The sequence below is a fragment of the Elephas maximus genome, chromosome 4 (assembly GCF_024166365.1).
Source record: "Elephas maximus indicus isolate mEleMax1 chromosome 4, mEleMax1 primary haplotype, whole genome shotgun sequence".
NCBI classification, from domain to species: Eukaryota; Metazoa; Chordata; class Mammalia; order Proboscidea; family Elephantidae; genus Elephas; species Elephas maximus.
Genome location: NC_064822.1, coordinates 96,873,554 through 97,111,703, shown reverse-complemented (window position 1 = coordinate 97,111,703; position 238,150 = coordinate 96,873,554). Strand labels below are relative to the sequence as shown.

Here is a 238,150-nt window from a genome sequence, read left to right as displayed (position 1 = left end):
AAGGCTGTTGCAGCATGTTGCTTAAAAAGAATGGACAACAAATTAGTAAATAGGTGAAACGTAATCTGGAGGAAATGCAGGGATAAGCTGAAGGCATTGTCCTCAGTAGTTTTCAAGTCACTCTCAGAAGGTGCCTTTACTTCCAGTAACAACTACCCTGGTCATCTCTTCATTTTTTAACATTAGGGTTGTATAGATCGCTAAAGGTGTAAGGAAGTGCAAAAGTGTTTATTCACAATGATAATATGAACCTTCAGGCTTTTAGTTCCTGGCTTGTAAGCAATAACAAGAAGACTTGACCTACAAAGGGAAAAGCAACTGCCAGTTCAAAGTATCTGGTTAGTCACTAAACTCAAATTTGGTCCCAAGATAAATACCACATGTTAGAACACTGCTTATAATCATTTGAAAAAAAAAAAAAAACACAACTGGGCCATCGAGTCGGAGCTTATAATCATTACATGGGTGAAAATGGTTGCATTTTCCTCAGTTCAGACCATATACAGCCTCCAAATCTGCCAGGCAGTGGAGAACATTCTGCTTAAGGCCCATGGAGGGAACCTAGCAAAATAATGTAACATTAGCTCCTTTCAGCTCTGACTTTAAAAAAAAGAGATTCATTAGTATATCGTTAGCTATTCCCTACATACTACTTTGTGGTTCCTGAGTGAAATAAAAAGCACCAGAAGTGAAAGGCATTATCACTTGCTGTCTAACCCTCCCTCATCTCACTCTAGGTAAGAATCATGGGCCTTAAAAGGGTGGTACAGTTGGAATGGGTACCTAAGACTGCTAGATCTCTGTATCTAGTGGCGCATGTCCCTGCCCAACTGGGTCCTTGGGTAACGGGATCCAGAGCTTTAAAACCATGCTGGAAGTATTGACTGGGGACATGTTTCAGGAATGCCCAGAGGACTTCAGAACAGGCTTTATTAACATCATGCAGGCATACTTTGGCTTCTTGTGCTGCTCTTTTCCAGTGGACACTTGATCATGGCTATAAAAGGAGAATCAACTGTTGACAGACCCACAGGTTTTTCAAAAGAAGCCAGGAGTCTGAACTTTTGTGAATTTTCTCACCTTTTAAATGCTAGCAACTAATTCAAACATTTCTGAAACACTTGGACAAAACAAGCCTGTCATCAACAAGTCTCCAATCCATGTGTTACAAATTCTGGGAATTCTGGGAAGCTGATTCTCCTATCCCTCAGAGCTGTCTTGTGGAGGCACAACTAATTTCTTTTTGTATATGTGACCTCTTACAGATGCACAAAGAAGAAAAAAATCCACTGAGCCTCGTTATCAATTCAATGCTATTAACACAATTCTGATAAAATCCTTTTTCATTAGTCAAATGAGAAAATCACTAATTGCCTCCTTAGATTCCCTAGCCATCCATTGGAACTATCTAAAACAGAAGGCATTCCTTCTGTACAGTCACATGGGTTTTCTGCAAACTCACAAACACATTAGGAAGGCTTCCAGGTAATCTGGGTCAAGGACAAATGAGCAGAAGCAACTGAGTTTGGCAGCCCTGATCTCACATTTTGCCAGGGTCACAGAATCAAAAATTTTACCAGGGAAATCAAGTTTAAGGGCAGCTTTCAAAATGGTTTGAGAAGGAAGTATGGAGAAAAAGTAAGACACTGGGAATAGATATACATGGTCACAAGATTAAAGCCAATTTATTCTCTTTGAACAGAACTAGCTACCTAATATTCCCATTTTAGAGATCAAGTTTAGCCTCTCTGCAAAAGAAATTTTACATCTTTACTGGTATACAAATATGCACGAGATGCTATTACGCCAGCCTCAGAAGTGACTAGCAACTCTCCACAATCATCTCATTTCAGATAATGTAAATAATGCCATTAAGAATATGAAACCAATTCTCTTAAATGATAATAATGGTTTTTGTGTTTTTGGATAACTAACCCAAGCAACTGACATTGGAAAAGACAATTACTAATCTAAAATCCACTACAAAGATCTTGCAGCGTAATACAAAGCACACTGGACTCCAGGACTCTGGAGATCTGGGTTAGGAGACCCACTTCTCATTAACTCAAGCAGGTTAAGTGCTCTGACCCAGTTTCCACTTGTGTAAAATGAGAGTGCTAGACCATCTCAAAGGTTTCCTCCCAGCTGCAGTATTCTGTGGAACCTGAACTGAGCTTATTAGGGTGGTCAACAGAAAAGTCTTCACACTCAGCATAAAATGTTGTTCCCCTTTCTCTTTCACTTACCAAGAAATTTGTCTGGCAAGGATGCCTGAAAGGATGATACCCAAGGGCCATGGCTGATGGGAGCCAGGAACTTTAAAGAGGGTCGGAGCTCTTTATGCTTGGGATTCTGAGTGGGCAAGAGGTTGAAACTAAGTAATGAAAAAGAAGTTGGAGGATAGTTGTTGTCGCCTCAGTGCAGATGCTTCATTGGCTTTATCTTCCTTAAGTACACAGTCTGGGGATTGCATAGAATATCTGGAAGGCAAGCTATTTTCCTCGTGTTATTTCTCCCCAGTTACCATGAGGCAAGTTTTTTTTTTTTTTTTACATCTCAGAGTGCTGCTACTGACAGCAATCTTAGTTTTGAATCTCTGAATATGTTGTAAGCAAAACTGAAAAGGTGTTAACTATGTTTAATTGATCTTGGTTCCTCAAACACGAGAGTGGAATTACCAGCTTCACTGCACTTAAATGGCTGTTCTCAAGCTCCACCATGGGACCCACCATTGGTCCGGGTGCAGCAGCCAAAGAGAGTCTGAGGCCAGGGCTGCACTGGGGCCGTGGGAGCCCCAGCCCTGCATTGCACTCCTTGGCCCCTAACAACCATCCCTTATGAATCTCCAAGATGTTTTCTAAAATAGCTCCAAGTCAGAAGTCCTAGGAACAAATATGGAAGTTACCACCAACTGAGGATAAAATGAAAAACAGGAAATATCTACTGAACTACCATTTGGATTCTCTCGAAAGTTTTTTTGTAAAGCCATTCACTTTACACATTAATTTACATTACACATAAACTGCACATACATTATACAACAATTGAAAACTAATGTGCCAAAGATCAAACAACAAGTGTGCGCTGGAGTCAGGACTTGAACCTTGCTCTGAATGACCACCAAACTTCTTTACTTCTTCTAAGAACACTGAGCTTAGAGTTGAAAGATTTGGGTAAAACCCAGGCTCTGCCACATACTAGCTATGTGACCATGGACAAGTAATAACTTCTCTGGCCCTTGACTGTAAAATGAGAATAAAATTCTTACTAGTTGAGGATTACATGTGAAAGTGTTTTGTGAACCAAAAAACACCAGAATGGTAGTTCTAACCTTATTTAGATGGTGAAATAATTGAAAGACATGTCGCTTCTTAAAATCCCGTATTTGGTATATTGAGACTGAAAAAAAAATATTCTAAAGGGTATTCAATATGGTATACTACATTCTACTACTCTAGAGAAGTAGCAGAATACAAAGTTTTAAAAAATTGGGAAAACATCTTAATACCTTATACCTTGTTAATGATAATGGCCTAGCGTCAGAACACCAGTGTGGGAGCAGAGCTCAAAAAACGTGCTATAGAATCAGATGGCTTCTACTGCCATCCAAATATATACAAGGCTTTAACAATATCTGTCATCAAGTGAATTTTAAATATGGCTTGAAACTCCGACTTAGTGGACTGGTAAAGCCTTTTGCACCATCAGTGCCCATTACCCCCAAAACTTGTATAACTGATTCAGCCTGCTGAGGGCCAATTTAAGTGAAACTAACGCTCAAATGCCATTTGTATTAGTTTGAGCAAAAGGTAAACTACTGCAACAAGAAACCAACCAACAATGCGGCTTAAGAAACAAAGACATTTATTCCTCTCTCACAGAACAGCTCAGTGCTCCATGTGGTCACTTAGGGATCCAGGTTCCTCCTCTCTTACGGCTCTGCTATCTCCCAGGACTTTGTTGTCTGCACAGTCAAGGCTGGGTTGCTACTACTCTTGGGAGGAGCTAGGAGAGAGCATGGAGGAGACACGTCCACTGTCCTAAGGGCCCTGGCAGGGAAGTGGCAGGTACTTACACTGATATTCCATAGGAGGGGACTTAGTCACTTGGTCACACCTAACTGCAGGGGGGGACACAGGAAATGTAGTCCTAGTTAGGCAGCCATGTGACTCAATTTCACCTCTATTACCACAGGAAAATGAGAGAATAGACTCTTCTAACTACCTTAGTTACTAGTTTTTTCTTTCTCTCAAGAGAACTGGCAAGATGATAAATGCACTGTGGATAACCCACAAACCTTGGTCTGGCAAGCTGAGTGTGCCCATTACTCACAGAAGCTCCAGGCCCTGGCCTGAGCAGTGTCACAGGTGTAAAGCCACCTGGGTGGCTGGCTGCCTGCAACATTGAATGCTGTCCACCATGAACACTTCAGAGATGACCAGGTCACCATCTCCAAAGTTGTAGCCAAAGAACTGTCAGAGCTTTCCTTGGGACTTAGGATCCCTTAAAGAAAACTCTAAAGTAAAGCTGAAATCAGCATTCATTTTGGCAGTGTAGCAGAGTCCTTCTTTAATGGGATCTGGTCTCATCTTCTTTCAAGAGGTTCTGGATCTGTGAACTGGCTCAGGGCTAGGAAGTAGCTGAGGGACCATGAGAAATCAACATTTTTAGCAAGAATAATAAATAGGTAATGTTTTTACACTGCATTCTTAAGAAAGAGTAAAACTTCAACCATTCAAAACCCTGCACATTCTGCTCTCAGCTACCTTTGCCCACCGTCACCTCCTATCATCTTCCCCCACTAGCTTCTGTCATGCTAGCCCGTACCCTTCCCTCCTCTGGACGTGCAATACTACCCTTCTCCGGCTGAACAAATCCTATTCCTCCAAGACTCAGGTCAAATGTCACTTCCCTTGTGAACCCATCTTAACAAATATGAGTACCTACAATATTGTAAACTGTGCTAGGAACTGGGGCCATAAAGACAACACATTCCTGCCCTCAAGGAGTTACTATTAAATTACAAAGGTGTAAAATTTTAATTCTACAATCCTCTGAAATTCACAATCACCCAAGTATTGAGCATCACTGTGTGTCAGGAAACCCTGGTGGCACAGTAGTTAAGTGCTACCACCACTAACCAAAAGGTGGTTCGAATAGTTCGAACCACCAACGCTCCCTGGAAACTCTGTGGGGCAATTCTACCCTGTCCTATAGGATTGCTGTGAGTTGGAATCGACTCAACAGCAACAGGTTTTTTGGTTTTGGTTACTATGTGTCAGGCACCATCTAATCTTGTTTAACTGCGTTCTCAGAGATCAAGACTCTGTAAGTCATCAGAGTTAAGTGTTCTCAATTCTCAATCTTCCTCCTGTCCTGCTGCAGAGTAGGTAAACTGAATAAAAAAAAATTAAGGAGTAATCTTAAAGAGTAATAAAGGCTACGTTTTAGCAAAACTTAAGCCTGTTGAGATAAGAGAAAACACAATCTAATTATTTAAATCTGGTTGTTTTATTTTGCACTTTTAAAATTCACAAAAAGCTTTACAATATCTGTTTTCCCCCTGTTGATCATCAAGGCATTATGTTAAGACAATGAAAATTTTATCACATCAATTGAGAATACTTTGAAAAAGAATGGATAATTTACAAACAAATTCCTTTTATCAAGAACATTTTGCAAAATGGTACACATCTGAACTTATCTATCCTAAAATCAGACTTTAAAAAGCTTTAAAAAAGAAACAAAACAGATTTAACACTGACGAGCCTACCAAAATAATGCTGATGGCAAGCTATAAACAGCTTTACTTTTTGAATATAGCTTCGGAGGAGGGGAAAAGAAGAAATTATCCGTTGACCCTACATTTAAATGCATCTGTTGTTAATAAAACTTCTCTAACGAATTTCAGCAAAGTGAACAACCCCTGTGACTCTATGGTAGTTTCTCAAGTTTTATTTTCAAACTTGTGACATCTTGTCTAAATGAACTGAATCCTGGAATTGGGCGGGGAGAGGGAAGGAGTTCAGTACTTTCTTAGTCTTTCCAAAGTTAACAAAATCACTGCTTGCATTAGGGAAGAATATCAGAGATATTTTATGCTTTATAAAAATTAGATAAATACAACATCTAAATGGCAAAAATAAAAATTCAAGCTGGTCTAATTTAGGAAACTTTAAAAAATAATTGTTACCCTCAGTTTTTAAATTTGTGGAATGGGATAATACATATTTTGAGGCATCCATTATAGGATGTGTTAAAATTACTTACAGTGCTATTCCTACTTTTAATATAATTTCTTTTTTCTACTCTGGGGTAGCTCTTTTAGATACTATCAATAAAAACAGAGGTCACTAAAAATAATGCCAGAATTCAAGCATGAAGAGAGTGGAAATGGAAAGAGAATGGGAGGGTAATGAAACTGGGTAGTAATAACAAACATGATTTTTAAGGTTTCCTCACTAACTAATGCCACAAAATGATATATTTTGGCTAAGTGCCACCGGGCTGCTGGAAGTGATCAGGAAATGAGCAGAATATCCTCATCTTCAGTTAGATTCTAACTAACCTGTGATTTGGACAGCTCACTCATGAAGTACTGTTTACACAGACTGCTGATCAACGGGTAAACTATGCTGGGTTTACTGCCTATTTTGTTTCTTTCAAGAACACTTTCAAAGGGCTAAGAACCTCTAAAACGGGCAGCAGAAAAAGGAACTCACTGGACTACAAACAGAGATTAACAAGTGAATAATCTGTAAATGGCTTAATCTTGGGTATAGATATTATCAATTATCTTATTTCTTAAGATGGAGAATATGGACCTATGGAAAAAATAAAACTCTACTCTCCCATATCCTCTAAATTTTTCTTTGTCAATTAGAAGTCTTTTGAGAAATCTAAAACTTTAAAATATCCCTCATCTTTCATTTCAAACTGCCCCTTTTCTGTTAGTCTTGAATATGATATTATGTAAGACTCACACATCAGTGAGAGTAGTCGAGATTATTTTAATAGAAGACACTGAGTAAATTTAGTTGGTTAAAAAAAAAAATTTTTTTTATCCCGAAGTGTCTTTTAGAGATTTAAGTGTCCTAATTTTATCACTGAATGGAAATTATTTTAAAAGCAAATATTCTCTAAAATGTCTTTAGTTTATTTGGACAATACATATTAACACATTAAAAGTTACAAAGGCTAAGATAAGTAAGCAACAAGTTAATAAAATCACAACTCAGAATTCTAACATTTTCACATGGTATTGTTCACTATGAAATCCAAAAAGACTACTGATGTTTAAGTGGAATGATCTCCAACTTGTAAACTACAGTCCTGTGACCAAACAAATGACCAAGTACTGTGGAAGACTACGGAACACGAGTAAGCACAGAAAGCTGTTCTCCAGGACTGCTTTTTCAAAGTTTGGAAAATTAATCGACACATCATTTTAGGAAAAAAAAAAAAAAAAAAAAAGAAGGGGGGGGAGTACAGATTAGGGGGGCTCTACATGTAGATAAAAAAAATCTAATTAAAATATCTTAAACTATTTTAGATGTTTTTTTGATATTGGAAATGTGGTCAACTATCATAAAGTATTTCTCTTCATTGCAAAAATTCCATATATTAAGGATTTACACAATCCGGGGGGTGGGGGGAAGGGGGTACCTAGAAACATTCTTTTGCCTGAGCAAGAAATCTTCTAAAAAGGCTCTCCAAAATCCTGCCTAGAGGTGTCATACTCTGCAATGAAATGCTTGAGTTCTTCAACGCACCGCTCACCTATTTCATGTAAATTCTGCCTCAAGGCAAACTGTATAGACTTTTCTAATGAAGGATCTTTTTCAATCAGCATTTTCACAACCATCCCGAATGTTTCACAGTCTTGTCGGTAAACCTAGAAATGTGAAATATATTCTGGTTAGCTAATAGTGAAAATAATTAGCCAAACACTTAGTTGACTCTGTTGTCTTATGGTACTGAAGTCTAAAAAGGAGATGCAGTAATACAGCTGAACCTCTCTTGTCCCTCAAAGGTCACTACTGCCAAAAAAAAAAAAAAAAGGCCATTTAAATCTATGTCTTTTGAGATTTGCTGACAACTTGAAATGAGGAGAAGAACATTCACATACCACATGACTGAATTTGGAAGGTTTGGCACTGCAACTGTATCAGTATCAGGCAATCTACTAAAAGGACATCAGACTTGAGCAAAGAACAAAGGCTTGGGAAGGCACAGCAATGGCTCTGTTCATTTATTTTTTTGGAAGAAAAATATTTCTAAGCCCCAAACTTCAGGTTCTCTGTTTGAATGTGAAGGTATTTGGGGAAAAAAAAGTTCCATGTTTATAAATATTTAACAAGAGTTAAAGCCACCAAAGGAGCCCTGATGGTGTAGTGGTTAAAGTGCTTGGCTACTAACTGAAAGGTTGGCAGTTCAAACCTGCCAGCTGCTCCGCAGGAGAAAGATGTGGCAGTCAGCTTCTGTAAAGATTACAGCCTTGGAAACCCTATGGGACAGTCCTACTTTGTCCTATAGAGTTGCTTTGATTGAAATCAACTCTATGGCAATGCATTTGGTCAAGGCAGGGTTAAGATCAAAACAACGTTTATATACACACATAAATACAAACACGCATATACATCTATACCCATATATATGTGTGTGTGTATATATGTATTTTTTAAACTTCAATATATATATTTAATTTGTATCAGTGGTAAACTGGTATCTCCTCTCCAAAAATTGCTAAGTGTCCGCCACACTAAATGTAATTCTCTTATAGTCCCAAATGTACTTAAGACTTTGATGCCTTTTTTCATACTGTTATTCATGGCTTTGAAGAAAAATTACAGTTAAGTCTCCATCCAAGTTAAAAGAAATACAATTTATCTGACTTAAAATATCTGTTAATTTTCATTTTTCTAATTTCATTAAAAAAATAACATTGTTTATTCTCTAAAAAATTATTTAGTTCATTTTGAAAAACTAGCATTTACAAGCTTTTGGAGAAACTGTTTGGCTTATGATAGTTTCTCAAATGCCTGCTGGTAGTTGTTGGGGTGGTTGTGGCTGTGTGTTTTTTTTTTTTTAATGTCTACAATATTTGTTTTTGATCTCTTAAAAATAATTATTTAAAAGGGCATTTATGCAAAGCCAATAGCCAACATCATCCTAAATGGAGAGAGTCTGACGAGGATACCCTTTATCACCACTCTTATTCAACACTGTGCTGGAGGTCCTAGCCAGAGCAATTAGGCTAGATAAAGAAATAAAGGGCATCCAGATTGGCAAGGAAGAAGTAAAAGTATCTCTATTTGGAGATGACCTGATCTTATACACAGAAAACCCTAAGGAATCCTCAAGAAAACTACTGAAACAGAAGAGTTGAGCAGAGTCTAAGAATACAAGATAAATACACAAAAGTCAGTTGGATTCCTCTACACCAACAAAAAAAACATTGAAGAGGAAATCACCAAATCAATACCATTTACAGTAGCTGCCAAGAAGATAAAATACTTAGGAATAAATCTTACTAGAGATGTAAAAGGCTTATACAAAGAAAACTACAAAACACTTCTGTAAGAAACCAAAAGAGACCCACATAAGGGGAAAAACATACCTTGCTCTCAGACAGGAAGACTTAACATTGTAAAATGTCTATTCTACCAAAAGCGATCTATACATTTAATGCAATTCCAGTCCAAGTTCCAAAGACACTTTTTAATCACACGGAGAAACAAATCACCAACTTCATATGGAAGGGAAAGGAGCCCCAGATAAGTAAAGCATTACTGAAAAAGAACAAAGTGGGAGGCCTCACTCTATCTCATTTTAGAAGCTATTATACTGCCACAGTAGTCAAAACAGCCTGGTACTGGTACAAAAACAGACACATAGACCAATGGAACAGAATTGAGAATTCGGACATAAATCCATCCACATATGAGCAGTTGATATTGACAAAGGCCCAAAGCAGCTAAACGGGGGAAAAGACAGTCTTTTAACAAATGGTGCTGGCATAAGTGGATATCCATTTGCAGAAAAAAAAAAAAAATGAAACCAGACACATACCTCACACCATGCATAAAAACAAACTCAAAATGGATCAAAGACCTAAATATAAAATCTAAAATGATAAAGATTATGGAAGAAAAAATACGGACAACGTTGGGAGCCCTAATACATGGCATAAACAGTATGCGAAACATTACTAACAATGCAGAAGAGAAACTAGATAACTGGGAGCTCCTAAAAATCAAACACCTATGCTCACCCAAAGACTTCACCAAAAGAGTAAAAAGATTACCTACAGACGGGGAAAAAGTTTTTAGCTGTGACATTTCTGATCAGCGCCTGATCTCTAAAATCTACATGATATGTAAAGACTCAACTACAAAAAGACAAATAACCAATTAAAAAAATGGGTACAAGATATGAATGGGCACTTCACTAAAGAAGACATTCAGGTAGCTAACAGATACAGGAGAAAATGCTCACGGTCATTAGCCATTAGAGAAATGCAAAGCAAAACTACAATGAGATTCCATCTCACTCCAACAAGGCTTGTGTTAATCCAAAAAACACAAAATAATAAATGTTGGAGAGGCTGTGGAGAGACTGGAACACATACACTGCTGGTGGGAATGTAAAATGGTACAACCACTTTGGAAATCGATTTGGCACTTCCTTAAAAAGCTAGAAATAGAACTACCATATGATCCAGCAATCCCACTCCTCAGAATATATCCTAGAGAAATAAGAGCCTTTACACGAACAGATATATGCACTCCCATGTTCACTGTAGCACTGTTTACAATAGCAAAAAGATGGAAGCAACCAAGGTGCCCATCAACAGAAGAATGGATAAATTATGGTATATTCACACGATGGAATACTACGCATCGATAAAGAACAGTGATGAATCTGTGAAACATTTCATAACATGGAGGAATCTGGAAGGCATTATGCTGAGTGAAATTAGTCAGTTGCGAAAGGACAAATATTGTATAAGATCACTATTATAAGAACTGGAGAGATTAAACAGAGAAGAACATATTCTTTGATGGTTACGAGAGGACGGAGGGAGGGAAGGAGGGAAGGAGAGGAGTATTCACTAATTCGATAGTAGATAAGAACTAGTTTAGGTGAAGGAAAAGACAGCACACAATACAGGAGAGGTCAGCACAACTGGACTAAACCAAAAGTAGTTTCCCAAAGAAACTGAATGCCAGTGTAGCAGGGGAGGAGGTTTGGGGACCATGGTCTCAGGGGACATCTAAGCCAATTAAAAAAATAATAAAATCTACTAAGAAAACATTCTGCATCCCACCTTGGAGAATGGCGTCTGGGGTCTTAAATGCTAGCAAGCGGCCATCTAAGATGCATCAATTGGTCTCAACCCACCTGGATCACAGAAGACTGAGGAACACCAAAGACACAAGGTAATTAGGAGCCCAAGAGACAGAAAGGGCCACATAAACCAGAAACTACAGCAGCCTAAGACCAGAAGAACTAGATGGTGCCCGGCTACAACCCGATGACTGCCTTGACAGGGAACACAACACAGAACTTCTGAGGGAGCAGGAGAGCAGTGAGATGCATACCCCAAATGCTCATAAAAAAAAACAAAAACAGACTTAATGGTCTGGCTGAGACTAGAAGGACTCCAGTGGTTATGGTCCCCAGACCTTGTGTTAGCCCAAGAGAGGAAGCATTCCCAAGGCCAATTCTTCAGACATGGATTGGACTGGACAATGGGATAGAAAACGATGCTGGTGAAGAATGAGCTTCTTGGATCAAGTAGACACATGAGATTATGTTAGCATCTCCCGTCTGGAGGGGAGATGAGAGGGCAGAGGGGGTCAGAAGCTGGCAGAACGGACAGGAAAAGAGAGAGTGGAGGGAAGGGGTGTGCTGTCTCATTAGGGGGAGGACAATTAGGAATATATAGCAAGGTGTATATAAATTTTTGTAAGAGAGACTGACTTGATTTGTAAACTTTCACTTAAAGCAGAATAAAAATTAAAAAAAAAATTATTTAAAGAAGAATATTAATTAATTTTGGCTTTTAGTCCTGGCTGGTAAATTATACTAAATTCTTTTCCTTGTTCTTCAAAACCACTGACATGCTTCCAAAGAAATTTAAAGGACAAGTATTTCCAATGACACAGAAATATATAAAACCCCTAGCTGCCTTCCCCATCTCAGCCCTAATACAGAGGCATGCACACACACATTTTCCTAAATAGTGATGAAATTTACTCATTATAGCCATAAAGTTTAATTCAGCAATTTAAACCCACCATTTATCCCAGTTTATCCTAAGGTTTACATGACACAAAACTGGTATTAACACTCCAGTGCAATACAGCACATGACTGGCCTAGCAAACACACAGTACCTAAGTCAAGCCAAAGCAGTCCCCATGGAGGAAAGTCAGAACCATGATGTTTCACAGTCTTACCCAACCCACCCAGTGCCATCGAGTCGATTCCGACTCATATTTCACAGTCTTAGTGGAGGTAAATTCCTTACCAAACCAGTCAGCCCACATAATAGCAGCTTTCTAACACCAACCACAGGCCTCAGCAAAGCACTTTGTGGGTGGCCTAAATTTTGTAGGCTTCGTTATAGCAGATGTACTAGATGAGGATAATGTTACACTGTGGATTAACCTACCAATTCTTTAATGTAAATCTGCTACTTTACCTAAATTGTAATTCTTTCTTTAGCATATTTAGAGAATATAAACATGCTATGGATTTGCATATCAAAAATAAAGCCATACTCAAATGCATTCATACATCTATTTAAACCATAAACAACTGTCACTCTGGAGACAAGATAATAAAAATACTTAAAGTTTGTGTTTTTTTTTAATTGTAAGTTCTTTTTGAATTATTCATTGAAATAGACACATTTTGCACATTAGTTAGCAAGAACAACCAGAACTGCAGGAAGCAACACAATCCTGTATTACAGAGTAAATTTTTAAAAAAGACTTCTTAAAATGCACTGCCTGGGCATTAAACAGGAAATAATTAATTTTATGTTAAAGGAAGAACCTCACCCTCCAACATTTTATAAATAAAATTCACAGCTGTCAGAAACCTATTTCCGAAATCTGTTCCACAGTAAACTCAATCCCAAAACAGGAAGGGTGTAGTTATCTGTAGCAGAGTTTGTTTGCTTACGGTCCCTAGCTGGAAATGCATTAATAATCTTCAGATTTGATCTCTACAGGCCACACAGGAAGGTTTTTTGTTGTTCTTTTTTTCCCCTGCTTGGACTTCATCAAAATGAGAAACAGGTTAAAGCATGGGTGGAGCTCACACAAACTGCCTAGAAACAGTTAAATTTACCAGCATAATGAAAACACTATTCAAATGGGGTTTCACATAGTCCTTAGAGTAATTTGTGTTAACAGTTAAATTCTCACGAAGTACTTCCAGGAATAAAGGAGTATGTTAAAGTAAGAAACTATCAAGGCTTTTTACTATTAATTATACTGTCAGGTAACTATAAAAATAGTATCTGGGTAAAAAATCCTCAACAGTAAGTTTATTCTATCTAAAATTACTTGTAATACCATAAAACACGTCTAAAATATATTTTACCCCTTATCTCTTTTCCCACAAAAAGAGAACCCCAAAATTAAGACAATATAAGTTGTTAAAAGAATTTTCATTTCAGACAAATCATGTTCAACATATGCATTACAATTCTGTAGGAGTAGTCTGATGGAATGATGGAGATATACAGCTATGCTATCTAATACAAGTGGCTACTTAAATTTAAACATATATGTATTTATCTTAATATTTTACCTATAATTTATATTAATATTAGGAGGTACCTGGTTAACTACAAGCCAGTCAAAAGAACAGACAGACGCACATGTGCACGTGGGCACACACATACAACCTTAAAGAGTTGAGGAATCAAATGAGAACATTATTGTCTCTATTATTGATGCCTCATCATTCCGTAAGGAGCCCTAGTGGCGTAAAAATTAAGCCCTTGGCTGCTAACTGAAAGATCAGCTGTTCAAACCTACAAGCCTCTCCTTAGGAGAAAAGACTTGGAGATCTACTCCCATAAAGATTACAGCATAGGAAACCCTACAGGACAGTTCTACTCTTTCCTATAGGGTCACTATTGAGTCGGAGTCTACTTGATGGCACAGAACATCATTTTCTTTATCTGAACTCATCTGGTTGAAATGCTACAAGTCCTGTTTCAGGAGGGCCATATCCTAGTAGGAGAGATGAACACAGGCAATTAAAACACTGCACACAGAAGACATTTAGATGCAGAAGGCAGAACAGAGAAGTGGTTCCAAGACCACACTTGCTGAGATCAAATCCTGACTCTACTACTATGGTAGACTGAATAATATCCCCCGAACCCCCAAGACGTTCACATTCTAAGTCCTAGAACTTATGTTACCTCACATGATAATAGGAATTTTACAGATGTGAATAAAATTAAGGGTTTTTATATGGGGAGATTATCCTGGATTATCCAGATGGCCCGATGTAATCATAAGAGTCCTTATAAAAGAGGAATGTAGGAGGGTCGGAAAAAGAGAGTTGTGATGATGGAAGCAGGGGCTGAATGGTATGCTTTGAAGATAGAGGAGGGGCCTTGAACCAAGGAATGTAGGTGAACTCAAGAAGCTGAAAAAGGCAAGGAAACAGATTTTCCCCTAGAGCCTCCAGAGAGAGTACAGCCAGTAAATGGGCCCAATAAAACCCATTTCATTCTTCTGACTTCTAGAATGGTAAGATAATAAATTTGTGTTGTTGTAAACCACTAAATCTGTGGTAGTTTGTTACAATAGCAATAGGAAAGGAATATAACTACTTACTAGTTTTGTGCTGGGGACAAATTACTAACCGAGATTTCAACACCATTCTATCAGTGATTGACAGATCCAGCAGCAGAAAATCAGTAAACATATAGTTGAACTGAACAGAATTATCAATCTAACTGGATCTAACTGACATTTATAGGATACTTTACCCAACAACAGAAGAATATACATTCTTCTCAAGCTTACATGGAACATATACCACCAAGAATGACTACACTCTGGGCCATAAAACACACCTTTACAAATTTAAAAAGAATAGAAATCATACGAAGTACACTCTTAGACCAGACCACAATGGGATTAAACTAGAAATCAATGACAGAAAGACAGCTGGAAAATCCCAAAATACTTGGAACAAAACTCATTAAAATAATAACATATTTCTAAATAACACACAGGTCAAAGAAGATCTCAAGAAAAAAATTTAAAATATCTTGAATTAAATAAAAATTAAAGAATAACTCATTAAAATTTGTGGGATACAGTGAAAGCAGTGCTTAGAAGAAGATATATAGCACTGAATGCATTTATTAGAAAAGAAAAAAGATATAAAATAACCTAAGCTTTTACTTTAGGAAGCTAGATAAAGAAAAGCAATTTCAGCCTAAAGCAAGCATTAAAAAAAAGAAAAAAATTAGAGCAGGTATCAATGAAACTGAACAGGAAAATAGAGAAATATCAATAACAGCAAGCTAGCTTTTTTAAAAGATCAGTAAAATTGATCAACCTCTAGCAAGCCTAACAAAGAAAAAAAAAGAAGAGACAAATTGTTCCTATCAGAAAAAGGGGCCATCACTACAAATCTCATAGACATCAAAAGGATAAAAAAGGACTCAATGTCCACAAATTTGGTAACTTAGATGAAATGGATCGATTCCTTGAAAGACACAAACTATTAAAACTCACACAAGGAGAAATAAGGAATCTGAATAGGTCTGTATCTGTTAAAAAACTGAATCGACAATTATCATATTTTTATGCAAATACAAGACGCCTTCGGCATTTGTTGGCCACGCCCCTCCACAACTTATTTTCACAGGCACCAGTATGTCATTTTTACATGTTGCTGTGAAGAAAAATCAGCATAGCCTGCTTGCAAGGAGGGCGCAGCCAGCAAACAAATGCAGAAGATGCAACTTATTTGAGAATAAATACAGTAATAACCTTTCAAACAGAAAGCACCAGATGAGGATGGTTTCACTAGTGAATTCTACCAAACATTTAAGAAAGAAACTATACCAGTTCTCTACGATGCCTTCCAGAAAATATTGAGTCTTTAGATCTACTTTGATTTCTTTTATTACCATTTTGTAGTTTTCTTCATATAGATCTTGTATATATTTTGTAGATTTACCCTAAGTATTTCTTAGGTATAAATTCTTCCCAACTTGATCTATTCAACACAATCCCAATCAAAATCCCACCAAGTCAGTTAATGGTTGACTGACAAACTGATTCTGAAGTTAATATCGAAAGTCAAAAGACTTAGAAGAGCCAACACAAATATTGAAAAAGAATAAAGTCAGAGGGCTGACAGTACCCAACCTCAGGACTTAAGGCAATTCAATAGAGAAAAGACAGTCTTTTCAACAAATGGTGCTGGAACACCTGGACATTCAGATACAAAAAAATGAACCTTGACATGTACTTTATAACTTTCACAAAAATTAACTCAAAATGGACTATGAACTTGAAAGTAAAATGCAAAACTATAAAACGTTTAGAAGATCACATATGAAAACATCTAAGTGACTTTGGTTTGGGGATGACTATTTAGATACAACACCAAAAAGCAAGACCCATGAAAGAAAAAAGTGACAGCTGGATCTCATTGGAACTAAAAACCGCTCTGTGAAAGGCACTGTTAAGAGAATGAACAGACAAACCAGACTAGGAGAAAAATATCTGCAAAACACATATCTGATAAAGGACTTATACCCAAAATATACAAAGAACTCTTAAAATTCAACAATAAGAAAACGATTAACCCAATTACAAAATGGACAAAAGATCTGAATAGACATCTCACCAAAGACATACAAACAGCAAAAAAGCATAAGAAAAAATGCTCCCCTACAACTGAACAAAGAGAACAACAAACGAAACCCTCAGGCACCAGGAGAAAACAAATCATAAAAATTAGTGCAGAACTAAATGAAATGGAAAACAGAAAAACAATTGAAAGAATTAATAAGACCAAAAGCTGGTTCTTCGAAAAAAATCAATAAAATTGATAAACGATTGGCCAAATTGACAAAAGAAAAACAGAAGAATAACCCGAATAAGAAATGAGTGATGTTACAACCGACACAACTGAAATTAAAAGAATCATATCAGATTACTATGAAAAATTGTACTTTAACAAATTTGAAAACCTAGAAGAAATGGATGAATTCCTAGAAACACACTACATACCTAAACTAACACAGAGGTATAACAACTAAAAAGACCCATAATAAAAGAAGAGATTGAAAAGGTAATCAACTCCCAACAAAAAAAGCCTGGCCCGATGGCTTCACAGCAAAGTTCTACCAAACTTTCAGAGAAGAGTTAACACCACTACTATTAAAGGTATTTCAAAGCAAAGAAAAGGATGGAATACTCCCTAACTCATTGTATGAAGCTAGCATATCCCTGATAGCAAAACCCGGTAAAGACACACAAAAAAAGAAAATTACAGACTTATATTGGGTTGGGATCCCTCATGAACTTAGATGAGAAAATCCTCAAAAAAATTCTAGCCAACAGAATTCAATAAATAACATATCAAAAAAATAATTCACCTTGACCAAATGGGATTCATATCAGGTGTGCAGGGATGGTTCAACATTAGAAAAACAATGTATTCTACCACATAAATAAAACAAAAGACAAGGATCACATGATTTTATCAATTCATGCAGAAAAGGCATTTGACAAAGTTCAATACCCATCCATGATAAAAACTCTCAACAAAATAGGAACAGAAGAAAAATCCTTCAACATAATAAAGGGCATTTATACAAAGCCAACAGTCAACATCCCTAAATGGAGAGAGCCTAAAAGCACTCCCCTTGAGATCAAGAACCAGACAAGGACACCATTTACGAAAACTCTTATTCAACATTGTGCTGGAGGTCCTAGCCAGAGCAATTAGGCTAGATAAAGAAATAAAGGGCATCCAGATTGGCAAGGAAGAGGTAAAAGTATCTCTATTTGGAGATGACATGATCTTATACAAAGAAAACCCTAAGGAATCCTCCAGAAAACTACTGAAACTAATAGAAGAGTTGAGCAGAGTATAAGAATACAAGATAAACATACAAAAGTCAGCTGGATTCCTCTACACCAACAAAAAGAACACTGAAGAGGGAATTACCAAATTGATACCATTTACAGTAGCTGCCAAGAAGATAAAATACTAGGAATAAATCTTACCAGAGATTTAAAAGGCTTATACAAAGAAAACTACAAAACACTTCTGTAAGAAACCAAAAGAGACCTACATAAGTGGAAAAACACACCTTGCTCATGGATAGGAGGACTTAACGTTATAAAAATGTCTATTCTACCAAAAGCAACCTATAATTTAATGCAATTCCAATCCAAATTCCAAAGACATTTTTTAATGAGATGGAGAAACAAATCACCAACTTCATATGGAAGGGAAAGAGGCCCCAGATAAGTAAAGCATTACTGGAAAAGAACAACGTGGGAGGCCTCACTCTACCTGATTTTAGAACCTACTATACCACCACAGTAGTCAAAACAGCCTGGTACTGGTACAACAGACACACAGACCACTGGAACAGAATTGAGAATTCAGACATAAATCCATCCACATATGAGCAGCTGATATTTGACAAAGGCCCCAAAGCAGTTAAATGAAGACAGCCTTTTTAACAAATGGTGCTGGCGTAACTGGATATCCATCTGCAAAAAATGAAACAAGACCTTTACCTCACACCATGCACAAAAGCAAACTCAAAATGGATCAAAGACCTAAATATAAAATCTAAAACAATAAAGATCATGGAAGAAAAAATAGGGACGTTAGGAGCCCTAATACATGGCATAAACAGTATATAAAACATTACTAACAATGTGGAAGAAAAAGTAGATAACTGGGAGCTCCTAAAAATCAAACACTATGCTCATCCAAAGACTTCACCAAAAGAGTAAAAAGACTACCTACAGACGGGGAAACAGTTTTTAGCTGTGACATTTCCGATCACCGCCTGATCTCTAAAATCTATATGATACTGCGAAAACTCAACTACAAAAAGACAAATAACCCAATTAAAAAATGGGCAAAAGATAGGAACAGACACTTCACTAAAGAAGACATTCAGGTAGCTAACAGATACATGAGAAAATGCTCACAATGATTAGCCATTAGAGAAATGCAAATCAAAACTACAATGAGATTCCATCTCACCCCAACAAGGCTTGCATTAATCCAAAAAATGCAAAATAATAAATGTTGGAGAGGTTGTGGAGAAACTGGAACACATACACTGCTGGTGGGAATGTAAAATGATACAACCACTTTGGAAATCCATTTGGCGCTTCCTTAAAAAGCTAGAAATAGAACTACCATACGATCCAGCAATCCTACTCCTTGGAATATATCCTAGAGAAATAAAGATCCTTTACATGAACAGATATATGCACTCCTATGTTCACTGCAGCACTGTTTACAATAGCAAAAAGATGGAAGCAACCAAGATGCCCATCAATGGATCAATGGATAAATAAATTATGGTATATTCACACAATGGAATACTATGCATCAATAAAGAACAGTGATGAATCTGCGAAACATTTCACAACATGGAGGAATCTGGAAGGCTTTACGCTGAGTGAAATTAGTCAGTTGGGAAAGGACAAATATTGTATAAGACCACTATTATAAGAACTGGAGAAACAGTTTAAACAGAGAAGAAAATATTCTTTGATGGTTACGAGAGGGGGCAGGAAGTAGACAGTAGAGAAGAACTACTTTAGGTGAAGGAAAAGACAGCACGCAACACAGGCAAGGTCAGCACAACTGGACTAAACCAAAAGCAAATAAGTTTCCCAAAGAAACTGAATGCTTTGAAGGCCAGTGTAGCAGGGGCAGAGGTTTGGGGACCATGGTTTCAGGGGACATCTAAGTCAATTGGCATAATAAAATCTATTAAGAAAACATTCTGCATCCCACTTTGGAGAGTGACGTCTGGGGTCTTAAACGCTAGCAAGCGGCCATCTAAGATGCATCAATTGGTCTCAACCCACCTGGATCAAAGGAGAATGAAGAACACCAAGGACACAAGGTAATTATGAGCCCAAGAGACAGAAAGGGCCATACAAACCAGAGACTACAGCAGCCTGAGAGCAGAAGAACTAAATGGTGCTCAGCTACAACCGATGACTACTCTGACGGGGAACACAACAGAGAACCCCTGAGGGAGCTGGAGAGCAGTGGGATGAAGACCCCAAATTCTTGTAAAAAGACCAGTCTTAACGGTCTTACTGACACTAGAAGGACCCTGGTGGTCATGGCCCCCAGACCTTCTGTTAGCCCAGGACAAAAACCATTCCCAAAGCCAACTCTTCAGTCAGGCATTGGACTGGACAATGGGATAGCGAGGAATGCTGGTGAGGAGCAAGCTTCTTGGATCAGGTGGACACTTGAGACTATGTTGGCATCTCCCCTCTGGAGGGGAGATGAGAGGGTAGAGGGGTTTAGAAGCTGGCGGAATGGACACAAATAGAGTGTGGAGGGAGGGTGCAAGCTGTGTCATTAGGGGTAGAGCAATTGGAAGTATGTGGCAAGGTGTATATAAGTTTTTGTGTGAGAGGCCGACCTGACTTGTAAACTTTCACTTAAAACACGATAAAAATTTAAAAAAAAAAGAAAAAAGCTCAATATCGTATGTTATTACAGAGTTGCTAATTAAAACAATGTGATACTACTACACACCTATTAGAATAGCTCAAATCCCAAACACTGAAAATGCCAAAAGCTACCAAGGATGTGGAGCAACAGCAACTCTCATTCATTGCTGGTAGGAATACAAAATAATATAGTCACTTTGAAAGACGTTTGGCAGTTTCTTACAAAGCTAATCAAAGGCTTACCATACGATCTAGCCTTTGCACTCCTAGGTATTTACCTAAAAAGTTGAAAACTTATGTCCACACAAAACCTGCATACGAATGCTCACAGCAGCTTTATCGCAGCTTTATTCATAATTGCCAAAAATTGGAAGCAAACAAGATGTCCTTCAATAGGTGAAGAAATAAACTGTGGTACACCCATACAACAGAATATTATTCAGTGATAAAAAGAAATGAGATACCAAGCCACCAAAAGACATGGGGGAACCTTAAATACATATTTCTAAGTGAAAAATGGCAATATGAAAAAGCAACACACTGTATGATTCCACTATATAACATTCTTGAAAAAACAAAACTACAGAGACCTTAAAAAAGATCAGTGATTGCCAAGGGTTCGGGGGAAGTAGGGGAGGGGTGAATAGGTGAAGCACAGACATTTTTAGCGTGATAAAACGATTCTGTATGATGCTGTAATGGTGGCTATATGACATTATGCATTTGTCACAACCCATAGAACCATAAAACACAAAATGTGAACCCTAATGTAAACTACGGACCTTGGTTAATGATAATATATCACTATCAATTCATTGGAAACCCCAGTGGCATAGTGGTTAAGAGCTATGGCTGCTAACCAAAAGGTTGGCAGTTCAAACCCACCAGGCGCTGCTTGGAAACCCTACGTGGCAGTCCTACCCTGTCCTATAGGGTCGCTATGAGCCGGAATCAACTCGATGGCAGCAGGTTTTTATTGTTCTTTTGTTTTTTAATCAGTTCATCAATTTTAACAAATGTACTACACTCATGCAAGATGGTAATAATAACGGGAAATAATACATGGGGGTGAGGAAGTATGTGGGAACTCTGTATTTTCTGTGCAATTTTTCTATAAACCTAAAACTGCTCTAAAGTCTATTAAAATTAAAAGAACAAAACGCGAACAAAAACAAAAAAAGAAACAAGTGCATAAACCAGCAAAAAAGGGGGAGAAAAGTTACCCTCTATGCCTTGGTTTCAGTACCTATACTTGACTGTACTGTTACAAGGATTAGATAATACAAGAAACTCAGAATGGCACCTGGTATATAAAGAAAAAAACCCAGTGCTGTCAGAAAGAGGAGAAACTAGAACAGCTGGATCGTTTGGATTTATCAGGGACAGAAAATAGTTAAGAATCAACGTTATGGGAGCCAACGAGGGTGACAGCAAATTTGATGTGTTAAAGGAAGATGAAATTCAAAGCAGTACAGATATAAAAAATGTGAAGAACTATGGGTGGAAGATTTTTAATTTTTACTTATTTTGGGGAGAGGGATTTACGAGTACAAGATAAGGTCAGTACTAAATAAGTAATGTGATGTACCCACAAGACACTCAGGACCAACCACCAAAAGAAAGATGAGTGTATGAGTTTGGACTTTAAGAGAAAGAAACAATAGGAAGAAAGAGAGAGAGATCTTATAATCCTTAGCACTGATGCCAGCTGACATCATAGAAGGTCCTTTAAGAAGGGGGTAAGTTCTTTCTAGCCCAAGTATCTGCCACAAAGTGGATACTCAACAAATGCTGAATGAATAGGTAAACTTGGCTCTGAGAGAATGTGAACTGTTAAGAGCAAAACAAGCCACTAGTGGACACTAAAAACACCAACATCAACCATAAGAAGAGACAATGGGAAAGACTGAGAACCAGGGGAGAGTAAAGGCACAGATAACAAAGAGACTGTAAAATAAAGAGATAATCAATCAAATGCCAGAGAAAGATCAAACAAGATGACAATCAAAACACGCTGACTAGGTCTGGAAATCAGGAGGTAACTGGCTAACTCCAAGAGCAGTTCAGTGGAATTGTGGAGATTTTAGAGCTGTGCTGTCCAATATAATAGCCAGTAGCCACATGTGGCTATTTAAATTCCAATTTTCATTAAATTAAAATTTCAGTTTCTCAGTCATACTACCCCTATTTCAAACGCTAGCGGCTACCATACTGAACAGTGCAGATACAAACATTTCCATCATCACAGAAAGTTTCGCTGAATAGTGTTATTATAGAGGATTAAGGAACAAAAAGAAGGTAAAGATGTAAAGTGTTGGCCCGATACATAATCAATTTTTGCAACTGTTTTATCATTAAAGTGGGAAATAAAACCTTACTACTTTCAAAGGAGCACTGTGAGATAAAGTTATTATGTGTAAAATGTTCTACACCCTTTGGATGAAAGGCATATAAAAACGTAAGTGAAAAAAAAAGAAACACCAAATGGGTCTTAATATACAAGGAAACATTCATAATGTCTAATGTGTTGATGAGGTCAGGAAAAAGTGACACCACATTGATGTTACATACTGGAGACAAATTTAAACCCTTTGAGTCTACAGCAATGCAGAAAGTGTCAAAACTCTTGTAATCTATGTTGCTGCTTGTGCTGTTATTAATAGAAAAAAAAAAATCTTTGAAACCTTCTCCTGAGTGCTGTAGCCCCATTGGTTCTTAAAAGTATAGCTCCTGAAAAGAACACCTTTTAGTTGCTAAGAAATACATTATGAACACATGGATTAGATCTCAACCACCTACATTCAATATGTGGGTAAAATTATTTTAACTACATAAAGAAGTAATGCCAAAAATAATGATAACGTGGGTAAACGTTTAAAAGCCTTAGCAATCAATGTCTGTCAAATTCTCATCCATAAATTCAGGTGAATTTGTAAATTTTCAGGATTCAAACAAAGGTTAATAGTTAAATATGATTTTTTAATTTTCACCCTTTATAGCTTATTAGTTCTTTGAATCATAAGCCAAACCTGTCGTTGTTGAGTCAATTCTGACTCATGACGACCCCATGCGTGTCAGCGCAGAACTGTGCTACACAGGGTTTTCAGTGGCTGATTTTCCAGAAGTAGATAGCCAGGTCTTTCTTCTGAGGTGACTCTGGGTGGACTAAAACCTCAAAGCTTTAGGTTTGTAGCCAATCATGTTAATCGTTTGTACTACCTAGAGACTCCTCTTTTAATCATAATGCACAAAATAGACAAAAAGTGTTAGATATTTAGTAGTCTACAGAATCTCTTACTGACGCTAAAACCAGATCCCAAAGAATTTAAATACAAGAGATAGACAAATCCAAAATTAACAGCGTGAAAAAATAAGATATGTAAAACACACCATTTATGTATGTTTTAAAAACGGTTAATTTAGTTTAGGGATGCACACGTCTATACCAGAAGTACACCAACATACACAGGAATGATTTCTCTGGGAAGGGAGGGAGTCAGAAGGGATCTAAGAGCGTCTGTATCTGCATCTGTAATATTTCTTTAAAAAAGGAGGGAAAAAAAAGTCCACAAATACTGAACTGTAGTTAATAACATGCATGCTGAAGTGTTGGGGGGAAGTGTACTGATATTTGCAACATACTTTGAAATGCATCAAAAAATAAGATAAATTAATTAGTAGGGGGATGGATACATATGTGACAAAGCAAATAAAATGTTAATTATAAAAGCTAGGTGGTGTGTATACGAGCATGCACTCTACAGCTCCTTCAACTTTTCTTTCTTTGAAAATTTTCTCAAAAAAAGGTTAGGAGAGATCTAAAGCAAAAGAAAGCACAGGAGTGAGTATATAGGTCTGATCATCTGAACTTACAAGTAAAAACGGGTCTGTTTTGCTTTGACCCTGGGTGATGGGTTTTGCATTTTCTCTATGTGTAACATGTATTAATGATCTGTAAATGCATGTAAGGTATGTAATGTAAATGCATCTGTAAATGTGAATGACGTAACTGTGACCTGCCAAGTAATTAGAACTAATATAGTAATAAACTCACAGTGATAAAGGCTCAGGACTCAGTCACTAATACTGCAAGCCCTGCTTACAGAGATTATATTTAGTAATAAGAGTAAAGCATTTAAAATAACCATAAAACAATGTAGAATACAGTAAGGATAATACAAAGTATTATAATAATTCCAAAGACAAGTTCACAGTGGGGGAAGCAATCAAAAGTACTGAGACAGTGTTGGCTATTTCAGGCAACTTATTTAAACATATTTAAACCCCAGTGGTCATGGTTCTGGAAACCCTGGTGGCACAGTGGATAAGTGCTATGGCTGCTAACCAAAGGGCCGGCAGTTTGAATCCGCCAGGCGCTCCTTGGAAACTCTATGAGGCAGTTCTACTCTGTCCTATAGGGTCGCTATGGGTCGGAATAGACTCGACGGCAGTGGGTTTGGGTTTTTTTTTTTCGTCATGGTTCTCAGACCTTCTGTTAGCCCAAGACAGGAACCATTCCCAAAGCCAATTCTTTAGACAGGGTTTAGACTGGACAATGGGATAGAAAATGATGCTGGTGAAGAATGAGCTTCTTGAAATCAAGTAGACACATGAGACTATGTTGGCATCTCCTGTCTGGAGGGAAGACAAGAGGGCAGAGGGGGTCAGAAGCTGGCTGAATGGACACGAAAAGAGAGAGTGGAGAGAAGGAGTGTGCTGTCTCATTGGGGGAGAACAATTAGGAGTACGTAGCAAGGTGTATACAAAGTTTTGTATGAGAGACTGACATGATTTGTAAACTTTCACTTAAAGCACAATAAAAAAAAGTATTTAAAGAATGAATCTTGTAATATAGAGCAGACTAGAATCAAAATGGAACTAGATATCAACAGGTAATGCAAAGACCAATTCTTGGATTTAAAATAACTTAGGGTATACTGTAAACAACTTTTTTCTTATTCATAGGCAATAAAACAAACACTGAAGACTGTTGATTAGAAGAAAGCCAATGGATTCATTACTCAATATCTCTTCCAAATCTGATTCAGTAGGATAGGAAAAGTAATTTTACATTCAATGTTAATTACTGGCTTGAAAAAATAACTTTTAAGACACAAAAAGCATAAAAAGGCTAAATCTAAAGAAAAACGTAGTAAACACAAATACATCATGAAATTCTAACTGCTCAGAAAATGAATTACAACAAATATTCTATAAAACCCAAAAAACCCACTGCCATCGAGTCGATTCCAACTCATAGTGACCCTATAAGACAGAGTAGAACTGCCTCATAGAGTTTCCAAGGAGCGCCTGGTGAATTTGAACTGCTAGACCTTTTGGTAAGCAGCCATAGCTCTTAACCACTACACCACCAGGCTTTCCCAAATATTCTATAAAATAACAAAATCTTCATGTCTGAGAACAATAAAAACTCTTTAATAAAGGCAGGGAGGGGAAGGCTTGGACATTTTGCTAAGTAATGTCTAGAACATTCATCACTGAAACATCACTGAGGTCAAAATGGCAATTCAGCTTCATAAAAGATATGTGTCATTTAGGATGTTTCCCTTGAATGAAAAGAGTCAGGTTGAAAAGGTAAAATTATTTGTATACACTGAACTGATCTTTACATATAACTATATCTTGAAAAAGGAATTATTATTTTTGAGTAAGAATTAAATGAAGCCAATTAGTATACAACTAAAAGGAAAACCTCGTATACAGTGAGTTAGCCACACAAAAAGTATTTCAATTAAAATTACTTCCAAATAAATCTTTCTAGAAATTCATAAAAAAAAAAAAAAAACCAGTGCCATCGAGTCGATTCCGACTCATAGTCATAGATGATTTTAAATTGCTCGAGATAGTCCAATCCTCAATGATTTAACATTATCAATCAGAAAAGTATTATCTCCTGACTGTATAAAAGGTCACATTTTAGATTTGACTAAGGTTAAAAGAAAGTAAGTAACTGGCGACAGACTATTCTCCCAATTGAAAAATCTTGTATTGGTTTAAGAAACCTAAGAAGAGCAACCTCCACGTAGTTAGTTACCCTCTGACTGGAGAAATTTGTTAGCAGGAGTGACTGGGCAGGAAGCAGCTCAGCAACTTCAAGATCCAGTCCCTCCTCTTCCTTCCCAGTTCATCTCTCACAAAAGAGGCTAGAGAGAATCTAAAATTAAGGTTGCTTTAATTTAGTGAAGAGACAGATGAATGACTCAGAACCCTCAAAGTATATAATAGTTACAGGGCCCAGTCAGTTGAGTTTTATGGGAAGGCTCACAACACAGGAAGAATTTAAATAAGGAAGAATCCTGGCTAAATATCTTTATGACTAGAAATGGCAAAAGGGTGGGTATTTTTTTTTTGTTATTCTTGTTTGTTTAAACAGCATTTAAAAATATATCAGTCCTTTATTGTTTTCCATCTAAAGTCAACTTAACATTTTCACATAGGCCTTTACATTACCTGAGTTTTATGGGAAGGCTCACAACACAGGAAGAATTTAAATAAGGAAGAATCCTGGCTAAATATCTTTATGACTGGAAATGGCAAAAGGGTGGGTATTTTTTTTTTGTTATTCTTGTTTGTTTAAACAGCATTTAAAAATATATCAGTCCTTTATTGTTTTCCATCTAAAGTCAACTTAACATTTTCACATAGGCCTTTACATTACCTTACCAAACCAAAACCAACCTGTTGCCATTGAGTCAATTCCGAGTAGAACTGCTCCATAGAGTTTCCAAGGAACCCCTGGTGGATTTGTACTGCCGCCCTTTTGGTTAGCAGATGTAGCTCTTAACTATTATGCCACCAGCGTTTCCTAGATTATCTTACGTACCAGGAATTACTATCCTCATTTTATAAAAACATTGAAGGAGATTAAAAGTAGTTTGTTTGTAAGAAATACAATTAACATTCACAGCCTGGGTTTCTAATTCCCTCCTTATCATACTGCTGCTATAGCCCAAGAGAATGATTTAAATTCAAAATAGAAACAAAGCTATGACAAACTAAACCCTTAAAAAAAAAAAAAAACCCTTAGTAAAGATAAATTAAGCTGCTTGGTTTTTAAATGTGGTGTAACGAAACTGCCTTGGAGGGACCTGGAAGGCAGGTCCTCTCATCACGATTCTTAATTATCATAATATGTAAGACATAATTTGTGTGTGTGTGTGTGTGTGTGTGTGTGCGCGCGCGCGCTTCACGTCTAATACTCTAAGTCATTCTCCTAGTGAAATCTGAAGACTGGGTTATTTTTTTCATTCAGCTTCAGGGATGCCACTAAGATAAACTTAAAATGAATAAATAGGTCAGGTCAGCCATCTTTCTTAACACTGAGACAAGCACTATTGTTCTGTAAGCTACATACACAGCACAAGGCAATGGTTGCTTGAAGAGCATTTTATGGTTGAAATTGGACTTTCTCAATGTACTGTGCAGGGGAGGCTAGCTCTCCCTTAGCATCTTTGGCCAGGTGATTCAGTAAACCAAGTATGTTCATTGTACCATCCCATTTCTTTCATCATTAAAATTCTATATTGTAAAGTTATTTTTAGGAGGAAATCATTTTCAGACTATGAAATTTCTCCACGTCTTAAATTGAAAGATTAAGTTATGGTTTCAGCAGTGTGGTTGTACTGTTTTCTGTGACACTAAATAGTTTAAACTGTTTTAAAAAGTACTATACTATGGTTTTAAAAAACCTTCACTTTTGTAAGCTACAACTATTTGTCTTTATTCATCTGAAACAAAAGAGAAAGAAGGAAACCCAAGAATCAGAGAAAGAACTGGACTACAGGACTAATGGTCTACATGAACCACTGCCTCCTCCATCTTGAGACCAGAAGAACTAGATGGTGTATGGCTACCACTACTGAACATTCTAATCAGGAACAAAAGAGATGAGTCCTGATAAAAAGAGAGGAAAATGTGGAACAGAATTCCAAATTCTTAATGAATCCAGAAGAGGACGTGGAACCAGGGATATCATTGCTGATGTCAGATGGATCCTGGCTGAAAACAGAGAATACCAGAAGGATGTTTACCTGTGTTTTATTGACTCTGCAAAAGCATTTGACTGTGTGGATCATAACAAATTATGGATAACATTGTGAAGAATGGGAATTCCAGAGCACTTAATTGTGCTCACAAGGAACCTTTACATAGATCAACTGGCAGTTGTTCGGACAGAATAAGGGGATACTGATTGGTTTAGAGACAGAGAAGGTGTGTGTCAGGTTGTATTCTTTCACCATACCTGTTCAATCTGTATGCTGGGCAAATAATCCAAGAAGCTGGACTATATGAAGAAGAACGGGGCATCAGGATTGGAGGAAGGCTCATTAACAACCTGTGTTATGCAGATGACACAACCTTGCTTGCTGAACGTGAAGAGGACTTGAAGCACTTACTAATGAAGATCATAAACCACAGCCTTCAGTATGGATTGCATCTCCACATAAAGAAACTGGACCAGTGAGCAACATGATGATAAAACAGAGAAAAGACTGAAGTTGTCAAGGATTTCATTTTACTTGGATCCACAATCAACAGCCATGGAAGCAACAGTCAAGAAATCAAGAGATGCACTGCATTGGGTAAATCTGCTCCAAAGGACCTCTTTAAAGTGTTGAAGAGCAAAGATGTCACCTTGAAGACTAAGGTGCACCTGACCCAAGCCATGGTATTTTCAACTGGATCATATGCATGTGAAAGCGGGATAGTGAATAAGAAGACCAAGGAAGAACTGACACCTTTAAACTGTGGTATTGGTAAAGAATATTGAATATACCATGGACTGCCAAAAGAACGAACAAATCTGTCTTGGAAGAAGTACAACCAGAATGCTCCTTAGAAGCAAGGATGACAAGACTGCATCTTACATACTTTGGACATGTTGAAGCAGGGATCAGTCCCTGGAAAAGGACATCACGCTTGGCAGAGTGCAGGGTCAGCAGAAAAGAGGAAGACCCTCAACGAGGTGGATTGACACAGTGGCTCCAACAATAAGCTCAAGCATAATGATTGTGAGGATGGCTCAGGACTGGGCAGTGTTTCGTTCTGTTGTGCATAGGGTTGCTATGAGTCAGAACCAACTCAACGGCACCCAACAGCACAACAACAACTGAGAATGGAGGAGTCCCAAGGACTATAACCCTGAGTTGCTCTGCAAACCTTTAATTGAAATTAACCTTGAAGTCATCTTTAAACTAAGTAATGGTTTAGCCCAAAGAGTAAAGGTTGTCACCCTTAAGTACTGTGTTTAAAAAAAAAAATTATCTATGTAAGTCTGAAGGGTCAACAGCTACTTTAAAGAACTGATGAGAAGGTTGGGGGACAGGAAGATTAAATAGAATGAACAACCAGAACAGAAATGAGAATGCTGACACAGTGTGGAGAATGTAACATATGTTGCTAATCATTATTATCTAGAAAAGGTGGATGGGAGTGGGTTTTGCTGGATATACATTCACAAAAAAAAGAAAAAAAATTTTTTTTTACTTTTATTATATCAAGGTATTGAAATTTTTAGCTCAGGATAAAAAATTCTTGTTAATGCAATAGTTTTGGGAGACTTTTGAAATGGACGCCATAGTCTTTTTTTTGGAGAAGGTGGTGGGAGTAGGGCTTGCTAAGAGGTCACTGAACCACAAGGTGCCAGTAAAGGGGTCAGTGATGGGACCCAATGGTGGTCAGGCTGACACACAGCTCCAGACTTCATGCTCAGCTGCCCCTTCTCTACCCTGCTCCCCAATGCAAGTATGCTCCTAACAGCTATCTTTGTATTATACACCAATTAAAAAATACATATTTATAGAAGATAGAATTTAGAGGATTTGGTAATGAAGATGAAGCTCAGGATTTACTAGCTTATGAACCTGGGTTTACTATGTCAACACTGCCAAGGAATAGATGAAAAGGGGATGGTACAAAGGTGGGGAGGGAGGCCTGAGAAGAAAGAAGAGAAATTAGGGAGGAAGAAAACCTGCCTGGTGGAATTCCAGTTTCAGGTTCTAAACTTGGTTTTGTTTCTGCCCTTAATTATCATGAGACACCCCGGTAAGTTTTCAATAATTTCCCTTTACTTGGTTAAGGTCGCTTGAGTGAGTTTTATAACTCGTCGCCTGAAGAAGCTTGCTTTCCCCAGATAGCCTGCTACATGTAGGTGTTACCTGGTCTTCCAGGCTGGGGTGGCAATACGGGGGCGGCACAAATCTGTGCAATTATACCTGCACCGTGGCATATTTGCCCTTCAGTAGTGCTTTAACACTGGCAGGAACACAAAGGTGATAGTATAAATCTATTTTCCAAACCTGAATGCAACTGCAAATCCATTAAAAGTGTTTGTCAAGGCTGTACCCAATATAGTTGCAGACAGACTATAATTTTCCATGATGAAAGCTAAACAATTACCAATACTTGGAGTTTCCATCAAAAGTATGGCTTTTGTTACTCCTACTAAAAAAAAAAAAAAAGGTAATGTATCTGCTTTCAGCTTATCACATGCAAATGTAGGAAACAGAGTATTATCAATCTACTTAATTAAACTTCTACCAGAGAAGGGCTTTTCAATTAGATAACATATAATAGCACTCTGAATACTTTCGAGATGTGTTTTTTTCCAGAAGAAATTATTCATAAGTAACACAAATAACACGGTTTCATTTTAAAAATAGGAACTGCAGTGTTGGATATATTAGAACTAGGTTAAAACTAATTAATATTTAAAATAATTCATTATTTTACTTTTATCTCAAAAGCATTGTGTGCAGTAGGAAAAAGTCCATAAATCCCTTCAAATGTGAATGGGAATAAACATTTTCAGAGTATCTGCTGATATATCTATTCTATAGTTTTAAATGGAAACCCTGGTGGCATGGTGGTTCAGTGCTACGACTGTTAACCAAAAGGTTGGCAGTTCAAGTCCACCAGGCACTCCTTGGAAACTCTATGGGGTAGTTCTACTCTGACCTATAGGGTCGCTTTGAGTCAGAATCGACTCGACGGCAATGGGTTATAGTTTTAATTAGTAAAATTTATAAAGTAATTGGTATATGGTTTAAAATTAATGTTGGTATGTCTACTTGGCATTACAAATGCAAAAACTACTGACTTCTAAAATGATACTGAAGTTCTTTCCAAGGATCACAAACATACTGATGATAATTTCGTGCACATAAATAAATGAACTCATGCTAGAATCATTATACTGTCATCAATACATCAACCAGTTAAATGGCAACTTCCATTTTATGCTCAAGGTAAACACCAGGTGTTCATCAGTAAGTATGGCGCTCTTAGCTTGAAGTAAATGAAGATGTAAGTCTGGTCCTCAAAAACCTTTGCAGGTAGAATTCAGCTACAGCCAAGGATTTGTGGTAGGAATCCAGTCACATGACACTTAGGTATTGTTTACAGGTAATTTTGGGTAAACAAGTTGTCACAGATTGAATTATGTCCCCCCAAAAATGTGTGTATCAACTTGGTTAGGCCATGATTCCCAGCATTGTATAGTTGTCCTCCATTTTGTGACTGTAATTTTACGTTGAGAGGATTAGGGTGGGATTGTAACACCACCCTCACTTCCCCAATCCAGTGCAAAGGGAGTTTCCCTGGGGTGTGGCCTGCACCACCCTTTATCTCTCAAAAGATAAAAGGGAAGCAAGCAGAGAGTTGAGGACCTCATACTACCAAGAAAGCAGCACCTTGAGCAGAGCACGTCCTTTGGACACGGGGTCCCTGCGCCTCAGAAGCTCTTCGACCAGAGGAAGATTTAGGACAAAGACCTTCCTACAGAACCAACAGAGAGAGAAAGCCTTCCCCTGGAGCCAACACCCTGAATTTGGACTTGTAACCTACTAGACTGTGAGAAAATAAACTTCTCTTTATTAAGCCCATCCACCTGTGGTATTTCTGTTAATGGCAGCACTAGATGACTGAGACACAAGTATTACTGAATACAACACAGTATTTCTATTTATTTGAAAATTATGAGGACCAAGAAGTAATGATAGTGCTGTAACTATGAAATCCTACTGGAATCCTGAAGGTCTAACATATCTTGCCATACTTATGTTCAACACACAGCATATTTATTAAATGGCTCTTTAAAAGTTGAACTATTAGTTTAAAATACTGCTAACTTTTCTTTGGTTGGTTAAAAAAAAAAAAAAAACTACAGCTGGAATGATTGGCATATTTTAGGTAAGAATAACATGGAAAACCAGAAATGAAATCTTTGTTTGGACTAGCAGCATTGAACAGTTGACTGATTCATATAAGTAAGGGTCAAAAGGCTGACCACTACAAGAGCCAAAAGAAACAGTACAGTGTCGTTTCCCCTTTAACCTTACTTCGTGCAAGATTACCATGTGCTCACATAGATACAAAAGAGTTAGAAATTTTTCATATAAACACATCCTGGAAAAACGTATTATGCCATTCCTCTTCTCATACATATTTTCAGTGTTCTATGACAAAAAAAAAAACATAAATTTCAAAATGTGGCTTCACTTTCTGAGAGTTCAATATGCTTCATGTTGTAATATTTAAATGTCAAGATATTAGTTTTTATGGTGAGGGTTTATTTCCTGAGCAAACATTAAATTATTTGTAAAAATTAACTGCTAGTTATTCTAATTTTGAAAAGGACTGTCTGTATGCTCTCAGAGGTACCATGATAATAGTGATGAAAATCTGACTCTGTTACATATCTCCTTATTTCTTCATTTCTCTCTCTCGAGTTAAAAATACTAGTGTGGACCTAACTAATACAGCCCTGTTACAATACAGTAGCCCTCTTTCCAGCTGGTTTCCTTCTAGCCTTTTAATTTTAAACTTTCCTACTCACAAGGGTCATCTTCCTAAATATGGGAAAACCTTTCTTAGACCACTGCTGCTGTGGCTTCTAAGAACTGATCCAATTAAGTTCTTCAATAAGATCTTAGCTACTAAAATTATCTCATTGTGCACCAAAATACCATCTCCTGTAATGTTTTTCCAGCTCAATTTTTTCAGGTCACTCTAATTATTTAAGAAATGTATTGCTTCTTTCAGTCTAAATAATAGTGGTCTTTTTAAAAATGTATTTTCTATATATATTTGTACATCCTATCTCCTCTGTTATATTTAGGGCACTTCCTTTGTAATTAACTCACATTAAGTACAAAGCGATGAACAAAATAGATCTTTATCTTATGGTTAATTTAGAAATCTAAAATAAAATATTCTGGCCTTAACTTGAACCTTGATTAGACAGTTTGACCATCCTATCCAATTGATCCCATATGCAAATTCGAGATCACAGGCGATCAGTACAACAAACAAACGTTCTGAAACCAAGTAGGAAAGAAAGTTTACATTATAAAGTCATTTCAAAACAGTGAAAAGCCTAAAACACAGTATTTTGAAATGTATTATAATTAAATGTAAGGTCCCAGCTCAGGGTTGTTTCAGACAGATAAGACTTCTTTGTATTTAGCATAACCTATTTTTATTCACATATGGGGAAACCCTGCTGGCATAGTGGTTAAGTGCTACTGGCTGCTGCAAACCAAAGGGTCGGCAGTTTGAATCTGCCAGGCGCTCCTTGGAAACTCTATGGGGCAGTTCTACTCTGTCCTATAGGGTTGCTATGAGTCATAATGGACTCGATGGCACTGGGTTTGGTTTTTATTCACATATGGAGCCCTGGTAGCACAGTGTTTAAGAGCTCGGCTGCTAACCAAAAGGTTAACAGTTCGGATCCACCAGTCGCTCCTTTGAAACCCTATGGAGCAGTTCTACTGGTTTTTGGCATATATACAAGGAGCCCTGGTGGCACAGTGGATAAGCACTTGGCTGCTAACCAAAAGGTTGGCGGTTTGAACACACTAACCGCTCCACAGGAAAAAGATGTGGCAGTCTGCTTTCATAAAGATGACAGCCTGGAAAATCCAAGGGGCAGTTCTACTCTGTCCAATGAGTTAGAATTGATACAATGCCAACGGGTTTTTGGTTTATTCATATACAGAAGATCCTTGGGTGAGGCAAATGGTTTGCACAGGACCACTAACTGAAAGTTGGTGGCTTGAACCCACCTGGCAGCAAAACAAGAGAAAGGCCTGACGATTTGCTTCCATAAAGATTACAGAGAAGAAAATCCTATGGGTAGTTCCACCGTGTAACTATGAGTTGCTATGAGTCGGAACCAACTCGACAGCAATGGGTTTGGTCTTCATATATACAATTCACACATAGAATCATGATAGAGTGCTTAACAATTTTTTTGGTAAAGGGTGTAAAACCAAAAAAAAAAAAAAAAAAAAACCCTGTTGCCAATAAGTCAATTCTGACTCACAGCGACCCTCAAGGACAGAGCAGAATTGCCCAATAAGGTTTCCAAAGAGCAGCTTGTGGATTCGAACCACCGACCTTTTGGTTAGCAGCCGAGCTCCTCAGTTCAATACACAGACCATATTTTGATTAACATACCCAATTCCTGTAGTGTGACTTAACAACATTCTACTATTATTTTGTGAGAATTAAATTCTCAAACCAGAGTCAAGATTTGGTGTAAAGTTTCTTTTCCCCCTATAATATAATCATATTGTAGAAAAAGAATAAAATTCTATTAGAAATATCCTGTTTAACAGTACATTCACAGTTTTTCCCACTGAAACTTTATACCCAAGGAGAAAGGAAGTTAAAAAAAAAAAAGACTATTATACAAAGAGATACGTTTTAAAACTTCTAAAAACACATTTATATTGTCTTTTGCAAAACACAAAACACCACAAAAAAAAAAAAAACTAGTCCAGAAATGGTACCATTCAGGATGACACTATTTAAGAAGTCGAAGGCTTGCATATTATTAAGATGAAGCAGTAATTAAAATGTACACATATTATATGTAAAACAAAAGGAAAAATTCCCAGTTCTGCCTCTGTCTCCATTGTGTAGGTGTGACAGGAAAGCTCTACAATTTTTCCTCCAGCACTGAATCATCTCCAGTGATTCAACCCAGTATTTATCCATCCCATATAGCTCAATTGTGTAGCAGCTGCATTCTGAATTCTATTTTTTTTTAATGGTACTTAAGTTATTTCAGTTTTACAGACAAAAGAAGCCATGTTAAATTGGAACAACCAAAATACAACTTTAAAAGTCAAATTTTGACTGTAATGTCCTATATTCTTATGGGGAAGGGGATCATTTTCTCACATACTGAACACACTCTGAACAATCCATATGGAAATCTGGGTAAACTATGTTTTCTTAGCCTTTGAGTCATCATATGCAGATATAATTACAGTAAAAGCTTCAAATTCAAATATTTTGCACAATAAGAACTGACTTGTTATGACCTTGGGAAATGAGCCATTCATATCCATAATATGCTACAAAGGAAAGTAGAAAATGTAAAAAATTGCTATGGGTATAATCCCTTATCATTTTCTTTCTACTTAAGCCAAATGTGATCCACAAGAGAGGTAATTTTTCAATCATGCTGAACATAAATGTAATAAAAAAAAAATTTTTCCCCATAGGCGCAATTACTATAAAAAGGTAGGCCCGTAAGCAAAATGTCCGGTTTTATTTTACCCTTTAAAATATCTATGAAAGAATTTAAAATATTAATGGGGGTGGGGGGGTGAAGAAAAAAGGCAGAGTGATGAAGATTATCAATTTTATAGTCATGGAGCCTCTAGGTTTGGGTTCCTGTATGACCCTAGGCACATTACATAATTCCCTAAGACTCAGTTTCCTTAGTTGTAATGTTAGGTGGGAAAATTGGCCTGAAGTATTTGATACTCAGAAATCATTCATTCAACAAGTAATTGAGGACCTATGTGCAGGCTCTTGTACAAATGGTGAACAAAACATACAGTCCTCATCTGCAGGAAGCTTTCTTCTTAGTGGGAATGATATATAATAAAATGTACAAAATGATAAAAACATATGTATAATTGTTTTCATTATAAGCTGAAAATGACTTGCCGGCATCCAACAACAACAAAACTGGAAAGTGTTTAAGGAATTAAGCAGGTTCAGTGATGGAAAAACTATGTAGATTATTCAGGTGGATAAGGAAAAGTTTCAGTTATAAACGAGGGTAACGATTACCCAGAGGTGTGAAGATGAGAAGCTAGCAAGAGAATTCCAGGCAGAAATAATGGCATCAACGAAGACCCTCGAGAGAGGAAGAAAAGCATGTCCTGTTCAAAGGAGGCTGGTATGACTGCAGCTCGGTGAACCATGAGGGTGATTTGAAAGAAATTTGGAGAGGGAGCTGCTGGTCTCTGTAGACACAGTGCAAGACTGTGGATTTTTACTCTAAATATAATGGGAAGCCACTGGAGGGTTTCAGGCAGGGAAACCATTATATTTAACAGGTTTACAAGTTAGGAAATAACCATAGCAACATTCCATTTGGCTAGAGAGATTGGGATTCAAAATATTCTGTAGCACTGCAACTCATCTTTGTTTTTAAAAACACTATTGTTTAATCCTTTTTCAGGTGGAAAATTCTAAAATATATTAGCCATTTCCTGCCTCAGTTAAAAAAAAAAAAAAGATGTTTTTTAACCAGGGTAGGTTTTTTTCTTTTTTCTCCCTTTTTGAATGCATCGTGATCAACAGCTGCTCTTACTTATGGATGTAAGTTTAATTTTTATCACTTGCCTCTATAATTTTAAACTGTACAATATGTAGCTGCTTAAGAACCTGGGCAAGAGAACTGGTAAAACTTTCTGGGATATAAATTATTGAATTCAAGATTAAAAGAACATAAGTCTGTGTCATAAAAATATTTTAATAAAATCTTCAAGATTTCATCAGTGAACATCTTATGATTATTTAGCAATATTCAAGCTGTCTTACTTGATCAACTACGAATCAACGATTTGGTTTGCCTTTTCTACTCTTACTCAGAGGATGGTGTGAAATGCTGGGAAAAGTCCAAAACTGTAGTTATTTGATCCAACGTTAACTTCTTAACCTCTTTTGTTAACCAATACACCATACCAATATATAAAAAATGGAGCAGTCTAAGCCCTTTCCCTGGTGGCACAATGGTGAAGCACTTGGCTGCTAACTGAAAGGTTGGTGGTTTGAACTCACCAGTGGCTCTGCAGGACAAAAGACCTGTCAATCTGCTCCTGTAAAGATTCACAGCCTAAGAAACCCTATGGGGCAGCTCTACTCTTGTCATAATGGGGTTGCTCTGAGTTGGAACTGATTCAACAGCACCCAACAACGCCACCCATTTACTCGAAATGCAGTCATAAGCTCTACTGCCTATCAACAGAATACAAACTCTTTTTTTTCCCCGACATTCACTCTCAACAATTTGGCTCCAATATACACTATCTTTTCTCTACTAACAAATTTCTGTAAAATACAGTTTATAATCACACCCTTTCTCACACTGTCATAGTTTCTTAATGACTGTTCTCTCCTTGAGTTCTATTAACTTTCAGTAACAAGTTCAATGGCCTTTTCTCAAAGCCTAGATCACTGTTGTTTACACCTTCATTTTGGCTTCTTTTACCTCATAGACTGTTCCTTTTTTTCTTTCTCCTCCCACTGCCTAAAGTAAAAATTCCCTAAGGATTGTGCTCAACATTCTCTTCTTCATGCTTCTGGGTTTCTTTTTTTTTTTAATCTTATATAACCTCTCTAAAAGGTTGACTGCATTCCTTGGGGAATCTAGTCATAACTTTCTGACAAGGTAACTGGAGCTGCTATAGCTACAGCTGCTAACCAAAGGGTCAGCAGTTTGAATCCACCAGGCACTCCTTGGAAACTCTACAGGCCATTCTACTCTGTCTTATAGGGTCACTATGAGTCAGAATTGGCTCAGCAGCAACAGGTTGGGTTTTTTTGGTATTCTATTAGCAGATTTTTGGCGCTTCAAATTTGGCTAGCACCTTGAATCAGCAGCACCAACCTACAGGAACCATTCCTTACTATAAACTTCCTTATTTCTTCTGTTAATGTTACATTCCCTATGTTCCCTATGTTAACCAACCTCAAAATCTGGTATAAACTGTAACTCAGCTTTCTTACCTGTCTCACACTCAGTCAGTTACAAAGTTCTATCAATTCTGATTTACAGTGTTTCTTACCTTTGCTTTCTCTTAGACCCTCATTTATTGCCCATAGTTATTAACCTCCTAACCAGTCTCTCACCCCATCCATAATCCTGCCTTCACCACTGAATTTATGTTTGCAAAGGATGACTCTAATCAGGTCTCTCTTTAGTTTAAAAACTGTCCTGACTTCCTTCCAAAGCCTTTCTGCCAAACCAAGACAAAGTTCCTGAGCCCATTATTCAAGACCACTTAAAATGCTTCTAACCTACCCCAGTAAATTTTTGTCAATATTGTGAAAGTAGATGCAATGCAATAAATGTTGTAGCCAGGGAGTGGGATGGGGGAACGAAAGGTGAGGATGGAAAGATAAAAAAAAATACATGTAAGATATGGTTTTACCCAGAGTAAACTACTTGTAATTGTTGAATAGTCCCTATAGTTACCCATTTTCCTACTTATGCTCATGTCATTCACCCCTGCCTCAAACCTACAAGCTACATTCTATATTTACATATGAGAATTCTACCCGAATTTTAAAGGTCTGATCAAATGTTATCTCCACAGTTAAGCCTTCTTTGGTTCTCCTAATTAAAACTGATTTTTTAAATCTCAGTTTTAAGGCAAACAAGTATAGTAGAAAGTAATAAATAAGGATTACTCAGTACTATTTCTAGTATAAACTTGCATAAGTCATTTAAACTTTTTAAAAATATAAAATAAAGATGGAGAAAACACTATATTTCCTGGAAATCCCATTTGCCTCAAAAAAAAAAAAAAACCTAAAAACACATTCTTTGAAAAGCACAGCAAGCTGTTAAAGTGAGTAAGGGAAATTCCCGGAAGCCATAAATTAAAAGGAAGCAAAAAACCATAGTGGTAAGCTAATAATGAAGTCATCATAATTGTCCCAAAGAGCCAGAAACTCAGAACCTAGTGAGGAATGGGAAACATGACCTAGGGTCCATGTAAGACAGAACTAGATCTTAGGCCTCTGCATAAAGCTATGATCCTTGTAAAAGGATAACTAAGAAAGAAAAACAACAAAAAACTTCCTTTTGGTAAAAGAAAATGACAGAGAAACTTCTCTGTCTTAGCCGGGGCTCTTGAGGTGAGGGGATGTGGTTTTCTCTGAGAATTCCTAAACACACGTCTACCTTCATGTGTATTTGAGGGTCTGAATATAAACCCACAAATCCAAAATACAAGAAGAAACATGCTACCATGAGCAAGAGTCAGCAGTAACAGCTGAATTAAGGCTTCAAGACTTCAGTTATTGAAATTTTCAGTTACAGAATATAAAATAGTTAAAGAAATGAAAACATGAGCAATAAACAGTCTACTTTATTCATTCAAAAAAACCCCAAAATACTCTAAGCAGGTATGCAAAAGAACCAAGCTGAACTTCTAGTAATGTAAAATGTAATAATTGAAATTAGGGACTCAATGGACAGGTTAAAAAGCAAATGATACACAACTGAAAAAGACAGACAGTCCTGAACAAAATACCCATAATTTAAGATAAGATATAAAATATGAAGAAAAAAAGTTAAATTGAAATTAAAGATTGAATAAAAAAAAAATCTACGTACAAAGGCGGAGCCAAGACGGCAGAATGGACAGACGCTTTCGTCAAGCCCTCTTTACAACAAAGACCCGAAAAAACAAGTGAAACAAGTATATTTGTGACAAGCTGGGAGCCCTGAGCATCAAAGGCAAGCTCAGACAATGAACTGAGGGGCAGGTGAAGGAAGAGGCCGTTCAGAAGTGAAGATGAGTTACCAGACCTGAATCGTGGGGAGCCCTCATGCACCATTCCCGGAGCTGCGGTGGCGACAGGCTGGTACTAGCATTCAGCCGCAGTTTCCTCAGGGAGAGAAGCAGCCAGCCACACAGCCCACTCACACCTCCAGAATCTGAGGAGAAGGGCGCTTTCGGCAAAAGCTAAGTTCTTGCGTATATTTTACCGCGCCCCCACCCCCACCCCCAAGCCAGCTTCAGCGGTTGAATCCCTAGGCCTGAGATAGACCCTGGTGAACACCTGGAGCCATCCTCCTGGCGTGGGGTAGGAAAAATATTCGCGACTTGGGGGGAAAAGATAATTTGCTAACTCCATTAACCAAGGGAGCTCAGGACAGAAGCGGCTCCTGTGCAGGCATAAACAGTCTGTGGACCTTGAGCACCTTCCCTTCTGCATGGACCTATGTGGGCCTATTTTGGGAGAATAGGCCCTTGTTGGCAAACTCCAACCATTTCAGCTGTGCGGTGGAGAGGTAGGTGTTTGACATTTGACATTACTTTGTCTATTAAACAAGGTCCTCACCTACCCACATCAGGGACCTAAGGACTGGCAGCTCCACTGGGGTCACCCAGCCACCGCGACAGGGTTGCAAAGATAACTGGCACCTCCCAGTCCTTACAACCAAAAACTTTGGGTGGCCATGGTCCCTCTGCAGAACCCACCCCACCAGCGTGCTCTAGGGAACAGAGACGCGTTTTCCTCAGAGACACTTATGGGTCAGTTCTCAGCCCTCTGCCTAGTTCAGAGCGTGACCCCCTACTGCAATCAGATACCGGTATATATGCCAATCACCCCTGCCCCTCTAAGACTGTAGGACAGAGCCTATACCACACACTTGATATCACCTACCTGAAAACCTGAGCTGAATTCATACAACAAAAGTGAACGGACTCCTAGACTGATATACGTGATAATACCTCTAGCCAGCTGGGGACAGGACACCAGAGTTCCAAAGGCAAAAACAATCAAGCTAGCTCACTCAAGCAACCCTTAGGGGTACACCAAAACAAAACAAAGCAAGCAGCTACAACACAGTAATCAAGCACAAACTAATACAATAACTTACAGATGGCTCAGAAACAAGAGTCAATATCAAGTCACATAAAGAAACAGACCAGGATCACCTCAACAGGTTCTCAAAACAAAGAATCCAGGGATCTTCTAGATGAAAGTGCGTTCCTGGAATTACCAGATGCAAAATACAAAAGATTAATATACAGAACCCTTGAAGACATCAGGAAGGAAATGAGGCAATACGCAGAACAAGCCAAGGAACACACAGATAAAGCAATTGAAGAAATTAGAAAGATTATTCAGGAACATAATGAAAAGTTTAAAAAGCTGGAAAAATCCAAAGACAGACAGCAATCAGAAATTCAGAAGATTAACAATAAAATTACAGAATTAGATAACTCAATAGAAAGTCAGAGGAGCAGAATTGAGCAAGTAGAAGTAAGAATTTCTGAACTCGAAGATAAATCACTTGGCACTAATATATTTGAAGAAAAATCAGATAAAAGAATTTAAAAAAATGAAGTAACCTCAAGAATCATGTGGGACTCTATCAAGAGAAATAACCTACAAGTGATTGGAGTACCAGAACAGGAAGGGATAACAGAAAATAGAGAGAAAATTGTTGAAGATTTGTTGGCAGAAAACATCCGCTACTGTGAAAGATGAGAAGATATCTATTCAAGATGCTCATCAAACTCCACATAAGGCAGATCTGAAAAGAAAGTCACCAAGACATGTTATAATCAAGCTTGCCAAAACCAAAGGTAAAGAGACAATTATAAGAGCAGCAAGGGATAAACGAAAAGTCACCTACAAAAGAGAGCCAATAAGAATATGCTCGGACTACTCAGCAGAAACCATGCAGGCAAGAAGGCAATGGGATGACATGTTTAAAAAACTGAAGGAAAAAAATTGCTTGCCAAGAATCATATATCCATCACAACTGTCTCTTAAATACGAAGGTGAAATTAAGACATTTCCAGATAAACACAAGTTGAGGGAATTCGTAAAAACCAAACCAAAACCACAAGAAATGCTAAAGGGAGTTCTTTGGTTAGAAAATCAATAATATCAGATATCAACCCAAGACTAGGACACTGGGCAGAGCAACCAGAAGTCAACCCAGACAGGGAAATGCAAAAAAAACAAAGCTATATTAAAAAAAAAAGCCCAAAACAGGGTAACGGCAATGTTATTTTATAAAAGAAGACAACATTAAAGTAATAAAGAGGGATTAAGAAATGTAATCATACACCTTCCATACGGAGAGGAAGATATGGCGATACAAAGAAATAAAAGTTAGTTTTAAATTTACAAAAATAAGGGTAATTAATAAGGTAACCACAAAGGAGACAAACTATCCTACTCATCAAAATAAAATACAAGGGAAAAATACAGACTCAGCAGAAACAAAATCAACAATAACAAATATGAGGAAAGGATAATATATAAAGAAAATCTACTCAGCACATAAAATCAAGTGGGAAAAAGAAACTCTCAACACCACACAAAAAGAGATATCAAAATGACAGCACTAAATTCATACCTATCCATAATTACCCTGAATGTAAATGGATTAAATGTACCAATAAAGAAACAGAGAGTGGCAGAATGGATTAAAAAACAAGACTCGTCTATATGCTGCCTACAAGAGACACACCTTAGACTTAGAGACACAAACTAAAACTCAAAGGATGGAAAAAAATATATCAAGCAAACAACAATAAAAAAAGAGCAGGAGTGGCAATATTAATTTCTGACGAAATAGACTTTAAAGTTAAATCCATCAGAAAGGATAAGGAAAGACTCTATATAATGATTAAAGGGACAATACACCAAGAAGATATAACCATATTTAGCGCTTCCTTAAAAAGCTAGAAATAGAACTACCACACGATCTAGCAATCCCACTCCTTGGAATATATCCTAGGGAAATAAGAGCCTTTACACAAACAGATATATGCACACCCATGTTCACTGCAGCACTGTGTACAATAGCAAAAAGATGGAAGCAACCAAGGTGCCCATCAGCGGATGAATGGATAAATAAATTATGGTATATTCACACAATGGAATACTACGCATCGATAAAGAACAGTGAGGAATCTGTGAAACATTTAATAACATGGAGGGACCTGGAAGGCATTATGCTGAGTGAAATTAGTTAGTTGCAAAAGGACAAATATTGTATAAGACCACTATTGTAAGAACTTGAGAAATAGTTTAAACTGAGAAGAAAACATTCTTTTGTGGTTATGGGGGGGGAGGGGCATTCACTAATTAGATAAGAACTACTTTAGGTGAAGGGAAAGACAGCACACAATACAGGGGAGGTCAGTACAACTGGACTAAACCAAAAGCAAAGAAGTTTCCTGAATAAACTGAATGCTTCGAAGGCCAGCATACCAGGGGTCTGGAGACCATGATTTCAGGGGACATCTAAGTCAACTGGCATGATAAAATCTATTAAGAAAACATTTTGCATCCCATTTTGAAGAGTGGCGTCTGGGGTCTTAAACGCTAGCAAGCAGCCATCTAAGATGCATCAATTGATCTCAACCCACCTGGAGCAAAGGAGAATGAAGAACTCCAAGGACACAAGGCGATTACGAGCCCAAGAGACAGAAAGGGCCACATGAACCAAAGACTACATCATCCTGAGGCCAGAAGAACTAGATGGCACCCGGCTACAACCGATGACTGCTCTGACAGGGAACACAACAGAGAACCCCTGAGGGAGCAGGAGAGCAGTGGGATGCAGACTCCAAATTCTCATAAAAAGACCAGACTTAATGGTCTGACTGAGACTAGAAGGACCCTGGTGGTCATGGCCCCCAGACTTTCTGCTGCCCCAGGACAGGAATCGTTCCAAAAGCCAACTCTTCAGACATGGATTGGACTGGACAATGGGTTGGAGAGGGATGCTGGTAAGGAGTGAGCTTCTTGGATCAGGTGGACACTTGAGACTATGTTGGCATCCCCTGCCTGGAGGGGAGATGAGATGGTGGAGGGGGTTAGAAGCTGGCAAAATGGACACGAAAAGAGAGAGTGGAGGGAGAGAGTGGGCTGTCTCATTAGGGGCAGAGTAATTGGGAATGTGTTGCAAGGTGTATATTGGTTTTTGTGTGAGAGACTGACTTGATTTGTAAACTGTCACTTAAAGCACAATAAAAATTATTTTTAAAAAAAGGCAAAGAGAAATTTACCTACAAATAGAGTACATTAAAATAGAATAAAGGTTACTCAATATTCAAAGATGCTACAGCTAAAAATTTTCCTAGCTCTAAAGAAAAAAAAATGTAAATTCTCAGGTACAGGAAGCATAGTCTCTTAAAGAAAATAAACTTAAAAAAAAATCCATATGTAGACACTTATTGTGAAAGTCACATCAAAGTAAATCAATTTTAAAATAAAACTTCACAAAGTAAATAGATTTTAAAATAAAAAAAATCTATCTGCCCCCTTCACAGGTTGTAGTAAAGATCTGATTAATAAAATTTGGCATCAATATTCTCATATATATTCTTAGACCTATGTACCAAATTTATGAGGAACCCTCTTGATCTCGTGGACTATGGAAACTACTGATGTCTATGTTTTTGCAACCAAAAGAATGCATATGGCTTTGCTTCTTCCTTTATTTCCTAATCATTCAAAGTGAAAGATTCTTGAAGGCTCACTCTAATATTCATTTCCAACTAAAACAGAAGAGCCAAACCACAAAGGACTGAGGGTGTTCAGAGTGCTCCTTCCAGTTCCATTCATTCAACTATTAAGCAAACATTTACTGTGAGCCTAATAAAGGCAAGGAACTCTGGATATAAAAATGATCCATTAGGTAATTTTCCTTTCAGCCTATTTAAAAAGTAAGCAGTATTGTAGTTGAGCATATGCTAGCTATGGAGAGCAGAAACAGATGTTACTAACTTTTGGCCATACAACTTTTAAGGGCAAACAACAGCTGGCTGTGCCAACTAATGAATTCAGTGAATAAAAATATTTTTAGTATAAATAAAATACAATGTATATATGCTACAATCTAACTTCCCTAAATGCTAACTTCCAATTAAAAAGTCAATTAACTTTTTTTTTTTTCTCTTTTGTCTTACATGGGACCCTGAGCTCTGTCACAATCAAAATAAAGAATGTACTGCATAAGCAAACACAGAATGGAAAAATATTTTTAGGTTAAAAAAAAAAATCCTCTACTTAGAAAATCCCATGCATTTCCTCAGACATGATTACAAAGGTTCCAAGAATTTTTATTAAAATAGTTTATTAATGAGTATATAAATAATTATTTAAGTATTGAATGAATAACAATGAGTATTATTCAAAATCTCTAGATTAAAAATCTTTGTTATTAAGACCTTGCTTGACCTATAACTTTTGGACTATAAAATTGGAAAAACACATGTTGTATAACAGTTGTTGAAGTAAAGACAAGAGGTTTAGAGGTTTTTCTCCTTAGTTTTCCTCAAACAGTGCCAATAAAGGATGCTAATAATAGGAAAAAATTTCAGGGCAGAACAATGCAAACCATAATTAGAAACCAATTCAGTATAAAGCTGTCAAAGCTCCGGGGCAAGGACTGTAATTGAGAATCCTCAAATGAAATAAGTGTGTATAATACATATGTGTGGGTATAAGCCAATGAAACGAAATAAATAACTTCAAAAACAGTTATATGGAAGATACAAATAAGCACCACAATTCAATACAGTCTATATATAGCAAATGATAACGGACTGGATATGTTTAGGAATACGTTCAGAAAAAAACTTGATGCAAAAAGAGTGGTTTACTGGTAGGGGAGTGTACTATCATATTCGCTGACATGAAATTAAAAAAAGCAAATTCTCTAACTTGAATTCACATACTACAAATGACTATTTCAAAGGTCCCCTGAAATAAAGTATTTCCTGATAACCTGACCGAATGGATAAAATAATATATAAAATGCAAAAGCACGATCTAAAACATAACATTGCTATTATATATTTTAAGGAGTTCCGGCAGCAAAATGGTTAATCACTCAGCTGCTAACTGAAAGGTCAGCGGTTGGAAACCATCAGTGGATCCACAAGAGAAAAGACCTGGCAATTCACTCCTGTAAAGATTTCAGCCTAAGAAACCCTATGGGGTAGTTCTACTCTGTCCTACAGCATTGCTATGAGTCGGATCGACTCGATAGCATACAACATTACATATTTTAAAGGGTATTTCCCAAGCAACTTAATCTGTAAAATAATATATGTACAAAAATCAAGTCCTACTAATCCCAGTATATCCATTACCATGATAAGTAAATGAAAAGGAGAATACAGCAAGATATTATCACCATCCTACACATTTCAGTTCTCCAATATCTACTTTGTCTTTTATCTTTCACTTCTGGTAAGAGAAAAATCACCAGATAAAGGAGGTGTAGTTTTTTTTTTTTCATTTTTGTTTTCAATGGTAAAGTTAATTGTAATTTTAATCCATTCACAGAGATTATAATTTAAAACATAAGAATTACCGAAGGTAAGTAGCATCTGGGACCTTTAAAGTCTGTGAGAGGGCATCCAGGATACTCCTCTGGTCTCACCCCTTCCAGAGCAAGAAATAGTGAAGAAAACTAAAGATACAAGGGAGAGATTAATCTAAAGAATTAATGGACCACACCTACCACGGCCTCCACCAGACTGAGTCCAGTACAACAAGATGGTACCCAGCTACCACCATTGACTGCTCTGACAGGGATCACAATAGTTATGGTCCCAGACAGAGGTGGAGAAAAATGTAAAACAAAATTCTAACTCAAAAAGAAAGACCAGGCTTGCTAGTCTGACAGAGGCTGGAGAAACCCTGAGAGTATGGCCCCCGGATACCCTTTCAGCTCAGTAATGACGTCACTCCTGAGGTTCATCCTTCAGCCAAAGATTGGACAGGGCCATAAAACAAAACGAGACTAAAGGGGCACACCAGCCCAGGGAAAGTTGGTAATAGGGAGCCCAAGGTTGAGAAGGGAGAGTATTGACATGTCATGGGCTTGTCAACCAATGTCATAAAACAATATGTGTAGTAACTGTTTAATGAGAAACTAGTTTGTTCTGTAAATCTTCATCTAAAGTACAATTTAATGAAAAAAAAAAAAAGAGTTACCAAAGGAACAGATCATTTTTCAGTATGAACTTTAAGTTACTTGGTCAGAGTTTAGGACTTATTTTTCTAAACTGGGGTCTCAGGCTAACCCACAAAAGAGTCCTATGCATACAAGACTTAAATACTGTTCATTTACCATGAAAAAGTGTACAAAATAAGAATAGCAGCCATTTTGATTACTGAAAACGTCCTAGGCAATATAAATATACATTCCCATTTAACTCTGACATTATGAAATAGGTAATATCATTCTCATTACAGCAGTGAGCAAAACAAAGTTCAGAAAAGTGACTTCCTCAAAAACACACAGCGGCTGAGCTGTGGCTTGAGTCAGATTTCCTAACCTCAAAGTTCCTACACTACTTATTTAATAATGCAGCAGCACTGTGGCAATTCTCCACAAACCCTCTGTTGTTTGTTGTTGAGCGCTGCTGAGTCGATTCCAACTTGCTGCAACCCCACGTGACAGAACAGGACTGCCTCACAGGGTTTTTGTGGCTGTAATCTTTATGGAAGCAGATCACCAGGTCTTTTTCCCACAGAGCTGGTGGGTGGGTTTGAACCACCAACCTTTCAGTTAGCAGCCATGCACTTAACTACTGCACCACCAGGGCTCATCACACAAATGCTCCACTGACTACATAAAATTCCACAGTGTGGATGCATCAAGGTCTATTTAGTTATTGTTCATTTCCTATAAAATCCAGGTTGTCTCTAAATTTTGGCTATTTTAAATAACGATGTGGTGATTATCTTTTTTATAAAAATCTTCCCTTTAAGATTAATTCCTTAAGTTTCTCAAGGACTATGAAAGCACTTAAGATTTTCTTCACATCTATTTCTAGAGATTACCAAGAGGCAAAAGGAAACTTTTGTGAGTGGTACAGTCATTACCTTGATTGTGCATCTTGTGGCAAAGGTTTCACAGGGGAATAGATACGTCAAAATGCAGCGAACCGTGTACCTCAAACCGTGTTACCACCAGTTGCTGTGGAGTCAACTCTGATTCAGGGCTTACAATGGCTCATTTTTCGGAATTAGATCACCAGGTTTTTCTTCTGAGGTGCCGCTGGGTAGACAAGAACTTCTAACCTTTCCGTTAGCAGCCAAGCACATTAATCTTTTGCACCAACCAGGAACTCTGTATATCAATTATACCTCTAAAAAGCTGTTTAAAAAATAACAAAAGAAGTCTTGACTACACTGAGGTAGCCGTAACAGAATATATACGTATGCATATATGTAGGTAAGCCCATCCTTCATCCATCCCAGCCCCAGCACTAGACAGATTAGTGAAGAAGACATCTTGGAAGTGAATGGTCCAGCCCTAGGTATTCAAATCACCCCAAGCCACTCGCATCATCTCAGCTGAACCCTAGACACTCAGCATGTTGGTTTGGATTCATAGCGACCCTATGTGCAAAAGAATGAAACACTCCCCGGTCCTGTGCCATCCTCACAATCGTTTTTATACTTGAGCCCATTGCTGTAGACACTGTGTCAGTCCATCCCGTTGAGGATCTTCCTCTTTTTCGATGACCCTTTACTTTACCATGATAACATGTCCAAAGTATATGAGACCACGTCTCACCATACTTGCTTCTAATAATGACTATTCTGGCTTTTTCCAAGACAGATTTGTTTGTTCTTCTGGAATATTTAATATTCTTCACCAACACCGTAATTCAAAGGCACCCATCCTCTGGTCTTCCTTATTCATTCTCCAGCTTTCACATGCATTATGAGGCAACTGAAAACACCATGGCTTGGGTCAGACACATCTTAGTCATTAAAGCAACATCTTTGCTTTAAAGAGGTCTTTTGCAGCAGATTTGCCCATGCAATACATCGTTTGGTTTTCTGACTGCTGCTTCTGTGAGCACTGACTGCATACCAATGTAAAAGGAAATCCTTCACACCTTCAATATTTTCTTGGTTTACCATGATGTTGCTCATTGGTCCAGTTGTGAGGATTTTTGTTTTATGTTGAGGTGTAGCCTATACTGAAGGCTGTAGTCTTTGATCCTCATCAATAAGTGTTTCAAGTCCTCTTCATTTTCAGCAAGTAAGGCTGTGTCATCTGCGTATTGCAGGTTGTTAACGAGCCTTCCGCCAATCTTGATGCTGTGTTCTTGTTCATATAGTCCAGCTTCTTGGATTATTTGCTTAGCATACAGACTGAATAAGTATGGTGAAAGAATTCAACCTTGACGCACACCTTTCTTGATTTTAAACTATGCAGTATTCCCTTGTTCTTTGCATAGTCCCTGATCTTCCCTTTGCAAATTTCTGGCCCACTGAACCTGTGAGCATAATAAAATGGCTATTGTTTTATGTCACCAAATTTTGGAATGGTCTGTTATGCAATAAAAGGTAGCTAAAATAAAGATGCATAAAATATTTTGGCTAAAAAAAATCAGGACAATTTATAAAACATTAATAAGTAAAGGGTCTCATACTTAAAAATTCAGAATCACGAGATCAGAGTCCAAAGTAACTTTAGAAGATACAATATCCAATTTCTCTTTCCACACAGGAATGTCTTCTCCAGTATCTCTAATGGATGGACTAAGAATCCAAAATAACACTCTGAATTTTGTATATCAAACACATACTGCACTTATATAAATTTAGGAAAAGTAGAAAACAGGATATCCAACCTGGTAATGGCTTTTTAGGTAATATATAGCAATACTCCACGGCCTAAGTTATCTAGTGTTGCTATAACAGAAATACCACAAGTGGATGGCTCTACCAAACAAAAATTTATTCTCTCACAGTCTAGGAGGCTAGAAGCCCAAATTCAGGGTGCCAGTTCCCAGGGAAGGCTTTCTTTCTCTGTTGGCTCTGGGGGGAAGGTCCTTGTCATCAATCTTCCCCTGGTCTAGGAGCTTCTCCGCACAGGGACCCTGGGTCCAAAGGACATACTCTGCTCCCAGCACTTCTTTCTTGGTAGCATGGGGACCCTCTCCTCTCTGCTCACTTTTCTCTTTTAAATCTCAAAGACATGGACTCAAGATACAATCTAATCCTGTAGACTACATCCTGTCTCATTAACATAACTACCTCTAATCCTGACTCATTAACATCATAGAGGTTATGATTTATAACACATTGGATAATCACATCAGATGAGAAAATGGTGAACGACCACATAATCCTGGGAATCATGGCCTAGCCAAGTTGACACACATTTTTCGGGGACACAATTTGATCCATAACACCCACTGAGAGCTAGAGAAGCTGGCCAAAATAACAAGGCACTGAAAAATTATGGAGCCAAAATATGCCATCAGGAATACCCAGAAGTGACCCTTGCACTTGGGGCTGCTCTTGCTTAACCCTGACACATAAGCCCCGTGTTTGGGGCCACTTTTGCCTTGTGGACATCTACGAAAGAGACTGAAAGTAGAGAAGCCAAATAGAGTCTCTCCAGCCTAGCAGAGCTAAGTGGACAAAACTTCCTCGGAGGACTGTCAAGGAAGGGCAGCTCTGGAAAACTCCCTACATCTTGGGTTGGGGTATCATGGACTGAAACCCATTTTCAATTAGTCTCAATCTCTAAGTATGATTAAAGACATTCTAGATTACTTGTGCCCCTAGTTGGCAGGAAGAAACAAATATAAATTCTTACTGGAGGAAAATATCACTCTAGACCTCAAAGCATTTTGACAATATTTGAAGGAATAATGCCTGAGAATAATCCAAAATTTACACATATTACCAAGCCAGATTCAACAAGACCTACAAATTCCAAGGAGGATATAAAACACACACACATGCATGCGTGCACACATACACACTTTCTCTCTCTTGGACATCAGAATAAACCTGTGAAAAAGATAAACAAAGAGGATAATCTTAAAAACAGCTGGCTGGGTGGGGGAGGGAGGGGCAGACTTATTTCCTTCAAGGAAAAACGGCAAAGGCTGACACCTGAATTCTTAACAGAAACAATGGAAGCCAGAAAACAAAGGAATGATATCTTCAAAGTACTGAAAGAATATAATTGCTAATCTAGAATTCTCTACCCAACAGAGATAAAATAAAAGCAAAATAACACATTTTCAGACAACAAAGATGGAAGGAAAGTAAATATTAAAGGGTGTTCTTCAAAAAGAAGAAAAATGATCCCTAATTCAAGTTCAGAAATGCAGGAAGCAATGAAGCACAAAAAGGGTCAATAATTAAGTAAATCTAAACAAATATTAACTATATAAAATACTACTACCATCTTGTCCAGTTTAAAATATATATGGAACTAAAACAAACAGTAACCTATTAGTCAAGAGGGGATTCAATGGAGTTAAAATGCTCTAAGGTCCCTGCATCAATCATGAACATGTAAAAGTACTAGTTTATATCAGACTTCAAAAAGTTCAGGATGCCTGGTATAAAAGACTACTACCAGGGTAATAGAAATGAATGTATAGCTATCAAGGTCTATAGAAATGAATGAATTTTAAAAGATGTCAAAGGTGGGGGGCAATCTACAGAACAGAAGAATAAACATAATGACATAAATATATCATTAACTACATTAAAGTTATATGGACTAAATGCTTCATATAAAAGACATTTTGTCCAAAGAATAGAAACATTTAAAAGAGATATATACAAATTCACAACCACATTGGAAAGTTTTAATACAACTCTTTCAGAAACAGCAAGTAAAGTTAGTAAGAATACGGAAGGTTTGAATTTGACCTAATCAATATGTAATGTTAATAAATAAAATTAATTAACAATAACGCACTAAAAAAAAAATACAGAATATACCTACTTTTCAAGTGCACAGAACACTGAGAAAAACTGACCATGCACTGGGCTACAAAGTAATTTTGAACAAATTTCAAAAAATTAAAATTCTTAAGAATATGTTCTGATTCTGGTGGTTCTGAGTTAGAAATTCAATAAAAACAAACTACAAAATCCCCATATGTTTGGAAAGTAAGAATTATTCTAAATAACTCTAAATGTGAAAAAATCTAAGGAAAATTAGAAAAATACTCTAAACTGAATGGCAATAGAAATTGCATATGTAAACTCAGAAGATATAGCTAAAGCTGTATTAAAGAGAAATTTATAGGTTAAAAGAAGAGCTGCTAATTAAGAAGTAACTAGGTCAAGAACTTAGGAAAAAACAGCAAATTAAACCCCAAAAAAGTAGAAAGAAAGAGAATAATAAAGGCAGAAATTAATGAAATATGAGAGGATCAATAAAACCAAAAATTGCTTCTTTGCAAAGTCTAATAAAACCGGTAACTTCAGTAAGACTGATCAAGGAGGATATGGCACCCAGCCACGAGATGACCCTTAATGGTCCCTGTTGTTGCTGTCCAGTGCTATCAAATCGATTTTCAACCCAGCCACACCATGTGACAGAGCAGAACTGCCCCATAGGGTTTTCTAGGCTGCCATCTTTTCAGATCAGGTCTTTCACCCACAAAGCCACCGTGTGGGTTCAAACTGCCAACCTTTCAGTTAGCAGCCAAGTGCTTAACAGTTGTGCCACCAAGGCTCCTCAATGATTCCCCACCTCCTGAAATACACAGCCTTGTGTAATCCCTCCTATTGAGTGTGAGCTGGATTTAGCAACTCACTTCTACTTAATAGAACAAGTCAGAAATGACAGTATGTGACTCAAAGGCTAAAAAAAAGGCAAGGAGGTGCCATTCTTTCTCTTGGCTCACTCATTCTTGGGAAGGCTGTATCATGAGCAGCCCTGTGGAGGTGGATTTTCCAGTCCCAGTCAAGTTTTTGAGACTACAATCTTGGCTATCTGCTTAACTGCAACCTCTTGAGAGACCCTGAGCCAGAATCCCAGCAGACTTTGCTTGTTTGTTGTACGTAAGAACTTGAGAAAATGAGTCTAAAATTTCTACAGAAATTCAAAGCTCCAAATATAGGCAACCTTGAAAAAAAACAAGGTAAGAGGATTTGCTGTACTGGATATCAAGGATTTACTATAAAGCTATAGTAAAGAAGATGGTGTAGTATTGTTGCAAGGATCAAAAGACCAATGGAACAGAATAGAGTCCAGAAACATATACATATATATGGACACCTACTACAATAAAAGAGGAGTCCTGGTGGTGCAGTGGTTAAAGCGCTCAGCTATTAACCAAAAGGTCGGCAATTCAAACCCACCAGCCACTTCACAGGAGAAAGATGTGGCAGTCAGGTTCCGTTAAGATTTACGGCCTTCACATGAACCAGACACTACATCATCCTGAGAGCAGAAGAACTAGACGGCGCCTGGCTACAACTAATGACTGCCCTGACAGGGAACACAACAGAGAACCCCTGACGGAGCAGGAGAGCAGTGGGATGCAGACTCCAAATTCTTGTAAAAAGAACAGACTTAATGGTCCGACCGAGACTAGAAGGACCCTGGTGGTCACGGCCCCCAGACCTTCTGTTGCCCCAGGACAGGAACCATTCCTGAAGCCAACTCTTCAGACATGGGTTGGACTGGACAATGGGTTGGAAAGGGAAGATGGTGAGGAGTAAGTTTCTTGGATCAGGTGGACACTTGAGACTATGTTGGCATCTCCTCCCTGGAGGGGAGATGAGAGGGTAGAGGGGGTTAGAATCTGGCGAAATGGACACAAAAAGAGAGAGTGGAGGAAGGGAGCGGGCCGTCTCATTAGGGGGAGAGTAATGCAGAGAACACAGCAAGGTGTATATAAGTTTTTATGTGAGAGGCTGACTTGATTTGCAAACTTTCGCTTAGAGCACAATAAAAAAAAAAAAAAAAGATTTACAGCCTTGGAAACCCTACAGGGCAGTTCTATGCTGACCTACAGGTTGCCATGAGTCCAAATCGACTCGAAGGCAGTAGGTTTGGTGGTTGGTTTTATGATGATGAAAGTGTCAAGGCCGAGCAGTGGGTAACAGGTCTTTCTAATAAATGGTTTGGAGTCCAATGGATATCCATATGGAAAAATAATAAACCTTGATCCCTGCTATAAGTTTGTGGTGTAACAATGTGTTTGTCTGCTAACCAAAAGGTTAGAGGTTGGAGTCTACCCAGTTGGCACCTCTGAAGAAAGAAAGGCTTAGCGAGCTACTTCTGAAATTTCAGCCATTGAAAACCCGGTGGAACACAATTCTACTCTGACACACAGGGGGTCGCCAAGACTCAGGATCAACTTGACAGCAAATTACGTGCTGCAGCATCGTATGATGTATGAAAAAAACCAGAAGGTCGTAAGTGCAGTTTGTCATAACTCAAATATACCATAAGTCAGGCACTACCTGTATATGACTACATCTCCTTATGATTTTAATTTACATTTCCCTGATAATGCTGGTATTGGGCATTTTTTATATGGTTAATGACATTTGGATATCCTATTTAAAGTACCTATTGAGATTCTTACCTATTTTCCTTTGCAGCTGTCTGTTTTTTTAAATTGGGGTTCTTTATATGTTCTAAGACAAACCCTTTATTGGTTATATGTGTTGCAGATATCTTTTCCCACTTTGTGTCTTGCTTTTTCATTTTCTTGATGTCTTTGGATGAATAAAAATTCTTAATTTTAATGTACAATTTTTTAAATCTTGTTTTTTATGATTACTTTTTTTTTCTCCTATTTAAGGTATCTTTCTTGTTTTGTCTTTCACATTTAGAGTTACAATTTATCTGTAAATGATTTTGTGTACTGTATATCAAATATACCAAGCAACTGCTATCAAGTTGACCTTGAGTCTTGGCGACCCCATGTGCATCAGAACTGTGTTTCATAGGGTTTCCAATGGCTGAAATTCCGAAGTAGCTCGCTAAGCCTTTCTTCAGAGGTGCCAACTGGGTAGACTCCAACCTCTAACCTTTTGGTTAGCAGCCAAACACACATTAATGTTACACCACCAAAGTATAGCAGGGATCAAGGTTTATTATTATTTTTTCCACAGGGATATCCATTGGACTCCAAACCATCATTCTCGTATGTTCATTTGCAGATGTTCAAAGATCATATGTATAAAAATACTGATAATAAAAGGCAATAATAATGAAATCTAAAAAAAAAAAAAAAAAAGGTATTCAATTTATGTCAGAGCTGACTTATGACAGAGTCATCAGAATGGAAACCCATCATAAGTAGGGGACTACCTGTATTAACAATACCAATGATTCTCATAAACATAATGCTAAATAAAAAAACCTAGATACAAAGTAATATGTACTGTATGGTTAAATTTGTATAAAGTTCAACAACAGGAATTAATTTAGAGGTAACCTTTGGGAAGAGGGAGGGGATTATGGCTGGGGAGGGATAGGAAGGGGCTCTAGGGGTGCTGGTAATATTCTATTTCTTGACCTGGATGGCAAAAAATTGAAGGCAAAGTGCTTGCCTTGTGAGAAATCATTCAAGTTAATAATTATGTTTAGAACACTCTTTCTGTATATGTGCTATATACATCATTAAAAGTTCTTCTTTAAAGAGAGTGCAATAATGAACAGCAGAGTTAGCATAGTTGAACTTCAGCTAACCAGAAAATTTAATTATACTGAACTGCTCATTTTTGCCCCACAAGGCCTGATAACAGAGGAATCAGAAATCTTAGGAGTTAGCTTTGAGGCAGACCAAAATTAAAAACAAACAAACAAATGTATGTCCTCTTGGCTAATTCAAGTAAACCAAAACCCAGGTGCCACATGGACTCCAATTTATGGAGTTTTCAATGACTGATTTTTCAGATCCCCTAGGCCTTTCTCTGGAGGCACCTCTGAGTAGACCTGAACTTCCAAACTTTTGGTTAAGAGCCAAGCACTTTAACCATTCACACCATCCACAGACTCCAATTCAAGTAAACCGGTATTCTAAACAAAAATGATATAAATTGCATTACTCAATATCCTGTGATGGTTTTCTTAAAAAAAGAAAAAAAAAAAAAGGCCGAGTAAAGAAAGAACAACATCAAAACAAACAACAACATAATTAGCTCCCAACAAACCAGACATAAAACAATCATCAACTTACTTCTAATTTTAATTTCAAGTTACATTCAGTAGAATCATAAGATTTTCTAAGCGCAACTTTTAAAATGTCTTCAAATTAACTGAGAACATCAATTACCTCACAGTGTATGAGACAGGTAAGACTGCACTCTCCTGGTATAATATCTGAATTAAATAATAGGTAAGAGAAGACAGGAAACCTTGGTGGCGTAGTGGTTAAGTGCTACGGCTGCTAACCAAAGGGTCAGTAGTATAAACTCGCCAGGCGCTCCTTGGAAACTCTATGGGGCAGTTCTACTCTGTCCTATAGGGTCGCTATGACTTGGAATTGACTCAACGGCACTGGGTTTTGGTTTTTTGGTTTAAGAGAAGACAGCTGATGTTACATGACGGATCACACATTAAAAATGAAGGATGACATATAAAAGAGAAAATATGAGAACAATTTAGGTTTTAGGAATGAGGAAGCAGAATAGGTAATTCTAAGGAAAAATAAATATTTTTATACTACTGCTCATGTTTAAAAAAAAAATAAGGAACATTGAAAGAAAAGAGCAAGCCAAATAGAAAATGTTTAGGCAAAATCAAAAAGCTCCCCAAAATAAAATATTTCATAACAAAATTATTTCTACAATTCATTTTAAATGAATTATGAAGGAAAAAAAAAAAGTAAAGGGAAGAGATATAAACAGTCTAAAACGTGACATTAGTGAGAAAAAAAACTTCAGAGCTAAGCCTGTATAGGAAATTTGCTATAAAATATTCCTAAGAAGTAATCTGGAAACCCTGGTGGTACAGTGGTTAAGAGCTACCAGGCGGTTCTTGGAAACCCTATGGGTCAGTCCTACTCTGTCCTATAGGGCCACTCTGAGTTGGAATCGACTCACAGCAACGAGTTTTTTTTTTTTTTAAAGAAGTAATCTGGAAGTTGTCAATACTCCAAAGCTGCAAAGAAAACAGGAAAAGTGTTATTTAACAGTTCCACAATCATCTGTAGGGTGATTTTCAATTTATGAAGGGCTTTCACTTAAAATAGCTTGTCAAGTCTGTGAGGAAAAGTGTTATTAATTCCATTTAACAAATGAGGAAAAGGTCTTAGAGAAGTTAAAACACAAAGTGGAAGCATCCAGCATTCACTATGCCATGCTATTTATAATGTCCTTTAATTTTTTTTTTTTTAATTGAAGTACTCAGAGACTATGTAAAATCGTTAACTCACAAAAGGAGAACTGAATAGCAAGGGATAACTACATACAGTTAGAGAAAATCCTGACAGTATCAGTAGACAGCGGATAAGGAGAGGTGAGAGGATGAAGCTCATGCTTGGACTCATGTCATGAGGAACATCTTTATTGGAACTGCTTTATAACTGGTGCTTGTCATTTAAGCGATGATATCCCCAAGGATAAGGCCTAATGTGACCTCGTCTCTTTTTGATTTTCATTCTACAGTGCTTTTAAGAAGTTCTGAGGTACTTGTAACAGTTTAAGTATTGTTCTTATAAGGCTTGGTATCTGTACTGTCTGTATATTTTACGTAAAAATATTTTCTTAATACAGTCATCAACCTTCACAGATACAGGTTTACATAATGTATGAAATAACTAACGAACCTTTAAAGGGTGAGATGCTTGGTTCTGACATTTCAAACATGATACAAATTACTTTATGAGACAGTGTTCAGAGGAATTCCCTTTAACACAAATACTTTCTGTAGAAAGAGCACAACTAGAATCTAATAAACTTTAACCTGCAAAAACTTTGAAATTTGGCCAAAATAAATTATTTATTTTCAGTTTGTTTCAGGAATAATCATTGTTTCTGAGGCGAATCTTATGTGAGTATATTTTACTAAATCTATATATGTAAAGTCTGAACAAGTGGCTGGTAATAATGGATTGCTGAATACAGTAGGGTAGACTTGATGTCTAGACAAGATAGTGGAGAGAGCTACTCCTTTAAGAACACTCGTTACTTGCTCTGATAAAAAGTAAAACAAAGAATGTTTCTATTATGTAAGGTTACCATGAAATGCTTAAATCACGCACATATAACAATAGATGTTTGTCACTACTCTGGAAACGATCTCATTCTAATCCACAATGTGCTAAAAGCCGATAGTTTCCTATGTCCCTCAATCTAGTTAACATTTTCAAGATTGTACATCTGATTAATCTTTATTTTTAGGCTCTTTACCTTAAAAGTAAAGCAAAAGTAACTTGTTATATATTGAGAAAGAAAAAGAGAGCACAAGCAAGAGCAAGTGAGGGTGCTGGGAATCTGTAGCCTATAGATAGATGGCAGCTGAAACTAGACACTGTAAGAAGAGAAAAAAGGTCACAGACAGAATGCTGATTAAACGTAACACATTTGCTGAAGAAAGCATTGTCTGCACAATTCACTAACTCAACAAACAGTAATTAATTACTGACTGGATGCATTAAAAAAAAAAAAAATCCACTGCCACCAGGTTGATTCCGACTCGTAACAACCCCACAGGGTTTCCACGGCTATAAATCTCTACTAACACAGACTGCCACATCTTTCTCCCGCAGAACCATGGTGATTTCGAACTGCCAACCTACTGGTTAGCAGTCAATCGCTCTAACCACTGTGCGACCAGGGCTCCTCAACTAAATGCACAGCAGTGGTATTATTTGAGGTCTTAAATGTATCATTGATTGTTTGAATGTAAGAATCCTGTGACCCATTAAGAAATAGAAAAAAAAAAATTAAAACACCTTAAAATTTTTTTTAGTTAAATCTGAATTAGCTACATATAACAGCATGTACAAAAGAATCGATACTTAGATATTAATTTTCTGTTTGGTTTAGATCAGGAAAGATCCTAAGATTATTCACTCCAACCTTTTTATTTTTAGGAAAAAGCAAAAAACATTAATGAGCAAAGTATATGGTCATAAAAAATGGTTAAAGTGTAAAATTCAAAATAAAATAAAAATTTTATTTTAAATAGATTGATCCAGACTTACAGTAAAAGCTTATTAACCTATAAGACTAATTAGGTAGGCAGCAAAAGGTGACTTCTGAAGGAACTTGGTTTTTCTTAGCTAATATTTGGGGTAATGAAAAGGGTTCCTAGGTGGCTAAGAAATAAAATGTCTTCTGTATAACAAGGCTGGCATAGCTACGACTATTAAAAAAAAAAAAAAAAAAAGTGCCTTTACTAAAAGGAAGAAAAAATATATTCTGTTTAAGTCTTTTGAAGTGAAAAGAAAGACAAGAAAAGAAAAGTAAACAATCCCCTCAGCAAAGTGTCTGAGTACCCTCTATTTCTATATGTGTTTTAGAACATCAGATTGGCACGCTCTCTGTATTTAAAATGATTCCCAGGTACACTTTAACTATACATTACCAGATAAAACGATCTCACCTAAAAAGTTGAGAATAAAACATTTGAATATATAATCAATCTGTTTTCAACAGAGACATTTACTGGTAGAAATATGAGCATTTGCACAAAACAGCATTATATTAGCACAGTATTCTGAAATAGACAAAAAGGCTTTAAAAATGAGTATACCTTCATGTTACCTGTTCCTTTTTTAGTTATTACCTCCCATGCCAAAAAGGAGAAAGGAGAGAGGGATGTCCCCCACCCCCGCCCTGGAAAATAACTTCCTGTGATTTGACGGTATCATGTATAATGCATTTTAGGAATATTTTAGGCACATTCCTGCACTTGTACTGATTTAGATTTTATTGTTATCTAACAATGACAATTTTTCAAGGTTGGAACAATTGGTACAAGCAAGAAATTAGATGCTCTGCAACTCATACACTCCAGCTGTTCTCCAATCTGTCTTGACATTAGAATTGTGAGAGGTGTTTTAGAGCATAAAGATTCAGAACTCATGGACTCAGGAATCTATCAACAGGTTCTCCAGTAGGCTCTGAGGCAGTTAAAAGTACAACCTACATAGCACTTCAGAGCACACAAACACAGGCATTTGATACCCAGAGAATTAAACCAGAATCCTCAAAAATTGTCCATTTTAAATGTTTTTAACATTTTGTTTACTAAAAACACATACACACACCTTTTTTTAAAATGTAAAGAAATCAGAGGATCTGTTTTAAAATATGGTTCACAAAAGAATGCAAATATCTATTAATGGCAGCTTGTTATATATACTGATATGGAATGTTTTGTAAGATATATTGAATAAGGTACATACTATGCCACCATTTGTATTTAAAGAAAAGTATGTAGATAAGATAAACCCGTGCTGTCAGGTCAATTTAACTGATAGGAACTCTGTAGGACAGAGCAGAACTGCCAAAGGGGTTTCCGAGGCTGTAAGCTTTATTGAGGCAGACTGCCATGTCTTTCTCCCATGGAGCAGCTGGTAGATTCAAGCTGCCAACCTTTCAGTTAGCAGCCGAGCACTTAACCACTGCACTACCAGGGCTCCTTATGTAGATAGATTTATTTCCACTCTTATCTGTACTCATCAGGATTAAATAATCCAGAAGTATGTGTGTGTGCATGTTATGTGTGTATACGTGTGTGCAATGTACACGGTATGCACGTATGTATGTATATACACACACATACATACTATCTATAAATTGTATGTATACATAAAGATATGTGTATCATATATATGTTTATACATACGTTAAGGAAAGAAATGGGGCAGCTGAGGGATATGGGTAAGAAGGACACCTGTTTTTCACTTCATAATCTCTTTTTCAGAAACCCTGGTGGCATAGTGGTTAAGAGCTATGGCTGCTAACCAAAAAGTTGGCAGTTTGAATCCACCAGGAGCTCCTTGGAAACTCTATGGGGCAGTTCTACTCTGTCCTATAGGGTCATTATGAGTTGGAATTGACTAGATGGCAAAGGGTTTGGTTTTCTTTTTTTTTGGTTTTTTAATCTCTTTTACCTTTTAAGTTTCATGCTTTGTGCATGTTACCACCGACACTGCAGCATTCGCTGGATGGGCTGGAGGATATTTAACATGAACTAAAACAGAACAAGCCTCTTAGATATGAACATAACTTTAGTTCCTAACTATGCCCTTATTACTGCAGTAAAACCAACTGTTCATACATGAAAAGACTTCTGTATATTTTTGATTTAACATGTTGATATGGAATATTAACCTCTTCTTCCTTCCTTTCTATTTACCTATCCCCTTAGCTCGATAAAATTAAGCTGTAAATTAGCCAGCTAATTTAAGATGTTGGCCTGTCGCTGACCATTAATTTTAGTCTTTGGCGAGGAACAAAACCATAGCTCAACCTAGATAAACCCTATGATGCATCAAGGAAGGCTTAAGTATATATATTACAGTTCTTAGTTTTGAAATGACCTATCAGATCAATTACAGGCTAGTTGTGATGACAGCCTACAAACCCCCGTTGCTATCAACTCGATTCTGACTCATGGTGACATTATACAACAGAATAGGACTGCCCCAAAGGGTTTCAAAGGAGCTGCCAGTGGATTTGAACTGCTTACCTTTTGATTAGCAGCTGAGCTCTTAACCACTATACCACCAAGGCACCAGATAGCCTAATTAATATTTATAATGTATATGATTTATTTATTTATGGATTTATGGCAGCTGCTCTCTATAATGTCCTTTTGCTTGCTCTTTTCACACAGAATTCTAAATACATTAACCAACTGATTCTGGTTAAGGTATTTATGAATGTTCACTTTAATTCATCCATCAAAAGCCAGACCCATAACCTGCCTAAGTTGTAACCTAATACCTACAAAGATTCTCCTGAGCATATCTCTTGATTCAGAGTTCAAATAATTCCTCAGGCTCTTATAAATTTAATGCAATTTAAGCTATCTCACAGGTATTATTTAACTACAAAGTTAATTAACTAGTGGCTAAAATCAAATTCCTGAAATCTAATCTAAGATCTGGGGTCAAATTGTGACATATTTCTCCAATCTTTTCAGCAAACACTAAAATCAGGCCAGAATTATCCTCACCTGATCCCTGTGCCTCTCTGTTCTGTCAACAATAACAATCATAATAATAGTTACCAACTATAAAAACCTTCCATGAGCATAGTTAAAATCTGATTATAGTTTAGAGAATGAGTACAGGGTTTCTTTTCTGTATGATGAAACTGTTCTATAATTGTGATGACAGTTGCACTAACCTGTGAATACATACTAACAAAAAGCAGTGAATTGTACCTTTTAAATGGGTGAATTGTAGGTATGTGTATTATATCTCAGTAAAGCTGTTATATTAAAAAAAAAAAGACAACTGGCTGCTAAAAGTAAAATAACAACTATGTATTAATAGGGTTAGTACGTAGAAGTAAAATATAAGACCAAAAAAAAACACAAATGAAGAGAAGGAAGGCAATAGGAACACTGTTGTAGATAAGGTTCTTACACTACACATGTATATTATTACTTAAAGGTAGACTGCGATAACTTAAAAATACATATTGTAATTTCTAGAGCAACATTTATAAAAGTAATACAAAGAGGTAACTCAAGAAGTCAGTACAAGGGCTAAAATGCAATAGTGAAGAAAATGGGTGGAAAAAAGCACTAAAAATAAGGCAGAAAGGAAGAGGGGGAAAAAAAGCATAAAACGAAAATGAGACAAACAGAACACAAATATTAGAATATACAACACAACTATCAAATTTGCGTTACCATATTTCTACTCAAATAGCAGGCAACTTCTGCATTTCTTTGCCAGCCACACCATTCCCATTCGAGGTATTTTCATAAACACACGATGCTAATTCTTTTTACAGTACCACGTGGAAGACAACTGGCATGGTGGGGCTTGTGAACGTGCCTCGCAGAGAAATGTGGTTGACAATCACATAAGGTGTGCATTATTTGCATAAAATACAGCAAATGAAAATAGATTAATCACTCTATTGAAAAAACATCAAACTGAATGTAAAATAAAGACCCAATATATGCTTTTTATAACAAGTACACTTTAAACATAAAGATATAAATAGATTCAAAGTAAATGGATGGAAAAGGTTATATAACGTAACCACTAAGCTTAAGAAAGCTAAGCTGGAATAGTTATATTAGTATCAAAGTAAACTTCAGAACAAGGATTATTGCCAGGAATAATGAACACTACATAATGATAAAAGGCTCACTTCACCAAGAGGACATATTTATGCAGAGCTTAACATAGTAACAGAGCTTCAAAATACATGAAGCAAGCGACCATCTAAGATACAACTATTGGTCCCTACCATCCGGAGCAAAAGATAAAGGAGGAAACCAGACTCAAAAGAAGAAACTAGTCTACAGGACTAATAGTCTACATGAACCACGGCCTCACTTACCTTGAGACCAGAAGAACCAGGTAGTGCCTGGCTACCACTACTTAAGGTTCCAACCAGGGATATAACAGTTGGTCCCAGATTGAATGAGAAAAAATGTATAACAAGGCTCAAATTCCTTAAAAAGGCCAGGCTTACTGGACTGGTAGAGACTAGAGAAATCCCTGAGACTATCATCTTGAGATACCCTTTAAACTCAGAACTCAAACCACTCCAAGAGGTCACCTATCACCCAAAAGACAGAGTGGCTCATAAAATAAACATCAGTACTGTGCTCCACTAAACAATCATCTAGATGGTCAACATTTACTGTAGACCCCATATGAGAAGGTAAAGGGGGACAGAGAAGCCAGATCAGTGGAAACAGAACAACAAGAATGGAATGAGAATGCTGACACACTGTGAAGAGTAATCAATGTCACTGAATAATATGTACAGAAATTGTTGAATGAGAACCGAATTTGCTATATAAATTTTCCCCAAATCACAATAAAATAAAAAATACATGGAGCAAAACCTAACAAAACTGAAAAGAGAAACATGAAAACACCAACTACATTTATGAGCTTTCAACATTATCCTCTCAGTAATCAGTAGAAAAAGTAGAAAGGAATCAATAATGATTTAAAAGAGTTAAACAACGCTGCCAGCCAACTTGACCTACCTGAAATTTATAGAACATGCCACCTAACAACCTCAGCATACGCTTTCTTTTCAAGGGCAAAAGCACCATTCACCCAAGATATGCTGGCCCATAAACAAATACTGATAAACATGAAAGAATTAAAATCCAACACACTATTTCTCTGATCAAATTACTGATCACAAGCAGTAAAAATAAGAGATATAACAACACCTCAAATCTAACAACACAACTCTGAATAACCCATCAGTCAAAGGAGAAATTACAAGTAAACTTAGAAAATATTTTGAGCTGAATGATAACAAGAACACAACTTTTACAATGTAGCAAAAGCAATACTTAGAAGGAAAATGTCTTAGTTTAAATTATTATATTTGTAAAGAAGAAAGGGTCAAGCTACCACCTTAAGAACCTAGGAGAAAAAGTAAAACAAAACTAAAGTAAGTTGAAGAAAGAAAATAATAAAGTTGGTTCTTTGCAAAGATTAAGAAAATGAACCCTTAACAAGACTGACTGAGAGAGAAAACAAACAAATCAACATCAGGAATGAGAACAGAGACATCACCATATCACACAGACATTAAAAGTATAACACTGGGTTATTATGAACAACTTTATGTGAAAAGACTCAGCAACTTTCTTGAAAAACCAAATATTAAAAAAAGAGAGAGAAAACCTGAATAGGCCAGGCCTCTATTAAAGATGTTGAAATAAGTAAAAACCTTCCCACAGAAGAAACTCCTGGCCCAGAGTGCCTCATCAGTGAATTTAAGTAAGAAATAATATAGATGCTACATAAACGTTTTCAAAAAATAGAGGATAACAACACATTCTAATAACTGTTTGACTTCCCTAGTCACATCAGATTACAATTCTTTTATTTTTCTTTTTTTAGTTTATCTACTCATGCTGTAATAACCTCAATATGCTTTACTGTCAGATTTTTCATTTGCTTGAACAATGGACAGATGAAAACAGAAGTCAAACTCATAGGTCATACTTGTAAGTCAAACATAAGAGGTTTTTATCAGTATTATACAAACTGGTTTCTTGCTACGGAATTTATGTGAATAGTGCTTAGCTAGGCTCTAAATCTCTCTGGTAACCCACTTTTTCAAGATCAAACAGATCAACTATAAATAATAAAAAGAGAAGTGGAAATTAATAAGCAACAACCCAAAATACTGCCTTCCCCGGTTTTTCAGTCAACTTCTACCAGTCATATACTTAAGAGCACCTCTCCCTTAAAGAACTGCAACTGAGGAAGAAAAGAGAAATAACTTATTAAACCACTCATTCATTCAACAAACATGTATCAAGCGCTTATTACAAAGTACTGGGCCTAGACACTGTCAGGTGGCCAGGTTAAGATGCAGTCCCTGACTTCAAGTGATTCAGGTCACTTCTAGGTTTATGACTCCATGTATCATCCAGTCCACAAATGATGTCTTGTGAGCCTCCTGCGTGACAGTCAAGTGCTCTAAGTGATGGAGATGCAGCACTGAAAAAAGTACTTGCTCTCATGGAGCTTGCATCATGGTTAGACAACAAAAACACTATGTTAAGTAGTCAAAATGGCTACAAAGAAAAGTAAGAGTGAAAAGACAGAAGGGCAGTTATTTTACACAAGGTCATGACATTTGGATTCACATTAAAGACACTCTAGTGAGCAAACACTTCATCAGGACCTTTGATGTACGCTCTTATTTAACTGCTATCTTGAAAGGCATCAACAGTCTCCACAACACTAAATTAAACAGGATTTTCTCAGTCTCCATTTTCCCTACATTCCTCTAAGCATCAGACACTGCTGACCATCTCCATTTTGAAACTCTACTGGCTTGCATGAGAAATTTTCCCTCCTGGTTCTTATTTTTTGCCATTGGTGTGGCATCAATATAAGCTGCACAATCACATATAGAATCTAAATTGAGATCTTCTCCTATCCAATCAGCAGAAATAGATCTTAACTGATGTGGAAACTGGACAGCACCTTGAGAAAAAGACTAAATTTTGTTCTTAATTTCCAACAGGTTTTAGAAGATCATGTAATAACATCAAAAACAACATCTACACAACATGTTATATTTTATAAAGTCCTTCCACATTTTACTTCATTTAATCCTCATAAAATCATAATATCCTATAAGGTAGGTAGTAGCTCCATATTAAAAACAAAATGCTACTTTAGTAGAATGACATTTTAAAAAATTAGATTTAAATAATTATCCATTATTTTTCTTTAATACTCTGTTTTGGAAAATGCTTAAAAATATAATAAAAATGATTTTTAAAAAAAATCTGTAATCCCAATATTCAAAACTAACGTTTGTTAACTCTTTGGTATACTTATTAAGTTTTGGTTTTTTTGTTTTTTTTTTTTAATTTTTTAAAATATTTTATTGTGTTTTTGGTGAAAATTTACACAACAAATTGGGTTCTCATTTAACAATTTCTACACAAATTGCTCAGTTGCATTGGTTACATTTTTCACAATGTGTCCACATTCTCATTATTTCCGCTCTGGTTGTTCCGCTTCCAGTAATCTAGTTTCCCTGCCCCATTACCTTCTCATCTTTGCGTTAGAGAATTTACTGACCATTATATTAAGTGTAATAGCTTTTCAACTGCTTCATACTAGCTAGGCAATCAGTATTCCCTAACAAAGAAACTTGCTTTTTATTATAAATAAATAAAGTAAATAAGTATATACAGGGATGAGGGACCACACTAATCAAAATAACTGTGAAATCTAACCAAATAATTTTTATAATTTTTAAACTGAAATTTCAGAGTCACAAGTGGAAAAAGACAAAATAAAACATTTACTCTATAAATATTAACTGTAATTACCATGTACCAAACAATATGAACAAAACATTATGTTCTTTAAGAAGCTGGATTCTCACCTGTTCAATCTCTTTGGTTTTTGATGCTATTGCTTTAGAGCGATTGGTTAGCTGACTGTCTTCAAATAATTCTACGCCATCTGTCGCATTTGACTCAGGTTCTTCTGGCTGGTCAATAAACAATGATGCTGTGGATTCCGCCTTTAAAAAGAACGAGAAATCTTTAATTGCTTTCTCAAAAGATATACAGAATTTCAGATGGCTGAATATAAGCACTAACCGGCACATTATATTCAGAGAAAGTACTCAGTTTAACATGTTTTAAGAAAACACTTTCAATTTCACTATGCATAATGAGCATATGTGAAGAGGATTAAAGAGGAAATGACGGCTACTTTTATTATTTTATGGAAGACAGAGCCTCAAGGCTTATTCCATTCCAAAAATACATTTCATACTATATTAAGATTCATCTGGATGATTTTGCTCCATGACTATTCCTAAGCAATTTAAGGAACACTGAGGGCAAAAAATCCAATTAAAAGTTAGAGGTATGTGTACACATAAATAAATATATATAAAAGAAGCATGGAAAAGGACTCTACTTTCAGAAGTAAGACACCTTGTTCCTATAGCCTTTGAATTTAGTAAAGTTGCTGAAAAGAAAGCAATCCTGCAAAATGATAATGATCACTTCTATTTTAAAGCAATAATTCATTAATGAATAAATGATCCCACAAAAAATCCACAGCTGATTACTGCACTTTCTGAAAACACTTTTGAAAAATTAAATGAATATGGAAAAACTATTTAACTACACTCACTGTTTATTAAAAAATTTATTGACGATACATCTATGGTCAACTGATTTTCAATAAAGGTGCCAAGTCCATTCAATTGGGAAAGAATAACTTCTTTAATAAATGAGGCTGTGACAACTAGACATCTACATGCAAAAAAAAAAAGGAAGTTGGACCCTTACCTCACACCATATAGGAAAATTAATGCAAATGGATCACGTATCTAAATATAAGGACTAACAAACCCATAAAATTTTTAAAAGAAAACATAGGAGTAATGCTTCGGGACCTAGTTTTTGACAATGGATTCTTAAATATGACACCAAAAGCACAAACAACAAAAGAAAAAACAGATAAAATGAACTTCATCAAAATTAAGAACCTTTGTACATCAGCGGACTTTTACCTTTGAAAGTTAAGTGAAGTAAAAAGTGAAGTGGTACAGCCACTGTTGAAAACAGCTTGACAGTTCTTCATAAATTTAAACACAGACTTATATGACTCCATAATTTCACTCCTAGGTATATACCCAAAACACTTGAAAGCAGAGACTCAGAACAGATTCTTGTACACCAGTCTTCACTGCAGGATTGTTTACAGTGGCCAAAAAGTAGAAAAAACTCAAATGCCCATCAACAGATGACGGGATAAACAAAACATAGTATATACATACAACAGAATAGTATTCATCCATAAAGGGAAATGATGTTCTGATACATGCTATGACATGGATGAACCTGGAAAACATTATGCTAAGTGAAATAAGTCAAACTCAAAAGGACAAATACTGTTATGACTCCATTTATATGACATATCTAGAACAGAATGCATGCATAGAGACAAAAGTTTTTAGTGGTTACCAAGGATGGACAGAGAGGAGAATAGGGTACTCACTCACTCCTCAAGAGGTACCTGGTTTCTGTTTGGGGTGATAAAAATTTTTTGAAAGTGGATAATAGTTACAGGTGCATAGCATAGTAAATGGCATTAATGTTACTGAACTGTATTCTTAAGACTGAAACAGCAAAATTATTGAGCAACAAATGTCAAGCACTGCTCTAGAAATGGTGGATGCCTCTATGAACAGAACAGCAAAAGTTCCTGTCTTTATGTAGCTTGTACCAAAAAACAACTTAGAAAAAGCAAACTGTAAAGTTTGCTCTCATTTATTGTACTGTCTGCATATTTTAGATGGGTGGCAGGTTAAGGGGCAGGAAAGAAGGAGCCTGTGCTTATTACAAGTTTATAAAAAACTCAGGATTTTTCACTGAAGTAGTGGCAAACAGCTGTAGAATTAGAGAAATCAGAGGATATATACTAATAAGTGATATCATCTTTTCCCCAGTAAAAGTGGAGTCTGTCTACTGCCCCAACTTCTTTGCAAGAGTAATCTGCCAGGATTTATCAAAATTTAGCACATGTCCCTTTCACCCAATAACATCACCTCCAGAACTTAATCTATGGATACTCACCACATTAGCAACAGATAATAAGATATGGTTGCCATTAATAGCAAATCATTGAAAACAACCTGGATATACATCATTACTGGACTGGCCAAATAAATTATGTACTATCTAGACCGTGGGATACTAAGAAATCATTACAAAGAACAAGGCCTATCTGTATGTGCTATTCTATTCTGACACACATGGGAGCGCCATGAGTTGGAAACAACTCGACACCAACTGGTTTTCACATGTACTGTATAAGGTACCTTACTTTTTCTCCTGGAAGGTCCTGAAGATCATTTCCTATCAATATACTGCCAGTTGTGTTAAAAAAGAAGGGGGGGTGGTGAGTATGAGTGTATATACACTTATGTATACATATGCAGATACTGTCTCTGGAAGGATACTATCTATAAAAAAAAAATTATAAAAGTGGTTATCTCAATAGGGATAATTGCGAGGTAAGGAATAGGATGAGAGAAAAATATTGGATATACTTTGGTGCCATTTGAATTTCTGACACGTTCAGGTACTATCTACTTTTTTAAAAACCTTTTTTATAAGCCTGTGTTGGGGGGCGGAGCCAAGATGGCGGACTAGGCAGACACTACCTCGGATCCCTCTTACAACAAAGACACGGAAAAACAAGTGAATCGATCACATACATAACAATCTACGAACCCTGAACAACAAACACAGATTTAGAGACGGAGAACGAACTAATACGGGGAAGCAGCGATTGTTTCCAGAGCCTGGAGCCAGCGTACCAGTCAGGTACAGCACAAGCACAGAGAGCTGCCCCACCCCCCTGAACTAACCCCGGGAGGGGGACCAGCCGGTTCCACGGGCGGCGTGGGACACAGCTGGTAGGAGAAGTCCCCGGGAGGCAGTGACTGGTCTTGGAGCAGAAAGAGCAGCGTCCGAGCCAGGGAACCGTCCCGCAGGGATTTGGACTGGACGCAGGTACGCCATAAACACGGACAGTTGCTCCACCCCCCTGAACTAACCCCGGGAAGGGGACCAGCCGGGTCGCGCGGGCGGCGTGGGACGCAGCCGGTAGGAGAAGTCCCCGGGAGGCAGCGACTGGTATTGGAGCGGGGAGAACAGCGTCCCAGCCGGGACACTTGGTCACGGCACAAGCACGGGGAGCTGCTCCACCCATCTGAACTAACCCCAGGAGGAGGGCCAACTGGTTCTCGGGGGCGGCACGGCCACGTGGCTGGAGGGACAAGAAGTCCCCGGGAGGCAGCGACTGATTTTGGAGTCGAGAGTGCACCGTCCCAGTAGGGGAGCCTTGACGCTGGGCGTGGGGCTGGAAGCGGAGGATCTGACCGTGACTCCAGCGGGCCAGACCCCCCAGGGGCAATCTCCACACAGCCAGCACACATAGGCGACGCGCCCCGCGGGAATCTCAGATATAATAGTCATTCCAAGCAAGACAAGCAACTCTGGCTATATTCTGAGGTGCTACTCCCCTATCTCTCTGTTCCCTCCCCCACCCTCCCCAGGCGGCTTCATTAACATCTGAATAGCCTGAGCCAGAGGGAGAACTCTGATAGGGATCTGACTGCAGTTTTTTTTTAGCGGATTTTCTGGAAAAACTAGTTTCCCAGTGATGGCTCAGAGACAACAATCCATATCAAACCACTTAAAGAAGCAGACCATGACAGCTTCTACAACCCCCCAAACAAAAGAATCAAAATCTTTCCCAAATGAAGATACAATCTTGGAATTATCAGATACAGAATATAAAAAACTAATTTACAGAATGCTTAATGATATCACAAATGAAATTAGGCTAACTGCAGAAAAAGCCAAGGAACACACTGATAAAACTGTTGAAGAACTCAAAAAGATTATTCAAGAACATACTGGAAAAATTAATAAGTTGCAAGAATCCATAGAGAGACAACATGTAGAAATCCAAAAGATTAACAATAAAATTACAGAATTAGACAACGCAATAGGAAGTCAGAGGAGCAGACTCGAACAATTAGAATGCAGACTGGGACATCTGGAGGACCAGGGAATCGACACCAACATAGCTGAAAAAAAATCAGATAAAAGAATTTAAAAAAATGAAGAAACCCTAAGAATTATGTGGGACTCTATCAAGAAGGATAACCTGCGGGTGATTGGAGTCCCAGAACAGGGAGGGGGGACAGAAAACACAGAGAAAATAGTTGAAGAACTCCTGACACAAAACTTCCCTGACATCATGAAAGACAAAAGGATATCTATCCAAGATGCTCATCTAACCCCATTTAAGATTGATCCAAAAAGAAAAACACCAAGACATATTATCATCAAACTTGCCAAAACCAAAGATAAACAGAAAATTTTAAAAGCAGCCAGGGAGAAAAGAAAGGTTTCCTTCAAGGGAGAATCAATAAGAATATGTTCTGACTACTCAGCAGAAACCATGCAGGCAAGAAGGGAATGGGACGACATATACAGAACACTGAAGGAGAAAAACTGCCAGCCAAGGATCATATATCCAGCAAAACTCTCTCTGAAATATGAAGGCGAAATTAAGATATTTACAGACAAACACAAGTTTAGAGAATTTGCAAAAACCAAACCAAAGCTACAAGAAATACTAAAGGATATTGTTTGGTCAGAGAACCAATAATATCAGATATCAGCACAACATAAGGTCACAAAACAGAACGTCCTGATATCAACTCAAATAGGGAAATCACAAAAACAAACAAATTAAGATTAATTAAAAAAAAAAATACACATAACAGGGAATCATGGAAGTCAACAGGTAAAAGATCACAATAATCAAAAAGAGGGACTAAATACAGGAGGCATTGAACTGCCAGATGGAGAGTGATACAAGGCGATATAGAACAATACAAGTTAGGTTTTTACTTAGAAAAATAGGGGTAAATAATAAGGTAACCACAAAAAGGTCTAACAACTCTATAACTCAAGATAAAAACCAAGAAAAACGTAACGACTCAACTAACATAAAGTCAAGCACTATGAAAATGAGGATCTCACAATTTACTAAGAAAAACGCCTCAGCACAAAAAAGTATGTGGAAAATGAAATTGTCAACAACACACATAAAAAGGCATCAAAATGACAGCACTAAAAACTTATTTATCTATAATTACCCTGAATGTAAATGGACTAAATGCACCAATAAAGAGACAGAGAGTCACAGACTGGATAAAGAAACACGATCCATCTATATGCTGCCTACAAGAGACACAAACAAACTAAAACTCAAAGGATGGAAAAAAGTATATCAAGCAAACAATAAGCAAAAAAGAAGAGGAGTAGCAATATTAATTTCTGACAAAATAGACTTTAGACTTAAATCCACCACAAAGGATAAAGAAGGACACTATATAATGATAAAAGGGACAATTGATCAGGAAGACATAACCATATAAGCCTGTGTTACAGATTTAAAAGGGTTTAAATTGAAAGCATAAGAATCATTTAAGAAATAAATTTCAGTATCAGGTTTTTAACACCAGGTCATTACATTCATATGATTATTTTGTAACCCTCACTTAGTAAGCTCCCAAATCACTTCTTTTTGCCCCGATACCAGGGAAGAAAATTCACGGTTGAAATTCACGGTTGAAAAGAAAAAGTAATGATACAAGGAATATAGGTGAAGCATGACTGTAGGACACGGGTACACAGTAATAAGGGCATAACTTTTCCTGACAGTAGACAGGAATTATTTTTGGATGGGTGCCAACAAAGTTAGACTATTTACACTACGTATAATTACACTAAAACCAAAAAACCAAACCCTCTGCCGTCGAGTCAATTCCGACTCACAGCAACCCCAAAGAGCAGAGTAGAACTGCCCCATAAGGTTTCCAAGGAGTGCCTGGGGGATTTGAACTGCCGATCTTTTGGTTAGCATCCATAGTTCTTAACCACTACGCCACCAGGGTTTCCATATTTATACTACCCGAGACCATCAACTACTAGACGTCATTTTAGTTAAGTCAGTGTAAAAAATTGAACTGTTGAAGTTTAAGATATACTCAAAATAGGAATTTCAGGCTTCATCATAATTCTAGGTCTATGCACAAAATGTAAATTGATGAGTATAGGAAACACATCAGAAGAAATCTGAGTTTCTGGAAAATGACAAGGAAAAAAAAAAAACTTAAACCAACAACATGTAAAGGCAATGAAAGAATTCATTAGTAATTAAATTCAGCTCAATTAATTGAATATTATCTAAGGTACTGGAGAGAAAACAAGGCAAGTTCTTGTCTATGTGTATATATATATATATATATATATCACACACACACAAGTAAAAAGTTAAAGACATTATATAAGATCATCAGTGATATACAAAGTGGCATAAATTTTTACAATAGGGAGGGGGGTAAAGTGAAACCAAGAAAGATTTTTAGTTTTATTATCTCAAACACTATTGATTCCACTGAATGAATATGCATTTGAAAGCAAGTCAGGGAAAATGGGCATTTTAGACTGTGGGAACAGAGGGATTTGAGGCACTGAAGCAAAAAAAGAAAGCTTATACATAGAAACAACATAATTTGCATTTCCCCATTCAAATGTAAGAAATTTTCTTCTATAGCAGGAAGTGACCTGTTCTACTGGGGCAATCTAATAGCCTTCAAATAATTTACTTTTCATTCTGATAACCAAAAGCAAAACTCTCATGGCCATTTGCTTAAAGACAGTAAATTACATCTATACAAAATCTGACTGCAAGCTCCTTGACTGCTAGGATAGTGCTTCTAGTGTGGTGTTTGACTATGTAGACGTTGAGCTAATATATAGTGAATTTAAATGAATTATGAGAAGCCATAGTGTTTTTTGCTGAAAATATGTCCCCTGGAGCACTAATCCTAAAACATATACTGTAAAAAAAATTTCATAGTCAAAAGTTTCGTAAATCATGCAAACTCTATTATTCATCTTCCTTTCACAGACTACTAACGAACATATTAAAATCTCTGGAAAGTGGTGAAATAGCAAAAGCTAACAGAATCTTTTTCTTTTTGTATACCATTAAGAAAAAACCCTGGTGACGCAGCTGTTACAGTCTGAACCCACCAGCCACTTCATAGGAGAAAGATGTGGCAGTCTGCTTTCGTAAAGATTATAGCTTTGGAAACTCTAGCGGGCAATTCTAATTCTCATAGGGTCGCTATGAGTCAGAATGGACTAGACAGCAACAGCGGTTTACAATGGGTATACCACTGAGACCTTTCAGAATTACTATTCCATCAAATACTGTGGGAAATGCTCCACTAGAACCCAAAAGATAAAAGTACAAACTGAAAAGAGCAATAAACCATGTGGTCTCTCAACCAAATCGTTTACAATTATACTGATGGTAGCAAGAGAAGATAAACTGGAAGCCCAAGTGTTCAACCTCTCTCTATTCATAAAATTAATCTACACAGTATTTCTGAAGTAAATGGACTAATACTTATATGACTAATATGAAATAAAATACTGCCACACGAGATTTAAGCGCACACACACAGGGATGAAGTGTACTAAACCAAACTCTTTTCTACCATCAAAGCCCTTTTTCCTTCCAACTTATTCTGTCAAAACTGATATAAATTTACATGAGCAAGGCCAAAATTCTATTTCCCAAAAAGCACAGAACACTGAAATGAGTTAAGTGTTTAACAACTGCCTGAGAACAAATGGTACCATCTGAGCAAAATGTTTTAAGGTATGATGAGACTTAAAAAAAAAAAAAAAAAGAGTATCATAAAAATTTCCAAACTCCATTATTTCTTGAATGAAAAAGTATCACGAATTTGAAAAACATTTTAAACAATGCTATGAAATTGATGCTGCTACTCAACATTAATGATGCATATCAAGTACCAAATATACTAAGGTAATCTCTCTTCTACCCTCACCACCTTTACTTTGGTCCAACAAAAGACTGTGTTTGACCTATGCCCCTACTTTTAAATTTTAGGATTATTTACCTTTCATTAATTCAAAATCTAGCAAATTCCAGGCAAATATTAGAGAAAAAACAAGGAGGTTAAAAAAGTCCTCTTAGACTCAATGTCACTGACTATTCAGAGTCAAGCCCCATTCAAGCAATGGAAGAATATGGAATATTTAAAATCTGAGAAAGGCCGATAGCAAGATGTTATAAAAAATTAAAAGCTATCAACAAAATGACAGGTGTGGGGGGGAAATTTATATACCTTAATAAAGCCTTGCTAATTAAAGATGAAATATTAAAGATAAAATTAAAATCAGTGTTTCGGAGATTTTTAGGTGCTTCAAGAAAAAGTGTCAGTTTTCCAAAATAACAACTTTGAAGCACAAATGTCTATTATTAATATAAAAGCCATTATTCTAAATTATTAATAACCAAAATGACCCTATTAAATACATCACTGTATTGGTCATGCTTTTAAATAGTGCTGGAAAAGTGCCAAAGAGGGACAGCTTGATTTTTTTGATGCATCTACTCAATAATATGCATAAATATCTATTACAATGGCTACAATAACAAGGAAACCTTGACCTATTCAAGAACAATTGATATCTAAATGACAGATCAGCATTTTGAAAAAGTAAGGCTGTATTTGCGTAAGCACTGAAAGGGTCTGTACTTTCTTTGAGCAGTCTTCATTATTATTTTGGAAAAAATCTTTTCATTATGTATAAAGTTGTAGGCAAGTACATAATTTTTACATAAAATCCATTTTTATATAGAATTTTTATATGGATCCCTTTCATCAAAGGACCTTCCATAAAAGTCATTTAAAAAATACCGAAAAGCCAGTAATTCTTCTTCAAATATAAATAATTTGTCATGGTGCACAGACTTTTACATTCTCTGCCTATGCAGCCAAAATAATTCATCTAGTATCAAACATGGCTTTGATTAAAAGCTCAATTTTCCCCATGAAACATCTGTCTTTCCCTATTAGAGATGTTATACGTTGTAGAGAATTTTTCAATTTATTTTCAAATATTTTATAAACAGTTCTCTATGAATTAGAAAATGCTTTTTTTTTTTGGTACTCAAGAGTCATCAAAGATCAAAGGTAGTCCAAACTATGCATTATTTCATTTCTTAGGAAATTTATGACATAAATTGTATGGAGTGTAACGTGCAATGTAAATATATACAGTCCAAGGTCCTATGTCTAATTAGATTTTTGTTCTTCATTCACTGGTTTATGACTAGTGGCTTAGCATGATTTCCTAAGACATTTTAAATAACAGCAAAACTCATTACAAAACATAAATAACGAATTTTCCTTACACTACATATTTATATTATCCTTACATTCCTAAACTACTGGAGACATTCAGACAGAATAAACCAAAACCCATTGTCCTCGAGTCGATTCCAACTCTTAGCAATCTATAGGACAGAGAATTGCCCCATAGGTTTTCCAAGGAATGGCTGGTGAATTCAAACTGCTGACCTTTTGGTTAGCAGTCAAGTTCTCAACCACTGCGCCACTAGGGCTCCCCCTCTGACACAATACAACTACTCAATTCAGAATCTTTCATATTTAGACTATTACTCTGTGTGGTAAATTTTAAAAATCCACGAGGATGGTCTCGGAGAACATCTAGCTCAATTGTCATCACATCGTTTATAAAGAAAACATTCTACATCCTACTTTGGTGAGTAGTATCTGGGGTCTTAAAAGGTTCAGAACAGCCATCTAAAATACTCTACTGGTCTCACCTCGTCTGGAACAAGGGAGAGTGAAGAAAACCAAAGACACACAGGAAAGATTAGTTCAAAGGACTAAGGGACCACAAGTACCACAGCCTTCACCAGACTGAGTCCAACACAACTAGATGGTGCCCAGCTACCATCACTGACTGCTCTGACACAGATCACAACAGAGGGTCCCAGTCAGAGCTAGAGAAAAATGTAGAACAAAATTCTAACTCACACACACACAAAAAAACTTATTGATCTGACAGAGACTGGACAAACCCCAAGTGTAAGGCCGCCAGACACCCTTTTAAATGAGTACTGAAGTCACTCTTGAGGCTCTTCCTTCAGCCAAAGATTAGACAGGCCCATAAATCAAACAATAATACACATAGCTTAACCATGCATACAAGACGAAATGGATACACCTGCCCAGGGGCAAGGACGAGAAGGTAGGAGGGGACAGGAAAGCTGGATGAATGGAAATGGGGAAACCAAGGGCAAGAAAGGAGAGTGTTGACATGTCACAGGGTTGGCAACCAATGTCACAAAACAATATGTGTATTAACTGCTTAGTGAGAAATTAGTTTGCTCCGTAAACCTTCATGTGAAGTACAATAAAAAAAAAAAAAATCCACGAGGATATTTCCCACAAATATTTTAAAGTACTAAAAGTACAAATATTGTCCCCCAAATAATTTAAAATCCAGACAAAACTTCCAGATATGAAACATAAAGGAGAAATTATACCTTACCTCATACTCAGAAATTTCAGGTAAGTTACCCTCATCTGCTTTCTCTAGTTTTTCAGCAGCCCACTTGTTTGCAGCCTCAGCAAGTTCTTTTTCAGTTAGTCTAGTGGGCTTGTCTAACACCTAATAAAATCAAAAGAACAGTTCTGTGACCATTCTCAAGGGCAATTAAACTTCAAATGCATCAAGAAGTATATATATATCCCACTAACATTTAAGATCACACAAGCCTTCAAATTTACATGGAGAACAGATATATTCTTTATTTGCTTTCAAAAATATTCAACACAGAATTCCTTTAAGTAGCAATTCCTTTGGATCATTTAGACTAGATGAGGTTAAAAAGGAAAAAAAAAAAAAAAAAGAAGAAACTGAGAATGCACACAAACACACAAATATATTCAAGAAAAGAATTTATATTCCACTTTCTGGGTATGTTTTGAAGAGAAAGTTATAGAACAAAAACAAAAGTTATTTCTAGCCAAGAAGGAAGCAAAAAACTTTCATGATTAAATCTATTTATCTGCCATTAAATCCTGGACACTTGAAAAACTACCATTTGAAACTAACTTCTAGCAGAAGGAAATAAACTCTGAAAAATTACTCCGACATAAGGGCTACAATAATGTTTAGCAGAAAAACTTCACCAAATCAGGAAATCTAGATTAATAAAGCCCCCCATGGCTACAGAGTAACCCAGGAAAAAGACACAGGGACCCTACTTTCCCAAAATGTAAAATGAGTATAGATCTAATATTCTGATTCCATATTAAGACAATGATCTAAGCAAAAAAAAAGAAAACTTTTACGTGAAACTGCCAGACAAAAATATATGAAATCCATTATGGTTTTTTCACACTCAATATATTTTCATGTGTAGCACAAAGTTCTATGTTGTAACTTACATTTAGATTACATCATATTTCAGGGGAAATGACTATTTTATATATGCAAATTAAAATTTTCCTAGTGATCTGAATGGGCAGTTATTATTTATCACCTGACAAGAAAAACATGCCAGTACTTCAGGTAGGAAAAGTACCCTTTTTATGGTAAGACAGAGTCAAAAGATCCAATAAATCTTTGCTATTAAAAACCCAGCATTCTAGAACCCTCAGACTTCTGGGAAAGCTCCAAAAATACACACTGTCACTAAGAAACCTTTCTCCTTTTCAGTCAAAGAAGCAACTTCCCCTTTAACATCCAGCAAAGACAGCCAAGTGATGTCTACTCTTGCAGAAAAGCCAGAAACAAACCAACAAACAAAAAAACCAGAAGAACAAAAAGAAGTGAGGAAAAAAATGTTTAACAGTAATGGCAAAGAGAAAAAGTGTGAGATCAATGAAGAGAACATTTAACTGCAAAAACCAATGGAAACAGCACACCTCAAATTTTTAACTTTTGAGGACTAGAGCATGGGTCATCTTTCAGTGTGTTTTGGGATGCTGGAAAGGTAAGAATGAGAATGATATGGTAGAAAAGTATCTATGTCCTTGAGAAAACTATTTAACTTCTTAGTCTTTATTTACTCTTCTGTGTAATGGAGATATGTATCTACTTATACCATCAGATTTCTGTATGACTTAGTAAGAGAAGAACATATCTAGAGCTTAGTAGTCATACAAGAAATGTTAGGTCTCCACCCATACCCACTTTCCAAAATAAAAACACAGTCCCATCAAATATGCTCCATCTGAATATTCATTCCCACCTGATTACGTTAAAGATGAACAAAAGCAGCAGTAGGCACTAATTTTAGCATAGCCTATGTAAAAAATTCTGTAAGAAAACTGCTCACTTTGGTAGCTACTTTTAAGTTGTGGTTACTTCAAATTCGACTTTCTAAATGAGGCGAATTATCCCCATTAGGTGTGACAATAAAGAATATAAGCATCTGTTCTAGACTGACCATCTCATTTACTTTCTAATTCCTCTTATAGTGATTTTAGAAGTACCACAAACCTTTGATGAGGCAACTGCTGAAGAACTTGAGGGGGACGTATCTCTTGAAGTTTTCAAAGGCTGGACAGGTCTCTCTTTACCTATATAAGAAAATATAAAGTGCAATTTTCTAGCTCATTTGTTTTCAAGTAGAGTGATTCTGTAACTGAGTTAATGAGGAGCTTATACACTTACTTTAGAACTGAGATATTCATTACATTATTAAATTATATCTGTTATTATCTAAAACTACTTCTTTCTCTCAAGTACTGGCACCATCCAAAACTGAAAATAACCCAGACCAAAAGGTATTATATGTGGCAGGCTATGCTATATCAATGCCAGTTAGCAAACATGAAGCCATTGAGAAGATCCCAGGAAAGACAAAACACACATTTTTTAAATTACGAATGCCTCCTCTTTCAAGCTCCTAAAAGCCGAATTTTAATAAGTACAATAAAAATTCAAGGGTAGTTATTATATAGATACCTCACCAAAGAGAACTAGCTAATAAGAAGTAGCTCCTTAAAAAAAAAAAAAAATTTTTTTATTTTATTTTAAGGAGAGAGGCATGTAGTAAATTTAGCAGGTACTCCTGAAATGTCTGGGCAGTTTAAAAAATAAGAACTAGAAAGTTATAATTCAAAGCACTAATCCAGTGCCTGGTACTAAATAAATAAATATTGGTTAAATGAATAAAAATAAATTTGTATAAGACAAAGTCACAGACCTTTATCTTTAGTCATTTCAGACACCTACACAGTTGTTATTATATGTACACCATGACTTACAAAAATATACTTAAACTAAAAAATACATTTAAACAATATTACTTAAGCTGGTTCAACAACCAAAAATGAGTTCAGTTAAAAACAATTTAAAAAATTAATAATAGTGAGCTGTTACTGATAGAAAAACATTTCATTAAATTGTCAATATGTGTCAAAGTACGGCTTAAATCCTCTATTCTCAATTGCTAAAGGAACTAAAAATTAACAATGGAGAAGAGGAGAAAGTGGCACCAAGAGTCACACAGAAGCCAGTCAAGACTGTACAGTGGGTTAAGGCCAGGAAAGCAGTCAAGAGCAAAAGCTGAGACAAAACGACCTTGAAACTTACACAAAGCCTTAGTGAGTCAAAAACTACCTTTAAGTGCTTCCTGCTACAGCCAAGATACTTGCAACTTAAGGGCTGGAGGCTCAAAGGGAACCGCCTAGGGCAGTGGTGAATAACATCTTTTTCTAATCTCCTGAAAATCCTGAAAGGCTTTCTATAGACCAATAGTTCTCATTTGGGGGCAATTTTGCAGCTTCTTCTCCTTTACCCACATCCCCCAGGACAACTGGGAATGTGTGAAAACATTTTTGATGGGCCACTGGCATATAATAAACAGAGGCCAATGCTAATAAACATCCTTTAATGCACAGGACAGCCCCTACAACAGAGAACTATCTAGCCTCAAATGTCAATAATGCTAAGGTTGAGTATCCCTGCTCTAGGCTAAGTATTCCAACTCTGAAGTTCCAACAGTATTAAAAAGACATAACTTTAGGATGTTTTAATTGCAGTCCATCAGAGACTTTTTTTTACACTAAGCAAGTTTGAAAGTTCTTGAAGACCTTAAAAATCAAAAGAAAAATTACAAGCCATAACTACATCCTCAAACAACTAAGAATGCGGTTTATTTCACTATTCCCTACTGTGTTAACAATGCACTTGGCAAATTCTACATCATATTATAACAATGTTATTCTATTCCACTAAACCAAAAGGCCTCAGAGAAACACGTATCATAGTTTACTCATTTCTAAACACTCAGGATCTACCTAACTCAAATCCTTGAAGACACAGCTCAAAAATTACATGAATAAATGAAAGTTATTTTTCCACCTTTAGGATGCAATGACCTCCCCATCCTATTCAGATAAGCAATCCCTTGAAGGAAGATGAGCACAGTATGCTACGCTAATTTAAGCACAAATGCTGGCTCAATTCTGCACATATCAGCTAGACACGTTAAAAAAAACTCACAAGCTGCTATTTATCTTTTACTTAGTGTTTCCTTTACAAATAAGACATCAGCACTGCAGATATGCCAAGTATGGTCCCCAAGTGTAGTCTTAGGACATTCTCTGATTTTAGCTGCTTAAGGGCTAATTTAAGGAGCCCCGGTGGCACAATGGTTAAAGCAATCAACTGCTTACCAAAAGGTCAGCAGTTCGAAACCATTAATGGCTTCATGAGAGCAAGATGTGGCAGTCTGCTTCCACAAAGACTGATAGCCTTGGAAATCCTACGGGGTTGCTATGAGTCAGAATCAACTCAACGGCAGTAGCTAAGGGCTACTTTAGGCAGATTCCAACCATTCTCAGTGTGCAGAAGCAAAGGAGCATTGAAGGGTGGGGCAGGAGGTTTATCATATATCCATATATATCCTTCACACGTTTGTTGCATGGGGGGCGGATAGGCAAGAAGCAAACGACAAAGAAAAAGGATGACACAGCAGAAAGAACACAAAAAAGGATAAATAGAAATCCCGATTCTACTGCTGTCAGGACCTATCTGCCTGGGGTCTGCCTACAGATCTCAACCTCTTGTGAGGTAGCTATTAATGACCTCAAATGATTAGCTCAATCAATAAGCCCAAACCTTCCCTCAAATACTACTACCTGGGTGAACTGCTGTTCAACTCCGGTTCCGACAGCCAACTGATGGAGCAGTTATATACTTTTCCCATTCCCATAATCTCTATTATCAGTCCAAGCCCCCCACGCTTTCACAATCCCAAATCAGAATCTAGCTCAAAACTCACCTCGTTCTGGTTTTCCTTCATTCTGCCGTTTGTAGGAGGCACCAGCACGCACGAACTCTAGGGAAAGGTGGGCAGGGAGGAGTTAAAACCAGCACCTCTGTGCCCAGGAGTAGGAGCGATGACAATAACAGGGACTTCTGAGCATTTGCTGGTGACCCTAAACTCTTTCCTACCCTGCCTTCAAGTCAGGCTGCCTGAGCAACCACCACTGAAGAGGAATAAATAACAGGAGAAAATCCCTGTTTAAGACCAGAAGCTAATTGGGTCCAACAGCAATGGAAGTATTAAGATGAGGCTAGCCAAGGACAGCATGGGCAGAAAGGAATGAGGAAAATACGGTAGTAAAATAAGACACCAAAAGTTGAAGACAGGGATCATATCATGTCTTAGTCATCTCTGTAAGCATCTAACCTAATCTCCATAAAGTCGACATTCAAAGAACTGGTAAAGGAGGACACAAAAACTCAGTAAGTGGAAGATGGATCACCATGAGAAATCAGAAAGAACACTGGGAAGGTTTTTCATGGTCTACCAGTTCCCTGGGCTTAAAATGGCTATCTGCAGGTAGTCTTCTTACTTGTTCTTAACAAGTAGCCTATTATTAAATCTTATATGTGGATTTTCTTTATCAACAAATCCATAGCTACTATCTTGGTTGAATCCCTAGTTATCCCATATTTAGAATCTTGCAAACATTTTGCTAGCTTCCTTACCTGCAAACTCTTAATGATGCAGATGGAATCAGCTTTCTAAACAGCCTAAATACACTAGTAGGGGCTCCCAGATATCTTTCCAGTAAGTTGCAAACTCCTTAACCCTTATTTCAAGTCTTTCTATTACAGATCCAAAATTGCCAATTTAACTTTTTTTCCTCCCAGAACATAACGCTTTTTCTAAATTGTCATAGCATTACCAGTACCTTACACAGAAAGATGTTTCAGGAAAGAACATGCAAATACTGCCATTCTACTTTTACAAGAATGCTCTTCAGGATGCAGTATTCTCTCATCGCTCACTGTTCTCTCTGGTCTCAAGAAAGTTTACATTACCCCTGGGCTGCTAATTTGCTTTCCTCCAAGGTACACTGTGAACACTATTATTGCTTCTTTCCTCTTTGGTGTGGCCAAATCCTTAGTTCACCAACAGCACCTGTTCAGAGCCTTATGACGGCATTTATTTCATGCACCACTAACTTTAGTCTTAGCTTTATTTTCCTAGTACATAAAAATTCATCAGCCATTTAGTTAATCCTGTTTCATTATTTTTCTAAGCTGCATCAAATCCTTTGTGTATCAGGTCAAGAGATAATAATAGTGATACTTACAGGGGTGAACTAGTGCCTGAGCCCAACTTGTATCAGGTAGTGAGAGCAAACTGAGTGCATCTCTCCCACTGTGACTCCCAAAGTGGAGTCACTGTCGGTAGCCTGAAACTGGCCATGGTGGGGGTATTTACTCCAGAAGTCATCAGCAGGAATTCATGATTGATAGAACAAACAAAAAAAGCAGCCAGGAAAAAATTATTGAAGTCATCATTAGAGATGATAAAGCTAGGGGCCATGTCTTGCAAACTAATGAATTCTCAATACAGTATCTGACATGATAGGAATAAAACAGATTGTTTGAATCAAAGTCCCAACAATAAATAAACAAACAAGCTTCACAGCACAGGTAGGACATTAATCTCTACCTTGACAGTTGAGGTTTTGAAAGAGAAATTAAGATATGAGCAAATGAAGAGCTGGCTACACAAATACTGAGAAAATGATATGGTTTTCTGGATCATGAAATTTAGGGTTCTTGGTTAGAAAGAACGTGATTTTCCAGAAAGCTACTATCTATTCAAGAAGGTATGAAACAGAAAATGGGGGGGGGGGGGGGAACATAATAAAAACTCTCCTGTGTTAAAGACACCAAAAAAAAAAAAAGACAGGAAACAAAACAGGTAGGGGGTAGAGAAACCTGTGCACCACCACAGCTCCCCCAAGATAATCATCTTTAGGGGGTCAGAGATACAGCAAGCTGAATTAAAGAACTACTGACTGAATCTCTGCAAGAGCAGTTCTGAACAGAACTCTCTCTTAAAACATCAGCTAAAACCACATGGGCTCTTTTTAAAATATAAATACAACGTTATGTCATCTGCACACATTATGAAATGTATGCTACTGACCAGACCATACTAGGTCCTAGAATAAGGATACGAATGGTATCACTCCACCTCCTATACATATGGTGGTTGTTGTTGGTTGCCGTCGAATCAATTCCAACTCACAGCAACACCATATGTGCAGAGTAGAACTGCTCCATAGGATTTTCAAGGCTGTAATCTTTCGGAAGCAGAAAGCCAGGTATGTCTTCTGAGGCGCCTCTGGGCAGGTTCGAACTGCCAACTTTTCAGCTAGTAGTTAAGCGTCTAACTGTTTGTACCACACAAGGACTCCTTACACATATGGAAACGTCCTTAATTGGTTAACATTTTAGAACCTCCACCATTCAGATACCAGAAAAGTTATAGCTGTACTCACGGGGTTCACTCAAGGAATAGCCAAAGCTCTCTTCTGAGTAAACAACGGCTCCTCAAACAAAAATGGATTATAGAATCTAATGCAACAGCACATTAATAGCCTGGATCAGTTAACTACCCTTCCATGAAAATACTGCGTTACACTTCAGAAACTTCACATGATACACCTCATCCCGATAATCCTTCTCCACTGGCCTCCTTCCACAAATTTCTACTCATCCTTCAGATATCACCTTAAATGTTTACTCTTCTGTAATTACTTGTTTGCCTCTCTCACTAGACCATAAACTCAGACGACAGGCTAGATTTGCCTTGCTTGACGAACCATTTATGTTCAATACATTTTTGTTGAATAAAAGCTTGTATGAGTACTGAACACAATTACGGTGATTTTCAAATCAAGAAATTCTACGATATTCAGCTGCTAAGAGAATGGTTTTATCTTCCATTCCCACTGCCTAATATATATGATTTGATGATAAAGCTTTATTATTCACATTCCAATTACCACTTTAAACATGCACCAGGAAGCCTTTTCTCTAAAGGCATAATTAAACCTCAAAACTTCTTTGGAACTTCAGCTATATTCCAAAAATCTATACAGACGTCTAAATTAATTCAGAGCTAACTGGTCTTAAGACATGTCTTTTCCTATGTTGGTGTTCTTCTCAGGTGCTGTCAAGTTGCTTCCAACTCATAGCGACCGTATGCACAAGAGAACGAAACACTACCCAGTCCTGTGCCATCCTTACAATCATTGTTAAGCTTGAGCTTATTGTTGCAGCCACTGTGTCAATCCACCCCATTGAGGGTCTTCCTCTTTTCCGCTGACCCTGTACTTTGCCAAGCATGATGTCCTTCTCCAGGGACTGATCCCTCCTGACAACATGTCTAAAGTATGTAAGACGCAGTCTCGTCATCCTTGCTTCTAAAGAGCATTTTGGTTGCACTTCCTCCAAGACAGATTTGTTCATTCTTTTGGCAGTCCATGGTATATTTAATATTCTTTGCCAACACCATAATTCAAAGGCATCAATTCTTCTTTGGTCTTCCTGTCCAGCTCTCACATGCATATGATGCGACTGAAAATACCACGGCTTGGGTCAGGCGCACCTTAGTTTTCAAGGGGACATCTTTGCTTTTCAACACTTTCAAGAGGTCTTTTGCAGCAGATTTACCCAATGTAATGCGTCTTTTGATTTCTTGACTGCTGCTTCCATGGCTGTTGATTGTGGACCCAAGTAAAATGAAATCCTTGACAACTTCAATCTTTTCTCTATCACGATGCTGCTTATTAGTCCAGCTATGAGGATTTTTGTTTTCTTTATGTTGAGATGCAATTCATACTGAAGGCTGTGGTCTATTGATCTTCATTAGTAAGTGCTTCAAGTCCTCTTCACTTTCAGCAAGCAAGGTTGTGTCCTCTGCATAACACAGGTTGTTAATGAGTCTTCCTCCAATCCTGATGCCCTGTTCTTCTTCATATAATCCAGCTTCTCGGATTATTTGCTCAGCATGCGGATGGAACAGGTATGGTGAAAGGATGCAACCCTGAGGCATACCTTTCCTGACTTGAAACCACTCAGCATCCCCTTGTTCTGTCCAAACAATTGCCTCTTCATCTATGTAAAGGTTTCGCATGAGCACAATTAAGTGTTCTGGAATTCCCATTCTTCATAATGTTATACATAATTTGTTATGATCCACACAGCTGAACGCCTTTGCATAGTCAATAAAACACAGGTAAACATCCTTCTGGTATTCTCTGCTTTCAGCCAGGATCCATCTGACATCAGCAATGATATCCCTGGTTCCACGTCCTCTTCTGAAACCAGCCTGAATTTCGGGCAGTTCCTTGTCAATATACTGCTGCAGCCGTTTTTTAATAACCTTCAGCAAAATTTTGCTTGCGTGTGATATTAATGATACTGTTCTATAAAATTTCCGCATTCAGTTGGATCACCTTTCTTGGGAATAGGCATAAATATGGATCTCTTCCCGTCAGTTGGCCAGGAAGCTGTCTTCCATATTTCTTGGCATACACAAGTGAGCACCTCCAGCGCTGCATCTGTTTGTTGAAACATCTCAATTGATATTCTGTCCATTTCTGGAGCCTTGTTTTTTGCCAATACGTTCAGAGCAGCTTGGACTTCTTCCTTCAGTACCATCAGTTCCTGATCATACACTATCTCCTGAAATGGTTGAACATCGACTAATTCTTTTTGGTATAATGACTTTGTGTATTCCTTCCATCTTCTTTTGATGCTTCCTGCGTCGTTTAATATTTTCCCCATAGAATCCTTCACTATCGCAACGCAACACTTGAATTTTTTCCTCAGTTCTTTCAGCTTGAGAAACACTGAGCATGTTCTTCCCTTTTGGTTTTCCATCTCCAGCTCTTTGCACATGTCATCATAATATTTTGTCTTCTTTAGCCACCCTTTGACATATTCTGTTCAGTTCTTTTACTTCATCATTTCTTCCTTTTGCTTTAGCTGCTCGAAGTTCAAGAGCAAGCTTCAGAGTCTCCTCTGACATCCATCTTGGTCTTTTCTTTCTTTCCTGTCTTTTCAACGACCTCTTGCTTTCTTCATGGATGATGTCTTTGATGTCATTCCACAACTCGTCTAGTCTTTGGTCACTAATGTTCAATGTGTCAAATCTATTCTTCAGACAGTCTCAAAATTCAGATGGGATATACTCAAGGTCATACTTTGGCTCTTGTGGACTTGCTCTGACTCTTCTTCAGTTTCAGCTTGAACTTGCATATGAGCAATTGATGGCCTGTTCCACAGTAGGCCCCTGGCCTTGTTCTGACTGATGATACTGAGTTTTTCCATTGTCTCTTGCCATAGATGTAGTCAATTTGATTTCTGTGTGTTCCATCTGGCAAGGTCCACGTGTATAGTCGCCGTTTATGTTGGTGAAAGAAGGTATTTGCAATGAAGAAGTCGTTGGTCTTGCAAAATTCTATCATTCGATCTCCGTCATTGTTTCTATTACTAAGGCCATGTTCTCCAACTACCGATTCTTCTTCGTTTCCAATTTCACATTCCATTCACCAGTAATTATCAATGCATCCTGACTGCATGTTCAATCAATTTCAGACTGCAGCAGCTGATAAAAATCTTCTATTTCTTCATCTTTGTCCTCAGTGGTTGGTGCATAAATTTGAATAACATTCATATTAACTGGTCTTCCTTGTAGCCATATGGATATTATCCTGTCACTGACAGCGTTGTACCTCCAGATAGATCTTTAAATGTTCGTTTTGACGGTGAATGCAATACCATTCCTCTTCAAGTTGTCATTTCCAGCATAGTAGACTACATGATTGTCCGATTCAAACTGGCCAATACCAGTCCATTTCAGCTCACTAATGCCTAGGATATCGATCTTTATGCGTTCCATTTCATTTTTTACGATTTCCAATTTTTCTAGGTTCATACTTTCTACATTCCAGTTTCCAATTATTAATGGATGTTTGCAGCTGTTTCTTCTCATTTTGAGTCGTGCCACGTCAGCAAATGAAGGTCCTGAAAACTTTACTCCATCCACATCATTAAGGCTGACTCTACTTTGAGGAGAGGCAGCTCTTCCCTAGTCGTCTTTTGAGTGCCTTTCAACCTGGGGGCTCATCTTCCGGCACTATATCAATGTTCCATTGCTATTCATAAGGTTTTCACTGGCTAATGCTTTTCAAGAGTAGACTGCTGGGTCCTTCTTTCTAGTCTGTCTTACTCTGGAAGCTCGGCTGAAACCTGTCCCCCGAGGTGACCCTACTGGTATCTGAATACCAGTGGCATAGCTTCCAGCAACACGAAAGCCCCCACAGTACGACAAACCGACAGACACTTGGTGGCTTACTATACTGAAGTTCAATACTCAACTCTATCTTTTAAATACATTCTTCTCAAAATAGTATTTTTAATTCTTAAATTTTTCATTATCTTAAAAGATGTGCTTTTGAAAATAATTAAGTGCTGATGAATAGTAGTCTTCCCTTAAAATCATTTCTATTCTTAACAGCTGCTGATATCAAAAAAATAAGGGGAGGCTGAGCCCAAAGTCAGAGCTGTAGAAAAGCAGAGACAGACCAGCAAAAAAACAATAAACTTGCAAATCTTCCATAGTACCAATATTTTAAAAATTCAGTCAAAAAGGCACACAACCTAATTAATATATGAACCTTACTGGTAAATTTGCCATTAATCCCTAGCAAATGCTTAAAATGAATTAAAAAAGAGAAGTTTATAAGTACTTAGACAGTCATCCCTGTGAGCCACAATGGATTTACAAAAACAAAGCAAGGCAATTTTTATATCACCCTTTTGATAGAGGAATGTTTTGTGACACGAGTTTCAAGAAAGCATCTGACAAAGTCTTAAATGAGATCCTCAGGTGGAAATGAAGACAAGATCATTGAATAACAGCAAACAATGCTGATAAATGGCTGAGGTCAACAGACAGAGGTCTCCAGAGGTTTCTCTACTTGACTTTATGCTAATCAATATAATTATTAATGATTACAAAAAAAGGCATACTTAAGCTGCAGATAAAACCAAGCTGTCTTTATCTGCTGCTAATATACAGGATCACTAAATGAAACTGTTAAGATACCTAACAGAACAGTAAGTCAAAGTTAATGAAACTCGGAATTCCTAGATTTAAAAAGAAAATGCATAAACTGCACACAAACTATTATACCTGAAACAAGTATGACTGCAGGGCATTTTGTACAATAGTTTTATATATACATGGCTCAGGTTTCATTTGCCTACAATCTCAGTAAGGGCCAGTAATGCAGTGTAGTTACCATAATAAAAGTTAACTTTTAGCATCACAACTTAAGAGGATCAGAAAGAAAATTAGGAAAGAAAAAGGTCTGGAAACCACGCCAAATAAAAGGAACAGCTGAAAGAACCAAATATATTTAAACCTGGAAAAGAATCATGAGGATTATGATGGCACTCTTCAAATACATAAAACGTTACAACATAAAAGGAAGAAATATCTTTTTTGCATAGCTCTAAGACAAATAACTAGTACCAAGTAGATGCTACAGGAAAAAGATTTTTAATTCTTTTGTAAAGAATGAGCTATAAAAGATGGAAGAACTAGACTGTGATACAGTAAATTTATCACGGGAACGGAAATACTTTAACAAAGAATAGGTATGGGTGGGAGACTAAAATTCAATGAAATCTGATGTCCTTTTCAATGCTATTAGCCTTGTTTTTAGTTGCCATCCAGGTGCTTCAGATGCAGGTTGTCCTAGTTAACTTTATTTCCTTCCCTTCTTTATTATGATAAATACTTTTCTAGTTAAAAATTGTGTTGTTACATATACCTTGAAGTTTATCTTTATCCCAGTTAACTCAACATCTTCTCCACATCTGTCCTTAACAAAAAGTAAATGACAAAAATATAAGATAGGAAACCAATGGGATTCATGGGGGTGGGGGAGTGGGAGAGAGACAAATATCAAGTATCTGAAAGAGGGGAAGGAAATGATGTTAACTAGGGCAACCTGCAAGGAGCCTTGGTGACACAACGATTAAGTAACAGAAAGGCTGCCAGTTCAGACCAACCCAGAGGTGCCTGGGAAGGTGGGCCTGGAGATCTACTTCCAAAAGGTCACACAGCCTTGAAAACCCTTTGGAGCAGTTCCACTCCGCACGCATGGGATCTCCACGAGTCAGAATTGACTCAAAAGCAACAACAACAATGCACAAAAAAACAAAACAAAAAAAACCCAAACCCATCGCCGTCAATACGATTCTGGCTCAAAGGGACCCTACAAGACAGAGCAGAACTGCCCCATAAGGTTTCCACAGAGTGGCTAGTGGATTCGAATTGCTGACCTTTTGGTAAGCAGCCATAGCTCTTAACCACTGTACCACCAGGGTTTAGCACAAAAAGGAATTAAATATTGTAGTCACAGCTATGAGGAGGTTGATACAACTACGATGTTACAACGAGAAAATTCATATAAGTGAAGCACTGGATGGAAAGAGCAGTGTGATTTAGAAGGATAATTACAAAGTTCCACAGTATTAACCCAAAAGGCTAAGTACGAGAAATTTAATTAAACACACGTGTGCACGTGTAAGTACAAAGTGGGAAATATCTAGTTGAAATGAAAAAAAAAAAAAAAAAAAACAGTAAAATCACTTTGTGGCTTTTACTTAAATATAAGAGATATATTAAAAGCACATAATAATTATGAAGAATTAGTCCTCAAACAGCATGGCCAAACCTATAGTGATCATTAAAATAAGTAAAGTAAATTTGAAAAGTATGAATAAAAAATTCAAAGTTAAAGAATTAGAAAAATGAGGGTATAAAGAATAAGGTTATTTACCTGCTATTTATGAAAACATTTGTCAAAAGTTTAATTTACATTAGAAAACCAAATTAGCACATCATTGCTAATTAACACAGCTTACGTAACTGATAATTGTAAATTCCTGTTCTCAGTTTTGGAACAAAAGCAATTTACCAGCAATATTGCGACAATTAGACTGAAAGTAAAAACTGATATTACAAACACATGAAATAACAGTTACTTTCTCCATTTGTTTAAAATGAGATTGCTCTATTAACTTTTTGCTAGATGATCTTATATAAATATTCTAAAAACAATCCATTCACATGACAGGAGTGTAGAAACTTATCTTCCTAGTTCAGCACAAGAAGTTAAGGACTCAACCAAAGAGAATTCTAAGAATTTTCCCAAGACAAGCTTTTTTTTGGTTAAAGAACGTCACTTTCAAAGCTAAATGACTAAAGAAAACAAACATGAAGGCATTAACAAAATCATATCTTCTGTTCCATTCAATTCACAGCATATTTCAGTCTCGCAACTCCCTTTGTTCGTCACTCCAGGTATGAAAGGTATTAGACCTCAAAGGACAGGAGAAGTATACAGGAGCATTTCATTATGGCTTTTCCATGTTTCCTCTCAAGATTTTAAAATTTTGGCCACTGACCATGAGGCAGAAAGCAGGTAAATTGGAGAGAAAGTGTATGTGTATATATATATATATTTTTTTTTTCTCCCCAGAAACTTGTTTTAGAGGGGAAAAAAAAAGAAAAAAGAAGGCTAATTCACCAATAACTACCAACTTAATAACTTCACTACAAGTTTGTCAAGTACGAATTTCAAGTTTCCATTTTACTCATTAAAAAAAAAAAGTCATTTCCAAAGATACTTTCTGCCTCTTAATCATTTTTAAATTTGGACTTAAGTCATGTTTTTAGTTGCTGTTGACTCTGGCTCATGGTGACCTTGTATATAAAAGATACACATCCAAAAACTACATTCTGAGAAGGTGTCTGGCTAATTTTAGATATTTATGTCTGTGTGTGTGAGTATGCATTAGAGTTTAAAGGTTGTTTACTTGTTTGAAGGTTTTCTGTTTTTCTTTTTTGGGGGGGGTGGGGAGGATTGGTGGGGGAGACAGTCAAGTAAAGTGAGGAAATACCTGTTAACACTGAGCTCCACAGTAAAACTTCCAGTTACCTAGAATTATTCAGGGCAAAATTTAAGCAATCAGGCATACGCAAGTGGCTCTGCTTTGTTTTAAACACTTCAAATGACATTCTTAACTCCTGCATGAATATTTGTACACATGTATCCAAAAATGTTTTCAGAGAAGCTTTGCCCTACCTAATAAGCAACTGATAAATGTTTGCTGAACAAAAGAATCCAGCAATAATCACAAGGGAAGACAATCTGATGACCTGTTGTGATTCTTCCACCTCTCTTCAACATGCAGGAGGTAAAGGCTGTTTAAAACTATAAATGTCTTATTATTTGAGAAGTGCAGTTAATGGGAAGGAGGTCAAAAAGGAAAGAAAAATAAATATCCTGGACTTTTCTGGCTTCTGTACTTTGATTCATAATTCCTTCTATCTAAAAGGCACTTTTCTAGTTATAAATATCTGAAATAAAGTCAAAATGGCACTTCCTCCACTTGTTCTTCCATCCCCAGAGTGAGATTTAATCCCTCTCATCTCGACATGTGCATGCCATGTTCATTCAGTTATGATGTATCAATTTTCAAACCAAAGTTATATATTTTACATATGTATATATTTCAATTTACATATTAATAACGTTTTATAAAACTTTCTAAATGGGATGGAGATCATATATACATATTTATATTAGTTCCTGAGTGACAGGGACATCTTTATATCTAATAAGTGCCTTGCACATAGAAGGCACCAAGAAATGTTTTCTGAATGAGCTCAACTGCAGACTAGAGAGTCTGGAATGATAATACAGCACTTTATCTGGAAAAGAGGTCATCCACTGATTTATGCCAACACATACTGAGCAACTCAGAATGATATGCTATTATTGCACAGAATGTCATGTATATTCAGGCAATCCAAAGTGTGGAAAAAAAAAAGTTGAAGTTGAAAAAAAATGAAACTACTGCCAGTTCGGCTCTAAATTCTACAAAGTTATACCTTACATTTAGGGGAGACTACTGATACTTACAATGAAAAATAGGCTGTAACAGATAAATACAGGTATCACCTACTGATAGAAAATTAAAGAAGTTTGACTGGCATGAACACGAACAGAAAATACTGGAGTGTATGACTGTCAGATGGATTAAAATGCAATTACAAAATTAGAGATGAAATACCACAAAGACTGAACTTACTTCAAATGGTCCAGAAAAAAAATAATGTGTGTGTACGGTGCTCATGATAACAGTCTTTCAATTTTTCCGTAAGTTAAAAAATTTTTTAAATAAAAAGTAACTTTAAAAAGTCTCACAGCAATCAAAAGCATCTGAGTTAGTACATTCTCATTAGAGGAGACTGAAAAAGTCTTAAAAATACATACTTCTATGTTGAGACTGATGGAAAGAGTATGTTTTGCTTCTTTCTGGAGAGTAGCTTCTACTGCTGACACTGGAGCCAGACCTGCTGTGTGGAGAGTCCTTTCGGCCTACAGGTGATTCTCTGAAATAAGGATTGTCCCTTTTATGAGGAGACCGGTCTCTCACGTAATGGGAAGAGTAGAAACTTTTTCTTCTAAAGCCATCTCTCACGTCCCTTTGAAGAAAAAATAAAATTAATTAATTATACCCTGTAACCTACATATAACGAGCCCTGGTTACGCCCTTGGCTGCTAACTGAAAGGATGGTAGTTTGAACCCACCAGAAGCTCCACAGGTGAAAAAACCTGGCCATCTGCTCCCAATAAAGTTACATCCTAGGAAAATCTACAGGCAGTTCTAGTTTGTCCTATAGGGTCACTATGAGTCGGAATCGACTGAACCACACATAACAACTTTCGAGTCGCTGGGTTGCACAAACTGTGAAGCACTCAACTACCAGCTGAAAGACTGGCAGTTCAAACCCACCCAGAGGCACGTTAGAAGAAAGGACTAGTGATCAGCTTTCAAAAGGTCACAGCCTTTAAAATCCTATAGAGCAGTTCTATCCTGACACACATGGGATCACCATGAGTCAGAGTTGACTCGACAGCAACTAACAACAGTAAAGCTTTATAAAGCAAAACCATCTTTAAAATGTCAAAGCAAACCAAAATTATTAAAAGAAATTTTCAGGACATGAGCTTCTATTAAAAGAATACTTTTAATTGAAGATGTAGCAAATGAGTACATACTAAAATTAAAGAACATTAAGTTCAGACAGAAGCATGCTAAGAGACAAACCAATGATCTAGATTTTCAAATGCTGGGCAAGTTATTTCAGCACGTTGATTGGCCGCCCCCACACATAAATATGTTGATGTCCTAAAGTTTATTTGAACAGTAACTGATTAGTACTCAAAATATTGCCCATACAGACACAATTAAGTTTCCCTGGGCAAAAGCAGGAAATAACTAAAGTTCATTTATGACAAATGAACTCTGATAGACCACTAATTTTGAAATAAAGCATTAAAGAAATTCTACCACATTCAATCAAGTTCACTAAAACTACAGGAGTCAAACTGAAATCATACTAGTTAGTCGGAGTGGCTATATACGTATTAAACCAATACATTTTAGAGCTGTATCAGATGCTGGGAGCCCAATGGTGCAACAAATGCACACAGGCCCTACCATCCTGGAACTCTCAGGCTGGTACAAGAGGCTGACCTCAAACAAATAAACATAAAACATGCATCAAGTATGAATGCAGGGAGATTAATTAAGAGCCTACTTAACCCAAGCAAGAGATAGTAGTGATTTAGATGGAATGGGGGTGAAGGGATCACAAACTTAACAAATACAAAAATGTGCATTTGAAGGTAGACTCAATGAGACTAACAAGTGTGAGAGACGGGTGTCAAGCTGATTCCCAGAATTCTGGCATAATGAGTTACTGAAATGAAAGACAGTAAATTTCAGAAGCATGGGTGGGGTAGAAGATCCAAATTATAGGCTGGAGCACGTTCCGTTTGAGATATTCACGTAACATCTAATTAAGAAGCTAGAGATACTGGTCTCGCTGTTCTGAAGCACAGAAGAAAATTTTTGGCTATAAATTTGTCTAAAAATAGACAATACTTAAAGCCATGGTTATGGATGAAAACAGAGGATACAAAGAGCAGAGGCCACAGAACCTAGAGCTAAAAATCTACAAAATTAAGAAATAGGCTGTTTAGTAAGAGACTGGTCAGAGAAGCACGATGAAAACGAGAGTAAATTACTACTAGAAAAGATAAAGAGTGCTCCAGATCAAATGAGCATTTACTGATAAACTGCTTAGGAGATGGAGAAAAGCAGGCCCACATTCAGAGAGAGGAAAGATTGCCTAAACTCTCCTAGAGGAAAAAGAAAGATAAAATGCTGAACTACAGTTTCCTAATCCTGTCACCAGATGGCAGTAAAATCACAGCACAGTTCAGAGCTATCAGAGTGGCCTGGGGTGGTTGGACATAGCTGGCAGGTACACACGTCAGATTTTAATAGCTCGGAGTAGAATATATGTCTCTCGTCCCCTTCACATCAACCCCTCCAACCACCCACCAATTTAAGCAAAAAAAATCCCAACAGTCATCATTTATCTAAAGTATCCTCTTTGACAATGTGGTAATATTAGCCAAGTTGTTTCTCCTATTAAGATGTATTGACAGCCCACTACATGAAAGGCACTTGACCTTGCTCTACGGAAGTTTAGTGTCTAATGTGGGTGGTGGAAGGAATAGTGCAAATGTTCAGGGAAACTTGTACTGTAATTGAGAAGGGAAATACTACTAGATAGAAAAATGATCTGGGTCTTTAAAGAAAGGTAAGATTTAGATCAGAACTGTGTCTAACAGAAATATAATTGAGCCATATATGCAGTAGCCATATTTAAAAAATAGAGAAATAGGTAAAATTAATTTTAATAATGTATTTTACTTATACTAATATATCCAAAATATTATCAACATGTAATCAATATTTTTTTTTAATTTCAGTGAGATATTTTACATTCTTTTTTTCTTCCTAAATCTTAACAATCCAAAGTATATTTTATACTTAACAGCATATCTCAATTTGAATTGACTATATTGCAAATGCTCAACACTGGACAGCACAGATATAGATGGTGGGAAAGGCATTCTGGTCTTTAAGAAAAAGCAGGAAGGGATTAAACAAGAACAGGAAGGGTCAGAAAAGTGAGAACTTAAAGCAATCATAAAGACTCTTGCAGAAACAAGATGTGTGTTATAAAGACTCTTGCAGAAACAAACTAGTGTGGCTAGAGCCAGGAGCCCTGGTTTCACAGTGGTTAAAGCGCTTGGCCGCTAACTGAAAGGTCAGTGGTTCGAACCCACCAACCGTTCTGCTGGAGAAAGGTGTGGCAGTCTGTTTTTATCACAATTTAAAGCCTTGGGAACCCTATGAGGCAGTTCTACTCTGTCCAGTTGCGTCACTATGAGTTGGAATCGACTCGACAGCAACGGGTTTTTTTTTTTTCTTTTCTTTTCTTTTCAGTTTTGGTGGCTAGAGCAGATAAAAAGGAAAAGGAAGAAGGGGATGAGATCAGAGACACAGGCAGTGGCTGTAGTTTGTCAACCCCTGATCTAAGCAATTATTTGGTTCCTGAACATCTTTAGGCATAATTTATTAGAGAATAAAAAAGTCATTTACAGGTTCATACTTCTTACAGAATTTTTTTTTTTTAATATGGGGGTTTTTATTTACCCTATCTCTTGCCAATATCTTAAGATTTTTGTTCTTTAGAAGTTTAGTTGTATTTTGGAAAGCAAAATTAACTGAATAATTGGTAGAAATGTGTTCTGACTGACTAACATCTCTCTTCTACCAGAGATTTGAATCTGCAATAAAAAAGCCTTTCTCAAAATACACTCCACAGAAAACAAAATATTAGCATTTTCCATCCAGCCACAAAACTCAAAAAGGAGTTTTGTGGTTAAATAACTTTGGGTAACACTGAGTTTAATAAAATTAAGCGCATTTGTTTACAGTGGGACTTCTTACAGCATTCCCCGCAGACAGTTACAGATCCGAGAATTAGCTAGATTCATCTACTTAGATGGCCTTTTGACCTCACACAACTTAACCTCTCTGGGCTTCATTTTCCTCACCCAGCCTGAACACAGCAACTTTGCATAAGTGGTAGCTACAATTATAGTTTTTATTTTTTTTTTACAATTATAGTTTTTATTTTAGTCTTTTTATCATTAGTTACCCCATTTTTAACTCACCCCAAACACATAAACCTTAAAAATTTAAAATATCTTACATAACTTTGAGACTATTTGGGGAGAAGAGCAATCAGCTCCCTTCTTATAAAATATTATGATAAATTCAGGTGGATTAAAAAGTTAAGCGGAAGGAAGGAACAGAGAAAAAGATCTAAAGAACTATATTGGAAAAAAAAAAAAACTATAAACATATAGGAACCATGATAGAAAATTTCATTGTTGTTATTAGGCGCCGTTGAGTTGGTTCTGACTCATAGCGACCCTATGTACAACAGAATGAAACACTGCCCGGTCCTGAGCCATCCTTACAGTCATCGTTATGCTTGAGCACATCATTGCAGCTGTTGTGTCAATCCATCTTGTTGAAGGTTTCCTCTCTTCCACTGACCCTGTACTTTAGCAAGCATGATGTCCTTCTCTAGGGACTGATCCCTCTTGACAACATGTCCAAAGTACATAAGATGCAGTCTCACCATCCTTGCTTCTAAGGAGCATTCTGGTTGTACTTCTTCTAAGACAGATTTGTTTGTTCTTTTGGTAGGCCATGGTATATTCAATATTCTTCGCCAACATCACAATTCAAAGGCATCAATTCTTCTTCGGTCTCCCTTACTCATTGTCCAGCTTTTGCATGCATGTGATGTGACTGAAAATACCATGGCTTGGGTCAGGCACACCTTAGTCTTCTAGGTGACATCTTTGCTTTTCAACACTTTAAAGAGGTCCTTTGCAGCAGATATGCCCAATGCAATAATAGAAAATAGGAAGTTTAAACTACATACAAAAAAGTCTCTAAAATTTAAAGTTATGATCAGATTTAAAGCAAATTTCCAATGAATGGGAAAAATTTCAACATCAATAACAAAGTCTTAAAATTAATATTTAATCATTTATATTTAATAATTCAGTGAATGCTGATAAAACCATTAAGATGAACACGCCAATAAAAATAAATAAAAGATATGAAGAAGATTCAATGGAATACAGACAAAAGAATGCATTATCTTTCACTAAATAAATATTCAAGATAACCCGAGGGGAAAAAAATTTTCCTATCAAATAGGCAAATGATCCTATCTACTAATAAAACTGAGGGTAAACAGAAACTTGAGCTCCATCATGAATAATAAAATTGGTATGGATTTAGTGGTCCTAAAAATGAAACAAGGCCACTGGTGATTCACTGGTAGAATTCTCACCTTCTACAGAGGAAACTGGGTTCGATTCCCAGCCAACGTGCCACAAGCGTGGCTACTGCCAGTCTGTGGTGGCTTCCATGTTGCTATGATACTGAACAGTTTTCACCAGAACTCTTAGACTAAGTCAGACTAGAAATAAAGGCCTGGAAACTTACTTTTGAGAATCAGACTATGAAAACCCCATGGATCACAACGGTGTGATCCACAATTGATCACAGAGATGGAGTGGAACCCAGCAGTGTTTGGTTTCGTTGTGCATAAGGTCGCCATGAGTCAGAGGCCTGCTTGAAGGCAGCTAACAACAACAAAAAGGAAAACACTATCTCTAGTCCATAAAACAAAGCTAAAATTCCAGGGTCCACACACAAACAGAATATTAACAGGCTTATAAACATCATCCTTCTCTGTCAGAATGTCTTTCTTATTATCATTAAGAAGTTTCCTTACTCTCTGTAAGTGTCTGTGCACATCTGGCTTTTTCTAAGCTCAATTTAATTTCACAAAATACTGAATTCCTTTGCTTGGTATAATACCTGTTTAATATATTTTACACTTGGTTTCAAATGTCAATCATGAGAGTTTCTGTCTTTTGAGGGGAAAAAAGATAATGATCACCAAAACATTCCACTAATCCACAAACGAGGTGGGTACCTTGATGTTTATCACTCTTTAATTATCCTTCCATCAAAACAGAGTTACACCATACGGCTACTATGAATAACAGAATATCTGAATGGTACAAATGATTAAGCTCTGGACTACTAGCTGAAAGGTTGGGGGTTCAAACCCACTCAGGGATGCCTTGGAAGACGGTCCTGGCTATTTGCTTCTGAAATGTCACAGCATTCTGGTTGTGTACTTCTTCCAAGACAGATTTGTTCGTTCTTTTGGTAGTCCATGGTATACTCAATATTCTTCACCAACGTCCCAATTCAAAGGCATCAATTCTTCTTCGGTCTTCCTTAATCATTGTCCAGCTTTTGCATGCATCTGATGTGATTGAAAATACCCTGGGGCTTGGGTCAGGCACACCTTAGTCTTCAAGGTGACATCTTTGCTTTTTCAACACTTTAAAGAAGTCCTTTGCAACCTATGGAGTATTTCTACTCTGCACCACAGGGAAGCTATGAGTCAGAATTGACTCGATGGCAGCTAACAGCAATAACAGCTACAAATGATGGTGGGTACTCTGTAAACACTACAAGGTGCATATGATGTTAATTTTACAAAACAGTTAAATCCTGATTTTCTTAAATTTTTTACCTTCCACCTATGTAAATGCAGAGCCGTTGGCACAGTGGTTTTAAGTGCTGAGCTGCTAACCAAAAGGTCAGCAGTTCAAATTCACCAGCCGCTCACTGGGAACTCTAGGGCAGAACTACTGTCCTATAGGGTTGCTATGAATTGGAATCAACTAGACAGCAACATGTTTTTTTTTTTTTTTTGGTGGGAGAGTTGTTATATAAACACAGCTTATGATAAGTTTTGGTAAAAAGTATAAATTCAAAGGCTTAGGTTTTTTTTTTAATGAAGACAATGTGGCAAGGGCAAGCTATGCAACTTTCTATCTTAATCTTATACCTACACAAAATCCCTTTCATAGATTTACTTCTAACTCCTTTAGCACCATATTTGATGACACGATGCAATAAGTTTTTAAAGCATACAATTCACCAGAAAATCAATAATGCCTTCATATGGATGGTAAACTCACTAGGAATTTTTTCCTTTGTTTCCAAATTATTTCTAAAGTATGATTTACTACTTTTATAACGGAAACTTTTTAAACTCACTTTTATTTAATGAAAAATTAGCTTCAAGCTATTTTTCCTTTCATTTCACTTACTGTTCCTGTTCAAGTAAAAGACTGAACATTTCAAAAATATCAAATAAATCACTTTGACTATTATGAACAACTTTTATAACTATCAATATTCTCTTAAGTTTCTTATGTTAGCTGTAAAAAAGATAACTGATCTTCCACTGCTTGATGCCACTTCTCCCAATTCACTAATCCCCACCCCCACACCAACCTTCCAACACACGAAGACATCTGGATAGCTAATATTCTGCCTAGTAATTAAGCAGCTGTATTATAAACCTCACAGAGAAAAAGCAGCCTTTACAAACAGTTCACTAATGCTTAACTGTACTCATGCGAGTACTATAGCTATCATTACTGGTCTGAGATTTAATACTCTAAATGCAAAGCACCTGTTTTTCCAAGTAATGAACACTAAAATCCTCAAAATAAATGTTAAGAATAAAAAAAGGAACCTGTTAATTTGACTCCTTAATGTATTATTGGTTCTCAGATGAGGGTGATTTGCTCCCCAGGGGACATCAGGCAATGTCTGGAGACATTTTTTTTGTCACAATTTGGGGGGAGGGTATTGCTGGCTGTCCAGTGGGATAGAGGCCAGATATGCTGCTAAGCAGCCTACAATGCACAGGACAGCATTGCACAATAAATAACTATCCATTCCAAAATGTCAATAGGGCTAAAGTTCAGAAATCCTGATACATATACATGTATCCATGTAGTCCAACTCACAGCGACCCTATAGGACAAAGCAGAACAGCCCAATAGGGTTTTCAAGGAGTTGCTGGTATATTCAAACTGCCGACCTTTCTGTTAGCAGCCTGAGGTCTTAACCACTGCACCACCATGGCTCTATATATACATGTATACACCCATAATTCTTTTCCTTTTTTTTTAAATTCTGTTTTAAATGAAGGTTTACAGAGCAAATTAGTTTCTCATTAAAGCATTAATGCACATATTGTTTTGTGACATTGGTTGCCAACCCTGCAATGTGTCAGCACTCTCCCCTTCTCGACCTTGGGTTCCCCATTTCCATTCATCCAGCTTTCCTGTTCCCTCCTGCCTTCTCGTCCTTGTCCCTGAGCTGGTATGCCCATTTAGTCTCGTATACATGATTGAGCTACATGTATTACTGTTTGTTTTATGGGCCTGATTAATCTTTGGTTTAAGGGTGAACCTCAGGAGTGACTTCAGTATTGAGCTAAAAGGGTGTCCGGTACAGAAATAAGAGAGAGCCTTTACATGAACAGATATATGCCCACCCATGTTTATTGCAGCACTGTTTACAACAGCAAAAAGATTGAAGCAACCAAGGTGCCCATCAACGGATGAATGGATAAATTATGGTATATTCACAAGATGGAATACTATGCATTGATAAAGAACAGTGATGAATCTGTGAAACATTTCATAACATGGAGGAATCTGGAAGGCATTATGCTGAGTGAAATTAGTCAGCTGCAAAAGGACAAATATTGTATAAGACCACTATTATTAGAACTCAGGAAATAGTTTAAACAGAGTAGAAGATATTCTTTGATGGTTACGAAAGGGGGGAGGGAGGGAGGGAGGGTGGGAGAGGGGCATTCACTAATTAGATAGTAGATAACAACCACTTTAGGTGAAGGGATAGACAACACACAATACAGGCGAGGTCAGCACAACTGAACTAAACCGAAAGCAATGAAGTTTCCAGAATAAACTGAATGCTTCGAAGACCAGCATAGCAGGGGCAGGGGTTTCGGGACCATGGTTTCAGGGGACATCTAAGTCAACTGGCACAATAAAATCTGTTAACATTCTGCATCCCACCTTGGAGAGAGGCGTCTGGCGTCTTAAACACTAGCAAGCGGCCATCTAAGATGCATCAATTGGTCTCAACCCACCTGGATCAAAGGAGAATAAAGAACACCAAGGACACAAGGTAATTATGAGCCCAAGAGACAGATAGGGCCACGTAAACCAGAGACTACATCAGCCTGAGACCAGAAGAACTAGGCGGTGCCCGGCTACAACCAATGACTGCCCTGACAGGGAACACAACAGAGAACTCCTGAGGGAACAGGAGAGCAGTGGGACACAGACCCCAAATTCTTGTAAAAAGACCACACTTAATGGTCTGACTGAGACTAGAAGGACCCTGGTGGTCATGGCCCCCAGACCTTCTGTTGGCCCAAGACAGGAACCATTCCCAAAGCCAACTCTTCAGACAGTGATTGGACTGGACAATGGGTTGGAGAGGGATGCTGGTGAGGAGTGAGCTTCTTGGATAGGGTGGAAACTTTAGACGATGTTGGCATCTCCTCCCTGGAGGGGAGATGAGAGGGTAGAGGGGGTTAGAAGCTGAGGAAATGGACACGAAAAGAGAGTGTAGGGAGGGAGCGGGCTGTCTCATTAGGGAGAGAGCCAACTGGATGTATGTAGCAAGGTGTATACAAGTTTTTGTGTGAGACTGACTTGATTTGTAAACTTTCACTTAAAGCACAATAAAAAAAAATTTTTAATAGAGGGAAAAAATAAAAGGGTGTCCGGGGGACATACTCTGAGGGTTTCTTTGTCTCTGTCAGACCATTAAATCTGTTTTTTGTTTTTTTTTGTGTGTGAGTTTGGATTTTGTTCTACATTTGTCTCCAGCTCTTTCTAGGACTCCCTATTATGATCTCTGTCAGAGCAATCAGTGGTGGTAGCTGGGCACCATCTAGTCGTGCTGGACTCAGTCTAGTGGAGGCTGTGGTAGTTGCGGTCCATTAGTCCTTTGGACTAATTTTTCCCTTATGTCTTTGGTTTTCTTCATTCTCCCTTGCTCCGGATGGAGTGGGACCAGTAGACATACCTTAGATGGCCGCTCACGAGCTTTTAAGACATCAGATACTACTTACTAAAGTAGGATGTAGACATTTTCCTTATAAACTATGTTATGCCAATTGAGCTAGATGTCCCCCCAGACCATCACCCCCAGCCCTCAGCACAGTAACTCAATCCCTAAGAGAGTTTGGATGTGTGTGTGAAGCTTCTATGACTTTGCCTTCGTCAAGCTGTGCTGACTACCCCAGTATTGTGTACTGCCTTACCCTTAACCAAAGTTACCACTTACCTGTTTTTCTCTTTGCATACCTCCCCTTCCTCATAACCATGAAAAATTGTTTCTTTCTGTGTGTAAATGTTTTCATGGGTTTTTATAATAGTATACACTCATAAATTTAGCCTATGATTTTAGAAATCTGTAGATACAATCTACAGCTTTCCTGGAACCACTTTATCAATTCCAAAATGTCTCTTTATAACAAATCTAACATTAAATATGAAAATTTCTTCAATTCTCCTAAGCATTAAATTACATGTTACATTTTCAAGTATTTTTTTTTTTTTTTACTCTATTTTCAATCTTTTGACTTATTTAAGAGCATGCATAGGGTTTGGAGCAAGTCTGCCAGGGTTCAAATTCTAGGTCCACCATCTGTTTACTGTGGGAGAGATTACTGTGGTGGAGGTTTTACAGTTAACCTCTCTGTGCTTCTGAAGCTCAGGGCTCTCCCTTGTTAATATACATCACTAAGGTAATACCAAGGAGCCCTGGTGGCACAACGGTTAAGTGCTTGGCTGCTAAACAAAGGGCTGATGGTTGGAACCCACCCAGTGGCTCCAAGGCAGAAAGACCTGGCAATATGCTTCCATAAAGATTCAAAACCAAACTCATGGCCGTGGAGTTGATTCCTACTCATTGTGACCTTATAGGATACAGCAGAGCTGCCCAATAGGGTTCTCAAGGCTGTAATCTTTACAGAAATTGACTGCTACATCTTTCTCCTGCAGAGCAGCTCATAGGTTTGAACTGCCAACCTTTCAGTTAGCAGCCAAGTGCTTAACTGCTGTGCCACCAGAGCTCCTCTCACCACTAGAGCTCCTTCCTTCAAGACTACAGCCAAGAAAACCCTATGAGGCAGTTCTACTCTGCCACTTGGGGTCACTTTGAGTGGAAATTGACTCAACAGCACCCAATAACAACAAGGTAATTCCAGCCTCTCACACCAGTCAAACCAGACAAGCTGTGATAGTTCAGGCAGATGTGTGCTTATTTAACAGTAAAATTCAATGAAGTAGGATATAAGGAAAAGGAAGAAAGAGGAGAAAGCAAGCATTTTACTAGATATTCTGAACCTTTCTCTTTCCTTACCACATTCAAACACACACACACTCCACACAAAATAGTGGCTACTTCCTTTCTCTTCAAAATCAACTTCAAAAATGAATTAACCTTCTACAGCCATGGAGGCTGGATGAAACCCCAAAACAATTTCCCTGATATAACCTTTAAAAAACTTTAAACCAAAAATACCCCCTGAAGTCTTCTTAAAACCAAACAATAGTTTAAATTAATCAGTAAAGAATATCTTCCTTGATCATTATGCTTTTTTAAGATCTACCTACATGGGAACAAACTGACAACAGCAACTCAAAAAATTAAAGCGAATGAAGAAAACCAAAGGCACAAGGAAAATACTAGCTCAAGGGACTAAAGGACCAAATGAACCAGAGACTACACCAACCTGAGACTAGAAGACGTAGGTGGCACAGTTGCCATCGATGACCCCCCTGACAAGGAACACAACGGAGAGTCCTGGACGGAGTGGGACAAAACTTCAGAGCAGAACTCAAATTCACATAAAAAGACCAGACTTAATGGTCTGACAGAGACTGGAGGAACTCCCGAAACTATGGTCCCCAGACACACTATTAACCCAGAACTAAAACCATTCCCAAAGCCCTCTCTTCAGACAAAGATTAGACAGGGTTATAAAACAAAAAATAATACACGTGAGGAATGTGCTTCTTAGTTCAATCAGACATATTCGGCGAAACAGGCAGCTCCTGTCCGAAAGCAGGATGAGAAGGCAGAAAGGGACAGGAACTGGTCGAATGGACACAGGGAACCCAGGATGGAAAGGCGGAGTGTGCTGTCACATTGCGGGGATTGTAACTAATGTCACAAAAAAAAAGTGTATAAATTTTTCTAATGAGAAATTAACTTGAGCTGTAAACTTTCACCTAAAGTACAATTAAAAAACAAATAAACAGAAACCTTGGGGAGCAGTGAGTATATGTTAATGGGGGAGGAACAACTCAGAAAAGGAGGGTGAGAAGGGTTGCACAACTCCAAGAATATAATTCAACGGCACTGAATTGTACATGTAGAGACTGTTGAATTGGTGTATGTTTTGCTGTGTATGTTCTCAATAATAACAAAAAATTTAAAAATTATAAAAAATAAAATAAAACCTTAAAAAATAAAGATTTCAAGATTCATTTTGAGAAAGCAGCTGGGTAACTAGTAAAAAAAAAAAAACTAGTAGAGCACATGAATTAAGAACAGACCTCAAGTCTTTTTTTCTTAATGTAGAAACAGTATCAGAAATACAGAAACTGTGACTTAAGCTAAGGTACTCTTAATTCCACGTTACCAAAAAAAATCAATCATTTTGCTGCAGAGTTGAGATTAGAAATCTGATGACCAGGTCTAGAGCTCTTTTCACAAAACCACAACTTTATCGATGCGTAGTATTCCATTGTGTGAATATACCACAATTTATTTAACCATTCATCCACTGATGGACACCTTGGTTGCTTCCAGCTTTTTGTTATTGTAAACAGAGCTGCAATAAACATGGGTGTGAATATATCTGTTCCTGTGAAGGCTCTTAGTTCTCTAGGGTATATTCCGAGGAGTGGGATTTCTGGGTTGTATGGTAGTTCTATTTCTAACTTTTTAAGAAAACACCAGACAGATTTCCAAAGTGGTTGTACCATTTTACATTCCCACCAGCAGTGTATAAGAGTTCCAATCTCTCCACAGCCCCTCCAACACTTATTATTTTGAGTTTTTTGGATTAATGCCAGCCTTGTTGGAGTGAGATGGAATCTCATCATAGTTTTAATTTGCATTTCTCTAATGGCTAATGATCGAGAGCATTTTCTCATGTGTCTGTTAGCCGCCTGAATATCTTCTTTAGTGAAGTGCGTGTTCGTATCCTTTGCCCACTTTTTGATTGGGTTGTTTGTCTTTTTGTGGTTGAGTTTTAACAGAATCATATAGATTTTAGAGATCAGGCGCTGGTCGGAGATGTCATAGTTGAAAATTCTTTCCCAATCTGTAGGTGGTCTTTTTATTCTTTTGGTGAAGTCTTTAGATGAGTATAGGTGTTTGATTTTTAGGAGCTCCCAGTTATCTGGTTTCTCTTCGTCATTTTTGGTAATGTTTTGTATTCTGTTTATGCCCTAAGGGCTCCTAACATTGTCCCTATTTTTTCTTCCATGATCTTTATCGTTTTAGTCTTTATGTTTAGGTCTTTGATCCACTTGGAGTTAGTTTTTGTGCATGGTGTGAGGTATGGGTCCTGTTTCATTTTTTGCAAATGGATATCCAGTTATGCCAGCACCATTTGTTAAAAAGACTATCTTTTCCCCAATTAACTGACACTGGGCCTTTGTCAAATATCAGCTGCTCATATGTGGATGGATTTATATCTGGGTTCTCAATTCTGTTCCATTGGTCTATGTGCCTGTTGTTGTACCAGTACCAGGCTGTTTTGACTACTGTGGCTGTATAACAGGTTCTGAAATCAGGTAGAGTGAGGCCTCCCACTTTCTTCTTCTTTTTCAGCAATACTTTACTTATCTGGGGCTCCTTTCCCTTCCATATGAAGTTGGTGATTTGTTTCTCCATCACATTAAAAAATGTCATTGGAATTTGGATTGGAAGTGCATTGTATGTATAGATGGCTTTTGGTAGAATAGACATTTTTACTATGTTAAGTTTTCCTATCCACGAGCAAGGTATGTTTTTCCACTTATGTAGGTCCTTTTTAGTTTCTTGCACTAGTACTTTGTAGTTTTCTTTGTATAGGTCTTTTACATCTTTGGTAAGATTTATTCCTAAGTATTTTTTCTTCTTGGGGGCTACTGTGAATGGTATTGATTTGGTGATTTCCTCTTCAATGTTCTTTTTGTTGATGTAGAGGAATCCAAGTGATTTTTGTATGTTTATCTTATAACCTGAGACTCTGCCAAACTCTTCTATTAGTTTCAGTAGTTTTCTGGAGGATTCCTTAGGGTTTTCTGTGTATAAGATCATGTCATCTGCAAATAAGAGATAATTTTACTTCCTCCTTGCCAATCCGGATGCCCTTTATTTCTTTGTCTAGCCTAACTGCTCTGGCTAGGACCTCTAGCACAATGTTGAATAAGAGCGGTGATAAAGCGCATCCTTGTCTGGTTCCCGTTCTCAACGGAAATGCTTTCAGGCTGTCTCCATTTAGACTGATGTTGGCTGTTGGCTTTATATAGATGCCCTCAATTCCTATTTTGCTGAGAGTTTTTATCATAAATGGGTGTTGGACTTTGTCAAATGCCTTTTCTGCATCAACTGATAAGATCATGTGGTTTTTGTCTTTTATTTATATGGTGGATTACATTAATGGTTTCTCTAATATTAAAGCAGTCTTACATACCTGGTATAAATCCCACTTGGTCATGGTGGGTTATTTTTTTGATATGTTGTTGAATTCTATTGGCTAGAATTTTGTTGAGGATTTTTGCATCTATGTTCACGAGGGATATAGGTCTGTAATTTTCTTTTTGTGTGGTGTCTTTAGCTGGTTTTGGTATCAGGGAGATGGTGGCTTCGTAGAATGAGTTTGGGAGTACTCTGTCCTTTTCTATGCTCTGAAATACCTTTAGCAGTAGTGGTGTTAACTCTTCTCTGAAAGTTTTGGTAGAACTCTGCAGTGAAGCCATCCGGGCCAGGGCTTTTTTTTTTGTTGGGAGTTTTTTGATTACCTTTTCAATCTCTTTTTTTGTTATGGGTCTATTTAGTTGTTCTACTTCTGATTGTGTTAGTTTAGGTAGGTAGTGTTTTTCCAGGAATTCATCCATTTCTTCTAGGTTTGCAAATTCGTTAGAGTACAATTTTTCGTAATAATCTGATATGATTCTTTTAATTTCATTTGGTTCTGTTGTGATGTGGTCCTTCTCGTTTCTTATTCGGGTTATTTGTTTCCTTTCCTGTATTTCTTTAGTCAGTCTAGCCAATGGTTTATCAATTTTGTTAATTTTTTCAAAGAACCAGCTTTTGGCTTTGTTAATTCTTTCAATTGTTTTTCTGTTCTCTAATTCATTCAGTTCAGCTCTAATTTTTATTTTTTGTTTTCTTCTGGTGCCTGATGGATTCTTTTGTTGCTCACTTTCTATTTGTTCAAGTTGTAGGGACAGTTCTCTGATTTTGGCTCTTTCTTCTTTATGTATATGTGCATTTATCGATATAAATTGACCTTTGAGCACTGCTTTTGCTGTGTCCCAGAGGTTTTGATAGGAAGTGTTTTCATTCTCGTTGCATTCTATAAGTTTCTTTATTCCCTCCTTAATGTCTTCTATAACCCAGTCTTTTTTTAGTTTCCAAGTATTTGATTTCTTTGCCCTAATTTTTCTGTTATTGATTTCCACTTTTATGGCCTTGTGGTCTGAGAAGATGCTTTATAATATTTCAATGTTTTGGATTCTGCAAAGGTTTGTTTTATGACCTAATATGTGGTCTATTCTAGAGAATGTTCCATGTGTGCTAGAAAAAAAAGTATACTTTGCAGCTGTTGGGTGGAGTGTTCTGTTTAAGTCTATGAGGTCAAGTTGGTTGACTGTAGCAATTAGGTCCTCTGTGTCTCTACTGAGCTTCTTACTAGAAGTCCTGTCTTTCTCCGAAAGTGGTGTGTTGAAGTCTCCTACTATAATTATGGAGGTGTCTATCTCACTTTTGAGTTCTGTTAAAGTTTGTTTTATGTACCTTGCAGCCGTATCACTGGGTGCATAAATATTTAATATGGTGATATCTTCCTGGTCTATTGTCCCTTTAATCATTATGTAGTGTCCTTCTTTATCCTTTGTAAAACCACAGCTTTAACAGTTAAAATTGTTCTAGGCATGAGACATGGACTAAGAAATCCCCCAGCTAGAATATGTTCCTTAAGAAAATGGATCTCGTCTGCATTATCCAGTTTGATCTCTAATACCTAAAACAGTGCCTGCTATTATAGAAGTAAGATATGCCTAAATTGATAATACAATACCAAAATTTGTAATGACTAACTACCACCTACAGTCTAGGGCAGACATTTCAGGACGGCAAGACCCTGTTACACAAAGTGATCCAAGCACCCAAGCTGACTACTGCTCTGCTATTTCAACATGTGGCTTTCAAGGTCACACATCTGATGCTACTCCCTTCCATCTCCTACCTCACAACATGTTAATGGGTAAACGTGTGGAACAATACATGTAGAACTCCTACTCATATTCCACTGGAGATAGGCAAGTCACGTGGCCATACCTATCTGTAAGGAAGGCTAGGAAATGTAGTCTAACGACATGCCTACAAAGCTTGGAGAATAAGCAGCAGTGTTAGCAAAAATGATGTATTTCATTTCAGTGTGAAGTGTGGGATTTCCAGGTTAAAACATCTACCAAGGAGTAAGATGTAGAGATTTTGAACTTAGAAGAAAAGCCAGTGCTATAGCCACAAGTATGTCAGTGACTAGAAGCCAAGAGAAGTTAGTGTTTCTCAAATTTCAGTCTTCAGACCATCTACATCACAATCATCCAGGGGACTTGCTAAGAATGCAGATTCCAAGACCCCTGCAATTTTATTTCATCACATTACCCCCCTAACTCCCCACTATCACCAACAGGTTAAGAATTTTTTAGAAGCTCCCCACTGCTAAAAGAATAAAATCTAGACTTTTTAGAGTTTCATCCCAAACACAATCATCTATTGATACCACTACACATCATGGTTTACATAGGTATGCTCACGCTCTTCTTCCCTTTGCTCCCCATGACTCTTCTCCTGGTTAGCTCTATTTTTCCTTCAGGTTTTGATCACATTATCAGCTTCTGCAGGAAACCTTTTCTGAAACCCCAGCATAGAATAAGTGCCTCCTCATTTGTCTTACTATGTCACTGTATGCAATTTCGGCATGTGTCGTATTATGTTACCTATTTATGCATCTATCTGACTCACTACGTTGTAAGCTGGTGGTACAAGCACAGAGTCCTAACACAGTAAACAATAAATGTTTGTACTGCTGAACTAAACCAAAGAAATACAGATGTTTTATAGTATTTTTCTCTCAGTCCATCACCTAAGGAGAGAATCATAAAATTAAAAATTAAGTCTATTTTTGAAGAATATCAGTAAGTATGAAAATACCGAACCACTTAATAAAAAAATTCCATACATGAATACAGGAAAAAAAAAAAAAAAGAATTTTAAAATAAAATATACTGGCCACCTGGTAACACTCTTTTTCTACATTGTAAAACATTATTTAATACTTTAAATCAGTTCCACCATAAGGTTTTTGATAAGACTGCACAACTACAGAAAAAAAAATTACTATGTTAAAAACAACCTCATTCTGTCTAAATCAATAACTCCTGGTAGGGCAGGATATGTTCCTTTAATACAAAATGAAACACTAGATCCTAAGGTATTCTGAATTTCATGTACAAGTATATTTTGGACAAATGGAAATATAATCGTTGTATAAATATAGACCTGATATGAGTAGGTAATGACATACTTGGAACATAGATAAACTATCAGTATATGGCTCTATTAAATAAAAAGTGACAACTTTCAGAATCTGGGGGAGGGAGGTGACCAAAAACTTAATAGATTCTCTTTTTCTCTGTTAGCTGCTATTTAAAGCCAGTTGCTTCCAATGATTCCACATTCCCATTAGTAAGACATATTTAAATTTGAACCACTAATATAGGTACACTGGATTTACAAAGTAAATAAAGTTCTACAATATGAAATACATAAAACAGAAAGTGAAGAAGATGAACTAAATTATTAAGTAGAAAATTCTACTGCCAGTAACAGCAAAACAAGAAAGGTGGTGCTAAAGTAATGCAGCCCAGTTGTAGCCAGTGATGTCAACCTGCTAAAAGACAGTGCTGGAAAGGGTCAGAACTAGCTACATACATGGGCTTGACCATATTGAGGATACTGGTATCAGGTTTGGGATTCGATTTTAATCCTACTCACAAGTTCATAAGTTGTTGTTAGCTGCTGCTGAGTCAGCCCCTCACTTATGGTGACTCCACGCACAACAAAATGAAATGCTTTCCGGTCCTACACCATCCCCACAACCAAATGCAAATTGGATTTTAGTGATCTATAGGGTTTTCACTGGCTAATTTTGGGAAGTAGATTGCTGATACTTTCTTCCTAGTCCACCTAAATCTGGAAGTTCTGCTGAAACCTGTCAGCATCATAGCAACACACAGACCTCCACTGACAGGTGGTGACTATACATGAGGTGCCTTGGCTGGGAATCAAACCTGGGTTTCCCTCACGGAAGGCAAGAATCATACCACTGAACTACCAATCACCCTGTTATTATTTCACAGACACTGGCGAAAGACACAAGATTCCAGAGTCAGAGACTATTATTACTCACAACACAGCAAACAGCATGAGCGTTAGCGTGTTTACATCAGTTCCCCCATGGTCTCCAAAGCTCCACAGGGACAATAAGATATAAACCTAGATGGACATGAGATACACAGTAGGTTTGGGTCACTGCTGGGGAACACTGAACTTGAGGAACCCACATTTTACAGTACAAAAAAAGCAAACCTGCTCTTGACCCACAGGGAGACATTACCTTATCCCTCAAGACTACTAAACGCAAGCATAACTCTAAGAAACAGCCTGGGGAAACAGTGGCCAGGGCCTTGCATTCTCCCATGGAGTGGCTCCCATGGAATGGCTGAGGGTTTCAAACAGCTGACCTTCTGGTTAGCAGCTGAGCACTTTAACCACTGCTCCATCAGTGCTCCTTTAGAGAACAGCTTACAGATGTTCAAATAGATGCCAGCTAATAAAACCTATAGCTTTTGTTAGCATAAAACTTGGGAATGTACTAAAGATACCCAGATATCAAGCGAAAGTACAGGATGTGTGGACAGTAGAAGTACTCTCTACTCCATTAACCTAATTTAATTCTTTTCGTAAAATTTATATTGTTTCTTATATTTAAATCTGAAACCTAACCCATTGGCACAAGTTGATTCTGACTCATAGTGACCCTATAGGACACAGCAGAACTGCCCCATAGGGTTTCTAAAGACCTGTAGGCGTGCAAGAGACCCATAGAGAACTGTCTCTCCCAACAACTCGGAGCCAGGTTTCTCGCTGATGGAAAAAAGAGGGGCAAATATCGGAAGTAAGGAGACTAGAATAAAGCTTGTGGGATGGATTAGAATTGGGGGTAATGCCATGAAATTCTGCTCTTAAATACACGTAAATACTGTATAGAAATAAATATAGATGTAAAAGTCCATGTATACACACACACACATATATATATATATACACACACTTAGTGTCCAGATTTTGGTTTCAAAAAAATCACTCTCCAGTAAAGAGAACCTACATTCCTTGGAGAAATGGCTGATTTTAGGGCTGGAACAGGGAGAGTATTAAGCCTTGAACATCTTGTTACACAAAGTAACAAAGTGATCAAAGAATGATGTGGATCAAAATAACATATAAGCTAAATCAAAGGGATAGTCAGTGGTCCAATTTGGACATCAAAATAATGGTAATGATGGATTATAACTCACTAAGTAAAAAGGGAATTCATGAGTCCACACTGACATAAAGTTTTTTTTTTTTTTTTAAGGGGAAGGACGTAGAAAAAGCTGTTTCATATAACTGAATGCCAAGATAATAAATATAGAAGAAACAGTCCATTTAGAAAATTACTCACCAAAAGCCATCGTATTACCAATTCATTCAGGCAAGAAACATCAATGCATGCTAAAACTAGTGGGTGAACGTGGAATGAAGCATGGCACAGGCACATAGTTTCGATATATTTGGACACTTATTAATTTCAGGGAGAACGGTAACTTCAAAGTGAAGATACTTTGCAGATTCCATATTAATCAAGTGATTAAAGTCAACAAAACCACTAAGGAGAGATGTCAACATGTGCCACCTTAATTGGATATAATCAAAATATGGCATCACTTCAAGGATTTTTCTGCCAAAAAATACATAACACTGGATTTAAACTTAAATTGAGAACATTTTATAAAATGGCTGCCTTGTATTCATCTTGACAAAAATGGTAAACTATAAAGTCAAGGAAAGACTGAGGAGCTGTTCCAAACTGAAGAATTCTACGAAAGTAAGACCTGGGAGCCTAGATAAATCTTTTTGCTACGAAGGACATTGTTGGGACATTGTTGGAGGCATTAATAAGGTCTCTGGGTGAAGTGTCAGAAGAATTTTTTGTATTATTCTTGCAACTTTTACATAAATCTAAAAATTATTTCAAATAAAATTATTTGTTCTAATATTTCCCTCCTACAATACAAAGAATCACTGTGTACGCCCCATGAACAAAGACAAAACACAGGCTAGTGTGGTTTTCCCAATTGCTCAGAACATTATTCTCTTACCAATATAAACAACCACTTTCTCTGCATGCTTTACAAATGGAGTTTTTTATTTTTTCTAAAGCAACAGTTATTTTCTACCTACTTACAAAGTCTTTTAGGAAGAAGCCTTCAGTGAGCCCAATTGACAGGCAACAGCTTAGAACGAAAAACCAACCCCATTACATCAAGTTGATTCTGATGCACAGTGACCCTATAGGACAGAGTAGAACTGCCCAATAAGGTTTCCAAGGCTTTAAATCTTTACAGAAGCAGACTGCCACATCTATCTCCCATGGAGTGGCTAAGGGTTTCAAACAGCTGACCTTCTGGTTAGCAGCTGAGCACTTTAACCACTGCTCCATCAGTGCTCCTTTAGAGAACAGCTTATAGATGTTCAAATAGATGCCAGCTAATAAAACCTATAGCTTTTGTTAGCATAAAACTTGGGAATGTACTAAAGATACCCAGATATCAAGCAAAGGTACAGCAAGTGTGGACAGTAGAAGTACTCTCTACTCCATTAACCTAATTTAATTCTTTTCATAAAATTTATATTGTTTCTTATGTTTAAATCTGAAACCTAACCTGTTGGCACGAGCTGATGCTGACTCATAGTGACCCTACAGGACACAGTAGAACTGCCCCACAGAGTTTCTAAAGAGCAGCTGGTGGATTTGATCGGCCAACATTTTGGTGAGCAGCTGAGTTCTTAACCACCACACCACCAGGGCTCCTTTTTATGTTTACTATCTGTTAAAACACACACACATACAGTTGCTATCTCTTGTGTGTCAGAGTAATACTGTGCTCCATAGGGTTTTCAATGGCTGGTTTTTCATAAGTAGACTGTCAGGCCTTTCTTCCAAAGGGCCTGTGACTGGACTCGAACCACCAACCTTTCAGTTAGTAGCCAAGTGCATTAGCCACGTGGACTCCTTACTATTTATAAGCCATATTAAAACATAGGCTTCATGAGAGTAGGGGTGTTTGATCCCTAGAGTCTAGAAAACTATCTGACATATACCAGACACTCAAAAAATATTTATCAAAGGAATTAACATACCATATAGAATAAACTCTATACCCTTAAAACAGAGAATACACTCTCTTTTACTATTCATGGCACAGTTAAAAAAAATTGATCAACTAATAAACTATTAATGAACACTGAATTTCAAAAACTAGAACAACAGTACAGTCAATATTCTCTCATCACAATGCAACAAAAACAGAAACTACCACTAGACAACGAACCAATGAAGGGAAAACTCCCTACCTGCTAAAAATTTAACCACTCTCAAATAATTCTTGTATCAAAACCAAAACTACACAATAACCAGAATGTACTATGTGGCTGAATTAGTACAGGTAGTCCCCAACTTACAACATATTCAAGTTACGATGAACCGCACTTACGACAGTCTTTTTTTCTGTACATCTTATCATTAGTACATAACATGTACTACATACAATGTTGCAATGTATAATGTGCTGATGTTATCATTTTCAGATGTTCATTTGCAGATGTTCAAAGATCAGATTTATAATCGGACTTATAAAAAAAAATAAAGATACTGATAATAAAGGGCAATAACGAAAGCTAGAAAAAAAGATTCAACTTACGTCAGAACTGACTTAACAACAGTGTAAGATACTGATAATAAAAGTCAATAACAATGAAAATTTAAAAAAAAGAACAAGTATTCAACTTACATCAGAACCAACTTACCACAGAGTCATCAGAACAGAACCCCATAGTAAGTATCAGAACCTACGGAATACAGTTGTTGTTAGATGCCATCGACTCAATTCCAACTCATAATGACCCTATGTATAACAGAACGAAACACTGCCCAGTCCTGCACCATCCTCACAAGTTATGCTTAAACCCATCGCAGTAGCCACTGTGTCATCTCCTTGAGGGTCTTCCTCTTTTTTGCTGATCCTTTACCAAGCAAAGTATCATTCTCTGGAGACTGGTCCCTCCTGATAACATGTCCAAAGTGTGTGAGACACAGTCTCGCCATTCTTGCTTCTAAGGAGCATTCTGGCTGTACTTCTTCCAAGACAGATTTCTTTGTTCTTCTGACAGTCCGTGGTATATTCAATATTCTTCGCCAACACCATAATTCAAAGGCATCATTACCTCTTTGGCCTTCCCTACTCACTGTCCAACTTTTGCAAGCATATGAGGTAACTAAGAACACCATTGCCTGGGTCATGCACACATTAGTCCTTAAAGTGACATCTTTGCTTTTTAACACTTTAAAGAGGTCTTTTGCAGCAGATGTGCCCAATGCAATGCATTATTTGATTTCTCGATTGCTGCTTTCATGGGTGTTGATTGTGGATCCAAGTAAAACGAGACCCTTGACAACTTTGATCTTTTCTCCGTTTATCATGATGTTGCTACCTGGCCCAGTTGTGACGATTTTTGTTTTCTTTCTGTTGAGGTATAATCCACAGTGAAGGCTGCAGTCTTTGATATTCATCAGTTAAGTGCTTCAAGCCCTCTTCGCTTTCAGCAAGCAAGGTTGTGTCATCGGCATATAAAAAAAAAAAAAAAAAACCCAAACCCATTGCTATCAAGGTAAGTCGGACTCATAGCGACCCTAGAGGACAGAGTAGAACTGCCCCATAGAGCTTCCAGGGAGCGACTGGTAGATTTGAACTGCCGACCTTTTGGTTAGCAGCCACAGCACTTAACCACTATGCCACCAGGGTTTCCCGTCTGCATATAGTCTTCCTCCAATCCTGATGCTGCATTTTTCTTCATAGAGTCCAGCTTCTCAAATTATTTGCTCAGCATACAGACTGGGTAAGCACAGTGAAAGGATACAACCCTGATGCTCACCTTTCCTGATTTTAAACCACACAGTATCCCCTTGTTCTGTTTGACTGCTTCTTGGTCTACATACAAGAATATAGTTAAGGCAGTGCTTAAAGGAAATTGTGAAACTCTACTTATAACAATAAACAGGAAGGAAAGAATGAAAAACTTAACACCCAAGTCGCAACGTTAGATTAAAAAAGTGAGAATGTGAAGTGTTGCAGGGTTTTCAGAAGTAGAACTGACAACATTTACTAAATTTTAAAATGCATATGTCCTTTGATCTAGAAATTCCACTTTTGGAAATCTATCCCATAGAAATTTAAGTACCATTTCATAATGATATTATGTACTAGGATTTGTTTTGTACTAGAAACAATAATCATCCATGAATAACAGGCTAAATTAATTGGCATATTCACACCATGGAATACTACTTGGCCATTCAGAAGATTCAATTAGAGTTAAACCAAATAAACTGAAGTTTTCTACAAGGCAATGAATGAAAGAAGCAACTCAGAGAAAAGTATGCATAGCATTGGAAGAAAGGCCTGGCAATCTGCCTCTGTTAAGACTGCATGCAAGAAAACCCTATGAGCAGTTCTACCCTGTAACACATGGGGCTGCCATGAGTTAGAATTCACTCGATGGCAACAGGTATGGGTTATGTATAGTGTGATCTCATTAACAACAATCAAAACCCTTAAATGTTTAAGCATATAGAGAAAAATACAAAAAGACATAAACCAAGCTGCAAATACGGCTGTAGGGGTTGGAAGGGTTATATTTACGATTCTATTTATTTAAAATTTTATATTTTATACATGTATATAAATACCACACACACAGGTAAAAAAAAAATGCCAAAAAAAAAGACAGGAAAGAGAATTAATAAAGATAAAAACAAAAACTGACATATAGAAAACTGAAAAACATAACTAAAATAAATACAAGAGCTATTTCTTTGGTGGTGGGTTAGGAAGGGAATAAACCATTAGCTAACCAAAAAAAATTTTCAAGACTATTTCTGCCTCTTGGCATATATGCCAAATTGCAAGGCCTAACCATGGACAGCCAGAAGAATGAACAAAATCTGTCTTGGAGGAAGTACTGCCAGAATGCTTCTTAGAAGCAAGGATGGCAAGACCTCATCTTGCTTACTTTGGGTATGTTATCAGGAAGGACTAATCCTAGAAAAGGACATCAGAGGAAAAGTAGAAGTCAGTGAAAAGGAGGAAGACCCTCAGTGAGATGGCCTGACACAGTGGCGACAACAATGGGCTCAAACATACCTACTATTATAAGGATGGTGCAGGACCAGGCAACGTTTCATTCTGTTATACATGAGGTCGCTATGAATTGGAGCCGATCTGACAGCACATAACAACCACCACCATCCCCTGATAAGTTCCTGTAGCTGGTCACACAGACAATTAAATGGGTCAAGTAGATCACAGCATGACTACTGTGTGACTGCTCACTCCCCAGGGATGGGGAACTGGCTTGCTTCCTGCTTGCTACAAAAGATATGGAGCTCTTGGTCTTGGGCTGCTCAGCTGGGGTGCATGCAACTCATCGTATGCATAGCCATCATCTAGACTCATCCTTACGCCCTTGGAACTTGGGGGCAGAGAACTGGCACTACCATGCTGATGCTCCTGCTGGCTGCTATGCTGTTAATAATAAACTGTCTTGCTCTGGCCCTTTGAGTCTTACTGTCTACATTTTACCCTATGGAACTGTGGCCAGTTTATTCCTTGCCATCCTCTACGAGGCTGGGGTTCTTCCTTGGCATTTCATAAGAGATCTTTAACAAGATACTTTTACAGCTTCCATACTACCACTGTGAAGTCACACAGTCAACAAATCATCAAGCTGGTTAAATTTGTACCTTTTTCCCCCTGTAACTATTCTTTCAGATGTTCTCTAACAGTAACCAAGCTAACAATGACTGAGGTCTTTCCCAAACATATTTTTCCAACAGAACTTTATTCATCAAAACAAAGCAACTGAGAGAAAGCCTTATGAGACACTTTGTGAAGATGCAAATATTTTCAGAAGGACAATTCTGAAAAAGTGCCTTACCTTCTATATAAGCAAACACATATCTTATAATCCATACCATCTATTAAGAATAGAACTAATGCTCCTCCTTAGTAATCAGAAAACAGCATTTGCATTTTATTTTAATAATTAACTTGATATGACTACATCAGTAGCTCAAGTATTTTAAATATATATATATGTTTTTACCAATTATAAAATGTCTACACATGTAAAATACTAGCTATCAAGTGTTACTGTTATATTACATAGTCACAAAAGGAATATAACACTTGCTGTTTTCAAAATGTTAAATCCTAATAAAATATTTATCTCTCTGCCTTGAGGTTGGATTTCAAGAGCAGACACCTCAGTGACTCAAGTATCCACATAGTCGTCTTAATATTTTTCTTTTTACCTGTATTCGGGCTGTCGACCTCCAGAATGATCATCTCTTGTCCATCTACACCCAGATTCATCCTGTAACATGAAAAAGTTAAGTGAGATATTTGTTTACATTATTTTGGGCAAGCAGAATATACCTAATAGCACTACTAGCCTCCAAGCCAAAATAATGTGACGACAGAAAATACTTTTCTAAATTTCCCTGAACTTCAAAGGCACAAAAACAAAAAAAGAAACAGCAAGTCAACCATTTCAACAGCTAAAATGGCAGACTGACTGAGAACCCACATTATCATTTATCCCATTAAAATGTTTAAATTGTTTCTTTGGTAACCCCAAACAGCCTATTGCCAAAGACACATACTTAAAGACTGTTGAAGGACAAAGGCTAAAATTAATCAAGCATACATTTCTCCATCTTTCATTTTATTCTTTCTGTCAAATATTTTCACTGACTTTCTGATTCAAGGCCAATGAAGAACTTGCTACTTTCTCACATTTCTTGTTCAAGTTTTCTTTTTTCACCTCCTATTAAAAACCACAATTTAAAACAATATAAGAAATTATCAAAAAATGAACAAAATGAAGTTCTCCTTTATCAGTAATTAGTGTGAAGTAAATGGATTAAATGCTCCAATCAAGAGGCAGAGAGTGGCAGCTAGGATAAAATAACAGACCCATCTACACGCTGTATATAAGAGATGCACCTTAGGCACAAAGACACAAATAGATTGACAGAATTAGGATGGTCAAAAAGATTCCAAGCAAAGAGTAATCTAAGAGATCAGGCATGGCAATTTCAGTACCAGACGAATAGACTTTAAGGCAAAATCTATTATGAGACAAAGAAGGACATTATAAAAGGATAAAAGGGTCAATTCAGCAAGAAGATATAACAATTACAAATATTTATGTACCTAACCTCAGAGCTCCCAAATTTATAAAGCAAACACTGACAGATTTGAAAGGAGAAATACATAGGTTTACAATAATACCAGGAGACTTTAATATTTAATACACCACTTTTGATAACAGAGAAAATAACTGAAAGGTCAGTAAAGAAATAGAAGAGTTGAACAACACTATTAGCCAACTAGAACATTCCACCCAATAACCACATCACATATGTTCTTCTCCGGTACACGTGGGATCATTCTCTAGGATACACCATATCTTAGGACATAAAGCAAATCTCAGTAAATTTAAAAAGACTGAAATCATACAAAGTATCTCTTCTGATCACAATGGAATGAAGCTAGAAATTAATAATGGAAAATACACAAATATTATGGAAACTAAATAACACATTAATAAGCAACCAATGGGTCAAAGAAGAAATCAAGATACACACACACACACACACACAAAAACCTAAAATTGAACAAGGATAAAAAAACAACATACCAAAACCTACAAAATGCAGAGAAGGCAGTACTCAGAGGAAAATTTATACCAATAAATGCCTACCTTGAAAAGGAAGATTCCGAATCAATAGCCTAACTCTACAACTTGAGGAACAAAAAAGGAAAATCAAATTAACCCCAAACCTACGAGAAGAAAGATCAGAGCAGAAAAAAATGAAACAAAAAATCGAAAAACAGGAAGAATCAACAAAACCAGAAAGTGGTTTTTCTGAAAAGACCAATAAAATTGACACACTTTTGGCTAGACTGACAAAGAAAAACAGACAGAAGAGGTAAATATCTAAAATTAAAGACAAAAGTGGGGACATTGCAACCTATCCTACAGAAATAAAAAGGACTGTAAAGAATACTATGAACAGTTATATACCAATTAGATAACTTAGAGGAAATGGACAAATTCCTTGAAACACATGAATTCCCAACAGTGACTCAAGAGGAATTAGCAGATCTCAACAGACCCTTAAGTGAAGAGATTAAATTGGTAATCAAAAACCTCCAAACAAAGAAAACTCCTGGGCCAGATGGCTTCACTGGGGAATCCTGTCAAACATTGCTAGAAGTGACTGTAATCCTATTTAAACTTTTCCAAAAAAAAACAGAAGCGGAGGGAACACTACCTGATTCTATTGAGGCGAGCATTGCCCTGATACAAAAAAAGACAAAGATATCACAAGAAAACCACAGAGCAATCAATATCCCTAACGAATACAGATACAAAAATACTCAAAAAAAAATACTAGCAAACTGAATCCAAAAACTTTAAAATATTAAAAAGAAAAAGAAATTGTCACTTACTAATAAGCTATATCAGAGTTAAGACGTAGCACTAAGTTTAAAATTAATCAAAGAAAGCACATTTTATCCTCTAAAGCAGACATATTTACAAAGGTACATAGCAATTCACACCCAATTACTTTAGAATTATACAAGAACACATATGCAAATTACTTACAATCAGAAACACTAATTTAGCTAAAATAATCTTCATCTTCCTCTTTAACATCACACATCCTACTCTGACATAAGTAAAATGTACTCATCATTTTCCTTCTCAATATTTAATTGCTACACAAGGCCTGTGCAGTAGAAATCTATTCTCACAGTCAAAATTCTACCCGCCTCTCTGCACAATCCATAGCTCAGGCCTCTGAAAGTAACAGAACAGACCTCCCAGGGAGTCAGTTCTGGTCTGTCTCCCCCCGCCCCTTTTCAGTCAGTGCTAAAGACTGCTGGATGAGGCTGCTGTGTGCCAAGAAGCAGGCATCTTTACTAGTACCTACAGCCACGGCCAACATACTCCAGGGGGGCTCTGATAACAAGGCAGTCCTCCCTGGGACACCATTTGGAGTGTGCTATACCTCTGTGGTGGCATAGTGGTTAAGTGCTACGGCTGCTAACCAAGAAGTCAGCAGTTCAAATCCGCCAGGCGCTCCTTGGAAACTCTATGGGGCAGTTCTACTCTGTCCTATAGGGTCGCTATGAGTCGGAATCAACTTGACGACAGTGGGTTAGCACCTCCCCCATCCAGACACTGTCAGCTGCAAACCTACCATGAATTGCCACAGAAAGCCTGTGCAGTAGAGTCTGTTCCCACTGTAAACACTCTACCAGACTCCCTGTACAGCTGGTAGCTCAGGACTCTGAAGCCAACAGGACAGACCTCCCGGGAAGTTAGTTCAGGTCTGTCTGCTCCCCACTTCGGTCAGTGCTGAAGACTGCTGACTGAGGCTGCTGTGTGCTACGAAGCAGGCATCTTTAGTGGAAGCTACACCCTTAGCCAATATACTATAGGGAAGGCTTCGATAGCAACAAGGCAGACCTCCTGGGAGGTCTATATGGAGTGTGACAGCCTCTACTAAACCAGGACACTGTTAACCTGCAAGCCTCCTGTGAATTGCTATAGAAGGGCCCTGCAGTAGAGTTGCTCCCACAGTCAGCACTCTACCTATCTCCCTGCCTACAGCTCTGGCCTCTAAACCAACAGGACAAACCTCCCTGGAGGTCAGTTAGGGTGAGTATGCCCCCATTTCCAGTTGATGCTGAAGACTGCTGATGAGGTTGCTGTGGGTTAGGAAGCAGGAGTCTTGAGTGGAGGCTGCACTCACAGCCAACAAGCTACTGGGGAGACTCTGATAACAACAACGAAGACTTAAACGGGATCTGAATAAAGCATGACACCTTCTCCCCTGCCTGGAAATTGCTGGTTTCGAGGCGGCTGAAAACTGCTACAGAAGTCCGCTGCAATAGAGTTTGCTCCCAAAGTCAGGACTCTATCTGCCTCCCTGTGTACCCAATAGCTCAGGCCTCTGAAACCAACAGGACAGACCTCCCTGGGGATCATTTTGGGTCCGTCTGCTCCCCCTTAGAGTTGGCATCAAGGACTGCTGACTGAGGATGCTGTGTGCTAGGAAGCAGACATCTTGAGTGGAGACTATACCCACAGTCAACATTCTATATGGGGCAGGCTCTGATAGAAACAAGCCAGACCTCCCTGGGGGTCCATTCAGAGTGTGGCTACCCAGCCCCCAACTGGTAACTGTTGGCTGCTGGACTGATACAAACTCCTACAGAAGGTTCCCTACAGAGATGTCAGAAGGTGGGTCACCTACGTGGAGACTGCCCCCAACCACCACAGTGCCACTGGGGCTCTGAAACCCACAAGACAGGTCCTTCAGAGGTCCTTCTGGGGAGTGCCACCCCCCTCATGCTCCTGAAACAAAGGAAAGTCTGCCTGTTTGCCCAGAATGCCAACTCAGATACAAGCAGCCCCCACAAAGCAGAAAAGAAGTCTCAGGCAAAGCCAGAGGGCAACACCTAGCCCCAAAGACAGCTCACTGGGTGTGGATTTCCCAAACTAAAAATGTGATTGCAGAAACAGAGAAGGGAAGGCAATAATAATCAGAGACAGGGGACAGCACCCCTGGTGGACAGACTGATTAGTACACAATATCTCACCTGAGTGGCGATGGCCCTGGTGACAGACCACAGCATGTTCTCTAGTGTGTCTGGGAGAGACTGAAAGTCAAGAAACAAGATCTGAAACTTTCAAATCCCAATTAAACCAGGAAGGGAGAAGAAGGTATCACAGAGAGGGTGAGCAAACAGTAAGCAAAGGCTTAAGGCTCTGCCCATCTAAGAGTTTCTTAGGAAAAGTAGTACAGGCAACAACACCAAATACAGGAGAAAACTGAGAAGGTTAACACCCTCACAAATTCCAATGTCCCAACAACAACAAAAAAAATCACAAGGCACCCAGAGAAAAAAGTGAACATGACAAATGGAGTGAAAGTACATTAAAAAAAAAAAAAAAACCCATTGCCATCGAGTTGATTCTGATTCACAGTGACCCTATAGGACAGAGCAGAACTGCCCTATACAGTTTCCAAGGAATGGCTGGTGAAATCAAACTGCCAACCTTTTGGTTAGCAGGCTAGCTCTTAACCACTATGCCACCAGGGTTTCCGAAAGTGCATTTAGGGATAACCAAATAACGAAAAAAAGAAAAAAAAAAAAAAAACAGAAAAATGTAACACAATAACACTAAACATAATTAAAGAACTAAGGGAAAACAGACAAAGAGCTAAAATAAACAAGGAAAAAAACGAAAGAATAAGGTTTAAAAAAAAAGATGTTGCAACTGAAAGGGACAATAACCGAAATGAGAAACACGATAGAAAAACTTGCCAACGGATTTAATAAGGCAGAAGAATCAGCAAATTAGAGTATAAGACAGTCAAAATTACAGACACTGAAGCACAACAAGAACAGAGGTTCAAGAAGGCTAAGCATGGTTTAATGGAATTATAGGGCAACAAAAGGCCTAACAGATGCATCAAGGGAATTCCAGAAGGAGATGAAAGAAAGGGACAAAAAGAATATTTGAAGAAATAATGAAAGAAAATTTCTCCAATCTAACAAAGGACATAGATCTACAAACCCAAGAAGCTCAAAGCACCCCAAGCAGGATAAATCTAAGGAGATCTATACCAAGACACATCACAGTTAGGCTCTCAAAAATTAAAGATAAAGAGAGACTCCTGAAAGCAGTGAAGCAAACAGTCACATACACAGGATCCCCAATAAGATTAAGTGCCAATTTTTCCTCAGAAACAATGGAGGCCAGAAGGTAATGGAATTTTATTTAAAGTGTTGAGGGAAAAAAAACAGTCAACCAAGAATACTATACCAGCAAAACTATCCTTCGTGAATGAGGGTGAAATTAAAACATTCCCAGGAAAACAGAAGCTGAGAGAGTTCAAATCCACCAGAACAGTCCTACAAATAATACTAATGGGAATTCTGTAGATGGAAGGGAAGAGACACAAGAAAGTTCTGTAGATGGAAGGGAAAAGACACAAGAAAGTATTCAAAGACACACATAAAAAGAAAGATCCCTAATAGAGGGAAATTCATGGACAAGTATAAGGGTTAGTACTAAGGTATTTATGCTTGATAATTCTAAATGCTTTGTCCTTCATGTTTTTTAATAGCAACTATATAAGAGACAAAGATAAAATTATGTTATAGGGCATACAGAATTTCTTTTATGTTACTGAAGTTAAGCTGGTACCAACCTACACAGAATGTTATAAATGTTATAAATACTAACTCTTAAATATTCATGGTAGCCACTAAGAAAATACACACGAAAGGAAGGAAGAGGGAACCAAAAAGGCTCACTACAATAAACCAACGAAACACAAAAGCAAGCAGTACTAAAGGACAAAGAAGGCTTAAGACATACAAAAAGACAACAAAATGGCAGAAATAAGTCACTTCTTATCAATTTATAGTGAATGTAAATGGACTAAAAGCTCCAATCAAAAGGCAGAAAGTGGCAAAATGGATAAAAATACGTGATCCAACTATATGTTGTATACAAGAGACATACCTTAAACCCAAGGACACAAATGGGTTGAAAGTGAAAGAATGGGATAGTCCATGTAAATATAACCAAGAGAGAGCTGGGCAGCAATCTTAATATCAGACAAAGAGGACTTTAAGACAAAATCGGCCAGAAGAGATAAAGATGGAATATATAGTGATAAAAGGGTCAGTTAACCCAGAAGATTTAACAATCAAATATACATGCACCCAACATCACAGCACATATATGTATAAAGCAAACACTGACAGAATTGAAGGGAAAAATAGTACTAAAATAATAGATGAAGACTTCAATACACGACTTTCTATAATGGACAGAACATCTACAAAGAAGATCACGAAGGAAACAAAGAACCTGAATGACACTATAAGCCAACTAGACTTAACATATATATAGAACACTCCACCCAAAAACAGCACAATATACATTCTCTCATGCACATGGATCATTCTCCAGGATAGACCACATGTTAAGTCATAAAGCAAGCCTTGGTAAATTTTTAAAAAGTAAAATCACACAAAGTTTTTCTCTGACCACAACGGATTGATGCTAGTAACAGAAAAAAATCTGGAAAATATGCAAATTTAAAAAATTAAACAACACCCTAATATACTACCAATGAGTCAAGAAAGAAATCAAAAGATCAATAAAAATTTCTTGAAAGTCAAATGAAAATGAAAGCACAACACACCAAATTTTAAGGGATGCAGCAAAGGCAATACTGAGCTAAACTTATAGCGATAAATGCCTACTTCCTCCCCTTCCAAAAAAAGATCTCAAATTAACAATCTAACCTGAGAACTCCAGGAAGTAGAGAGGGGTAAAAAAAAGTCTAAGTCTACCAGAAGAAAGGAAACAAAGATAAGAGCAGAAATAAAATCAAAACAGAAAAATAGAGAGATTGAATAAAACCAGATGCTGATTCTTTGAAAACATCAATAAAACTGACAAACCTTTAGCTAAACTAATAAAAGATGCAAATAACCAAAATAAAAATTAAAAGAGGAGACATTACAACTGACCCTATAGAAATAAAGAGAATTATGACAGAATATTATCAATAACTGTGTGGCAACAACCTGGATAACCTAGATGAAATGGATAAATTCTTAGAAGCACACAACCTACCCCAACTGACTCAAAAGGAAAAAGAAACTCTCAACAGACCCATAACAAGTGAAGAAATCGAATCAGTAATCAAAAGCCTCCCAACAAAAAAAGTCCTGGACAAAATGGCTTCCCTGGGGAATTCTACCAAACATTTAGAGAAGAAATGACACCAATACTGTTTACGCTCTTCCAAAAGATAGACAAGGACGACTCTCTAATTCTTTTTATGAAGCAAATATAACTCTGATATCAAAAGACATCAGAGTAAATATAAATATAACGTTAGACAAAGACATCACAAGAAAAGAAAATTACAAGCCGATATCCTTATGAATATAGATGCAAAACTCAACAAAATACTAACAGAATCCAACAGCATATTAAAAGAGTCACACGCCATAACCAAGTGGAATTTATTCCAGGAATGCAAGGATGGTTCAACATTAGAAAATCAATCAATGTAATACACGACATCCATGGAACAAAGGAAAAGAACCACACGATCACCTCTATGGATACAGAAAAAGCATTTGATAAAATCAACACCCTTTCTTGATGAAAACTCTAAAGAAGACTGGAATAGAAGGGAAATTCCTCAACATTTTTCAGGGCACATATGAAAAGCCAAGAGCCAACATTTTATCTACTGAAATCAGGAACAAGACACGGGTGCCGACTCTCACCATTTCTATTCAATATTGTATTAGAAGTCCTACCCAGAGACATAAGACAAGTAAGTAAGTAAGTAAGTAAAGTAAGTAAATAAATAAATAAATGGTATCCAGATTAGAAAGGAAGTAAAATTATCTCTATTCATGGATGATATGATTGTATATTCAGAAAATTCTGAAGAGTCTACCAGAAAACTTTTAGAGCTAATGGAGGAATTTAGCACCGTTGCAGGGTACAAGGTGAATAAACAATCTGTTGAGTTTCTACATACCAGCAATGAGAAATTTAAAAGGGAAATTAGAGAACTAATTCCATTTACAATAGCATCTAAGAGAATAAAATACCTAGGAATAAATCTAACCAGAGAGGTGAAGGACTCATAAAATGAAAACTATAAAACACTGCTGAAATACATTAAAGAGGACTTAAATAATTGGAAAGATGTTCCAAGTTCATGGGTTGGAAGACTTAATATTGTTAAGATGTCAACATTACCCAAAGCGATCTACGGACTCAATGCAATCCCGAACAAAATTCCAACAGCCTTCTTTACGGAAACAGAAAAACCAACCCTAAACTTTACATGGAGTGGGAAGAGGCCCCAAATAACTAAAACAATGTTGAAAGAGAACAAATTGGGAAGGCTCACACTTCCTGATTTTAAAACATACTACACAGCTACAGTAATCAAAACAGCCTGGTTCTGATATAACGACAAACACATAAATCAACAGAATAGATTTGGTAGTCCAGAAACAAACCCACACATCTATGGTCAACTGATTTTTGCCAAGGGTGCTAACTCCATTTGACAGGGAAAGAAGAGTCTCTCCAATAAATAGTGCCGGCATGAATAGATATATGTACGCCCATGTTCCTTGCAGCACTGTTTACAATAACAAAAAGTTGGAAATAATCAACCAATGAATGGATAAACAAATTATGGTATATTTACACAATGGAATACTACAAAATGATAAAGAACGATAAATCCGTGAAACATCTTGTAACATGGAGGAAACTGGAAGGCATTATGCTGAGTGAATTAGTCAGTCGCAAAAAGACGAATATTGTATGAGACTACTATTACAAGAACTCAAGAAAAGGTTTAAACACAGAGTAAAACATTCTTTGATGGTTACAAGGGTGTGGAGGGAGGGAGAGGGGTATTCATCAATTAGATAGTAGACAAGAATTATTTTAGGTGAAGGGAAGAACAACACACAATACCGGGGAAGTCAGCCCAACTGGACTAATCAAAAAGCTGAGAAACTTCCTGAATACAACCAAACACTTTGAGGAACAGAGTAGCAGGGGCAGGGGTCTGGGGACCATGGTCAACTGGCATAACAAAGTGTATTAAGAAAACGTTCTGCATCCCATTTTGGTGAGTGGCGTCTGGGGTCTTAAAAGCTAGCAAGCGGCCATCTAAGGTGCATCAATCAGTCTCAACCCACCTAGAGCAAATGATAATGAAGAACACCAAAGACACAAGGAAAATATGAGCCCAAGAGAAAGAAAGGGCCACATAAACCAGAGACTCCATCAGCCTGAGACTGGAAGAGCTAGATGGTGTGCGGCTACCACCAATGACTGCCTTGACAGGGAACACAACAGAGAATCCCTGATGGAGCAGGAGAAAAGCAGGACGCAGAACTCAAATTCCAGTAAAAAGACCAGACTTAATGGTCTGACTGAGACTGGAGGGACCCCAGAGGTCATGGCCCTCAGACTCTCTGTTAGCCCAAAACTAAAACCATTCCCGAGGCCAACTCTTCAGACAAAGATTAGACCAGACTATAAGACATAAAATGATACTGGTGAGGAGTTTGCTTCTTAGCTCAAGTAGCCACATGAGACTATGTGGGCAGTTCCTGTATGGAGGCGAGATGAGGCAGCACAGGCGGGCAGGAGCTGGTTGAACGGACACAGGAAATACACAGTGGAGAGGAGTGTGCTGTCGCATTGTAAGGAGAGCAACTAGGGTCACATAACAAAATAAGTTTTTGTACAAGAAACTGACTTGAATTGTAAACTTTCACTTAAAGCACAATAAATAAATAAATAGTGCCGGGAAAATTGGATTTCCACATACAGAAAAACGAAACAGGACCCATGCCTCATATCATACACAAAAACAAATTCAAAATGAATTAAGGACCTAAATGTGCAAACTAAAATCATAAAATTTGGAAAAGAACAAGTAGGGTCAAAGTTGTCAGGCCTAGTTTTCAACAATGGATTACCTAATACAATAACAAAAGCATAAACAGCAAAAGACAAAATAAACAAATGGGACCTCATAAAAAAATTAAAAACTTTTGTTCATTAAGGGTTTACCAAAATAGTGAAAAGACAAGCTACTGAGAGCGTATCTTTAGAAAACATATTATCTGACAAGACTTTAATAACCAAAATATATATAAAATTTCAACAGCTTAACAATAAAAGAACAAATGACTCAATCATAAAACGGGCAAAGGATCTGAATAAACATTTTATCAAAGAGGACATTCAAATGGCCACACCAGACACATGAAAAGGTTCTGATCCTCATTAGCCATCAGAGAGATGCAAATCAAAACCATAACGAGATACCATTTCACTCTCACTAGAATGGTTAAGATAAAAAATAAAATAACAAATGTTGACAAGGATGTGGGGAAATTGAAACCGTTAATCATTGTTGGTGGGAATGCAAAATGGTATAGCTGTTGTGGAGAACAGTGTGGCGGTTCCTCAAAAACCTAAAAATAGACCTACCGTACCAAATCCATTGCCATCGAGTCGATTCCAACTAATAGCAACCCTACAGGACAGCACAGAACTGCCTGTATGGCTTCCAAAGACCTGGTGGATTAGAACTCCCAACCTTTCGGTTAGAAGCTGAGCTCTTAACCACTGCACCACCAGAGTTCCATAACTACCATGTTGTTGTTGTTAGGTGCTGTGGAGTCGGTTCCGACTCATAGCAACCCCATGCACAACAGAACAAAACACTGCCTGGACCTGAGCCATCCTTACAATCGTTGTTATGCTTGAGCTCATTGTTGCAGCCACTGTGTCAATCCACCTCGTTGAGGGTCTTCCTCTTTTCCGCTGACCCTGTACTCTGCCAAGCAGGATGTCCTTCTCCAGGGACTGATCCCTCCTGACAACATGTCCAAAGTATGTAAGACACAGTCTCGCCATCCTTGCTTCTAAGGAGCATTCTGGTTGTACTTCTTCTAAGACAGATTTGGTCATTCTTTTGGCAGTCCACGGTATATTCAATATTCTTCGCCAACACCACAATTCAAAGGCATCAATTCTTCTCCGGTCTTCCTTATTCATTGCCCAGCTTTCACATACATATGATGCAATTGAAAATACCATGGCTTGGGTCAGGCGCACCTTAGTCTTCAAGGTGACATCTTTGCTCTTCAAAACTTTAAAGAGGTCCTTTGCAGCAGATTTACCCAATGCAATGCATCTTTTGATGTCTTGATAACTACCATATGACCCAGCAATTCCACTCCTAGGTATATACACAAAGACTTGAAATCAGAGGCTCAGAAACTTGTACATCAATGTTCACTGCAACACTATTCACAATAGCCAAAAGGTGGAAACAATCTACATGCCTATCAACAGACAAATGGATAAACAAAATGTAGACATACATATAATAGTATACTACTCAGCCTGTAGGATAAATGAAATCTTGATACATGCTACAGTATGGATGGAGCTCGAAGGCATTATGCTGAACAAAATAAGCCAATAACAAAAGGACAGATAGTGCATGGCCTCACTTATACAAAAAGACAAAAAAAGGCAAATATATAGAGACCAAAGTTTATTAGTGGTTGCCAGGGCAGGAAGAGGCTGAAGAGAGGGGTCATTGGTGATGGAAAAATTGCATTAAGGGTAGGGTTGTACAGTCAATTGTAATCGCTGTCGATAAGCTGTACACGTGTAAGAAGCTGAACTGGCAAAAGTTGCGTAACAGATACAGTTACGACAATGACAAAAAAAAAAAAGAGTAGCCACCGAGACTACTTATGTACAACCTCATGGGATTTGGTTCCTTCGTTTGGAGGTTTAGGGCCATGGTTTCACAGAGCATCCCAGTTAACTGACCTAATAACATGTTTAGTGCTTCTCTTCTACTTCCTAGTTCATTGCCTGGGGTCTTAAAAGTTTGCAAACGGCCATCCATGACACAAAAATTGGTCTCTATTCACTTGGAACAATAGAGGAAGAAGAGTCAAGAACAGAATGAGGATATGGAATGTGTGGCTAACCGCCTCTATGAACAACTGCCTCCTTTGCCATGAGACCAGAACTGGATGGCACCTGTCTACCATTACTGAACATTTTGATCAAAGATTCCATAGAAGAATCCTGATCAGAAGGGGGGAAACACAGAATAGAATTTCAAAGTCTCATGGATTGTAGACTTTCTGGAGCCATGGGGCTGGATGAATCCCTGAAACTACTGCCTGAGATAATTCTTATACTTTAAACCAAAAATATCCCTGAAGTTATTTTAAAACCAAACAATAGTTTAGCTTAACTAGTAAAAAAAAAAAAAAAAAATAGGGTCACTATTGAGTCGCAATCAACTGAACTCAATAGAGAGTAGTAAAAAAAAAAAAAAAAGTCTGCATTGAGTATTATGCTCTTTTAAGAACTGCCCATGTGGGATCAAACTGAAAACAGCAACTGAAGAGACTGGATGGGAACCTTTGGCAGTGAGTTTATGTTAATGAGGGAGGAACAACTCAGAAAAGGAGGGTGAGAATGGTTGCACAACTCGAAGAATATAATCAATGTCACTAAATTGTACATGTAGAAACTGTATATGGTTTGCTGTGTATATTCTCAACAACAAAATAAATAAAATTTAGGAAAAAAGAAAAAAAAACTCAAAAGCTATAATGAAAAGTTGGATCAAGTAAGCAGCTTGCTTTATCTACCTGAACAACAGATAAGAATTAGTATCATGAGAGTCCTCAGGATTACGAATCTGTTTTAAGACAACTTAAAAGAACATGTTGTATTCTGCATCCCACTTTGAAGAGTGGCATCTGGGGTCTTAAATGCTAGCAAGCAGCCATCTAAGATGCATCAATTGGTCTCAACCCACCTGGACCAAAGGAGAATGAAGAACGCCAAGGACACAAAGTGATTGCGAGCCCAAGAGACAGAAAGGGCCACATAAACCAGAGACTACAGCAGCCTGAGACCAGAACAACTAGATGGTGCCGGCTACAACCGATGACTGCCCTGACAGGGAACACAACAGAGAACCCCTGAGGGAGCAGGAGAGCAGTGGGATGCAGACCCCAAATTCTGATAAGACCAGACTTAATGGTCTGACTGAGACTGGAAGGATCCCAGTGGTCATGGCACCCAGGCCTTCTGTTGGTCCAGGACAGGAACCATTCCCGAAGCCAACTCTTCAGACATGGATTGGACTGGACAGTGGGTTGGAGAGGAATGCTGGTGAGGAGTGAGCTTCTTGGATCAGGCGGACACTTAAGACTATGTTGGCATCTCCTCCCTGGAGGGGAGATGAGAGGGTGGAAGGGGTTAGAAGCTGGCGAAATGGACACGAAGAGAGAGTAAAGGGAGACAGCGGGCTGTCTCATTAGAGGGAGAGTAATTGGGAGTGTATAGCAAGGTGTATATGGGTTTTTGTGTGAGACTGACTTGATTTGTAAACTTTCACTTAAAGCACAATAAAAACTATATATATATAAAGAACATGTTGTGTAAAGTATTAAGAGAAGCACAACTTGTACCATTAATAGAAGAAATTATCATTAAGACTCTGTTCTGCTGTAAGTTTTTAGCAAAAAACAAAAACAGAAAAATTATGTCCATGAGGACTCATACAGTAATTGGACCCATGAACCCAGAATTCCCTGTAGGCACTAAATGGCTGTAGGGTTTTGATAAGAGGGGTAACACCTGTTTATGCAAAGGCCAAACTGCTTCTCCCTGAGACTGCCTGGAAGAATGGTTTCAATGGCAAAATCCAGTATTTTCTAGAATACAGATAAGGCATAATGTTCACTTTTACAACAGTGCTTCCTCTTCTTAAATGAACAGCATGACATTTAAAACTGAAAAAAATAAAAAATCAATTCTATAAGAAGTGAGGAAGTCATAACACCTGAAACTTTGGGGCTGGGGGGGGGGACCCAAACACTGAATAGTCTCTTTACTACTTTAGAATTGTCACAGGTCATTATGCTGTAGAAGAGAACTGGACATACATACCCAACCTGAGCAAATCACCCTACCTCCATTTCTTCAAGTGTCAAGTATTAAAACTAATTCCAAGGGTCAAAGTGAGGTCAAATTTAATTATAAACAATGTTTAAATATGTACTGTCCAAGGGTCAAAGTGAGGTCAAATTTAATTATAAACAATGTTTAAATATGTACTGTTAATTACAATATTACACAGTAGGAAAGGGTAAAAACAGAAAAAGGCAGGAAAAAGATCTAGTAATGTTGTAAACATGCGAGTTAGGACAGTAAAAGTGCATGAAGCAACAGTTTCAATCATGTCCAATGACAAACTGCCACTGGAACATCAAATATATACTTCTAGATTAGTAATCATGATAAAACCAAAAACCCAGTGCCTTCGAGTCGATTCCGACTCTTAGCAACCCTACAGGACAGAGTAGAACTGCCCCATAGAGTTTCCAAGGAGCGCCTGGCGTATTTGAACTGCCAACCCTTTGGTTAGCAGCCGTAGCACTCACTTAACCACTACACCACCAGGGTTTCTATAATCATGATAGAGATACAAATTATAATAGTAACAGTAATAAACAGCAGCTAACTTTTTTTTTAAAGTGCTTACTATATGACAATGTTTTGAGTGCTTTCTAATCTGACTTTGATAGTAACTGTAACAAAAATGCGACTGAATCCCAACAACCTTAACAGCATTTCATCAAAATACAAAAAGTAATTATAAGTGGGCACATCCAGTAATAGATGGTAACCACCTGCTCATCATTTATTGATCAGTTCACCAAGATAAGAGATTACTTTTATCTGGTTCTGCAGATCCCTGCCAATTTAGGGAATAAAAAAGCAGGCCAGTTGGAATTAATGCCATTTGGATAAAGCTAGAGATATCCAGAGTGCTTACCCATTTTGTCCAGCACCCCAATATTCTTGACTACCAGTTCCCATTTGAAAACTCCAGAAAATGATTCAATAGAGCATCAAGCAGGAAGTGTTTATTCAACTACCTCCATGGCCAGTCACATAAATCTTTTAAATTACATGAATTTTAAACTTAAAAGAAATAACAATTAGTACATGGGGTAAATTTACATACTCCTCTGTGAGGTGGACCACTTCTTCGATCATGAGAAAAACTGCGGCCCTCGTCATAGTCTCGGTAATCAACATGACTGTAATATCTACTGTAGCTTCCTTCACCAGGTCTGTCTAGTAGTGGTGGTTTCTTTGGCACAATATTAACTACTCTATGGTAGCCATCCTAAAACAGACAAAAAGAAATATATAAAAATCACTAATTTCTCTATTTGGTTTTGGAAAGGTTTTCAAAAAGTACAGGAGTTCTTATCCTTAATCTAATAGGGTTAAATGTATAAACAAACAAAGATGCATTAATGAAATAACATGACTATAACTAATAGTAAGGTTTTCAAATGGATTAAAGGAAATCAAACTGTTCAATGAAGAAAGCCAGGCATTCAAAATAACATGCAGCAATGCTAAAAACCAAACATAGGTAAAAGAAAAATTGTATTTTTATCATTTTAATGAAACTATAGACAATAAGAATATTACATTAGTTCTAACCTCTAATTACCTAAGGATTTTAGAAATAACACTAAGATTTAGAAATAAAACACATCTTGGTCTACACTGTTTGAATTACATGTTCAGAAGAAATACAAGACTTTTACACATAAGCAACAGCAAACAGGGAGATAGATACTGAACTGAAAAGACCAAAAGGAAATGTTTTGATATAGGTCAAAAGGAAAACATTTTGAGAAAAGCTTTTTGCTTTGGATTTAGAAGCAAAATAGAACACAATATAAAATCTGAACTAATTTTCAAAGTAATATATTAATAATGTTTTAAAGTTTTAGAAACTGGGTGGGTTTCTTGTGGGGTTGAGAGAGAGGACAAAGGGAGAAGAACACCTGTCTTAGGTTAGAAGCTGTTCTAAGTGAACAAAAAGATTATCAACGGCAACGAAACTGAAGTAGAGGGCTACCGAACGTGTACCCATAAATAATCTGGTCCTGGACATTCATGGTAAATCTTTCTATCAATACCAGATGAGATTTATGTGACAGAGATCTGAAGTACAAAGCTATCAAGGTTTAAGACACGATCAATGTGAGCTAACAGATTTCAGCAAAAAAAAAAAAAAAAAAAGCATAAAATTCAGCATTCAGGTCAAGTTACTCTACCATCCTAAGCCTCAGTTTCCTCATTTGTAAAATGGGACTAATGCTAATACCTACCTCGTGGGGTTGGTAAGAGGACTAAATGAGAAACAGAAAGTAAAGCACAAAGTCTGGAACACAAGAAGTGCTCAAAAAAATGTTTGCTCTTTTGATTACTATCTTCACAAGCCTATGACAAAGACTAACTTCTTCAAAGTGTCTTTCTTAAAGTACTTCTTAGGATTAATAAATAACTATTCAATTATTATCCAATTACTACGTACTATTCAAATTTCCTAACAGGTGGGAAATCTGACAATGTGCTGGGAAGAAATAAAATTAACAGTTTATATCTATTAGGGAGGTAAAAAGACCTTTTTCCCCCGACAGGGGTAAGGGGATTTCCTTCCTTAGTACGCCCAGATATCAAATTATAAAATATATTTTATAAGTTTACATAGACTATAGTGCAGAAGCGAATATACTGGCTCTTCTAGAAACTATTTTTCTCAGAGATTTCAATTAAATCTAGTCAAATACTGTGTCTAAAAAAAAACTGGCATTCAGCCAAAATTAGCAAGATTACAATTTATGCCATCTAATTCAAAATTTCTTTGTTATTCATAAGCTCAGAATCACTGATTTCTCCAATTCCAAGAAACCATAAAAATCCACTCCACAATATTCTTATTTGTTTGCTTTGTACGTCCTTATTAGCGGGGGGGCGGGGGGGAGATACTTATCTACTTATCTAAACACTTCTACGAATAGGAAGCTTATTACTTCACAGAGCAGCCCATTCCGTTGTTCAACTGTCCTAGTAAAACTTGAGTTACATGTAGTTAGACACAAAGGACAAAGTGCCATTTATGTTCTTAGAAAATCTTTTAATTTAAGGAAATTATGCCATATCTGCTCCATAGACACCTAATTTTAAAATAAACTCCCTAGGTATATGAAAAGATTTAAGGAAATAAAGATCATTGTAGGAGCATGTGACAAAACAGGAATTTTCAGAGAGAGTTCATGTTTTATCCAGATATACTACTCAGAAATTTTTTTTCTTTCCAATAAAATCTGTGATGACTGGCAAAGATTTCAGAATTTCCCTTCAAAAACTTTCATTATTAAGAATATTCAAACAGTATTTTACATTCCCTGCACTGCCAGATCTGAATGGAAATACCACCAGTGTTAGAAATTCTCTTACAAATCTTACATTGAGCTATAAAACACAATTTTTCTTTCTAAATGCCAACATAAGTACATATGGCATTCATATGTGCTCATAGTATCTTTAAAAAACTATCTTACTTGATCGTTTACCTACTACAGCAGAGTTTGGAAAGTAAATCTTGCATATAAACTTAAATACTTTTATAAAGAGATTTCAATCCTACACAATTTACATTTTCATGTTTGTCATTATTTTAGAGATGAGATAATTCTTACTACAAGGCCCTGTGAATTTCCAAAATAAGGATTTTTCATAGTTTGCTTGTGCTAGTAAAAATCAAGCCAAAATAAGGTATATATCGAATTAGTTTTGCAATTTTAAGATCTGAAAGGGTGGTTAATAAGTAATTATCACTTAATTTTCTATAAATTCCAATTTAATATAACTACTTGTATGAGAAATGTTTGCACTTCAATAAGCAAAAGGACCAACTTCTTGGCTTATGTTTGACTATACAGAAATCTATTGCCAATTTTTCCAACACAATTGTTTAATTTCACTATTAACTAGATACAAATCTTGGGGATTACCATATTTCTTTAAAAACATTTCTTTTTTCACATCTCGTTAAAACATACTTTGCATCTGTTTGAACATTAAAATATTTTATTTGTATTAAAAGTTTTAATATAAAATCCCTTTTTTAAGCAGCTTTATTTTTTAGAGACACATACTTAAATATTTATTTAGAGTTGAAATATGGTATCCTGAATTTGCTTCAAAATCTAGAAAACTGGGAGAAATAAAGTGGTGGAGGTACAGACAAAAACAAGATTGGCTACAAGTTGCTAAGTGCTGGTAGGATGATTTGTCCATGGGGAGTTCACTATATTATTTTGTCTTCTTTTGTATACATTTAAATTTTCCCATCATTAAAGTCAAAACAACTAGAGCACACTAACCTACAAGCAAAGTAACTAACTACAATGGCACGTATAATAGTCAATGCCATCACTTCCTATCGTCAACCAGCTATAGTAGGAATGTAAGCCTCCTCACCGGGACACCTTAACAGTATAATTAACTGCTCTAGTCTCAGCACCTGGAACAGCACTTGGCACACAGTAAACACCACATACATAAGAGATACTCTGCCTTGCTACCTTAATTTTATATTATTTTTTGCATCACATGCTTTTTACTAAAAAAGTACCACATAAACCACATCTAACTAAAAAATTCTACTATACGAGATGGTAGAATTTTGTTTTAATAAATTTGATATTTCATATTTTATGACATGCATTTTTATTTTAGTGCTATTAGTTTAATTAATTCACAGATATTCCAGTGAAATACAGTCGGCCCTCTGTATCTGCAGGTTCCACACTCACAGATGCAACCAACTGCAGATCAAAGAACATTCAGAGAAAAAAAAAAGTTCCAAAAAGCAAAACCTGAATTTAGCGCACACCAAGCACTCTGCTGAATCCACGAGCATGCAGTGATGTGTAGGCATACCCTGCCGTAGCCTCCCGCCACTTCACATACCTCAGTCTCTCTCTAGCACTGTCTGAGCGTTGTTCATCTTGTCTTGTTTGTATGCTACTTGTGTTGTATGCACCCTTTGTTTCTGTGAAAAAATGGCTCCTAAAAAGCAATTAAGTGGTCAAAGTAATCCCTCAAAGGCTAAGAGTGTGCATAAAGTCCTATCTCTTGATGAGAAAAATAAAAATCTTAGATCTTTTGAAAAGTGGCACACCGCTTGCTGAAATGGGCGGTAAGGTTGGTAAGAACAAATCAAGCATTCACACAATAAAGCCGAAAGAAGCTGAAACTCGTTGTTAGCGTTAGTGCTGCCCCCATAATGACAAAAATGGTCTCTTTGGTTTGTGATAAAGTGCTTGCAAAGACTGAGAAGGCATTAAGTGTTAAGTGTAAGCATTAACAACTATTTACACAGCACTTACATTGTATTAAGTGTTATAAGTAATCTAGAGATGATTTAAAATATATGGGAGGATGTGCATAGTTCATACATGAATACTGTGCCATTTTATATAACGGACTTGAACATCGGGGGATTTTGGTATCCACGGGGGTCTTTGGAACCAATCTCCCTGCAGATACCAAGAGACAACCGCATAGGTGTTTCTGAGTCATTTCAATGGTGTTTGGACACAAGAGGTCAGCATATTTGAAATTGGAACTGTCTCAGAAAACCAGAGCATACTGTTACAGACTATAATCCAGTACTGATCATATTTCTTCTGGAAATTGTAACAAAAAGAAAGTTAAGTTCTTGCAATTCTGCCAGCTAAGAAAGTATAACACCTCTTAGGGCAGCTCTATACAAAAGATCACTTAGGATCACAGAGAAGACCTATGGCATGGCAGCAGGCTATAGCGAATGTCCACTTAATATTTTGCATTCATTGAATGTAATTTAGTATCAATGTATGTAATGTTAAAAACTATTTAAAAAAAAAAAAGTCAAAAAACACCAAACTCTAATGATGTGCATGCCGAAGTATTTAGTGGGACGTACACTGCTGCCCACAACTTACTTTGAAATGCGTCAAAACATTTAGATGAATTAACTGGATGGATATAGGATGGACAGATGGATAGACACATGATAAAGCAAATTTAATAAATAACTAATAGTTAAATCTACGTGATGAGCATATGGATGGCCACTGTAAAACTCTTTCAACTTTGGTGTCTGTTTGAAATTTTCATAGTAAAATATTGGAGAAAGTTGTACTTAAATGGTAAATTTATATGAATACTGGCTGTGTAAAATAATAAAAAATGTAGGGCATAAAAAGAGTAGAGAATTAAAATGTGCATGTAAAGATTCTGAATAACAGTATTTCATGTATTAAGAGTAGAAAGAAAAAGAATTTATTTCCACATTAGTATATTCTAAACATTATCTGGAATATGTATGTAATTGAGTTACCAAACTAAGTCGGCTTGACTAAAATTGGACAGAAGAGTGATTTTTGGATTATATTTTGTGTACATTTACATCTGGGAATATATGGGGTATAGTCCTAAACATTCTCTACAATACCATTAGAAATTAATGAAGTCATGTTCTGAATTCACTAAAGAATTTATTTTTGATTGACTAAACTCTCTAGGAAAGAGAAGCAACAATGACAAGAATTGTAGAAACATTCAACGAACCCAAGGAAATAAATATTACTATTCTCACACCAAGCCCATTGCCGCTAAGTCAATTCCAACTCAGCAACTCTACAGGACAGAGTAGAACTGCTCCACAGGGTTTACAAAGCCACAGATCTATACGGAAGCAGGCTGACACATCTTTCTCTAAGGAGTGGCTGGTGGGTTCAAACCGCAGACCTTTCAGTTAGCAGCCAAGCACTTAACCACTGCACCACCAAGCCTGCTTAAATATTCCATAACTAAATTGTAAAATTTAACTACGTAACTCACAATTAATTGAATGCAATAGAAAATCAAAAGTATTGCTGCTTTTGACATCACTACCATTCAATCTTTACTATTCTCACCGCTGTGCCAAAATTCAGAAAAATCCTTCACTTAATAGTTGTGCTCGGTTGAACAGTATTCCCCCAAAATTCATGTCTACCCAAAACCTGTGCATATGACCTTATTTGCAAATAGGGCCTTTGTGAGGTCAAGATAAGATCATACTGGATTAGGGTAGGCCCTAATCTATTGACTGGCAGGCATCCTTTTAAGAGGGTCATTTGGACAGACACAGAGGAAGAATGCCAAGTGATGACATAGGCAGAGACTGAGTGATGTACCTACACACCAAGGAACACCAAGGACTGCTGTGAACCAACAGAACCAAGGAAGAGACAAAGAAGGGTCCTGCCCTTGAAGCTTCAGAGAGAGCACGGCCCTGCTTAACTCCTTGATTTCAGTCTTCTAGCTGCCAGAGCTATCATAATAAATTTCTGTTGTTCTAAGCCATCCAATTTGTGATAATTTGCTACAGCAGACCTAGGAAACTAATACAGTATTCTAATTCAAAAGAATATATTTGTTAAAGGAGTGGGGAAGAAAAGAGAAGACTGCTACAGCCCCACAGATACTACGATCCCCAGAATATAAGCTGCTAGTGTTCTGACTCAAATAACCAAACTTTACAACTTCTAAAAATTCTAAAATTGAAACTTCTCTCCCATTTTTAAATAAGCCAAGGGAACAGGCGTTTTCTATAACAGTATCATTAAAAGGTTCCATATTACTAGTCTTTTCCCCATCGGGCTAACATGATGGACTCCTACGACTAGAAGTTTATCTCTAAAAACCATTCTGTCACAAAACTTGATAAAGGCTAAGAAATCAAATAACAAAGCTCATAGAAACTACAGGTTAAACAGCAGAAAATATGCTTTTAAAAATAAGTCTTAGAGGTACATAGAAGTTAAGTGTAGATAATTGATTTCCTTCCTATAGAGGAACTGTTAGGCTTACATTCAGGTTCTCTGGAGTGTTCTAACTTCTTTGGGCTTTAGTCTCTTATCTTACCTACCCAAGTTTAAGACCAAATAAAAATGTATGTGAATACACCCTAGAATTATGCAGGTAAATTTTATAAGCATAAAAAGTATTTATACATGACCGATTAAAAAGAATGCTATAGCTAAAGGACTAAAATAATGATTGTGTACCTTTGCCAAGGTATTCATTAACTGAGGATAGGATTTCCAATGCTCTAACGAAGAGTGATTTAGTATCAGCACTGAAATGTGTGAGTGTCCAATTGCCTTTCCAGGTTTATGAGAGCTAGAAGTTCACAAAACAGCTGTTTCTTATGCAATTTAATATCAAGGTATTTCACTGGTAATCTAATATCAGTATTTCCTTAAAGAATCTGTGAATGAATTAAACTACCAGCACTAAAACAGAAATGTATGTCATAAAATACGAGGAGTCAAAGGAAGGAAAACATCAACTAATGAAAACAGAAGTCTACCGTCCTGTGCAGTAAAATTTTTTTAGTTAGATGTGGTTTACATGCTACTCTTCTAGTAAAAAGCATGTGATGCAGAATTTCAATTTTCAAAGGCTCTAGACTTTTTCAAGACATGAAGGGTAGATGAACCCCTGAAACTATTCCCCTGAGATAATATTTAAACCTTAAACCAAAAATACTCCCTGTAGTCTTTGTTTAAAACCAAACAGTAATCTAGTTTAACTAGTAAAAAAAGGTCTGCCTTAAACATTATGCCCTTTTAAGAACTATCTACGTGGGATCGAACCGACAACAGCAACTCAAAAGACTAGATGGGAACCTTAGGGGACAGTAAGCTTATGTTAATGAAGGACGAACAACTCAGAAAGGAGGGTGAGACTGGTTGCACAACTCGAACAAGGTAATCAATGTCACTAAATAGTACATGTAGAAACTGTCAAATTGGTGTATATTCTCAACAAGATAAATGAAATTAAAAAAAAAAAAGCACGTGATGCCAAGAAGTAATATAAAATTAAGATAGCAAGTCAGAATATTATGCATGAGGTCATACTAGTAACAAAAGCACCCCCCCTTCATGTCACATCTTATGTCATATCCAGTTGCTCCCCCAATACTTTCCTGACCTATCAGAATCTAGGAAGGGATGAAGAAGGGTAGTAGCAAGTAAGACAGAAATGGGGGGGGAAGGGGGGCAGCAAAATTGCTTTTTTTCCTGAGAACAAAACTCAAATAAGCAAAATAAAATTGACATTACCCTCCCCTACCCCAGGTACTAATGATAGTGGATTCAAACTTTAAAAGGATTAGCTAAAGTTTTATGCTTAGAAAAATAATATTCTGTCTTTTCAAAACTTTATGTAAACATTTTACTGAATTATGACATACATAGAAAAGTGCACAAATCCTAAACGTAGTTCTGGATAAATTAGCATAAGGTAAACACACTGTGTAACTACCACCCAGGTCAAGAAACAGAACACTCCCAGCCATGTTAAAGCCTCCCTGTGCTTTCTCCCAGGTACCATCACTTCCTCCCAAAAGTAATCACCCTCTGGGCTAGTTTTTCCTGTTTTGGAGGTTTATATATAAGGAAACATGTAAGATATGCTCTTATGTCTGGCTTCTTTCTTTCTAAATTATGTTTGTGAGGTTCATCCATGTTGTTGCTTTTGACAGTAATCTATTCATTCTCATTGCTGTATAACTACACAATTTATGTGCTCTATTGCTGGGCATCTGGATTGTTGCCAGTTTGAAGCTCTTATGAATAATGCTGTTTATGAGCATTCTTGTATATGTCAATAAAAAAATAGAGTATACTAATTTACATAGCTCTTAACCACTATGCCACCAGGGTTTCCAGTGTACCAGTAGGGCTTCTTAAATAATGTTAGATGATCTCTGCTTTACAAGCAAATATTTGAAAATGTATGTTTTTATTACATACAAATTCATCAAGTATGTTGTTGCTATGTGTCATCGAATCAACTCCGACTCATGGCAACCCTATAGGAGTTGAGAGAACTGCCCTATAATGGTTTCCTTGCCTGTTATCTTCATGGGAGCAGATCACCACATCTTTTCTCCCACGGAGCTGCTGGTGGGTTTGAACTTCTGATCTTTTGGCCAGTGGCCGAGCTATTCAATCACTGCACCACCAGGGCTCCTTTCATAAAGTATAATTTTATTTATTTACATTTCCAGTTCAAGTATCATTTATCAATTTCTTTAACTCCAGAATTCAGTGGGTCCATGAAATTAGAGGCAAATACTAAGGTTTTTGTTTTTTTTTTTACCTAAATGTAAGCAACAAACATAATAGTCATAGTATTTATGACTTCGTCACCAATAGAAATTAGATTTATTTGTATCATGTTACAGCTGTTGTAGATAATCTCAATATATTTACTCATCTCTTCATTGAAATTACAGAAACTAGACCCCCCATCACTAGTACTTGTTACTTAATGACCTACTGAAGAAGCACATATTACTATTTCACAAACTTGGCTTTTAAAAACTGGATTATTATATTCAAATATAAGTGGTTTCCTGTCTGTGCATTCTAATTTATAGATATAAAAACATTATTTTGAGAAGGGATCCCCAGGCTTCATCAGACTGCCAAAGGGATTCATGGCACAAAAAAAGGTTTAGAACCTCTGCTTTATTTCAATAAATGTGGATGTAACATAGAAAGGCAAAGGGACTTTTCCCCTTTGCCATTTAAGGAATATTATGTATTGGTGGTGGGGGTACCTTTATGCTGCTAACCAAAATAAGGCGAAGTACACCAGAAAAAAAAAAAATTATCTGAGTCTTGGGAAGGAGGGATATGGGGATACAAAGGGCTTTATAAATTAAGAGAGGCTGATTAAGAGAGCGGGGAGACCAATCTAATGAAACTAGAAGAAGGTGAGGAATGAACCTGTACAAGATATGTGCAAGTTATAAGCCTCCAAAAAGAGAAAATCGACCTAGGCTCCTCCCTCTTTAGGAGGCTCCTCCCTCTTTAGGAGGCTCCAGCACTCATCTTTCAGCAGCAGTTAGATAACTCAAGGAAGTAAAATTTACCTTTAAGCACTCAGAGGCAGTTGAATACATCTAGCCTGATTGTAAGGGCACCTATCTCCCTACCTGCTTAAAAAAACTGCCGGTGAAATTATTTTACAAGGAAAAAGCCTCTTTTTCACATTTACATACACATGACATAACATGAAAATGTCTGGTTTTGCTTAGACTTTACCATAACATCCTCACTCCCTGAGGACCTCCATTACCTGTCATCTTTACCTCAACTCCTGACATCATCAGGGACTTCAATGGGCATCTTCCTCCCTATGTCCTAACTCTGACTGATGTCCAGATCCTACCCACAGAGATTGACTTAATTACGGAGATGGGGCCCATATATTGGTATTTTAGAGCGCTGGGTGATTTTAATGTGCAACTAAATCATCCATCCAAAACCCAGACTCAAAATTGTCTTGGTCTCAACTCCAGAAATTTTCACCCCCATTAATTTCCACCATCACACACTGAACTTTAATCACCCAGAATTGTTTCCATCTTTGAAATCCCACACTCTGAAATAGAATTTCTTATCCTTCTACCACACCCTGGTCTTCAGTCTGACAAAGCCTTTCTTGTCCCTCAAGCCCTCACTTCCTTCAATCCATCATCTTTCTTACAACCTCACTCACTCCCTTTCTATATCAGCCCAGGCCACTAGTATATTATTTCGATAATTCTTGAGTCAGAACTTTCAACATCCTTATCTCCACCACTCATCTTGCAAACTTAAATCAATACAACATCTGCTCTCTTCACTCCCAAACTGCATGTGATTCTGCAGACTATCGTCCCTTTATAATTTACACCCCACAGTCTTACGGAGTCTCAGTAACCGTCTTCTAAACACCTCTGGTCAGGAGATTCCTATGAGGCTATTCCAAGACTTGGCTCCTATCCTCAAGCCTCACTCCAGCCCTTCAACTTCCAACAGGCGGTCCTGCCAACTCCTCAGAGAAAAATCAAGGCTACTAGACACAGATTTTCGCAAATTCATTCTCACACAAGCAAACATTATCTATATCTGTACCCACCTTCACCCCTTGTCCTCCAATTTTAAAGAAAGAATATATAGCCCTTCTCCTTTTTAAAGCTGGTTGTTCCACAAGCACTCTTGATCTCTGGGGCCCTGCTTCATCAGTTACTTCTTTTCTCCCATATTCAACTTCTCCTCGGGCAAAGGTTCCGTTCCACAAATACGTAAATCACGTGTTTAAAAAAAAAAAAAACTAACCCTGTGTGTCACTGACTACCCATACCCGTTGACGCTGAGTCGATTCCAACTCAGAGTGACCCTACAGGACAGAGCAGAACTGCCCTATAGCATTTCCAAGGAGCGGCTGGTGGAGTGGAACTGCCGACATTTTGGTTAAGTAGCCGAACTCTTAACCACTATGCCACCAGGGCTCCACATACTAGTATTGCCTAATTGCTTCCCCATCACAAATAGGCCTCAAAGAAGAATCATCCGCTCTTCTCACCTGCCTAAGCACTCTCCGATAAGACAAAGACCTCCATGGCTTGGTGAAGACCCACAACGACCTAACTAGACTTCCAAAGGGCTCTTCTTACTGGTCTTTATGACACCAACATAACTGATTACTCCATCTTAAAACATGCTCCTCTGCAGATTGTCTGAACCAGGTTCCCTGCCCAGACTGCTGCAATAGCCCCGAGAGGTCACTCTGCTTCCAGTCTTAACACCTCTTTAAGCCAACTTCTGGGGCAGGATGTTCTGTGATATAACACAGCACACATACTAATGGAGAACGGTATAATAAAACTTCCACATCATATGTTTTCCTTGATTTCATCATGATCATTTCCTATTGCTGAATGAAATAATATTTCTGTATATAAATTGCCCGTATTTTATGGCTTCTAAAAACATCTACTTGGTTCCATTCAACACCCCTACCATAACTCTGAAGCTGCCTAAAATCCTTAAAAACATAGAGTACTTTAAAAAAAAAAAAACTGTTCATTTGATAGTGTACCATTAATCACTATTTTTTTTAATGTTTACTTTTTGAACATTAACAAGTTTTGGCAAAAAATTAGAAAATAAATGTGTAAACACTTTTGATATCTGGCTGTATCTGGAAGGCAGTACACCAAAATGTTTTTTTCCTATGCTTTTCTGCTCATGTTCTTGGCCCGTTATCCTACTGTTATTTCTGGCAACCTCTCCCAAGTTAGTTGGCTTCTAGCTGAGTATAGGGAATAGGAGGCACAAGCAGGCGACTGAAGGCTAGAAGGTAGAAACCAGCATATTTCTTCCCTATCTCCCTTTCTGCCTTAAGTAACGTCTCCCGTAGGGGCTACATCTCCTCTGTAGCAACAGCTCCCACATAACAAACAGCCCTGAGAGAGTGCTGGCTGCTTTCACTAAGTAACTGCAGATCCCTAGGTTCTGGTAACCCTAACTCTTCCCTCTCTCCCTACTTCCGACTGTTGCTAATCCCTATTTGACTTCTTAGCACTTCCATTCCCTATGCCAATTCCCTGCATTAAAGACCCTCTGTTTTAAGCACTCAAAGTAGTTTCTCTTTTCCTGGTTAAATGCTGACTGATACAGTATCTTACTGATTTAAGACTTCTTTAAATATTAAGAATAGTAACCAGTACCCTGTCACTTTTCACAATTTTTCCAGTTTACGTTGCCTATTAAAATATTCTTGACTTACAAAAGCTGTCCATTTTTATGTATTGCAACATAAAGCCTTTCCTATAAGATTTCTTCTGTTGCTCTTATGCTAAGAAACTCTTTTTCTATCCAGATATTATAAAAATATTCACCCAAGATTATCTTTTTCTGTTAGTTTCCAAAGGAAAGATTGGAAGTAGAAAAAAAGTGGGTTTTATTGTCGGAAAGACCACAGATGGAATCTCAGGCACAGCCACTCAGTAGTGGGCGTGCTAGTGCAGCAATGGCCAACTCAGTCAACCTGTCCAAGTTTTTCTGTGAGATGGGGATACTACTACCCACTTTCTCAGAATTCTTTTTTGAAGATTATGAAGTTTATATATAAAACTCCTCATTTACATTAAGCAGGCACTTGTTAAATTCACAGTTATGATCAGTCATCCCCTCCTTGGATATGCCTTATCTTATTATTTGGAACCATGTAAATATGTTAATTATTTTTTAAAAAACACCTGAATAGAAAACAAAAAAAGGCAATCCCCTGAAACTGAAAACAAATCCAAATATGTTTCCAGTTGGTGACATAATCCCACAGAAAATTCTTTAAAGTGTATTTGAAATACAGCACTGGGTCTGGGTAACGGAATATATCCTTGGGGATGGGGAAATCTTAAATTTTTTTTAAAAGTCACCCCTTTTACATGTCTGCATCTCTATTTCGCGTTTACCTATGTCACTCAATAGATCTATCAAGTCGAAAAAAAACTAAGATTTTGATTATAAATATAGTAAACCTACAAATTAACCTAGAAATGACACAGTAATAATTAATCACCCCCATCTGGAACCATGGTGGATCTCTTCATTTCCCCCCCCCAATCTTAGATCTTTTTTCAGATCAATCCCAACCTAAAACTATAATCCAGGCCAAATGAAAACTCCCTGAAGATGACACTACCCATTTAAGTGGGTTGTAAGGATCAAATAATATATAAGTAAAAAACAGCTAACATGTAAACACGTATTAGCTTTGATGGTCTCTAAAGAATCCATAATATATGCACACACCATCACCATAACCCCAAACTCCTGGTGCTTAGAAGGGTCTGTGCAGAAATTTAAGGTTGACAGCCTCCTGACCTTCCCTTACACCTTCAAAGAGGATTTTGGGGGAAAGAATGCATATTATTCCTCAATAAATACTGAGTTCCTACTATATGCCAGGTACTAAATATAGAGCTAAGAATACAACAGTAAGCAAAAGAGTAAGCTCCTTGGGAAGAGAAAAGGAGTGGCTCGAAATTCCCACTTTCAAGAGCAACAAACAGACAAATGGTAGACAGCACACCAGAAGCTGCCTTCCTTGCCCTGAGCCCCCAGGCATTCTCACTCACTAGCCAAGCTGTCTGACCATAGGGAAGCACACCTGCAGGAATCCTAACTAGGGATATTTTAACATGTTTTAGCTCTCAGAGAAGTGTTACCCGCTTCTAAAATGAAAGCCTGTTTTTAGACTTTCATGCATCCAGCATGCAAGCACTTTTAGGAATATATAAAAATCAGGGACAGCCTCTATAGGAACAGGTGCTCAAAACTTCCTTGTTAACTGGTTGACCTTTACCAAACCTAAACTTTCCTCCACAAATTAAATTCAACATAATCCCTTTATTTTAAAAATTTAAACAAAAAATAAAATGCAGATTTTCTACTTAAATAAAATACTGCCTTTTATTTTTAGATTTTTAACTTTTAAAAGATAAACTTGATCTATTTTTCAGTGTAGATTGCTAAATTTTTGGCATTTGAAGACTTGTTAACAGGCCTAGCCTTGGTTTACCAAATTAACTGGGACACTAGGTTTTGAATTATTCTATACATAGGAGCAACTTACACTGGGGTGACTTCGAGGAGCTGCTCGTTCTCTTGGAAGTCTCTCATAGTCATATCGTCCCTCAGACCACATTTCATCTCTTTTGTAAGCCACTAAAAAATAAAAAAGAAACAAAAAAATTATAGTTTTTATGTTACTGGGGAGTAATAAAGAAGATCAGAAAAGAGTAAATAATTACCTTCCTTAACTACAAATATTTTCAGAGATACTAAGGAAAAAACTAAAAATGACCAAAAAAAAAGGGGGGGGGCAACTAAAGCAACTCTTGTTCCAAATAATTTTGAGATTTTCATTTTTAAAAATGTAAAGGAAAGTCCCACCTTTATTTTATTTTTAAGGCTATTTAAAGCTTCAAGGAGCTTGTTCCCGCCAATAGTGGAAGCAAGAGTCATAAGACTACAAACATTTCTTCGTTCTCATATAGTACAGAACAGAAACGATCTATTTTAATGAGTAGTTTAAAAGGCTGATCAGCAAAGCTACTATTTCCTGACAGTTTGTATAACAGTTTTTTGTTTTGTTTTTGCTTTTCTACGTTCTTTGAGCTCCCATTTCTTCTCTGTATGTTCACTGAGGTGATTTCAACTGAAAAGAAAATGTTAAATGAACAATCCTATAAGGACACACGCTCGACAGTCTTGATCCTTCAACTCTGAAACAAACCACTCTTGATTTTATTTTTAAAGTTATAAATTTATTTGAATGCAAAGGAGCCCTCGTAAAGCCAGAAATTAAAAAGTTCTGCCAGCATTTCACATGTTTGGGATGCAGAGAGAAGGTGTAATCTATTCATAAAAGTCAGGAATGCTTTCTACTTTGACTGGTAGCTGACACGTTCTGGGTAGAGGCTAATACAGTGAATTACAGAGTCCAAGGGGTACATCACAACAAGAACGTAAAAGAAAACTGAATATATAGAAGCTTTTGAATCAGATCTGTGAACAGGCAGAAGGTAAACAAAAGATAAGATAAAGGAAAAGAGAGTGCACAGGAAACAGTCCTATGATCATTTACATGGGGTTGGTATACCTTTTCTGTAAAGGACCAGACAATAACTGTTTGCTGCTTTGTAGGCCACAGGCTCACAACTATTCAATTCTATCACTGTAGTGCGAAAGCAGCCATAAAAAAACCAGCCGCCTTTGGATCAATTCTGACTCGTGGTGATCCCATGTATGCCTGAGTAGCACTGTCCTCCATGAGATTTTTAATGGCTGTCATCTTTTGGAAGTAGATAACCAGGCCTTTCTTCCAAGGTGTGTCTGTGTAGACTCAAACTGCCAACCTTTCAAACCAATTACCATCAAGTTGATTCCAACTCATGGCAACTCCATGTATATCAGAGTAGAACTGTGCTCCCTAGGGTTTTCAAGGCTGTGACCTTTAAGAAGTAGATAACCAGGCCTTTCTTCCAAGGTACCTCTAGGTGGACTCGAACTGTCAACCTTTCAGTTAGCAGACAAGCACATTAACCGTTTGCACCACCCACAAATGCCATAGACAATACATAAACATATGGGTGTGGCTGTGTTCCAATAAAACTTTATTTACTAAAACAGGCAATCCGCTGACGGGTGATAGCTTGCCAATTCTTGGAGTAAGTGACAAATCATTAAAGGGCAGAACAGGAGAGAGTTAAGTAATAATGGAGCAGACTCTGGACCAAAAACTGTAAATCGTTTTGATATGTAAGTGAATGATCATGACAAAGAAATGAAAATGGGCCAGGTACTAAGTTAGGGCATTTTAGTACACAGAAAATAAGGTAACAACAAATCCAGGTGCACATTATACAAATCAGTGAAGAAGGAAAATATTTCAGAGAAAACACATGTCAAAAGATTTTTGGTGGCTCTTTACCATGCAATACTAAAGGGAAAAAAGAAAGATATCCCGTTTTTCAAGTATAGAATAGATACAGAACTGTAATAGTTTAGGATAGACTAGGGGAGAAAAAAAATGTTGGAAGATGACAGCAGTATTTTTTGACACTATCAGAGTACAAACAGTCTTAATCTTCCCTGTAAAACCATACCTGTAACATCGTTTAATACAAATAAACCAATAAAACAGATGAACTAGCTAACCAAAGAAGCCTGGGGAAATCTTGATTTCTTTAAGAGTTACAAATTAGCCTTTAATATTAGACATAAATCAACCTGAATTCTAAGTCTGCAATCAGACATCACAAACAATGTGTATTTCAAAGCAACCAAACTTTCAGGTACAAGAAACAACGGAAGCGTGAAGGAAAAGGATTGTCAAAGTTATTTCTCCTCCTCTGCCTTTACTTAGCCCCATCAAAACACTTCAGCCTACGGAATAAATTCGATTTTATCCGTACACTATTTGTCTGTACTGTACACTTAAGATACAGTACAAATAGCAAAGATCAACAATAATCCAAAAAAGAAACAGACATATGAGATAAACAGTTCACAAAAACGGAAATACTAACGGCTCTTAATCATTTGAAAAGATGCTCAAGCTCCTTCAAAATAAGATAAAAACTAAAACTATAATGGGGTACCATCCATTTTTCTTCCAAAAGCTCTGCAAAAATCAAACTACTTTGTTGGAAAGCAACAGTGTCATATACGAATGAAGTATAAATTGGTCCAAACGCTATGGGAACACCTTCACAAAACCTATTAAAACTTTAAATGCACATACACTTTGACCTGGCAATTCTACTTCTACGTATATTTGCACATGTGCATAGTAACAACTGAAAACAACCTAAAATGTCCATCAAGAAGGTACTGTTAACTAACCTATTGTACATTCCCATGAAGAAATATTATGCAAACCGCTACACAGAAAAGTAACCCTACCATACCAATATAGAAAGATTGACAAGATATACTTCTAAGCAAAAAAAGAGAAAAGGGCAGATTAACATATAGAGTAGGCTATCATTTGTGGAAAATAAAAAGGCAGAGTATGAATATATACACATGTACACAGACTACTCCTGGGAACATTAACAAGACAGTGTAACAATGACTGTCTCTGGGGAGAGCCGGGTAGCTGGGGTATGGGAGGATAAAATAGACTATCTTCACTGCTTAATGTTTTGCATTTCATTCTGTTGTGCATAGGGTTGCTATGAGTTGGACCTAACTCAACGGCACCTAACATTACCGATTCTAAAAAACAAGTTAACTGTTTTTAATGTCCCTGAAAATCATTCAGTAAGCCTAATATGTAAAGTGATTATAAAAAATGCTGAATATAAATTAATGAACTAAAGGAGAACATAAATAAAAGTTCATAATTTAATGAGAAAGAAAAAGACTATAAGAATTCTAATACTAGTTTCTATATTAAAATTTACTGACTTCCCCCCAAAAAACATGAAGAATAACTACTATACTACTTACTTGAGTCTTTTCAGGAATCAAATTTTAAGTTTTCAACAAGCTCCTGTGGGAGGGGGGAAAAATACAGACATAAGGCTTTGCGTCTGTATAAACCAACCAATTGAGAAGAATTAAACCTTCACAATTTGTATGATAAACATGTATTATTTCTAAAATCAGGAAAAAAACGTATTTTCATTATGAAAAATGCTCAATAAAACTCTGAAAAAATATGGGCATTAATAAGCTACACTCCCCCAAACACACCTTTGAAAATAGAAGATATTATTTTGACCACCAGAGCCACTCAAGTTTCATAAGAACGATAAAACTACATTTAAAAAAAACAGAACTGTACTTGCTAGTTGCAAGCTGGCATGGCGTCTCTCTTATCCTTATCTGAAAAGTGAGAGTGCTACACTAGATGTTTAAAGTCACCGTTTGCTGTAACATTAAGAGCACTGGCTTTAAAATATCTCCCACAGTATTACAAAAAATCTAGCACACGTAATCTGGAAATTCCTAGCTTTTTTTTTTTTTAACATTTGGCACAAAACAGTCCCATGTTCAAAAGCAATTCAGAAATCAAGGCAACAATCACCAAAAGATGTCAACCTTATTAGGTAAAAAGTTTGGTGGAGAACTTTTTAATGATTTTCCCAAGAATATAAAGAGTGCTGAGCAAGCTGAGGCAAATGAAAATTTAAAAAGACACTATGCGACTCATGGTGAAAACTGCAAATCCATGAAATACAAGTTGTATGTCTTGAAACAAACTTTAATCAAACATCTTCATGATAAACAGTGAAAATATTGTTTTCAAGGATATCGTTTACTTAGATACACAACACCCATGGATGCAGCTGTCAAGAAATCAAACAATGTATACAGTATTCAGCAAATCTGCTCCAAAAGACCTCTTTATTGTTGTTGTTAGGTGCCCTCGAATCTGTTCTGACTCATGGCAACCCTATATACAACAGAATGCAACACTGCCCAGCCCTGCACCATCCTTACAATCATTGTTATGCTTGAGTCCATTGTTGCAGCCACTGTGACAATCTACCTTGTTAAGGCTCTTCCTCTTTTCCCTGTACCCTGATCCCGTACTTCACCAAGCATGATGTCCCTCTCCAGAGACTGATCCCGCCTGACAACATGTTCAAAGTATGTAAGACACAGTCTCGCCGTCCTTGCTTCTAAGGAGCATTCTGAATGTACTTCTTCCAGGACAGACTGGTTCATTCTTTTGGCAGTCCGTGGTATATTCAATATCCTTCACCAACACCACAATTCAAAGGCGTCAATTCTCCTTTGGTCTTCTTTATTCATTGTCCAGCTTTCACATGCATATGATGTGACTAAAAATATCATGGCTTGGCTCGGGCACACCTTAGTCTTTAAGGTGACATCTTTGCTTTTCAACATTTTAAAGAGGTCCTTTGCAGCAGATTTGCCCAATAAAATGAATCTTTTGTGTCTGCTGCTTCCATAGGTGTTGATTGGGGATCCAAGTAAGATGAAATCCTTGGCAAAGTCAATCTTTTCTCTGCTTATCATGTTGTTGCTTATTGCTCCAGTTGTAAGGATTTTTGTTTTCGTTATGTTGAGCTGTAATCCACAGCGAAAGCTGTGGTCTTTGATCCTCATTAAGTAAGTGCTTCAAGTCCTCTTCACTTTCAGCCAGCAAGGCTGTGTCATCTGCATAACACATGTTGTTAAGGAGTATTCCTCCAATCCTGATGCCCCATTCTTCTTCATATAGTCCAGCTCCTTGGGTTATTTGCTCAGCGTACAGACTGAATAGGTATGCTGAAAGAATACAACCCTGATGCACACCTTTCCTGACCTTAAACCACTCAGTATCCCCTTGTTCTGTCCGAACAACTGCCTCTTGATCTACGTACAGGTTCCTCACGAACACAATTACGTGTTCTGGAATTCCCATCCTTTGTAATGTTGTCCATAATTTGCTATGATCCACACAGCTGAATGCCTTTGCATAGTCAATTAAACACAGGTAAACATCTTTCTGGTATTCTCTGCTTTCAGCCAGGATCCATCTGACATCACCAATGATATCGCTGGTTCCACGTCCTCTTCTGAATCCGGCCTGAATTTCAGGCAGTTCCCTGTCAATATACTGCTGCAGCCACTTTTGAATGATCCTCAGCAAACTTTTGCTTGTGTGTGATATTAATGATATTGTTCTATAATTTCTGCATTCGATTGGATCATTTTCCTTGGGAAAAGGCACAAATATGGATCTCTTCCAGTCATTTGGTCAGTTGCCCAGGAAGCTGTCTTCCATATTTCCTGGCATAGACGAGTGAGCACTTCCAGCGCTTGGTAAAGCAGAGGGTCAGTAAAAAAAGAGGAAGACCCTCAACAAGACGGACTGAGACAGTGGCTGCAACAACGGGCTCAAGAATGATAACGTTTATGAGGATGGCACAGGACTGAGCAGTGTTTTGTTCTGTTGTACATAGGGTCACTATAGTCGACCTAAGAACATCCTCCCATTTTCAGAACTTAACCTGCTGTTGAACCTTATCCTTGTATTGAGCCTGCTATCTGCCTTTTCTGGTTCTACACACAGCATCCTGGCAATACTGAAAATAATCATCCAAACCCAAATAAGCCAAACCAGTTGCCGTGGAGTCAATTCCAACTCATGGTGACCCCATATGTGTGAAGCAGAACTCCGACTTGACAGCGCCTAACAAAAACCAAACATCTGGCTCTAACTACCACTTTACATGAAATTCAGGGGATAGAGGAGTGGCTGTATTAGAAAGATTAGGCTCACCCAACTGCTGCATAGAAATTTTGTGAAGTGCCTCACCAGCATCTGCAGAAGTAAGACTATTTATAAGTCACTCCTGATCTAGTTGCCATTTTCTACCTGGCAGGGTGGAAGACAAATAACAATTTTATTGCAATTATCTCAATGTATTTATACTTCAATTAATCTATCCAAAACATACAGAGGGTGAAAAAAAGTATCAAAGAAAGTAAAAGTAGGTAACTTCAATGAAAATGTAGCTATTGGAAATAAAGCAGCTAGAACAAGTCAAAATAGAAATATGATCTTGCAAGAGTTCAAAATCGGGCTGTCAAGCATACACATCAAAGAAACCATTAAATTCATTTGTGGGAGAGCTAAATATGAGTAAGTCAAAGAGCTAAAGTGCACAGGCACCTACCTCAACAAATGGAGGCCAAAAAAGCCTAAGTAAAGATAAACTGGTATCAAATTCCCTACCATATAACAAAATGTACTGAATTTGCTAAATCCAACAACCACTTCTGCAGAGCATCAGTCTGTATACTGTACTTAATTTCTACTAGAAAACAAGCAGCATCCATGAAACAACCAGACGCTGGTCTTAAGTTAAAGAGCAGACACTGCCTCTCCTACAATTTCAACTCGTACACTTAATCTTGTAACAATTTTGAATACTTGACTTCATACCCAAAGGATGATGCCCTAATGCAGTGTTCACCTTATGTATTCAGTTAAAATCTTTAGTACATAAGGTAAATAAATTTTCTTTACTTTAAAACACAATTTTTAAAGATCTGAATTTAAATCTTCAATTACTGTACATACAGTGAATAATTTTATAAAAGGAAATTAGTTTCCTTTAAAAATACAAGAGTTAAATTGTTTCAGTTTCTACATAGTGCTAAAATCTTCAGAAGGTAGGCTATAAACTAATTTCCTCTAATCAACTATTTCATTCTTAAAAATGACCTCTGTCTTACTGGTGAGTACACCAAAATATTGAATTAGTACCTTTTACAGAATTTGCAGGTATTTCGTTTTTAAACGTACTATTACCACACCTACCTACTCTTTTACAAAATGACAGTCAGAATAAAATGTTTCATCTTTATGTAAATTACTATATATTTTCAGAATAAAGAATATAAAACTAATAGAACACAAATATAATGGTGAAAACTCTGTTGGCATAGTGGTTAAGTGCTACAGCTGCTAACCAAAAAGTTGGCAGTTCGAATCCACAAGGTGCTCCTTGGAAACTCTAAGGGGTAGCTCTACTCTTTCCTATAGGGGTCACTACAAGTCAAAATCAACTTGACAGCAACAGGTTTGGTTTGGTTTTTTTGGTATGGCAAAATAATTAGTACCCACTAGAATGAAAAAAAGAATGAAATAGCCCCGGTGAGGCCCATATCAAATTACAGAACTTTTCTCATCCTTAAGAAATCTGTAGTATAAATGGGAAGGAAGGAATACAAATAGAAGATTCCATATGCAACTTTGTACTGGGAGTAAAGAGAATAAAAGACAGCTTGGTGATGATAAACAAAAGAAAAGAAAGAATACTGGGCTGTAAAGAAGATGGGACCTAAGCTGAATACTGAATTAAAGACAACAGAAAAGATATTAACAGAATGAGGCCATGAGGAAGATAGTGTAGGGTAATCATTGTTCCGTGCTATCCAGAGGATTCCAACTTATAGCAACCCTGTAAGACAGGACCCTAAAAGACAGAGTAGAGCCGCACCACAGAGTGTCCTAGGCTGCAATCTTTGTGGAAGCAGATCACCAGGTCATTTCTCCCACAGAGCAGCTGGTGGATTCAAACTGCCCACCTTTTGATTAGCAGCTAAGCACTTAACCACGGCACCACCAGGGCTCCTTGTAGGGTAATTAGGAGAGAGCATATGCCAATAGTACTTTAAATTCAAATAGCAACTTAAAATTTTCGAAGAATTTTAAAATACCTGATGAATACAACAACCTTCTGATTTGAAGCACATGTTGTTCACGGCATTATTCAGATTTAGGAAGTTGACTTATCCCACAACTAGAAACCTCAAGAGTTCTGGTAATACAATGGTTAAGCGCTCGGTGGCTGCTAACTTAAAGGTCAGCAGTTCGAACCCATCAGCAAGCTCTGCAAAAAGAAAACACCTGGAGATCTGGTCCCTTAAAGATTACAGCGTAGGCATCAATAAAGAACAATGATGAATCCGAAAAACATTTCATAACGTGGAGGAAGCTGGAAGGCATTATACTGAGTGAAATTAGTCAGTTGCAAAAGGACAAATATTGTATGAAACCACTACTATAAGAACTCGTAAAACAGTTCAAACAGAGAAGAAAATATTCTTTGGTTATGAGAGCAGGGAGAGAGGGAGAGGGGTTTTCACTAATTAGATAGTAGATAAGAACTATTTTAGGTGAAGGGCAAGACAACACACAATACAGGAAAGGTCATCATAACTGGACTAAACCAAAAGCAGTTTCCTGAATAAACTGAATGCTTCAAAGGCCAGCATAGCAGGCGCGGGGGTTTAGGGACCATAGTTTCGGGGGACATCTGAGTCAACTGGCATAATAGAGTCTATTGAGAAAACATTCTGCATCCCAATTTGGAGAGCGGTGTCTGGGGTCTTAAATGCCGGCAAGCGGGCATCTAACATGCATCGGTCTCAGCCCATTGGGAGCAGAGGAGAATGAGGAACACCAAAGACATACGGTAATTATGGGCCCAGGGGACAGAAGGGGCCACATGGACTGGGGACTGCATCAACCTGAGACCGGGGGGCTGGATGGTGTCCAGCTGCAACCGATGACTGCTCTGACAAGGAACACAACAGAGAAACCCTGAGGGAGCAGGAAAGCAGTAGGATGCAGACCTCAAATTCTCATAAAAAGACCAGGCTTAGTGGTCTGACTGAGACTAGAAGGACCCCAGAGGTCATGGTCCCCAGTCCTTGTTAGCCCAAGACAGGAACCAATCCCAAAGCCAACTCTTCAGACAGGGACTGGACCAGACTATGGGATAGAAAATGATACTGGTGAGGAGTGAGCTTCTTGGATCAAGCATACACATGAGACTATGTGGGCAGCTCCTGTCTGGAGAGGACATAAGAGGGCAGAGGGGATCAGAAGCTACCCGAATGGACACGAAAATAGACAGTGGAGAGAAGGAGTGTGCTGTCTCACTAGAGGGAGAGCAACTAGGAGTATATAGCAAGGTGTATATAAGTTTTTGCATGAGAGACTGACTCGGTTTGTAAACTTTCACTAAAGCACAATAAAAATTAAAAAAAAAAAAAAAAAAAGATTACAGCATAGGAAACCCTAGGCAGCAGTTCTACTCTGCCCAGTAGGGTCACTATGAGTTGGAATCCAGGGGATGACACACAATAGCAACTAGAAAGCAATCGGCTAAATTTAAACAAAGGTGTCCTGACGCCCAGTGAAGTGATTATGCTACTTACACTGTCATCACTTCACTAAGTCTCCTCACAGGAGCGGAGTCTCAGAGGTACTCCAAGAAAGTCCTCTATCCCAACTGGATATGAAAACAGAAGAATACAACTGAAAAATGGAAGGACCCTCTACATCACAATTGGGAAAAAAAAAATTAGAATTCAGTGTGGAGTACGTAAGCTTAATTTAGAAGTTTACTAATAACTGGTTCCACCCAAAAAAAGACCCACTGCCATCAAGTCGATTCCGACTCATAGCGACCCTATAGGACAGAGTAGAACTGCCCCGTAGTTTCCAAGGAGCGCCTGGCTGATTCAAACTGCTGACCTTTTGGTCAGCAGTCATAGCACTTAACCACTATGCCACCAGGGTTTCCATAACTGGTTCCAGATTATAAAAATCTCAGTCTCTTATGCCATATTCAGTAAAGAGGGTATTTTTCCTATACCATTACGTTACATTTAATTGCAGAAAGAAAATAAGTCTTTCTTAAGGGTATTACATTGAACTATTCACTTCTTAGCTACCTAACCATTGTCTTGTTAGTTTCACCTGGGAGGATAAGGAGGCCTTCCACTCTAAATCAGGGAAGCCTGAAAACAGAAGAAAGTCACTGGCAGTATCATTCTATCAAACCACTCACATCTTGAATCCAAAGGCAAGGTGACAGAGTAGAACTTGTTTTTCATTTTATCCAAACTGACTACAGTAGCAGCTTAAGCTATAAAGTAGCTGCACATTGCTCTAATCAGTTTCTATTATTAAACACATAAGGATGAATAGCTTTCCCTTCTCCCTGGAACCATTCCTTTCATTCTTTATAATTCATTCAATAACTATTTTAACAGCCAGCCACGGTTAGGAAATAGAAAGTTCACTTGAATGTGTGGGTATATCTGTCCTCATACTTTAAATGAGCTATAATAGGCCTTTGCAGGGGCCTGGTTGGTGCAAGCAATTTCTGATCAGCTGCTAACTGAAAGATTGGTAGTTCAACCCCACCCAGAGGCCCTGGGGAAGGAGAGCCTGGAGATCTGCTTCTTCAAAATTATAGCCAAGAAAACGCTATGAAGCAGCTCTACTGTATAGCACATAGGATTGTCATGAGTTGGGAGCTGACTCAATGGCAGCTAACATAAGCCTTTTTGTACTGCCAGCTCCCTAAGCAGAATGCTTGTTCTCCAGGTATCTGCATGGTTAACTTCCTCATTCTTTAAGGTCACCTTCTCAACAAGGCCTACCCTAACTACCTCACTCTTTCACTCCACAATTTCCTAATCTTGCTATTTTTTCAAAGCACTAATCACCCCGGCAGTCCAGTGGTTAAGAGCTTGGCTGCTAATCAAAAGGTCAGCATTTCAAATCCATCAGCTGCTCCGTGAAATCTCTACAGGGCAACAGTTCTCCTTTCCTATAGGGTCGCTATGAGTAGGAACTGACCGAACAGGCTCCACAGCACCTGACAATAACAATCACCTAAGATACTGCATAATTGTCATCTATGCATATTATCAGTCCTTCCCTACTAGGAATATGAGTTACACAAAACTAGGGATCTCTATTTTATTCATTGGTTAATATGAACCCATTGCCACCAAGTCAACCCCCAAACTTACAGCGACACTATAGGACAGAGCAGAACTGCCCCATACCATTTCTGAGGCTGTAGTCTTTACAGAAGCAGACTGCCACATCAGTCTCCCGTGGAGCAGCTGGTGGGTTTGAACCACCAACCTCTCTTTCAGTTAGTAGCCAAGCACATATTAAGTGCCTGTAACAACCCGCAAAGTATGAACCCAGTATTCATAGAATGAGTTTGTTAATGTTGGTAGGACGCTCCCTCTAGATAAATGTCTCCTACATTTTTACTTTCATCCTGACTCTTTTCAAGAGGGTATCCCAGTGGTGCCCAGCTACCATTACTGAATATTTTAATCAAAGATTCTACAGAAGAATCAAAAAGGGGAAAAATGCAGAACAGAATTCCAAATTCTCATGGAACCCAGACTTTATAAGGAGCCAGCAAGTTGGACGAACCTCCAAAATGGCTGCCCTGAGATAATCCTTAAACCTTTAACCAAAAATATCCCCTGAAGTCTTCTTTTAAAACCAAACAATAATTTAGCTTAACTAGTAAAAAAATTTCTATCTTGAGCATTATGCTCTTTTAAGAACTGAAAAAAAAATTTTTTTTATATGGGATCAAATTGACACCATCAACTGGAAAGATCAGGTAAGAAGCTCAGGGGTAAGTGAGTTCACGTTAATAGGGGAAGAATGATTCGGAAAAGGTGGGCAACAATGGCTGCACGACTTGAATGTAATCGATGTCACTGAATTGTGCAGGTAGAAATTGTTGAAGTGGTGTATGTTTTGCTGTATAAACTTTCAACAACTACACAAAACAAAAAAAAAGGATGTCCCAAACACCTCCAACTCAACATTCTTCATACTTCTCAGAAACCTGTCTTTCCCATTCTCTTCAAAGACACCACCACGTACCCAAATGACCAAATCAGAAATCTGGAGTCACTCAAGACCCAAAACTTTTTGTATCTAACTAGTCACTAAATCTATCACCTTACTAAAGCAAATCTATCTACATATCCCTATTTCTGCTACCACTGTCTTTGTCCAAGCCCCATCCATTCATCTCCCCAATATAACTGGTCTCCCTGCTTCCAGTTTCACCTCCCCCACCCCATCCACCCTGCAAACTGTAGACAGCATTCGTTCTTGTAAGACACCTGCTTAAAAGTCTCTCAATGGCTCCCCGCATCATGAAGTCTTAATTCTAAACCTGAAAAGAGGCTCCTTATGACCTTGTTCCTGCCTTTCCAGCTTCATCTCCTACCACTTCCCCACATATCAACCTACTCGCTGTTCTGTAAGTGTGCTATTATTTCTCAACATCACACCTTGGCACATGTTTTTATCTCTGCCTATAATTTCTTCTGCTTATTTGCCTTTAACCATCTACTTATCCTTCAGGATTCAGTTCAAATGTCAGCTTTTCTTTTCTCCTCAAAGAATGAAGTTGTCCCTTCTTTGAGCCCCCCAAAACACCCTGCTGATACTTGCAGTACTATGAAACACTCTGTTCTATTTTTCTTTCTCTCCTCCCTCCCAAACTAAGCACTACTGTTAAGACAAGAACCATATACTTCTCACTCCTTTGCTTAGCAGAGTAAAAATACACTTATTAAGTATTGGTCACATAAGTAGATTGTTCACATGACTACCACATGAGCCATTCAGGAGGACCTAAATATTACAGGAGTTTGTACCCTTCCATTAGTCAGAAAAATTCCAGTAAGCACTATTAGATTGTTGCTCCTGTCCCACTTCTCATGAGAGTAATGTCACTTCACTTTTTAGCAAAAGGTACCCATCAGATTCCTTTAGCTCTAGCTTCTTAAAGCAGTGATTCTCAAGCCTGGCTGCACACTAGAATCATCTAAGGAGATTTAAAAAATACCAATGCCTAGACCCTACCCTATTAAATCCCTAATTAATTAGTCTGGGGTAAGACCCTGGCACTTTTTTTCTTTTTTAATCTTAAACTTCTAATGATTGTAAATATTGAGATCCAACTAATCTAAAGCAAGCTAAACATAGTCCTGATATCCTAAAATGTAACACTAAAAAGCTTTTAAGGCCTAAGTTAAACCTAAAAAATAAATAGATGTTTTGTAATGAAAAATATTTCAAATCCCAGACAACTAAATCAACAATGAATTTCAGAACACAATTAGTTGAGGTTTGCTTGAAAAAAAATAACATTGATGCCAACTAAAACATTCAAAATAGAGCAAAATACCTACAAAAATTATTGTTCGGTGCTCAGACAGAGATAAATGCAGGCTATGGTAGATAAGAAAGCTAAGAAAACAAATACAATCTTGAGAGATTGCTTGAATGTGAATGGACAACAGTGAAGTGTAGACTCCAAAAAAAAGGGGAAAGGCATTAGAGAAAACAGAATGTACATGAGAAAGAAGACAGAACTGACCAGGGTAGAAGATTCACATTACAAAGGATTGGGAAATAAGCCTTGACAGGTATTCAACAAGCTTTTGTTTCCTCTCCTATGTGTAAGGATTTGTGCAATATACGTTAAAAACACATAAATCCTTAACTCACACAATCCTAATGAAGTAGACATTATCCCTAACAAAAAAAACCCCACTGCTGTGGAGTCAATTCCAACTCATAGCAACACTACGGGACAGAGTAGAACTGCCCCCATAGGGTTGCTAAGGAGCGCCTGGTAGATTTGAACTGGCGATATCTTGGTAAGCAGCTGTAGCTCTTAATCACTACACCATCAGGGTTTCCTTAACAGTCCAGATAAAAACTTGCAGGCTCGGAAAAGCTCAAATCACAGAGCTAGGTGGAGTCTGGAGTCAGACTCAGGTCCGCAGGACTTTTAAGCCCAAGGCCTTTCCATTATATCACACTGCCTCAAAAAGGAGGCAAGGCCAGGTAGAGTAGATTAGATGGCATTCAATGGCACGACAAAGCAAAAAAGTTGAAGGAGGAGCTCATTGAAAGCTTTTACTTTGTGAATGGGCTGAGGGGAAAAAAATCATTCCTGAAAATTAACCTGGCAGTATACAAAACGGATCAGAGAAGAGACTAGAGGAAAGAAGACCACTGATTGCTTCTATGATGAACCATGTAATAGAGCACTGTTAAAGTACTACATTTTCTACTAGTTTCACAAGTTACTTAGCTTTGCAATGCTTTAAGGATACTTTCCCACTGTACTGTACTAAATATTTAGTAGAGGCTTCCTGACTATCTGGCTTAGGTGATCAATTAGTGAAATCTTGCAAGTGGACAAAAATACCAAATGTTTGTTTATTTATAATATATATGAATCTAAAACTTATTTCACACTTGGATGGAAGTTACAGTTAACTGGTCAGCCTCTTCCAGTCTTACTCTCCAAATTGTGCTAAAAAACGATGTTCAATTAACTTTGATAAAACATCACTCATAATGTGAAACTTCCCTGATTAAGAATCTAAATGGTTTATTAACTGACCACAATAAATCCAAACTTCTCTGCCCTCCATACGCCCCCTTCCATCCAACTCACCTAACCTCCTATTTTCTCCAAAAGGACAATTCATGCTAGCTTCTTCACAGTGTGCACAGACAGAACAATGCACACTACCCTGGAGTTGAGTTTTTCCCAAACTGGAATACCTCTTTCAACCTCCAACCATCCGCCAAGGCCCAGCTCAAAGTCTACTGTTGTGCACAAAGCCTGTTATCTGAATGCTACAACACTTAAAACAGATTCCAAACTGACAGATAAAATGGCACATGTGACTTACAGATAGAATTTTTCTGGCCTGCTTTCTTTGAACAAAATTTCATTAACAATACTTTAAAACTTGAAGATATCACTTCAAAAAAAACGGTACTTTCAACTTTTCTTGAAAAAAAAAAAAACTGGATGCTCTGGCAACACTGGGATCATATTCTCACACGGCCTCAATCAACTGAAGCTGAGTAGCAGCTGACCTCTTTCGATAAGTTCTTATGCTTATTAACGTCAACTGCCTAGCTTCTGAGGCTCTATCTGAAGCACCTGCAATCACTCAAGAAAAACTGATACACAAAGTGTATTGGCACTAGAGTTATGAAGATGAAAAAGACCCATTTCCTCCCCCAGTCTAACTTAGTAGGGAAGGCAAAGAGATAAGCAATTACAGCACATGTGTTAAGTGCTAGGATGAAGAAAGTAGAGGGCACTTAAGAGGACATGGCAACTGCATCTAACTCTGTCTACGGGAAGTTAGGGAATACCCCTTGGCGGATTAAACAGCTAAACTCTGATCTTTACAAGGAGGAGGAATTATCCAGAAACAGGTAGAGGAGGACAGGGAGATCGCATGTCCCAGGGAGAGGCAAAAAGCCTTTGCAAAGACCTTTTCTCCCCCGTAGGGCAGAAAAAAGTACTTTAAGGAAGTGAAATCAGTTCAATATGGCTAAAATCAATGCCTAACTTTACATGCAGGTGTGAAAAAAAGGCTCAATTGAAAGGCTAGAGAGGAAAGCCATGTTTCAGTTAAGGTCAGGAGATGAAAGAGAATTTCAGTAATAAGGGTGACTGTGTAAGACAGTTTGTTAAGCATGGAAGAGAGGCTGCAGAGCACAGCTGGGTTGCTGAGGGGTGAGATGGGTAAGAAAAGGAGGGAAAAGCACTGATAGCCTAAGTCAAGGGAGAGGAAGCACAAAGCAGAATAGGGATAAAGGCATAGCATAGAAGACCAAAGGGGCTTACATCTTGGGCGATAACCAAGGATAACAGGGATGTGGAGCATGGTAGGTTTGGCTGGCCACAAGTTTGCCAAGAGAATTAGTCCCAGCGGTCCCCTGGTGGACGGGGAGGCATTCAGGCCGCTCAAAATTCAGCTGCGCCCTGGATGGATTGTACTTCCGTCTCTCTAGAAGGCATCGGCTTCAGTCTGGATTGATTGTGCAGGCTCCAGGAGAGGCTCTGGGTTCCAGGCTGCTGGCACGCAGGCTCCCAGGGAATGGTTAGAGGCCTGGTCTGTGTGTGCTGGCGGGTAGAAGTTAATAGGTATAAACCAGGGCTTCGAACCGGCTCATTCCGGTTCAAACCACTGCTGAGAATTTACATTTCTAAGACGTTCCCGGGTGATGCTAAAGCTGCTGGTTAGGAATCAATTCTGAGAACCACTAGTACAACAATGGGTCTCAAAATTATTCTTAAGAATCACCTGGAGATCTTATTAAGCTGTAGATTCGAATTCAGTACATCTGAAGTGGAAATGCAAATTCTCAGCAGGGGTTCGAACCGGAATGAACTGGTTCGAAGCCCTGGTATAAACTACCTTTAAATATTTTCTTATTTTTCTGTAGGAATGATGGGCCTTTTGTGGTCTCTTAGAAAAAAAGCAGCGTGTACCCATTATAGATTTACAGGAATAAAATGGTGCCAAGAAGTCCAACATTTATCCATACCAATACTCAAGGTGAGTCATTCTGTGAGTCCAAGTCTCCTCAAGTTAGCTTTGTCTCCCAACTACACTGCAATCTCCGCCAGAAAAAGGCCTGTTTTACACTTTTTTGTAGCTCCCAAAGTGTCTAATACCGAGCTGGGTACGTCGGACACATTCAAAAAGCTTACCGATCTCCTGACTGATCTCGGGTCACTGAAGTTACCTAGCTCAGTCCTCTTTTTGCATATTAACGCGGTAAAAAAAAAAAAAAGGGAACCTATATCTTAGACCTAACACTTTCCTTTATCTCAAACTCGACTGCGTCTCTCCACCCCCATCCGCAGGGGCAGAATTGTTGCACGGTTCAAGTGCAGCGGGAGATTCGCGCCACAGAAAATGCCCGCCCGTCTCCCGGTGTGTAACAGCCCGTGCGCCAGTACCTATCCACCTCTCGGAAAAGTAAAATGCGCTCACCGACTCTGGGCCGCCAGGAGACTCGGTAAACGTAGTAGCTCCCTCCTCGCCGCTCTCCCAGCCAGGCACTTCCGGCGCACGCAAAGACGTCAGCAGAAGCGCCCGCCTCTGGGCCCCCGCCTCCAGGTCCGGGGTCCTTACTGCGTACAAGGCGAGTCTCAGGAGAGCCAGGTTGAGGCAGAGCTGCTGTTACCTTGTCGCTCAGGCGCGTGAACCCTTCCAGGACCCGTGATGCCAAGGACGCTGCGTGGGGCAAGGAATAGTCGAGGCTGAGCCTCCGCAGACCCTAGGGCTCGCGCTCTTCTGGTCTCTCGGGCCCGCCTGAGCTGAAGGTAAACGCCTCCCCAGCTGCGGCCTTTTTCCGCGGGTCCCCTCCCAGACTCAGAACGATTTGCCACTCACGCCGTCCTTTTTATGCCATTTATACCTTTGCCTACTCTCACAGTTCTTACTAGGAACGTCTAACCTATAAATAGTTCCAAATGGGAAACTTTTAAAAAACGACCTATCGATGTTGAGTTCTTGAAGTTTTCTAAATCATTTCAAAAACCCCAAGCATGAGTTACTTCGCGAGTTGCGTGCTTTAAGATCAGTGTTTTGCCAGTTGTGATAATCCGGCTCCTTCTTCTCAAATACACACCACACATACCTTTTTAATCGAAAATTTGAACTTGGTTGAGTTAGATATAATTTTCACAAATAATTTGTTTACTTTGTAAAATAAGGTGTGAAAATTAAGTACAGGTTATACTTGTAAACTCAGAAATGTGTATACAGGTCAGTATCCCTCAAGACACTGAACCTATTCATGTAACAAAATGTGTCATTTTGTAATTTGGCAATAACATGATTTTAAAGAACTTTAGCTAGGTCAGATTGAGGGGCTAAAATTTCCTCTTAACACTACTCCAGAGAAAAATACTAAGACAGTCAAAAAAGGTATCTTACCGTGGTATTTTTTTTTTATTATTATTACCATGGTATTAGTGAAAAACAGCTAAGGTTCTTTCTGAGCTCCCAGGTTCTTTCTGACGTGGGCGGGCAAGGTATTGTACATGTTAGAAAGAACTTCTTACACATTTGAGGGGAGGTTAGAGTAGCCTCAGAATTTTTCCTGCGTCTGTTGAAAATCCACAACCCCTTGCACACAGGAACCATTAAAAACTATTTGAAAGCAGGACCAGAATATCTTCAAGTGGTGTGTTATGAATTGAATTGTGTCCCCCAAAAACACGTGCTGTAAATCTTAACCTCTGTGCCTGTTGTTAGAATCCCATTTGAGAGTGGGTTGTCTTTATTATGTTAATAAGATAGGATTAGTGTGGGTGTGTTTTAAACCAATCTTTTGAGCCCTAAAAGAGATTAAACAACATGCAAAAGAAGCAGAGGTGGGGGAGGACATATGCCAAGCCACAAGAAGATCACCAAGGAGCCAAGGAAAAAGGACCTTCCACCAAAGCCAACAGAGAAAGCCTTCACCTAGAGCTGGCAGTCTGAATTCAGATTTCTAGCCTCCTAAACTGTGAGAAAATAAGTTTGTTAAGACCATCCACTTGTGGTACTTCTGTTACAGCAGCACTAGATAACTAAGACATGGTGGCCAGGGAAGAAGGAATTCTCAAATTCACCAAGTTTTTCTTCCTAACTATTGCCAAATGTAAGGAAGGTGTGTGAACCTGGAATAATTATATCAGTAATTGACAATATTGGTTTTACTTGGAATGAAGCATACCATGTTTAGATTGCTTACGGTTTTTTTGTTTTGGTTTGGTTTCCCTTTTTAGAAATGAGTGGTGGATTGGCTCCAAGTAAAAGTACAGTATATGTATCCAACCTGCCCTTTTCCCTGACAAACAATGACTTATACCGGGTAAGTTGTAACATTAGTACATTTTTATCTGTGGGATTCTATTTAAGGTACAGATATCTATTCAAGTAGCTTACGCAATCAGTTCTCTTTGGCAAAATTCTTAACAACTACATTATAATGCACTTAACCCAACACTTCCCATGTCCTCTATTGCAAACATGAGTAAGTGAAAAAAATTAGAAATTTGTCATTTCCAAAGAGAATTTATAATGCCTTATGGAGAATAACAAGTTATTTGTAAGCACAGAAGACACAGCTACCATAACGAAGTGGGAGCAACTTGTGATAGACTAATTTTCTTTATGTGGCATTTGAAACTGGTAAGGGGATGGTGATATTTGGAGGAAAGGGCTGATGAAAGCAATGATCCTTTCCTAACCCTACTATTTTGGAAGTAAACCTTAATGTATATACCTAGCAGAAGCTTAATAGTTTAATAAATTTTGTTTTCAGTTCAGAATAGGAATAATTGAGAGAAAAAATCTCTTCAACGTCTTTTTTCACGTCTTTACCATACAGAGAACAAAATTCCTTTTCTTTTCTTGGCTGTAATTTGGGTGTGTGTGTGTATGTCCTTTAGATGAAACTTTACAGAGCAAATTAGTTTCTCATTAAACAGTTAATACACAAATTGTTTTGTGACATTGGTTGCCAACTCCAAGATGTGCAGCAGTCTCCCATTCTCCACCCCAGGTTCCTTGTTTTCGTTTCTTCAGGTTTCCTGTCTTGTCATCTTTGCTTTTGGGCTGGTATGCCCATTAGTCTGGTATACATGATTGAATAAAAAAGCAAGTTCCTCACGTGTGTTATTGTTGGCCTTGTAGACCCTCTACTCTTTGGCTGAATGGTGAACCTCAGGAATGACTTCAGTCTGAGTTAAAAGGGTATCTGGGGGCTGTACTCTGGGGGATTCTTGGGTCTCTGTCAGACCAGCAAGCTTGATCTTTTTATTTTAAATTTTGTTCTACATTTTTCACACTCTGTCCAGGACCCTCTGGTGTGATCCATGCCAGAGCAGTTGGTGGTGGTAACTGGCTATCATCTAGTTGTTCGGGGCTCAGTCTGGTGGAGGTTGTGGTAGTTGTGGTCCTTTAGTCCTTTGGACTAATCTTTCCCTTATGTCTTTGGTCTTCTTCATTCTCCTTTGCTCCAGCTGGGCTGGGACCAGTAGGTGTATCTTAGATGACCACTCACGGGCTTTTAAGACCCCAGAAGCTACTCACCATAGTCAGATGTAGAACACTTTATATTTAGATTATGTTACGCCAATTGAGCTAGATATCCCCGAAGACCATGGTCCTCAACCCTCAGCCCAGTAACTTGGTCCCTCAGGGCATTTCAATATGTGTCTGTGAAGCTCTATGACTTTGCCTTGGTCAAGTTGTGCTGGCTTCCCCAGTATCATATACTGTCTTAGGCTTTGCCAGAGTTACCACTTATCTTCTATCTGGTTAGTGTTTTTTCCCTCCCCACTCTTCCCCTCCATTGTAACCATCAAAGATTATTTCTTTCATAGAACAAAATTTCTTGCTGTGCCTGTCCACAAATAGGTAGTTGAAAGGAATGGGAAGGAATGACGTGAATCCTCCCTTTCAAGTTTGCCCTGTTCCACTGCTTTCATAGGTCTTAGGAGATGTTCATAGGCTAAGCGTGGTACTTGATTAATTAAGATAGCTTGAATCTCAAAGAGCAGGGGAAGGTGAGCTTTAGCTTCCTTATATCAAAATAGGGACATTCCTGTATTTATTGAACACTTACTATGTGCCGAGCATTATTCCAGATATTAGAGACATACCACTGAAGACAAAGATAAAAATCTCTCATGGAGCTCACAGTATACTGGGAGAAATAAACATTAAGCAATATAAAAAAGTAAAATGATACTATATGTTAGTGATAAAGTAGGAAAGGAGAGCTATTAAATATTAAGTTGGGGAGGGAGATGAAACTTTAAATAGGGTGGTCAGAAAAGCCCTCATTGAGGTGATTTTTTAATGAAGCCCTAAAGAAAGTAAGAACCAATTGTGCAGGTATCTAGGGGACAAGCGTATCAGGCAGAGAGTAAATCAGATGGAGAGAAGAAGACGGTACTCAGAGGTAAACCCACAGCAGGAAGGAAGGACTTGTAGGGGCATATATAGATCATGGTAAGAACTCTGGCTTTCACTCTGAGTGAAATGAGAAGCCATTAGAGCGTGTTGAACAGAGAAATGACATAATCATACTTGCATTTTAATAAGCTCACTCTGGTTGCTTGTTGAAAATAAACTTCAATAGGGGGCAATAGGTACAGAGAGGCAAGGCAGAAGAAGCAGGGAGACCAGTTAGGAAGCTATTGGCAACAATGAAAGCAAGTGATATAGAGGAATTTCTGTTTGCTAGGTATTGTGCTAGGTGCTGGAGATACAGAGGAGATTGAGGCCTTCCCCCCTAATAAGGAGCTCACTGTCTAAAGAGATGATACCATTCATGACTTCATTTAGCAGACTTTCATTGAGCATCTATTATATACTAGACGAGTACTAGGAACTTTGCTTATTTAGGTCTTAAAACACTTACTGAAGATGTTGACCCTTGAGCTGGGTTTTGAGAAACAATAGATAACAAGGGCAAGAACTGAAATGCTAAGAAAATGGAAAGGGTAGATAAAATGCCAAGACAAACCAAACCCTTTGCCGTCAAGGCAATACCAACTCATTAGTGATGAAAGAACTTAGTATATTCAGAGAACAAGCTTTTCTCTATAGCTTACACAGAAGTTGCAAGAGACCAATTGAGAGGTTTATTGAGGTAATACAGGATCTGGACCAAGTAGCATTTATTAATATTGTTATAATAACTACTTAATGAATACCCACTATGACAAGATACCTTGTAAGTACTGGGGTTATGGTCCCTGACCTTATTGAACTTAGAATTCATACCAATAAAGATAGAAGATTGTTGATGGGATTTTTTTTTTTTTAATTTGAGAAGATAAAATTGATAGGATTTGATAACTGATTGAATATGGAAAGTGAGGAAAGGAGAACTCTATGATTTGAAACTTTCTGCTTTGGTTGACTAGATGGTTAGCGATGGCCTAGGAAATGCAAGAGGAGAATCAGGTTTTGGTGCAGATGTTGGCCAACTTTGGATACCTTAAATTTGAGGTACAAGTGGAATGTCATGTACCAAAAACCAAAACCAAACCCACTACCATTGAGTAAATTCTGACTCACAGCGACCCTATACGGCAGAGCAGAGCTGCCCCATCGGGTTTCCAAGGAGTGCCTGGTGGGTTTGAACTGCTGACCTTTTGGTTAGCTGCCATAGCACTTAACCACTACACCACCAAGGTTTCTGAATGTCCAGTAGTCAATTGAAAATATGGAGATCTGGAAGACATAATAGGTGGTAATTCTAATGTGAAGGAGCCCTGGTGGTATAATGGTTAGCACTCGACTGCTAACCAAAAAGCCAGGGGTTCAAACCTACCAGCTGCTCCATGGGAGAAAAGATCTAGCAATCTGCTCCCTTAAAAGATTTACAGCCTAGGAAACTCTATGGCGCAGTTCTACTCTGTCACATAGGGATGGTTATAAGTCAATCAACTTGACAGCACACAACAACAACAATTCTTAATGTGAATGATCATCCAAGGAATGTGTAAAGTGTTTAAGAAAGCCAGAGGAAAAACTTTGGGGACAGCCAACATTTATGGGACTGTTGAAGGAAGAAGAACCCAAAAGATTTGAAGGCACAGCCAGAGAAATAGAAGCAAAACCAGAGGTTACTGTCACTGCAACAGGTAAGAGGATTTCAAAAGAGAAAAGTAGGGTCCACAGTATATATGTAGAGAGATCAGGTAAAATAAGGACAAAATATATGTTCATTGGATTTGGCAACCATTGATGACTTCACTGAAAGCACATTTCTTGAAGTGGGAAGAATAAAAGCCAAATTGCAGTGAGTTTCGGAACTGGAAGAGGGAGAGTGTAGGAAGTTTCAATAGGCCTGTGAAGTAAAAGAATTTTTCATTATAGAAGCTATTTTTGTTTTATGCTTTGTTTAGTAAGCACTCTGAGGATCTGTATTCTGAATCAGTGATGGCTTGCTGGAGTGATGTTAGTAGAAGGATAGTGATAGTCTATAATATTCATATTTGAAGTACAAGGTTTCTCTAGGAGTTACGGTGGGATTGATAGCTGCCGTGGATATCCCACAGGAACACAGCAGTGGTCCAGTGTGTGCCTTCGATCTACCGCACATGTAGAGTATTGTTTTGTCTGTATCCACTCCATTGACAGGAACTGAGCCAGATGTATGTGACTACAATGAGAGTATTATTAGGGTCGCCCAAAAAGACATCTTTTTCCAAGGGCCTGCCTTGTAGCATGGAGGCAAAAGCTTTTCTTAAACTCTAACAAAGAATTTGGTCATTGTGACAGCCTGAAAGTGTAATTTATTTATGATTTTTAATTAAAATGGAAATTATTATGTGGTCTTTTGTTTCAGATATTTTCCAAGTATGGCAAAGTTGTGAAGTAAGTATTAACATTGAATTTTGGAACTTCATTTAAAAGTTTATCTGAATTTGCTTCTCTGATATTTTTTAAAGTAGAAATAGATTCATTTTTTTTTTTAAGTAAAACTGATACTTGATATGACAGAAAATAAAAATACTACTGTTAACATTGTTAAGTATTTCAGGTGTTTTTCTATATACATAAACACATGTAGACAGTTTTTTTAAGACTTAGTTCTGTACTTGCGATTTTGTTACTGTCTTTCTACTTGACATAGCGTGACTATCTTTCCATGTACTATAAAGAAACATTCTCATATTTAGTGATTTCATTGTATTTCATTATATATCATAATTTATTTAAACAATTTTTCTAATTTCTTACTATATTACTAAGAACTATAATTTTGTTATACAATGTAAGACGTAAAGGCTCTGATTAAATAAATATTTTGATTACTAGAAAGTGTTATGAAATATAAGTGGATTACCATTTGCCAAACAAGTAGAATGTAAAAACAAATATTTCAGTGCATATGACATGCAAAATGCTTATGAGACTGAAAAATAGAAAACATACTCTCTGCCTTCATAGAAAACTTAAGAGTTGGAAAGACTGAAAACATACAAAAATGGTAATGAATGATAATATCCATTATTTAAGAAGGGATTAAAGGAACTTGAGGTTCTTGTGTTTAATTCACTGTTTTATAACCCAGAAACTATATTATGGGGCAAAGAATTAAAAGCAAAATTCTGTCACTGTATATTGTAACCAATACTCTAAGACATTTCCTGGTATGTATTTAAAATCCTGTTTAAAATCCCAAGAATTTAGAGCATATATATCTTGGCTAGTTATTTTTATTCTAGTTTTCCATGAATTAATTTTAAACAGTTGAAATTCATTTGCATCTTGAGATTTTGGATGTCTTTTAAACTTACTTCTCTACTGGAAATCATTATCAAAAATGCTTCTGGCTTAATTTTTAGGTCTTTAGAATTTCTAACAATAATTATCAATCAAAACACTAATAATAATGGTGATATCTAACACTTTAAAAAAAAAAACTGACCAATATGTGTGTTTTGAGAACAATAATGAATTGCATTTCTATAGCTAAGAATGAATTTTGCTTTATAATACCTTTTTTTTTTAATTGGATAAATTCTTCTATACACCTTGGTTATTCACTAATGAGTTATAGGTTTGTTGTGAAAATTAAATGAGTTAATGTATATAAGGTACATAGCATAGTCCCTCACATAGCACATCTTCGTTAAAAAAAAAACAAACCTGTTGCTGTCAAGTCAATTCCTACTCGTAGGTACCCTAGAGGACAGAGTAGAACTACCCCATAGGGTTTCCATGGAGCGGCTGGTGGATTCAAACTGCCAGCCTTTTGGTTAGCAGCCAAGCTCTTAACCACTGCACCACCAGGCCTCCATCTAACACTTAATGTGAGCCCATATTACATGCTAGGCAATGTTCTAATTTTCATATATGTTTTCTTCTTTAATTCTCACAACTATCTTATAAGGTAGCTGCTATTATTATCCTGATGTTAAAGGTGAAGAAACTGAGGCACATGGTAAACCTAAGGTCATATTTTTAGTGATGGAGATAAGACTTGAATCCAACAGTCTGCTTTGGACTAAGATGGTGCAGATCAAAAGGTAGAGATGGTCAGATTTGAGAGATTGTTAGAAAATAAAATGGGTAATACTTAGTGATATGCTTACTTTGTATATGGGAGTTGGGTGAAGGAGACAGAAGTATTATGAATGACACCCGTGTTTCGAGAATAGCGTGGTGCTATGGTTATGAGTTCGACTGCTAACCAAAAGGTCTGCAGTTCAAATCCACTACATGCTGCTTGGAAACCCTACGGGACAATTCTGCCCTGTCCTGTAGGGTCTCTGTGAATCGGAATCGACTTGACGGCAATGGATTTTTTTACAAGTCATATTATGTGCTTAGTAAATGTTTCTTTAAATGAGTACGTTACATACTTTATATCAAGAAATGGTGCCACCATCTACCTCTTTTCCCATGCCAGTCATCCTAGATTTATCCTTTAAGTTCTTATTGTAATTTTTTTTTCTGTGTTACCATAGTGGGTAGCACTTATCTCTACTGAAGAACTGTAATTGGTTTATAGGTCTGACTCCCGCAGTAGACTGTAAGCTTTTTCTTGAGGGTTAAGAACCCTGTCTTACTGCCTTTATCTTATGAGTGCTTAGTGCCGAGCCTTCAAGCTAACAGAGTAATGAAATGACCAAATAAATAGAGGCACTCTTTTGACAAACTAGGTCCCTTGGTGGCACAGATGGTTTGTGTAGAGCTCAGGTGGTGCAATGGTTAAGTGTTCAGCTGCTAACTGAAAGGTTGGTGGTTTGAACCCACCCAGCAGCACTGTGGAACAAAGTCCTGGCGATCTGCTTCCATAAAGATAATAGCCAAGAATACGCTATCGAGCAGTTCTACCCTGTAACATATGGAATTGCCATGAGTCAGAATCAACTCTCCGGCAGTGGGTTTGGTGGTGGTGCTGTTTTGTTTTGTTTTGAGAAACTGCTTTTCCCGTTTGTATCTACCTTTTTAACGTATAAAGCTAGGCACATGGAGATTACAAAGACAGCCTTAGAAGAGTTTATGTTAAAATAAGTGAGAGGAGACATTATTTATACATAAACAAATGGTTTCAGTAGAGTCTAGCAGAAGTTATTTCCACCTGAGAAGATTAGGGAACCAACATTTGATGTACACCTTGAAGAATAAGTAGAATTTCAATAGGCAAAGATTCAGAGGCAAAAGTAGAAACAATGTGAACAGAGGCACCAATCTGGGTAATTACAGGCCTTGCCACATGAACATCGAGCAGTTTATTTTGGCTGGAGCTCAGAGTTTGTGTGTGGAGAAGAGTAGTCAAAGATGAGGGAGGTAGGAACCATATCATTGAGGGTCTTGATTGTTGGGCCAAATAATAGGCAGTTGGAAGCACCAAAGATTTTTGAACAAAGGAATGATGTGATTTTGTTTTTTCCTTATTTAGAAGATTTTTCCACTAGTATATAAGAGAGAATTAACATCAAGGGAACCAGTAAGAATAGGCTACTGAAACAGTAATGACACTACAGACAAGGAAAAAGTAGCAGGAATGGAAAAGAGGAGAGAGATGAGAGGAATTACAAGCTAAAATGATGGGGAAAGCTAAAACTTTTTCTGAAATAGTATTTTAAAAAAGGGAGTGGGGGGAATTATGACTTCAGCCGCCCTTCACGAGCATAATGAAGAATTCCAAAAAGTTAAAGTAACTATTTAATTTGATATTTCTTTCAAATGTGTTAAAAACTTTCTTGCATCTCCTCCATTACTGTGGTAGCTTTGAAGCTCACCAGTCTAAATTTGATCCTTCTAGTCAAGTACTTCACTCTTCCTCTTTCCTTCGAAGCCCAGCACCGTTTTAGATGCCTATGTAAGGTCACTATGAGTTGGAATCAACTCGACAGCAATGGGTATTGTATTCGGGTATTTTTTCCTAGATCATTTCAACTTATGTTTCTATTTTAATGAAAAAAGTTATCCCTTTTCTTAATGTGGTGGCGTCTTTTTACAGTTTCATTCCATGACTGTATGTATACCTAAACCCAAATCTAAATAAAATAATTTTGAAATGTAATATTGAATGAAATTTCTGTTTTTTCATTCTTATCCTCTTACCTATTATCCTGTAATTCAGGTTTTAGAAAATTATTAATCTTTGTCTTCAGTATTGTCACTTTTTCTTTAACTTGGAAATAATTTCAGATTTATAAAAAGTTACAAAAATAGTACAAAGAACATTAAGATATTCTTTATCCAATCCACCACTTGCTATGTAATTCCCACCCTCTCCAGATGTAAATGTGTTCATGTATGTATGCGTGTGTAGACGTACACAGTTTGTTTTGTGAGTCATTTGGGGGTAAGTTACAAACATCATTGCCCTCTAAATACTTTGGTGTGTTTTCTAAAAATAAGGATATTCTCTTTATATAACCATGGTACAGTTGTTAAGTTCATAAATTTACATCATTAACAATACTTTTTAATAGTCCTTCATAGCATTTTCCCCTTTAGTACAGGTTGCAGTCTAGAGTCAGTATTGGATTTAGCTATCCTACCTGTTTTTAGTCTCTTTTAATCTGGAACATTTCCGCAGACTTTATTTGCTTTTTATGACATTGGCATTTTTAACGCTATAGCCCCCTATTGTTTTTCCTCATTTTATGATTTAGCATTTGTTGATGATTCTGGCCTGATCCAGTCTTTATCATCATTGTTGCAAAATGATGATTTTCTAACTCCAGCACTCCTCCATATTCACCAATCACCCCTTGGCATTCTGCTATAAATAAGAGCCTTCCCTTCCTCCTGCTTCTTTATTTCTTATGGAGGGACCCTGGTGGCACAACGGCTGCTAACTAATAGGCGAGTGGTTCAAACCCACCAGCAGCACTGTAGGAAAAAAGACCTGGCAGTCTGTTCCTGTAAAGATAAAAAAAAAAAAAAAACATGTAGGAAACCCTACGAGGCTATTCTACTTCCTTACTGGGTCACTATGAGTTGGAATATTTATTACCAGGTGGACTTAGGAATTCCTACTTTTTCCTGTGATTTATAATTGATCACTGTACTTATTTTGGTACTCAAATGTTCCTAGATTTGGTCAGGTGTAGCACCTTTAAGCTGGCTTCTGTGGTGTTGTGACATGTCCCAACCTTTTTTTTTTCCTCCTAAGCTCTTATTTTCTGGAATAACAAGATGATCTAAGCTCATCTTGTACCTTCCCTGCCCCAGACCTGGAATCAGCCACTTCTCCCAGTTGAGCATTTTGGTTTAAACTCTGATGCATGTAGTGAGCAAGAGTCTCAAAGGCTAGGATTGTTGAAGGGGTCAGGAGAAAGAGCATGCTCTGTGCTCTCTTAACCCCATTCCTGTCACTCAGGTATGTTGGGTGGTATGGCTAAGAACCACTGAACTGGAGAGTCTTTAAAAGAAAAGAATATTAACAGTACAATTAGACTCTAAAACCTAAGAAAATAAAATAGTTCGTTTTACTTTTTGTCTAGAAAGGAATACCTCAGTTTTGGGGAGGTTTGTTGCTTTCATTTTTTGTAAGCTGAGGGAGTTAGTAAAGGGGTGGAATCATGCTTATTCTTCAAGATTCCACTGTCTCTGTAATCTCTTCATCCTTCAACTTTTTGATTACTTTCTATTAATATTTGATTTATCAGGTACTGTTAATCATAGCTGTGCTCACTTGTGTTAAATCAGTATCAGATTTGCTCATTTTAATTCTTCTTGATGTCCCATGACTTCAGAGAGGTAGCTGATTTGTCAAATGAATTTATTTCTCTTACTTTGTAAATGTTTTATTATTTAACTTTTTTAAAGCTTGAGTTTTATAAGGATTTATTAATATCTATTTGTTGCTGCATCTTTTTTTTTTAACTATTTGTTTATGCTTTAAGGGTTACCATAATGAAAGATAAAGATACCAGGAAGAGTAAAGGGGTTGCATTTATTTTATTTTTGGATAAAGAATCTGCACAAAACTGTACCAGAGCAATAAATAACAAACAGGTAAGCCATTTATTCCCAACATTTTAATCCAAAAGCCTTTGTGCTCACCCTGGCCAAAAATATAGGGATGCAGAGGGCAATGATTGATGGATAGCAGTAGATTTTGAGGGTATCTAGATTAGTGAAAGCAAAAGATAGCAGAGCTGTATTGGGTTCCCAAAACATTGGTAGAATCCATGAAACAAGAATAGTGCAGGATAGACTCTGCCACACCTAAGTGGTTAAGCAGTTGGCTGCTAAATGGGTGGTTGGTGGTTCAAACCCACCAGCTACTCCAAAGGAGAAAGATATGACAGTTTCTTTCTGTAAAGGTTACACCCTTGGAAACCCTATGGGGCGGTTATAGTCTGCCCTATAGGATTGCTGTGAGTTAGAATCAATTCAATGGCAGCAGTTTTTATGGTTTTAAGTAGGCAACCACTAAAATAAGCAAAAATATAAAATGGAATTGAAGATTTGAGGAAATGGGATCAAATGGGTTTCTGTGAAATACATCTTTCATTTACATTTTTCTCTGGTTTAGTTATTTGGTAGAATGATAAAAGCAAGCATTGCTATTGACAATGGAAGAGCAGCTGAGTTCATCCGAAGGCGACACTACTTTGATAAATCTAAGTGTTATGAATGTGGGGTGAGTGAACCTAGAACTTAATGGAGTTTTTCATGTTTTTAACAAAACTCAGCACTTTAGACATAGTTTCTGCAACATTTACAATATTTTCGTTTAAGGTATTTTTATTTCACTCTTTTATTTGTGTTCACCAAAACTTCTGACTGACTGAAATTGGGTTGTGAAAGTTGTTTTACTTAGGGATTCTGGGCACATCTAAGTAAACCCAGTTGAAATGTAGTGTGCGAAGATGACCTGAGTTGGATAATATAGTGCAGTATTTTCCCTGGTTTCTAAATTTTTGAAAAGTGTTTGGTTAAAAAGTTTTAGACTAATTATTTACATGTTGGCATACTTAGCATTACAACAATCAGATATTGTCTTGAAAAATTTTAGTGACTCATAAAATTTTGTCTTAATAGTGTACCGCCTGTTTCTGTAACATCTGACCAATGCTACAGCATCAGCCTTCAGTACAAACATCATATGAAACATTATCTATGTGGTATTGTCTTAGAAAATTTTTGGTTTTCCCTATTAGTACTGCTAATCTTTTGTTACTGAACTATCCCCAAATTTTCTTACCTAGGAATCGACTCGATGGCACTGGGTATCGGTGCGGTTCTCGTCATCATTTATCCTAACCATTTAAAATTTGGGTGATTAGAAGAGATACACAGCCATAGAACAGTTTTGCACATGGCCCATAATGGTACCAAGAACTTCAGTCTGGGTTGCATTGCTATCAGTTTCTAAAATGAGTATAAAATATTTAAGAAACAGAGCCCAGAGGCATTGCTGGGGAGCTGGGGAAAGGATTACTGAAAGACATTGTGCTGGCCTCAAAATCAAGTGGAGGATACAAGGAAATGTCCTCTCCTCCACTATCACCCCTTGCCTTCCAAAAATGATTAGACAGATGGACGGATAGAGTGAGCAGGCAAGAACCCGGGTACCTAGTACGCGACAATTCTTGTGATTCTGAAACTTCTTAAGTAAATGTTGCAGAAACTGTGTCCAAAGTCGTGAGCTCTGTTTAAAAAAAGGAGGGGGAGAATACTTATGGTCTGATTAGTATGTATCTTCATAGTAAATATTAAATTATCTGAGAAATGCTGGACGAATTTGTTAATCTGTTCATTTTGGTTTATGGACCTATAGATTTTTTTATATTATACTGTGTCTTTCTATATTTCTTTGTTTCCCCATCCCAAAATTTTATATTTTTCCCAAGGTTATATCACTAGTAAAGCCCTTTTTCTAATGGGGTAGTGTTAATATTTTTTGTACCGTTATTCCAAAAAGCAAGTTTAGAAAATGTGTCTCCAAGTACATTCTCTCTACCAGGCCCCAGATTGCCAGTTCGTCCACAGTAGCACCTCTTGGCTTCAGCCATGTATTCCCAGGTATACACAGTACACAGTCTGTTTGATGCTTTGTCAAATTTGCTTGAAAAGCATAATTATTTTTCTCTTCTATTGTTCTGATTTCTGGCTTGGTCTCTCCTCACACCCCACTCTCACATTGCCTCTTAAATGTATTTTTAGTGAGCTAATATACAGATTATAGTTCAGACTGATTAGGGTTTACAGCTCAAACAATATTATGGCTCATTATGAATAAAAGTCTAGTATAGCACTGTCTAATAGGAATACGTGCAAGCTACATATGTAATTTTAATTTTCCTACTAGCCATATTAAGAAAAAACAAACAGGTGAAAATTAATTTTAATATCTTTTATTTAACCCAGTGTATCTAAAACATTATCATGTGAATATATAATCAATATTTTTAAAATTAGGATATTTTACTTTTTCTTTTCATTTCGTCTTCAAAATCCAGTGTGTATTTTACCCTTACCATGCATATCAATTCAGACCAGCCACATTTCAAGTGATCAGTCTCCACATGTGGCTAGTGGCTATCATAATCGGACATTGCAGGTCTAGTCAATTGATATGAAAGGAGCAAAATGAAATTAATTAGGAAAAGTGAGGGAGACCTAAAATTTTTCACTTATTTTTAAAACCGTAATTAACAGAAATAGGCTTATCTACATTTTGTCAAATAATAACTTAAAATTTTTACATTTAGGGCAGATGGTCCATTTAAATTTTGAATTATTTTTTTATCAGACCCTGAATCTTGAGATTTAAAATATTTGAGGGAAGAATACTTCTTTTACTTTTTTAGTGAAACTTCTAAAATACTTCCTGATATTTAAAGTAGCTTGTTGGGAGTTACAATATCATAATCTCTTCTTTCTAAGTTCTAAAGTTGTGCCTTTTATTATTAATTACTTTGTAGATTCCCAGTATGACAGTCAGTATTCTTTGTTAAATTCAATAAAACCTTAGGATATCAGCCAAGTTTCTGTTATTAACAACCACAAATTCAGTTTTTTTTTTTCCTTTTTTCATGGGAAACAAAAGGAAAGTGGTCACTTAAGTTATGCCTGTCCTAAAAATATGCTTGGAGAACGTGAGCCTCCAAAGAAGAAGGAGAAAAAGAAAAAAAAGAAAATCTCTGAACCAGAAGAACAAATGTATGTATATCTACTCTTACCAGGTACATTATTGTGTTGCATCTGTCTGCTGAGGTTGAGAGCATTCTCTCTTTTTTTAATAATTTAGTGAGGAAGTAGAAGAAAGTGACGATGAAGGGGAAGATCCTGCTCTTGACAGTCTCAGTCAAGCCATAGCTTTCCAGGTACTAAATATTTCTTTTGAAAGGCGCCATACCATAGCTGCCTTGAGTTAGTAAGTTTTATGTTCCTTGCTTACTTTGTTGATCATCTCATAGCAACCCTTGCCTTTTCACTTCACCTCCTAAACTTTAGGAAACAGGCTATTATTTATACAAGATTATTAGACCAGTGCGATGGAAAAATTCCCATTGGTTCTTTCTAGATTTTAAGAGCCCCATAGTGCCTTTGGAAACCCTAGGGGTGTCATGGTTAAGTGTTATGGCTGGTAACCAAAAGGCTGGCAGTTCACAAGGTGCTCTGTGGAAACTCTGTGGGGCAGTTCTACTCTGTTCTATAGAGTCGCCATGAGTCGGATTCTACTCGACGGCAACAGGTTTTTTTAATAGTACTTTTAATGTCTTAAACTGTTTTCATTATAGACTCAAGCAAAACTATTTGATTAAAGTGAAGTTAGATTGATAGAAAATATTAAGTCAAAGACATTGTTTAAAAAAAAAAGCTTCAAAACAAAACCAAAAACAGATTCTTGACCATTAAAGGCCCTGATACAAATATATGAAACATTTTTTGGAAAAGGGTATACAGTCTTCTAATTTTATGTAGCCAGTTATTTTGTTTTGACAAATTATAAAATCGTATGTCAATTTATTTTTCCCTTTAATTAACTAATGTCTTACTGCATATAACATTTCTACCTCTATCAGGGATGGCAAGTACGTTTCAAGTGCCTCTTATAATATTGACTAAAATCATTTTGAGTAACATTGTGAGACTGGTATAGAACTTGGTGAAGAAAAAAAATCAACACCCTGATGAGTAGAATTGTCTCTTGGGCATGGGAGGGTGAGGAGGCAGGGCAGTTGTGATGTGTTTTTGCCATGTTTTAAATTAATACACCAGAAACAATAGTAAACAGATACCTGTTTTTTAGTTATTTGTTTTCTGAATCACATTACAGCAAGCCAAAATTGAAGAAGAAGAAAAAAAATGGAAACCCAGTTCAGGGAACCCCTCAACATCAGATGATTCAAGACGCCCACGGATAAAGAAAAGCACATATTTCAGTGATGAGGAGGAACTTAGTGATTAAAGTTAGTATTTATTATGTAAATGTCATTAAAAGTAAAAAAAAAAAAATCTTGGAGTACAAAGTTCGGTTGGGGACTAAAGATTACTTTTGGAACTTTGAGCGTAAAAACATTTGTTACCAAATAGTTTTTAAGTATAAAATAGCTCATAGGAAATTAAAAAATAATTGTGAAACATCATGTTTCTATCTTACCTTAGCAAAGTAGTAAAAATCAAGATTTGTCAATAACCAGTAATTCTGAAAACAGCAAATTTTAATAAGAAAACTTGACATGACTTTGGTAATGTTACTGTCATCCCAACAAAGAAAGTAGATATTACAAAGATTTATTTGGGAGGCTCATTAAAAAAGGTATATATTCATATCTGATTGGTTTACATGAGTACTTTTGAAATAAGTTTAACCTTTAAAACAGAAACTTCTAAAAACTGAAAAAAATTGAATGATTTATTGTTATTACATGTTAATAAAATTTTCAAGAGAATTTTGTTTTTAAATATGAGTGTTCTATCGTCTTTTTTCTTTTAGCTTTATTGCAACCTGGATAAATTTTAAATACCCATAAAATATAAAGTGAAATACGTAACTCCAAAAGGCTTATAACCAAACAGCGGTTATCTGTCTGTCCTGCCTTACTGCCGAATTCCATTCCCCAGAAGTAACACTCATAACTTCACCTGTTTCTTTTCGTATTTACATACATATTGCTAATTAATACACATATTTCTATTATTTAATTCATTATTTTTAATCGACTTTGAGGCTATGAAGAATTCTTCAATCTTTTATATTCCCCCCACCATCTCTTACACTCCTCTTGTACTCTTCCATCTTCCCAATATGCTTGTGTTAAGTTTTTTGGGTAAATCTATATTTATTATTTTTATTTTTATGACCATATAAACACTTCACTTCTGACCCAAAGAGTGTGCTCGAGTAATAATTGCCTCATTTTTTCATGTGTTTATTAAATTTCTTTGTTTTGTAACTAAATTGCTTCATATCTTCTGCTGGTGGTTATATGGGAATAGAATAATGGAGCTTTTAATTTTCTCTGTTTTACATTTTTATACTGTTTGAATGCTTTATTAAAAGAACACTCATTTATTACTTTTTTATATACTAAAAGGTTTGCCCCAAAATATATAAAAGTTTATAGAAATACCTAAATATACAGGCACTAATAGAAAATAGGTTCATGGCATAAACAATATATAGAAATAAAATTAAAACAAACATGAAAAATATTCTTTCTCATTAAAGAAATAAATTATAACCAGTAAAAAACATTATTTTTTTACCTAATTAAAAAAAAAAAATCAGTGTTGATAAGAGTGAGGTAAAAGTACTTGTGGTATTTTAAACTGTCACATTTTTGAAAGGTAATCTAACAAATATTAAATGCTAAATTTGCTCTGTAAACCAGAAATTACATTCTATTTTATCCTAGGGTTCTAATCAGAAATACATTTATGTACCAAGATAAATGTTGTTATTAAAAACTCAAAGCATGGCAACAATTAAATGTCAACAACAAAATAATTAAAGCATGGTACATCCAGAATTGATAGAGTATTAGGAAGCATTAAAATAATGTTTTTAAGGAATTTTTAATGATATGGGGCAACATTCTGTATATAACGTCAAGTTCAAAATACGTGCTATATATGGATACATATATGGATAGAAAAACAAAAGCCCACTACTAAGGTAATGCATACTGGTTAAGAGTATAGTTTCTACTGGCAGACACGCCTAGTTCCTGTGGCCATATTGCTGCTTACCAGCTGTTCACCTTAGGCAATTACTTGACCTGAGTTATTTAAAAATGAAAAGGTACAAACATCATTGGCTGGAAGTTCTGTGTAAAGAGCAGTTAGGCCACCACACCCACCCTTCCCCATCATTCTGAACCATGACAACTGCAGTCTCCTTCCCCTGTCTGTTGTCCAGAATAGCATTAGATAGGCTTGTTCACCTCAGGGAGGAGATTGACAGGAAGGGCAATAAATCATTAGTAAGCTAATTATTAAAATCTTTTGTATTCTGCATTTGATAATTCCAGGAAGGAACCTTCATCCGGAAGATCCCTTAATTTTTTGTTTTGAGAGCTTATTGAAATGATAGTGGTCTGCTTCTTTATGTGATTTGATATTGACTGTGGTCTCCAAGCCATCTATGAGTTACTGTATTAGTTTGTTTCCTTACTGTATCCTAGCTTCTTGCTTTGTTTTGTTTTGATATGCCGAAATAGGTTGCTTGAGTTAGCTAGCTTGATTATTTTCACTTTTCAAGCTCTAATGTCCCGTCACCAGATGGCTAGAGCCATTCCCAGGTATGTGAGCCTAGGAGTGCGTTCACTTTTCTTGTATGAGTTCAGCTTAGGTGTCCAGGTAGTTGATCATCAAGTGTGTGCTACAGGCTCTGTCCTTCAGTCTTAGAGGGGCAAGGGTGATTGGTATAGGTACAGGTATCTGGTTGCAGCAGGGGGTCACACTCTGAACAAGGCAGGGGGCTGACAACCATCCCCCGAGTGTCTGCAAGGAAAGCACGTCCATGTTCCCTAGAGCGCACAGGTGGGTGGGTTCTGCAGATGGACCCTGGGCACCCAATGCTTTTGGTTGTAAGGACTGGGAGGTACCAGTTACCCTTGGACCCCTGTCGCAGGTGGCTGGGTGACGTGAGTGGAGCCGCCAGTCCTTAGGCCCCTGAAGTGGGTAGGCGAGGACCCTATTTAATAGGCAAAGCAATGTCAAACATCAAACACCCACCTCTCCACCACACAACTGAAACAGTTGCAATCTGCCAGCAAGGACCTATTCTCCTGAAATAGGCCCACACAGGTCTATGTGGGGGGAAACGTATTCAAAGTCCACAGACCATTTATGCCTGGACAGGAGCTGCTTCTGTCCTGAGCTCCCCAGGTTAGTGGAGCTGGCAGATTATCTTTTTCTCCAACTGTGAATTTATTCCTTCTCCAAGGCCAGGAGAATGGCTTAAGGTGCTCAGCAGGACCTACTTCAGGCCCAAGGAAATCAACAGCCACTGAAGCTGGTTTGGGGGCTGGGGGCACGGTAAAATATACGCAAGTACTTAGCCTTTGCTGAGAGTGCCATTCTTCTCTGGTTTCAGAGGTGTGAGTAGGCTGCGGAGTTGGCTGTTTCTTCCTGAGGAAACTGTGGCTGAATGCTACCACCAGCGCACCACATTCACTCTCAGGAATGGTGCCTGAGGGTTCCCAGTGATTCAGGTCTGGCAACTCCTCTCCACTTCTGAACCGTCTCTCACTGCACCTTGCCGCTCAGTCCGTTTTCTAACTTTGCCTTTAATGTTCAGGGCTCCTACCAAAAACCAAATCAAACCCAGTGCCATTGAGTTGATTCTGACTCATAGTGACCCTATAGGACAGAGTAGAACTGCCCCATAGAGTTTCCAAGGAGCACCTGGTGGATTTGAACTAGTGACTGGTTCGCAGCCGTAGCACTTAACGACTATGCCACCAGGGTTTCCTTAGGGCTCCTAGTTTGTCATAAATATAATCATATCCCTTGTTTTTTCAGGTCTTTGTTGTAAGAGGGATCGCCAGAAGCTTCTAACTACTCTGCCATCTTGGCCCCGCCTCTAGTAAACTAATTAAATACTAAACCCCAAATGAAAAAAGACCCTTACCATGTCACATCATTGTGAAATCTCAGAACATCAAGAGTAAAACACAAAAACCTAAAAGCTTCTAGGGGTAAGACGGGAAACAGGTCAGAAACAATCAGTTATAGAAGTAGCATCAGACTTCTCAACAGCAAAACCGGAAGCTGGAAAACAATGGAGCAATTGCTTCAAAATACTGAGGTAAAATGATTTTCACCCACAGTTCTATACCTAGCCAAGCTACCAATCCATTGTGAGTGTTTAAAAAAAAATTTTTTTTTTTAAGTTGTTCGAAGACTCAAAAGTTAATGTCTCCCAGAATCTTCTCAAAAATATACTAGAGGAGATGTTCTACTAAAACCAAAAAAAGGAAGACAAGTGACCCAGGAAACAGGGATCTAATACAGTGTATTATCCAGATCTAATACAGGATTCACAGGGTGAATGCAAAAGGTATCTGAGGGGAGAAATTATCAGTTTAGCGATCTAGCAGCTCTGGGAGGTGGGGGAATAGTGGAAGCTATAGGAATCATGATAAGGCATCATCTCTCAGTATCGCAGTTATGGCCGTCAAAGACACCACCATCCTCAATGACCACCACTCTCTTCCAAGCACTCCCTGCCACATCATCCTTGTTTGTTCAGCGTTGCTGTGTTGGTGGCAAGCCTCAGCAATACTCTTCTTAGCACAGCTGTCTAGGCTAGAGCAGTGTATTTACTGAATTCTATTTTTTAAAGAAGTAATATTTTCCTGATTTTTGAAGGGAAAAAAAAAAAGGATATACTTGCCAATTAGAGGAGAGAACATTCTAAGCAGAGGAGTAAGCTGAGCAAAACTAAAGGTCAGAAATGTGATCTTTATAGGTCACATACGCCTATATGCATGAGTGGTTCACTGAACAGTTTGGTTGGAACACAGGAAGCACAAGGATGAAAACCAAACCAAACCCACTGCCATCAAGCCGATTGCAACAGATAGTGACCCTACAGGACAGAGTAGAACTGCCCCCATAGAGTTTCCAAGGAGTACCTGGTGAATTCAAACTGCCAACCTTTTGGTTAGCAGCCGTAGCTATTTACTACACCACCAGGGTTTCCACGAGGATAGAAGTGGGGAATATGAAAGAAAAAGATGTCAGGAGTGACCCTGAGTTATCTACAACCTTTCACAGTGGTAAGAGCATAGAACCAAAGATCTGTTCCAATTCTGATTTTACTAATTTCGTCTTTGTGAACTGCTATTAGTTCCTAAGATTCTAACTATCACTTTCCATCAATAATGGGATAAGAATTATCTGATATGTTTATTATGAGAATTAAGTGAGAATATGTAAGCTTCATAGACAGAGCCAGAGCCATACCCATCTTGTTTACAAAGCTCCTGACATATAGTAGGCACTCCATAAATGGTAATTTCCTACCTACTTACTGTCAGTAATTTAGAGTTGCCTATTTTTTTTATATTGTAATTCAAGCCCTAATAGTGAAATGGTTAAGAGCTATGGCTACTAACCAAAAAGTAGGCAGTGTGAATCCACCAGCCGCTCCTTGGAAACCCTATGGGGCAGTTCTACTCTGCCTTATAGGGTCACTATGAGTTGGAATCAACTCTACAGCAACAGGTTTGGTTTTGGATATTGTAACTGAAAATATTAGAATTTTCATAGGTAAATATCATCCTCCTAAAAAGTTTGATAAAGGTTACTGCCCAGGAGAAATGACACAAAATATTTATGCAGCTAATGACATCATGTGTTTATAAGGTGCCACTTTGGGCTCCTTATGCCTCAGGATCAACAGGCAAAGAAAGGAATTACCAGGAATGCTGGTGTGGTTGATCCTGATTACCAAGAGGAAATCAGATTGATATTACATAATGAAGGTAAAGAAGAGTATGTCTGAAATGCAAGACATCCCTTGGGGTGTCTCTTAGTACTATCACGCCTTGTGATTAAAAAAAAATCAGTGGAAAACTACAGCAACTCAAATCTGATATGACTACTAATGGCCCAGAACCTTCTGGAATGAAGGTTTGGGTCACCCCACCAGGCGAAGAACTCCAACCAGCTGAGGTGCTTGCTGAGGGCAAAGGGAATACAGAATGGGTGGTGAGATAAGGTAGTTATGACCATGGAGCCAGTTACAGAAATGAGGACTGTAATTATTATATTTCTGCTTTGTATGTGTGCATCAAATGTTTTTATTTTCTTCACTTATAAAATATGAGATGTAAACAAGACTAATGTGTTTTCAGTTGTATGTGTGTTAGTTGTATCATGTTAGGCGTAAGTGTGACTTTATAATTGTCTTTATTCAGAGATTATGTATGGTTTAAGGAAATGTGTACAGGTGCCAAGTTGACAAGGGGTGGACTGTGATCATTAGGGTTGTGCGTAAACTTGGCTGGGCCATGATTCTCAGTAGTTTGGCAATTAGGATGTAGTTTGACAGCCATGTAATGATGTGATCACCTCCGTGATGAGATCTGCTGTGAGTAGCCAATCAGTTGAAAGGCAGTTTCCTTGGGGTGTGGCCTGCATCAATTAAAAGTGGACCTTCTGGCAAGGTTCATGGGCTTTTGCTCCCACTAGATGTTATAGCTGGCTCCTGTTCTTCTGACCTCCAGTTCATGGGACTTGAGCTAGCAGCTTACCTGCCATCTTGCCTGCCGAACTTTGGATCCATCAGTCTTTGCAGCCTGTAAGCGAGAGCCGTGCTATCTGACTTGCTGATCTTGGGTTTTCCAGCCCTTGCAGCTGCACGAATCAGGAGAAGCCTCCAGCCTGACCCACGTTCCAGCCTTTACAACCGTGTGAGCCATTTCCTTAATATAAGTCTCTCTATTTTATATATATTTATACACTTTATGGATTTTGCTTCTCTAGAAAACCCAGCCTGAAACATAAGGTTTTTATATTGAACATTTCCTCATTTTATGTCAATACTAAGATATATACATGAGTCTCTGAAATGTTTCCACATAGATTTTCAAAGAGCCTTGGCGATGCCATGGTTAAGCCCTTGACTGCTAACTGCAAGTTTGCGGTTCAAACCCACCCAGCAGCTCCAAGGGAGAAAGACCTGGCAATTTGCTCCCATACAGATCACAGCCTAGAAAACCCTATAGAGAAGTTCTACTCTGTCACATAGGGTCACTGTGAGTTGAAAATTAACGGCACCTAAAAACAACAAGTAGGAGAAATGATGTTTCTTCAAGTGTGACAATGCCCATTCCCACTCCTACATTTTTTTGTCTTTTTGTTGTTGTTGCTTTTTGTTTCACAATATTACTATTGCCAGAAACTTCTTAGCTTCTCAAAGTGAATGATGATACAATCCCTCGCAATTAGATTTCTCTGAATTTCAATTTATGCCTGAAGGTATTGATCATAATCAGAATCCCAAGATTTTCCTATGTTGGTTGTAATCTTTTTTACTCATCTGAGTAGTTTTTAAATTAGTAGCAAACTACTTTTAAAAGCCCCTGAAAATAATTATCAGTATTTCTGAACTCAAAACTACTCAATAGAATAGATATAATCTAGGAAATTTTCTATAGACAAATTCTTGTTAACCAAAGACCAGTTTCTCTCTAATTCCATTATGAAATTTAAGATGTTCAAAGTAATGTGAAGTTATAGAAGCCGTTGATTTGAGCCACAGCTCTGCCACTAGCCTATAACACATTCTTTTAAATGTTGCCTGACTGATCTGGGTTCCAGTTTCTTTACGTGTAAAATAAGAATGTTGTTGTTGTTGTTAGTTGCTGTCGAGTTGATTCCAACTCATGACGACTCCATGTATGCAGAATAGAACTGCTCCATAGGGTTTTCAAGACTGTGATCTTTCTGAAGCAGATTGCCAGGTCTGTCTGCAGAGGAGCCTCTGGGTGGGTTCAAACCACCAAACTTTCAGCTAGTTGTCGAGCACTTAACTGTGCCACCCAGGGACTTCTGAAAGTAAGAATACAGGTCCACAATCCTATATCCATAATTCCAAACTCGCAAAATCAAAAGTTGATTTCAAAATTTACATAAACTCACTTCCGGCCAATATGGTGCCATAAACAGGAGCACCATGCTGTCCCCCCACAGCAAAGACCCAAAAAACTGAGTGAAACAGAGACAAACATCAGTCCTGGAACCTGAAGTGTCACATGAAGAGGTAAAGAACTCAGCCAAGCACTGAACGGAATAAGAAATTGACAGAGAACAGAGAAAGAGGAGAGATACATGCAGAGGTCCCCTATTAGCTAACACAGCACGGATTCGCCATCTCGGATTCCTGTGAGAGATTGGTAGACAGGGAGCATGGGAAAGCAGCTTCACAGAGCTCCCACCAGGTGACAGAGCACATGGTAACCAGAAATACACGCATCCTCTGCCAGCTGCTCTACCTCTGTGCTTACTGGCTGACAGTGGTGGGAAGTACAGCATCCATGCCACTTGGATTCACCCCACCCACATCAGAGATCGGTGGACAGGGAGTATGGAAAAGTAGCTTCACAAAGTTCCCAGCAGGAGACAGAGCACCCGGTAACCAGTGATATACACTTTCCTAACCCCCACTTTTCCTCCCCCTGCCGGCCTCCTCTGCTTTCTACCAGCTGCAGTTTCTTGGCCTGGAGGCAACTGCTTTGACCCTGGGCTGCTTGGATTCACCCTGCCCACACTAACAGGCTCTGTGAGTGCCATTTGTCTGTTGCTGATGTTGCTTTTTTTCTGTTTCTTTTGGTTTCTTCCATGCCTCCCACCACCTATCCCATGTTTCTCTTGAACACCTGGCTCCAAGTGCCATTTTGCTTCCTCCAAAAGGCTGTGAAGCACCACTTGACTGGGGAACCACTCCCCCAGTCTATGACACCATGCTGGTGGAATGCCCAGGGTATTTTTTTTTTTTTTGCTTCATTCTGTTTTGTTTTATCTGTTTGTTTTCCTTTTCTTTTCGAGGCTTGGGAGCTCCTTCTAGTGCGGCTGCACTGCCTGGCTTAGGAGCCACTCCCTTAGTCTGCGCAGCCATGTAGGTGGGATCCCTGGGGGCATTTCTTTTTTCTTTCCCCCCCCCCTTTTTTCCTGTCTGTGTTTCTCAGTTCTCATCTCCCTATACTTACCTTCTTTTCCTGTCTCCTGAGTACCTGGCACTGTTGGGTTATATGCGCAGTCTGGGAGCCACTTTCTCGGTCTTTGCATTCACACCAGTGGGACCCCTGGGGACTTTTCTTTTCTTTCTTTTATTTTTCTTCCAAATTTTTATCTAGTTTTTCTTTTTTTGCCTTTTTGTTTTTCTCCATTTCTCGGTTTCTCATCTCTCCACTCCAACAGCAAGCTCCCTTAACACTTCTTTCTTTGTTTTTTTGTTTGTTTGTTTGTTTTTGGCCCCTGTTTCTCTCTCCTGTCTTTCCTCTTTCCAATATTAGCTCCACCCATCAAAACCTCCTCCTCCTTTCTGCCTACCTGCACCGTGCGCTGAACATCATACCCCCAAGCAGCACAAGCATGGCCTACCAGAACCTACCCAGCACAGATTCCTGGCCCACCCTGTCAGCCCTACTACATGCCACAAACAGCCCATCCCAGCCTTTCCCCTTCAGCTGGACCTACCCTGTGGCATCATAGCTGAGTGACTGGCCTTGTCCATTGGGCAAGGAGGTGAAAAGTATTGTGACCACAGATGAGTAAACAACAAAGAATGCACAGCCTGCCTGCTCAGACATAACCAAATAAAACAAAAAAAGCAGGCCAAAAAAAAAAAAAACAGAACTACAATCAATAAATGAAGAAAATACCTACTGAATGTCCCAAAGACAGCAGACAATATTGAAACACATTAAGGAAAAAAAAAAAAAAAAAAACAGGATGGTTCCAGTAGGCATCCAAAATAAAACACCAGATGACTTTCCAGTACAAGAAAAGGACAAGAACTACCTGATAGGGAATTTGAATCTCTAATATTAAGAGCTATCCAAGAGTTGAAGCAAAAAGCAGATAAAAATAAGGAAAAGATAGACAAATTCATGGAAAATACAGACAAAAAATGGAACAAATTCAGGAAAATAATACAGGAACAAAATGCCAAAATAAATTCACAACTAGAAATCACACGAAAACAACAAGAAATCCAAAAGATAACAAGATTTCAGAAATGCACAGCATCATAGAAGTGCTGAGGAGCAGGTTGAAATGGTGGAAGACAGGATCAACAAAGTGGGAGGAAAACACTCGGATACAACTCTGTTTGAGGAAAAATCAGAAAAAAGAACAAAGCAAAATGAAGAAACGCTGAGAATTGTTAGATACAATCAAAAGCAAAATTTTTTGAGTAATCGAAGTTCCAGAGCAGGGGAGAAAACAGAAAACACAAAGAGGATCATTGAAGAAGTGCTGACGGAAAACTTCCCTATTATCATGAAACCTGAAAGGTGACCATCCAGAAAGCTCAACAAACCCCGTGTAGGATAGACTCAAAAAGAAAACCACCAAGCCATATCATAATCATACTCGTTTAAAAAAAGACAAACAATTCTGAGAGCAGCTCAAGAAAAACAAAAAATTACATACAGAGGAAAAACAGTAAGACTAAGAGCTGATTATTCAGCAGAAACCATGCAGCCAAGAAGGCAATGGGATGACATATACAGAGCCTTGAAAGAAAAAAAAAAAATTGCCAACCAAGAATAATCTATCCTGTAAAACTCTCATTCAAATATGATGGTGAAACTAGGACATTTCCAGGTAAACAGAAATTAAGGGGATACGTAAAAACCAAAGCAAACTTACAAGAATTATTAAAGGGAGTCCTTCAGTCTGAGAACAAACAACATCAGACTACAGCCTGAATCTAGGATGCAAGGTTGTACCAGCCAGATACCAACCTAGGAAATGAAGTCTCAAGGACTATCCAAAACCAAAAGAATTACAACAAGGAACCAGAAGGGCCAGTCTGTAAATAAAAACAACGTCAGAACAATAAAAGAGGGAATAAATGGTGTAAGTATAGAACTTTCTAATGGAGAGGAAGGAAAGACAACATCAAGTAATAATATACTGGTTCAAACCTAGGAAGATAAAGGTAAATTTCAAAGTAACCACAAAGAAAGTTAACAAATGTACTCATCAAATAAAGAAGAAAAACATAAAGTTTCAATAAAAACATAATCCACAAAAACAAAAGTAATGAAAAAGAAATCCACAAAGAAAAGGAATTTGGAACAGAAGAGTAAGAAGAACAAAGAAATTGTCAGCACCACAAAAAAAAGCACTACAAAATGACAGTAATAAACTCACACCAACCAATATTACACTGAATGTAAATGGCCTAAATGCACCCATAAAGAGACAGAGAGTGACAGAATGGATTAAAAAACAGAATCCATCAATATGCTGTCTACAAGAGACACACCTTAGAGACAAAGATGTAAATTCATTAAAAAATCAAAGGATGGAAAAAAATGCATCAAGCAAATAACTTCTGAAAAAGAGCAGAAGTGGCAATACTAATTCAGGTAAAACAGACTTTAAAACAAAATCCACCATAAAAGACAAAGAAGGGCACTATATAATGATTAAAGGGATGATCCATCATAAAGACTAAACCATAATAAACATCTATGCAAAAAATGACAGGGCTCCAGAATACATAAAACAAACTCTAACAGCACTGAAAAGAGAAATTGAGAGTCCCACAATAATAGTAGGAGACTTCAACACATCACTCTTGGTAAAGGACAGAACATCTAGAAAGAAAGTCAACAAAGATATAGAAGAGCTAAAGGGCACAATCAGCCAACTCGACCTCATAGACATATATACAACATTCCACCCAACAGCTGCAAAGTAAATATTCCTTTCCAAAGCACATGGAATGCTCTCCAGAATGGACCACATCTTAGGCCACAGAGCAACCCTCAACAAAATCCAAAATCCATACTACAAAGTATCTTCTCTGACCACAACACCAACAAAGTAGAAATTAACAACAGGAGTAAGGGAAAAAAAATCAATTACATGGAAACTGAATAACATCTTGCTTAAAAACCACTGGGTAATAGAGGAAATAAAAGATGGGATCAAAAAATTCCTAGAATCAAATGAGAATGAGAACACATCATACCAAAACCTTTGGGACACAGCAAGGGCAGTGCTCAGAGGTCAATTTATAGCAATAGATGCGCACATCAAAAAAGAAGGCACAAAATGAAAACATTAGCTACACAACTTGAACAAACAGAAAGAGAACAGCAAGAGAAGCCCACAGCCACCAGAAGAAAGGAAATAATAAAGAGCGGAGCAAAAATAAATGAAATCAAGAATAGAAAAACAATAGAAAGAATCAACGAAACCAAAAGTTGGTTCTTTGAAAGTATCAACAAAATTGACAAACCACTGGCCAAAATGACAAAAGAAAAACACGAGAGGATGCAAATAAACCAAATAAGAAATGAAATGGGGGACATTACTACAGACCCACCTGAAATAAAAAGGATCATAACAGAGTATTATGAAACACTATACTCCAACAAATTTGAAAACCTAGAGGAAATGGACACATTTCTAGAAACATACCACCTACCCAAACTACCTCAAAACGATGTTGAAAATCTGGACAGATCCATAACAGGGAAGAAATTGAAAAGGTCATTTAAAAAAAAAAAAAAAAGCTAACAAAAAAAAGCCCTGGCCCACGTAGCTTTACCAGAGAATTCTACCAAACATTCAGAGAAGAGCTTACACCAGTACTACTCAAACTATTTCAGAAGGTAGAAAAGGAAGCAATACTTCCAAATTCATTCTATGAAGCCAGCATAACCCTGATAACAAAGCCAAGGACACCACAAAAAAAAGAAAATCACAGACCAATATTTCTCATGAATATAGATGCAAAAATTCTCAACAAAATTCTAGCCAATAGAATTCAGCAGCATATCAAAAAAATAATACACCACGACCAAGTAGGATTCATACCAGGTATGCAAGGATGATTCAACATTAGAAAATCAATCAACGTAATCCACCACATAAATAAAAGGAAGGAAAAGAATCATATGATCATCCCAACTGATGCAGAAAAAGCATTTGACAAAGTCCAACACTGGTTCCTGATAAAAATTCTCTCAATAAAATAGGTATAGAAGGAAAACCAATGGCCAACATCATTCTTAATGGAGATAGGCTGAAAACATTCCCTTTGAGAACAGAAACAAGACAAGGATGCCCTTTATCACCACTCCTATTTAACACTGTGCTGGAAGTTCTAGTTAGAGCAATAAGGCAAGAAAAAGAAATAAAGGGCATCCAAACTGGTAATGAAGAAGTTAAGCTGTCCCTATCTGCAGATGATATAATTATGATACCATACACAGAAAACCCAAAAGACTCTATGAGAAAACTACTGGTACTAATAGAAAGATTAAGCAGAGTACCATGATACAAGATAAACATACAAATATCAGCTGGATTCCTCTATACCAGTAAGGAATCATGAAAATACCATTTATAATAAAAAAAAAAAAAAAAAATTTTTTTTTAATAGCCCCTAAAAAAATTAAATACCTAGGAATAAATCTAACCAGGGATGTAAAGGAGCTATACAAAGAAAACCACAAAACACTACAGCAAGAACCCAAAAGAGATCTACATAAATGGAAAAACATACCATGCTAATGGATATGTAGATTCAACATTGTGAAAAAGATAATTCTACCCAAAAGGATTTACAAATACAATACAGTCCTTATCCAAATGCCAACAACATTCTTTAAAGAGATGGAAAAACTTATCACTAACTTTATGCAGAAAGAGAAGAAGCCCCAGATAAACAAAGCACTATTGAAGAAGAAGAATAAAGTAGGAGGACTCACACTACCTGACCTCAGGAGCTACTACGCAGCTATGGTAGTCAGAACAGCCTGTTACCAGTACAAGGACAGATACGTTGACCAATGGAACAGAATTAAGAACTCAGATGTAAATCTACCCACGTGTGGTCATCTGGCCTTTGACAAGGGCCCAAAATCCACCAAATGGGGAAAAGAGGTCTTTTTAACAAATGGTTCTGGCAAAACTGGATGTCCACCTACAAAAAAAAATGAAACAGGATGCATACCTCACACCAAATAAAAAGCTAATTCCAAATGGATCAAAGACCTAAATATAAAGCCAAAAACTATGAAATTCATAGAAGAAAAATTAGGATCAACGCTAGAGGCCTCAATACACAGCATTAACAGGATACAAACCACAATCAACCACACACAAACTCCAGAAGATAAGACAGATAACTGGGATCGTCTAAAAATTAAACAGTTATGCTCATCAAAAGATTTCACCGGAAGAGTAAAAAGAGAACCTATAGACTGGGAAATTACATATGGCTCTAAACACTACTTTAGCAGCATCCCACAAGTTTTTTTTTTTTTATTATCGTTCAGTTAGAAATATATCTAATTTCTACTGTGATATCATCTTTGATAGATGGGTTATTCGGTAAGGTATTTCTAAGTTTCCAAAATATACAAATATTTTCTATTTATCTTTTGTGATCAACTTCTAGCTTAATTTCCTTTTGACCAGAAAACATTTTACATATGATTTCAATCTCTTGAAATCTGTTTAAACTCTATTGCATAAAAAAAAAATTATAACTTTTTTTCATCTTTCAAAAAATGTGGATTCTATAGTTGCTGTCTGCAATAAACCAAGTTTATCCTGTGTTGTTTAAATTGCGGATCTGATTCTCTTCCTGCTTATACTATCAAGTAGGAGCACTGGTGGCACAGTGGTTAAAGGGACAGCTGCTAATCGAAAGGTCAGCTGTTTGAAGCCACCAGCCACTCCATGGGAGAAAGATGTGGCAGGCCACTTCCGTAAGGATTTACAGCCTTGGAAACTCTATGGGGCTGTTCTCCTCTATCCTATAGGGTCGCTATGAGTCAGAATTGACTCGACAGCAGTGGGTTTGGCTTTGGTTTTAGTCTATCAATTACTGAGAGAGAAGAGTTAAAATCTCCCACTATAATTATGGGTTTATTTATTTATTCTTATAGCTCTGTCCATATCTTATTTTATTTATTTAGAGATCATGATTTTATGTTTTGAGGCCATATTACTAGTCACCACAGAAATTAAGGGTTTTTACATTTTCCTGGTAAGTACTTCATGATGAACATTTTATCGTTATGAAGTGTTCCTCTTTGTCTCTGGTAATTATTTTTGCCTCAACAGCTATATCAGCTTTCCTTTGGTCAGTCATTTTGTAGTACATATTTTTCCATATTTTTACTTTCAATCTTTCTATATCCTTATGTTTTAGATATGTCTGTTATATACGAAAATATATATATATTTTTTAATTAAGTCTGAAAATTTCTGTCTTTTAATTGGAGTATTTACTCCATGTTTCAGTCTAGGTCCAATTAGGACAGAGTAACCACACAGTAATCTGAACAGGGAAAATGTAGTATAAATAATAATTAACTATAATGGGGGTTGGGGTAATAAGGAATTGGCTACTGAAAAGCAAAGAGAATTCTAATAAATACAGCAGATATAAAAAACAGCCTTGTGTGTATCCAAGTATATTGGCTCCCCCATACTCCCAACTCCCCACCCCAGGGCTGAGATCTAGACCTTGTTGGAGAGATCACAGCCATGGCTCACTGGATTGCAGAGAAGTCTCTGTGATGCTGCACAGGTGGAACTTGCTAGAAATCCACCCCCTGGAACTTACCAGAAATCCTCACTTTAGGGTGTTGGGGAAAGCTGTTCACAGGGAGGTGTCTCACTGTAGGTACTCCATTTGAAAACCACCCAAGAAAAGGTGTTGGGGGAAAGCTGCTAACCACTGGGTCCTGCTACCCACCGTGCACTGCAGGAATCTGGTGCTGGAGAAGCTATATATGTTGTAGGAATCTAAGGCTGGGTAGCCACGTGCACTGCAGGAGCTGGGTGCTGCACAGCTGCAGGAGTTATAGGGGCCTGAGGAGTTAGCATAGTGGAACCAGGAAGTAAAACCCCTTTCTTCCTTGAGTGTCTGTCTAACTCCCTCTACTGACAAAGCTTCAGTGCCACCTGCCAAGGGAAAATTAAAGGCCCAAATTCATTTTAACAGAGCAGGAAAAAGGGTTAATTTAGAGCTGCGATGTACACAGCCCATTTATATTTTAATGTTGCTATGTATATGTATGAATTTAAATACTTTTTCCTCCTATTTTGTGATCCCATTTGTCCCCTTCCTTTGGATTAACTGTTTCTATTCTTTTTACCCTCTTTTATTCATTTGGAAAATAAACACTAGTTTGCTATTTTTTAGATTATAAAACACATTCTCTAGATTATAAAATACAATTATTTTACTTAGAAAAATATAACAGCTTTATTGTGATATAATTTACATACCACAAAAGTCACTCCTTTTAAGTGTACTATTCAGTGATTTCAGTAATTTTTACAGAGTTGTGAAACCATCACTACTGTTTAATTTTAGAACATTTCTGTCACCCCAGAAAGAAACCTTGTGCCCATTTTCAGTCACTCCCATTTCCATCTATATTCCCAGGCAATCATTGATCTGTTTTTCATCTCTATAGCTTTGCCACATCTAGAAATTTCACATAAATGTAACCATACAAAATGTGATCTTCTGTGTCTGGCTTCTTTCACTTAGCATGATGTTTTTAAGGTTCATCCATATTGTACATATTAGTACTTCATTCCTCTGTATTGCCAAATAGTATTCCATTTTATGTCTACACCACATTTTGTTTATCCATTTACTAGTTGATAGATATTTGGGTTATTTCTACATTTTGATTATTATGAAAAATGGTGCTATGAACATTTGTATACAAGTCTTTGTATGGACATATATTTTCATTTCTCTTGAGTAAATACCTAGGAGTAGAATTGCTGGATTATATGGTAAACCTATTTTTAACATTTTAAGAAACTGACAAAATGTAGCCAAAGTGGTTCCACCATTTGACATTCCCACCAGCAATGTATGAGGGTTCCAGTTTGTTTGCATTCTTGATAACACTTGTTACTATGTCTTTTTTATTATAGACATTCTTGTGGGTGTGAAGTGGTATTTTTTTTTTTTTTGAGTATTTGTTTCTTTTTTACATACTTGATTACTTAGAAGATAAACAATGAAGTTATGTTGTTGTTTTTAGGTCCTGTCAAGTTGGTTCATAGTGACCCTGCGTACAACAGAGAAAAATGCTGCCCGGTCCTGTGCCATTCCCACAACTGCTGTTATATTTGAGCCCATTGTTGCAACCACCGTGTCATTCTAGCTCACTGAGGGTCTCCCTCTTTTTAGCAGACTCTCTACTTTACCAAGCATGATGTCATTCAGAGATAAGTCCCTCCTAATAACATAGTCATAGTATGTGAGATGAAGTCTCGCCACCCTTCCTTCTAAGGAGCATTCTGGCAGTACTTCTTCCAAAACAGATTTGTTCACCCTTTTGTCAATCCATGGTATATCCATTATTCTTCACCAATCCCGAAATTCAAAGGCATCTATTCTTCTTTGGTCTTCCTTATTCATAGTCCAGCTTTTGCACACATATGAGGCTATCAAAAAATGCCCTGGCTTCATCAGGTGCACCTTAGTTCTTAATGAGACATCTTTGCTTTTTAACACTTTAAAGCGGTCTTTTGACGCAGATTCGCACAATGCAGTACGTAGTTTGATTTCATGACTGCTGCTTCCATGGGTGTTGATCATGGATCCAAGTAAAATGAAATCCTTGACAACTTCAAAATCTTCTCCATTTATCATGATGTTGCTCATTGGTTCAACTGTGAGGATTTTTTTTTTTTTGAGGTGCAATTCGTACTGAAGGCTGTAGTCTTTGAACTTCACCTCTAAGTGCTTCGAGTCCTCTTTACTGTCATCAAGCACAGTTGTATCATCTGCATATCACTGTTTGTTAATGAGTTTTCCTTCAATCCTGATGCAGCATTCTTCTTCATATAGTCCAGAGTCTCAGATTATTTGCTCAGTATACAGACCGAATAAGTATGGTGAAAGGATACAACCATGGTACATGCTTTTTCTGATTTTAAACCATGCAGTATCCCCTTGTTCTGTTTCCGTGACTGCTTCTTGATCTGTGTACAGGCTCCTCATGTACACAATTAAGTGTTCCGGAATTCCCGTTCTTTGCGATGCTATCCATAATTTGTTATGATCCACAGAACCTTTGCGTCATCAATAAAGCACAGGTAAACATCTTTCTGTATCCTCTGCTTTCAGCCAAGATCCATCTGACATCAACAATGATATCCCTCATGCCACGTTCTCTTCTGAATCCAGCTTAAACTTCTGGCAGTTTCCTGTCAATGTACTGCTACAACTATTCTTGAATTATCTTCAGCAAAATTTTACTTGCATGTCACAATATTGATATTTTCCGATAATTTCCACATTCTGTTGTATCACCTCTCATTGAAATGGGTACGTATATAGATCTCTTCTAATCAGTTGGCCAGGCATCTGTCTTCCAAATTTCCTGGCATTGATGAATGAGTGCTTCTAGCGTTGCATCCATTTGTTGAAATTGGTCAATTCCTTGAGCCTTGATTTTTGTGAATGCCTTCAGAGCAGCTTGGACATCTTCCTGCAATATCATTGGTTCTTGATCATATGCTACCTCCTAAAATGGTTGAACGTCAACCAATTATTTTTGTTACAGTGATTCTCTGTAATCTTTCTATCTTCTTTTGATGCTTCCTGCATCATTCAATTTTTTACGCATAGAATCCTTCAACATTCCAACCCTAGGTTTGAATTTTTTTGTCAATTCTTTCAGCTTAAGAAATGCCAAACGTGTTCTTCTCTTTCGGTTTTCTAAGTCCAGGCCTTTGCAAATTCCATTATAATACTTTTCTTTGCTTTTTTTTTTTAATAATTTTTATTGTGCTTTAAGTGAAAGTTTACAAATCAAGTCAGTCTCTCACACAAAAACTTATATACACCTTGCTACATACTCCCATTACTCTCCCCCTAATGAGACAGCCCGCTCCCTCCCTCCACTCTCTCTTTTCATGTCCATTTTGCCAGCTTCTAACCCCCTCTACCTTCTTATCTCCTCTCCAGGCAGGAGGTGCCAGCATAGTCTCAAGTATCCACCTGATCCAAGAAGCTCACTCCTTACCAGCATCCCTCTCCAACCCGTTGTCCAGTCCAATCCGTGTCTGAAGAGTTGGCTTCAGCAATGGTTCCTGTCTTGGGCCAACAGAAGGTCTGGGGGCCATGACCACCAAAGTCCTTCTAGTCTCAGTCAGACCATTAAGTCTGGTCTTTTTATGAGAATTTGGAGTCTGCATCCCACTGCTCTCCTGCTCCCTCAGGGGTTCTCTGTTGTGCTCCCTGACAGGGCAGTCATCGATTGTAGCCGGGGACCATCTAGTTCTTCTGGTCTCAGGATGATGTAGTCTCTGGTTCACGTGGCCCTTTCTGTCTCTTGGGCTCATAATTACCTTGTATCCTTGGTGTTCTTCATTCTCCTTTGATCCAGGTGGGTTGAGACTCGTCGATGCATCTTAGATGGCAGCTCGCTAGCTTTTAAGACCCCAGATGCCACACTTCAAAGTGGGATGCAGAATGTTTTCTTAATAGATTTTATTATGCCAATTGACTTAGATGTCCCCTGAAGCCATGGTCCCCAGACCCCTGCCCCTGCTATGCTGACCTTCGAAGCATTCAGTTTATTGAGGAAACTTCTTTGCTTTTGGTTTAGTCCAGTCGTGCTGACTTCCCTGTATTGAGTGTTGTCTTTCCCTTCACCTAAAGTAGATCTTATCTACTATCCAATTAGTGGACACCCCTGCCTTACCTTCCCTCCCTCCCCTCTCTTGTAACCACAAAAGAATGTTTTCTTCTCAGTTTAAACTATTTCTCAAGGTCTTATAATAGTGGTCTTATACAGTATTTGTCCTTTTGCAACTGACTAATTTCACTCAGCATAGTGCCTTCCAGGTTCCTCCATGTTATGAAATGTTTCACAGATTCCTCACTGTTCTTTATCAATGCGTAGTATTCCATTGTGTGAATATACCACAATTTATTTATCCATTCATCCATTGATGGACAGCTGGGTTGCTTCCATCTTTTTGCTGTTGTAAACAGGGCTTCAATAAACATGGGTGTGCATATATCTGTTCGTGTAAAGGCTTTTATTTCTCTAGGATATATTCTGAGGAGTGGGATTGCTGGATTGTATGGTAGTTCTATTTCTAGAAGCGCCAAATCGATTTCCAAAGTGGTTGTACCATTTTACATTCCCACCAGCAGTGTATAAGTGTTTCAGTCTCTCCACAGCCTCTCCAACATTTATTATTTTGTGTTTTTTGGATAAATGCCAGCCTTGTTGGAGTGAGATGGAATCTCATTGTAGTTTTGATTTGCACTTTTTTTTTTAATGGCTAATGATTGTGAACATTTCCTCAAATATCTGTTAGCTACCTGAATGTCTTCTTTAGTGAAGTGTCTATTCATATCTTTTGCCCATTTTTTAATAGGGTTATTTGTCTTTTTGTAGTTGATTTTTTTTGCAGTATCGTGGATTTTAGAGCTCAGGCGCTGATCAGAAATGTCATAGCTAAAAAGTTTTTCCCAGTCTGTAGGTAGTCTTTTTATTCTTTTGGTGAAGTCTTTGGATGAGCATAGGTATTTGATTTTTAAGAGCTCCCAGTTATCTACTTTTTCTTCTGCATTCTTAATAGTGTTTTGTATACTGTTTATGCCATGTATTCGGGCTCCTAATGTTGTCCCTATTTTTTCTTCCATTATCTTTATCGTTTTAGATTTTATATTTAGGTCTTTGATCCATTTTGAGCTCGTTTCTATGCATGGAGTGTGGTATGGGTCTTGTTTCATTTTTTTGCAGATGGATATCCAGTTATGCCAGCACCATTTGTTAAAAAGACTGTCTTTTCCCCATTTAACTGTTTTGGAGCCTTTGTCAAATATCAACTGCTCGTATGTGGATGGGTTTATGTCTGGATTCTCAATTCTGTTCCATTGGTCTATGTATCTGTTGTTGTACCAGTACCAGGCTGTTTTGACTAATGTGGCGGTGTAATAGGTTCTAAAATCAGGTAGAGTAAGGCCTCCCACTTTGTTCTTCGTTTTCAGTAAAGCTTTCCTTATCCAGGGCCTCTTTCCCTGCCATATGAAGTTGGTGGTTTGTTTCTTCATTTCATTAAAGAACGTTGTTGGAATTTGGATTGGAATTGCATTAAATGTATAGATCGCTTTTGGTAGAATAGACATTTTTATAATGTTAAGTCTTCCTATCCATGAGTAGGGTATGTTTTTCCACTTATGTAGGTCTCTTTTGGTTTCTTGCATAAGTGTTTTGTCATTTTCTTTGTATAAGTCTTTTACATCTCTGGTAAGATTTATTCCCAAGTAATTTATCTTCTTGGGGGCTACTGTAAATGGTATTGATTTGGTGATTTCCTCTTTGATGTTCTTTTGGTTGGTGTACAGGAATCCAACTGATTTCTCTATGTTTATATGGTATCCTGATACTCTGCTGAACTCTTCTATTATTTTCAGAAGTTTTTTTAGGATTCTTTAGGGTTTTCTGTGTATAAGATCTTGTCGTCTGCAAATAGAGATAATTTTAGTTCTTCCTTGCCAATCTGGATGCCCTTTATTTCTTTGTCTAGCCTAATTGCTCTGGCTAGGACTTCCAGCACAATGTTGAATAACCCACCCAACCCAGTGCCCTCAAGTGGATTCCGACTCATATAGATAAGAGTGGTGATAAAGGGCGTCCTTGTCTGTTTCCTGTTCTCAAGGGAAATGCTTTCAGGCTCTCTCCATTTCGGATGACATTTGCTGTTGGCTTTGTATAAATGCCCTTCATTATGTGAGGAATTTTCCTTCTATTCCTACTTTGCTAAGAGTTTTTGTCATGGATGGATGTTGAACTTTGTCAAATGCATTTTCTGCATCAATTGATAAAATCATGTGATTCTTGTCTTTTGTTTTATTTATGTGGTAGATTACATTAATGTTTTTCTAATGTTGAACCATCCCTGCATACCTGGTATGAATCCCACTTGGTCGTGGTGAATTATTTTTTGATATGTTGTTGAATTCTATTGGCTAGAATTTTGTTGAGGATTTTTGCATCTAAGTTCATGAGGGATATAGGTCTGTAATTTTTTTTTTTTTTTTTTTTTTGTGGAGTCTTTACCTGGTTTTGGTATCAGGGATATGGTGGCTTCATAGAATGAGTTTGGTAGTATTCCGTCCTTTCCTATGCTCTGAAATACCTTTAGTAGTAGTGGTATTAACTCTTCTCTGAAAGTTTGGTAGAACTCTGCAGTGAAGCTGTCCAGGCCAGGGCTTTTATTTGTTGCGAGTTTTTGATTACCTTTCCAATCTCTTCTTGTGTTATGGGTCTATTTAGTTGTTCTACTTCTGTTTGTGTTAGTTTAGGTAGGTAGTGTGTATCTGGGAAATTATCCATTTCTTCTAGGTTTTCAAATTTTTTAGAGTACAATTTTTCATAGTAATCTGATATGATTCTTTTAATTTCAGCTGGGTCTGTTGTAATATCGCCCACCTCATTTCTTATTCAGGTTCTTTGCTTCCTCTCCTGTTTTTCTTTTGTCAGTTTGGCCAGTGGTTTATCAATTTTGTTGATTTTTTCAAAGAACTAGCTTTTAGTCTTGTTAATTCTTTCAATTGTTTTTCTGTTTTCTATTTCATTTAGTTCAGCTCTAATTTTTATTATTTGTTTTCTTCTGGTGCCTGTGGGTTTCTTTTGTTGCTTTCTTTCTATTTGTTCAAGTTGTAGGGATAGTTCTTTGATTTTGGCCCTTTCTTCCTTTTGGATGTGTGCATTTATTGATATAAATCGACCTCTGAGCACTGTTTTCACTGTGTCCCAAAGGTTCTGATAGGAAGTGTTTTCATTCTCATTGGATTCTCTGAATTTCTTTTTCCCATCCTTAATGTCTTCTATAATGCAGTCTTTTTTGAGCAGGGTATTGTTCAGTTTCCAAGTGTTTGATTTCTTTTCCCTGCTTTTTCTGTTACTGATTTTCACTTTTATGGCCTTATGGTCAGAGAAGATGCTTTGTAATATTTCAATGTTTTGGATTCTGCTAAGGCTTGATTTATGACTTAATATATGGTCTACCCTAGAGAAATGTTCCATGTGCGCTAGAAAAGAAAGTATACTTGGTTGTTGTTGGGTGGAGTGTTCTGTATATGTCTATGAGGTCAAGTTGGTTGATCGTGGCATTTGGATCTTCCGTGTCTTTATTGAGCTTCTTTCTGCATGTCCTGTCCTTCACAGAAAGGTGTTGAAGTCTCCTACAATTAATTTGGTGCTGTCTATCTCACTTTTCAATGCTGATAGAGTTTGTTTTACGTATCTAGCCGAGTTGTCATTGGGTGCATAAATATTTAATATGGTTATACCTCCTTGGTGTATTGTCCCTTTAATCATTATATAGTGTCCTTCCTTATCCTTATGATGGATTTAACTTTAAAGTCTATTTTGTCAGAAATTAATATTGCTACTCCCGCTCTTTTTTGATTGTTGTTTGCTTGATATATTTTTTCCATCCTTTGAGTTTTAGTTTGTTTGTGTCTCTAAGTCTAAGACGTGTCTTTTGTAGGCAGCATATAGACGGGTCCTGTTTTTTAATCCATTCTGCCCCTCTTTGTCTCTTTACTGGTGCATTCAGTCCTTTTACATTCAGGGTAATTACGGGTAGGTATGAATTTAGTGCTACCATTTTGATGTCTTTTTTTGTGTGTTGTGTGACAGTTTCTTTTTCCTACTTAATTTTATGTGCTGAGTAGATTATCTTTATATATTATCCTTTCCTCAAATACATAGTTGTTGACTTCATTTCTGCTGAGTCTCAATTTTTTTCTTGTATCTTACTTTGATGAGTAGGATAGTTTGTCTCCTTTGTGGTTACCTTATTATTTAACGCTATTTTTCTAAATTTAAGCCTAACTTTTATTTCTTTGTATGGTCTCATCTTCCTCTCCATATGGAAGATCTACGATTACATTTCTTAGTCCCTCTTTATTGTTTTAATGTTGTCTTCTTGTATATAATAACATTCCTGTTACCCTGTTTTAAGCTTTTTTTTTTTTTTTACAATCTTGTTTTTTTTTTTATTTCCCTTTCTGGGTTTGCTTCTTTTTTTTGTTTGTTTTATTTATTTTTATAATTTTTTTCGTGCTTTAAGTGAAAGGTTACAAATCAAGTCAGTCTCTCACACAAAAACTTATATGCACCCTGCTACACACTCCCAATTACTCTCCCCTTAATGAGACAGCCCACTGTCTCCCTCCACTCTCTCTTTTCATGTCCATTTCACCAGCTTCTAACCCCCTTTACCCTCTCATCTCCCCTCCAGGCAGGCCTGGGTTGACTTCTTTTTAATAATTTTTATTGTGCTTTAAGTGAAAGTTTACAAATCTAATCAGTCTTTCACATATAAACTTATATACACCTTACTACATACTCCCATTTACTCTCCCACAATGAGTCAGTCTGCTCCCTCCTTCCAGTCTCTCCTCTCATGACCGTTTTGCCAGCTTCTAACCCCGTGTTCCTTCCCATCTCCCCTCCAGACAGGAGATGCCAACACAGTCTCAAGTGTCCACCTGATGCAAGTAGCTCACTCCTCATCAGCATCTCTCTCCAACTCATTGTCCAGTCCAATCCATGCCTGATGAGTTGGCTTTGGGAATGGTTCCTGTCCTGGGCCAACAGAAGGTTTGGGGACGACGACCACTGGAGTCCTTCTATTTTCAGTCAGACCATTAAGTCTGGTATTTTTATGAGAATTTGGGGTCTGCATCCCACTGTTCTCCTGCTTCCTCAGGGGTTCTCTGTTGTGTTCCCTGCCAGGGCAGTCATCGGTTGTAGCCAGGGACCATCTAGTTCTTCTGGTCTCAGGATGATGTAGTCTCTAGTTCATGTAGCCCTTTCTGTCTCTTGGGCTCATAATTACCTTGTGAGCTTGGTGTTCATTCTCCTTTGATCCAGGTGGGTTGAGACTCATTGATGCATCTTAGATGGCCGCATGCTAGCGTTTAAGACCCCAGATGCCACACTTCAAAGTGGGATGCAGAATGTTTTCTTAATAGATTTTATTTTGCCAATTGACTTAGATGTCCCCTGAAGCCTTAGTCCCCAAACCCTTGCCCCTGCTTTGCTTACTTTCGAAGCATTCAGTTTACTGCGGAAACTGCTTTTGGTTTAGTCCAGTTGTGCTGACCTCCCCTGTATAGAGTGTTGTCTTTCCCTTCACCTAAAGTAGTTCTTATCTACTATCTAATCAGTAAATAACCCTCTTCTACCCTCCCTCCCCCACTCTCTTAGCCACAAAAGAATGTATTCTTCTCAGTTTATACTGTTCCTCAAGATCTTATATTGGTTGTCCTATACAATGTTTGTCCTTTTGCAACTGACTAATTTCACTCAGCATAGTGCCTTCCAGGTTCCTCCATGTTATGAAATGTTTCACAGACTCATCACTGTTCTTTATTGATGCATAGTATTCCATTGTGCCAATCTACCATAATTTATTTATCCATTCATCCATTGATGGACACCTTGGTTGCTTCCATCTTTTTGCTATGGTAAACAGTGCTGCAATAAACACGGGTGTGCATATATCTGTTCGTGTAAAGGTTCTTACTGGGTTGACTTCTGATTGCTCTGCACAGTGTTCTAGTCTCGGGTCGGTACCTGATATTATTGATTTTCTAACCAAAGAACTCCCTTTAGTATTTCTTGTTGTTTTGGTTTGGTTTTTATGAATTCCCTAAACTTCTGTTTATCCAGAAATATCCTAATTTCACCTTCATATTTAAGAGACAGTTTTGCTTGATATATGATTCTTGGCTGGCAATTTCTTTGTTCAATTTTTTAAATATGTCATCCCATTGCCTTCTTGCCTGCATGGTTTTTGCCGAGTAGTCCAATCTTATTCTTATTCACTCTTCTTTGTAGGTGACTTTTCGTTTATCCCTAGCTGCTCTTAAAATTCTTTATCTTTGGTTTTGGCAAGTTTGATTATAATATGTCTTGGTGACTTTCTTTTAACATTTACCTTATGTGGAGTTCGATGAGCATCTTGGTCGTATTTTGGCTCTTGTAGACTTGCTCTGATTTTTTTCAGTTTCAGCTTGAACTTGCATATGACCAATTGATGGTCTGTTCCACAGTAGGCCCCTGGCCTTGTTCTGACTGATGATATTGAGCTTTTCCATCATCTCTTTCCACAGATATAGTCAATTTGATTTCTGTGTGTTCCATCTGGTGAGGTCCATGTGTATTTTCTTTTCTAGTGCCATGTGTATAGTCACCGTTTATATTGGTGAAAGAAGGTATTTGCAATGAAGAAGTCATTAGTCTTGCAAAATTCTATCATTCCATCTCCAGCATTGTTTCTATCACCAAGACCATATTTTCCAACTAGTGATCCTTCTTCTGTGTTTCCAACTTTCGCACTCCAATTGCCAGTAATTATCAATGCATCTTGATTGCATGTTCGATCAATTTCAGCCTGCAGCAGCTGATAAAAATCTTCTATTTCTTCATCTTTGGCCCTAGTGGTTGGTGTGTAAATTTGAATAATAGTCGTATTAACTGGTCTTCCTTGTAGGCGTATGGATATTATCCTATCACTGACAGCATTGTACTTCAGGATAGATCTTGAAACATTCTTTTCGATGATGAATGGAACACCATTCCTCTTTGAGTTGTCATTCCCAGCATAGTAGACTATACAATTGTCTCATTCAAAATGGCCAATACCAGTCCATTTCAGCTCACTAATGCCCAGGATATTGATGTTTATGTTTTCCATTTCATTTCTGACAATTTCCAATTTTCCTAGATTCATATTTCGTACATTCCAAGTTCTGATTATTAATGGCTGTTTGCAGGTGTTTTTCTCATTCTGAGTCATGCCACGTCAGCAAAGGAAGGTCCCGAAAGCTTTACTCCATCCATGTCATTAAGGTCGACTGTACTTTGAGTAGGCAGCTCTTCCCCAGTCATCTTTTGAGTGCCTTCCAACCTGGCCGGCTCATCTTCCGGTACTATATCAGACAATGTTCCGCTGCTATTCATAAGGTTTTCACTGGCTAATGATTTCAGAAGTAGACTGCTGGGTCCTTCCTCCTATTCTGTCTTAGTCTGGAAGCTCAGCTGAAACCTGTCTTCCATGGGTGACCCTACTGGTATCTGAGTACCGGTGGCATGGCTTCCAGCATCACAGCAACACAGAAGACCCCAAAGTACGACAAACTGACAGACACATGGCAAAAGTCAAAAATTCTAAGGTTGGACTTAAATGTTTTATTGCTACAGTAGTAGATGAGTTCTTCCAACATTCTGCATTTGTCTTATAATGTCAAAAAACATGATAATTGATTCTTAAAATGTCTGCTCACAAAGATACTGTTATTTCCAAGAGACAGAAAGGGCTACATGAACTGGAGACTACATCATCCTGAGACCAGAAGAACTAGATGGTGCCAGGCCACAACTGATGAGTGCCCTGAGAGGGAGCACAGCAGAGAACCCCTGAGGAAGCAGGAGAACAGTGGGATGCAGACCCCAAATTCTCATAAAAAGACCAGACTTAACGGCTTGACTAAGACTAGAAGAATCCCGGTGGTCATGGTCCCCAAACCTTCTGTTGACCCAGGACAGGAACCATTCCTGAAGTCAGCTCATCAGACAAGGAATGGACTGGACAATGGGTTGGAGAGAGATGGTGATGAGGAGTGAGCTACTTGCATCAGGTGGGCATTTGAGACTGTGTTAGCATCTCCTGTCTGGAGGGGAGATGGGAGGGTAGAGGGTGTTAGAAACTGGCAAAATGGTCATGAAAGGAGAGACTGACCTATCAGGGGAAGAGTAAGTGGGAGTATGTAGTTAGGTGTATATAAGTTTATATGTGAGAGACTGACTTGATTTGTAAACTTTCTTAAAGCACAATAAAAATTATTTTAAAAAAAAGATACTGGTATTTTAATATCGTCTAAATGATAACTTATCTTGGAAAATGTCAAGCCAGTACCTCTGCCTACTTTTAAATAGAAAACATCATTATGTTCTTACATTCTTTCACTTCTTATTTGATAAACCCAAACATGCGCCTCCAGATAATATATGCCTACTTCACCATTCCACTTGAGATTAAAGAATTGTTAAATTTCAGAGACACATATAAATCAAATTACAAACCATGTTCTGTCTCTAACATATCCTCTGAAAAATCTCCACTTGAATAGGCTAGGAAGATGATGATTCATGCCATAATTTTATCTCATGAAACTATAGCAAATCTCTTTTGGCTGAATTCCCAGCCAAATTCTAAATGTGACTTAAATCTAGATGGAACATAGCTGTCAAACTCTGTACTCATTTTAAGTTTCTTATATCTATATCCAGGTATTGTATATGGCCACCTGTAGGAACTAATTACAGAGAAGACTGAATATAAAATCACTTAAAAATTTTAAGTCCTAAGTAGTTAATCGCTTTTTTCAACAGTTCTGGGTGATGCGATTATCATATCAATCACTATATGATTTTTGCTTTTTAACTCCGTTTTATGTGTTTCTGTATCTAGCATGGAGGGTTTTGTTTAAAAACAACAACAAGAATAACTACAATTTGAGGGCCTAGTATGTGCCCTGTACATTACATACGCTGTTGTCAATCATCTTCACAATTGTGGAGATAAGTGTTGCTCATAAGCAAAGGTAGTCCTTTTTTCTATTCTTTTGTCCTCTGACTTACTCCACAGGAAGAGCTTCTTTGGGCTGGTTTCATTTACTTTAAGAAACATTACATTGGCTATGACAACCAGCTTGGTATACTTGGCCATTTATCAAATGCCCTGAGAGGACTGGGATAGTGATAAGAGTCAAGAGCTCTTTCTCTTCTTTTCAATTCTGCATTCATGAGGTTATGGAAGTAAGGCTTAGGACTTGGTAGAAGCCTAAACCACCTCTTCTTCCTTTGCTTTCATTTGGTCTCTCTTTTCCCAGGTGACACAAGTAAGCTCAGTGCCTTGTCCTGGCGTGAGAAGGCCTGGGGTGGACAGTTCTATGCTCAGGGAACAATTTTTATCTTTGTTATTTTTCTTCCCTTGTTTTCTAGCTCTGGTAGGTGTCATTTTCATAATACTGGAGTGACACATTTTGAGGGCTAGGTGTAAGCTGGGGGGTTGGGGTAGGAAGAGGAGAATAGATTTGCTGTTTGGCTTGCTTTGACTCTTGGTTTTAGTGGTCTCCAGCATAAGGAAGTGGAGTTCTACCCTTCTTCTGGTTCAGAGCCCTAAAAGTTTTACATAAAGGTTTGGGAGCCAAAGATCCAGCTAACAACAAAGTATTACTGTGTCTTGATTTGCCTGCGTTCTCTATGTAGATCCCTGAGCACTATCACAGAGAGGAGTGACAGAGCCAAGGCTGAACTCAGATATTCCTGGATAAATACCACCCAACACCATCTTGCTACCATTCCATTATGATAATGTTAACAAGCTATAATAGCAAACATCTACTATACTATATGCCAGGCTTTGTTTTAACTTATTTAATCCTCACAACAAATTCATTGCCTATGAAATGAAGCAAATTCATCAAGAGTTGAAAAACACTTTATTCTGGATATTAGCAGTAATAAAGGAGTTAAAATATAAGAAATGGTAACCTGTGGAGGATGCAGGCCTCCTTAGTGCTGGTATGAACAGTTTAAGTTCTTAGCTGAAACTCAATCTGAAAATTATAGAAATCACTTAAATTTATGTATGGTGTCATTACCTGAGGGGGAAAAAATGAGGTTTTCTCCTTACATTTCTATCTTTTAGTTAATAAGGCTATCAATCTGTGTTCATCTTATGGAATAATAACTCTGAATTATTTTTAAAAGGGTTTTTCATCTTAGATTAGTTGAGTAAACCAAGCACTTTCTCTCATAAACACTTAGCACTTATCTTACAAACCTGAAGGATGGGGACTAAGGGAAGAAACATTACTTTCTACCCATCACAATAACAGATTTTTACTCGTAGATCATAAACCAAGACTGTCAGCCAATTCCAATTAAATATCCTACAAGTAAAATTATTTTAGAAGATGGGAGGTCATAAAAACTAAAACCCATTGCCATCGAGCCAACTCCAACACATTGTGAACCTTTGATAAAGCAGCTTACACTGTTCTAATGAAGCTCTCTGTATCTTGTGTTGCATGATGGATCAAATTCTCTACAGACTGTTAGGGAAGAACTAAAACAAAAGGAGGGCAAAAGTTGAAACCAGATACAGAAGAGAGCACAGGCAGGTCAACAAGACCTAGTAAAATAAAACAAAAGCAGGTGCAGAGATCAGCCAAAAACAGAAACCAAGCCACCCAAAGGATACAATAAAAACTTCTTCTTGTTAATTGTCATCAAGTCTATTCTAACTCATGATGGCCCCATGTGTGCAGAGTGGAACTGCTCCACAAGGTTTTCAAGACTGTGACCTTTTGGAGGCCTATCTTCAGAGACACTTCTGGGTGGTTCAAACCCCCAACCTTTTGGCTAGTAGTCAAGTATTTAACCTTTTGCACCACACAGGGATTCCACAATGAAAACCATTAGAGATAAATAGAAAAAGCAGAGTCCTAAAACAGATTTATGGTTTAGGCTAGCCTGGGCTAAAAGAACCAACTTTAAGAGAGAGCAAAAAAAAAAAAAAAAAGAGTTCCTGTGAAATCTAGCAAAGATGTGCTGTAGCAACCTCTATTTTGGAACATAAAGGCTTATATAGATGTTTCTTCCTTAGCTTTGAAGGCGAAGTTATCTGAACCTGGCATCTGACAGAGCCCAAGGTCAGAATCCTATGAATGAGGTATATTGGTTTTGTTCCCTAAATACAAATGTCATCCTCTGTCTCTTAAATGCACTTAGGTGGTTGCAGAGGGCACTGAGCCAGAAAGCATGAGAATAGACATAAATCTATCCCTGCTAATAAGGAACAACTCAAGGCACATGGCCCACCAGCATTAAAACAGCAGAGCCCTATTTGTATCATGTTACTAAGAGCAGGAATTGGCTCATTTGCAATGGTTCTGCCATTTGGCTACTTCTAAATGTGGAAAAGCATTTATCACAATTCTTGGGATCATTGAGATTATTGGCTTTACTTCAGATAAGTAGGAAAAACAAACCTCAGCTCAAATGGAAGCTACTTCTGTTGCATTCTTCCTTCTTTAACTCATTTCAATGCCAGGCTGTATCTCAAAGCTAATTCTAACTGGGAACTTCAAATGGATTACTCAACCCTATGGGCAGTTCTATTCTGTCCTATAGGGCTGCTATGAGTCAGAATTGACTCGATGGCAACAGTTTAATGGATTACTCTTACTGGCTTATTTGCTTTTTTCATGTGTCTCTATCTTCACATATGTTTAGGCTAATGGATAGCTTCTTAGAGTGTTGTCATTTAAGGTGTTTCCAAATGACTAAATACTTGCCCACTTTTGGCAGGGCTAATCAGCTCACTTACGGATAGGGTTATCCAGTGGATATAGTTTTTGTTTTGGGTAAAAGCTCAAATAGCTTGGGACTAGCCCTTTTTTTAAAAGCATCAGTGGCACATTTACTTAAATAATATTCTCACCTCAGTTAACCTACGTGGGAGTAGGAAGGACAACCTGTCCATGTGACAGTGGATAGGCTGATTTCACATTATCTCTCTACTAAAAATGGTGAAATAGGAAATGAAAAGCATTATGATTTTTCTAGACTTCTCTTTTACGGTTATATCCATTGACCTACACCAGCATTCTATGCTTGAGATTGAAATGATACAAAGGTAGACAGGGAAAAGAAAGAGCTGGGGATAAAGTGCAAGAAAATGGAGTGAATGAAAGAAGCATTTTATAATTTGTTCAGAGTTAAGTACTGGTTTAATCATTTGCAAATAGGCTAGTTCCCCTACATGGAAAATATCATATGTGGAGCCGCTGACATATATTTGTTTAATTTTTTAATTGCTAGTTGTAATTACATACCACTTGTCTAAAAGATAATTCTTTGGCAACCTCAGCTCTCTGTAATATAACTAAGAAATATGAAAGAAGGGGAAAAAGCTGCAATAAACCAGATGAGAAGTTATAATATTTGTACATTAATGCTCGTGAACTTTACCCAGAAGACAGGCCTTCAGATTCTCAATCAATTTCTGTTTTCCCTGCCTATGTCAGTACAGAAGCAACAGGATGGATTAGAAAGGTAGACAATGCTAGTGGAGGCAAGCACGACAATAGCATAAGAAGTAGTAGCTATGTAAATATGTAAAAGCAGGTTGAAGAATGCAAAAAATTTAGCTATCCAGATTCATACATTATATGGACAAACTAATCTACACTTTTGAATAATGGACTATCTTTTATGTGATACTAAGGAGTTTGGATAAGTAACTGGAAGTCACTAAAGAGCACTAAGTGCAAGAATAACACAATTCTATTTAAATTTTAGTTTCAGCCAGGCAAGAAATATTTAGCAAGTACCCTACTACCCGCACTAGTGCTAAAGTTACTGAAATCAACAAGGCATATTCCCTGTCCTCACAGGCTAGCAAACCTCTAAAACTAAGGCATTTGGCCTAATAAAATGGCTGACATGAGGTCTGAATCAAAACTTCATTTTGTTATAAACTCCTGCTCCTGCTTTTCTGAGAATGTAACCTTGGCTTCTCCCCATTCATATGCATATGATCTTGGGCCTCTAGCTGAGTTGGGCAGGAAGGCCCTGGGCCCCTATCAATCGGCCTGACTCTTGCCCCAAGCCTCTTTTAAGTAAAAATGGGTGGACGTCAGAGATGGTTTATCAGCTCTCAGTATATAAGGGCAGGGGTTAGAAATGTGATTATAGGAAAACGAATTTACTCAATATATTCCAGGAAGAAGGTAGTTGCTGATGACATACCCACCTTGTAACCACCACTCACTCCCCTTCCCCATCTTTACTATAAAAGCACATCTCTCCCGCTATGCCTGGGGACAATTGGTAGATTCCTCTCTGCCCTATGTTTCCCCAGTTTGTAAATTTTATTACCCTCAATAAATCTCTTTGCTTTTATTTTAACAGAGTGAACACTCTTAGATAGGTGCCTTAGTTCGGATTCTCTAGAGAAGCAAAACCGGTAAAGCATAAAAAAATATATAGAGAGAGAGAAATTCATATCAAGGAAACGGCTCATGGGATTGTAGAGGTTGGAATGAACCAAGTCCGTGGATCAGGATAGAGATTTCTGCTGATTCATGCAACCGCAGGGGCTGGCGAATCCGAAATCGGCAGGTCAGAGAGCAGGACTGTTACTCACAGGCTGTGAAGAGCCAGGAATTCTAAGATTGGCAGCTAAGCTGCTAGCTCAAGTCCCAAGCACCAGAGGTCAGATGAACAGGAGGCAGCTGCAGGATCCAGAGAGGGCAAAAGCCAGAATGTCCACTTATATTTGGATGCAGGCTACATGGCCAAGGAAACTCCCTTTCAGCTGATTGGCTACTCAAAGCAGATCCCATCATGGAGGTGATCATATATAAACACTGAGAATCATGACCCAGCCAAGTTGACACACAGTCTTAACCATCAAAACAGGTTTATAGTGTAGAGGAGAGATTACAGAGGCAAAGGTGCTAGGTCAGGCAGAGGAATACCTAGAATATAAAAGATGTTAAAGATATGAAAGTGATAAGACTTAAGGTCTCATTGGATGTGGACGGTAAGGGGGAGGCAAGAGCCTAAGAAGAATCCTGGATTTCCCATGTGGACACTTTGGTAGATGGTGATGTTGTTAACTGGGATATGAAAAACAAGAGGAAAAACATATTTGTGGGTAAAGATGAGTTCACTTTTGAGAAGTCTATGGGAGAGCCAGAAGTCAGAAACGGGGTCTGGAATTCCAAAGAAAATTCTTTAGTATTGTCATGTGTATGTGATAATAGAAGCTGCGGGTGAATAATGGAATATTCACCCTGTATTACAGTGAGAAGAAGATGAAGTATGGGAACTTAAGCAACATCTATATTTAAAATCAGCATAGATGAAGAAAAGCCAGAAAAGTGTATTAAGAAGGATTGGTCCAAGGAGTACGAACAAAATCAGGGGAGAATGGTGTTATAAAAGTCAAGAAAAGGTCAGTACTAAGAAGTGATTTTTTGGACTTGACGATTAGGACATCTCTAATAAGCACTGAAAGGAAAGATCCAAATCTCAAGGCTTGAGAAGTGAACAAAAGCTGACAGAATGGACAGATCAAGGGCAGACTTTTAGAAGAAGCTGCAATAAACCAAATGAGAAGTTATAATATTTGTACATTAATGAATGCATAGTAGTAAGGTATGAAGGTATGGTAGGAAGCTTCTAAGATGGTTCCTAATGATCCTTGCCATGTGATATACATGCCTTTGTGTAATTCCTTCCCCTTGAGTGTGGGCTGAATTTAGTAACTTGCTTCTAATGAAGAGAATACAGCAAAAGTGATACAATGTCACTTCCAAGATCAGGTTACAGAAAGACTGGCTTCTGTCTTGTTCAGCTTTTCTTATACTCTCTGCTCACTCTAATGGAAGCCTGCTGCTGTGTTGTGAGCTGTCCTATACAGAGGCTCACATGGCAAAGAACTGAGGGAGGCTTCTAGCCAGCAGCCAATATAAGAATGAAGGCCTTTAGTCTAAAAACCCACAGAGAACTGAATACTGCCAACAAACCAGTTGAATGAGTTTGAAAATGGATCCTCTCCCTGTCAAACTTTGAGGTGATTGTAGCCCCAGCTGACGTCCCTTGTGCAAACTTGTGAGAGACTCTGAGCCAGAGGACCTAGCTAAACTATGCCCAGGTTCTTAAAGGACAGGAACTTATTTGCAGCTGCTAAGCTTTGGCATAATTTGTTTTGTAGCAATGGATAACTAATATAAAAGGTAATGGATAAGACAAGGTGATACTTTAAGAAGAAAATAGTTTGGAAACAGACTTTTTTAAGACAAGAAAAAACAGAACATTTTATATGCTAAAAAACCAATAGAGAGTTCGAAAATAAACCAAGGAGAAAGAATGATTGGTAGAGCAAAAGGAGATGACCAGACCTGTTGCCGTGGAGTTGATTCTGACTCATAGCAAACCCGTAGAATAGAGTAGAATTGCCCCATAGGGTTTCCAAGGAGCACCTGGTGGATTCCAGCTGTCAATCTTTCATTAGCAGCCATAGCTTTTAACCCCTGTCAGCAGAATATCAAACTACGTAGCCTTGCTACTCAACATGTGGTCTGTGATGTAGGAGCATCAGCCTCTCACCTGGAGGTTATTGGAAATGCAGAATCTCAGGCTTCATCCCAGACCTACTGAATCAGAATGTGCATTTTAACAAGATCCTCCCCACCACCCGAGGTAACGCGTATGTACTGACCCACAACACAAGTGAACAGAATAGATTCAGGCAGGAGAAAAATAATCTCTACTTGAAACTAGAAGGAATAGGAGAAGAGACAGAGATATAAATAAATTTGTAGATGCAGTTGAGAAAGGGAGAGATTGTTCACAAAAAGTGCTTTGGTATTTCATATAAAATACAAATTCAGTCAGGGAACAGAGCTTGCAATGAGTGGCAAAGAATTACAATAGCTACTAACATGAGTGGAAGAGAGAATTGACCAGAGAAAATATATAATTGTTTTGCAAAGAAGTACTAGGAGCCCAGGTGAGTTTGGAGACTAGGAATTTGCTAGGTGAGGGCTTGAAAGTGAGTCCCTGGGTGGTGCAATCCATTAGGCAACTCGACAACAACTAACACAACAACAACTGAAAGGCTGGTGATTCGAACCCACCTAGAGGTGTCTCAGAAGACTGGCCTGGTGATCTGCTTCCGAGAGGTCACCGTCTTGAAAATTCTATGGAGCGGTTCTACTCTGAGCACATGGGGTCACCATGAGTCGGGATTGACTCCGCAGCAACTGCTTTGGTTTATCTGGGTTTGAAGGATTTGTCTTCAGTATTGCCAGCGGGCTATGTGTATTGTACAACAAGATAAGGCAGAAGGCAGGATCAATACAAGGACGTGGTCCTGTACCATCCTCACAATCTTTGCTGTGTTTGAGCCCATTGTTGCAACCACTGTGTCAATCCATCTCACTGAGGGTTTTCCTCTTTTTCTCTGACCCTCTACCTTATCAAGCATGATGTCCTTTTCCAGGGACTAGTTCCTCCTGATAACGTGTCCAAAGTACGTGAAACAAAGTCTTGCCATCCTCACTTCTGAGTAACATTCTAGCTGATTTATTTGTTCTTCTGGCAGTGCATGGTACATTGAATGTTCTTCACCAACAACATAATTCAAATGCACCAATTTTTCTTTAGTCTTCCTTATTTATTGTCCAGCTTTCACATGCATATGAGGCAACTGAAATTACCATGGCTTGGGTCAGCAGCACCTTAGTCCTCAAAGAGACATCTTTGTTTTTTAACACTATAAAGAGATCTTTTGAGTTTTGATCTCTTTATATGCATCGTTTGATTTCTTTTTCTTTTTTTTTTAATTGTACTTTAGATGGTTTACAGAGAAAATTAGTTTCTCATTAAACAATACACATTATTTTGTGACATTGGTTACCAACGCCACAACATATCAAAACTCTCTGCCTCTTGACTTTCGGTTCCCCATTGCAAGCTTTCCTGCCTTCTCCCACTTTCTAGTCTCTGCCCCTGACCTGCTATGGCCATTTAGTCTTGTTTTGTTTTATGGGCTTAACAATCTTTGGCTGAAGGGTAAACCTCAGGAGTGACTTCAGTACTGAGTTAGAACAGTGTTCAGAGGCCATAATTTGGGAGTTTCTCCAGTCTCTGTCATACTAGTAAGTCAGGTCTTTTTTTTGTGAGTTAGAATTTTCTTCTACATTTTTCTCCCCCTTTGTCTGGAACCCCATATTGTGATCTCTATCAGAGCAGTCAGTGGTGGTAACCGGGTACCATCTAGTTGTGCTGGACTCAGTCTGGTGGAGGCTGTGTTAGTTGTGGTCCATTAGTCCTTTGGACTAATCTTTTCCTTGTGTCTTTGGTTTTCTTCATTCTTCCTTGCCCATACAGGGTGGGATCAGTGGAGTATCTTAGATGGCTGCTCACAAGCTTTTAAGGCCCCAGAAGCTACTCACCAAAGTAGGATGTAGAACATTTTCTTTATAAGCTATGTTATGCCAATTGAGCTAGATGTTCCCTGAGACCATAGCCCTCAGTCACCAGTTTAGTAATCCAGTCCCTCAGGGAGTTTGGATGTGTCTATGAAGCTTCCATGACCTTGCCTTGGTCAAGTTATGCTGACTTTCCCAGAAATGTGTACGGCTCTACACTTCACCAAAGTTACCACTTATCTATTGTCTAGTTAGTATTTTTCCTGCCCCATCCCTCCCCTCCCTAGTAACCATCAAAGATTGTTTCTTTCTGCATATAAACCTTTTAATGAGTTTTTATAATAGTGGTCTCATACAGTATTTGTCCTTTTGTAGTTGACTTGTTACACTCAGCATAATGCCCTCCAGATTCATCCATGTTGTGAGATGTTTCACACATCTCATTATTATTTATTCTTTATTGCTGTGTGGTATTCCATTGTGTGTACATACCATAGTTTGATTATTCATTCATCTGTTGATGGGCATCTAGGCTGTTTCCATCTTTTTGCTATGATGAATAATGCTGCAGTGAACATGGCTGTGTGTATGTCTATTTGTGTGATGGCTCTTATTTCTCCAGGATATAGTGGTTAAGTGCTACGGCTGCTAACCAAAGGGTCGGCAGTTCGATCCACTGCGTGCTCCTTGGAAACTCTATGAGGCAGTTCTACTCTGTCCTATAGGGTTGCTATGAGTCAGAATCGACTCGATGGCACTGGGTTTGGTTTTTTTTGGTATACTCCTAGAAGTGGGATTGCTGGACATGTGGGGGAACAACATGGTATTTCTAGCTTTTTAAGGAAATGCCATGTCGTTTTGCATTCCCACCAGCAGTGCATAAGAGTTCCAGTCTCCCTGTAGCCTCTCCAACATTTGTTATTTTCTGTTTTTTAGGTTCGTGCCAGGAAAGTCAGGATGAGATGCTATCTCATTGTACTTTTGATTTGCATTTCTCTAATGGCTAGCATTTCCTTATGTGTCTGTTAGCTGCTTGAATGTCTTCTTTGGAGAAGTGTCTGTTCATTTCCTTTGCCATTTTTTAACTGGATTATTTGTCTTTTTGTTGTAGAGGTGTTGGATTTTCCTCTAGATCTTAGAGGTTAAGCCTTCGTTGGATTTGTCATAGTCAAAATTTTTTTCTAGTCTGTAGGTTCTCTTTACGCTCTTTTGGTGAAGCCTTTTGATGAGCATAAGTGTTTAATTTTTAGAAGATTTCAGTTATCTAGCTGGAGTTTGTGTGTTGTTAGTTATGGTTTATATCCAGTTAATGCTGTGTATTAAGGCCTCTGGCATTGGTTCTATTTTTTCTTCTATGATCCTTATAGTTTTTGTTTTTATACTTAGGTCTTTGGTCTATTTCAAACTAGTTTTTGTGTATGGTGTGAGGTATGGGTCATGTTTCTTTTTCTTTTTTTGCAGATGCACATCCAGTTTTGCCAGCACCATTTGTTAAAAAGACAGTCTTTTCCCCATTTGATGGACTTTGGGCCCTTGTTCAAGATCAGGTGACCATAGGCTGGTGGATTTACATCTGGGTTCTCAATTCTGTTCCACTGGTCAATGTATCTGTTGTTGTACCTGTACCAAGCTGTTTTGGCAATTGTAGTTGTATAGTACGTTCTGAAGTCATGTAGGGTGAGTCCTCCCACTTTATTCTTCTTCAGTAGTGCTTTACTTATCCAGGGCCTTCTTCTTTTCCATATAAAGTCAACGATTAGTTTTTCCATCTCTTTAAAGAATGCTGTTGATATTTGGATCAGGATTGCATTGTATTTGTAGATTGCTTTGGGTAGAATTGACATTCTCACAATGTTGAGTCAACCTATCCATGAGCATAGTATGTTTTCCATTTATGTAGATCACTTTTGGTTTCTTGCAGTACTGTTTTGTAGTTTTCTTTGTATAGGTCTTTTACATCCCTGGTTAGATTTATTCCTAAAAATTTTAATTTTTTAGGGCCTATTATAAATGGTATTGTTTTCCTGATTTCCTTTTTGTTGTTCTTTTTATTGTTGTGTAGGTATCCAATTGATATTTGTATGTTGATTATGTATCCTGCTACTCTGCTGAATCTTTCTGTTAGTTCCAGTAATTTTCTTGTGGAGTCTTGGGTTTTCTATGTATAGTATCATATCATCTGCAAATAGGGACAGTTTTACTTCTTCATTACCAATTTGGAGGCTCTTTATTTCTTTTTCTTGCCTTATTGCTCTAGTTAGGACTTCCATCACAATGTTAAATAGGAGTGGTGATAAAGGGCATCCTTATCTTTTTCCTGTTCTCAAGGGTAATGTTTTCAGCCACTCTCCATTAAGAATGATGGTGGCTGTTGGTTTTGTAAAAATGCCCCTTATGATGCTGAAGAATTTCCCTTCTATACCTATTTTATTGAGAGTTTTTATCAAGAATGGGTGTTGGACTTTGTCAGATGCCTTTTCTGCATCTATTGAGATGATTGTGTGATTCTTTTATTTATATGTTGGATTACATTGATTGGTTTTCTAAAATTGAATCATCCTTGCATACCTGGTATGAATCCCATTTGGTCCCGGTGTTCTTTTTTTTTTTTTTTTTAATGATGCTGAATTCTATTGGCTAGAATTTTGTTGAGAATTTTTGCGTCTATATTTATGAGAGATGTTCCTCTGTAATTTTCTTTTTTGTGGTATCTTTGCCTGGTTTTGGTATCAGGGTCATGCTGCTTCATAGAATGAATTTGGAAGTATTGCTTCCTTTTCTATGTTCTGAAAGAGTTTGAGTAGTACTGGTGTAAGCTCTTCTCTGAATATGTGGCAGAATTCTCCAGTGAAGCCATCTGGGCCAAGATTATTTTTTTGTTAGGGTTTTTTTTTTTTTTTTACCTTTTCAATCTCCTCTCTTGTTATGGGTCTGTTCAGATTTTCAACATCAGTTTGTGTTAGTTTGGGCAGGCAGTGTGTTTCTAGAAATTTGTCCATTTCCTCTAGGTTTTCAAATTTGTTAGAGTATAGTTTTTCATAGTACTGTGTTATGATCCTTCTTGTTTCAGTTGGGTCGGTTGTAATATCCCGCACTTCATTCCTTATTTGGGTTACTTGCGTCCTCTCCTGTTTTTCTTTTGTTAATTTGGTCAATGGTTTGTCAATTTTGTTGATTCTTTCAAAGAACCAGCTTTTGGTTCTGTTGATCCTTTCTATTTTTCTTTTCTTTATTTTATTTATTTCTGCTCTGATTTTTATTATTTCCTTTCTTGTGGTGGCTGTGGGCTTCTTTTGCTTTTCTCTTTTTATTTGTTTGAGTTGTGTAGCTAATGTTTTGATTTTGTCCTTTTCTTCTTTTTTTGACGTTTGCACCTATTGCTATAAATTGACTTCTGAGCACTGCCTTTGCTGTGTCCCAAAGGTTTTGGTATGATGTGTTTTCATTTTCCTTTGATTCTAGGAATTTTTTAATTCCATTTTTTATTTCTTGCATTACTCTGTGGTTTTTAAGTAGGGTTTTATTCAATTTCTGTGTATATGATTTTTTTTTTCCTTGTTCTTCCTATTAATTTCTTCTTCGATGGTGCTGTGATCAGAGAAGATACATGGTATTATCTCAATGTTCTGGATTTTGTTGACATTGTGTACTTTGCAGCTGTTGGGTGCAGTGTTTTATATATGTCTAGAGGGTCAAGTTGGTTAATTGTGGCTTTTACATCTTCTGCATCTTTGCTGAGTTTCTTTCTAGATGTTCCGTCCTTTACCATAGGTGGTGTGCTGGAGTCTCCTACTATTATTGTGGAACTGTCAAGTACTCTTTTCAGTGCTGTTAGAGTTTGTTTTTTGCATTTTGGCGCCCTGTCATTGGGTGCGTAGATATTCACTATGGTTATGTCTTCATGATGGATTGTCCTTTTAATTATTATATAGTGCCCTTCTTTGTCTTCTATGGTGGATTTTGTTTTAAAGCCTATTTTATTTGAGATTAATATTGCCTCTTCTACTCTTTTTTGGTAGCTGTTTGCTTGGTATATTTTTTTCCATCCTTTGATTTTTAATAAATTTATGTCTTCGTTTCTAAGGTGTGTCTCTTGTAGACAGCATATTGATGGGTCCTGTTTTTTTTTAATCCATTCTGTTACTCTCTGTCTCTTTATGGGCACATTTATGCCATTGACATTCAGTGTAATTATTGACAGGTGTGAGTCCATTACTGTCATTTTGTGGTGCTTTTTTTTTTTTACTGCTGGTGTTTTCTTTGTTCCTCTTACTCTCCTTTGCTGAATTCCTTTGTTTGTGGTTGTTTTTCTTTTCACTTCTTTCATTTTTGTAGATTTTATGTTCACTGAGACTTTATGTTTCTCTTCTTTATTTTGCTGAGTAGGTTTTGAACCAGTCTTTTATTACTTGGTATCACCTTGACTTCCTCTCCATTTGAATATTCTATACGTACACCATTTATTCCCTCTTTTATTGTTCTGACATTGATGTCGTTTACAGATTACCTCTCTGGTTCCTTGTTGTAAATCTTTTAGTTTTGCTTTATCCTTGAGAGTTCATTACCCAGGTTGGTATCTGGCTAATGCAGTCTTGCATCCTAGATTCAGGCTGTTGTCCAATGTTGGCTCTCTAACAGAAGGACTTCCTTTAATAATCCTTGTAAGTCTGGTTTGGTTTTTACATATTCCCTTAATTTCTGTTTATTTGGAAATGTCCTAATTTCACCATCATATTTAAGCAAGAGTTTTGCAGGGTATATCATCCTTGGTTGGCAATTTTTTTCTTTCAAAGTTTTATATATGTCATCCCATTGCCTTCTTGCCTACAAGGTTTCTGCCAAGTAATCAGCACTTAGTCTTACTTTTTCCCCTCTGTATGTGACTTTTCATTTTTCTTGAGCTGCTCTCAGGATTCTCTCCTTGCCTTTGGTATTAGCAAGTGTGATTATGATATGCCTTGGTGTTTTTCTTTTGGAATCTATCCTATATGGGGTTTGTTGAGATTCTTGGATGGTCGGCATTTCATCTTTCATGATATTAGGGGAGTTTTCTGTCAGCAATTCTTCAATGACCCTCTCTGCATTTTCCATTCCCTCTCCCTGTTCTAGAACTCTGATCATTCACAGATTTTTGCTTTTGATTGTATCACATCATTCTCAGGGTTTCTTCATCCTTTTCTTGGATTTTTCCTCAAACAAAATGGTATCCAAGCATTTGTCTTCAATTTTACTGATCCTGTCTTCCATTGTTTCAACCCTGTTCCTCAAACCTTCCATAACACTGTCCATTTTTGAAGTCTTGTTGTTTATCTTTTAGATTTCTAATTGCTGTTTTTGCATGATTTCTAGTTGTGTGTTTATTTTGATATTTTGTTCCTTTATTATTTTCTTGAATTTTTTCATTGTTTTGTCTGTCTTTTCCATGATTTTGTCTATTTTTCCCTCATTTTTTGGTCTACTTTTTCCTTCACCTCTTGGATATCCATGAATATTAAAGATTTGAATTCCGTATCAGGTAGTTCCAGTGCATTTTCTTCTGCTGGAAGGTCACCTGGTGTTTTATTCTAGATGCCTACTGGAACCATCCTGTCCTGTTTTTTGTGTTTTGATATTGTTTGCTATCTTCAGGACATTCAGTAATTATTTTCTTCATTTATTGATTATAGATTTTTTTCTTTCATCCTACTTTTTGGTTTATTTGGTTATGTCTTAGCAAGTGGACTGGGCATTCTTTGTTGTTTGCTTGATTGTGGGTATGATACTTCTCACCACTTTGTCCAATAGGCAGGGCTAGTTGCTCAGCTATGGTGAAGCACCCCAGGTCCAGCAGAGGGGGAGGGACTGGGATGGGTTGTTTGCAGCACATACTGGGACTGATAGGGCAGGGCTGGGGGGCAGTGCATAGCAGGTTCCAGTAGACTGTGTCTGTGCCACTTGGGGGTGTAATGGTAAGCACACAGTGCAGTTAGGCAAGAGGGAGGGGAGAATGTGATGTGTGGAGGTAAGTGGGTGTGGGAATGAAGAGAAAGAGGAGAGAGAAACAGAATCCAAAAAAAAAGTGCTGAGGGAGCCTGCTGTTGGAGTGGTACATACCCAAGGAAGCCATATGCCAGTGGCTTTCTAGCAGGGCGGTGTGGCACAGCCTGTCAGGAAGGGACAGATACAGCACACACAGCTGGTGGGCAGGCAAAGAATGTAGAGAAAGACAAGAAACCGAGAAGAAAAAAAGATGTCAGGTGGCTGGAAGGAAGGAAGGTAGAGACCAGAAACTGAGGGGGAAAAAAAAGCCCCACAGGAGCCCATCAGAAGCAGTCCCCAGCTGAATGGTGTTGCACAGCCTGTCGAGAAGGGTCGGAGATGGCACACAGCACCAGGTGTTCAGGAAAAAAAGAAAGGAAGGGTGGTAGAAAGAGACAACAAACAGAAAAAAGAAAAAAAAAAAGCCCCAAGGGAGCCCACTGGCATGGTGGCACGGACCAAGGAAGGGGCTCCCTAGCCAAGCATGGCTGTACAGCCCATTGAGAGGGAGCAGAAATGGCACACGGTGCCAGGAGTCCACAAGAAAGGAGAGGAAGGTAGGCAGAGAGAGACAAGAAACTGAGAAAAGAAGGAAAAAAAATGCCCTGAGGGAGTCCACTGGCATGGTGGCACAGACCAAGGAAGGGCCTCCCCAGTAGAGTACCACTGTACAGCTCATTTAGAAGGAGTAGAGATGGCACACTGCACCAGGTATTCAGAAGAAAAGAAAGCAAGGATGGTAGAAAGAGACAAGAAACCAATAAAAGGAAAAAGACAGAAGAAAAAAAAAAAAGCTTCAAGGGAGCCCACTGACTTGGCGTCGTGGACGAGGGAAGTGGCTCCCTAGCTGAGCAGCAGTTTATAGCCCATCTAGAAGGAGGAGAGATGGCACAGCACCAGGTATTTGGGAGAAAGGAAGAGAAGAAAGGTAGAGAGAGCCAAGAAACCAAGAAATGAAGAAGAAAAAAAAAATGCCCACAGGGAGCCCATCAGCGTGGTGGTGTGGACCAGGGAAGTGCACATCCTGTCAAGAAGGAACAGAGATGGCACATGGTGCCAGGTATTCAGGAGAAAAGAAAAGAAGGAAGGTAGAGAGAGAAGAAAGTGAGAAACTAAGAAAAAGAAAAAAAAAATGCCCCCAGGAAGCCCACCAGCTTGGTGACGTGGTCCAGGCAAGTGGCACAGCCTATCAAGAAGAAGCAGAGACAGCACACATCAGGTGTCCAAGAGAAAGGAAAGGAAGGAGATGAGAAATAGAGAAGAAAACAAAAGAAGCTAAAAAAAAAAAAAAAGGCCACAACAGCAAAAAAAAAATGGCACTGAAGGAGCCAGCTGGTTGGGGCGGGGTCAATCCAAGTGGCAAGGAGCCAGTGCCTTCCTGGTGAAGCAACCCTGGCCCACCGGAAAGCAATGGAGGCCTGGCAGGCGGAAGAATGGTGGAGGGTGAGAAAGCATGTATGGCTGATTACCAGGTGCTCTGTCTCTTGCTGGGCGGTCCATGAAGCTGCCTTCCCATACTTCCTGTCTACCATTCTTGGTGGTTAATTGGGTCCTAGATGGCAAATCCGTGGCTCTTTAGCTGAAAGGAGACCTGGCTCTCTGTTCTCTGTCAGTTTCTTATTCCATTTGGTGCTTGCTTGAGTTCTTTATCCCTTCATTTGATGCTTAGGGTTCCAGAATTGACATTTGTCTCTGTTTTACTTAGTTTTTTGGGTCTTTGCTGTGGAGGGATGATGTAGTGCTTCTGTGTATAGTGCCGTGTTGGCTCCACCCTCGGCGTTGTTTGATTTCTTGACTGCTGCTCCCACGGGTGTTGACTGTGGATCCAAGTAAAATGAAATCCTTGACAACTTCAATATTTTCACCATTTATCATGATGTTGCTTATTGGTCCACTTGTGAAGATTTTTGTTTTTTTTATGTTGAGATGTAATCCATTCTGAAGGCTGTGGTCTTCTATCTTCACCAGTATGTGCTTCAAGTCCTCTTCACTTTCAGCAAGCAAGGTTGTGTCATTTGTATATTGCAGGTTCTTAGTGAGCCTTCCTTCAACCCTGATGCCACGTTCTTCTTCACACAGTCAAACTTCTCAGATTATTTGCTCAGCATACAGACTGAGTAAGTTTGGTGAAAGGATACAACCCTAACACGCAGCTTTCCTGATTTAAAACCACACAGTATCCCTTGTTTTGTTCAAATGACTGTCTCTTTGTCTATGTACAGGTTCCTCATGAGCACAATTAAGTGTTCTGGAATTCCCATTCTTTGTAATGTTATCCATAATTTGTTATGATTCACACAGCCGAATGCCTTTGCATAGTCAATAAACATAGGTAAACATCTTTCTGGTATTCTACTTTGAGCCAAGATCTATCTGACATTAGCAATGATATGGGATAGTGAATTAAAATAATGCACTAGAGTGCCTTCACTGAGAAGAGAAGGAAGTTAAGTTCAAGCTGAGGGAAAAACAGAGGATTTAACGGACTGGTGGCTAGAAGGAAAAATAGAGAAACAACGAGAACACTGGAAAAACTAAAAAGTATTTTCAGAAACCAGAGTAAAAGAATATATGATTTCAGAGGTGAAAAAAATTGGATTACGCCAACAATCCAGCCTCTCCCTGCATTTTAAATCCCTAGAAATAACAGAACAGATATAAAATGTGTAGACATATCATTTAACAAGTTCAACCCAATTGTTGTAATTGATGAGCTAACATCATATGTCTGTGTCTTTCAAAACTTATTAAATGAAGGAAGTAGTTCTACTGCCTTGAGATCAGGTTACCGTGACTCTTCCGCTCTCTCTTAAGAAACAATTTTATGCTCACTTTATGGTTCCTGGGTGTTGTAAATAGTTTGCACCTGTCTATTAACCTAAGGGTTGGCAGTTCGAACCCACCCAGAGGCACCACAGAAGAAATGTCTGGCAGCTTGCTTATGTAAATATTACAGCCAAGAAAACCTTATGGTAACACATGTGGTCACCATGAGTCAAAACTGACTCAACAGCAACCAGTTTGGTTTTTGGTGTATTCACTTTAAGTCAAAAACAGTCTCAATATAGAAATCAGTGTGAACAGTTCTTGGTCAGAATTATAACACTAAAATTGATTTAGAATTCAATCCTTTCCTCTCCTACAGTTACGGCCAGTTTCTGGCAGGCCTCCTGACACCTGGAAGAGGAAGTGTGATTAATTTCTATTCTTTCATTGTTTCTCCTCCTCAAGCTTCATAATCATAGCCTCTGGTCCCTCGAGGGTTGAGGCATGGGGCACAAGGAGAGAAGAAAGGAAATGGGAACACAGAAAATTCTCACTTGAGTAGTACTGTTATAAGATGACATCATGCTCTGTAGGCCTTGCGTGTCTTGAAAGCTGAGTCTCTCACATGCGTGTTTTCAGATTCTTGGGTTGCAATTCTCTAAATGCATGTACTGTGATGAATTCATTTTCCTCAGTGGTTACTGCTGCTTCATTTTAGATTCTTTTTTTCTGGCAGTCTGTCCACACAGACCCTCTTTTGGGAAAGGAGGGTGGCGTCCCCTTGTCCTTAGGCAGAAGCCTAATCTGCAGCAGCACTTTTAAAATAATCCCTGGCTGATATTCCTCCCAAAGGTTCCACATCTCATCCCTGATAGTCACGCACCTTTGGCCTACTCCTCAATATAGAAGCAAATCTCTTCTCTATCTCCACCCTGACTTCTCAGGCCAATGGCAACAGGCTTTCATCTTTTGATTCCCCAGGCCTATGTCCAATACCAGACCAATGTGCAGGGAACACATGTCAAACTCTCCAAGTGGACCCTTGAAATCTCTCCTATCTAGTCTTGAGGTGAAGGAGGTAAAGAAGGGTTGCAGGAGAGGAGTGGATTATGACAGTAGCTCTCTCCAAAGAAATCCCTCCACAGATTTTCTCCCTCCTCTACCTTCTTAAATCATTTATATCTTTTTTACGGGTAAGTTTTCTAACAGATTCTCAGCTTCCTGCTTTGAAAACCGGTATATTAGGGTGTCACTTCACTTTGGAATCTGATATCTACAGTCTTATAGTCCTGTTCAGAGCTTTGAATTTAACAACCAGTTACACTGTAAATAAATTTGTAACCACTACCAAAAATCAGCTCCTGTCAATTCTCGCTCAAGGCGACCCCATGTGTGTCAGAGTAGAACTGTGCTCTATAGGGTTTTCGATAGCTGATTTTTTGGAAGTAGATCACCAGGTCTTTCTTCTGAGGTACCTCTGAGTAGACTTAAATAACAAAACTTTGGGTTAGCAGGCAAGCACATTAACCATTTACAACAACCAGGGACTCCAAATTCATAACAGTTCTGCAAAACAAGTAAAGATGCTCTTGGCAGACCAGAAATTATGAGGCATCTGTGAAAGAAGGGCTCAGTTTGAAGGTGGAATCAAAGCCCAAAACAAAGAAAGAAGACTATGAAAAATACGGGGGTTGCTTTAAAGGTTCTCAAGGTTCAGAAGGACTGTGTAAGGAAAGCAAGAAGGAGCCCAGTGGAAGTAAGGAGCCATCCTCACTTCTAAGGAGCATTCTGACAGTGCTTCTTTCAAGACGTATTTGTTTGTTCTTCTGGCAGTCCATGGTATATTCAGTATTCTTTGCCAATACCATAATTCAAATGCATCAATTCTTCTTTAGTCTTCCTTATTCATTGTCTAGCTTTTGTATACATACAAGGCGATTGAAAATGCCATGGATTGGGTCAGGCGTACCTTAGTCCTCAAGGTGACATACTTGCTTTTTAACACTTTTAAAAGAGGTCTTTTGTAGCATATTTTGCCAATGCAATATGTAGTATGATTTTTTTAATACTACTTTAGATGAAGATTGACAGAGCAAACTAGTTTTCCATTAATTAATACACATATTGTTTTGTGACACTGGTTGCTAACCCCACAACATTTCAACACTCTCCCCTTCTCGACCTTGGATTCCCCATCAGCAGCTTTTCTGTCCCCTCCTGCCTTCTTGTCCTTGCCCCTGAGTTGGTGTGCCGATTTAGTTTCATTTTGTTTCACAGGCCTGTCTAATCTTTGGCTGAAGTGCGAACCTCAGAAGTGGCTTCATTACTGAGCTAAAAGGGTGTACGGGGGCCATACTCCTGGGGTTTCTCCAGTTTCTGTCAGGCCAGTTGTAGCTTGATTTCTTGATTACTGCTTCCATGGGCATTGACTGTGGATCCAACTAAAATGAAATCCTTGACAACTTCACCATTTATCATGATGTTGTTTATTGGTCAAATTATGAGGATTTTTGTTTTCTTTATGTTGAGGTGTAATTCATACTGAAGGCTGTAGTCTTTGGTCATTAGGGAATTTCAAATTAAAACAACAGCAAGATACCACTCCAACTCATAACGACCCCTTTGGACAGAATAGAACTGCCCCATAGGGTTTCCAAGGAGCACCTGGTATATTCAAACTGCCGACCTTTTAGTTAGCAGGCCATAGCTCTTAACCACTATGCCACCAGGGTTTCTATACACCCATTACAATGGCTAAAATCTAAAACAAAAATGAGATACCACTATATGCCTATTTAAAATGGCTAAAATCTAAAACACTGACAACATCAAATGCTGATAAGGATGTGGAGCAACAGGAACTCTCATTCATTGCTGGTAGAAATGCGAAGTGGTACAGACACTTTGGCAAGACAATCCTGCAATTTCTTACACAGTTAAACTTAGTCTTACTGTACAATCCAGTAATCATGTTCCTAGGTATTTACTCAAATGAATTGAAAACTTATGTCCACACAAAGACCTGTACATGCATGTTTTTAGCAGTTCTATTAATAATTGCCAGAAATTGGAAGCAATCAAGATATTCTTCAATACGTAAAAGGACAAACTGTGTTACATCCATGCAATGGAGTATTAACCAGAAAAAAAAAAAAAAAAGACCTATCAAGCTATGAAAAGAAGTGTAGGAACTTATATGCATGCTACAAGTAAAAGAAGCCCTGTCTTAAAAGCCTGCATACTTCTGATTCCATTTCCAACTATTATGACATTCTGGAAAAGCAAACTCATACAGACACTAAAAAAATCAATGCCTGCCAGGGATTTAGAGGAGGGAAGGGCAAGGTAGGGGACAAATAGGTGGAGCACCAGGGATTTTTAGGGCAATGAAACTGTTCTGTATGACACTGTAATATTGGATACATGACATCACCCATTTGTCAAAACCCATAGAAATATACAATACAAAGAGTAAACACTAATATAAAATATGGGCTTTAATTAATAATGATGTTATTAATATTGATTCATCAATTACATCAGATGTACCACACTCAGTGCAAGATTTTAATGATAGGGGAAACTGTGTAGAGGGGAGAAGGGGTATATGGAAAGTCTCTGTACTTTTGGTGCAATTTTTTCTATAAACCTAAAACTGCACTAAAAAATTAAGTATTTTTATAGGACTCTTCAAAGATTTTGGTTCTCCATTCTAAAGTCAGTATCTAGATTGCCATGGCAACTGGACAGAAGTTGATGAGAGCTTGTCTTAGTCATCTAGTGCTGCCATAACAGGAATACCACAAATGGATGGCTTTAACAAAGAGAAATTTATTCTCTCACAGTCTCGTAGATTATAAGTCCAAATTCAGGGCGTCATCCCCAGGGAAAGGCTTTCTCTGTCGGCTCTGGAAGAAGGTCCTTGTCTTCAATCTTCCCTGGTTGAGAAGCTTCTCAGGTGCAGGTACTCCTTGTTCAAAGGATGCGCTCTGCTCCTGTTGCTGCTTTCTTGGTGGTATGAGGTCCCCCACTCTCTGCTTGCTTCCCTTTCCTTTTATCTCTTGAGAGATAAAAGGTGGTGCAGGCCACACACCAGGGAAACTCCCTTTACCTTGGATCAGGGAGGTGACCTGAGTAAGCACGGTGTTACAATCCCACCCTAATCCTCTCAACATAAAATTACAATCACAAAATGGAGGACAACCACACAATACATGACCTAAGTAAGTTGATACACACATTTTAGGGGAGGCATAATTCAATCCATGACAGAGCTATGGGAGGTTTTTAATTTGGTGGGCCAGAAGTGTTAAGGCTCCAGTTGGATATTGTACAAAACAACTAATTCCAAAAGACCGTCAGGTTCTAATCAAAATCGATGCAGGTGGTGTAAACCCAGTGGAGACATATATTCACTCTTGTACTTATAGTAGACTACCAATCTTGTGCTATACTCCTGGCCCAGATGTGGCTGGGGTAATAGAAGCTGTTGGAGATAATGTATCTGCTTTCAAGAAAGGTGACAGTTTTTACTACTAGCACTGTCTCTGGGGACCATGCAGAGTATGTTGTTGCAGCGGATCACATGATTTACTCACTGCCAGAAAGAATGGACTTTAAACAAGGAGCTGCTATTGGTGTCTCTTACTTTACTGCTTATCTAGTTCTGCTCCGCAGTGCTCCTGTGAGAGCTGGAGAAATTGTTCTGGTTCCTGGGGCTGGCGGAAGAGTTGGACTAGCAACATGCCAAATTGCTAGAACTTATGGCTTAAAGGTTTTGGGTACAGCTGGTACAGAGAAAAGTCAAAACATCATTTTGCAAAATAGAGCCCATGAAGCATTTAATTGCAAAGACGTTAGTTATACTGATGAAATTAAGAAGTCTGTTCATGATAAAGGAATTGATATGATTATTGAAATGCTAGCTAAGGTAAACTTTAGTAATGATCTGAAGCTTTTGTCATGTGGAGGGCGAGTAATAATTGTTGGCAGCAGAGGTTCTATTGAGATGAACCCGTGGGAAACCATGGCAAAGGAAGCCTAGAATAATTGGAGTTGCTCACTTTTCATCATCCTTGGGGGAATTTCAGCAGTTTGCAGCAGCCCTTCAAGCTGGGATGGAAATCGGTTGGTTGAAACCTGTAATATACTCTCAGTATCCATTGGAGAAAGTAGCACAAGCTCATGAAAATATCATTTATGGCAGCAGGGCTGCTGGAAAAATTATCTTTCCCTTATGATGATTAATTCTTTCCAGTATTCACTGTATGATTAGAGCTCTCCCCACCCCCAGCTTTACTTATACTATCTTTGTTTTAATTAGTATTCATTTGACTCAGCAGTCTCTTATATTAAAAAGCAAGATTTTTCTTTAGAGATCATGGGCTCTGGAGTAAAATTTCTTTTTATAGCAAACACCTCCAGCCAAGAAGTCATCATAGTTGGAAACAGAATGTTAGTGGCTGGTTGGCATTTGAGTGTGTTCCAGAAATTCTGAACTGATATTTGATGATTAATTCCATACCTTTGACTAAAACATGCTAATTCAAAATTAGAATTTCCATGCCTACTTATCCTTAAAAGCGTTCTTTAGTCTCTGATTAACCTGGGATTATGTTGGACTCTGAAGATTTTCTGGACTGAAAAAGACTCCTTTTCCAAAGTAATCTTATCTGGATCTACAAGTCTCTTGGAAGGGCAAGAATGAACAACAGCCAGAGAAATTTATTAGTTTTCCCAATATTTCCCAAAATAGTAGATGTCATGCTGGTTTCTCTAGAGAAGCAAAACAAGTAAAGCACATAAATATACATAGAGATTTATATCAAGGAAATGGCTTACACAGTTGTAGAGGTTGAAATGTCCCAAGTCTGTGAGTCAGGATAGAGGCTTCTGATTCATGTAGCTACAGGGGTTGGCAAACCCAAGATCGGCAGGTCAGAGAGCAGAGCTTTTGCTCACAGGCTGCAAAGATCAATGAATCCCAAGATCAGCAGGCAAAACTGCAGGTAAGCTGCTAGCTCAAGTCCCAAGAACCAGAGGTCAGATGAACAGCAGCCAGCTTCAGGATCCAGTACAAGCAAAAAGCCCCCAAGCCTTGCCAGAATGTCTGCTTATATTTGATGCAGTTCACACCCCAAGGAAACTCCCTTTCAACTGATAGGCTACTCAAAGCAGATCTCATCATGGGGGTGATCACATATCAGACCTCAACAAGGAAGTGGTCACAACATTATATGACTACTAAAACACTGAGACTCATGGCCCAGCCAAGCTGATGCACAATCTTAACCATCACAGTCCACCCCTTGGCACCTGTACACACTTACTTAAACCATATATAATCTCTGAATGAAGGCAATTATAAAGTCGTACTTGTGCCTAACATGATACAACTAACACACATGCAACCAAAAATACACTAGCCCTGTATACATTTTGTATTTTATGAGTGAAGAAAACAAAAATATTTGATGCACACATACAAAGCAGAAATACTCATAACAATTATAGTCCTCATTTCTGCAACAGGTCACATGGCCATAACTGGTATTTAGAACTACTCTTCCACTACCCATTCAATATTTCCTTTGCCCTCCTCAAGCACCTCAGCTGGTTGTGGTTCTTTACCTGGTGGGGTGACCCAAATCTTCATTCCTGAAAAGTCTGGGCCATTAGTAGTTGTGTCAGAATTGGGTTGCTGTAGTTTTCCATTGACTTTAATCACAGAGCATGGTAGTACTAAGAGACACCCTAAGGAATCTCCTGCATTCATCTTTACCTCCATTATGTAATATCAATCTGATTTCCTCTTGGTAATCAGGATTAATCACACCAGCCAGTATGGTAACTCCCTTCTTTACCTGTTGATCCAGAGGAATAAGGAATGCAAAGTGGCCAGGTGGCATTCTTAGCTTCCAGTTCAATGAAATCAGTGATATGTGTCCAGGTGGGAACATTCCTCCCTTTAGAACTAAGACCTCTAGACCTGCAGAGCTTAAGGTCATGGGAACAGGATGTAAAAATCTTGTGAGTGGATCGCTAGGGGTAATAGTGAGTGGTGCTACTTCCATTTCCACCCCCTGATTCCTGGACCCATGAATACTGGCTATGGGAGAAATAGCACCATTTATTGGACACTGGTTTAGAGCATATACAGCTTCCCGGAGAACATTGCCCCAACCCTGCAAGGTATTGCCAGCTAGCTGGTGTCTTTAGAAGGCCATTCCATCGTTCTATCAAGCCAGCTGCTTCAGGGTGATGGGGAGCATGGTAAGACCAGTGAATTCCATGAGCATGGGCCCATTGCCCCACTTCATTTGCTGTGAAGTGAGTCCCTTGATCTGAGGTGATGCTGTGTGGGATAGCATGACAGTGGATAAGGCATTCTATAAGTACACAAACGGTAGTTTTGGCAGAAGTGTTGCATGCAGGAAAGACAAATCCATTTCCAGAGTTAAGTGTCTATTCTAGTAAGAACAAAACGCTGCCCTTTCCATGTTGAAAGTAGTCCAATGTAATCAACTTGTCACCAGTTTGCTGGCAGATCACCTTGAAGGATGGTGCCGTAACAGGGACTCAGTGTTGGTCTCTGCTGTTGACAGATCGGGCACTCAGCAGTGGCTCTGGCCAAGTTGATCTTGGAGAGTGGAAGTCCATGTTGCTGAGCCCATGCATAACCCCTAGCCCTGCCACCGTGGCCACTTTATTCCTGAGCCCATTGAGCAATGATGGGAGTAGTGGGGAAAGGCAATGACTGGTTTCCACAGAACGTGTCATCCTATTCACTTGATTATTAAAATCCTCCTCTGCTGAGGTCACCCTTTGGTGAGCATGCACATGGGAGCCAAATATCTTCATTTCTTTGGCCCATTCAGAGACGTCTATCCTCATACGTCTTCCCCATATCTCCTTGTCTGCAATTTTTCAATCATGTTTCTTCCAAGTCTCTGACCATCCAGCCAAACCTTTGGCCATAGCCCATGAATTAGTATACAGTTGCACATCTGGCTATTTCTCCTTCCGTGCAAAGGGAACAACCAGGTGCACTGTTTGAATTTTTGCCCATTGGGAGGATATCTCTTCACCACTGTCCTTCAGGGAGGTCTTAGAAAGGGTCTGTAATGCTACTGCTGTCCACTTTCAAGTAGTGCCTGCACATCGTGCAGAACCATCTGTAAACCAGGCATGAGTTTTCTCCTCTTCAGTCAACTGATCATAAGGGACTCCCCATGAGGCCCTAGGTGCAGACTTGGAGATGGAAGACAATGTGACAGGAGTGGAGACCATAGTCATTTAGGCCACTTCCTCATATAACTTACTTGTGCTTTCAGGTCCTGCTCAGTCCTGATTTCATACATACCTTTTCCATTTAATGATGGAGTGTTGCTGTGCACATCCAACTTTATGACTCTGTGGTCAGATAACACCCAATTCATGATGGGCAGCTCATGCCTCATAGTGACTTGGTGTCCCACGGCTAAACATTCAGTCTCTACTAAGGCCCCATAACAAGCCAAAAGCTGTTTCACAAAAGGAGAGTAGTTATCTGCAGAGGATGGCAGGGCTTTGCTCCAAAATCCTAAGGGTTTGCACTGTGATTCACCAAGAGGGGCCTGCCAAAGACTCCAAATGGCATCTCTATCTGCCACTGACACTTCAAGCACCATTGGATCAGCTGGATCATATGGCCCAAGGGGCACAGTGGCTTGCATGGCAGCCTGAACCTATTGCAGAGCCTTCTCTTGTTCTGGGCCCCACTCAAAACTAGTAGCCTTTTGAGTCACTTGATAAATAGGCTGGAGTAGCACACCCCAAACGAGGACTATATTGCCCCCAAAACCCAAAGAAGCCCACTAGCTGTTGTGCCTCCTTTTTAGTTGTGGGAGGAGCCAGATGCAATAACTTATCTTTCACTTAGGAAAAGAATATCTTGACATGCCCCGCACCACTGGACCCCTAAAAATTTCAGTAAGGTGGAAGATGCCTGAATTTTTGTGGGGCTAATTTTCCACCCTCTAGCACGCACATGTTTTACAAATAAGTCCACAGTCATTGACACTTCTTCCTTACTAGGTCCAATCAGCATGTAATCAATGTAATGGACCAGCATGACATCTTGTGAAAGGGAAAGGTGATCAAGTTCCCTGTGGACTAAATTATGACATGTGGATTGACAGTTGATGTAGCTCTGAGGTAGGCAACTGAAGGTGTATTGCTGGCCTTGCCAGGTGAAG

General features: G+C 37.9%; 2 protein-coding genes and 1 pseudogene across 9 annotated transcripts; 2 read left to right on the top strand and 1 right to left on the bottom strand.

Annotated features, from left to right (window-relative positions):
* Nucleotides 1-6,067: 6,067 nt before the first annotated feature.
* On the bottom strand, nt 6,068-166,978 carry PPHLN1 (periphilin 1). Of its 7 annotated transcripts, XM_049882847.1 has the most exons (12): nt 166,886-166,958; nt 165,730-166,008; nt 153,200-153,242; nt 149,817-149,908; nt 135,454-135,618; nt 120,022-120,083; nt 94,379-94,590; nt 82,987-83,043; nt 80,196-80,275; nt 78,237-78,356; nt 67,610-67,750; nt 6,068-7,894 (listed from the first exon to the last, which is right to left on the bottom strand). In XM_049882847.1, coding segments are annotated over exons 3-12 (1,125 nt in total). In that variant the 5' UTR covers nt 153,201-153,242; nt 165,730-166,008; nt 166,886-166,958; the 3' UTR covers nt 6,068-7,699. The 7 variants fall into 7 exon arrangements, with proteins under 7 accessions (XP_049738804.1, XP_049738802.1, XP_049738803.1 ...); XM_049882845.1 differs by lacking the exon at nt 153,200-153,242; XM_049882846.1 differs by lacking the exon at nt 165,730-166,008 and having other exon boundaries at nt 166,886-166,946.
* On the top strand, nt 166,966-190,145 carry ZCRB1 (zinc finger CCHC-type and RNA binding motif containing 1). Of its 2 annotated transcripts, none has more exons than XM_049882853.1 (9): nt 166,966-167,217; nt 168,670-168,755; nt 173,253-173,281; nt 178,780-178,891; nt 179,415-179,522; nt 181,935-182,047; nt 182,136-182,211; nt 183,168-183,300; nt 189,571-190,145. In XM_049882853.1, exons 2-8 carry the CDS (start codon nt 168,672-168,674, stop codon nt 183,297-183,299), a joined length of 654 nt encoding a protein of 217 aa, XP_049738810.1. In that variant the 5' UTR covers nt 166,966-167,217; nt 168,670-168,671; the 3' UTR covers nt 183,300; nt 189,571-190,145. The 2 variants fall into 2 exon arrangements, with proteins under 2 accessions (XP_049738810.1, XP_049738809.1); XM_049882852.1 differs by lacking the exon at nt 189,571-190,145 and adding an exon at nt 186,432-189,214.
* A 42,504-nt stretch (nt 190,146-232,649) lies between these two features.
* On the top strand, nt 232,650-234,154 carry LOC126075316 (quinone oxidoreductase-like; annotated as a pseudogene).
* The last annotated feature ends 3,996 nt before the right edge of the window (nt 234,155-238,150 follow it).

Coding starts and splice junctions, on each gene's coding strand:
- PPHLN1 (XM_049882845.1), bottom strand. CDS start 165,769: ATGCTCCACATCCCTGTTATCCTTGGTTATCGCCCAAGAT. Junction 149,909..165,729: donor CCTTGGTTATCGCCCAAGAT/GTAAGCCCCTTT, acceptor TTTATTTTTTAG/TGGCTTACAAAAGAGATGAA. Junction 120,084..135,453: donor GTGGTCCACCTCACAGAGGA/GTATGTAAATTT, acceptor TTCATGTTACAG/GATGAATCTGGGTGTAGATG.
- ZCRB1 (XM_049882853.1), top strand. CDS start 168,672: ATGAGTGGTGGATTGGCTCCAAGTAAAAGTACAGTATATGTATCCAAC. Junction 173,282..178,779: donor AAGTATGGCAAAGTTGTGAA/GTAAGTATTAAC, acceptor TTATGCTTTAAG/GGTTACCATAATGAAAGATA. Junction 178,892..179,414: donor GAGCAATAAATAACAAACAG/GTAAGCCATTTA, acceptor TCTCTGGTTTAG/TTATTTGGTAGAATGATAAA.